Below are 288,358 nucleotides of genomic sequence, written 5' to 3' on the forward strand. Positions count from 1 at the left end.
CCTTTCCTTTGTCCAGCTCCTCGCCAGGCCTGGGTCTGGAAAGTCCCAGGACCGGTTTGGACTGGCTTATGCACGGGGACACCTTGTGTGCCCCGGGCATGTCTGATTCTATTCAGCCCTGTCCTACCCAATACACAAAACCCTGTCTGGGGTGGTGCTCGCACCTCCCAAGGCAGGAAACCCTTTGTCCAGGCCACCATCTGCCAAGTTTCGGTCAGCAGCAGGAGGCCAGACTCGTGTCTGTGGTGGCAGCATCCATTTTGTGATGCTGAGGCTCTGGTTAACTTTAACCGGGGTTAAGGCTACACACATGTCGTGTCCCTCTAGAAGGGTGGAATGCTATCCCCGTCGACAGAACTGTCGAGGGGATAGTATTCCAATTTGTATGACACCTTACTCGACATGTTTTGATAAAGCCAAACCAAAGATAGCATTTAACCGCGAGGATTATAATGCACTTAAGAGTATATGGTATGGCAATATCCCGGAACAGCTTAGGGAGTGGTTCCCGACAGCTGCAGACAGGCTCAGCTCATGCTAGAGCACCATCTCACATATTCCCAAGCACTCTGCCTCCAGGATTGATGAGGCCTTCCATAGGAGTGTCTGATAGGAACATATGTGTCCAGTTTAGGGTTAGGCACAGGCATACTGTGCCTAAGTAAGAGGTGATTACACCAACTTACCCCAGCTGAGTGATCAGCCAGTTGTGTCAAATATGGAGGCCAGGCCAGGGGTGGCACAATACATGCTGCAGCCCCTGGTAGGCCTTGGAAACACCTATGCCCTGGGTACCTAGGGTACACTGTTACAGGGGCCTATAAGGTGAACCAGTTCCAATTGTGTTATGCACCTAAGGTGCATGGAGTCCATTTTAAGGAGAGAGCAATCAGCCTGGGGCCCTGAATAGCAGGATCCCAGGCCAACTAAGTCAAAAACCAGTAAAACACCAGGCAAAAAGTTTGGGGGTAACCATAGTCAGATATCCACCTTCCTACACTCTGCAGCTAGGCCCTAACTCACCTTTGCCACCATGGATTTTCTTCAAACCTCTTGCAATCAAAAGTATTGATACCCAGCGTTGCTCCAAGACCCCAAACCCCCTCCCACAAACACCAGGAACCCTCCCAAACAGCCCCCCGAAAACGCTAAAGTGAGCGAAATGCCTGAAAATGGAAACACTTTTTCACCTCCGATTTTCTCCAAACCACTTTTATCTGTTATTAAACCTTCCTAGCAATGCCCCCAGACCCGTCAACTCAAGCGAAAACAAGTTTAACCCCCCCCAAACAGCCAAAAAGCAAAAATTGAAAAATGGGGACTCTGACAAACTTCTGCATAGTTCCCAGATCACTCTGTGCGCGCTCTGCAGCTAGGCCCTAACTCCTCTTTGCCACCATGGATTTCCTTCAAACCTCTTGCAATCAAAAGTATCCATACCCAGCATTGCTCCAAGACCCCAACCCCCCCCCCCACAAACACCAGGAACCCTCTCAAACAGCCCCCTGAAAACACTAAAGTGAGCGAAATGCCTGAAATGGAAAAACTTTTTCACCTCCGATTTTCTCCAAACCACTTTTATCCGGTATTAGACCTTCACAGCAATGCCCCCAGACCCGTCAACCCAGGTGGAAAAAAGTTTAACACCCCCAAACAGCCAAAAAGCAAAAACACAAAAAGTGAGACTTAGCAAATTTCGGGTCTACCTGGAATGCTGTCCAAATGTGCTGTGCAGCTAGGCCCTAACTCCTCTTTTCCACCATGGATTTCCTGAAAAACAAATGCAATCAACATTAGACTGTGCCAGCAGTGCTCCCAGACCCCAAAACCCACAAACAAAAACCCCCCAAACAGCACCCCAAAGAGAGACAAGTGAGCAAAAACGCAAAAACGTTTTCACTATGGATTTGGTCCAAAACACTTGATTCCGATATTAGACCTTCAGAGCTATGCCCCCAGACCGCTGCAGCCACCCGCCAAAAAGCAGAACACCCCCAAACGGGCAAAAAAAAATGGGCCTACCTTCAATTCAGTCCAAATACGCTCTGCAGCTAGGCCCTAACTCCCCTTTTCCACCATGGATTTTCTGGAGAAAAAAAAATGCAATCAAAATTAGACTGTGCCAGCAGTGCTCCCAGACCCCAAAACCCACCCCCAATAACCTAGAAGCCCCCAAAACAGCACCCCAAAAACAGGCAAAAACGGAAACACTTTTTCACCATGGATTTGGTCAAAAACACTTGATTCCGATATTAGACCTTCAGAGCTATGCCCCCAGACCCCTGCAGCCACCCGCAAAAAAGCAGAACACCCCTAAATAGGCCAAAAGCAAAAATGCAAAAACTCATAACATTTTCAGCCATCCAGTCAACATCGGTCCAAACGCGCTCTGCAGCTAGGCCCTAACTCCTCATTCCCACCATGGATTTTCTTCAAATCACTTCCAATAAAAATTATGCTATCCCAGCAGTGCTCCCAGAACCCCACACCCTCCCCCACAAATCTAGAACACCCGCAAACAGCCTCCCTAAAAAATGCAATACTGGTATACTCAAAACATGGCAAATTGCGCTGTTCACAAAACATTGCTGTTTTCAGCACTTCCACTACTTCGATCCTCTTGAAACTCACCTGGCCAGTCACTTGTCCCTGCGATTAACAAGAATCTCAGCAAGGTTGATCAAAATCGAACCACTGCGCTCTTTGAAGAAGAAGAAGAAGGTCTATGACTAGTTTTCACTTAGTTTTCACCCAAACACACGTGCCTGCAAAACACCCAAAAAGGCCAAAATTCTGCCAATTCTGGACCAAAGAACACCAAACTCCCCTAAGACATTGCCAACATCATTATGAACAAGTCTGCATTGGACCCGAGCCCTAGAATCAGCGTGAACCATACCAACTTAAACCCAAAAACCCTAGTAAATCACACTGAACCCTAAACCGTAGATATGCTTTGACTGTCTGTGTCAAAGAGCCTAGGTATACTACATCAGGAGGATGCTTCACTCAGTGATGCCTGCCTTGATCGTCTGCATGGCCCTACCGCAAGCATGGGCCAAAAATCCATTCCACTCAAGAATTTGTGATTTTTCGGTACTTTTGCGAGATTTGCGAAATACCAAAAACAGCAAATTTTGCAAACATAGCGGATGTTTGGCCCAAGCTTGAGGCAGTGCCATGCAGAGGGTCAAGGCAGGCACCACTTAGTGAAGCAACCTGATGTAGCATACCTAGGCTCTTTGTCAGACAGACAAAGCATATCTAAATGTATGCAGCAAGCCACATAGCCCCAATTTTACATGAACTGCTGTCTGGAGTGGATTCTGCCTGGCATAACAACAACAGTACACTGCCTCGCCCTCGACCAATACTTACCACGAATAGACAGACATGTAGTCCTGCTGTAGTAGTTGTTGTAGACTGGTTTACCTGTTTGCCACTCACAAATTGGCCATAGTTCTTACATAAACCGACGCTGATGATCCATCCATCCCAGTGAGTGACTGTAAAGAAAAAAGATATATTATTTAATCAATCATCATGGTATATTGGCAAGTGAGTCCGCTCCAAGGACATTTTGCCTATTTTGTGAAATGCAATATAGTGGCCCCTAAATTTGAAGTAAAATTTTAATTAAACAAGGTAAAATAAACAGAGTTGTTGACAAGAGTTACAATTACTGTGTGAAAGATTAAATATTAACTAAGACAAGACATATGAATCATCATTTCATGCACAAAAAACAAACAGCAATTGGTTTCATCAGAGCCAGACAGCCATTCCGGTCCACTGCATGCCATCTTCTCAATTATTCATTACCTGTTCTACTTTTTGTCCACATCTTCTTCGGAAAGTGAGGGCCCACAGGGCAGCCTCTCCTGTCAATATCGGAAGTAACTCTGTCAGCAATCAGCAAGCATGTAGTCAGTTAGTAATTTCAGTCCCACTTGAGGGGACTCGGCGTAATCCATTCATCTGCCTTGAGGGAGATGGATAGGGGGAGTCTGGATGAGAAGTATAAAGGAGCATGATTGAGTTGTGAACTTGTGAACCTCAGAAATGCAGACTGCGGCACCTTGAAATCAATAAGGAATATAAGATGAAGAAAGTGCTGCTGATAGACTTGTTGTGATTAGGTGATTAGAGTTTTGTTGTGGTAAAAGTTGCAATACAAAGAAATAAATAGTGAATAAGGATGAAAGAAAGGAAGTCATTTTCAGGGCTCGGTGTCAGGGAAGTAGAGCTCGTCCTCAAACTCCATGAATTGAGATGGGAGTAGGTCAGGTAACAGAGAAGAACTTCTGTCACCTAAGTCGGTGTCCTCTTCTTCCTGCGTGCATTCACGTACTTTGTAATCTGGTGGTATCAAGTGCTGATTCATCTTGATCAGTGTTAACCTCTCCACATTTTTGGCCGAGAAGCGGGTCCTTTTTGAAGTTACAATGGCAGCAGCAGCACTGAAAACACGTTCAGAAACACGCTAGCGAGTGGGCAAGACAAATAATTTATAGCCAGGTTGGTGATCAGTGGCCATAGAGCCATTTTCCTATACCAATACTGCAATGGGTTTGTATTAACAAAGACCTGTGTTGGGTCATCCAGATAGGCCTGCACCTTCAACTCAAGGTTCTCCATGGTTGCTTCACTTTGCGTACCATCTGTGGCCTTCTCAGCACTGGAACGAGCAAACCCTTGATATGTTAGCCAATCCGCTTCCGACAATATTATGGCTGGGCCTGGTGCAGGTGAGGATGATGATACGGTTGCTGCTGGTGTGAGGGAAAGTGACTCCCTTCTCCCACAGATTCAGAAGTGGAACTTGACGCTGGATCGCCTGCTGATTCAGTTGGACTTCTAACAGCTCCTTGAATTTTCTGCCGATCTTTTTCGAACCGACTGGCTGACACAGCTAGCCAATGTTTGTACTTTGAAACATCTGCTTCATCAAAAGGAATGAATGCTTTGCTGGCCACTGCCTTTTTGTAACATGGATCTAGAATAGTGGCACAAATGTAATGTTGTTCTGTATGTATCTTTTGAAGCCTTTCATTGGCAACTAGGCAGCTTAATAAGTTCTCCGCCAACCGATATGCATCTTGCTTTCCAACATCATCTCTGAACGTTGAAGACACCGCCTTCAGTTGGTGGTCTAGCATGACCAACAATGGGATAGCTTTGCTCAAAGAACCAGTCCTCCCTGCTGACTTCACACGTGAAGACCTCAAAAGGACGATGCATGTCTGTCAGGCTTTTAACTAGCTGCCATTCCTCTAACTCTAGCCTCATGTCTTTCATAGCAGAACCTAGTGAAAAGATATATTCATTCATTACCATGCACTGCTCAAACAGACGCTCAAGCATGTAAAAGGTTGAGTTCCAATGTGTTGCCACCTGCTGGATGAGTCCTTTGACTGGCACTTTATGTTCATGTTGAATGCTCCTCAGATCCGGACCTTAAAAGAATGGCCAAAATGTGTGCAGATTCTTCGGCAGGTGGTCAGCAACTTCTTGACTGGCTTTTCATGTTTCAAGAAATCTTGAACAACCAGGTTTATACAGTACGCCAAACACGGCACTCTGAAATAGTCACCGTCCTGCATGGCCTTAACTATATTACTGCCATTATCCGTGGAAACATAACCAACTATGCGATTTCTTGCTTGCAGCCATTCAGAGACCTTACTGTTAAACTCCTCCAAAATGTTTTTTGCAGTATGAGTTTTCTCCATGGCAAACATGGCTAATGTTGCATGTTTCCGAGTAGCTTGATAAACTGTGTCCAGGTCAGCAACCGCACTTGACTTGTCTCTAACCCCTGCAAAAGACCCTGCAAAAGAGACCCAATGTGCAGTGATGCACATGTAATCAAGGGCTTGGCAACTGGTCTACATGTCTTTTGTCAAGTGGATAGTGTGAACAGCACTCTTCTGCAAAGCTGATGTAGTGCTGGAACCGCAACTCTGGCAAAATTTGACCGGCTAGGAACTTTTCATTTAGGGCAGACTTTTGCCACTAATTCTAGACACCCCACCCCTTCCACGAAAGAAAAAGGGAGAAGGTCCAGCACTAGCATTATAGCCAGCTTCACGGTATACAGACGTACCGTTGGGTGGTTGCGTTCAAATGGCGCGTCCGACCACAACATTCCGCGAATGGTGGGCTGGATCATTTTACGTGATGATGATGATGATAATGACGTCTTCAAACCAGTTAGGCCCAGTGATGTAGTTTTTCACATTGGTGTCTCTACAACACTCTTAGTGTGCCTCATAGATGTTGCAGGGATAGAGGGTGTGGGCGATACCACTGCAGTGCTGCTGCCAGGGGTTCTGGGTGTACCAGAAAAAATGTCTGTCGCTTCTTCACTTCCCCCCTGCACAATCAGCGTCTCATCATCAGATGATGCAATATCAATGGATACATTTGGATTTGTTTTTCTTTTGCCTTCCTCGATCTTCCTCATGTGTGCTTCCCACTCAATAGTGTGGTGTTTTTTTTTAGATTTGTATCAAGGAGAGGGAACAAGGGGTGGACAATTTTTATCGGGGTCCAGTGTATCTGTCCTATGACTCGATAATCAACAAAATAGGTACCAAGTTCCCCACTGAGGTTGGTTAGAGTAACTCACAGTAGCCTCTCTCTCTTACAGGGTGTGACATAGCAGGGAGAAAAGTGATCCCTTCTCGGAATCTAGGGTGCCTCACACATACCAAAGGTTGAATGGCTGTTGTCATCCCACCCGATGAATGTACAGTATCATCATTGGCACCCTGCTCCTACGGCAGGCTGGCGGTGCAATGCCCGTCGGGCAGCACAGGAGTGCCACTCTTTAACGGAGATCTTTTATTCCTTATGCCAGTGGGTGCATGTGTGTGAGGGACCTAGAAAGTGTAAAAAGTGAGCGTGAGTGTGGTTAAAACAGGTCAGTAGAGTCCAAAAGGGGAACCTTTAATAGCATGGCTCACTGCCTCATTAAAATACGTGAAAAAGTGAGGGGTACTGAGGCGTGATGGTTAGGGTAATCAAGCCTCATTCAACCCTCAGTTCAAGTGCGGTCGACATGTTTCATGCCCAGCAGGGCAATTCTTCAGGACCTACAGTGCTCATAGTTTGCTATTGTGTTCCTCAATAATTGAGGAACCGGGTATACGACCTGGCTAGTGTCGCAGGATCACCCCTTCATTGACGTACTCCCTGGGACTGGAGAGGGAGACAAAAGAAGGGTACAGACGATAGTTATGTTGTTGCTGTAGAAATTAGTGCATGAAAACATAGCATGCCAGTGATTAAGTGTAAAAAAGGAATCACACCCCGGTGTGGAAGTAACATTTAGAGAGGGTAAAACAGGGGAGTAGTTAAACAGGAGAGTAGTGCAGGACACTGTAAACACAATGTCCATCCTGCTTACATGTGCCATTGGTTATTGTCAATCAGCAAGCATTATGTAGGATCACAAAGGTCATGTGCCCCACCTCATAGGGTAACACATGTGTGTCGTGCTGGTTAAAAAGGTGTGTAACTACACATCAAAGAGTATGCAAGAGGAAGACGATTTACCACTAAAATGCACATTAAACTCTGGGCGGAGAAAATCTCCCACAGTGAACTAGTCTATGTTACATGCCCCCAGTGAAAGGTGAATACTGTAAAATGAGTCAGAGGGAAGCGGGCACGCTCAGCTCACCCTCAATCCCTGGGCGTTGATCCTCCCGGCAGACCTGGTGGGGTCGGTGCTGCTCAACTAGCACCTGGAAAAGGGGGGGGAGGGAAAGGAAAAGTAAACGGAGGAAACCGGGTCAGCGATCGCCTCATACTCAGGAGCCGTCATGTCTGTTGTACGACGGACTCACCAGGTTAGGGGTTTAGAGGCGATCGTTAATCCCAATACTCGGGACAATTGCGTGGCCAAGGATCACGCCTTACCTGACTGGATGCGATCTCAGGCGTGTAGAACCTACCCCGCCCACGTCGGTCTCGCCGCAGGAAAGCCGGTGTGAGCTGTCCGTGAGCCACCGCTAAACATAGCGAGATGCGTGCGCATCAGGAGGGGGCGTTTCCAGCAAGATGTTGCTAGGATACGCGGCGCGTCCTGGGCAGGAAAAGAGAAGATTCCCTAACCTGAGCACAAAAGCGATAATGGGCGCCATCTTTGAACGGGTTGCAAGTAGGTAGCCCATATGGACAATTAAGGACTAGAAAGGTCTCATATGGGGATTGAATGAGTTCAAACAGTGAGCCCATGAAAGATATCATCTGGACAACATAGTCCAAGGCACCGCATCGTTCAGGCCATATTGATCAGTATGAAGGCGATGTACCCATCTTTGCTCCAGTTTAAAGAGGGTTTGTTGGGTCATTGATGGATGGCATTCCAATACAGTCCATTGAAGGTGTTCTACTCCATGATTGTGTTCTCTACAGTGCTCATAGAGTTTAGTGTGAGTCTTGTGGCATCGGACGTTACTATTATGTTCCATAATGCGCAGTTTGATCGGGCGCATCGTCATCCCGATGTAGAGTCTCTTGCATGGGCATATGAGGACATAGATACACCTTGAACTGTTGCAATTGGTGTGTCTGTTGAAAGTCCAAGTAAAGTCCCTGGGTAGTGCAATACTTTTGCCCTGGATGGTTTGGGGGCAGACCACACACGACCCGCACCGATAATGTCCGACGACTGGTGGAAGGTCCCATAGGGTATTGACTGGTCGGGTGCTTGATTGTTTTGGGCGGGTGTGGATAAGGGTATCTTTTAGGTTCGTAGTCCTCTTGAACACGAAGCGCGGGCATGGAAGGTCCATGCCAGCCGTATTGAGAATCCCCCAATGTGAACTCACGACCTTTTTGATGAACGTCGAATGACTTGTGTAGGACGTGACACAGGTGATGGTCTCATCCTTCTCTTTACTGTGGACTTCCAGTAGCGACTCTCTGTTGTTATTGAGAGCTCGTTTGCATGATGTCTTCAAGAGTTTCGTAGGGTACCCTCTGTCTTGGAGCTTGTGTTGAAGAAGATTTGCTTCGTGTTTGTAGTCTTGGACAGAGCTACAGTTTCGCCGTATCCGGAGGAATTGGCCAAAGGGCACATTTTCCCTCAACGATCTCGTGTGGTGGCTGTTGAATAGGAGCAAACTGTTTCTGTCAGTCTTCTTCTTAAACAGAGTAGTGCTGATCGTTGATGGATCCAGTTGGATAGTAAGATCTAGGAAGGGTATTGAGGTCTCCGAGATCGTGCCTGTGAATTTTAAGTATGGGTCCTGCTGGTTGATCCATAGGCAAAAGGCCTCACAACTCGGCCGATCACCTTTCCAGAATATCAGGATATCGTCGATGTATCGACGCCAGAGTGAGAGGTTATCTCGAAACGGATTCTGTTCCGGAGGGTAGATGGACTTCTTTTCAAACGACGCCATATAAATGCAGGCTAGGCTGGGAGCAAAGGTCGAACCCATTGAAGTCCCACTGACCTGATGGTACAGTTGTGACTCATAACGAAAAAAGTTTTCGGTCAGAGCTATATGGGCAAGTTCCATGATGAAAGCAATGGGGATTGGGGAGGTCCATTCTTCCTCCCGCATCAGTGATTCCACAGCCTCCAGCGTGGCTTGTTGCGGAATGTTTGTGTACAATGCCTCAACGTCCAAGGTAAGGAGGAGATCAATGTCCTCCCTCCCATCAATGTCATCGATCAAACGTAGGATGTCCCTGGTATCTTGTAGATATGACGGGATCTGCTTCACCAGTGGTTGGAAAAAGGCGTCACAGAATTGAGACAAGGGTTCCAGTAGTGACCCGATGCCAGAGACTATAGGTCTACCCGGAACGGGAGTGGTCCCCTTATGAATTTTGGGGAGGGTGTAGAAGTAAGGAGTCACTGGGTCCGTTGTCATGAGAAACTCAGCTTCTTTTTTGCTGATCCATTCATTAGTCTCGGCTTCAATGATAAGACTGGTGATGGTAGTCATCAGCCGTTTGGTGGGGTCCTCCATCAATGGTCTATAGTGGGTAGTGTTTGATAATTGTCGTTTGCACTCCCGGTCATAATCCTCATAGTCTTGTATGACAGTGGCTCCCCCTTTGTCTGCTTGTTTTATCACAATGGAGTCATCTCTCCCTAGGTTCATTGATGCTTTTCTTTCTGCTGTGGTCAAATTATGGAACGGTTTCACATTTGGTTTGTTTTGCATGCTAGTCATTACTGCACGTTCGAAGGTCAGGACTTCCGGGGGGACCATTCCATCACTCGGGGTAAAGGTGGAAGGTTTCCTTAGGCCGGTGTCTGCACTAGGAAGTTCTGGTCGGTTTTCAAAAAATGCCCGAAGGCGTATTTTCCTGAAGAATTGTTTTAATTCAATAGTTTCTTGAAAGTTATCCGGGGTGGGGGTAGGTACAAACCCGAGACCTTTCTCTAGGACTCTTTTCTCCGTTGGTGAAAGGATTTTCTTTGATAAGTTGACAATCAGACTCGCCTCCCCCTGGCTGCTGTGCTCCTGGTCTCCATTGATGTTGATGCTGGAGGTTGATCCTGCCACTGCACTCCTTTTTGCCCGCCTCGCTTTCGCCCTCTTCCTCTGCCCCAACCTCTGCCTTGAAAAGGTGGCGGATTGAGGGGGTAAAATTGGGGTGGGCCTTGTGGAAAAAAGGGATATTGCCAGGTTGGTGCCATATGGGGTGGGCCATGGAAGGTTGGGCTTTGGTGATAACCCTGTTGCCAAGCACGTGGTTGGGCTCGCGAATTCCTGGGGGGGTAGCCCCCGCTTGAATCGCTACTCGTAGACCCCCGCCTGTTATCACTGCCTGAGTTCTCATCAGCGGAGTAGTTGTTCTTCTTTCCTTTGTAACCATCTTTGAGATAGGGATAAACTTTTTCTTTCTCAAACTTGGCGATATCTTTTTCAAGTTTGGTAGTTTTCTGTTTTAATAAGAAATCGTGGTGGTCCGACATTTCTTGATTAATCTCACTGAGTTTAGTTGTAAACGCCGTTTTGTTGTTCTTGGAAGTAGCGTTTTTCATGGAGGCCTCTAAGGCCGAGATCTTTTCCAGCAGGGCATCCGAGAGCCGTTTCGCCGTTTGACTTATCAAGAATAGAAGATCCTTTGTGCACTTCCAGGATACCTGGCACCAGTCCACTTTGAATCTCTTATCTTCCAAGAACAGTCTCGGAACTAGGTTGACAATGAGGCCTTGTGGGGCTATGTTACTCCGCAGATATTCTGTCATCATGACACCATGGATAGTAATTCTTATGAGTTCTTTTTTCATTTCAGTTAGAGTTGTCCATTCATCCGAACAAGTACTCGATGTGGCAACGGGAGGATTAGTCAATATCGACGGAGTTGTTCGTAGTGCTTCGGCTATGGTGTCTTCATTGAAGCTTAGGCCCGGAACATCCTCCATGATGAGGCCTCGGTTTTTCTGTGCGTGATCAGATGCAATGCGAAAGACTATGCCGTCCAGAAGTGTGTGCGGTTCTAGTGGTATCGTCCCTAGGCAGACAGTACTGACTAGGAGTGGGCCAAGAATAGTGAAGAGTCTTCACCACTGGTAACCTAAATGAGTTCCCGTGCGGAAGGCACGCTGGGAATTGTATCAAGGAGAGGGAACAAGGGGTGGACAATTTTTATCGGGGTCCAGTGTACATGTCCTATGACTCGATAATCAACAAAATAGGTACAAAGTTCCCCACTGAGGTTGGTTAGAGTAACTCACAGTAGCCTCTCTCGCTTACAGGGTGTGACATAGCAGGGAGAAAAGTGATCCCTTCTCGGAATCTAGGGTGCCTCACACATACCAAAGGTTGAATGGCTGTTGTCATCCCACCCGATGAATGTACAGTATCATCATTGGCACCCTGCTCCTACGGCAGGCTGGCGGTGCAATGCCCGTCGGGCAGCACAGGAGTGCCACTCTTTAACGGAGATCTTTTATTCCTTATGCCAGTGGGTGCATGTGTGTGAGGGACCTAGAAAGTGCAAAAAGTGAGCGTGAGTGTGGTTAAAACAGGTCAGTAGAGTCCAAAAGGGGAACCTTTAATAGCATGGCTCACTGCCTCATTAAAATACGTGAAAAAGTGAGGGGTACTGAGGCGTGATGGTTAGGGTAATCAAGCCTCATTCAACCCTCAGTTCAAGTGCGGTCGACATGTTTCATGCCCAGCAGGGCAATTCTTCAGGACCTACAGTGCTCATAGTTTGCTATCGTGTTCCTCAATAATTGAGGAACCGGGTATACGACCTGGCTAGTGTCGCAGGATCACCCCTTCATTGACGTACTCCCTGGGACTGGAGAGGGAGACAAAAGAAGGGTACAGACGATAGTTATGTTGTTGCTGTAGAAATTAGTGCATGAAAACATAACATGCCAGTGATTAAGTGTAAAAAAGGAATCACACCCCGGTGTGGAAGTAACATTTAGAGAGGGTAAAACAGGGGAGTAGTTAAACAGGAGAGTAGTGCAGGACACTGTACACACAATGTCCATCCTGCGTACATGTGCCATTGGTTATTGTCAATTAGCAAGCATTATGTAGGATCACAAAGGTCATGTGCCCCACCTCATAGGGTAACACATGTGTGTCGTGCTGGTTAAAAAGGTGTGTAACTACACATCAAAGAGTATGCAAGAGGAAGACGATTTACCACTAAAATGCACATTAAACTCTGGGCGGAGAAAATCTCCCACAGTGAACTAGTCTATGTTACATGCCCCCAGTGAAAGGTGAATACTGTAAAATGAGTCAGAGGGAAGCGGGCGCGCTCAGCTCACCCTCAATCCCTGGGCGTTGATCCTCCCGGCAGACCTGGTGGGGTCGGTGCTGCTCAACTAGCACCTGGAAAAGGGGGGGAGGGAAAGGAAAAGTAAACGGAGGAAACCGGGTCAGCGATCGCCTCGTACTCAGGAGCCGTCATGTCTGTTGTACGACGGACTCACCAGGTTAGGGGTTTAGAGGCGATCGTTAATCCCAATACTCGGGACAATTGCGTGGCCAAGGATCACGCCTTACCTGACTGGATGCGATCTCAGGCGTGTAGAACCTACCCCGCCCACGTCGGTCTCGCCGCAGGAAAGCCGGTGTGAGCTGTCCGTGAGCCACCGCTAAACATAGCGAGATGCGTGCGCATCAGGAGGGGGCGTTTCCAGCAAGATGTTGCTAGGATACGCGGCGCGTCCTGGGCAGGAAAAGAGAAGATTCCCTAACCTGAGCACAAAAGCGATAATGGGCGCCATCTTTGAACGGGTTGCAAGTAGGTAGCCCATATGGACAATTAAGGACTAGAATGGTCTCATATGGGGATTGAATGAGTTCAAACAGTGAGCCTTTGTGCTAACAGTAAAGAAGTCCCAAACTGTAGACTGGTGATGTCTGCTGAAGGTGGAGGTGCTACTTTGACTTTCAATGCCAGATGAAGTGGAGGATGGGCGTGGCTGAATTAGTTTCTGTTGTTCACTTACAGCACCACTACTGGAGGTCGAGCTGGATGGAGGTCCATGCCGGCCCTTCTGACTAAAAAAGATGGAAGCTGTAGGTCGTGTTGGTGTTGTAGTTAACGGTGGTGGTACCAGTGCCATACCGCCCATATCCCGCTCAGCAGCCATTCGGGATAGGATCAAAATGTGTGTCTGCTGCATGCCCGCTGGGGCTGGAGTGACGACTGTGATGACTGTATGGTTCAATAGGTCGCACAGCACTCCACCAACCAGCGGGTAACCCCAGGAGCATCACGGTAAATGCAGTTTCTTTAAGCGAGTGCGCTTTTCAAAAGTTCCGAAGTATAAATGCCAAGTTGCAGGCCAACTGTGGACACCGGTGTTTCAGGATTATTGTCCTTCATCAGCAGAGTGTAGGTAGATTTTCAGGGGTTTGCTGTGCAGGCTGCCAAAGTGTCATCAGGTTCGGTACCTCTCAGGGCGCGTGGGTGCGTAACCTGAGCTCGTCAGCTCAAAGGCTCGAGGGAGCCATATTTAAGTAGGGTTCAATAGGTCGCACATCACTCCACCAACCAGCGGGTACCCCAGGAGCATCACGGTAAATTCAGATTCTCGGGCAATATCCTAATACCCGGGACATGTATCGGGTCTAGAGATTCATCAGTCCTACAAGTACCGACTTGCACCCACCTGGGTGATCCACTAAAGAACTACAAGTACCAGAGTCCCGAGGGGCGATCTGGAGGAGGGGCTAGTGGTGTGCGCTCCATTGATGACTAAACACAATATGGCTCCCTTGAGCTTTGGGCCGACGAGCTCTTAGACGACACACCTGCGTGCCGGTTCTGGCATCGAGGCCTTTGACTGTTGTGTGGCGGCCTTCTCTTCCACCCCTAACAATCTTTCTCTACTGATGAAGGAAGTTATCCTGAAACCCGATACATGTCTCGGGCAATATCCTAAAACCCGGGACATGTTTCGGGTCTAGAGATTCATCAGTCCTACAAGTACTGACTTGCACCCACCTGGGTGATCCACTAAAGAACTACAAGTACCAGAGTCCCGAGGGGCGATCCGGAGGAGGGGCTAGCGGTGTGCGCTCCATTGATGACTAAACACAATTTGGCTCCCTTGAACTTTGGGCCGACGGGCTCTTGGACGACGCACCTGCGAGCCGGTTCTGGTATCGAGGCCTTTGACTGTTGTGTGGCGGCCTTCTCTTCCACCCCTAACGATCTTTCTCTACTGATGAGGGAAGTTATCCCGAAACCCGAGACATGTCTCGGGCAATATCCTAAAACCCGGGACATGTATCGGATCTAGAGATTCATCAGTCCTACAAGTACCGACTTGCAGCACCCACCTGGGTGATCCACTAAAGAACTACAAGTACCAGAGTCCCGAGGGGTGACACGGAGGAGGGGCTAGCGGTGTGCGCTCCATTGATGACTAAACACAATATGGCTCCCTTGAGCTTTGGGCCGACGAGCTCTTGGACGACGCACCTGCGTGCCGGTTCTGGCTTCGAGGAATTTGACTGTTCAAGTTCAAGTTCAAGTTTAGAATTTGTATAGCGCACTACTCACCCATAGGGTCTCAAGGCGCTTGAGGGAGGGGGGTGCTTTACTTATCGAATATCCAAGTTTTAAGTTGTTTTCTGAAGGAGAGGTGGTTCTGTGTAATGTGAAGGTAGTCGGGGAGAGAATGACATGTTTTGGCCGCTAAGTAGGAGAAGGATCTTCCTCCCATGGTGGATCTATGGATGCGTGGAATTGCGGCGAGGGCTTGATTGGACGAACGTAGTTGGCGGGTGGGGGTGTAAAAGGACAGGCGTGTGTTGAGGCATTCAGGTCCTAGGTCGTAGAGGGCTTTGTGTGCGTGGGTGAGGAGACGGAACGTAATTCTCTTGTTGACGGGGAGCCAGTGGAGGTCTTTCAGGTGGCCGGAAATGTGAGCTTGGCGGGGGATGTCTAGTATGAGGTGTTTTGGATGCGTTGAAGTTTTTTCTGAAGTTTGGTTATGGTTCCGGCGTAAAGGGTGTTTCCGTAGTCCAATCAGCTTGTGACCAGTGCGTGGGTGACCGTCTTTCTTGTTTCGGTGGGGATCCAACGGAAGATTTTTTTGAGCATGCGTAGGATATTGAAGCATGATGATGAGACTGTGTTAACTTGTCTGGTCATCGAGAGGGAGGAGTCCAGGATGAAGCCTAGGTTACGTGCGTGGTCCGTAGGAATGGGTGCGTTTCCCAGGGCCGGTGGCCACCATGAGTCGTCCTAGGCGGAGGGGGATGATTCTAGTATGAGGACTTCCGTTTTGTCCGATTTCAGTTTTAAACGGCTGTTCTTCATCCATTCGGCTACTTCTTTCATCCCTTCGTGTAGGTTGGTTTTGGCGGTGTTTGGGTCTTTGGTGAGGGAGAGGATCAGCTGGGTGTCGCCTGCCCAGGAAATGATGTTGAGGTTGTGTTGGCGCGCGATGGATGCGAGGGGGCTCATGTATACGTTGAAGAGGGTGGGACTGACTGATGATCCTTGTGGTACGCCACAGATGACTTTGGTGGCCTCAGATTTAAAAGGGGGGAGGCGGACTCTCTGGGTTCTTCTGGCGAGGAACGAGATGATCCAGTCCAATGCTTTTCATTGTATTCCGACGTTGTTGAGGCGTTGTACGAGGGTGCTATGACAGACAGTGTTGAAGGCTGCAGAGAGGTCAAGTAGGATAAGGGCGGTTGTTTCTCCATTGTCCAGTAGAGTTCGAATGTCGTCTGTTGCTGCGATGAGTGCGGTCTCGGTGCTTTGTTTGGCTCGGAAGCCGGACTGTGAAGGGTCGAGGGATTTGTTGGATTCGAGGAAGGCGGCGAGCTGACTGTTGACGGCTTTCTCAATGACTTTGGCTGGGAATATGAGGAGCGGGATGGGGCGGTAGTTCTTAAGTTCAGCGAGGTCTGCTGTGGGTTTCTTCAGGAGGGCGCTGAGTTCGGCATGTTTCCAGCTTTCCGGGAAGGTAGCGGAGTTGAGGGAGCAGTTGTTGACGTCTCGGAGATGGGGTGCGATAATGGAGTCTGCTTTGTTGAAAATGTGGTGGGGACATGGGTCGGTTGGTGCTCCTGAGTGGATGGAGTTCATCAGGCGGATGGTGTCTTCAGTGGTTATTGGGTTCCAGGCGCAAAGATTGTTGGAGGGGGATTTTGGTTAGGAGGTGGGTGGGGTTGACTGGTCTTCGGGCTGGTTTTCAAAGCTGTTATGTATGTCAGCGATTTTGTTGTGGAAGAATGAGGCTAGGGAGTCGCAGAGGGCTTGGGAGGGAGTGATGTCGTTGGTGCCGGCGGCGGGGTTGGTAAATTCTTTAACGATGTTGAATAGTTGTTTGCTTTTGTGGGCGTTGTTGTCGAGTCGATCCTTGAATGCTGATTTCTTGGTGGAACGGATCAGTTGGTGGTGTTTGCGGGTGGCGTTCTTGAGGGTGGTCATGTTGTCAGTTGTTGAGTTTTTTCTCCAGGTTTTCTCGAGGGTGCGGCAGAGCTTATTGGATTTCTTTTTTTTTTTTTTTTTGGAAAACCTTTATTGAAAATCAAAGCACACAGCTATTCAGCCTTGCATCTCTGAGGCTAGGCAGCAATATAAAGAGCGGAGAAGAGGTGCGCACAAATCAATTCGAGGAGCAAATCAGGTTTAATTTTATATATAATTAAGAAATCTAAGATAACAACAAGAAAGAGCGATAAAGAAAAAATAAAGGGGAAAAGGGAAAAAGGGGTGGCAAGGTACAACATAGGAGCGGCAATGCACGATTCCAGGGGGCGAGTGGGACCATTTAGCACTCTGCACTGACCCTACTGGAGAAGCATACAAGAGTGGGGGGGAAAGGAACCAGGATTTCGTTTAAGTAAAAAGTTGGGCAGAAGGAAGGGCTAGGGAGAGAGACGAACCTCCAGCGGACCTGTGTCGGGGGGCACACAAATATCACCTCTGTATTCATTCCACGCACCCCAGACAACCCCCCACCTCTTGGGCTTACACCTAGCTATGTACACAGTTTTCTCACGGAGCATGCACCAGTCCATATTGGTTTTCCACCATCCCACGGTGGGGGGAGTCGGGACACCCCACTTTTGTGCAATGTCTCGCTTGGCCACCATGTACCCTAACGTGACCCAGCGAGTTTGAGCATTAGTGTAGTCAGTCGGACCCCACACGTTCAACAAGCAGCGTCGAGCTTCCGCAGTCAAATCCACACCAGTCACCTCACGCATAATCACATGCACCCGTTCCCAATAGGAAGCAATGACCTGGCATTCCCAGATGATATGCATGAAGGTGGCCAGTGCACCGCATCCTCGCCTACAGAGACCATCCACGGAGAGCCCCATGTGGATCAGTCTGGGGCCAGTTACATAAACTCTGTGGAGTATCTTCAATTGGACTAAGCGCAGCCTAGCCGAAATTGCCACTTCCTTGGGGGAAGACACCGCACACTGCCAATCCTCATCATCCAACTCAATCCCATCACGCACCCACTGATCTCTCACATTCAGCAACAAATCTGTCCGAACATTTATCAGCTTTTTATAGGTCAGGGAAATGGCACTGTCAGGCATATGGCCGTCCAGCACCCTGTCTTCCAGCGGGGATGATTCGGGGACCTTCTCACCAACAGGCAGGGCAGACGTAAGGGCATGTCTCAATTGTGCGTATCTGAAGTACTCTGTGGCACCCAGTTGGAATTCAGTCTTCAGAGCTTCAAAAGACTTGATTTCCCCTCTGGCCATCACATCAGCCACCTTGGAAATACCAATGAGGTCCCACCGGTCAAACCCCTTCAAGTGCCACAGCCTACCCAGCAAGTCGGAGTCATAAAGTGGAGTGGCCATAGTAAGTCTACCCTTCCACCCCAATGCTTTCGTAATGGCCCTCCAAATGTGCACAGCAGTCTTGGTGGGACCAGTCATTTTTCCATCCAGAGACCTAGAGTACAGCGCTCTGTAGTACATCCCATCACTCAAGAGCCAACGGTCCATGGCGTATCCCGGACTCTCCGCCGGTCCATAAAAGCCGTGATTAAGAGCAGCCAATTGGGAGGCCCAATAGTACCGACGGATGTCAGGCAAAGCAATACCGCCATCGTACCATGGGATAGTCAGTTTAACTACAGCGATACGCGGCCTACCCTCCCACAAGAGGGTCCGTTGTAGACCTTCAATTTCCTTGAAATATTTGGAGGGGACGGGGTCTTGCGTGTTCTGAAGCGCATATAAGAATCTCGGCAGGGACATCATCTTGAACAATGCCGCTCGGCCCAGCAGGGACAGCGGCAATCTTTTCCAGCCCTCCACATCGCGCCTAAGGCGCGCAAGAGGGGGAAGCAAGTTGTTGGTGTATCGTGCCCGGGCATCCGTTGATATATAGATACCCAGGTACTTAAATCCCTGCTGCGAGACCTGTATAGCGCAGCCCCTAGGAAGACGTGGGGTTTCTCCACTGAGCACATAGAGATAGGATTTTGACCAGTTAATAACTAGGCCCGAGTACCCACCAAAAGTGCTCAACATGTCAAAAGCCACAATCAAAGACCGACAGGGGGAAGTAAGATAGAGTAGGATATTGTCCGCGTACAGTGAGACTCGGTCCTTAAAGCCCGTTGACCACTTGATCCCACAGATGTGAGGGTGGGTGCGTATCCAGGCAGCGAGCGGCTCGAGGGCTAAAGCGAAAAGGAGCGGCGACAGCAGACAACCCTGTCTAGTACCCCTGCGCAAGGCAAAGGAAGCCGATATCCGGCCATTGACCGTTACATTGGCCAACGGGGAGGCATAGAGAAGCCTGACCCAACTGATGAAGTCGGGGCCAAACCCAAACTTGGACAACACCGCCCAAAGATAATTCCATTCGAGGGAATTAAACGCCATTGTCGCGTCCAGTGAAGCCAGGACGGTCGGCTCGCAGAGTTTGTGCACCCGCGCCATGACAGCGTGAAGCCTCCGAAGATTAAGAGCGGTGTTGCGGTGAGGTATAAAGCCCGACTGGTCCGGATGGACCAAGTCAGCGATCACACCCACCAGCCGGTTAGCCAGTAACTTAGCCAGAATCTTGGGTTCGGCATTCAACAGGGAGATCGGGCGGTACGATCTACAAAGGTCCCTGGGCTTCCCTTCCTTATGAATGACCACAATGGTGGCCAAACGCTGGTCCAGCGGGAGTTCACCAGCCTCTCGGGCTTCCAAAAACATACGCCGCAGGGGCACTGCGACGGTGTCGGCCTTAATCTTGTAGAGTTCCACCGGAAGACCATTGGGACCGGGAGCCTTGCCAGATCGCAAAGATTGTATCGTGAGCGCCACCTCATCAGCCGTAATGTCCCTGTCCATGTCGTCACGCTCAGTGTCCGACAGGCAAGGGAGCGCAACTCCCTCCAGAAAAGAGGCCGAGTCCGACTCAGTCAAGGTGGAGACCGAGGCATAAACCGTCTCGAAATAGTCAGCAAAAGCCGAGGCAATAGCGCTGGGGTCAGTAACAACCACCCCGTCTTCTCCCAGAACTTCAGGCACCACACGGGAAGCCATCTCCCTCCTATCCAACCAGGCAAGAAGCTTGCCCACCTTGTCACCCGCATCATAGATCCTCCCTTGCTGTTCCCTGCCCATCGCCTTGGCAGCGTCAGTGGCAGTGGCTCGATACTCCGACTGCTTTAGGGAGAGGGCGTGCAGCAATTCAGGTGTCTGGTCTATTTCCAATTGAGAATCCAGGCCCTCAATTTCCGACTCCAACCGCACCATTTCCTCGTCCCTGCGCCTGCGCACCTCGGCTATCAAGGAGAAGGCTTCTCCTCTCAGGACAGTTTTGAAGGCCTCCCACAATGATAAGGCTGACAGTACCGAGCCCGTATTCTCGGAGAAATACAGGTCGATAGATTTAGCTAGGAGGTCACGAGTTTTGGGGTTGCGAAAGTACCAGGGGTTGACCGGTACCAGTCTGGAGGTTGCCACAATGCCAAAGTCAAATGACACCCAGACCGGGGAGTGGTCCGATATGCCTCTGGCCATCAGACGGGCTCCAGAAACGGTCGATGCCTGGACCGCCGGAGTCAAGATATAATCAATCCTGGAGAGGCTTCCGTGCGCGCCCGAGTGAAAGGAGTACTGCCGCTGGGCGGGATGGAGAAGTCGCCAACAATCAATAAGACCCATAGTGCTCAGGAAATTTGGGAGCCATGATTGCGCACTGCGAAGGTCTCTGGATGGAAAACTGTCAAGGGTTCCCGACACCACTGCATTAAAATCCCCACCAAGAATAAGCAATCTGTCCGGGAGGCCCAAAATGGCGCCCCCGAGATCCTGGAAGGTAGTCGTCTGCAAACCTGGGGGGACATAAACAGAAACCAAAACCAGGGTACGCCCCTCCCATCTACCCACAACGGCAACATAGCGGCCTCTATCATCAATCACCCTAGTCTCCACCTCCAGTGGGAGAGACATGCACACCATGATCCCAACCCCTCGGGACCCCGAAGAGAACCCGGAGTGAGCCACCATCTTAAATCCTTTTCTATTGAGTGCGTGACACGTGTTGCCAATGAGATGCGTCTCCTGTAATAGAATAACATCGGGTACACACCGTTTAAACATCTGTAGTACAACCCCACGTTTAATGCGATCCCCCAGCCCGTTCAAATTCCAACTCAACACGTTTAATGGCTTACCCCCATCATCAAAGATGCACAGTCCCATCCACCACCCCCAGAAAACAGCTACCGCAACATAATAAGCAGAAGAATAGTAACCTTGCCTCGAGAAAAAGGAAAAAGGAAAAACATAAGGAAAACACTCAAACCAACCACCCCCCACCCTGCACCCCTGCATTAGACTAAGAAGCCCCCCAAACTAGCAGTGTGCCTGTCGCCCCCAAAATACTAATCTATGGAAAGCCCCCAGAGGAGAAAGGAGACATCCTATCACCCCCCGTTATCCTACAAAGTTGAAAAGCTGCATTCAAAGAAAAAGAAAAACATAAGTCAGTGACTGATTGCACTTGTATTGCCCTCCACCGAAAGAAGTCCGAAGAAACATTGTTCATTACTGAAGATCAGGACCACCTGACGCCCCTTCCGACTGATCCTCAGGGGTAGTCCGACGTTGAGGCAAGGTGTCCAGCCAGTCCCCAGCTGCCTCCGGCAAGTCAAAAAACACCACCCGAGCGCCATGTTCTATACAAAGCTTTGCTGGAAATAGCATAGAGTACTTCAACCCCATCTCCCTCAGCCTATGCTTGACACCCATAAAGCTTTGCCGGGGTTTCTGTACCGCTTGAGTGAAGTCGGGGAAAAAGTTCACTTCTGCATTCTGGAATTTTAACGGACCACCTCTCCTCGATGCCTGCAGGATCGCATCCTGGTCCCTGTAGTTGAAAAGTCTGGCAATGATGGGGCGCGGAGACGCTCCCAGTTTCGGTTGACCACCGGGCAGTCTGTGCGCTCGCTCCACCGAGAAGAACTTGCTTAGGCCACCGGGAGTCAATTGCTTCAACACCAAGTTCTCAACAAAGAGATCGGCAGCGTCCTCCTCAGCGCCCTCCGGCACACCGATAATGCGGACGTTCTGGCGCCGTGCCCGTCCTTCAAAATCATCGAGCCTGCGGGCAAGCAGCGAGTTAGCGGCTTTTAGGTCCCGAACCTCCGATTGCACGTCGGACATATCAGTAGTCAGACTCGACGTCTTAATGTCGAGCGACTTGACTCTGTCGTTCATCTTTCCGAGGTTGGCCCTGATTAGGTTGACTTCAATCATCAACGTGTCGACCTTGTGCGACAACACTTCGTGCTGCTTGTGCATTTCGGCCTTGATGCCCGCAATGGCCCCCATAACATCCCGGAGGGTGGGTTCAACATCGTCCGGAGACACATCTCGCTGCGAGTCTTTAGTACGGCCGGAAGCACCAGGCGATCCCTTAGGAAGGGAGAAACGTTCAGAGATGGTGGTCTGTGAGAGGGAAGGTTTCCTGCTGACTCTCGGGGGCTTCCCTTTGTCCGGATCTCCTCTGCCCGCCATGATGGGCGACGGGGATATCGTGACCCAAAGCGAGGTCGAACCGACACTACCACTTCCAGACGGCCGAAGTCAATAATCACCTCCACCGTCCCAAAGGGCGTCAGACCTCTGGACAATCTGATCTGGCCACCAGCGCAGAACGGGGCAGCTCCAACCCTCTCGGGCCGCCACCGTATGGAAACGCCACCGTCCCCCTCGTAGTGCCAGACTATTATGGCGTCGTCGTCACCAATCTTCACGACGGTGTAACTCAGCGCAGGAAACTCGGATCCTCGATCAAGCAGCACCGCCACAGCAACAGCACCGCCACAGATTCCCACTACTGTGGGACAGGATGGGTAGCAGGATCAATACGGAGGATCGGAGGGTCTTCGGAGCTCCGAGCTCACGCGGCCATCTTGGTTGCCCGCGAAGCTCCTCCTCGCTTATTGGATTTCTTAAGGTCAATGTTGAACCAGGGGGATTTTTTGCTACCTTGCTTGATTTTATGGTTTTTCAAGGGTGCTAATTCGTCAGCGCTTTGGGTGATCCATTGTGAGAGCTTGATGGCTGCAAGGTTTGGGTTCGATGATTTTGGAGGAGGGTTTTGGTGTAGTGATGTGAAGAGTTGGTCGGGGGTGATTTTGTTCCAGTTTCTGTGGGTAATTGGTTGTGGGTGGTTGTGGGTCGTAGTCTTTTTGTAGTTGAAGTGAACGCAGCTGTGGTCCGTCCAATGGAGAGCTGTGGTGTGATTGAAGGAGATGTGCTTGCTGGAGGTGAAGATTGGGTCGAGCGTGTGCCCGGCATAGTGGGTGGGGGTGTCAACAAGTAGTTTGAGTCAGAGATTGGCGAGGTTGTCCAGAAGGGTGGTGGTGTTGCTGTTGTTGTTCTTTTCCAGGTGGAAGTTGAGGTTGTGTGGCGGCCTTCTCTTCCACCCCTAACGATCTTTCTCTACTGATGAGGGAAGTTATCCCGAAACCCGAGACATGTCTCGGGCAATATCCTAAAACCCGGGACATGTATCGGGTCTAGAGATTCATCAGTCCTACAAGTACCGGCTTGCACCCACCTGGGTGATCCACTAAAGAACTACAAGTACCAGAATCCCGAGGGGCGATCCGGAGGAGGGGCTAGCGGTGTGCGCTTCATTGATGACTAAACACAATATGGCTCCCTTGAGCTTTGGGCCGACGGGCTCTTGGACGACGCACCTGCGTGCCGGTTCTGGCATCGAGGCCTTTGACTGTTGTGTGGCGGCTTTCTCTTCCACCCCTAACAATCTTTCTCTACTGATGAGGGAAGTTATCCCGAAACCCGAGACATGTCTCGGCCAATATCCTAAAACCCGGGACATGTATCGGGTCTAGAGATTCATCAGTCCTACAAGTACCGACTTGCACCGACCTGGGTGATCCACTAAAGAACTACAAGTACCAGAGTCCCAAGGGGCGATCCGGAGGAGGGGCTAGCGGTGTGCGCTTCATTGATGACTAGACTCTGATGACTGGGTTGTCATCAGACTGTTCATCAGCTGCAAAAGACACCACTTCTTGTTCGTCATCATCACCCATAAGTCGAAGCTTTGCGGGAGCCTTCCTTTTAGGCTTAGCTACCTTTGTCGGCTCATGGCGTGAGTCACTCTCAGACTGCATGGCTGGGTTCCAATCATGATCAAGGTCATCAGAAGGAAGGGGGCTTGAAGAAGAACTAGTAGTATTAGTAGTATCCCTCCTTGACCTTTTTCTTGCTGGGGATCTGGAAGACAATGATTAATCATCATCAGGAGGAATGGCTTCCTCGGATGATACCTCCTCTTGAATATCAATTTCCTGATGTGCCCCTACTTCTGGAGGAACAAGCGTTGTAGGCAGTTGTGACGCTCCATGAACCTCTAGTTGCACCTCTCCATGCACCTGTCCATGCGCCTCTACTTGCGCCTCTCATTGCGGCTCTACTTGCGCCTCTCCTTGCGGCTCTACTTGCGCCTCTCCTTGCGGCTCTACTTGCGCCTCTCCTTGCCCATGTACTTGCGCTTGTACTAGTTGCACCTGTGTTTGTGGCTGTGGTTGTTGAACACTCGTCAGCTGAGTTACACCCGTCGTTGATTGGATGGTACTTTCTTGTGATGAGCCAAGATCACTGGTCGATGGTGATTGAACAACCAAAGTGGCTGCCGCAGCAGCACTCATGTTCTTGGACCTAAGTTGGCGTGGTGGCACTGAGCCCAATGAAGCGGAGGTGCTGCTTCCAGCTTGGTCCCCGGCGGACACCGCTGCTGCTGCAGGTGTAGTTTTTTTCCCAAAAAAGGTGTCGGAGGGCACACCAGTCTCCTTGGTAGGTGGGGCCACTTGCTTCTTCTGCTCCTTCTTACTGGCAGTGGCACTGGCAACTTTTTTCGCTGAGGCGCTACGGCCAACTTTCTTTGGGGCCATCTTCTTGAGGTGTCAGAACAGCAGGCCGCAGTTGCACGTGTTGCAGAGTTGTCTTGTCCGTGGCCACACGTGACGTCATGTGACGTTGTGCTGCACACACCGCTGCAGGACTTCTTCCTGGCACTGGTGGTTCTCTTGTGCACCTAAAAGCAATGGAAGCCAGAGGAACATCAGTTATACACCCCAAAAAGTCGGAAAACACTCAGAAATCACCACAATCCCAAGCCATCCATGCCCTCAATGATGTTTAAATTCAAGTCACCCCACAGAAAGACTAGGCCCATGCACCACTGAGTACCCCTGGGCAAAAGCAAGGCAAACTGGGTGCAGGCCTGAGCACACTGCCTGGCTTCAAAATGGCCCCTTGACCCCCACCACATGGCCAGGCCCTGCCTGTACCAGGCCTCAAATTGGCCCCCACCCACATGGCCAGGCCCCGACAACACCCCAAAAAGTCGAAAAACACTCAGAAATCACCACAACCCCATGCCATCCATGCCCTCAATGACGTTTAAATTCAAGAGCCCATGCACCACTGAGTACCCCTGGGCATAATGGTTTAAAGCAAGGCAAACTGGGTGCAGGCCTGAGCACACTGCCTGGCTTAAAAATGGCCCCTTGACTCCACCCCATGGCCAGGCCCTGCCTGTACCAGGCCTCAAAATGGCCCCCACCCACATGGCCAGGCCCCAACAACACCCCAAAAAGTCGAAAAACACTCAAAAATCACCACAATCCCATGCCATCCATGCCCTCAATGATTTTTAAATTCAAGACACCCCACAGAAAGACTAGGCCCATGCACCACTGAGTACCCCTGGGCATAATGGTTGAAAGCAAGGCAAACTGGGTGCAGGCCTGAGCACACTGCCTGGCTTCAAAATTGCCCATTGACCCCCACCACATGGCCAGGCCCTGCCTGTACCAGGCCTCAAAATGGCCCCCACACACATTGCCAGGCCCCAACAACACCCCAAAAGGTCGAAAAACACTCACAAATCACTACAATCCCATGCCATCCATGCCCTCAATGATGTTTAAATTCAAGACACCCCACAGAAAGACTAGGCCCATGCACCACTCACAACACCTGAGCATACTGGCTAGTGAGGATTTACAGGCACCCCAAAATTAAAAAAAAATCAACATATAACAGTGAGCTAAAATTCCATGACATAAATGAGAATTAAGTTAAAAAAAAATCATAGAAACAGTTGTATCATGCACCCATGACTAACCCTGGGCCTACAGGATACTGTGGCTACCACCACAATACATATTTTGTTAAAGTTGTGAAAAAAGTTTTAGAACTGTAGTTGCCTCAACTGCAATGGCCCAAACAAACAACACCAAACTTACTTGTAAAATCTCAAGTCCAAAAGTGATCCAAACTCCAAAGTCCACAAAGTCCTTAAATACAAATATCCAGCAGCAGTCACAAAAAGTAATCCTTCCAGCTCCACAGCCAAATGAAAAGTGACCAGGACATGGACAAAGCACTGGAAGGAGCCAGCTGGACAGGAACAGGAAGGTGGAGACTCTGGGGCACTTCCTTCCTCCCACCCCACCCCAAAAAATGGACTCGTGCACCAAAAAGTGCAGCCAAATGTCAATCTGAGGAGTTATTCTGATCAAAATCATCATTTTCACAAGGTTTATGCTCCCTGCGGTGGATTTCTTGTGCAGAATTTTTGCAATTTCGGGAACGTGAGCTGTTCAAATCTCCCGCCGGAAGTCAGCTACACGCCGCATCTACATGTTCGGCATTGTTTACTCCAGCAATGCTTGAATGCCTTTATGACGTACTCGCGTTGTCAAACTCTCGCTGTGCAAGATGGCAAGCCGCGATAACATAATTTAGTTCAAAAAACTCTCGCGTGATCACGCAGCAAGATCGAAAAAGGCGCAGCACACGCAAAACCGGGAGAAAAACAACTCGGCGGACTCAGAATCACCGTAAGTCAACGCCGCGTGCGCGATATTGTATTTTTCAAGCGCGACCAAGCAAAATAATTCGTAGCTTGCGAATTTGCGGATTAATGGGTACATTCGAGTGAGTCGCAGATCGTTAAATCGTCAAAAATCCGCAAATTCGCCCGCAAAACGGATTTTACGCCCACGCTTACTTAGAACCCTTTTGGCTCCAAGCTCTTTGGAGAACCAGGATAAACCTGCTGAGTCAATCTGACCAAGGTACGGTGCAGCTGGGCCAAAGATTCAGGCTGCTACAGCTCAGAGTTATTCTGTGCCAGAAAATCTATTTCAGTCAGGCCTTCCAAATATGTTATCTGTCCTTGTGTAGTGTTGTTCAGCTACAGCTTGCAACTTTGCCCTGCAGGACTAATCTGAGCTCCATGAACGTGATTGCATTCGAATGTAAATATCTTTTCCAGGAGGTGGCACCAAAAGTATCCAGCCTGCGAGTGACCTTCTTTGGATGTGAATTTTGATGAAAGTCAACGGCTTCCCCGGGACCACGTTTAATGGAGATCCAGCCAAGTGGAGGCCATTTTTGGGATACAGCCTACATCCAAGTTGCGCTGAGGGCTTTTGATGTTTAATGTTTAATATTTATAAGGCGCAACAAATCAACCCCTCTGGGAGGCAGACAACAAGAATAGAAAACGCTCAATCAAAACAGCCACGTTTTGAGAAGTTTCCTAAATTGTGCCAAATTCGGGAATGCTCGCTGATCCTCTGACAGACCATTCCAGTGGGCTTGGGCTAGATGAGAAAATGCATGCCCTCCCGTCTTGGTTTTCTTGATTCTGCATGTGCAAAGCAGCCTTTGACTGCTAGATCGCAGGTGGCATCCTGGAATGTACCATTCAAGTTTTTTAATTAGATATGCCAGTCCTTGTTCTTGCAATGATTTCAATTCCAGACATAGGAGTTTAACAACTGATCTTTTCCTGATAGGAAGCCAATGTACTGGATGCAGTAAAGGTAATGATGGCGTTCATGCTGGCTTATTAAAGACAAGGCCTGCTGCTGTATTCTTGACAACTTGCATCCTTGATAACAGATCTCCTCTAACCCTACCAGTAGAGAGTTCCCATAATCTAGTCTACTGACTATCAGCGGCTAAAAGAGGACTTTTCTGTCAGCATGCCAAAGCACTTGCCAGAGATGATTTTTACATGCTCCTCCATGGAGAGCCTGTCATTGATCACAATGCCCAAGTTCTTCGCACATTTTTTGGGAATGGGGGCTTCCCCCAATTCCACCAGCCAACACTCCGTGGACCATAACTCCTCAGCTTTCCCAAACAGCAGAATCTCTGTTTTATTAGAGTTCAATTGTAGGAAGTTCTTAACATGCAGCTAATACATTTTTCTCTGGTCAGAGCAGGGTCCTTTTCTATGGGGACTATCACCTGGGTGTGATCATTTGGAACTTGCACGATCTAATGATAGGGGCCAGAGAGGACACATAAACATTGAACAAGGTGGGACTTAGGATGGAACCCTGTGGTAACCCGTTACCCACTGTTGTGGTCTGTGACACAAATGTGTCTAGTTGTAAACATTGTGTTCTGTCCGTCAGAAAACTATGCATCCATTTTTGGGCCGATCCTCTAACACCAATCTCTTACAGCTTACCCAAGAGGATACTGTGAGAGATGGTGTCATAGGCTGCCAACAGATCTAAGAGAACTAACATCGTACTGGTTCCCTCATCCAACAACATCCTTATCGAGTCTGTTACCTCCGTCAGAGCAGACTCCATGCTGTGACCAGCACGGAAACCCTACTGCAAAGGCGCAAGCAGGTTATTTTGTTCTAGATAACCCGAAAGTTGTTGATTAATCAGGGTTTCCAACATTTTTATTTTATCAACATCAGAGAAGAGAAATAGGCCTAGAGTTTTGTAGGTCTGCAGGGTCCGCTAGTGCTTTCTAAAGCAATGGCTTGATGTAGCCTTCTTCCATTTAGAGGGAAACGAAGCTATGTCTAATGATAAATTACAGACTTCTATAATTGGGTTCGACAAGGATGGTGCCAGGTCTGAGATGATGTGAGGGGGAGCCACATCTAGTGGTGAGCCTGACTTAGTGTGTACCAGCAAAGCACGTATGCATCCTGACTGGGGCATGTATGGAATATGTGTTGATGCTGCCTGCACATTCATCTAAATTTTGCATTTCTCACAAAGGCTCACACTAAACATAATAAGAGCTTCCAATTTGCCTTCTACACAGCCTGCCTTCCTATATGGACTATATTTGTGAAGCTCCACCACCAAGGAGCCAAATTATGATTCCACACTAATTTGCCTCCAGTGCTCTAGCCACCAGACAGAGAAAGTTATCGTGAAACAACCAAATGTCAATGAAAATATCTCTGTAGTGATGACTGCATGATGAGAATGATTGGTTGCACAACAGCAAAGTCCACAGTGGAGATCCCTCTTTTCATCTCCAGCACTGTCTGTAAAGCACCTGTCAGGTCAATAAGCAGGAACCCTCTACAACACACTGTTTGAAAATGGCCCTCTCCGAATGGTCACCCCAAACATTTTGCCTTCCTCCTCCTATTTTTTTTACCTTATTTTTCTTGGCTTTAGGACTCTGAGCACTTTACCATTACTAACCTTCGCTAAAGTGCATGTTCTTCTACCCTAAACTAAGATAGAGTGGTGGGTGGAGCTGTCACCGGCACCTGAATGGGGCTTGTCCTCTCACAATTCTGTCTCTTCCCCCTGGAGTGTGTCTTGAGCCAATACCAGACAAGGCAGGAACTTGCAAACTACAAAGACTTCAAAGACAAAAGGGGTATATGTACTGGACCTAAAACCCGACTGTTATAACATTTCTGGATCAAGAAAATCTCTGCCAAGTGGAAGAGCTGGAGAGCTGTGAAGAGGAGTACTGCCTATTTGCTGTGTGTTGCTTTGCAGGGTTGGCCTACAGTTGCTGCTTCTTCTTTGGAGAGGAAAAGAACTGGACTGTTGCTCTATATCCTGCTTGTGAAGTTTCTCCAAGGGATGTGGTGTGCTTGCCACCTGTCGGAAGTCTCAGTGCCATCAAAGACTTCGGAGCAGATTTACAAGCCCCTTGCGTGCCTTTTACGCTGCTGTTGCGTCACTTTTGTGACACAGCGGCAGCACAAAAGAAGCGCCATGGTGCGGGGTATTTACAACGTGACGCATCTGGGTGATGCGTCACGTTGTAAAACCCGGCGCCAGAAGGAGGCGTTCCTGTGCAGGGGGGGGGGGGTGTTCCGGCGCAGCAACGCCTCCTAAAAGTGGCTGAGTGAAATCTACAAGATTTCACTCAGTCACTTTGGGGCCCATGCTTCATCAAAACCCTGCGCCTGCTTGAAGTAGGCGTAAGGATTGACGCAGGATTAACAAGATAGGCCCCCCTCAGAGCCTTGCTGGAGCTGCGTTGCGCTTGCAACGCAACTCCAGAAATACGCCGCTTTTACGGCACAGATGCGTGACGCATCTGTGCCGTTTTTGCCCATTGGTGCGCCGCATTATAAATGCGGCGCATCAATGGTGGCGGAGGCATGGCGCACAATAGGTGGCGCATCCCTGCTGCGCCACTTATTGTAAATCTGCCCCTACAGCTGCAGCATCCCTGAACTCTCCTGTTGGGAGTTCTGTCCTGCCTTGTAGTGCAAATTCAATTTCTTCGAGGTTGTTCTGCTGCTTGAAAACGTCAAAATCGATGCATCACCCATCCAGCACCTGTTATTCTGATGCAGCACCACCCTGCAAGAGAAATGTTCATGCACCACTACCATCTGGGTAAAGAAATCGACACAGTGCCTGTCAGCAGCTGAAGAATCTGCTGCAACCCGAATTCAGCACACTGTGGGGCATATTATCAAGGGGGTTTATCTCCGCTTTTTTGGCTTTAAAAGCCAAGAAAGCGGAGATAAAATTATCTCCCTATTACCTAGCTGTCGCTAACACCAGTTAGCGACAGCTAGGAGGAGATAGCGACCATCTTGGGCCCCACTTTGCATGTCAGTGATATTTATCACTAATGATATGCAAAGTGGGCGTGCCAAGATGTTAGCGACTGAAAACAGTCGCTAACATCGCTATCTCCTATTACCAACTTTTGGAGATATTCGCGAATATCTCCAAAAGCTAACACCTGCCCTGAGCAGTTCTTAGCCATGTTATCCAATGGGAGGTGGATAACATGGCTAACAGCATTAGCTCGGTAATTCATGAATATCGCTGACTTTTCAGTGATATTCATGCATTGTGGCGATTTTTATCGCATTTGCGATAAACCTTGGTAATACCATGGTTTATTTGCGGTAAAAATCGCCGCAGCGCAGCGGTAAATTTTTGTCTCTAACCAAGCAATAGCGATAATTATTGCTATTGCTTGGTAATATGCCCCTGTGTCACTAAAGTCCGAGACCACTGGAATGACTCTGACGCAGGCACTGCTGCACGGATAAAAGAAGCGATACATCATGGGACAGCGACTGAAGAAACTGACACAGCTCCTGTTTACTGCCGCTGCATGGATCTCCAGCCCGAACCATCTTGGGATTTTGAAGCCTCGCTTCCTCCTACATTCCTGATTTGATGCACTATTTCTCCTGCTTGCAGCAGAACTGACACATCGCCTCCCCAAGGACTCAGCAACTGAAACATTGCTGTATTTTCCATTGCTTTCCTCCTCTGCAGCTGTTTTGCCTTGTGGATCTTGATGCATCTGAGGAACTTTGTGCAAAATCACTGCATTCTTAGAATTCTATAGACTTGGGGCCCGATGTAGGTAATTCTAAATTACCACTTCTAAAATACCGAATCATACCGATTCGGTATTTAAGAAGTGGTAAATGAGAAGGGGGGAAATGTAGGTATTTCAGATTCGGTAAATACCGAATCGTTAAGATTCGGTATTTACCGACTCTGTAAATACCGAATAGGTAAAGCCCATTGATTCCTATGGGCATTGCAGCCCATAGGAATCAATGGTCATTACTGAATCGGTATTTACCGATTCGGTAAATACCGATTTTGTAAGGGTGCAGGGGGTGTCACTTTGACACCCTCTAGCACCTTGAATTCAGGCACGTGTGCCATGTGGCACACAGACATGCCCTAGGGGCATGTCTGTGTGTCACATGGCACTGGTGTGCATGCACACATGTGCATGCACACCTGTATTCGGTATTTTACCACCCAATAAGATTGGGTGGTAAAATACCGATTCTTAAAGCCCTGTGGCACTCTGACATGTGCAAGCTACATCTGCATTTACAGAATCGGTATTTTACTGAGTCTGTATTTACCGATTCGGTAATTTTACCGAATCGGTAAATACAGAATCGGTAAAATACCGATTCTGTAAATGCATGCCCTACATCTCGAAACTGTAATACCGGTCGGAAACGGCCGAATTCGCCCATTTCCGACCGGTATTAGGGCACCAACATCGGGCCCTTGATTGCTTAAATCTTTAAAAAGTCATATTTTAAGTTGAAAATGTTGGATTTTGCTATTTTGATCTTGTTTGCTTTAGATAAAGATACCTTATTTTTGTAAACTGGTATGTTGTCCATTCATAGTGTTTTCACTGTGTTACTGTGTATGTTATGTACAAATGCTTTATGCATTGCCTTTGAGAAAGGGTTGACTGCTCATGCTCAGCTGCCAAGCGCATGAGCAGGGGCTATCTTGGATGTGTAATCAACTTATCCTGACTAGGAGGAACTGTCCCTACTTTAACATGGTGTATATCACTGCCAACTAGAGACCCCCATTTCTAACAAGAATATTTTTTGATACATTTAATGTGCAGCAGTGTTTTTTGTAATCTTCTACATGGTATACTTAATTTCTTATGTTACATATTAGAACTTTCTATTTTAAACATTGGAAGGGAAAATGTATTATTTATGTATATCAATTTTTGACTGATTATTCTATTGTAAGGCTGACTACTTACAAACCCAATTTCAACTTCTTTACTCCTTTTTAGAGGAATACAAACTAATTTTCTCTTCTCTTCAATATTTTTTCTCCAAGTACCACATAACTCCTCATGTTTTACTACTAGTCCCAGCTGTTCCTGTGGAGAAGTGTGGCTCAGGGGTTAGAGGCGGCAGACCCGGAAGCTGAGATCGGCCCTGGACCAGGGTTCAATTCCCCGCCTCGGTGGGTCTTGGGCTCAAAAAAATTCCACGGACTCGATAATTCTCGCTCCGGTACCTTCTCGACTCACGGGTTCACACTCTGCGACTCTGGGCAATAGCTTGCTTAATCTCCACAACGGCCCCTCGCGGCGGGATTCCTGGCTTTCAGCTTGTGGATACCCTGCCGGGGTTATCTCACAGGGGAATACCAGGACAGGTTCCCTAAGCAAGCGCCGGAAAACCCACTGCGGGTAGCTGTGCGCTATATAAGCTCAAATACATTTACATTCCTCTCAACAATGTTGTGCATGGCACTATTCGTAAGCCTGCTCTGATTCATAGGACCTTTTTATCTTCTAATCTCAATAGAATTAAACGTCCTTTGGAACTGCTTTGGGAGAATGATTATCTATGTAGTTTTCTACTGAATTCTAGGATAAAATATGGATTGAGTTAATCACAACTTCTAAAGCTGCTCGTATCATACAGTTACTCTTTTATATGTATCATGGAGCTGTTACTACACCATAGCATATTGCGAAATCTGATCTCTCAGTGTCCCCTTTATGTTGGTCATGTTGTAAATATAATGGTTCTTTAGTTCATATGCTAAATAACTGTTGCCATGTTAAAGCCATTTGGATCTCAATGTTTAAAATCCTTTCACTGCAACATTCGGCTTAGACTACAGAATATTTTCCTAGATTTTTGTTCACCTGGTAATGCTCATTTCCCTCCTAGACCTTTACTGCTAGACCTTTTCCTAGAACTTGCTTTTAAAGTTGTACTTTCCTGTTGGATTGACTTTTTTGAATTGTCCTTGGTCACATGGTGGAATATTACATGTGATAAACATACTACATTCTGTATCTCCTTATACTTTACATCAAAAGGTAAAATGTGATGTATCCCTGTTACCTTTTGCTGATTTTGTTTCATCACACTTCTCATGGTCTTAATCTATTTTCTCTCCACTTCCAATCTCTTCTTTCTCTTTTCCACTGTTTTCTATATTTCTTACTGGATCTTTTTTCTGTTTCTCTTTTAAAAAAAAAACAAAATATTTGTTATATTTTTCTCGTGTTTGCATTCCTTTTAGAATGTATTTAATTGTATAATTGTCATGTTGTATTATGATTGGCAATTACCAAAAGAGACAAACTAATTAACAAGCAGAAACTGTTGTAAAAATCTACAGGAATGCAACTTTGTATTCTGCGTTTGATGGGATGGGCTTGCAGCATAGCAGCACAGCACAGTAACTAGCAATACATATGTTTAGACTCATATGTTAAAATATATAGACACATAGGATAATAAAACCAACACAAAGTGAAAAGTAAATGAGCAGAGCAGATATTATTGCTCTTTGGATAGTTTTGGGGTTCACTACATTTCAAATATTAACAAATGTGAGAGGGTATACAAATATATCCAGAGACAAACATTGAAGAAGGAGTTTTGTTCCAGTAACTTGTTTTCAAACTGAATGGTATCATTAATAAATAAATAGACAAATTATTCCAACTACTCTCCACCTGCTCCCTTCTAGGAATACATGCTCGCCCACCCACGCACACATATGCGTGCACATAAACAAACGTGTGTACAGGCAAACATTCACATCCACTCTAAAGTAATGATGCAATACTATTGGAGCACACGTAATTTGTCTACAGAATTATTGGAACATAACAGATGGCAATGGGCAGGCTTTAAATTTAAAATAAACCTGATTGATATGTTTGTAACATGTTCTAATTCAGTGGTCGGTATGTGTTGGCACGATGATACTATATGGCTTTTAGCTACAACATTCTCACAGCACAACTGTTAATGATCCACTCTATGTGCATCATTCAATTGAGATTCTATTTTCATTTAAAAACCTTTAAAGTTTCAAAATGTTTTTTTCTTATATTTCTTTTCATGACATGGAAGCTATGCTTTTTCTTTGCTGCTCTGCTAGCAAATAGATATTCCTCAAGTGGTCTTGCAGCATTTATTAAGCCTTGTTTGTTTCATCATTATATTGATTGTATTTGTCTTTATTAGGGATTGTGTGTTTATACCATTAAAACCAAACTAAGGGGCATATTATCAAGCAGGGCGATAAAATTATCACAGTTTTAGTGGCAGAAAACTGCTGCTAAGGCGACGATAATGGGCTTGATAATATGCCCTGGCGAATCCCAATAGAAGCCCATGTTCACACCAGAACATGGCTTTCTATTGGAATTCACAAGTCCATATTATCAAGCCCATTATCGCCGCTTTAGTGGCAGTTTTCTGCCTCTAAAAGGGCAATAATTTTTAATGCCCTGCTTGATGATATGCCCGTAAATTCCTCTACTTTGCCCTATTACCTTCCCCTTATTTTATGATCACTTATCTCCCCTTCATTTAGGTCTGGCTTAGAGACGCCTTTAGCTCTTAGCTGTTTTTCAAAAAATCATAATAAAAATACATACATATATATTCCTCCAGGGGTTTTAGGTCAGCCTTTATCCATTGCTCTGTTTAAGTGACATTCAAAGTTTTGCTTCCACTGGCATAGCATATAACCTGGATCAATCGTTTAATTTACATCAACCATTGGCACTCTTCACATTTTGCTTGTGCAGATGTGTGCATCTCCCTTATGATCAGCCCCTCCCTGCTTCAAAAACACTCTTTACAGGTCCGTCTGCTGGCTCTGGCTCACATACCTGCTCATCTCATACCAGGATATTTATGCTAGTAAACCTACAGATACAAGTGTGCTGGGCAGCGGATTGCTATACAACCAACTGCTGGCATCACTATCTCAGCTTTTGTTTTCATGGGAAGTCAACCAGCAACAGACCCAGATGCAGGATGCAAACTACTTACACAGTCTATCACTTACTGATTATAAATATAAAGTGATTGTTAGCATAAGCACATTTTTATATCTGGAGTTGCACAGTAAAATCGCGCCCAAATTGCCTATGCGCGTGCACCCAGGCTTGTAATTAATCCTAACCCAGCTAGAGACTTACTTATTCCAACACTCCTTAGGCCCTCATTCTTTTAGACCTGTCCGCCGCCTTTGACACGGTTGGTCATTCGATTCTTCTCTCCCGTGTCAAGGCGGCAGGCATAGGGGGCCAGTATTGGCCTGGCTTAACTCCTTTTTGAGTGATCGCACCCAGGCCGTTCACCTTGCCGATTTTTCTGCTTCTCCGTGCAAGGTGCAATGCGGTGTTCCTCAAGGATCGTCCCTTTCCCCCTTATTGTTTAACCTGTACATTTTCCCCCTTATTTCTGCACTACAGCAGATGGAGGTCACGGTGTATAACTATGCCGATGACCTCCAGCTCATTTTCAATCTTTCCCACTCCCCAGCCAGTGTTCACAATTTTCAATCTGTCATGTTGTTCATCTGGGACTGGATGAACTGCAATCATTTTAAACTAAACCCGGATAAGACAGAGCTAGTTCTTACCGGCGGCAGTCGCAGTCCCTGGTCCCCCACTTTCTGGCCTCCCTCTCTGGGCCCCTCCCCGTCACCTTCGCCCTCTGTCAAAACACTTGGGATCACATTAAACCAACACCTTACACTGCACTCCCAGATTAGTTCTGTAGTTTCCTCCTGTTTTTTTACCCTCCGCACCATCCGGAAAATCTCCCGTTTTTTTTTCTTTTCCTACTTTAAAATTGATTCTAATAGCGATGGTCCTATCGCGGTTAGACTACGGGAATATCGTGTACAATGGAGTTCCCACCTATGCTCTTCAACGCCTCCAGCTAGTGCAAAATCAGGCTGCCCGCCTGATTTATGGGCTAGCCAAATCCCATCACACTACTCCCCTACTTAAATCACTACATTGGTTACCCGTTAAAGAACAGGCTCTCTTTAAGCTGGGCTGCACGACTTTTCAGGCTCGGGCGGGGACTGCCCCCGCTTTCATTTCTTCCGCTATTAAGGCCTACTGTCCCGGCAGAGAGTTACGCTCCTCTACCAAGCTTCTTCTCTCTGTACCCCGCTTCAAAAAAAGCAGGTCGGGAGGCATGACATTTTCTGTCCTCGCCCCCACCTTCTGGAACGCACTTCCGTCTGTTATCAGATCTGCTGCCTCTTATATGGAGTTTCGCAGGGCCCTTAAAACGTTCCTTTTGCTGCAAGCTTTCTCATCTTAGTCCTTTACATCCCTGCCCCTGGTTTTTAGTATCCCCCAGCGCCAAGAAACCGCTTGGTAGACATGCGCTTTATAAATTCTTTTAAATTCAAATTCAAATTCTGTTTATGACAATGTTTAGCCCACTAGAATGCCACCTTCGGTTTCATACGCAAAGCCTTCCACTTTCTTACTTCTACTTATAATTAACACAGCTTTTAACACTGTAACAACTGCCATTTGTCAGTCTCCTTTCTCATATAATTCTGAGTAATTGTGTTGTTTTTTTGAAGGGTGGGTCAGCCCTTCTCAAGCAACAGCCACAATTCGTGTCAGGGTGAACCTTAAGGGTCACTCATTTAATGTGCTTTGCCCTCTGGTAGATGGGCACAAAAGCAGTCAGCCATAATTTAGAAGCTATGTGCAAAGTATTTACGGAGCACTCAATCACTAATAAAGTTAAAACACAACACAAGAAAAAGCTCACACCCGTCTGGAAAAAAGGGCACAATTTAATAAATTATCTGACAACAAACAGAAAAAAATCCTATTAGTAGGACTGAATATATGACATTTTAAAATCTAAGGTCAAAGTAGCACCAAATGGGGTAATTTGGTCGCGTCAGACCGGGACTAAGTTCAAGCCAACCACGATGGAGCTTCGGCTGGGAACAGGACAGGGTTCAGCCAACGGCCAATGTACCTGGTTATACTTGGTTTGGAGATGCAAGGTCCTGCATTGATGTGCATCAAGTTGGGTCGGTTCCTGTGCGGTCACCTATCAGGAGCTGTGAGGTCCTTCTTGGAGTTGTGTCATGCTGTGTTGGTTCCCATGAGGCTAAAGATCAGGAGCAGTGAGGTTTTGCAATGCAAGGACCTAGTTTGAGATATGTAATGCTGAATCAGTTCTGATGAAGCTGCCAATCAGTTGTTGTAAAGTGCTACAATGCAAGGTCCTGTATTGCACTGGGTTGAGTTGCACCATGCTGCTTCTGTTCTGAGAAGCCAATCATTGGGTCAGGAGGAGTACAATCTGAAGCCGACCAAGGGTCTAGGACCCAGGGGTTACTACTTGGGGTCAGGAAAAACTTTAGCAGAGCCCATCGGCAGGTCTCAGGCAGGTCCAGCTGAGTCTGGACATCTGGGCAGATGCAGGGCAGGTCTACAGAGCTTGTTATGTTCCAGTAGCTGAGAACAGAAGGCCAGTCAGCTAACCTTTGGAGTTACTTTGGTGATCTGAGTTCAAGGAGTAGGTAAAGTCTTCCTTGGTCAGGCAGCAGGGCACTCCTTCTTGCAGCAGTACATCAGAACAGTGCTTTTTCCGATTCTCCCACAGGTCCTGAAGTGACCTGGAGGGTAGGTCTGAAGGTCCAATATTCATACCTGGTACCAGCTTTGAAGTGAAAGAAACGCCTGGACTTCCCCCCACATCTGGTTCTCGAATTTCTATTTTTCCTGCCTAGTTACCAGGATGTCTGCAAACACAAAAGCATAGTGTGAAGTTGTTTGTTTGTGTGTGCGGAGGCAGCTCCTTTGAAGTGCAGTGTGGTGGGTGATGGGTCCGCCCCTCCCGTCAGGTCAGGATGGCCCATCTTGCCAACACTCAATTCCTCTATTTAGCTGTCTGGGAAGAATACAAAAGGCCAACTACACCTAGTCATGCAAACCAGAACACAGGCTGCAAGCACCAAATGGTTAGGACATGGAAATTCCAACTTTTTCAAAGTGGCATTTTCTGAATTTTGACTTAATCTCAGATGATATTTTTAAAGAGGGGTTTACATTACAATTCATTTGAGTGTAAACATAAAGGGCCCGATTCACAGAATGAACTTAAGGCTCAATCCTAAACTTACTACTATTTTGGTATTCACAGAATGCACTTACTACTTTTGTCATTCACAGAATGAACTTACTACTTTTGGTATTCACAGAAGTTAAGATTTTGTCTTAAGTTTGTCTTAAGACAAACTTAAGATAGACTTAAGACAGACTTGAGACTGACTAAGACAAAATCCTAACTTAAGTCTGTCTTAAGTTTGTCCTAAGTTTGTCTTAAGACAAATTTAAGACAAAATCCTAACTTCTATGAATACCAAAAGGCGTAAGTTCATTCTGTGAATGCCAAAAGTAGTAAGTGCATTCTGTGAATACCAAAATAGTAGTAAGTTTAGGATTGAGTCTTAAGCTCATTCTTTGAATCGGGCCCGACATGTCTACTTATTCTCAATCAAATGTTATCACTTTTCAAGGTAACTCATTGTTATCCTATGGGAGAGGTACCTTTAGCGAAACACTAATTTAAGAGTTTTTCACTTCCAAGACATGTAAAACTTAAAAGTACATGTCCACCTTTTTAAATACACTGCACCCAGCCATATTTGATTTTTAGGGCTTTCTGTAGGGGTGACATATATGAATTAAAATGGAAGGTTTAGACACGGCAAAAAGTTTGTTTTCTCAGGTCGAAATGGCAGTTTAAAAGTATTCTCCATTGGATTCAATGGCAGATCTGAGACATGCTTTAAAAAGATACTTAAGTGGGTGACACAATAGGTGTGTCACAGGGATCCTGCTCCTACACAGAACCGTGCATAGAGACTTGAAACCTCAGTGATTTAGGGTGTGCCAAAACTCACCTTAGTATCCAAAATCCCCTACCAGACTAGCAATCAGTGTCTCATTGGTTCTTACACACCCCCAATGATTAGACAACCAGGAACATGGACTTAGAACACCTCAGGTAACGTGGAACACATGAACACTCTTTTGTTATACTAACATATCAGTCCAGAACGAGGAGTAAATTATGGCACGTGCAAGTTTGAAATATTTATTTCTAATGCAGTGTTCTCAAGCGCAGTATCTTAGCTAATACAAACAAACATATCATAAGGAACAAGGTTAGCAGCATAGTTACAATTCCATAAAATACAAAGGGTGAAAGCATGTTAAAATACTAAAGGGAAAAGGTCTAAATGGAACCTCAGTTTCCCCCCCCCTTGCTAGTATATTATATTATATCTACAGAAGGTCTCTTTGGGTTTAGAAGGGCGGGCCCATACCTCTGGTCTTAGCAGAAAGGGATCGGCTCATCTCCTGCACCAACTCTCTGCATGCGGATATTCATCAAGTGTGTGTTCATGCTCTGTGCTGTGCATTATTAATCGCACCTAAAACCCAGAGTTGGCCACAGCTGCATATGTATTATGTCTAGACTGTACGCTGATCAAACCGAACAACAAGCGCTGTGTTGAAATAACCTGGAAGGCCTCGGCACTCACTGTTCAGACATAGCTAAGCTTACCAAGCAAGGCTGATATTATAGGCAAACATATTATTCTCGTGTGAAGCAAAATATTCTACTAGGCAAAAAGCTTTAATAACAAAATGTGTCTTGTGCAGAGGCTGCAGAAAAGGAAAATGGCGTTTAGACTTCTAATAAGCTCATGCTAACATAACACAGTGTGAAGGCAAAACCTATCTACATGACAGGTGCTGAAGGGTCACTAGTAGCATTACATTTACGGGCCCTGGGTACATGTTGTACCACTTTACAATGTGCCAATCATGAGTAGGTTAATTGTACAATGTTTTAGGGACGGTGCAGACTTATTTTAGCACTGGTTAGCAGTCCTAAAGCCAACAAAAATAAATTCATCAAAGCAGGAGGGGTGAAGGCAAAATCTTTGGAGGTGACTCTGCAGGGAAGGCCAGGTCCAACCATAATACTTGGGATAAAGGACATTCTAATAGAATCTTACACACACGGAATTGCCTTTTGGCTCCATGTCTTTGGACATACATTACATTTTTTGCAGTTTCCTTTTTATAATTTACTGAGCTCTAAGATGACTGTTGTGATCTGCAATTCAACAACCTAAATTCTGCCAAAACAAACTTTATTTTGTCTGTGGTTAATGAAATTAGCACCCTACAAATAGATAAAAGGTTGACTGTTAATTGCAGGGCCCAGAAACATAAAGAAAAATATCTATGTGCATTGAATGAAAAACATTATTATTACAAGCAGTAATTGATTCAATTGAAATGAGCCAAGACTCCCACTACTACAATGGACTAAGATATTGAATAGGCAATTAGTGGAAAATGTGTGCCTCGGGGATTGGGGGGAGGGGGCTATACTCCTACCCTTATCACACTTTAGATTGAAATCTCATACAAGTGAATATGTTGGTGAAAAGAGGGGCAACATTAGTTTCCTTTTAATTTTAAAGAGCTTTACCTTTTGAGAGGGCATAACAGAATCACCTGTGTCTTTCAAAGTTCACTCTATAAATTGGAAGCCTAGATGGTGTATGATGACATTCAGGTCTCAATGTATTGTAGCTATATATAAAGTGGCTTAAACAATTGCACTTTAAACCTGATTAGGAGGACGACCTCTTTGCATTAACATACCAGTTTTTAAGATGTCTCCTGATAACATCAGAACAATCAGAAATGCTGTGAAAATATAAAATGGATTCTGTTTCTGCACCATGGACACGCAAGGGAAGGTGGCGCCTGGAGTCTTAGGGAAGGGACTCCTGGAAAATCCTCTCATTGGCTGATCTTCCCTTTCCTCGTCACAGTGGATGGGGGTCAGTGAGACTTGCTGACCTCACCTCACTCTGTGACGTGGCATCACTGATAGATGGTCAGCCCTGAGCATTTCGGGGCACCCTCATCATGGGAGAGAGGATCTCACTGCGATTTACTGGACTGAGGAGATCACGACCTGAGGGCTGTGAAATCCTCAGCCTGGCAATATTCAGCTACGGCAGCCTGACCCCAACATGTAAAGTGATCAATGCTCAACCTGATAGACAAACTTAATGCTTCAAAAATACAAGCATTTGCAATGCAATTGGTCTCACCTTTGCAAACTTATAGGTATTTAGCTATACAGCACATTAGCCTGGGTGGTGAAACATCTACTGTTCTTTAACATGGAGGGAAAGTAAGCACCAAACTGCGTAACACTCACGTTGAAATTTCATATTAATCATTAGAAACGAAGTAACGCATGGAAAGGCGTTAAGGCTCAGTGAAAAGGGAAAGGAGTGCTCTAGTGAGAGGTACTTAAAACACATTTTTTTGTAAACTTACCATGTTTTAAGATGTTTAAAACAGAGAGAGTGTGTGAGTATTTAAAAATCTGAGAAGAAATCCGAGTTGCACATTACCAGACCTTACTGAAACCTCGTGCACCCACCTATTTATTAAATAATACATTAATCAGGGGGTGTAACACCCCAAACATCCCTCTTCTCTGAAGCTACTGCCATGCAGTACAAAGGGATCATGGTAATGGAATGTGCTTCGAACTAAATGCAAGGAGACGTGCAAGGCTGGCCAGAGTATCCAAATAAATAGACAGTGCTGTGGCATTTCACCCCATAATTAGCAAGCGCTTTGCATTTTGGGACTTGTAGGTTTTTTAGGTCTAGACCTACACCAAGCGCATGCGTTGCAAAGGAAAAAGATCTTTTCCGATCGCTTTGGCTCTTCAGCTAAGCACGTGCACGCGTTCCATTGCCTTCAACGGCAACGCGTGCACATCAGGAGATTCACTCGAGGGGGTGCGCGCCAGCATCTGGCACCAGTTATCACTCGCGCGAGTGAATCATGCCCGCCCCCCTCCTCCCTCCCCCGCCGTGTTTTGTTAGCAAACTTCCTGATGAACCAGTCAGAGTGGAAGTCCCGTGTGTGTGCGGTACATGCCTTGCGCTCGAGGAGGTGACGCCGAGTGGCACCATGAGCAGACACCGCCAGAGCTCACGGAGTGACAGGGGACCCGAGGAGAGCTTCACATTCCGTGATTTGCGGGGTGCTGCAGTGCCTCAGGGGGTGTTCCAGTGACGGAGAGCAGTCGCCAATCCCCCCCACCTCCTCTCAGAGCCAGCTGGCCCTTGTCTGGTCGTCAAACGGTCACTGCAAGGTTTGCAGTCACCCAAACTTGAATGCCTTGCACCGTACGTGCGTGAGCCTACTGAGCTGCACGGAATTTTGAGTCTGGTTTTCACAACACCAGAGGTATTTAAGTTTTACGAAACATTCTACTTTATTACGATTTTCTTTCAACTTCGAGAAATTACTACTGTCTTTTGACTCACACATTTACACTAACGGTGTTGCGCATTTGCACTTAAATATAAGTAGCTATATAAGCATAATGGCGCGGAGGGAACACATGGAGATAGCGATTCAATGCTGAAATGTTAACAAAGCGGCAGAGCAGTAGTTTGATGCAGTATACCCACACTAATGTGGCGCGTGCCAAAATTCTTCTTCAAAATGCAGTCTGGCCTGCAAGATCACTCAGGCCCAAGAGAACACTAGTTTTCCTGCATTGAAAAAGACTACAGAGATGCTGTAAGCCCTTGTTTATGATAAATGCGAGAAGCGTATTTACGTGTGGCCTGCAGCTAAGCTCCCATTACAGAAATGTACAATAACCCGCCCTGAGTTCACAGTGCAGGTCAGTTGTGCTGTATTTAGTTCTTTGTAAAACAACCTTAAACCGCATCGCTGCAGCGGCTTTTCCCGCTGTGTGCGGCTATTTTCAAAATACCGCGTTACATGACGAGCTCAGCTCGTCATCAGCATACGAGCGCCATAGCTGATGACGAGCTAAGCTCGTCATCAGCATCGAAGGGGTTAACAATTTGTAATCACTATTCTTTTGTGAAGGCAACATACCTGTAAAATTAGTAAACTAAAAAAAGTATGCTATAGGTGTTTCTGGTTGTTTCTTTACATGCCCGACACTACTGTGTAGTAGTCTGTGAAGCAAAGTAAATGCCGCTCACGACGGGTGTGTGACAATGGATCTCCTGCTTGACAGTGTCCACTAAGTTCAGCCAACTTCCTTCAATCAAAGCATATATGAATGGATTTCAAGCCCTGTATCTTGTATGAGAAAAGAAAGGAAAACAATCACTTGTAGGCATCAAAAGATCATTTCTTTGGTTTTCGTCCTGTCAAAGGGTGTCTGGTTTGTGATGGATCCCTGCCGGCCTTTGCTAAACAGGTTATACCTCCTCAGTACTTGGTCTCTAGTTTCACACATTATCAGTGTCATGAGTATTCTACTGTTTGGAAGAAGCCTCTCAAGCTTGGCATTAGCACATGTAAAGAAAGGACATTTGACTTATAAAGTGGACCATTTGCAGTTTGACACGAGAAACATGGCGTTTTAAAAAATCAAATTAGAAAAATAAATACAAAATTTAATTTAAAGTTACATCCTAAGTAGATTGCTGTAGTGTGGTGTGTGCATCAAGTTGAGAGATGTGTGACTTTGTAAAAAGCTGCTGGGGCCCAAAGTTTTTCTTAAGAGTACCCACAACCTGCATGCGGAATGTTGGCTTGCAGAATTTTAACGCTGTCGAGTTTTGGTTTCACCTCATGCCTCTTCCACCACCCTACACTTCCGCTTCTTTAACTAATTCTTCCAGGTTCTCTTTAATCTCTGCTTTCTCTCTTTGCCACTCTTTCTTTAACCCATATTTTCTTTTCCTCTTTTCTCTCTCTAGCTCTGGGTCAAAGTCGGGTAATAAAAAAATGAATGTTGGTCCCCATAAATGAATGTGAGTGCCCACCACCTGCAACCGTCTTCACAAATTAAGTACTGGTTTCAGCTCCACTGTTGGGTAGTGAAGGGTCGTTTTTGAAAATACCCTTTCTGGCCAGTTTGTGAATGATAACAGTGGAATCTGTGTATTTACCAAGGGGTTCTACGCAGCAGAAAAGTGCCCGAAAACTTGAAACATGCCTGATTGTGTTATGTACATTGCCCACCTGTGATTCCATTCACCTACTGCCATCCAAATCATCTATAGCCTACTCCTACAAGGTGCTGTATAGTGCTCTAAACTTCGCAGTGTTCTTTAGGTTTTTTTTGTGCCTTTCTAGAACTCATACAAGTATTTCTTTGGCCACGCGTGACTTTTAATGTTGTCTACACAGTGTCTTTCTTTTTAACTTGTTGCTTGACATGTTGTGGTGATTTATCTTTGGACTCTTAGGCTTTGGTTGCTAAAGTTCGAATGGGCCTGTAACTAGTCCCTTTGACTAGTGTCTGCCTTTCAGACCTCTTGCCACACTCGCTTACTTAAGTTTCAGGATATATCCGTATCCCAGTAAATGTCATGACATGCAGGTTTGATTTCAGAATACAGGAGTCAGAGATCAGGATTACCATGACTGCTCTTCATTAGAAATAAGAAGACTATTTTGACAAAGGCAGCCACTGCAGGTCCCAGCAGCACCTGGGAGACACATGGGAGGAGTAATTCACAGACAGAAGGATGTGTCTTCTCTCTATATGAGACCAAATAGGACTTGGGACACATTCAGATGAGTGTGATCTTCGGTTTACAAGTCCTCAAGTGTCAACGCTGTGAATTCTAGTCAGTGCACACGTGCTGCATACAGACTTTGGGGGAGGGGAGCGTGGTCTGTTGTAGAGACTGGTCTCATCGAAGTTCAGAATGGAACTGATTGGCTTAACATCAAACCGCATAAAGCGCTTTCTTGAGGTGTGGGAGAAGCACTCATGATTTCTTAATACCCGTGTTGCCAGGCTCACCATTGAGTAGGAATGCCTTTTTTCCTGGTTGATTTATCCAAACGAGTAGAACTCCTGACGCTTCCCGCGTCCCAGTTCCTTTGACAGCACCACCCTTCCCTGAAAGGTGACTTTCATCTTGCAATTGCGCTTTCCTCTCTCATCTCTTTTATGCCTTTAGAGGTATTTGTTCTGTTTACATATCAGAAAGGAGGGGGGAGCGCGCTGTCCTGCGGCGATTCTTAGCGCATTCCTGAAACGAAATCATCAGTAAACGGCACATACTGATGGCTAAAGATGTGAGGCATTGGTGGGGAAAGTTCTGCTGCCCTCCCCAAGCCTCCGAGGTGCTCTAAGGTGAACTAAGATGGCGGCTTGAGTTCGGCGAAGAGCAGCAGCAGGCGGCTTCCGGGGATCGCCGAGGACTCCGCAAAGGCCTGATTGCTGCATCGGATCACTGGGGGCACTGGTGGTGAGCTCCGGATTGAGTACGGTGGGTCTTTTGACTCCGCGGCTTATGTGGGACGCCCTACCCTTTCTTACCTGACTCTGACATGGTGGCCGCGAGGCCTCTTCATGGCGGCGCGGCGCCCTAAGCATCTTCCTTCCCTGCAAGTAAATGCCTGAGCCCCCAAGGAGAGCACGTCTGAGGGGAGATATGGCGTTTAGGCCGCTCTGTTAGCCATAACGCTGCTGCCAGAATAACGGTGGACTCTAGGACAGGGAGTCCTCCTCTTCCATACCACACGCGACCCCCTGGGGAGTCTACCTGCAGACCCGCTGGCGCAGAGCTTTTGCTTCTGGGCCCTGTGGAGCTGACCCGTGGAGCTGACACCTGGCCAAACAAAGTGACGCCAGTCTCACTCAAAACACTAAACCACACAGACTTAGGGTCCACCATATGATCCAACATATGGGGATTCGAAGGAGTGGTGACGGAGGCAGCAATAGAAATGAACACCCTCACAGGCAGCTGGGAGGAAAAGTGAAAACCGAAACCGCCTTAGACACGGGACAGCCTAAGGGGTGCCACAGTGTAGTGAAGAAGACGACATTCACTGTTGTCTCAACTCTCTGGCCTCAACTCTAAAGCTACCTTTGTATGATGCCCGGTGGAGCTACCTCGCGAACCATAGGGGAGATTGACTTTGAATTCCCTCCTTTGACTATTACCTACCTAGCCGGACTTCGGGCAAACTCTCCTGCGTCTCTCCTGACCTTATCTTCCCCCTCTCTCTTCCCCCAACCCTCTCTGCTCCTACTCTTTCCAGCTTCTGTCCTCTGCCATCACCTGTCCCTGCCCCTTGTCCCCACCCTGTTTCTCAGTGAACCTCTTCCCTCGACACTTGAGACCAAACTATTTTGTCTGATGCCCGATGGAGCTACCTGATTTAGCTCCCCTATCCCCCACTACTTTTCTCTCTCCTTTTTCTCCTCTCCTAATGTCTTGCTGATTGTCTGATATAATGTGTAATTGTCGATCTTTTTCTGTTTATATTGTTGAACCACATTGTTGCACTTCCCTTCGTCTCTCTTGTCGTCTCCTCCCTCATCCTCCCTCTAGTTATGTCTCTCCTTCTCTCCTCTCTCAATGTATTGAGACTGAACTATTTTGTCTGATGCCCGATGGAGCTACCTGGTTTAGCTATAGGGGAGATGGGTCATGGATTCCCTCCTTGGTTGTCACCTACCCAGTCGGTCTTTAGACAGACTTCTTTTCGTCTCTCCTTATTGTCTCTTCCCTTATCCCCCCCTTCTCACCTCCCCTACCCCCTCCACTACTACTCTCCCTCCTTTCTCTCCCCTCCTAATTGTATTGCCTATTTTTGATGTATTGTGTAATTTGTTGAACTTGTTCTGTTACATTGTTGATTCTCATGTAAAGCGCTCTGATACCTTCGGGTCTAGCCAGCGCTATATAAAAGTCTTTAAATAAAAATAAATAAATCAAAATAAAAGGAGGAAGGGCGTGAAGACGAGGACGGGGCTCAGGAGAAACAAGGGGCATGCAGGGATGGGAGAAACTGGACAGAATGCTTTTAATGGCTGGAAAAGGAACAAGTAGAAACAAGTGAAACAAGAGACTAATTGCTCACCTTTGGCCAAGCTGGATTGCTGCAATTTGCTTTGTAATGAACTGATAAAAACCTGTTGGTATGAATGATACTCACGGCACGCCAAAGCTCCACTAGGAAATTAATTAATGCAAGTGCGGTCGCAGGTGAGAAAATCAAACATCTCTAGTACGCAGTCTTCATGAAGTCTATTAGTGTAGTGAAAGCACACACGTGAAGGTTGGCTGTGTGCTTCCGGCCGCCCATTTGTGCAGGCACTGGGGCTACAGTGTGAGCCTGCATCTAAAGAGGATGTGCATGGTGGTCATCAGGAACTTTTGGAATCACTGAGGGTCGTGTCAGCGGGTGGCAAGCGATTAGGCAACTGAGTCAGGGTAGGGGATGAAGAAGTGAGCCAGCTGGCTCGTCACTTTATTGGTGAGAGAATCATTTTACTGGTTATCTCGTAATAAGACTGCAAGTGGGTAAGTTATTCAGGCCAACCTTTGCGTATATTGTGATTGCAAAGTCATCTTTGCACAATAGTTGTGTACCTGCTTTGGTGTGTAACACGCACTTTCACGTGTGTACAAATAAATATAAAGGCACAGGGATGCAAGAATAACAAATTAAATTACTGCGTCCTAGGAGTGGTGCCTGTTTGCGCATGCGCAGGAACAAAATAAGCATTTGCAGTGGAGGCCAGCACTTACCGGCATCATCCTCGGTCCATACCACATTGATGCTGGCTGCCGGCCGGCGGCTCCGGTGCCTAGGCTGATCTTCAGAGCTGGGGTGGGAGCGGTGGGCTAACTCTCCCGGTCCCATTTGGTTTTGGGTCCTGCTGGCGGACGGGTTTGTAATCCGTTCTCCTGCCCTCGCCGCCTCCGTCTCTCTGGGTGGTAGAGGCAGGCTCATGAGCAGCTTCTGTGGCTCGGGTTTGGGGTGGGGTCAGCAGAGACGAGGCATGAACGGGGGAACACTGAAACTAAACAAGTTGGCCGCTCTGAGTTTTCGCCACCTCCTCTCTTTACGTTAAGTTGTGCTCATGGGCTGATTACGCTCTCCTCCCGGCTCTCCTTACAAATCACGGCATACGGTGTGTTCGGCACAGGCGCAGCCCAGAGGTATCGCGTGCATGCAAATCTAAAAAGAAGTGCAAGTTTCCCACCAGTAAGGACTGGTATTCACGCGAGACCTGTTGCATTTTAAACAGAAGTGCTGGCATCAAAGAAGGCACGAACAGGAGGGGGTGGGACGGGTGGTGGTGGTTCAAGAAGTCACAGACTAAGGGAGAAAATGGGGGGAGGCAGGGGAACCAAACTGTTTTTAAAGTAAAGGGGCCAATAGCCTCGGAAGGAAAAAAATTATGACATGCCCATCAGGAGGCAGGATTCCCAAGCCAAGCACAAATCAGAATGCCGAAATTTTGATTCAAGCCAATCAAAATAAGGCTGGAAAGTGGGCAGAGCTTTCCCCACTATACTGTATACAGCATCTCTCCAGGAGACAAAGCATGCTTTGGCTAGGTGAGACTCAAAAAGTTGGTGGGTGGTACCCCTTTGGCCTTGATGACAGGCTGTACCTGAATTGAAAATGTTATTAGTACTGTGAGACATATTCAGCACTGCAGACTACAAAGCAACAACTCTCTCTGATTTGGACATGACAGCGCTGACATGCAGATACATAGTACATGAGACCAGGCTACAAATAACCAATGCAGCGAGGCCATCCTACATAGTAGCACATGCACAGAATGTTAAGCCTGTGCACAGACAGCACTGTGCATCCACATCTCTTGTGTTGGATGCCACTAGTTTACTCAGTTGCATTTTTTATGTGCATTCTGACACCTATAATTCTATTGCTATACTTTGAGAAAAGCAAAACGTAAGTACCAAGATGTGAAGAAAAAACAACAAAATTGACTATTAGGAGCCCTTTGAAGGCATACATACATTCCACTTTGAACTAACTCGTAAACAATACTCTGAGATGTGTGTCTAGGCAACACTGTGAGGTTTCCCCATAAAAATGCTCTGGTGCCTGTACTAAAGCAGCCCTATTGGCCATGGCCATAAACTAGCCGTGAAGATGGCTCGGTGACTTAGGTACTCACTGCTGAGGTATGTTGTGATATGAAATTCACAACTTCAGGCAAGGCAATGCAGCCTTGCAATATTCAGAGGTCAGTAAATTGGGTATACATTAGTGTAACCGTAACATCTGTTATTCACAGCTCTTTGGGTCTTTTGGTTGGACGAAATGTGCTAGCGAGTGCTCTACAAAAAAACATATTATAAACAGTACTGTGAGGCCAGTGTCCAAGCAGTTCTACGAGGTCTGGAAATAACTAGGAATATGAGGCTGAGATACATATAAGCCACACTGTGATATCTGTATTCATGGCATGTGTTTAAAAAAAAAGTCTGAGCCTTCTTTACTGACAGCTCTGTAAGGCTTGCTAACAGAAAATTTGATTATGCTGGAGTAATTAGAGTGCTTTCAGTAATGTTGCGTTACTCTTGTGATAGAACATTACCAAAAGTTATGTGATTACGCCCTGCGCACTTTCGAGTAATTTGGAGGGGAAATCCTACTACAGAGCACAGGAACAAAGTGAGAGTAACTGCTGGTTGCTGCTGCTCTGGTTTGTTGAAACTAGCTCTATTTCCTTAGCGCAAAATGCTTCTACTGGTGCCTTTTGGATGCAAGGGTGCTTTTGTGCTAAGAAAATAGAAATAGACCTAAATACAGGGTTACGCTCCTTCCATAATGCTGCATAATCTCACTAATTTTGCTGTTATTTCATATATATATGATGCTGTAAATATGCACGTTATGCCCACCCATTCATGTGAGGACTGAGCAGTTCATCCATTCCAATTTTTTATGCTCCCTGAAATTTGCCCAATGTTATCTTTGTCACTGTCACACCATGATTTTTCTTCCCTGCCTCTCTCCTTACAGGGCACTCTCCTCAACTCCATCAATATTGTCCCATCATTAGCAGGCACTCACGAAGAGTAGTTCCATAGTAGTTCTATGTTAGACCTGACAGCCTTAGGTGGGTCTTCCCCCAAACGTTTCACATTACTCCTCCTATTTGCTGATCTGGTTTTTGTTCGCCTTAGGACTCCGTGCACTTTACCACTGCTAACCAGTGCTAAACTGTTTGTGCTCTCTCATTTAAACATGGTAACACTGGCATAAATGAAATTGACATATTTAATTTACTTGTAAGTCCCCAGTAAAGAGGTACTACATGTAGCCTGGGGTTGCCAGGCTACTAGTGGGCCTGCAGCACTCATTGTGCCACTCACTTAAGTAGTCCTTAAAACATGTCTCAGGCCTGACGTTGTAGCCTGTATGTGCAGATTAAACTTGCATTTCAACCTGGCAAAGTAAACCTTGTGAAAGGCCTAAACCTTCCTTTTTTTAATACAAATAAGGCACCTCTAGATAAGACCCTAAACAGCCTATGGGGCAGGGTGCAGTATCTTTACAAAGCTTGGTATGTGCTTTTAACTTTTACATGTCCTGGTAGTGAAACATTGTAAATGTGTTTTTTTTAACTACTGGAAGGCCTGATTCTCCCAAAGGATAATAGTGGGATTACATTTAATATGTGATAATTTCAAGTGGGAGCAGTTAGGAATGTCGAGCTTGGCATCTGTGGAATTGTAATTCAAAACCCTCTTTATTGGTTAAATCAGATTTTAGATCCCAATTCTGAAAATCTCACTTTTAGAATATTGGCATTTTATTTTCCAATTTATTGACCCTGCTTCCCAGCTGTCTGTTGCCCTGCTCCCGAGTGAAAGGACTGGATGTGCACCTTGAATCCAAGACCACCTGAGTGACTCTCAGTGATAGTTAGCTGGCCTCAGGGACAGAAAGGTTCTAACCACTTTTAACTCAGCACATGACTCTGTCTGCTGTGAGTCCTATCCTCCAAGTGGTGCCACCCCAGGACTGGACTCTTGGAAGTGGACCTGACGTTGCTCTGTCAGCCCAACTGTGGTCCTGTGATGCATTTCCCTGCAGCTGTATCAGAACCACTGCAGCACGACGCATGTCCGACTCTGGACCTCGAATAGCAGCCTGCAGCCTCCTCGCACCCGCCAATGCTTGACTCATCCACAACACAGGCCTTCGCATCGCAAGCACATCTTTGATGGCATACTTGCCAATGATCCAGGACTCCACATCATAGCCCTGCAGCTCCTTGGGTCTGCCGATGCATGACGCATCCTCAACGTGGGATATTGCAATTTCCGCAAACCAGCAACTAAAGTACTTTTGTTCAGCCAGTCTAATTTGGCCCTGTCGCATTCATCCTAAACTTGTGACTTTGTCTGTGTCTGGCTGAACCAGATAACCACAGTTTGGGCTTTGTGCTTCTAGGCACAATATTTCCTTAAACCTTTAAAAATTCATATCTCTTGTTGTTTATTAACAAAATATCGATGCATGTAATATCTTAACACAAAAATATCGGATAATGAATATTGTTAACAAAAATATTGCCTTCCGATACTTAACTAATAAAACCAAAAATATTGAGACCCCAAATATCGCTGTAAAAAATATTGCTGTTTTACAGAGAGTGAAACACTACTATCGGAAACAACAATGTCGTCAACTTTAAAAAAACATCAATCAACATCAAAAATATCAATTCACAAACTATGGACTACAATAATATTGCTAAAATAATTACAATGTCATTAATGAATATAAAAAAAATACTTTTTACGTAAAACAATGCTTACAAATTAACATAAAACATTTTACTCACATGTTTCAACTATAAATAAATATATTACATCACCATAATATTTACAATCCACCCAAAAAATATATAAATAATTTAAGAACAAAGCAACCTCAAAAAATATTGTCATTAACTACGTACATTTATATATGAACTTAATATATATATATATATCTATATATATCTATATATATCTATATATATATATATATATATAGAGAGAGAGAGAGAGAGAGATATATAGATAGATACATATGTAGATATAAAAACAAAGAATCCACAACTTCTATCTCTTTCTATGTACTTCCTAAGTGAAAACATTTAACAGCTTGTTTATGATGTTGGGCAGTTGGGTAACCGACAGACCATACTCGGCAGCCTGACCGCCGACATCCCTTCGGTCAGATTGCCACATTCCGATGCTGGTGGTTAGACTCACAGCAGTTGGACCCAAGACCGCTGCTTCTGTTAGGATCAGAGTTCCAGATGGGGTGGTGGTCGGAGCTGTGTCCTACAATGGCAGCAGTGCCAATGCAGGCACCGCTGTCGGGATTACAATATCCCTTTCCAACAGCCTTTTCATGGCGGGAACACATCATAAATAGGTTGTTGGAAACGGACAAGGAGAGCTCGAAACAGGGCCCCCATCCATTGTGTGCCACTGAAAAGTGGCCCTGGGGCACACATAACGCCCCAACTCACCTCCATGAACCATGTGCCATGCACGACATGATGCATGGCACACAGTGCACGGACATGCAGGAGATGCATCCACGGCATCAGTATGTACCTTTTCCATGTTCCATGGGCGCAGCATGACCCGCCGTGTGTCTGACTGCCAAACCAGTGGCTGCATCCAAATTGGGCGGTCGGTCCGCCTGCATGCTTGTCAGCGTAATTCAGACCGCCACAATAGCGACGGGCAGTCCCACGACCGGCATCATAATGATTCCCTAATACTTCGAAAAGTGATAAGCTTCCAGATATAGCAAAATAAATATATAAAAAATATTAAAACTTAATAATTTCACTCCAATGGGGAGTAACAATAAACCTAATGACCTCAGTCTCTACAAACAACCAGCTAGTAAACATTGATATTATTATTGTTTTCTCCCAAAAGAAAAGAAAGCACCTGTTCCATATTACAACACCCCAGATGGAAAAGCTGCAAAACAGTATGAAACATTAAAAAAGGACATACAAGTAAGTATGCAAAATAGAAGTAGTTGCATAATTTTATATGTAAATAACTAACGTATAAACTTTACAAAAATATATTTATTTATTCTATTACACTACTTTTAGATACAATGACACAGCAAGCCAAATATATAACATCACATAAAGGAAAGCATTACTAAATCACATACATTACACTTGCAACTAAGAAAGTGCATAGACAGAAAATGTGAATTGGAAATGTACCAAAATACTTTTCTAATTAATGCTATGAGAGGGCCACTCCAAAAGATGATGTTGTAATAAACGGAAGAGAATACAACCACCTCTCTAATGTGACAGAATCTAAAGTAAGAGAGGTACTACAGGCTATATGAGAGGTAATCCCTAGCTCCCAGGAACCCACATCCAAAATCCTAAATTATATAGGACCTTATTACGAGTTTGGTGGTGTGGGAGTGGGCTGCAATGCCAGCACCCTGCTCCAACACCGCCAAACTCAACCAACAGATTAGGGGTTTTTCTTCTAGTTTGTTGGGCGATCCTTTGGAGGTCCAGCGGCGGTGCAGTTCTAAGGCTCATAATTAAGCCTTAAGAAAAGAAACGCCGAGGCACCACCAAAGCCAGAACCTGCATGGCATAGACTGTGTAGTACATGCCATGCAGAAAAAAGGCATGCATGCACACAACGGGGCACATGCATCCCTAGGCCCTGAGGCAACAGGGGTCCTGTGTTTTACATACCATGCAAATAAAAATGTCCCCACCCTATACCCTAAATTCTCACCGTCCAGCTGCAAAAAAAAGATAAATCCATTATTATTATACATTATTAACACAGAAAACACAAACTTCAACAATTTCATCAACAAATTATCTTACGAAAAACACAAATTGAAAACATAATAAATATATCAAATAAAACACACTGCAATGAATTATATAAAAAATAATACAAATTCTATTACACACAACAATATTCTCTAAAATTATATTTTTTACAAAAGTATGAAAGCCAACACTTAAAACGATATTTTTACCTTTGCTATTCCTGACAATGTTTTCTTCATGATATTTTTGTTCAATATTTTGTCCATACATCACTCCGATTCAACTGATTGGTCTCTGAATGGATTTTGATCTCAAATAATGTATACATTTGTGCTCTATTTTTCTAAATTGGTGTGGGAATATTCTTGTGCTGTGGGTTTGCCTGTGACTTCACAAATGGGGCACCCCTTACCCCAACCAGTAACCCAATTTCTGACACTATATCATATGCACAATTTGTGACTGTTGTTAGAAGGCACAGGCACAAATGCACAGTTAAATACTCATTATTTAAGTGCTATATAAATGAAGCAAAGCCAATGATATTTCTTTGTATAATTTGTTACATCATACATGCTTGCTTTAGCTAAATATTACTCTGAGTTGCCTATTCCCAAAAGTGTGGCAAAAGGATCATCATACATGAATTTCCAAATCTCATCCGATATAGCACTGGTTGCCTTGCTATTTTGCCTACCTGTATACCCTAAATTAGGGCCAGATCATGGGTTTGGAAGTCCTGGAGAAATGTATGACGTTACAACGCATACAATCACAGCGCATACCATCACAACGCAACTTTTACATCGCAGGATCCATTACAACACATGCCATTACAACGCAGATGCTATTACAATGCATGCCATTACAATGTAAGTATAGGTAAGTATATCATTTAATTAATATAAATTTATTTTTAATTTAATCACATTTTTAAAATAATTAATTACATTTAGTAGGGTAAGTGCTGGATAGTGTAGGGGTAAAAATTACTATTCTAACTCCGGGGTGTAATAGTTGGGTAAGTGTTGGATAGTGTAGGTGTATAAATTACTATTCTAATTCCAGGGGGGTGTAATAGTAGGGAAAGTATATTTTTTTAAATACAATTTAATTTACTATTCTAACTCCAGGGGGGTGTAATAGTAGGGTAAGTGTTGGATAGTGTAGGGGTATACATTACTATTCTAACTCCAGGGGGTGTAATAGTAGGGTAAATGTTGGATAGTGTAGGGGTATAGATTAATATTCTAACTCCAGGGGGGTGTAATAGTAGGGTAAGTGTTGCATAGTGTAGGGGTTAAAATTACTATTCTAACTCCAGGGGGGTGTAATAGTAGGGTAAGTGTTGGATAGTGTAGGGGTAAACATTTCTATTCTAACTCCAGGGGGGTGTAATAGTAGGGTAAGTGTTGGATAGTGTAGGGGTTAAAATTACTATTCTAACTCCAGGGGGGTGTAATAGTAGGGTAAGTGCTGGATAGTGTAGGGGTAAAAATTTCCATTCTAACTTCAGGGAGGTGTAATAGTAGGGTAAGTGTTGGATAGTGTAGGGGTAAACATTTCTATTCTAACTCCAGGGGGGTGTTATAGTAGGGTAAGTGCTGGATAGTCTAGGGGTAAAAATTATTATTCTAACTCCAGGGGGGTGTAACAGGAGGGTAAGTGTTGGATAGTGTAGGGGTAAAAATTACTATTCTAACTCCAGGGGGGTGTAATAGAGGGTAAGTGCTGGATAGTGTAGGGGTAAACATTACTATTCTAACTCCAGGGGGATGTAATAGTAGGGTAAGTGCTGGATAGTGTAGGGGTAAAAATTACTATTCTAACTCCGGGGGTGTAATAGTTGGGTAAGTGTTGGATAGTGTAGGTGTATAAATTACTATTCTAATTCCAGGGGGGTGTAATAGTAGGGAAAGTGCTGGATAGTGTAGGGGTAAAAATTACTATTCTAACTCCAGGGGGTTTAATTAAAATAAAATTAAATTAAATACATTTTAAACAAAATTTACATTAAAATATTCAAATTATATTTTTTTAATGAAAATTAATTTAAAAATAAATTAATATTATTTTAATTAAATACTTACCCAAACTTACGTTGTAATGGCATGCGTTGTAATAGCATCTGTGTTGTAATGGCATGCGTTGTAATGGCATGCGTTGTAATGGAACTTGCGTTGTAAAAGTTCCGTTGTGATGGTTGTTTCCCTCCTGGAGCGCGCCACCATGCCAGCACCCCTCTCCAGGACCGCCAAACTCAACTGTTGCCCTCCCGCAAGATTATGAGTCCTTTTGCGGTGCCTATTAAAAGGCACCTCAAAGGGAACGCCAAAGCCTGTTCTGCAAACTGTAAAGTCCATTCTGTGCAAGACAGGGGGTGACTGCACACAGGGGGGGGCACTACAGGTGCCCTTCTGCAGGCACCCCTTGGCCCTGAGGCAATAAGGGGACCTGTAGAGCCCCCTTTGTTTCCTCACTGCCACAGTTTCCACTCTAGCCTCACTGCCCTAAGAAATGAGGCGGTGAGGAAACTCCTTATATGCATGTCGGTGCCACAGCAGCACTGGCAGCATATTAGAGCCTCTTACCACCGCCCACCACCGCAATCCATGGTGCCCAGTGGTTGCGGCGGTTCTGTGGCTGTCCAACCCTCATATTTGTAATGTGGCAGGTGGACCGCCACCACGTGTTGGGCAGTCCGATGAACCATCAAACGTAATTAGGCCCTTAGTCTTTCAACTTTCTCCCATCTTATAATGCTTGTTAAAGTTAACTTGGCATGTTTCTTTTTGCTGCTTCCTTGCCCTGTGATTGCATGACACACTTCCTCCTTTCCTTGGTGCTGCTAGGCCTCTGCAAGTCAAATGTCTCTCCTTCCTTCCTTCTTCATGCCCCATATGCTATTCACTTGTGAGAGCTCCATTCAAATGTCGTGTTACCAAGAAGAGATATAACAGCATCCTACATTGCTGCTGGGACTTTCTTTATCCATATGATACACCAGCAAGCAGTGCTGATCTCTTGTTATTTCTGCACCTGAACATGACCACTTCTCTTGTCTCCAAGGGGATGATCGCCTGTCAGATTATAGACACAGTTTTGGAATGGACTCTGCTCTCTACCATTTACAGGCTAGTCTGTCTATGTCTATGCATTGCTATGTTCTCTTTCAAAAAGTCCCTTACTGTTTTACCTCTTGTGATATCCTATGCCAATTAACTTTTCCTCCTATCAAATTCTGTGCACTTTTACAAAAATTAGCATATATGAGGCTCACACCTCACAGAAGTAATAGTTATGTTGTTAGAGTTCCTAGAATTTTCTGCTAGTATGTCATCTTATTAGGTATCACTGTTTCCACTTTGCTTTGAAAACCATGGGGCAGATGTATTAACATTTGACACAAACCAAAGTTGCTGTAGTGTGTCAAAGGGAGAGAGCAGAGCAACATTGTATCTACTAAAATATAGCGGAGTTTAACTCTCCACCTGTGCTGCTGCACTTTGGGAAGCCTTGCACCATACAAACGCCCTTGCATCTCCACTTCCATTTGGACTATTACTTTTGACTTTGAGTTGAATGGAATACTGCACTTGATGATGGACTGATTCCATCAGCTAAGGCAACCATGCCTATTGGCATAATACTGTGCTAGTACCGATAATCGGATCCAAAATATTCACCATCATGAGCATGAGTGGGCAGTGTTGAGTAGTTGAACCGTCTACCTATCCTATGGCTTAAGTACGTGAATATTGAAGTCTCATGGGATAACTGGATGTTCATATGTGGTGCTTATCACTCTCAGCATTTCATTGAAGTCAAAGAAGAAGGACTGAGTTGTTCCCTGGGCCTGATAAATGAAATTATTTCAAGGAGAATTTAGATGAACATGAGTAACAAATCAATGGCAATTAAGAGCAATTCTAAGTTAGTGATAGAGAAGGTAACAGACAATTTTTTTGTGATGATAATTGTATGGAATTTGGTTATTGATTAAGGGGATGGAGAACCCTACTCGAGCTTTAGCCGCAATCGGTGTCAGGGTGAAGCACAAAAGTCACTAAATTAACCTGTTTTTAACCCTCTAGTAGTTTGGCACAAAAGCAGTCAGACTTAACTTAGAGGCAATATATAAAGCAATTATAGAGCACACACACATGAATACACTGAGAACACAATGCAAGAAAACTCCAATCAGAAAATAGAGTAATGTTTAATAAATAAAATGACACCAAAATGTATTAAATCCAATCAGTAGAACTGGAGTTTAGACAAGTACTGACATTACAGGGCAAGCCTTGACTTCATCTTAATTTGTCAACCTCAGGCACAATTCTCTGGTCTATTATATTGCAAAGGGTAATTCATAAGGTTAAGCAGATGATAAAGACAAACAAGTCTGACATACTTTGTGTGATGCAGAACTCTTGTTACAAGTACTAATTAGGTGATGTCAGATGAAAGGAATGGACTGGCTTAAGAGGTGGTACCCCATCTCTCACCATTACGACCCACTGACATTAAATGCTGATTAAAATCAAAATGCATGAATCCCACTCAACAATCAGTGGTGTTGAGTGATGTTGTAGATATCTTTTACGTCTCCATATTTGTACGCTCCCAAAGAGACCGCAATAGATTATTTTCTTGTAGGAATAGTGGTGAGATATTCAGTTAGTTATGCAATACTTTTTGGTAAAACAAATACCATAGCTAGAAGTTCAACAAGACTGCACAAAAAAAGAGCAACAGTCACCAAAATGTGTGTTGTGGTTCAAAGTTTGATACCTTGGCTCTGCCATCCTGCTTGCGGCATGCCCTGTTCCTCAGGGCCCTGCTCTCCTGCTGCCTGAGACTTGCCTTGTTCCCTTAGAGGACTGCTCTGATGATGCTTGAGGCTTGCCTTATTCCCCTGAGAACAACCCTGCTTTTAGAGGCCTGCCCTGCTCCCTGAGAAGGAAGACCGGACCTGCTCCCTTTATTCCAGGCTTCCTGAGTGACTCCAAGGGTCCGTTGTCTGACCTCCTGTCCTGCAACCGCCCAGCTGACCTACTGCAACTGGACCTGCAGCTAGACCTTCTTGAGCCCTGTTAGCCTCTGCTAGATTGAGAATCCAATCTCCTAGAGGTGCCTCCCCAGGTCTGAAACCTTTCCTGGCTGGCATCAGTGGAGCTCCTCCTGTTAAGAAGGGAGAAATTCTGAAGTTTTGGGCTCTTTGTGACTGTGAACAGGCATGTTTGCATCAAGGCTCTACCTCCTGCGATGAGCGTCAACTCGAAGCTCCGGTAAACCTGACTCTTCACGCTACAGCGACCACCAGCAATGACTTTTAATGCAAGATCTGCAGCACCAACATCCTGCAATCACTGCTGATAAAAAGCTCCAGCACTTACCATCAGCGGCTCTTCGCACTAGAGCAATGACAGCCCACACTGTCTGACCTGTTCTTCGCACTACAACGACAGCCACTTGTGACGCTCTCCTTGCTCCTCGCAGCCTCCTCCACCTTGAACAGGACTATTTGACTCACACTTTGAGAAGGTAACATTTTCAAGAGCACTTACCCTGGTCGCGGTATCTTGCCCGTGCTCCATCGCTATCATAATGACCAGATAACTGTGAGTGGCATTTTGTGCTTCTAGGCCCTATGATTACCTAAAAATTTGATTGGATTTTTTATGTTTTGGTCGCATCTAGTTTATTAAAATTTACATATATTTCCAACATTGGTTTGGAATTTTTCTTGCGTTATGATTTCACTTCATGATTGTCTGTGTGCTGCGGAAATACTTTACACTTTGCCCCTAAGTTTAGCCTGACTGCTTTTGTGCCAAGCTATCAGAGGGTTAAGCAAAAGTCACTGCACATACTGGAATTTAACAACAAACTGGTAATGAGGCTGGTGACTGACTGTTGGATCCCTAAACCATACACCACTTAGCTCCAAAAAAGGCCACCTTCGCGGACACTGATGAGAGTTCTTTTTCTTCTGTATCCTTGACTTACAAGATTGCATTGACTGGCTAAGGCTCACTTTTCATCCAATGTACTTTATCGCCTTGAGTTCTTGCATGGCCAGTAAGAGGAATAAAAAAACACATGCTTAAAAAAAATTACAAACGTTTACCAGGCCACAGAGAGATAGGAGGGAGGGGGTCATTCAAACAATTCCTAAAAAGTTTGATTCACAGCAAAAGAAAAAAAAACAGCTTCTTTTGTTCTGATGATATTTCTTTCTCTGCCATGGCTCCATTTTCGAAATCAATAAACAGTTTCTCAGGGACACTCCAATCTATCCCGGACCCGAAACCTTTATCAAATCGAGACAGAAAGGGGTCAGCAGCGCAGCCCCTTGATGCTGCCATCAGCCCGGCTGCACAAATGGAGGTTTTTGTTGAAGTGAATTGGGTCTAGGGATGCCAAAATAGAAAGGGAAGAGCTTCCTCTGTGCCGTGCAAATGCCTGGGCTCGCGACAATGGGGCTGTTTCCTGCCTGAGCCGGGGAGGCAGCTTTTTATTAGCCCGGTGGCAAAGCAATCAGTGCAAGGCCAAGAGGGCCTCCTGTTATTTCAGCACTTTCGGAAACCTGGAATCTGCGAATGATTGATACCTCTGGCGAGCTCTAAAGAGCTCCTGGCCAAGAACATGCCAATTAGTGTTTATGCGTGTCACTTAAGTAAGATTGTTTAACGTTAAAAGTAACACTTGCACACCTTTTGTTAGGATTCCTACCTCTATTTAAACCTGGTTGGAAAACGTTGCATTTTTATTTTGTTTGGATTTCTTGGCATTTCAGCAGTTGTCACACGAAAACAAAGGGGCATATTATCAAGGGGGTTTTATCTCTGCTTTTTTGGCTGTAAAAGCCAAGAAAGCGGGGATAAAATTATCTTCCTATTACCTAGCTGTCGCTAACACCAGTTAGCGACAGCTAGTTGAAGATAGCGACCATCTTGGGCCCCACTTTGCATGTCAGAGAAATTTATCACTAACGACATGCAAAGTGGGCGTGCCAAGATGTTAGGGACTGTAAACAGTTGCTAACATCGCTATCTCCTATTACCAACTTTAGGAGATATTGGCGATAAGCGCGAATATCTCCAAAAGCTAACACCTGCCCTGAGCAGTTCTTAGCCATGTTATCCAATGGGAGGTGGATAACATGGCTAAGAGCATTAGCTCGGTAATGCATGAATATCGCTGACTTTTCAGTGATATTCATGCATTGCGGCCGATTTTTATCGCATTTGCGATAAACCTTGGTAATACCAAGGTTTATCTGCGATAAAATTCGCCGCAGGTCGGTGATACATTTTTGTCTCTAACCAAGCAATAGCGATAATTATCGCTATAGCTTGGTAATATGGCCCCCAGTTCTTGTTGCCATTTCCAGACGAGAAGGACACACTTAAATTGTGTTTTATGGCAATATTTCAAAGTGCAGAAGAGATTACCTCAAGGAAACCATTGGCCCCGATTACAAGGCATTTGTGTAGTAATTGTTGAATTATCCGGAAGTCAGACATTCCATTGGCACTGCCCCATTCAGGAACACTCACTCACCCACATTGATCATTCTGAATTCTGGTTGTTGATAATAGACCTGGCAGCCTCTGAGGCAGAGGGGCGTCAGTACTGCTGTGAACTGTGACTGGTCTCCTAATGGGCAACTCTATAAAGTGAATTACTTTATATATTTTTCAATTTATTTCTAATTATAAAGTACAAAATCGTTCAGCGAGAGTCTCAAGGCAATACGGCTGTAGGAGAGTGAGTCAGCGGAGAGATAACAAGGGGCCGTCAGGCCATAGAGCGACAGGCAGGTAGACAACAAGAGATTTAGGGGCATATTATCAACAACTAGCGATATTTATCACTAAATGAGCTTAGCGATATTTTTTTTGTCGCCGCGCATCGCCGGATTTTATTGCAGAGATAACGTGCTATTAGCAAAGTTTATCTCTAAAGCGATAAAATATCCGGCGATAGCGGCGAAATGCTTGAATATCGCTGGGAATCCAGCGATATTCAGGCATTAACGCCAATAGGGTCTTAACCTGAATGTCCAACTTCCATTGGATATGCAGGTTAAGAAGTGGTCAGAGCAGGCGTTAGGTTTTGGCGATATTCACGCTTAGCGCACATTTTTTTATCGCTTTGCCTGCGTTGATAATAGGCGATATCGATGTTAGCGACCGCTTTTTGTCGCTAACAGTTTGGGTTCGCCCACTTTGCATGTCATTAGCGATAAATATCGCTGACATGCAAAGCGGACCCCAAACCAGTCGCTATCTCCTACAAGCTGTCGCTAACTGCTGTTAGCAACAGCTTGCTAATAGGGCGATAAAATTATCGCTGCTTTTCCGCCGCAAAAGTGGTGATAATCTCATATCGCCGGCATTGCTAATATGCCCCTTAGATTTCTGGTAAATTACCAGGGCCTCATTCATGAGAAGTATCACATCGCTGCGACAAAGCAGCGATGCAACACTCCTCAGTGCACCCTCCTTGCGACACCAAGGATGCGCTGTATTTAAAGTATGGTGCGTCATGTTCCAAGGAGTTACAGATCCGTCAGTATGCTGAAGTATCTGTACGCACAAAAGTGGCGCAATTCTGGGATGTGTATGAAAACAGATGCAACTTCAGCGATATGTCGTTTCACATGAGGTAAGCCCCATGTGAAAGGGCCTGCATCACCCTTACGCCTGCCATGTGGCAGGCGTCAAGTTTTCACACAGTGGCGTCCTAGAAATGGCGTACTGAAACCTTATAGATTTCAATGCGCCACTTCTACAAGGCTTTAAAGCAGGAGAACGCCCACCCTGCATAAATTATACCTGATGCAGGTATGATGTATTAGAGGTGTTTACAAAGTAATGCATCTACTTAGATACGTCACTTTGTAAATAGAGTGCAACATGGTGCATTTTTTACACTGCCGGTGAGTCACCAAAAGTGTTGCAAGGGCTCATAAATAAGCCTTGCAGGGTTTTAAGAACTTCTTAAAATTAAGAAAAGAGTTTTGGGATTTCAGTTCAATGGGAAGGTTGTTCCAAATCCCTGGACTCTAAATAAAGGAACAAACACCCAATCTTTCACAGATTACATACATTTTGTTTGAAGATCTTAGTGGACTATTGAGAAGACATAAAAAATATACTGCTTAGCTCTGGGATACTCTTTGGGTTGCTGTGCACTTTAGAAATCTCATTACATTAACATTAAAGGTATATAGCTTTCATGTAGGATAAGTAGAAAGACCACCTTCCTTGACAGTGGTAAAAGTTCTCTTTCTTCAGTACCCTTGGCTTGTAAGATATACTTGACCGGCTAAGACTCATCGTTTATCCGATGAATGGATCAATGTTTAATTTGTAGAAAAACAAATGCCAGGGCCCTTGTCAAGATGTCTCTGCAGCTTGCACCACCAATGGCACCTTTCAGCACCAATGACACTACCAACATAACTACTGACACTCCTACAAGTGCGACAATTCAAACTATTCCAGGTCATCGAAAGCCATAAGAATCACTTGAGCAGAGGGTATTAGTCATGTATACTAAATAAATATCATAAATGCTGGTGTTGACAATTAAGTGCTGGGGCACGTGTGTGTGTACATCATCTCCTTTTAAGTATCAAAACAGCAGCGCATCATGGCGGCAACGATTCCGTTGTTGGTGGGTTCACACACCAACGACGGAATCGGTGCCACCAGGACACGCCAGAACACGCTGCTGTTTTGATACTTAACAGGACATGGTGAACATACACCCGGGTTCAGCCCCTACATTACCTACGTTTTGAGCCATACTCATAACGTAGAGAGATAATCACTTCTCATCACTATAATTGATGTTTAGTTGGATTCAATAGATCCCCTACTCGCGGCACCTTTGGATTGGATACTTAAACAAAGATCACCACAAGATATTTGCGTTTTACCACTTATTACATTTTAGGACTGCTGGGTTGGAATTATCACCGGCTTTCCGAATACGATGCACTACTGAGAATCATATCAGACGCATTATTCCTTTCTTTCCTGAAATCCTAAATCTATACTTGTGCGCAGCAGGGTTGGAATTATCACCTGCCTTGGGACTTCACTGAGTTCACGCAACTCTCTACAGCTCTGAAGAAGTGGTGGGACTACTTTCCCTGACGAAACACGTGTTGGCGTGTTGCGTTTTCACCGCAATAAAGGAAAATACAGCATAACTCGGGAGCTCTGTACATATGTGTAAGTCAACTCTTGTATAAACTTGTTTTGTTATGTATCTGTGCCCAGGATTTAGCTATACTGTTTTGCTGATGGGTCTTCCCTACACACATCAAGGGGATACAAGGGTCTCCCCTTCCCGGTTAACACAATACCCACCAGTTTACTCATATGCACAGAACGTAAACTTGCTAAGCACTAAAACCCATAGCTTGGCTGTCTCATCAGCTAAAGAAACAAAGGGCGTAAGTGTATGTCCTACGTTTAATTAATGGAAAACATAAATATGAAGGCAAATGTCACCACAGTGAAAATAACTAATAAAAGAATCAAGTATTGGCAAAGCCAGTAGGTCACGTTGTAAGAAAAAATGCTATGACAATGCTTGGATGACTTATTTCAGTCAAGTCATCCAATAAGGTTGGTGAGCTATTATCCAACAATTCAGTTATACTCACAATACCATACCGAATATAACCTCAGCTTGATCATGAAGGTTTTAAAGCTTCAGCATATATAAAGCTGCAGGAGTCAATGTGTGAGAAAAACAGTGCATTGAGAGGAAATATCTTTTTTTTAAAAACTTTTTTATTAAGTTTTATTTCATTATAACAATAATAAAGCAGGAAACACTTCCCATTCGATGACCACAATGAGTTCTTTCTGTTACAATATATCTATTTAACTCGTCCCACAGGACCCGCAGCTGACATGTGTCTCCAGTGCAGGAATGCTCTTTGTTCCCCTACCCTTTGAATGTACTCGGAGCAGTTTAATTCATATCTCAGGGATTTCTTATCATATATGTTGCCTTACGCCCCGGATAAGCCGTGGGTACTGACGGGGTATCCGGGGCAACCAAGGGAGAGGGCTGGGGGCACCACATCTGTCATACCCTCTACTTTGTAAACATCAGGCACTCCCCCCTTACCCTCCATGAACCTGTGCAGCATGTACCACAATATTTGGAGATCACCTTGCACCTTCTCATCTCTTCTGGAGAACCTGATGTGTGTTTCCTCTGCAATGAGCCATTCCATTATGTCTCTACCGCACTGGTGTGGGCGGTGGATTCTGTCATTCAACCAGCACATTGCAACTCTTCTGTTTGCCAACACAAGTGCCAAGCTCAAAGATCGACTTTTGTGCTAAGAGCACTGTGGAGTGAGGATCTACACCTTTTTTGATATCACAACCCCTAACATCTCCCCTAGGTGTCCCAGGTAGGGGGCCATGTAGCTATAAGCTGGGTCCTTATAAAATATGTTTTCTATGACCTGGTATGGAGAAATTGCACATTTCACTTACCACATTGTATATCCCCAGCCGCATAGGATATCATGGCAATCATTTATTAAATGCCTAACTATGCCTGGGTATTTATAAAAAAAAATGTAATTCAAGGATTCAGGAGAATGGTATTGATAACTTTAACAATATGATAATGTTTAATTTATTATAAAGTATACAGAAAAAAAATTATAAGTCAGGATTAAACTGACAGCTTTGATGAAGTTATAAGTGGCTCACCCAGAGAGAGGTTATCTGTTGAAGAGAGCTCTGCTACACAGGCAGAGCAGGGGAGAGGGGTTGTAAATGATGAGCCTCTAAGTAGGAATAGGACAGACAGTGAATCCCAGGTCCATCTCTGCCCCCCAGCCCTCTGACCCAGCCAGATAGCAGGATTAAAGCATGAATTTGCAGATGGTAGGGGAAGAAGAGCTATGGAAAGAAGCCAAACTGGAGGTTGATTTAACTAGTTCTAGTTCCTCAGCTGGGACTTCAGGCACACTAAATTCTGGAGGAATAGTGATTTCTGTGAGAAGATTATGCCACACATTGGAGAAAGTGGTCATGCTCTGGGTGTTGCCCTGTCCCTCATTGGACAGTAGTGCTCTTCTGATTGACCCCAGAGGACACTGAATAAATGTGTCTGTTGCTTGAAAGTTGAAACTAAGAAAAGAAGAAGGATTGCCAAGCTGGAAACTTTATTTACACCACAGACCCTGCATTCTGACTGAGTGCACCTGCTGCAATATCTGGAACTATAGTCATTTGGTTGTACCTTGCTTCAAGATTATTAAAGAGTGGGTTCCCTGAAATCTACAGGTTCACAGAGCTCACCTACTTTAACTCCACCAACAGTCCCCTGCCTGGAGTGCATCCAGTGGGCCTTTAAGTGGTTTGGCCAGGTGTGCTGTGGGAAAGGTGGTTCAATGATCATCTTGGAGCTTCCAGGCCCTTGGATTGTGTTTTGAACCCTTTGGCCCCTCAAGAGGAACTTTAGGGAGAAGTTTCATAAGTTTGGAGAAGCATCTTTTTAGCAATAATATTATTATTATTTAGCTCATACAGCGCCTGGTTACTCTAAACCGCAGTGTCCCATCGCTAGAACACCGACAGATCCCTAGCACCTGGCCCAGCTAGCAGACTTAACAATGACCCCAGACTTTCAGACCATCAACTTTTGTCCTTCATACAAGAGTTGAAACAGCAGGTTTTAAATTTTTTTCCTAAACAGAGTTTCCGATGAACACAACCGTAGGTCCATAGGCAGATCATTCCATGCCTTAGCCGCCAGGAGGCCAAAGGATCTCCCTCCAGCTCATGCCTTACGTACCCTGGGCATAGTCACTTTGGCTGTGCCCAACGATCTCAGGTTACGAGCGGGGCGATATGCAGTCATAAAAGAGAGAAAAAATCTCGGCCCCTTTTGATGGAAGATCCTATGTCCAAAGCATAGGGCATCAAAAGTCACTCTGACTGGTATGGGGAACCAATGGAGTTTCATCAAGGCTTTCTCCCCTGATGCCCACCTGGGAATATTCAGAGTCAGCCGAGCTGCTGCATTCTGAACTTTCTGAATAATATTCAAGTTCCGGGCGGTCACCCCTAAATAAAGAATGTTACAATAATCAAGGGGTGAAGTATCAAAAGCCTGTGCAATGGTTTGTTTAGCATCAATAGGAAGAAGGTCCAAGATTTTACTTAGCATTTTAAGAATACCAAAAAAGGCTCCAGCTACCGTGGATAACTGCTCTGAAAAGCACAGATTGTCGTCAAACCACACTCCCAAATTGTTGGGACCAGAGTGGGTCCCAACTCTTCTGGCCACTCAGTTTCACTAATTTGATTTTGATTGTTTGGATGTCATTTTAAAGATAGCATTATTTTCTATTTCTATAGGTTGGTGTTGGATTTTTAGTGTGTGTTGCATCCTAATTATTTACTGAATTGGTGTTTTAAAGGCTTTATATACCTGTCTCCTAAGTTACACATGCCTGCTCGCAGCCAAGCTACCCAGGGTTGACTATGGGAATAATTTATTAAGACAGCAACTGAGCCATAGACAGTATTAGTGGCCTTATTGCTAGTGGCGGATGCCTATTTACCACTACTAATAACCCACTTTCGAACATTGCCATTATCTCCGTTATGGATTTCAATGGTGGCTGCTCCAATAGAGGAAAGTCCCTGGCCAATGGTGGTCATCGGAGTAGACGCCTCATGATCTGCTCCCGATTGAGTCCAGTATATCTGACAATGTATGGGTATTCTGTGGGGATGTGGGCACCCCTCATCAGGTGCTCCAATAGGGAATCCCCCCACAAGTGCCCCTCAATAGTCTCCATTCTCAAGTATCCTCCTACGCCCTCAATTTGGCCACATTTTGGGTGTGTTATGCATAATACTAAGCCTCTAGGTCAGGCAGACTGAGGCCTCCATCTTATATGTCCTGTTTGAGTAAAGCCATGGATACACTCCTATGCTGATATGCCCAGACCAATCGAATCAGAAGGCTATTTAGTGTTTTGAATGTATATAATGAGATGGGACAAAGGGAGTTCTTCAGTACATAGAGACAGCATGGTAAATCTATCATTTTTGCTACCCCACCCAACCCATTACCAGCAACAGCAGTGATGACCAGAAAGCGATCAAAGGCTTGAGTTCCCTTGTGACTCTCCCCATATTATGTTCATATTGTTTGCATGTTGTATGGGCTACCGTTATTCCTACTAGTGAAACGTTTCGGTTTCCCATTGAAGCTCTAGGTCAGGGAGCTCTGCAAGAGGCTGGGATGTCAGACTCCCCAGATGGAAGAGGAGGCCATACTGGAAGTTTGTTCAGAGGCCTGATACCTCTCCAAATTGTTCCAATCAGCTTAACAGCAAAGGGACTGAAATCCATAGGCGTCTGAGGTAAAATAGCACGCCATCAGCATATAGAAACACTAGATGGGAGTGGGAGACCTCTCCCACCCTGATCCCTTACCCCAACAACTCCAATCGAATTCAAAGTGCCAGTGGTTCCATGGCAACAGAAATAACAATGGGGATAGGGGCATCCCTTGCTTGTCCCTCTCTGTACATTCCATGGATTCAAGATTATTTTACCTGTACGTACTTTAGCGGTAGGTTGCTTGTAACGTAGTGATAACCAACAAATCAATAGAGGTATCATGCTACATCAGTAGTATAACCATTTACTGAATCCGGGTCAAACTTATACTTTGTAGCACTTCCCATAAATATTCCCAATTAGGAGTGTCAAAAGCCTTTCCCAAGTCTGTGGCCACAAGGGCCATTTCCTGCTCCCTATCTTGTGTAACACATGTGCAAGTCACCAAATGTTTATGGCCGTATTATGCCTTGGAATAAAACCAAATTGGTCTCTGTGTATGGGGCCTCCCACCACACGGCTCAGTCTGTTTGATAAGACCTTACATAGTGTTTTTGTATCGGAATGGATCATTGTTATGGGGCGGTATGACAAGGCCTCAATTCCTCCACATTAGGCTTTGATATCATATTGATAAACTCCTCTCTCATCATTGGGGGCAGGGAGCTGGTCGAAAGTGCCTGCTGGAGTGTCTCCATTCATTGTCCTGTTACCTGAGGAGCAGATACTTGATATAGTTCAGCCGGAAAGCTGTCACTCCCCAGAGTCCTGACTTTCAGCAGCTCTCGAAGGGCCTCACACAGCTCCTCCTGAGAAAGATTTCTTCTCGCGAATTCATCTATCTGTTGTAAGTGCCTGGCTAATGTCCTGTTGATAGCCATCTGCCCAGTGAATATCATTATGTCAGGGGCACTGAGTGCTAAGATGGGAGGGTGTTGTCTCTCTTAATTTAAGAGCCAGACCAGTAGCCCTCTCTGTTTATCTCCCTCTCTGTGGAGCCTCTGATGGTGATCCTTAAGCATGCATTACATGGCATCCCACTCATTGTTGCCAAATACCGTTGTCCCCCAATTGCCTTCAAAGTAATCTGTTAGCGCTAGGCCCACTGTATCCCCTGCTGATGGGTCAGTGAACAAGTCACCCGGAAGTCTCAACCTGGGCAGAGTCATCGATATTGGGAGGAAAAATAATCAGAATGCTAAGGTCCCACCCGCCTGCTGTCCAATAAGAGGTACCACCCCCCCATATGTCCTTTCGAGTATTTTAGTTTAAAGGTTACTCCTGGTGAGATCCACACATATATCCCCCTGGCATAAGACAAGTAGGTGGAGGAGTAAAATTGCCCCTCATTTTTTTTTAAACTAATTTAGATGTTTCAGTGTCAGTAAGGTGGGGGTCTCCTGGAGGCAAGCAATGTCTATTTTTTGGTGATGGAGAACAGAGAACACTATGATATTTTAGTAAGCTATCAGACCTCTCATATTCCAGGTTAAAAAGTTATAAGTCAAAGCAAACCATACAGTATATAGCCTGTATCCACTGTCAGTGCAGACCCTCAAGCAACCCAGGAGGAATGCTCCAGTATGTGTACCAGCCATCCCATTCACAACATGTGGTCATCGGTGTCATGCAGTGCTTGTGTGAAAGCTTCCAATATAATGAAAATGGCCCCACAAAACCCCCTCCTTTTGTAAACACAACCAACCTTAACAAACAAATGGAGTGCCTGCCCAAAAGAAGAATGTGATCCGCAAAGACCGATCTCTGGACCTCAGAACCTAAGGACCCTGTCCCAACCCACATGACAAATGTAACTGAAAATTTCACCCTAAGAATACAAGAGATGCATCCACAGGAGCAATGACAACTCCTTGCAACCCCTGGAGAACATGGAGTCAAAGTAAGAGAGGCACTCGCCACAGCTAACTAATCTAATAAAACAAGCCTTTGCAATGCAATAGGACTTGCATTTATGCGAGACCTAAATCATCACAAACAGTAGTGGTGGGAATGCAGGAGGGGTGGGAGTCATGGGATAATGGCAGTGAGGGGGAGAAGGGGGCGAGAAGGCACAGACAAAGGGAGTGTGGGCGGGGGAGGGGGTGAGAAGGCACAAAATATTGCTCACAGTCTAAATAACATGTACCATGTAACACTGGAAGTAAAGGGGCCAGTAGCCATGGGATGATACAAATGACAACAAAGCTGTAATAAGGAGGGACTAACAAGTCTATAAATGCATCAGAAGGCAGCATTTACGAAGGACAAAGAAATAAGCCAATGAAAAATATAGACGGGGAGTGGGCGGGGCTTCCCTCACTTACTGAAGTACCACAGATCTCCCCTAAAGCAGCGCTTGCGCGCTGACTCTAGGCTCGGCCTAAAAAGGAAGGGAGGATACACCCCGGAGACATAAAACATGCTCTCATACATACTTCCCACATCGTATTGGGTATAAACAAATCATTAAATATACATCTTCAGTGGGATATAGAATCTCCCCATATACTTTTGACCACCAATGCCTCCACTGCATCCTGCACCATTCCGTCTCCAAGGCCAGCGTACCCCTTGAGGAGGATGAGGAAATATCTAATCTAGATGTTAATAAAGGTCTTTTTAGATTGTTTCTGGGGCGGCAGTTAACCTTCTCCACAATTGTTTTGCCTGGTTCGGAATCCAGAAATGGAGAGAGATGCTTGAGATGTACTGAATATTGGGGCATATTATTAAGGGAGTTTATCTCCGCTTTTTTGGCTTTAAAAGCCAACAAAGCGGAGATAAAATTATCTCCCTATTACCTAGCTGTCGCTAACACCAGTTAGCGACAGCTAGTAGGAGATAGCGACCATCTTGGGCCCCACTTTGCATGTCAGTGATATTTATCACTAATGACATGCAAAGTGGGCGAGCCAAGATGTTAGTGACTGAAAACAGTCGCTAACATCGCTATCTCCTATTACCAACTATTGGAGATATTCGCGCTAAGCGCGAATATCTCCAAAAGCTAACACCTGCCCTGAGCAGTTCTTAGCCATGTTATCCAATGGGAGGTGGATAACATGGCTAAGAGCATTAGCTCGGTAATGCATGAATATCACTGACTTTTCAGCGATATTCATGCATTGCGGCGATTTTTATCGCATTTGCGATAAACCTTGGTAATACCAAGGTTTATTTGCGGTAAAAATCGCCGCAGCACAGAGGTAAAGTTTTGTCTCTAACCAAGCAATTGCTATAATTATCGCTATTGCTTGGTAATATGCCCCCTGGATTTTTGCAAGAGCCAGACACACCAGTGGAGAGAGCGAAAGATGGAGGGACAGGAGCAACCAACGATAGAGAGGACAAACCAGTTGAAAGAGGGAAAGTTGGAGGGACAGGAGCAACCAGCGATAGAGAAGACACACCAGGGGAAAGAGGGAAAGAAGGAGGGGCAGAAGGGACCAGCGGCAGAGAGGACACACCAGGGCAAAGGGGAAGGGGTGGGACAGAGCTAAGATGGAACAAACACACCAGGGAAAGGGAGGAAGAGCAGGAGGGTGCAATGGGGGAAGGAACACACCTGGGATTGAGGGAGGACTGGAAGGGAGTAGTGAAAAGCCAACACATAAAGCACCACCCGTTAAGACTGCCACTGACAACAATACTGCCCAGGTGGTTCTTGGGAACTCCACAGGTGCTTCTTCCATCACACTTAGGGATATATTTATGACCTGGTTGCATTGCATTTGCAACATGCAACATGGTGCATGTACGATGCAAACCTATAGTGAGATTTGTGAAGCCATGCAAGGCCGTTTTGTATGGCCCTGAGTGGCTCTATAAATCTGGAGTAAAGCAACAGAGCGTAGATCACTGCATTGCCTTACTCTTCCCTGGGAAGGTGTTCCATGGGCATTGCATGGGTGTTACCAAGTAACTCCCATGAGTTTTGATGCATTCACGGATTCACGTAAATTGGTGAACCTAGGAAAGCGCCAAAAGGATACATCTTCCCAGGAGAGGCCTAACAAGGAAAAATATCTTCATTTCGCCTAGTTAATTTTGTGCAGGAAGGTGCACCTTCCTGCACGAAAACAATCCTGCATGCATCTGAGGCACCCTTACACCATGGTGCAAGTGTGCCAGTGTTGGTGCTTGGCTGCCAAAACGGAGCCAGCACAGGGGTAAAGGCTGGAATGATTGACTTAAATACAGCACATCCTGCCCTTTCCCTGTCATGCAGCGCAGCAAGATTAATTGCAGCACTGTGCAACGATATTGTTAATCTACTTCTCAGTGTGTAGATACTGTCCTGCTATAAAACAAAACAAATATAGGAACTAAATGTCCTACAGCGGAGAATTAAGGCTACCAGATGAGCAAAAACATAAATAAAAACAAAAGCAATAGTAAGATTTAGGAGGTTGCATTCTAAATTTGAACAACTCGCTCATCTTGTAGTACATGAATTAATTCCAGAAAAATCATATTATGAAATGTTATGTCACTTTTATGCTCGTGGAAGACTGATTCCAGCAGAAAATATCTCACTGATAGACATTTTATGCACAAGCAAGCCCCCTGCTTGAATTTTGAATAACATCTTTACATATGGTAATCCACTGCGTGGAAATTTCAAGGGAAATCCTAATAAACCACATTGGGCGGCATCACATAAATGCATGTAACTTTCACAAAATGTTATGACATTTCATGAAAAATAAATTACCCGGTTTGCACACCTCTTGTTTATTCCTCTGAAGACCATTTTATGTATATGTATTAGTGGCATAAAAAGCTCTGTCAAACAGCTTTGGAGGTCATCTCTAAAAAATGAAACGAGGCATAAAATGGCCTCATGGGGATAATCCAAAAGTCAAGAAAACAATAATTTAAAGAGTCGGTTATCAACAGTGCCTCTCCTCAAAGCACCAGTGCACAATGCACACATATTAGAAGGATTTAGGGGCATATTCACAAGCCCCTATCGCCACCACAACTCCACTTTCAGTGACTTTGTGATGGCGATACGGGCCTCGCCTTATTCACAAAGAAGTTTTAACCCCTTCGATGCTTGTGACAAGGTCAACTCGTCATGGGTGTTACCTGCGCTGTGCGTTTGACGAGTTGACCTTGTCACATAACAAGGGATTTTTTAAATTGCAGCACGGGAATGTGCTGTAGCAATGATGCGGTTAAACCACGTAACGAGGCTTAACGCTGCCTTGTGAGTAAGGCACCCTTTCACACTGTATTTAGCGTGAAAGGGGCGTGCAGTGGGTGTTTCGGTGGGCGTTCCACCGCAATATCCATTGATTTAGATGCTGCCCCTTATTCACAAGAGCAGTGTAAATAGGAAGCAGTGCCAAAATTAAGACCAGGAAAATTCTGGTCTTAAACAGGTGAAACAAGGAGAAATGCTTTATTTCCCCTCGTTTTTACTTTTTACATGTGTGCTGCCTTGTGCAGCACACATGTAAAAAGGAAATTGCCATGGATTGTGTATGTACAGGAAGGTGTTCCTTCCTGTACACAAACAAACCTTTTTAAAAAATGCCATTCTGTCACTTTCATTTGTGCTGCATAAAGCAGCACACATGAAAGTGAGAGATTTGCATTTAGGATTGTTTATGTGCAGGAAGGAACACTTTCCTACACATACACAATTCTCCCCTACACACAGACACCCTTTCACACTGGTGCAAGGGTGCCTGCGTTGGCGCTAAATTGTTATCCTTGTGAATATGGTGCAGCCTTGCGTTTCCGAAGTGGCGGAGAGAGGCGTTAAGCCAAGAAGGCTAACGCCTCTCTCCCCACTTCCTTGTGAATATCCCCCTTAGTCTAAATTCCTAGGGCCATTTAAATGCATGTGTAGTTATACTTATGTAGTACTATATCACACACTCCTAAATGAAATTCATATATGCATGTAGATCTATGTCTAAGCCAGTTTGACCTTTAATGTGTGAAGTAAATATGTCAGTGATGGGGGAGTGGCTGTAAAACAAGAACTATATACAACAAAGTGGGCAGAGAAGATGCAAATTATAGTAGGGGCACTTGGAGGGACCAGCAAATACAGAAACACACATATAAAATGGTAAGGCTAATTTTCTCATCAGCAATGTAGCATAAACTCCATTATGTTATTGGAATGTAGTCTTGCACTGGTTTCTTTAAGACCTGTGCTTGTAAACACACCTAACTGAGGGAAATTTGAACAGGGTGCCAAAGACCGACACATTCCACCAAGTCACATTAACTGTGAACAGACAGAAAGGGATGATACAAAATGATTTACCATAGAAACTTTCTTTTCGGTTCTTCAGGGTCAGCTCCAGTGACTTTGGGCCAGATGTAGGTGGGCAAATACCGGTGGGTAACGGTGAAATTCAGTAAATTTCACTGTTACCGACCGGTATTTAGCCATGTGTGATGTAGGGAAGGAATCGGTAATAAGGAATTGGTAAATACCGATTCCTTAAAACTGATTCCTTATTGGCCTTGCATTTAAGGAATCGGTAATACCGATTCCTTAAATGCAATGTAGGTAGCACTTAAAACAGTGCACCTCAGCCTTAGGGAATCGCTATTTACCTTCAACTTCAAGTTGGTGGCAAGTAGCGATTTCCTTTCAAAAAGCACTTGTTTGCTTTTTGAAATGTGCCATGTGGCACACATCCAGCCCCTTAGGGCATGTATGTGCGCCACATGTGCACACATGCACATTTTAGGGGTGCAACAGGGTGTCCTTTGGACACCCAGGCACCCTTGAAATAAATCCCGGTATTAGCGATTCGGTATTACCGAATCAGTAATATCAAATGTCTTCACATTCATTCCTATAGGCCTCCAAGACCATAGGAATGAATGGGTAGGTATTCGTTATAACCGAATCACAATTACCGATTCGGTAATAACGAATATTAAGAATTCAGTATTTTTTACCGAATTCTTACCTACATCTGAAATACCGATTTCTAAATATCGAATCGGTATTTAAAATTCGGTATTTCCCTATTACCTACATCGGGCCCTTTGCCTCTTGAAAGGAGTTTGCAATGTCTCCTTAGTAGATTACAAGGTAACTCAGAATTCTTTCTCCTATTCAGTAATTTCCTTTAGGTCAAATCTCTTTCACTTTCCACAATTGAAGGAACATTCCCGGGCAGGTAAACAGATTCTCCCTGGTATCACACCGGCAAGTGTTTCTTTGGTCAAATTCTGTAATTTATTTGACTCGTCCCTCAAGCAAGGCATGGGGCAGGAGATTTTGGCTGGAATATCCGGACAGCCTATCACGTATTTTCTCCAGCCGGCTAGCATGGATTCCGTTCGGTAGCAGACAGGGAAACATCTGCTATTTCATCATCTGGGATTGATCTGATGAAGGTCCAGTGGCCGGGGGATGGTATACGACTTTTTCATCAACAACTATCTCTTCACTTAGTCTGGTCATTGGTAATCAAGCCAGGGGCTCACAACTCTGTAGGAATTCCACCACCATCTGCTATTACCACAATAGGATAGCCCACACAGAAGGGAGATAGAAAACCTATAACCTCCAACTGAACAGACCAAAATGATAATAGCCAATTCACACAGTGGTGAAAAGCTGCGCTCAGCCCAGGAGTTCCTCCCCCTCTAAATCCCCTATGCATTGTATCTGAATTCCTTGAGTTGGGAGCAAGAGCAATTAGTGAGTGAGTGTCAGTTGCTATTGTTAATTGAATTTCTCTCTTGTCCAAAAACTGTAATTGCTGCATTAATTTACCTAGACAGGTAAAAGTCCAAAATATCAATCTGAAGTACAGCAAAAGCTAAAAGAGATTTGATGTGTTTAAGTTAAATGAAAGAAAACTTTGAAATCCAATTAATATCCATCTCCATACCCATGTCAAATTCCACATGTTTTTTAGAAGAAGGTCTTACTAAATTAAGGGTGCCATCTTTATGTAGGAATATGCATCTTAATTCTTCTGACCAGTAGCTTACAGAAGCTAACTGATTAGGAGAAGCACTGCAATGAGACTGTATTGGTTATCAATTTTAACACCTCTCTGTGCCATCCTGCTAAACTGACAGAAAGCTAAAGGAGTTCTGCAGTGGGATTGGCAGCACTGACAACAAAGAGCACATGTTTTTAGCATAGCAGATGTGGCAGAGGAATGATCAGCAGGACTCTGGTCAGAGAAGAAGGCAAACATCCAAAGACCATAACAAATAGATCATAAGTAACACTTCAAGCGGGTAGAACTTCTCACTTTGGTACTTTGGGCTGCTGGCATAAGAGCAGGCTCTGAGTGATATAGCTTGTAAATGTTGGTAATGAATGAAACACACCCTTCATCAAATTCAAATTGCTCCAATGATTAATATTTAAGAGTGCAGTTTTGTGGTTTTAAAGTCCTTGAAATAGGGTTCAAAAAGACCAGGGTGCCCATTAGGATGGCGGGCAGATCACCCCGCTGGGCCGATCTGCCCGCCATCCTGCCATGAATGCCCCCCCGCCACATTAGGACGGAGAGACCATCTGCCACTTTTCCGCCGGTCGACTCGTCGACCGGGCGGAAAAAGTGTTTAATATGGTGGCGGTGTCTGCAAGACAACGCCATCCATATTATGATCATGGTGGTGAACAGCCTTTCCATGGCAGAGTTGTCGCCATAAAAAGGCATTTGGTTTCTGCTATTGGGGGACTGTTGCGGGTCCCCAGGGTGTTGGGGGTGTGGGGGGTACCTGTGGTACCCCCCTATATTGGCATGGACAAGGTGGCAGGCACCGCCTGTCACCTTGTGCATGCCAATGCACAACGTGCATTCCCAGAATTGTGGCGGGCGGTGCTGTGAGCACAGCCCGCCACAATGCTGGGAATAGAGGATGCCACTGCCACGGTGGCAGTGGCATCATAATTACAGGTGCTGGACCGCCGCACCCCTGGGGGACGGTTCCGCATACCATTACGGTGCATCGTAATGATGCCCTAGGTTTGGAATGGGCAGTGGAAGATACAATTAATATTCTTTATATACTACACCCACTGGTGATTTCATAATTAACTACATATTATACACCAAGCTAGTCAGTTATGTGTCTATGCTTGTCATTTTATCAGGTAGGCTTCGGGGCAGAAGGAGACTGGCCTTAATTCTGTGAGTCTTTTTACCCATCAAACGCAATGTACCCTGACAGGGAAGTGGGGAAGCAAAATGTGCAAAAGTTGTGAAAGAACAATAAAGCCAGTGGTGAAATTGCTTGTGACGTGGGCGCTAGGATGTATATCCCTAGTGCTTGCTATATCTGACCCCTAATTAATAAAGTGGATCCTAGTGCTTTGAAACCACCTTATTAAATTTAAAAACAAGCTAACCCTCCACTAGCTATTCTCATTTATTACATACATATGGCAATGAAACATGTTGGTCCTCTAGGGAGATAGAAGGCAACAGAGTGTATTTGAATGTGAGCAGACCCATGGCATAGAGTAAAGGAGAATAGCTAGTGGAGGTTTAGCTCGTTTTTAAACTTAATAAGGTGGTTTCAAAGCACTAGGTTCCACTTTATTAATTAGGAATCAGATATAGGAAGCATTAGGGAGATACATCCTAGTGCCCACATCACAAGCATTTTCACCACTGGCTTAATTGTTCTTTCACAACTTTTGCACATGTTTTGTTATGGTATGCTAGTGCTGATGATGAGAACCTGAGCCCACTGGTGAGAACCTACCAGTGGACTCCCATGGTGTTCCTTCCGTGAGGTACTCCATACCTGTTCACTATTTTTTTCATTCTCTTTTCACTCTTTGTTACACTACACATTGGGTTGGACATAAAGGGAACTGAACAAGAAAACAGAACAGGGATTCACGGCGATAGACAGTGTATGAATAACTGCTAACATAGCACACAAAATTGTGGCAGCTAAAGACATGTAGATATCCAAGTTGGACTGTCCATAAAGTAGGACCAGGTCATATTGTGTTGAGTGGGGGTTGACCTGTTCCCCCCCAAAAAAACTTGCGCTCCTTTTTTATTTATTTATTTATTTTCTTATATAGCGCAGAATTCGATCCCCAAAGGGGTATCTCCACGCTTGCGCATTAGTACAGATGTTAGACTGACAACTGAATAATAAAACTACCAGCAGATTATGAGGTCGAATATAGGTGAGTTTTTAGGAGCTTCCCGAAGAATTGAAAATTTGAGTTAATCTTTAGGGCAAGTGGAAGTGAGTTCCAGAGAGTAGGGCCTTTATAGGAGAGGGCACGCCCACCCTGTCTAGCCCTCTTGATCTTAGGGACCTGGAGCAGTTGCTGGTTGATTGAAATTGTGTGCTGCTCGATTTGTTTGGCCTTATTTAATTCGCATTGCCTCTGTAATTATTTCCTATGGTTGTAGTGATTGCCCGCTTTGCCTACAGAAGTGTGTAGCCTGATTGTGCCAGTGCCCCTGCCGACAGCGTAACCCTGTCTGTGCCCCGGCCGTTCCGGTTTCGTTTTACCAGCCATTTTGTTGTTGTTGTGCATCAGAGCCCGTCCCCTCCACCACGATCCCGCCTCCCAGCTGCTCCTCCCTCGCCCCTCCCCCTCCACTATCCACATATGACTGAGGCCTTCGCGCGCAGCGGTCACGCGCAGCGGTTGCGCCCCATTCGTGCCGAAGGTGCGCCAAAGGTAGGCCCGTCTACGCCCGTCCGCGCCTGGACCGCGCCCAGTGCCAGACCCCCTGGTCCTCACAAAACCCACTCCTCCCGCATAACAAATGACGCCGCTACCCTCTTTGCCCTTAACCCCGGCCGCAAACCACAATGCTGCGAAGCTGCTCCAGAACACACCCATGGACCCTTCACCTGCCACTCCTGCAAATTCGCCTGCGCCAGAACCCACACCAAATCCACAAACTCCAAACAAAGCTCCCACTCTAACCACCTAAAGTGCATCCTTCTGAACACCCGCTCGGTCCACAGACACGCCACTGAACTCTGGGACCTACTCGACACTGCATCGCCGGACGTCGCCTTCCTTACAGAAACCTGGAAGAACGCATCATCAGCCCCCGACATCGCCATGGCCAACCCGGACGCTTACAAGATCATTCAAAAAGACCGCACCAACCAAACAGGAGGAGGCATCGCCATAGTCCATAAGAACACCATCCGAATCACGTCCAGCTCCGACCATAACCTTGTGACCGCCGAACACCTTCACTTCCAGATCCACACCGACCACAGGACCACACTTAGAGGCACCCTCATCTACAGACCACCAGGAACCCGCACACAATTCAACGAAGACATCACTAACTTCATCAGCCCACATGCCCTCACCTCCGAGAACTACATTCTACTGGGAGACCTCAACTTCCACCTGGAAAATAAAAACGACAGCAACAGCTCCACCCTTCTGGACAACCTGGCCAATCTCAGACTCAAACAACTTGTTGACACCCCCACCCACCTTTCCGGGCACACGCTCGACCCTATCTTCACCTCCAGCAAAAACATCTCCTTCGATCACACCACAGCTCGCCATTGGACGGACCACAGCTACGTTCACTTCAGCTACAAAAAGACCACGACCCACAACCCCCCACAACCTATTCCTCGAAGAAACTGGAATAAAATCACCACCGACCAACTCTTCACATCGCTTAACCAAAACCCTCCTGCCATATCATCGGGAAGGAACTATTCAACATCATCAAAGAATTTACCAACCCCACCGCCGGCACCAACTACATCACTCCCTCTCAAGACCTCTGCGACTCTTTATCCTCTTTCTTCCACAACAAAATCGTCGACATACATAACAGCTTTGAAAATCAATCCGAAGAACAGTCCACCCCACCCACCTCTGAACCAAAACAGCACTCTCACGACCTTTGCGCCTGGAACCCAATCACTACTGAAGACACCATCCGCCTTATGAACTCCATCCACTCAGGATCACCAACCGACCCATGTCCCCACCACATTTTCAACAAAGCAGACTCCATCATCGCACCCCATCTCCGCGATGTCATCAACTGTTCCTTCAACTCCGTCTACCTTCCCAGAAAGCTGGAAACATGCCGAACTCAGCGCACTTCTGAAGAAACCCACAGCAGACCCCTCAGAACTTAAGAACTACCGGCCCATCTCACTCCTCCCATTCCCTGCCAAAGTCATTGAGAAAGCCGTCAATAGTCAGCTCGCCGCCTTCCTTGAATCTAACAATTTCCTCGACCCCTCACAGTCCGGCTTCCGAGCCAAACACAGCACCGAAACCGCCCTCATCGCAGCTACAGACGATATCCGAACGCTACTGGACAACGGAGAAACAGTCGCCCTCATCCTACTCGACCTCTCCGCCGCCTTCGACACAGTCTGTCATAGCACCCTCATACAACGCCTCAACAACGTCGGAATACAAGGAAAAGCTTTGGACTGGATCATCTCGTTCCTCGCCGGGAGAACCCAGAGAGTCCGCCTCCCCCCATTCAAATCAAAGGCCACCGAAGTCATCTGCGGCGTACCACAAGGATCATCACTCAGTCCCACTCTCTTTAACATTTACATGAGTCCCCTTGCTTCCATCGCACGACAACACAACCTCAACATCATCTCCTACGCAGATGACACCCAGCTGATCCTCTCCCTTACCAAAGACCCAAACACCGCCAAAACCAATCTACACAAGGGAATGAAAGAAGTAGCCGAATGGATGAAGAACAGCCGTTTAAAACTAAACTCAGACAAAACGGAAGTCCTTATCTTGGGATCACCCCCCTCATCCTGGGACGACTCATGGTGGCCACTGGCCCTGGGTACAGCACCCATACCGACAGATCACGCACGTAACCTGGGATTCATCCTAGACTCATCCCTCTCGATGTACAAACAAGCCAACGCCGTCTCATCTTCTTGCTTCAACATCCTACGCATGCTCAAAAAAATCTTCCGCTGGATCCCCACCGAAACAAGGAAGACAGTCACCCACGCACTGGTCACTATCCGTCTGTATTATGGAAACACCCTTTACGTTGGGACCACAGTCAAACTATAGAAAAAACTCCAACTAATCCAAAACGCCTCAGCCAGACTCATACTGGACATTCCCCGTCAAGCTCACATTTCCGGTCACCTGAAGGAACTCCACTGGCTCCCCGTCAACAAGAGAATAACGCTCCGTCTCCTTTCCCATGCACACAAGGCCCTCTACGACCTAGGACCCGAATGCCTCAACACACGATTGTCCTTCTACACACCCACCCGCCAACTACGATCATCCACTCAAGCCCTCGCCGCAATTCCGCGCATCCACAGATCTACCATGGGAGGTAGATCCTTCTCCTACTTAGCTGCCAAAACCTGGAACTCTCTCCCCACTCACCTCCGACTTACACAGAACCACCTCTCCTTCAGGAAGCAACTGAAAACCTGGCTATTCGATTAGTAATGCACCCCCCTCCCTCAAGCGCCTTGAGACCCTCTGGGTGAGTAGTGCGCTATACAAATGCCTGAACTTGAACTGAACTTGAACTTGGTTACTTGAACGTAAGGTATGTCCAGGACTATAGGGAATGAACTTGTCCGTTAAGTACTTAGGGCCTACCCCAAAAAGACATTTGTGTATGATGCAGCAGATTTTATATGTAACCCGCTGCCGAACAGGCAGCCAGTGAAGGTTGTCCAAAAGTGGGCGGGAGGGGGTCCTGGGCAAAGCATTAAGCACCAATCTTGCTGCGGTATTCTGGACCACTTGCAAACTATTTAGTTGTTCCTCATTGGCCGAAATGAGCAGGCCATTGCAGTAGTCCAGTCTACTGATCACCAAGGTCTGGACCAGAGTCCTACGATGGTAATCAGGCAGAAATGGAAAAACGCGTCGCAGGAGTCCGATGATATGGAAGCATGAATCCGCGACTTGATTGGCATGTTCTTTGAGTACCAGTGCCTGATCCAGGTGCACACCAAGATTTTTAACGGTCTGTTTAGGATTCGGAACCGGCCCAAAATCGAAAGGCCACCATTCTGGGGACCACAAGGACGGAGCTTCTCCGAATAACATCACCTCTGTTTTGCTTACATTGCATTGAAGGCAATTTGTAGCCATCCAGTTTGAAACCGCCCTCATACCATTCACAAAAGATTTTCTTATTGCTGGAGTGAGGGACTGGAAAGGGAACAGGAGCTGGGTGTCGTCAGCATAGGACACCGGAGTGAACCCATATTCTCTCACAATGTCAACCAAGGGGGCCACATACACATTGAATAGTGTAGGGCTTAGACAAGAGCCTTGTGGCACACCCTTGGTGAGCTCCCTAGAGATGGATTGAAGGGAGCCCAGTCTGACACCTTGTGAGCGGCCTGTGAGAAAACTCTCTACCCAGGACAGAGCCACACCCCCTATGCCCACCTCTCGCAGGCGGCCGAGAAGGATCTCATGTGACACCGTGTCGAAGGCAGCGGATAGGTCTAACAGCACCAGAATCATCGAGCCCCCTCCATCTAGTGCCATCCGGATCGTATCGGTCACTGAGAGGAGGGCAGATTCGGTGCTGTGATTGGGTCTGAACCCCCATTGAGAGGAGTCCAGACCCCCCGATGCCTCGATGTATTTTGACAGACAGGTGTTCACATGCTTCTCGGCCATCTTGTTAAAGTATGGCCGGAGGGAGATGGGTCAGAGGTTGGAAAGATCCGTCCATGGGTGTGCCAGGTTCTTACGAATAGGGTTCACCACCGCTTTCTTCCACTCCATAGGTACCCGCCCTTCCTTGAGAGAGAGGTTTAATACAAATTTGACCTCAGGTCCAATCAGAGTACTCAAGGAAGCAATCATTTTGGCGGGTAGAAAATCATCCGGAGACCCAGATTTTATATGACTGATAAGATTGGAGAAATCAGTATCATTGATTGATGGAAAGGTGGTTAATAAATGGTCCCCAAGGTTGGATGATTTGAGTGGGTCAGGGGAGCTGTTCCTATAACTGGAGGCTGTCATGATTTTATCATAGATCGTGTTTATTTTGTTCTCAAAAAACTTGAGAAGAATCCTCTGGGGAACTGGAAGCCCACCCACCACATGGCTGCCAGGTCACTGGGAGGGTCACCTAGGAGAACATCACTACATTTCTTCCTAGGACAGCCATGTTTCTAGGAAAAAAACACATTTAACAAACAGTTACAACAAACATGGTACCGGGTGTAACAAGGGCTTTGGAGATAATCGCCCTGCAGGCAGAGGTCTCTAAGTATTTCAGACTTTCCACTTTTAAGAGAGCAAAGGTCATAACCTCCACTGACCTGGTGCACCTGTGTGATGTATGCCACCATGGGCCAGCTTCACAAAGATAAGCTTACACGTCTGTGCAAATGTACATTTGTTTGCAATTCACAAACTGCTAGTCGAAGTGGGGCACCTAGCACATAAAAAGTTAGGGTATGCCTATCTTTTTATGTTCAGAGTTCTCCACCCTGACTGCGCAGTCTCCATAGTCATAAACTTACCATTAACTTAGTTTGTGAATAGCAAAGACATGTAAACGTACACAGAAGCGTGTCTATCTTCGTGAATCAGACCCAAAAGCTTGCCCTGAGCTACTTAAAGCTGACCAGCAAAGACAAAGAAAGTGGCTACGAGAGAAAAGAGTTTGACATTATGCGACCACACAAGAAGATGATAACTACAAGAAAAAGCATCACCAGCTAGTTAGCACCGCCAGGATACAAGTGTGTGTGTGCGTGTATGTGTGTGTGTGTGGTGTGTGTGGGTGTGTGTACACACGTGCACACACACACTCCCACACAGGTGTATTCATGTATACATCAGATGATCATCACTCGTCTTCATTCGCTATTACATTTGAATGCACATATGTGTAAATAATCAAAGCATGCACAAAGTGTCATATAGTGATGACTGGGAAGAACAGGTATTTATTAATTTGCAGGGCACAGATTGCAGAGTAGCCATGAATCACGTCATTGAATAATTGCCTTCATACTTGAAAATATGTATCATGGCCTGTGCTACAGCATATAAGAAAAGAAAAATCTGTTGCAAAGTAGACTTGCAAATTTTAAGAAAAATCAAATACAGGCTTGAGTTAATTAGTGAACGTGACATAGTCCGTTGCTGTTTTTGGACTGCTTCCAAGATTCATTAGACTACTCCGTTCATTGCACTTGGGAGCATGATGCAGTCAGACATAGTTTATCATTGACACATTTTAATTGTCCCAAAGCGCCAGTGTTTATCTCATTGAAAAAAGTTGATATAATTAAGAGTAACTGTGCAATGAAGAATCCGTGGGCAACTTATTTCGCAAACTACCCACCGCTATCGAGACTGAAGCAAATGGGTAAACATCTGATAAATATATGTTTTATGCACGTATTGTGCAGATGGCCATGCATTGCTTATTCATATCTGCTAGACCTGAGCCAAAATCCGTTATGTTTTTTTGGTTCGTGGGAGCCAGATCTCTCAAACAGAACTGACAGAACCAATGGGTCTCATAAGTACATCCACCTAGGGGGAACCAATCTGAATATATTTATAGTAATGTTGTCCGTTGCATAATATATGCTGCTTTCCATTAGATATCACTAAACTGACTTTAATTCAATGTGCTTCAAATATTAAATTGGCCGCCTCCACAGTGAAAGTGTGTGTAGCCCATGGTACCTCATAGTTCATCAAGATGAAAGGCGGAGTCGGAGCAAGGCATAGGCCCAGGTTCTAATAAGGACCATTAGTACCTAAGGTACCATAACATGATTGGGTATGTGACCCTGGGTGAAGGCTTTACCATTTGTACCGCCCTTTAACTTACCTATACCATAAAGTGCCTCCACTTGGTGTTTCCCAGTTCAGAAACTGGATAACAACACTTCTCCATTCTCCCAAAAGACTACAGATGCAAAGTAATGTGAAAAACAATTATTTATTTCAAAGTTACAATCTGTTCATTCATGCTGCAATCACAAGTTTACCCATTGTACCACTGGAGTCAAGCTAGCGTGGCTGATGAGGGGTAATGTCCCGAAAACAGTCCCAGGATACTTGTTTCTGGTCCAGGGAGGACCTAGCTTAGCAGTTCGGGCTGCACTGTCCCCATGAGGCACAGGGTCAAGACTGATTTGCACATGGATGGGTCTAAACTGGGGTGGCATGGTGAGCAAAGGAGCGATGGATTTAACCCAGAACCATTGAATGGGTGTGACTGTTTGATTTGCATTGCATTCCATCCATCATCTGTGTGTCTTTTACTTTCCAGAAGGGGCATTTCTAAGCTGTTTATCACAAGAGAGGGGATGTCTTTGTGAATGTGACAACAGGAAACATTATGAGGGTGCTCCACTTTAAGGCACCATTTCAGCTTGACTTAATTCCCCCATTTCCCCATGTTCACCTATGGGACGAGCAAACCTCATAGGCAGTGAAAATACACATGGTTATTCTTCACTACCTGGTCAGGCAACACACATGTCTGCCTTTCCCCTACCACTTGCTTCACCCCTTAAGACATACCCCATGGGTGCCCGCAAGGTGGCCTTGCAGTCCTGATAAATCACACTTAATGATTGAGTCGCTTTTGTGCAAGAGTGACGCAACCCTATGGTAGATATGCTCATTAGCCTGCCCATTTCAGAAAATGGCAATTTGGTCCAAAATGCTATCTTCTCTCTTGTGGCTGTCAACATTCTACTAGGTTTCCCTTTAATAATGTCCTGATCCTCATGCAATTATTGAATTTAGAGGGATCTGAAAATGTTCATGTTACATTGTAGTGGGAAAGCAGAAGGAACTGCATCTGTATCTATTAGATGGGAACAGGAAGATATGATTTTTTTTTATTATTGAGCTTGAGGCCTGATTGAGCTCCAAATCTATTTAAGTGGTTGTGAATTAGATTCCGCTCCACAATTGGGTCCATCAGATATATAACAACATCACTCACATGAAGCAAAAGAGTGCTTGGATAACAATTCAGCATCATTTCTCTACCAGGATCTTCTCATCTGAAAGTGGTGGCTGTTACTTGATTGCTAGGGTGAACTACAAAGGTGGCAGCAAGCAGTCATGTCTCATGACCCTCTGCATCTCTAAGGACTCAAAAGTGATCCTACCATAGCACACTCTTTTCACTGGGTAAGTGTACAATAAATAGACCCATAACCTGAACTCTGGAACAGATCCCATGTCCTCCACCATAACCTACAGAAAGCTCCAATTTTAGGTAGCAAATGTCTCTTCCATGTCAACTGTGGACACTGCAGGTTGCGTGGATCCAAGCAATGAATTGGTAACCATATGACAATGTCTATGCAAGTTCTGGGATGAGTTTATGCTAGGGACAAACCCCAATTGATCTAGAACATTTAGCCCAGGCAATAGAGGGAAGAGATGGTTAGCTAGCAACTAGGAAAAACAATGCACAGTCTAGGTTTAACATGGATATGGGTCGATAGGAGCCCAACTCCAGTGAGTCCCTAGTAGGCTTCAACAGGGTAATTATAACTGCAACCCTTGAAGTGAAGAGCAATAAATGCATCTCCATTAGAGGTTTAGATGCCAAAGTGTCTGTTAGAAATTGGGTCTCTGGTTAGCAAAGGTATGCAGTAGTGAAAAAAGAAATAGACTGTTTGTCACTACCAGGACATGCAGAAAATGAAATACATGTCCTAACTTTTACTCACATATCACCCCACACTTAAGGCTTCCTAGAGCCTACCTTTTGGGTGACTTATATGTAAGAGAAAGGGGAGTTTCAGGCTTGGGAAGCAGTTTTAAATGCCAAGTCGATGTTGCAGTAAAACTGCACACACAGGCACACACAGACTTCCAGGGTGGCAGGGCTGAGACAGGTCGAAAAGGCTTGTCCTGTGGGTGGCATAATCATTGCTGCAGCTCACTAGTAGCATTTAACTTACATGCCCTGGATATATGGGAAATGTGGGGGAAAAAAGCTAAAAGATTAGGGGAAGACCACCCTAAGACTGACAGGTCTAACAGTATCTTTGTTGTGACATACATTTGCTGCGGCATCACTCGGTGTTTGGACAAAATATCTAGGAAAAAATATTGTGTGGACAAAATATCATGTCTAAAATATTGAGGACAAAAATATCATGAATGTAAGTTTCTATGGGAAAGCAAAGTTTTACTAAACCTAAATCTCATATATGTACCATACTGATATATGTATCTTCAAGGTATGCAGTTCTGGAGTTAAGAATTGTAAAGCTATACTTATCTCTTTGTACTTACCTTCTTAATATTTCGGTCCTTGATATTTTTGTCCCGATATTCTGACCACATGATATTTTTGCAATAAATATTCTATCTGACATCCCGTCACTGCCAGGAGTTTTACTTGCTGCTAAACCTCCAATAGCAATTATGATTTAATTATATGTTATTGGAGAGTCCCGCTGCGGTTGCTGGTCTAAGTCAAATGTCTTCAAACTTGCATTATGAAAATATGTTCTTTAACTCGACTTATTGTATATCAGACTGCACATATAGATTAGAATAGTATTAGAACTGGACCACATTAGTGTCTTTTTAAGTGTTAACAATGATAGTGTTACCAACTCAAAGTGTTTGCTCAATGACAGTCCTGTTCTGCCGGGCAAGCATTCTGCCAGGCTTGTAATTCTTGCTGTGTCCCCTAACCAGGCACATCTTATGTAATTCCCAAACATATGTCTGAGACCTTGAAAGCCTCACACACAATGTTACGGTCAGTAGCTGTACCTTCATTATCATATAAAGAAGTGTGTAATTGCACTCCTAAGCGAGTCTCTGTTAGGAGCACCCAGTAGAGCAGCTGGCTGTAGATATCACTTTGGGATTTTATAAATAAATATACTCCATTCTATCACCAATTTCATGGGTCATGATCTGAAATGGCTTTGCTTGAAATTTCGGAGTTCAGGATTATGCCTTGATGTTTTGGGTCACACAAAATAATTCAATTAACATATGTAGTACAAGGACAGGCAAATATTAGGAGAACGATCTCTCCTCAGAGTACATTGTGCATCATATGTCAGCTAGTCCTTAATTAGTCAATGTTAGAACTAGGGGCTAAAATTCTGGGGTCTGGGTCCCCCTTTTTATACACACAACCCTTTGTCTCTAAAGGCAGAGAGGGTCTGTACATAGTCTAAACCAGTTCTGGGTGCATTCTGCCAGTGCACAACTTCTTCCTTTGTCAGTGTGGGCCAGGGTCATCAGGCACACCACAGGAGCTGGAGCCAGCATTGTGGAAGGCAGGCACTTCCCTATTCAGGCCCAGGTGCTACTCCTCCGACCACTCCCAATGCAGAGAGGTCTATTCAGCCTAGTGCTGACTCACCCTGCCTCCTGGAGCCCCCTCATCCCCTGTCACTCACAAACCAGACATGCAATACACAACCTAGCAGAAGCAGGCTGGATGGTTTAGGCAAGAAAATACCTTCTTTCTAAAAGTGGCATTTTCTAACACAGAATGTTAAAACCAACTTTACCATGTATTTTATCAATCTGAGTTCAGGCATACTTAATTCGTTTTTCTACCATGTTCCCTGGGTCAGTTAGGATTATGAGATGTTGTAATCAAACTGCCCATTCTGGCCTATGGAGAGAGGTAGCCTTGCAATAGTGAAAAACGAAATTGGCTGTAATTCACTATCAGGACATGCCACACATGTCAGGGAATGTCCTACTTTTAACATACAATGCGCCCTGCCCAATGGCCTACCTTAAGGGTGGATATCATGTAGAAAAGAGACATTTTAGGGACTGGTAAGTGGGTGCACTTACCAAGTCACATGGCAGTACTAGACTGCACACAGGCTCTGCAATGGCAGGCCTGAGACACACTTTACAGACTGCTTCTGTGGGTGGCACAATCAGTGTTGCAAGTTCACTAGCAGCATTGATCTACAGGCCCTGTGTACACGTGGTTCACTGTACTAGGGTCTGACAAGTAAATCAAATAAGCAAATCATGGAGTCCCTAATCCATTACAGTAATTTACAATAGGGAGCACTTGCACTGTGGCACTGAATAGCAGTGGCACAGTGCCCAAAGCATCTAACCAGCAAAAACATATCAAAAACAGAGGAGACAACAGCAAAACAATGGAAGGGAGACTCATGCCAATGGTACCAGGTCTAACAGTCAACAATCTAGTAAGTGTTGACAGATAGATGAGCCGCCTGAGCACTAGTCAGAATTGGCAGTGATGGATCCCTCTGATTGCTCGGACATTCAAAAATCTGCCCTCTCCATCTACCCCTCTGTACGTCAGATGCATTTCTTGCTGATAAGAAATGTCCACCCCCTTCTTTTAATATATACATGTATTTAAGCAGTTTCAGTAGGTTTCCCATACATATCACATTCCAGGAACCAAATTATACATTTGACACCCACCCATTTACAGTTAAAGTGAAATCAAGTATACAGAGTGATCCTGATGGAGTCCTGCTTCCCTGGGGCACAGCCAAAGTAGCTTAGCTACCCGCTCTCATTGACTCGCTGCCTTCCATCTATGCGTGGTAAACAAAAACAAATCATGAACAACCCACTAACAACCACTCAGTGCCAAGAGTGAAGTCACTTCTGTCCTTTATTAATTATCAGCTGATAAACCCTCCTGGGTCTATAACTCAGACGCAATGTCAGGATAAGCGTGACCTTCTTCCCTATTCCATGTGCTCCGCAGGCACATGACTTTATTGGGAAGATCACTCTCTGGGCCCACAAGTAAGTTTAATTTCCTTCAGAAGCTTCACGTATTATGGGAAAAAAAACGTGTCCTAGCCCCAGTTATAGTCAAACAACAGACCAGGGAAAGATGTAGTAAGTAAATTTAAATAATGGACCAATTAGAAGTAAAGGACATGGGGCCAGTTCATAGCATCGGGGTGTGAAGGGTGTTTTGGATTGTTACAACCCCCCAAAAAAATTATTCTGCAGTAAATAGTTGGATGCAAGTCCTTTCAGTTGAGTAAGGTAAAGTGTCTGTCGGATTCACCTCAGATTTTTACATACCCACGCTGACAAAAACACACACACTGACTCTTGTCTATGTTTTGAAGGCCTTAAAAAATGCTGACTTGTTTGAAAACAATTGCTTTTTAGGTACCCCAACAATCTACACTCCTCTCTTCTTCCACTGCCTCTTAAGCCCACCCTCATATCCTGCTTCTCATAATGATTTGAACATGATGTCTCAGCGTGAAATCTGAGGCTCACAGCCCCCACCCCACACAGTCATACTGACCAAGCTACACCACCTAAGGGAAGAGAGATGTACGAAGCATTTTTGTGGTCACACATGACCTCATGAGTAGCGATATTTATCGCTAACTAGGCTTTGCAACGATTTTTTTTATCGCTAAGCATCGCTGGAAATTATCGCTGAGATAACTTGCTATTAGCAATGTTTATCTCCAAAGCGATAATTTTTCCGGCGATAGCGTGAATATCGCTGAGAATATAGCGATATTCACGCATTAGCGACAAATGCTCTTAGCCATGTTATCCACCTCCCATTGGATAACATGGCTAAGAACTGGTCTGAGCAGGCGTTAGTTTTTGGCGATAGCGGGAATATTTCCTTTGCTACGCCCGCCTTGCTAATAGGCGATAGCGGCGTTAGCGACTGCTTTCAGTCGCTAACAGGTTGGGTACGCCCACTTTGCATGTCATTAGAGATAAATATCGCTGACATGCAAAGCGGGCCCCAAACCGCTCGCTATCGCCTAAAAGCTGTCGCTAACATCCGTTTGGGACAGCTTGCTAATAGAGGAATAGAATTATCGCCGCTTAGCGGCCGAAAACGGCCGCTAAACCGGCGATAATTGCCTATCTCCCCCCTTGGTAATATGCCCCATATTTTGCATTTGCAATTTGGTATTTGGAATGGTTGTGTTTAGGGCATCCCATTCAAATACTGAATCGATATGGTATGTATGTTTTATGACTGTATTCCAGTCACAAAACAGCAATACTTTACCACCAGCTTAAAACTTGGTGGTAACCCTATTGCAAAAGGGAAGGGGCCCCCAAGGGACCTCTGCCCCTTTCAGAATGTAAATAAAAATATTTGTTAAGAGCAGGCAGTGGTCCTGCGGACCACTGCCTACTCTTAAAAAATTTAACTTCAAGGTTTTATTTCTTTTCGTTTTAAATGCATCCCATTTTCCCTTAAGGAAAATGGGCTGCATTTAAAGAAAATCATTGCTTTATTAACAAGCATTGACATAGCCAATAGGTCTCACCTTTGGGGCCTTATAAGTGTCTAGCCAGGCCTTGCTAAGTCCTGGCTTTCTCTTGAAATCTGTGATAAATTGTGTAATACTATAAGAGTAAGATACGTCGGCATGTTTGGTAATCCTGCCCTAGGTGTTTGAATATATGACTGCATGCACGAGTTTTTTTTGCATGCAACTCTTTGATGGCAGTTCTTTTTCACTGTTCTAGTTAACTATTGTAAATTATGGACTGCACTGTCACAAAAGGATCTCTGTGACAAAAGCAGTAACCCGGAGAGCTATGCACATACAATACAGTACTGTGATCTGTATGATACACATTCTTTGCAGCAGTCATAATAACTCTTAAAAAGTGTTTAAAAAAGCCATAAAACCACTAGTTTATAACCTGGACAAAATTAAAAGTGCTAAACACGCACTTTAAATTCATAAGGGGAAAATCACAGCAAGGAAAACTAGAATGAGTGGCACTGCAGAGAAGTTTCCAATTCAATAATCCAGTGTTTTAACCTCTCTACATTTTATTTGGTTTGCAATGCCAAGGATATCCGAAATCTTGATTTAAGAGATCGGCGACTTCTTTATTAGCAAATGAGTTTATTTGCAAACTAAATGGCAAACCCATAGATTTCTCATCACGCTGTGGAAAAACTGCTTGTTATGAAAAAGTGAATCACAGGGCCATCAAAACATAAGAATCCCCCTGGTGCAATAAACGTCACTTAAGTGCTTCTGTTCGTCCACATAATTTGCCTCAACAAAAAAGGGTACATATAAAATTTGACAAGGAAAATGTTTGACACCAAAGGTTCAAATGATTGCAAAGGAGAAAAACAAGGCTTTTGTTCACGAGTGAAAATATATCCATATGCATGGTCAAAGAATAAGACGAGTGATGTGAGTTATTATTTCCATGATACAAGTGAAGGAAATGGATACAATGCTTACAGTTAATAGGTACTCATGCTTTCCCTTTTGCAGTAAGACCAAAAAAAAAATAGTTAACTCCCCTCCCCGTCTTTTCATAAATGTTATGTGATCAATGAAAAGAAAAATAAACTATTTTTCTTCACAACCCCAAAGCATGACATCTTGGAAATGGTGCAAAATATCACAAAGTTGATTGATCAGGAAATACAAACAAGCATTTACAATGCAATGGTTTTGCCTTTGTTAAAGTTAGAGCTATTGGCATTGCTCTTGACATTATTTTTATTTATGTGTTTTTTTTAAAACATAAATAAATGGCATTGTCATTTACAATGCAACTAGCTTTATCTCTCGCAAATGACACACACAAACACCCACAGAGAGCCCCCCCACACACACAGAGCCCCTCCCCACACACACACACACAGCACCCCACACACACACAGACCCCCCCACACACACAGCCACACAAAGCCCCCCCCACACACACACACACACAGAGCCCTGCACTCTGAATCTGCACTCTAAATCTGCACTCTGCACTCGGAATCTGCACTCTGCACTCGGAATCTGCACTCTGCACTCAGAATCTGCACTCGGAATCTGCACTCGGAATCTGCACTCGGAATCTGCACTCGGAATCTGCACTCGGAATCTGCACTCGGAATCTGCACTCTGCACTCTGAATCTGCACTCTGAATCTGCACTCTGAATCTCCACTCTGCACTCTGAATCTGCACTCTGAATCTGCACTCTGAATCTGCATTCTGCACTCTGCACTCTGAATCTCCACTCTGCACTCTGAATCTGCATTCTGCACTCTGCACTCTGAATCTCCACTCTGCACTCTGCACTCTGAATCTCCACTCTGCACTCTGCACTCTGAATCTCCACTCTGCACTCTGAATCTCCACTCTGCACTCTGAATCTCCACTCTGCACTCTGAATCTCCACTCTGCACTCTGAATCTGCACTCTGAATCTGCACTCTGAATCTGCACTCTGAATCTCCACTCTGAATCTCCACTCTGAATCTCCACTCTGAATCTCCACTCTGAATCTCCACTCTGAATCTCCACTCTGAATCTGCACTCTGAATCTCCACTCTGAATCTCCACTCTGCACTCTGAATCTCCACTCTGCACTCTGAATCTCCACTCTGCACTCTGAATCTCCACTCTGCACTCTGAATCTCCATTCTGCACTCTGAATCTGCACTCTGAATCTGCACTCTGAATCTGCACTCTGAATCTGCATTCTGCACTCTGACTCTGAATCTGCATTCTGCACTCTGCACTCTGAATCTGCACTCTGAATCTGCACTCTGAATCTGCACTCTGCACTCTGAATCTCCACTCTGCACTCTGAATCTCCACTCTGCACTCTGAATCTCCACTCTGCACTCTGAATCTCCACTCTGCACTCTGAATCTCCACTCTGCACTCTGAATCTGCACTCTGCACTCTGAATCTGCACTCTGCACTCTGAATCTGCACTCTGCACTCTGAATCTCCACTCTGCACTCTGAATCTCCACTCTGCACTCTGAATCTGCACTCTGCACTCTGAATCTGCACTCTGAATCTGCACTCTGAATCTGCACTCTGAATCTGCACTCTGAATCTGCACTCTGAATGGAATCTGCACTCTGAATCTGCACTCTGCACTCTGAATCTGCACTCTGCACTCTGAATCTGCACTCTGCACTCTGAATCTGCACTCTGAATCTGCACTCTGAATCTCCACTCTGCACTCTGAATCTCCACTCTGCACTCTGAATCTCCACTCTGCACTCTGCACTCTGCACTCTGCACTCTGAATCTACACTCTGCACTCTGCACTCTGCACTCTCAATCTGCACTCTCAATCTGCACTCTCAATCTGCACTCTCAATCTGCACTCTCAATCTGCACTCTGCACTCACACTCTGCACTCGCACTCTGCACTCTCAATCTGCACTCTCAATCTGCACTCTGCACTCTCAATCTGCACTCTGCACTCTCAATCTGCACTCTGCACTCTCAATCTCCACTCTGCACTCTCAATCTCCACTCTGCACTCTGAATCTCCACTCTGCACTTTGAATCTCCACTCTGCACTCTGAATCTCCACTCTGCACTCTGAATCTGCACTCTGCACTCTGAATCTGCACTCTGAATCTGCACTCTGCACTCTGAGTCTGCACTCTGAATCTCCACTCTGAATCTCCACTCTGCACTCTGAATCTGCACTCTGAATCTGCACTCTGAATCTGCACTCTGAATCTGCACTCTGAATCTGCACTCTGCACTCTGAATCTGCACTCTGCACTCTGAATCTGCACTCTGCACTCTGAATCTGCACTCTGCACTCTGAATCTGCACTCTGCACTCTGAATCTCCACTCTGCACTCTTAATCTCCACTCTGCACTCTGAATCTCCACTCTGCACTCTGAATCTGCACTCTGAATCTCCACTCTGCACTCTGAATCTCCACTCTGCACTCTGAATCTCCACTCTGCACTCTGAATCTCCACTCTGCACTCTGCACTCTGAATCTGCACTCTGCACTCTGAATCTGCACTCTCAATATGCACTCTGAATATGCACTCTCAATATGCACTCTGAATATGCACTCTGAATCTGCACTCTGAATCTGCACTCTGAATCTGCACTCTGAATGGAATCTGCACTCTGAATCTGCACTCTGACTCTGAATCTGCACTCTGACTCTGAATCTGCACTCTGCATCTGCACTCTGCACTCTGAATCTGCACTCTGCACTCTGAATCTGCACTCTGCACTCTGAATCTGCACTCTGCACTCTGAATCTGCACTCTGAATCTGCACTCTGAACTCTGAATCTGCACTCTGAATCTCCACTCTGCACTCTGAATCTGCACTCTGAATCTGCACTCTGAATCTGCATTCTGCACTCTGCACTCTGAATCTCCACTCTGCACTCTGAATCTGCACTCTGAATCTGCATTCTGCACTCTGCACTCTGAATCTCCACTCTGCACTCTGCACTCTGAATCTCTACTCTGCACTCTGAATCTCCACTCTGCACTCTGAATCTCCACTCTGCACTCTGAATCACCACTCTGCACTCTGAATCACCACTCTGCACTCTGAATCTGCACTCTGAATCTGCACTCTGAATCTCCACTCTGAATCTCCACTCTGAATCTCCACTCTGAATCTCCACTCTGAATCTCCACTCTGAATCTGCATTCTGCACTCTGCACTCTGAATCTCCACTCTGCACTCTGAATCTGCACTCTGAATCTGCATTCTGCACTCTGCACTCTGAATCTCCACTCTGCACTCTGAATCTGCACTCTGAATCTGCATTCTGCACTCTGCACTCTGAATCTCCACTCTGCACTCTGCACTCTGAATCTCCACTCTGCACTCTGAATCTCCACTCTGCCCTCTGAATCTCCACTCTGCACTCTGCACTCTGAATCTCCACTCTGCACTCTGAATCTCCACTCTGCACTCTGCACTCTGAATCTCCACTCTGCACTCTGAATCTCCACTCTGCACTCTGAATCTCCACTCTGCACTCTGAATCTCCACTCTGCACTCTGAATCTGCACTCTGAATCTGCACTCTGAATCTGCACTCTGAATCTGCACTCTGCACTCGGAATCTGCACTCTGCACTCGGAATCTGCACTCGGAATCTGCACTCGGAATCTGCACTCGGAATCTGCACTCGGAATCTGCACTCTGCACTCTGAATCTGCACTCTGAATCTGCACTCTGAATCTGCATTCTGCACTCTGCACTCTGAATCTCCACTCTGCACTCTGAATCTGCACTCTGCACTCTGAATCTCCACTCTGCACTCTGCACTCTGAATCTCCACTCTGCACTCTGCACTCTGAATCTCCACTCTGCACTCTGAATCTCCACTCTGCACTCTGAATCTCCACTCTGCACTCTGAATCTCCACTCTGCACTCTGAATCTCCACTCTGCACTCTGAATCTGCACTCTGAATCTGCACTCTGAATCTGCACTCTGAATCTGCACTCTAAATCTGCACTCTGAATCTGCACTCTGAATCTCCACTCTGAATCTCCACTCTGAATCTCCACTCTGCACTCTGAATCTCCACTCTGCACTCTGAATCTCCACTCTGCACTCTGAATCTCCACTCTGCACTCTGAATCTGCACTCTGAATCTCCACTCTGCACTCTGAATCTCCACTCTGCACTCTGAATCTCCACTCTGCACTCTGAATCTCCACTCTGCACTCTGAATCTCCACTCTGCACTCTGAATCTGCACTCTGAATCTGCACTCTGAATCTGCACTCTGAATCTGCATTCTGCACTCTGACTCTGAATCTGCATTCTGCACTCTGCACTCTGAATCTGCACTCTGAATCTGCACTCTGAATCTGCACTCTGAATCTGCACTCTGAATCTGCACTCTGAATCTGCACTCTGCACTCTGAATCTCCACTCTGCACTCTGAATCTCCACTCTGCACTCTGAATCTCCACTCTGCACTCTGAATCTCCACTCTGCACTCTGAATCTCCACTCTGCACTCTGAATCTGCACTCTGCACTCTGAATCTGCACTCTGCACTCTGAATCTGCACTCTGCACTCTGAATCTCCACTCTGCACTCTGAATCTCCACTCTGCACTCTGAATCTGCACTCTGCACTCTGAATCTGCACTCTGCACTCTGAATCTGCACTCTGAATCTGCACTCTGAATGGAATCTGCACTCTGAATCTGCACTCTGCACTCTGAATCTGCACTCTGCACTCTGAATCTGCACTCTGAATCTGCACTCTGAATCTGCACTCTGAATCTCCACTCTGCACTCTGAATCTCCACTCTGCACTCTGAATCTCCACTCTGCACTCTGAATCTCCACTCTGCACTCTGCACTCTGCACTCTGAATCTACACTCTGCACTCTGCACTCTGCACTCTCAATCTGCACTCTCAATCTGCACTCTCAATCTGCACTCTCAATCTGCACTCTGCACTCGCACTCTGCACTCGCACTCTGCACTCTCAATCTGCACTCTCAATCTGCACTCTGCACTCTCAATCTGCACTCTGCACTCTCAATCTCCACTCTGCACTCTCAATCTCCACTCTGCACTCTCAATCTCCACTCTGCACTTTGAATCTCCACTCTGCACTCTGAATCTCCACTCTGCACTCTGAATCTCCACTCTGCACTCTGAATCTGCACTCTGCACTCTGAATCTGCACTCTGAATCTGCACTCTGCACTCTGAGTCTGCACTCTGAATCTCCACTCTGAATCTCCACTCTGCACTCTGAATCTGCACTCTGAATCTGCACTCTGAATCTGCACTCTGAATCTGCACTCTGAATCTGCACTCTGCACTCTGAATCTGCACTCTGCACTCTGAATCTGCACTCTGCACTCTGAATCTCCACTCTGCACTCTGAATCTCCAATCTGCACTCTGAATCTCCACTCTGCACTCTGAATCTGCACTCTGAATCTGCACTCTGCACTCTGAATCTCCACTCTGCACTCTGAATCTCCACTCTGCACTCTGAATCTCCACTCTGCACTCTGAATCTCCACTCTGCACTCTGAATCTGCACTCTGCACTCTGAATCTGCACTCTGAATATGCACTCTGAATCTGCACTCTGAATCTGCACTCTGAATCTGCACTCTGTATCTGCACTCTGAATCTGCACTCTGAATGGAATCTGCACTCTGAATCTGCACTCTGACTCTGAATCTGCACTCTGACTCTGAATCTGCACTCTGCATCTGCACTCTGCACTCTGAATCTGCACTCTGCACTCTGAATCTGCACTCTGCACTCTGAATCTGCACTCTGCACTCTGAATCTGCACTCTGCACTCTGCACTCTGAATCTGCACTCTGCACTCTGAATCTGCACTCTGCACTCTGAATCTGCACTCTGAATCTGCACTCTGCACTCTGAATCTGCACTCTGAATCTCCACTCTGCACTCTGAATCTGCACTCTGAATCTGCACTCTGAATCTGCATTCTGCACTCTGCACTCTGAATCTCCACTCTGCACTCTGAATCTGCACTCTGAATCTGCATTCTGCACTCTGCACTCTGAATCTCCACTCTGCACTCTGCACTCTGCACTCTGAATCTCCACTCTGCACTCTGAATCTCCACTCTGCACTCTGAATCTCCACTCTGAATCACCACTCTGAATCTCCACTCTGAATCTCCACTCTGAATCTGCATTCTGCACTCTGCACTCTGAATCTCCACTCTGCACTCTGAATCTGCACTCTGAATCTGCATTCTGCACTCTGCACTCTGAATCTCCACTCTGCACTCTGAATCTGCACTCTGAATCTGCATTCTGCACTCTGCACTCTGAATCTCCACTCTGCACTCTGCACTCTGAATCTCCACTCTGCACTCTGAATCTCCACTCTGCACTCTGAATCTCCACTCTGCACTCTGCACTCTGAATCTCCACTCTGCACTCTGCACTCTGAATCTCCACTCTGCACTCTGCACTCTGAATCTCCACTCTGCACTCTGAATCTCCACTCTGCACTCTGAATCTCCACTCTGCACTCTGAATCTGCACTCTGCACTCTGAATCTCCACTCTGCACTCTGAATCTGCACTCTGAATCTGCACTCTGAATCTGCACTCTGCACTCTGAATCTGCACTCTGCACTCTGAATCTTCACTCTGCACTCTGAATCTGCACTCTGCACTCTGAATCTGCACTCTGCACTCTGAATCTGCACTCTGAATCTGCACTCTGAATCTGCACTCTGAATCTGCACTCTGAATCTGCACTCTGAATGGAATCTGCACTCTGAATCTCCACTCTGAATCTCCACTCTGAATCTCCACTCTGAATCTCCACTCTGAATCTCCACTCTGAATCTGCACTCTGAATCTGCACTCTGAATCTGCACTCTGAATCTGCACTCTGAATCTGCACTCTGAATCTGCACTCTGAATCTGCACTCTGAATCTGCACTCTGAATCTGCACTCTGAATCTGCACTCTGAATCTGCACTCTGAATCTGCACTCTGAATCTGCACTCTGAATCTGTACTCTGAATCTCCACTCTGAATCTGCACTCTGAATCTGCACTCTGAATCTGCACTCTGAATCTCCACTCTGCACTCTGAATCTCCACTCTGCACTCTGAATCTCCACTCTGAATCTGCACTCTGAATGGAATCTGCACTCTGCACTCTGAATCTGCACTCTGAATCTGCACTCTGAATCTGCACTCTGAATCTGCACTCTGAATCTGCACTCTGAATCCCCACTCTGCACTCTGAATCTCCACTCTGCACTCTGAATCTCCACTCTGCACTCTGAATCTCCACTCTGCACTCTGAATCTCCACTCTGCACTCTGAATCTCCACTCTGCACTCTGAATCTCCACTCTGCACTCTGAATCTGCACTCTGAATCTGCACTCTGAATCTGCACTCTGAATCTGCACTCTGAATCTGCATTCTGCACTCTGACTCTGAATCTGCATTCTGCACTCTGAATCTGCACTCTGCACTCTGAATCTGCACTCTGAATCTGCACTCTGAATCTGCACTCTGAATCTGCACTCTGAATCTGCACTCTGAATCTCCACTCTGAATCTCCACTCTGAATCTCCACTCTGAATCTCCACTCTGAATCTGCACTCTGAATCTGCACTCTGCACTCTGAATCTGCACTCTGCACTCTGAATCTGCACTCTGTACTCTGAATCTCCACTCTGCACTCTGAATCTCCACTCTACACTCTGAATCTCCACTCTGCACTCTGAATCTGCACTCTGCACTCTGAATCTCCACTCTGCACTCTGAATCTCCACTCTGCACTCTGAATCTCCACTCTGAATCTCCACTCTGCACTCTGAATCTGCACTCTGCACTCTGAATCTCCACTCTGAATCTGCACTCTGCACTCTGAATCTGCACTCTGCACTCTGAATCTGCACTCTGAATCTGCACTCTGAATCTGCACTCTGAATCTGCACTCTGAATGGAATCTGCACTCTGAATCTGCACTCTGCACTCTGAATCTGCACTCTGAATCTGCACTCTGAATCTGCACTCTGAATCTCCACTCTGCACTCTGAATCTCCACTCTGCACTCTGAATCTCCACTTTGCACTCTGAATCTCCACTCTGCACTCTGAATCTGCACTCTGAATCTCCACTCTGCACTCTGAATCTCCACTCTGCACTCTGAATCTCCACTCTGCACTCTGAATCTCCACTCTGCACTCTGAATCTCCACTCTGCACTCTGAATCTGCACTCTGCACTCTGAATCTTCACTCTACACTCTGAATCTGCACTCTGAATCTGCACTCTGAATCTGCACTCTGAATCTGCACTCTGATTCTGCACTCTGAATCTGCACTCTGAATCTGCACTCTGAATCTGCACTCTGAATCTGCACTCTGAATCTGCACTCTGAATGGAATCTGCACTCTGAATCTGCACTCTGCACTCTGAATCTGCACTCTGAATGGAATCTGCACTCTGAATCTGCACTCTGCACTCTGAATCTGCACTCTGAATCTGCACTCTGAATCTGCACTCTGAATCTGCACTCTGAATCTGCACTCTGAATCTGCACTCTGCACTCTGCACTCTGCACTCTGCACTCTGCACTCTGCACTCTGCACTCTGAATCTGCACTCTGAATCTGCACTCTGAATCTGCACTCTGAATGGAATCTGCACTCTGAATCTGCACTCTGCACTCTGAATCTGCACTCTGAATGGAATCTGCACTCTGAATCTGCACTCTGCACTCTGAATCTGCACTCTGAATCTGCACTCTGAATCTGCACTCTGAATCTGCACTCTGAATCTGCACTCTGAATCTGCACTCTGCACTCTGCACTCTGCACTCTGCACTCTGCACTCTGCACTCTGCACTCTGCACTCTGCACTCTGCACTCTGCACTCTGCACTCTGCACTCTGCACTCGCACTCTGCACTCTCAATCTGCACTCTCAATCTGCACTCTGCACTCTCAATCTGCACTCTGCACTCGCACTCTGCACTCTGAATTTGCACTCTGCACTCGCACTCTGCACTCGCACTCTGCACTCTGAATTTGCACTCTGAATCTGCACTCTGAATCTGCACTCTGAATCTGCACTCTGAATCTGCACTCTGAATCTGCACTCTGAATCTGCCTCTGCACTCTGCCTCTGCACTCTGAATCTGCACTCTGACTCTGAATCTGCACTCTGAATCTGCACTCTGAATCTGCCTCTGCACTCTGAATCTGCACTCTGAATCTGCACTCTGACTCTGAATCTGCACTCTGACTCTTAATCTGCACTCTGACTCTTAATCTTCACTCTGACTCTTAATCTGCACTCTGACTCTGAATCTGCACTCTGAATTATTTGGTAATATTTGGACCACTTTGTGTGTGTTGCCCCTAGCTGTCCTACAAAGAAAATCTCAGAAAAGCAACATTTTTGGCTAAACAGTATGGAGGCTGGAAGTAGGGTAGGGTATCTTTGCTGAACAGATTGCATTAGCAGATTCAAGGTGTACCTTCAAAGAAGAGTGTTATGAAACAGAGTCTGATACGGTCTACTTCAAAGGCATGCACATCCAAATGTTGCATAGAGTAGATATGTTTTACAACGTGCCAGCGTTTTTGTTGCACTTTCAAGAAGGTTTATACACATGGAAGTATTTACATTGCAAACAAAAATGCCATAAATCCATAAACAAGTTAAGGGGCAATCAGTGACTAGAACTCTGTCTTTATGAATGTTGATGCCTTCCAACAAAACACAATTTCCAAACAAAAAAAGCTAAAAACGAGTAATTAATATGTTGTTGTTGTTTCAGCAAAGTAAATTAGTTAAACAACACTTATTGGCTCTCAATTTCAAGGCCCGAGTCACAATACATTTGTAGTCTAATAAATAGGACTACTCCGGTCCCCTTCACCAAAACCTAATGGAAATGTCACCATCCACGAAATGCCACGGCCTTGATGACAGCCCTTCCCCCCAATGGCAAAGAAGGAACACTGTGTGGAAGGCAACGGCTGAACGGGGCTAAACCGTAGCCCGCTCTCTCGGTGCATCGTTTTTGTGGGTGTCTTTGAAGAATGGATGGCAGGTCGTCCAGACAGACAGCTAACGTAGTTAATAGTCAGACTTCCTAGAAGCGCACGTGTCTGCAAGTTCTTGATTTTGCAGATGATGACTTTAACCCTCCACGCCCGACATTGCCCCAGGTTTTAATTGTGAAATCACAAAGGGAAAGTCTAAACCCGTAAACATTAGGTATGTTAGTTAACAAATGCGTGACTCATCTCGCACAGAGTGTCCCGCTGCCACTCATTGAAGCATTGTGCATGGTCTTAGCTCAGGCTAGCCGAAACTAGGATACTAATATTGTTGTGTTGTATTGTAACAGCAACTAATTATATAGCGCAGACTGCCACCAACAAGGCATTGAAGCGATTATCGGCGAATGCACCGCTACTGACGGAAACAGGAGGCTTTGGTTACGAGATGCTCAGAAATTTAGAGCCAGGAAGGCAGGTGCCGGCAATGCCGGACCACATTCGGGGGCGTTCCTGAGGGCTTTTGGCTGACGTAGCGTGACGTCGCCAAAAGCCAAAAATTCTCGGGAACTGCCCCGAATCTGGTCCGGCATTGACGGACAGGCCCGTCTTCCAATGGCTAGCCTCCATTTATGGAGCTAGCCAATGAAAGACGGGGGCGTTCCTGTCTCCCGTACTATTCTCATCAGGTTTTCGCCTGCGCGAAAAAGATGCGCAGAGCGCATCTTTTCGCCAGGCAAAACCTAAAAAGACGTGCTATACATTGGGCTGCCTCAAAACGAACGGGGCAATGCATTGTTTTACATGTATGATTATCAAAAGAATTCCTAAAACATCGATTGCTTTACTTTTTTCACTTTGTAATATGCAAATAATGATTAAAAACAATAATTACTTCAAGAATGTGGGGCGAAATGCACCCCACTCCAGACGCACAGCCATCATTTATGCATAACGAAGATGCACCAATTATTCCAATCTTGTCCAAAATATTTGTATTCCTTTAATCCATAGGTTCTTTTGTGTTAACATAGTTTCATCCAGTCACACGAAGGACTCTTATGTTTACATAAGTCTTAGTGCAGTAGAAATGCTGATACGGGCCTTGCTCCAGTGCATGACATGTTACATAAATACTCTTACATGAATGATTTTCAATACCCAATGCATTTCGGGCCATTTTTCAGCCCTTCGTCAGGGGTTATCTACAAAATTTCAAACATAGTAATTAGATTTTTGTGTTGACAACTCATGTTTAGTCACATTATGTTAAAAAAGTAAAACATACATGCTGATGATTTAAATGAACCCCATAATCAAACGTGTTGCCCGCTGAACTCTTAAATGCATGCCAGGCCTTTCCCATGTCTATACAATAATCCAATCGATCCCTCAAAACTATGGTTAACTTATTCCCACACGTACGCAATATCACATAATCAAAAGAAGTCCCCCAGTTATTGCTCAAAACCGGCTCTTACCTCGAGCGTTTTTAATGACTGCTTTCTCTCCCATTCAAAAAAATGATCTACACCAACTCACTCTCCTGCTCTATTTCAAACACCTGTGACGTGTCCCCGCTCATTCAAAACCCTCCAATTGCCGTTCGTTGGTTCATCAAACTCCAGGGCCCATAGTGCACTTCTTGCGTTGTGACAAAATCTCTACTTTTAAATGTTTTCACATTGCCTTGATGTATGATCTCGCATAACAGAATTACTTTAACATCGTGTGTGTTTAAAAAGTTTTCTTTCCGTCTCTAAACTGCAACGTTCCATACCCCAGTAGATACGTATATAACGTGAATTTAAACAGTGACTCTTCTCCCTCTCTTTTCGATTAATGTGGTGTTGCTCCTATCAGTTATAAATTACACAATATCATTGCCCAATTATTAAACCTATCACTCGTGTGAAGCTTTTAACCACTCCTATTTCTGGCATCTCCCTTTATGTTAACTAATAGAATTCCCCGCCCACCCGCTGATGTCATTTTCCACGTAGATTAAACTGCATGTCTAATTTGTATACATGTGACTCCACGGTGTAACATACAATGCAATGAGTGCAACTAATCATTTTCTACATTTTGAAAAAAAGTAGTTAATATCCGCTTCACTTTAGAGAACTGGCTGTTCCAATAGTCCAATGTGTGACGAAATAATTTTTATCTATTTTACTTCGATCATCCAAGGGTACAACTCGTCGAGTAGGCAGCAAATTGTTAGTCACAAAAAAGAGAAGTGACGGAGTGCACACCTATTAATCCATGTTTATCAAATGTTCTTTAGTTTGTTTGCTGTCGGCGTGCAAGCCTGGAATCGCGGCCTGCCCAAGACACGTGTTAAGAGTCATCACTTCAAGAATGTAGGGCGAAATGCACCCCACTTGCCATTTCTAAATTATGTGATTTCACCTGATAAAGTGGCTTATGTATCTCTCCAGCTCCTTCCCCTCCTTCGATTATCCTAAACTAAACAACCACCCTTCACTGGGCAATAAACATGTTTTCAGCAGTGGGAAGGTCTATCCGAACGCCTATTATCTAGTATAACACATATTATCAAACATTGATGGCAGCGTGTAGTGTTCCGTAACGGTCAGCCACTCCATGCTCCCTTAGAATCTAGTTACGTCACAGCGATTTTTTTTTGTGGAGCTCAAGTAGGAGCCAATCACAGTAGCTACACAGAGACGGTTTTTTGCCCGCTTATATTTTCAGTGGAATGTTTTTTAGTTAAAACAATATAATGTATATAATTACCATGAAAAAACAATCCAATGTAACTCTGTTTTTTCTACTGTGGACTGTATGCACAGCATTTTCACTTGTGTTTTGGTGACAGTTTTACATTCACCACAGATTGCGCGTCATTTCTGCTCTGAACTTTTAAAAGAAACTTGAATGGTAAATGTATCTTGCATTTCCTTTTCTACTATGGCGTCTTTTACATTGTATATGTATTGTTATTGGAAGCTATATTTAGGGAGTGCTACCTTAAGTAATAGTGAGCAGTCGCCCCACATACTGCATTAAGTGTGTAAAAATGAAGTTAGAAGAATGACTCATGTAACAGCCAAAAACAAATGTTAAACAAGCATTGGAAATGCAATAGGTCTCGCATTAGAAAAGTTGGAGTTATTGGTATTGTAAATGACATATGTTATTTATTTGTTGGTTTTTAAAATTGCTAAATTGATGGCTTTGTCATTTACAATGCCAATCGTTATAACTTTTGCGAATGTGACACCTATAGCATTTGGAATGCAACATATTTTGTATTTACGTGACTTAGATGGCAGCTCTTGTCGTTAGGCCACATCTCTAGAGAGCAGGAGAGTGCAGCAGGGGAGAGAAGCACAGCAATGCAATAGGTCTTGCATTAGGAAAGTTTGAGCTATTGGTATTGTAAAGGACACATTTTTTATTTATGTGCTTGTTTTGAAAATAGCGAATTAATAGCTTTGTTATTTACAATGCCAATAGTTTTATCTTTTGCAAATGTGACACCTATTGTAACACAATATGTGTTGTGAGTGAGGGTGAGGGTGAGGGGTTGAGGGTGAGGTGTTGAGGGTGAGTGAGGGTGAGGTGTTGAGGGTGAGTGAGGCTGAGTGAGGGTGAGGGGTTGAGGGGGAGGGGTCGAGGGTGAGGGGGTGAGGGAGGGTGAGGGGTTGAGGGTGAGGGAGGGTGAGGGGTTGAGGGTGAGTGAGGTTGAGGTGTTGAGGGTGAGTGAGGGTGAGGGTGAGTGAGGGTGAGGGGTTGAGAGTGAGTGAGGGTGAGGTGTTGAGGGTGAGTGAGGGTGAGGGTGAGGGTGAGGCTGAGGGGTTGAGGGTGAGTGAGGGTGAGTGAGAGTGAGGGTGAGTGAGGGTGAGGTGTTGAGGGTGAGAGAGGGTGAGGGTGAGTGAGGGTGAGTGAGGGTGAGTGAGGGTGAGGGGTTGAGGGTGAGTGAGGGTGAGGGGTTGAGGGTGAGTGAGGGTGAGTGAGGGTGAGGGATTGAGGGTGAGGGGTTGAGGGTGAGTGAGGGTGAGGGTGAGTGAGGGTGAGGTGTTGAGGGTGAGTGAGGGTGAGGGGTTGAGGGTGAGTGAGGATGAGGGTGATTGAGGATGAGGGGTTGAGGGTGGGTGAGGGTGAGTGAGGGTGAGGGTGAGTGAGGGTGAGGGTGAGAGTGAGTGAGGGTGAGGGTGAGTGAGGGTGAGTGAGGGTGAGTGAGGGTGAGTGAGGGTGAATGTGAGTGAGGGTGAGTGAGGGTGAGGGTGAGGGTGAGTGAGGGTGAGGGTGAATGTGAGTGAGGGTGAGTGAGGGTGAGGATGAGGGGTTGAGGGTGAGTGAGGATGAGGGGTTGAGGGTGAGTGAGGGTGAGGGGTTGAGGGTGAGTGAGGGTGAGGGGTTGAGGGTGAGTGAGGGTGAGGGGTTGAGGGTGAGTGAGGGTGAGGGGTTGAGGGTGAGTGAGGGTGAGTGAGGGTGAGTGAGGGTGAGGGTGAGTGAGGATGAGGGGTTGAGGGTGGGTGAGGGTGAGTGAGGTTGAGGGTGAGTGAGGTTGAGGGTGAGTGAGGGTGAGTGAGGGTGAGTGAGGGTGAGTGTGAGTGAGTGTGAGTGAGTGTGAGTGAGGGTGAGGATGAGGGGTTGAGGGTGAGGGGTTGAGGGTGAGTGAGGGTGAGGGGTTGAGGGTGAGTGAGGGTGAGGGTGAGTTAGGGTGAGGGGTTGAGGGTGGGTGAGGGTGAGTGAGGGTGAGGGTGAGGTGTTGAGGGTGAGTGAGGGTGAGTTAGAGTGAGGGTGAGTGAGGGGTTGAGGGTGAGATGTTGAGGGTGAGTGAGGGTGAGGTGTTGAGGGTGAGTGAGGGTGAGGCATTGAGGGTGAGTGAGGGTGAGGGTGAGTGAGGGTGAGTGAGGGTGAGTGAGGGCGAGTGAGGGTGAGTGAGGGTGAGTGAGGGTGAGTGAGGGTGAGTGAGGGTGAGTGAGGGTGAGTGAGTGATGGTGTGGGTGAGGGGTTGAGGGTGAGTGAGGGTGAGGGGGTTGAGGGTGAGTGAGGGTGAGGGGTTGAGGGTGAGTGAGGGTGAGGGTGAGGGTGACTGAGGGTGAGCGATTGAGGGTGAGGGATTGAGGGTGAGGGATTGAGGGTGAGGGATTGAGGGTGAGGGGTTGAGGGTGAGTGAGGGTGAGGGTGAGTGAGGGTGAGGGTGAGGGTGAGTGAGGGTGAGGGTGAGTGAGGATGAGGGGTTGAGGGTGGGTGAGGGTGAGTGAGGTTGAGGGTGAGTGAGGGTGAGTGAGGGTGAGTGAGGGTGAGGGTGAGTGAGGGTGAGGGTGAGTGAGGGTGAGGGTGAGTGAGGGTGTGTGAGGGCGAGTGAGGGTGAGTGATGGTGTGGGTGAGGGGTTGAGGGTGAGTGAGGGTGAGGGGTTGAGGGTGAGTGAGGGGGAGGTATTGAGGGTGAGGGGTTGAGGTTGGGTGAGGGTGAGGGTGAGTGAGGGTGAGGTATTGAGGGTGAGGGGTTGAGGTTGAGTGAGGGTGAGGGTGAGTGAGGGTGAAGGTGAGGGGTTGAGGGTGAGTGAGGGTGAGGGGTTGAGGGTGAGTGAGGGTGAGGGTGAGTGAGGATGAGGGGTTGAGGGTGAGTGAGGGTGAGTGAGGTTGAGGGTGAGTGAGGGTGAGTGAGGGTGAGGGTGAGTGAGGGTGAGGGTGAGTGAGGGTGAGTGAGGGTGAGTGAGGGTGAGGGTGAGTGTGAGTGAGGGTGAGTGAGGGTGAGGGTGAGGGTGAGGGTGAGTGAGGGTGAGGGGTTGAGGGTGAGTGAGGGTGAGGGGTTGAGGGTGAGTGAGGGTGAGGGTGAGTTAGGGTGAGGGGTTGAGGGTGGGTGAGGGTGAGTGAGGGTGAGGGGTTGAGGGTGAGTGAGGATGAGTGAGAGTGAGGGTGAGTGAGGGGTTGAGGGTGAGTGAGGGTGAGGGTGAGGGGTTGAGGGTGAGTGAGGGTGAGGGTTGAGGGTGAGTGAGGGTGAGGGTGAGTGAGGGTGAGGGTGAGTGAGGGTGAGTGGTTGAGGGTGAGTGAGGGTGAGTGAGGGTGAGTGAGGGTGAGTGAGGGTGAGGGTGAGTGAGGGTGAGTGAGGGTGAGGGTGAGTGCGGGTGAGTGAGGGTGAGGGTGAGGTGTTGAGGGTGAGTGAGGGTGAGTGAGGGTGAGGGGTTGAGGGTGAGTGAGGGTGAGTGGTTGAGGGTGAGTGAGGGTGAGTGAGGGTGAGTGAGGGTGAGTGAGGGTGAGGGGTTGAGGTTGAGGGTGAGTGAGGGTGAGTGAGGGTGAGTGAGGGTGAGGGTGAGGGGTTGAGGGTGAGTGAGGGTGAGGTGTTGAGGGTGAGTGAGGGTGAGTGAGGGTGAGTGAGGGTGAGTGAGGGTGAGTGAGGGTGAGGGGTTGAGGGTGAGTGAGGGTGAGGGTGAGTGAGGGGTTGAGGGTGAGGGGCTGAGGGTGAGTGAGGGTGAGGGGTTGAGGGTGAGTGAGGGTGAGGGGTTGAGGGTGAGTGAGGGTGAGAGGTTGAGGGTGAGTGAGGGTGAGGGGTTGAGGGTGATAGAGGATGAGTGAGAGTGAGGGTGAGTGAGGGGTTGAGGGTGAGGGGTTGAGGGTGAGTGAGGGGTTGAGGGTGAGTGAGGGTGAGGTGTTGAGGGTGAGTGAGGGTGAGGGTGGGTGAGTGTGAGAGTGAGGTGTTGAGGGTGAGAGGTTGAGGGTGAGTGAGGGTGAGGGGTTGAGTGAGGGTGAGGGGTTGAGGGTGAGTGAGGGTGAGGGGTTGAGGGTGAGTGAGGGTGAGGTGTTGAGGGTGAGTGAGGGTGAGGGTGGGTGAGCGTGAGGGAGGGGTTGAGGGTGAGGTGTTGAGGGTGAGTGAGGGTGTGGGTGAGGGGTTGAGGGTGAGTGAGGGTGAGGGGTTGAGGGTGAGTGAGGGTGTGACCATATCCATTCCAGACACTGATAATTAATTGGCGACAAAAGTTATTATTTGACGTGGCATATCTTAATTGCTAGGTTTTTTAATTACTAGTTGATGTTTAATTTTTGTAATCATTTTTTTAAGTATGCACCTCTTAAAAAATAAATAAAAATATTGCTTGTTATGTATTTCCATTTGTAGACCTAGAATAGTTATGGTGCATTGTATGTAGCTTTAAAAAATAAAAATGTAGACTGCTCAATGTATTTCCGTGAATAGATGCAGGTTGCCTCTTTCTGTCAAATAATATCCCTTGTTCAACTTACTATAGTGGCGCGGCATACTATGAAGCAGAGGAGGACTGACTGTCAGAGCCTTGCTCTTTCCTCTCTTGCCAACAGGGCTACTCCAGAATAAGACCACGAAAACCATAATTTGTGAAACATGGCCATTTGACTCGCAGCCCGGTCAGTGGAGGGGCTCCGCTTTCTGATCCGTAGAGGCTGATGCGCAGTCACTTTCTTGAAGAGGAAATGGGGAATAAAAACTTTACTTTTGCAGTGATGTCGATGAACCTGGCTTGATGTCACACTGCTGCATTGTGCTGATTTTCTAAGTAAAAACATGCATAGTGAGGAGCACTAATACGGGTTTGAGATGGTGGAAGAGCTGCTTATCTCTTATGGAGATAGATTATCTGGGGGGAGGAAGGGCTCCTAATGGGAAGTGTAGACGGGGAGAAATTGAGAAAAAAAAGCTGAGCAGGGAGGGTGTTATTGCGGCTATCTGTTTGCCCGAGGGGAGGAGAAATGCAGGCCTGAGGCAGAGCACACGCTGAGAAGCTTGTGGGAGGGGGGCTGGGCTGCCTTTGATCTGGTAATGCGAGGCAGGCAGGCAGGCGGCTGGTGGCATTGTGCACGCGCTTTTTAGGGCTTGCGCTTGCGCAATGACCTAAAAAGCACATGCACTTGAAGAAATCGCCAGTGGAATCGCCAGTGGTGGATCAACACTAGATAAGCCGTAATAGAGCTTCGCCAGCGATGCGCAGAAGCGCATCAGCAGGCGAGCCCTAAAAAAGTGTGCTGCAAGTAAGAGGTATAACACACAAGATGATGGACGGAATGTTGCACAATGGCAAAACATTCACCCCCAGTGACAGATCTGGGTTTAATCCATCTTTATTTTGCTCACCAAACCACACCAGTTCAGACATGGACATATGCAAATCAGTCTTGACCCTGTGCCTCATGGAACAGCCCAGACCAAACTGCCAAGCCATGTCTTCCCTGGACCGGAATTAAGCAACCTAGGACCGGTTTCTAGCTATCAGCCGTCTTCAGCCAGGATAGCTTGAATCCAGTGGCGTAGTGAGCAAGGGACCCACGTCTGGGGATACCCTTCCCACATAGGGTGAATAGCAAACCACACAAGATGATGAACGGAATGTTGCACAATGGCAAAACATTCACCCCCAGTCACAGATCTGGGTTTAATCCATCTTTATTTTGCTCACCAAACCACCCCAGTTCAGACATGGACATATGCAAATCAGTCTTGACCCTGTGCCTCATGGAACAGTCCAGACTGAACTGCCAAGCCATGTCTTCCCTGGACCGGAATTAAGCATCCTAGGACCGGTTTCTGGCACTCAGCCGTCTTCAGCCAGGATAGCTTGAATCCAGTGGCGTAGTGAGCAAGGTACCCACGTCTGGGCATACCCTTCCAACTTAGGGTGAACAGCAAAACACACAAGATGATGTACGGAATGTTGCACAATGGCAAAACATTCACCCCAGTCACAGATCTGGGATTAATCCATCTTTATTTTGCTCACCAAGCCACCCCAGTTCAGACATGACCATATGCAAATCAGTCTTGACCCTGTGCCTCATGGGAACAGTCCAGACCGAACTGCAAAGCCATGTCTTCCCTGGACCAGAATTAAGCATCCTAGGACCGGTTTCTGGCTATCAGCCGTCTTCAGCCAGGATAGCTTGACTCCAGTGGCGTGGTGAGCAAGGGACCCACATCTGGGCATACCCTTCCCACAAAAGGTTGAACAGCAAAACACACAAGATGATGGACGGAATGTTGCACAATGGCAAAACATTCACTCCCAGTCGCAGATCTGGGATTAATCCATCTTTATTTTGCTCACCAAGCCACTCCAGTTCAGACATGACCATATATACAAATCAGTCTTGACCCTGTGCCTCATGGGAACAGTTCAGACCGAACCGCCAAGCCATGTCTTCCCTGGACCGGAATTAAGCATCCTAGGACCGGTTTCTGGCTATCAGCCGTCTTCAGCCAGGATAGCTTGACTCCAGTGGCGTAGTGAGCAAGGGACCCACGTCTGGGCATACCCTTCCCACATAGGTTGAACAGCAAAACACACAAGATGATGGACGGAATGTTGCACAATGGCAAAACATTCACCCCCAGTCACAAATCTGGGTTTAATCCCTCTTTATTTTGCTCACCAAGCCACCCCAGTGCAGACATGGCCATATGCAAATCAGTCTTGACCCTGTGCCTCATGGGAACAGTCCAGACCAAACTGCCAAGCCATGTCTTCCCTGGGCCGGAATTAAGCATCCTAGGACCGGTTTCTGGCTATCAGCTGTCTTCAGCCAGGATAGCTTGACTCCAGTGGCGTAGTGAGCAAGGGACCCACGTCTGGGCATACCCTTCCCATATAGGGTGAACAGCAAAACACACAAGATGATGGACGGAATGTTCCACAATGGCAAAACATTCACCCCCAGTCACAGATCTGGGTTTAATCCATCTTTATTTTGCTCACCAAGCCACCCCAGTTCAGACATGGCCATATGCAAATCAGTTTTGACCCTGTGCCTCATGGGAACAGTCCAGACCGTACTGCCAAGCCATGTCTTCCCTGGACCGCAAGTAAGCATCCTAGGACCGGTTTCTGGCTATCAGCCGTCTTCCGCCAGGACAGCTTGACTCCAGTTGCGTAGTGAGCAAGGGACCCACGTCTGGGCATACCCTTCCCACATAGGGTGAATAGCAAAACACACAAGATGATGGACGGAATGTTGCACAATGGCAAAACATTCACGCCCAGTTATGATCTGGGTTTAATCCATCTTTATTTTGCTCACCAAGCCACCCCAGTTCGGACATGGCCATATGCAAATCAGTCTTGACCCTCTGCCTCCTGGGAACAGTCCAGAACGAACTGCCAAGCCATGTCTTCCCTGGACCGGAATTAAGCATCCTAGGACCGGTTTCTGGCTATCAGCCGTCTTCAGCCAGGATAGCTTGACTCCAGTGGCGTAGTGAGCAAGGAACCCACGTCTGGGCATACACTTCCCACATAGGTTGAACAGCAAAACACACAAGATGATGGACGGAATGTTGCACAATGGCAAAACATTCACTCCCAGTCACAGATCTGCGATTAATCCATCTTTATTTGGCTCACCAAGCCACCCCAGTTCAGACATGACCATATGCAAATCAGTCTTGACCCTGTGCCTCATGGGAACAGTCCAGACCGAACCGCCAAGCCATGTCTTCCCTGGACCGGAATTAAGCATCCTAGGACTGGTTTCTGGCTATCAGCCGTCTTCAGCCAGGATAGCTTGACTCCAGTGGCGTAGTGAGCAAGGAACCCACGTCTGGGCATACCCTTCCCACATAGGTTGAACAGCAAAACACACAAGATGATGGACGGAATGTTGCACAATGGCAAAACATTCACCCCCAGTCACAAATCTGGGTTTAATCCCTCTTTATTTTGCTCACCAAGCCACCCCAGTGCAGACATGGCCATATGCAAATCAGTCTTGACCCTGTGCCTCATGGGAACAGTCCAGACCAAACTGCCAAGCCATGTCTTCCCTGGGCCGGAATTAAGCATCCTAGGACCGGTTTCTGGCTATCAGCTGTCTTCAGCCAGGATAGCTTGACTCCAGTGGCGTAGTGAGCAAGGGACCCACGTCTGGGCATACCCTTCCCATATAGGGTGAACAGCAAAACACACAAGATGATGGACGGAATGTTCCACAATGGCAAAACATTCACCCCCAGTCACAGATCTGGGTTTAATCCATCTTTATTTTGCTCACCAAGCCACCCCAGTTCAGACATGGCCATATGCAAATCAGTTTTGACCCTGTGCCTCATGGGAACAGTCCAGACCGTACTGCCAAGCCATGTCTTCCCTGGACCGCAAGTAAGCATCCTAGGACCGGTTTCTGGCTATCAGCCGTCTTCCGCCAGGACAGCTTGACTCCAGTTGCGTAGTGAGCAAGGGACCCACGTCTGGGCATACCCTTCCCACATAGGGTGAATAGCAAAACACACAAGATGATGGACGGAATGTTGCACAATGGCAAAACATTCATGCCCAGTTATGATCTGGGTTTAATCCATCTTTATTTTGCTCACCAAGCCACCCCAGTTCGGACATGGCCATATGCAAATCAGTCTTGACCCTCTGCCTCCTGGGAACAGTCCAGAACGAACTGCCAAGCCATGTCTTCCCTGGACCGGAATTAAGCATCCTAGGACCGGTTTCTGGCTATCAGCCGTCTTCAGCCAGGATAGCTTGACTCCAGTGGCGTAGTGAGCAAGGAACCCACGTCTGGGCATACACTTCCCACATAGGTTGAACAGCAAAACACACAAGATGATGGACGGAATGTTGCACAATGGCAAAACATTCACTCCCAGTCACAGATCTGCGATTAATCCATCTTTATTTGGCTCACCAAGCCACCCCAGTTCAGACATGACCATATGCAAATCAGTCTTGACCCTGTGCCTCATGGGAACAGTCCAGACCGAACCGCCAAGCCATGTCTTCCCTGGACCGGAATTAAGCATCCTAGGACTGGTTTCTGGCTATCAGCCGTCTTCAGCCAGGATAGCTTGACTCCAGTGGCGTAGTGAGCAAGGAACCCACGTCTGGGCATACACTTCCCACATAGGTTGAACAGCAAAACACACAAGATGATGGACGGAATGTTGCACAATGGCAAAACATTCACTCCCAGTCACAGATCTGGGTTTAATCCATCTTTATTTGGCTCACCAAGCCACCCCAGTTCAGACATGACCATATGCAAATCAGTCTTGACCCTGTGCCTCATGGGAACAGTCCAGACCAAACTGCCAAGCCATGTCTTCCCTGGGCCGGAATTAAGCATCCTAGGACCGGTTTCTGGCTATCAGCCGTCTTCAGCCAGGATAGCTTGACTCCAGTGGCGTAGTGAGCAAGGGACCCACGTCTGGGCATACCCTTCCCATATAGGGTGAACAGCAAAACACACAAGATGATGGACGGAATATTCCACAATGGCAAAAAATTCACCCCCAGTCACAGATCTGGGTTTAATCCATCTTTATTTTGCTCACCAAGCCACCCCAGTTCAGACATGGCCATATGCAAATCAGTCTTGACCCTGTGCCTCATGGGAACAGTCCAGACCGAACTGCCAAGCCATGTCTTCCCTGGACCGGAATTAAGCATCTTAGGACCGGTTTCTGGCTATCAGCCGTCTTCCGCAAGGATAGCTTGACTCCAGTGTTGTAGTGAGCAAGGGACCCACGTCCGGGGATACCCTTCCCACATAGGGTGAACAGCAAAACACACAAGATGATGGACGGAATATTGCACAATGGCAAAACATTCACGCCCAGTCATAGATCTGGGTTTAATCCATCTTTATTTTGCTCACCAAGCCACCCCAGTTCAGACATGGCCATATGCAAATCAGTCTTGACCCTGTGCCTCATGGGAACAGTCCAGACCGAACTGCCAAGCCATGTCTTCCCTGGACCGGAATTCAGCATCCTAGGACCGGTTTCTGGCTATCAGCCGTCTTCAGCCAGGATAGCTTGACTCCAGTGGCGTAGTGAGCAGGGGACCCACCTCTGGGCATACCTTTCCCACATAGGGTGAACAGCAAAACACACAAGATGATGGACGGAATGTTGCACACTGGCAAAACATTCACCCCCAGTCACAGATCTGGGTTTAATCCATCTTTATTTTGCTCACCAAGCCACCCAGTTCAGACATGGCCATATACAAATCAGTCTTGACACTGTGCCTCATGGGAACAGTCCAGACCGAACTGCCAAGCCATGTCTTCCCTGGACCGGAATTAAGCATCCTAGGACCGGTTTCTGGCTATCAGCCGTCTTCAGCCAGGATAGCTTGACTCCAGTGGCGTAGTGAGCAAGGGACCCACGTCTGGGCATACCCTTCCCACAAAGGTTGAATAGCAAAACACACAAGATGATGGACGGAATGTTGCACAATGGCAAAACAGTCACCCCCAGTCACAGATCTGGGTCTAATCCATCTTTATTTTGCTCACCAAGCCACCCCAGTTCAGACATTGCCATATGCAAATCAGTCTTGACCCTGTGCCTCATGGGAACAGGTCAGACCGAACTGCCAAGCCATGACTTCCCTGGACCAGAATTAAGCATCCTAGGACCGGTTTCTGGCTATCAGCCGTCTTCAGCCAGTATAGCTTGACTCCAGTGGCGTAGAGAGCAAGGGACCCACGTCTGGGCATACCCTTCCCACATAGGTTGAACAGCAAAACACACAAGATGATGGACGGAATGTTGCACAATGGCAAAACATTCACTCCCAGTCACAGATCTGGGATTAATCCATCTTTATTTGGCTCACCAAGCCACCCCAGTTCAGACATGACCATATGCAAATCAGTCTTGACCCTGTGCCTCATGGGAACAGTCCAGACCGAACCGCCAAGCCATGTCTTCCCTGGACCGGAATTAAGCATCCTAGGACCGGTTTCTGGCTATCAGCCGTCTTCAGCCAGGATAGCTTGACTCCAGTGGCGTAGTGAGCAAGGGACCCACGTCTGGGCATACCCTTCCCACATAGGTGGAACAGCAAAACACACAAGATGATGGACGGAATGTTGCACAATGGCAAAACATTCACCCCCAGTCACAGATCTGGGTTTAATCCATCTTTATTTTGCTCACCAAGCCACCCCAGTTCAGACATGGCCATATGCAAATCAGTCTTGACCCTGTGCCTCATGGGAACAGTCCAGACCAAACTGCCAAGCCATGTCTTCCCTGGGCCGGAATTAAGCATCCTAGGACCGGTTTCTGGCTATCAGCCGTCTTCAGCCAGGATAGCTTGACTCCAGTGGCGTAGTGAGCAAGGGACCCACGTCTGGGCATACCCTTCCCATATAGGGTGAACAGCAAAACACACAAGATGATGGACGGAATATTCCACAATGGCAAAAAATTCACCCCCAGTCACAGATCTGGGTTTAATCCATCTTTATTTTGCTCACCAAGCCACCCCAGTTCAGACATGGCCATATGCAAATCAGTCTTGACCCTGTGCCTCATGGGAACAGTCCAGACCGAACTGCCAAGCCATGTCTTCCCTGGACCGGAATTAAGCATCCTAGGACCGGTTTCTGGCTATCAGCCGTCTTCCGCAAGGATAGCTTGACTCCAGTGTTGTAGTGAGCAAGGGACCCACGTCTGGTAATACCCTTCCCACATAGGGTGAACAGCAAAACACACAAGATGATGGACGGAATGTTGCACAATGGCAAAACATTCACGCCCAGTCATAGATCTGGGTTTAATCCATCTTTATTTTGCTCACCAAGCCACCCTAGTTCAGACATGGCCATAAGCAAATCAGTCTTGACACTGTGCCTCATGGGAACAGTCCAGACCGAACTGCCAAGCCATGTCTTCCCTGGACCGCAATTAAGCATCCTAGGACCAGTTTCTGGCTATCAGCTGTCTTCCGCCAGGATAGTTTGACTCCAGTTGCGTAGTGAGCAAGGGACCCACGTCTGGGCATACCCTTCCCACATAGGGTGAACAGCAAAACACACAAGATGATGGACGGAATGCTGCACAATGGCAAAACATTCACGCCCAGTCATAGATCTGGGTTTAGTCCATCTTTATTTTGCTCACCAAGCCACCCCAGTTCAGACATGGCCATATGCAAATCAGTCTTGACCCTGTGCCTCATGGGAACAGTCCAGACCGAAATGCCAAGCCATGTCTTCCCTGGACCGGAATTCAGCATCCTAGGACCGGTTTCTGGCTATCAGCCGTCTTCAGCCAGAATAGCTTGACTCCAGTGGCGTAGTGAGCAGGGGACCCACGTCTGGGCATACCTTTCCCACATAGGGTGAACAGCAAAACACACAAGATGATGGACGGAATGTTGCACAATGGCAAAACATTCACCCCCAGTCACAGATCTGGGTTTAATCCATCTTTATTTTGATCACCAAGCCACCCAGTTCAGACATGGCCATATACAAATCAGTCTTGACACTGTGCCTCATGGGAACAGTCCAGACCGAACTGCCAAGCCATGTCTTCCCTGGACCGGAATTAAGCATCCTAGGACCGGTTTATGGCTATCAGCCGTCTTCAGCCAGGATAGCTTGACTCTAGTGGCGTAGTGAGCAAGGGACCCACGTCTGGGCATACCCTTCCCACATAGGTTGAACAGCAAAACACACAAGATGATGGACGGAATGTTGCACAATGGCAAAACATTCACCCCCAGTCACAGATCTGGGTCTAATCCATCTTTATTTTGCTCACCAAGCCACCCCAGTTCAGACATTGCCATATGCAAATCAGTCTTGACCCTGTGCCTCATGGGAACAGGTCAGACCGAACTGCCAAGCCATGACTTCCCTGGACCGGAATTAAGCATCCTAGGACCGGTTTCTGGCTTGTGCTGCTTATAACTCGGTTCCGCGCTGGGATAATTAGAACTCAGACGCCTTCTTGGGTTGGGTGTGTTATAGGCAGGGGAACCCAATAAACCCTTGTAGGCTTGGGCACTGTACAATTCAAGTCAAAGGATGCTACAAGGGACTTATTTCAAAATTCTTCAGTTTGATTAGTGAGTTGTACCAGAGTAACACACTCAGTAGTATCCACAGGATAACAATCTTATTGCACAATTGTAAATAAATTAATGGAAGGAAAACAGAGCAAAGGAATTATATTTCAAACAAGGTTTTTACTACAAAAAAGTTTTGGGGAGATAGATACAAACAAATCAATTAAAGCAAAAAGTCATGAACAAAGATGGACAATGTTTTCTCTATAGTTCATAACTAAAAGCATCAACTCCTCGTAAATGAAGCAAACAACCCAAATTAATCAATAGAAAGTGGTTGTAAGTTGGTGTCAAAAACAACATTAAAGGAGATGATGAGGTGTCGACGTTTCGGTCTTGGCTGCAGTCGTCAATAAGACCATCATCAGGACGATATTTATTCAAATGCTGAAAAGAACTCCCAATATAAAACAATACATTTTAATTATAAACAAAATACATCACTAAAATTATTTCATAATCATAAAAGCTCTGATAATATTTGATAACACACTAAATTCTCTAAAGGTAGTTACCCCTTCCTGGTAATACCTGAGAGGTAATTTTAAAAATAGCATAAAGTCAATATGACCAATTTTCATTTCAATAGGTATTGACATATGAACTTCATCATACCTTATGAACAATTCTGTTTTAAAAAAAAACACAGGAAAATATATTCTGCTAGATTATTGTATAAAAATTCATTTAAATCCAAGTTTGTCTGTTCATCAATGCATGGTAACTTATTAAAATAGGTAATTGAATCACAAAAAATGAGAGAGACATATCCACTCATAAACTTTAGATCATAATGTGGTTGCCTAGAAGAACATTCAATACGATCATCAATATATGGATAGATTAAAGCAGAGGCTCACATATTAGTTAAAGCAAACAGGTGTTTGGACAAAGAATTTAAACAAAAATTGATATAGTCGACTTGTCACCTTGTATAACTGATAGATTGCCAAATTGGAAGGCGTGGCACACTGGTAACCACGAATGAATTCTAAGAGAAAAAGCTTGGACTAACCAACTTATACTGCTACGTCACAGCACATCCAGCTCCATTGGCTGTTGGCCACGCCCCAGTCAGTTATGTAAAGATAAAACATATTACAAATGATATGTACTAAAAATTATATTTCTGCATTTACAACTTAAATGTCTGCAGTTTGACAAGTTTTAGAGTTTTCTACTTTGGAGCACCCTAACCTGTTGGCAGGTGCTCCTAAACGAAATTTACATTATCAGAAAAGCCTCAGCCAAATTGGTATTTTAATATTTATTTCGTTAAAAAAAAGGTGTTTTAAACAAATAAAAAGTTTTGGAAAACCATCAGTTTTCTTTTCTTTAAAGAAAAAATGTATTACATTTACTTAAGGACTGTTTGTTAGTACTTTTAAATGTATAGGGGGCATTTTGGCAGTTTAAAAATAAACTCATATATATAAATTTAAAAATAAATGTAACCGTTTTTTAGTTATTTACAAAAGGCAACTTTGCGTGCTAGAAAGTTATAAAAGTGAATAAGCAGGATTCAGTGTTGCTTCACCGTGAAATGAAGGATCTCTTTGCCCAGGGGCGGGGAAGGAGTGGTGTACGGTTTGATGAAAGAGCTACTGTAAGTTCTGATCTGTGCTTGTTTTATTTCACACATTTACTGGAAAATAGATGTGCAATTTGTTGAAGCTTCTTTCCCCAGCCTCATCAAACTAGAGGAGTCCCAGCTTGATAATGTGGGTTATGTCGAATAAACATAACACACATTTTGTCGACAGAAAGATTTATTTAGCGTCTCCCCAGCCTGGCTACAGAGACTAATTTGTTGCTTGTCGAAGCAATTTTGCACCTCTGATGGTGGCACTTTTATATTGTCTTCTCAGAAATCTGGACAAAACTTCCTGGAAAGTCGAGCACTTATTGGTTTAGATCATTTATTCTGGTTCAAAGAATTCATACACTGATCGTTTTTATACTCTTATGAATTTAAAAGATACACAAACAAATGTCACCCACACGGTGAAAGAGCTATATTTATTCATTAATGAATTTTTTCCTGACCCTAAATTCTCTTCCGTTAAAGATGACATTCAAGAACGCGATTGCAAATACCAATTTCATAATGCAACCTATTATCATAAGAGCTCAGTATCAGCTTCAAACAAACAAAAAGAAAAAAGAGACAAGATGACACAGGCTGGGAGAGAAGATGAAAGGCCAGAAAATGTTCATTTTGGGACTAGGATACTGAAAGGTCAGAAAAGGGTATTTTATGGACTGCGAGGGCAAATATTTTGAAAGGGTGCACAAGCGAAAAGAGTTGGTGCAAAATGGCACTGACTAAGGGAAGGGCACAACAAATAGAGAGAAAGCACTCAGGGCAGGTGTTTATGGTAGAATTTAAATAATGTCCTGATAAGACTGAAGCGGTAGATTAGGAACATATGAGGTAAGGTTTTGATATTAGGAAGATACACAAGCGCTGAACATGGAGAATGAGAATAGAGTGAGAAAGGAAAGAGGACTTTGGGGCATATTACCAAGGGCCATTATCGCCGCTTTAGCGGGACTTTTTCCCGCTACAGCGGCGATAATTGTATCGCCCTATTACCTAGCTGTCGCTAACACCAGTTGGTGATAGCTAGTAGGAGATAGCGATCATCTTGGGGCCCGATTTGCATGTCAGCGATAATTATCGCTAATGACATGCAAAGTGGGCGTGCCAAGATGTTAGCGACTGGAAACAGTCGCTAATATCGCTATCTCCTATTACCAACAATGGCTCAGTTTTGGAAATATTCGCGCTAAGCGCGAATATCTCCAAAAGCTAACGCCTGCCCTGACCAGTTCTTAGCCATGTTATCCAATGAGAGGTGGATAACATGGCTAAGAGCATTGTCACGTAATGCCTGAATATCGCTGTATTGACAGTGATATTCACGCATTTCAAATGATTTTTATCATTTCTGAGATAAACCTTGATAATAGCAAGGTATCTCAGCGATAAAAATCGTCGTAGTGCGGCGATAAAATTATTCCCGCTAACCCTGCTTAGCGATAAATATTGCTATTTCTAGGTAATATGCCCCTTTGTTTTTGGATCGAGTCAGCTTCAATGCATGCAGTGCATGCACTCTCGCTCGTGAGACACTATTGTGTACCATAAGGGGCATGGAGCATGCCCATTGCTTAACGTTTTTTGGCTTCAGTGTCACTCTTGTTTACTGCCTCCTACTTCGCCCATGCAGGCCAAGCGTCACTTCCATTCTTTCTGTGGAGCATGGATCAAGCACAGATTGATTCAACCTTATTAGTACCCATATGCTGCTTGTGATGTGATTTTGGCACGGTTTCCCACTTTTACTCCCGGTCACCCTGTCTGCTCCCCACAACTCCCTGGTTTTGTTTTCCTCATACCCCGATCTTCCAGCTGTCCCTTATTACTGCTCCCTCCACTCCCTCATGATGCAACCCCCACTTTTTTTAAACATGTTGCACAGCAACATGTGCTGCTGTGCAACATGTTTTTTTTTAAAAAGCACTATGACGCTGTCAACGCCAGCAGTGTCATAACACTTTTTCTTGACTTTAAACCTCACTGCATAACAAGACATTGACAAAGCGGCACCAATTATTGGCTTTGTCAATGCTTGTTTTGAGTGGCAGCTCGTCAGCCTGTCAAGTTCTCAAAGCCTTGGCCCTTGCTTTGGTGGTAAACACCTGCCCATCGTCCTTCATGTGCCACACCTGCCTGTTTGGGATCTTTATACTTTCTGCGAGTGTCTGCTAGTGTGTTGGATTCACTTAAAGCACACATGAATACAGAGCAGAAGCCATATTTCTTTTACCCAGCCTGCATTAAATGTTTTGCATAGCGGAAGGTGATTACAGACACTGCCGCCACCGCCAAGAGTCACTGTTGGCAGAGGGGACTTACCTTGTTGCCGCCACCGCCAGGAGTCTACCGGACGCCACCATTAGCGCCGCTGCCGCCCCGGGACTACAATTCCCGGCAGTCCCAGCGGCGCTGCGTAATTGACGCAGGGAAAGAGCACCAGGAGGTGCATTTAAAACAGCACAGCCCTCCGCGTCGCGGGACGAGCCGGGCGAAGCCCGGGACAAGGGCGGGACCGTCTGAGGCCATCCGAGGCCGAAAGAGGACGGGATGGGGCCCTCCTCTTTGACCTTTCCCACGGATCTCTCTGAATAGGTCAGTGCGTTGTGAACATTGAGCTCTGATGTCACTTGGTTATGGCCGCTAATGGTGGGGGGAAGGGGAGGAAATCTATTACAGGAAATGTTGTAGAGACCTTAGACCAGTTCCTAATCAGGGCATCGTCTGTGTTACAACGGGAAATTGAACTCACTGAGAGAAGATTATCTATGGACCCAATCCCTAATAAGCGGTCTTCATTGGGAAAAATAGCTACAGCTTTATCTCCCGCACAAGAATCCACATTCCCACTGCCATTACCGGTAGTACAACTAGGATCCGATACTGTACCGGCTAGACCGGTGGGAGAGGTTAACAGTCTGAAAGAGGTAACAGTGATGTTGCCTAGCCCTCCAGCTAACAGGGCTTTATTAGAGTCTGTGCTAGAATCACCCCTCCAAAGTTCACGAACCACCAGCAGTCTACTCGGTTGGCTCTGGATAATAACCCAGGGGCGACAAGTAAAGTTTCTGATCAAGCAGTCAAAAGAAAGCGTGGGGGAGCTGCTTTAGTAAATAAGAAAACCAAAAGGCAAAAACGTACTACCAAGGACAATGAATCTCCTGTGGTTGCGCTAGATGGACAGCACACTGGAGCGGACAAGTCACTTATTGAAGCTAATGAAGCTACGTCGCCACCAGAGAGAGGAGGGGATTTCTGGGCTAAAATGGAACGGATATTTATAGAGTCTTGCCTTCCGATCCATAAAAGACTGGACTCCATCGAGAAAAGATTGTCTTGCCTTGAATCACTGTGTATACCTACAGTGGGAGGGATGGGTAGAGGGGTCTTGGAAACGACCCGTATTGGTTCAAGAGCATCTGGCTTAACTCAGACAGGTACCCAGAGTATAACTTTGGTGGATACAATTATAGAGAGGGTACCACCTTCCCAAAGTGCCACAGCAGATACCCACCAAATTATCCAGCCAGTGATAATGTCACCAAGCCCCCCAGTTAACATAAGGAATACGGGGGGTAGGGGGGAGATGGGAGGGAGTAGCTATGGCCATGGATCAGGGCAGGTAACAAACCTGGGCCAGGGGTCTCGACCGTTGGGTACCAGTAGGCCCCAGTTGCCCCACCTAGCCTTGCCCCCGGAGTCAGTCCCCTATGTGGTGGTTGTTGTGGGGGTTCCTTCTTTGAGCCCGGGTAAGGTCGAGGATTGCAGAGATCTTAAAAATAAATGTATTCACTGGTTGAATTGTAATAGACCCCTGCCAAATGGGGGAACAAGTGAAATTCTATTCGCTAGAGGAGTAGATTGGGTGGGGGCTAGAGGGAAGAACATAGAAGGGGACTGTATTGTGATTAATTTTAGGAATAGCTGGACAGTTAGGTATATCTGTAATTTGGAGTCAGGAAGCACAGACACGCTCATTAAATCCCTGCCACTGACTTATTTTTACCCGGGCACACACAGCAAGGACTGCTTTAAGCATAAGTGGGAGGGGACAAACAGGGTGGGCAATAAAAATCAGGGAGGCATTTATATCTCAGGAAATATTAACAGGAATGGGCCATTAAATAGCCCAATGTCATTCGACATGTTTTACCATCACAAATAGGTTTAGCAACCTGGAATCTGTTGACTGACTGTTGAAATTAAAGAAGCCCCCGTGCTATACAGTCAAATGTAAGAATTTACAGGAAGTAAAAGTTAATTTCAGTGAGATGAAGCGCCTTTTTTTGTGCCAGGAACTGTGGTAGAGGAAGGTACATTAGGAGATAGAAAAAGTCAAACCAGAGGCGACCAATTGATCAGGATAGGAGGTGATATGGAAAGTGGATGTATCAGGGTTGGAGAAATAGGGAGTAGGGGAGGCAGCCACGTTGGTGAAAGAAAGGGATTGATATAGACGGGTGACTGTGTTTTCAGATCACCTAACCATGGTGTAAGCAGAAGTTTAATAGTTAGGGAGGAAAACAGGAGTGTCAACATACTTTCCTGGAATGTTGCAGGACTGAAAAATAAAGTAACATCTGAAGACTGGGGTTTGTTCATGGATAAACACAACATCTGCCTTATGCAGGAGACGTGGGCCTTGGACGAATACCAGCGGAGTGGGTTTGCCACATTTAATCTTCCAGCTACAAAAGGAAGCAGAGGGAGACCATCAGGAGGGCTCCGTACGTGGGTAGCCACTCACTTGGGAGTTATGGCTAAGCAGGTGACAGTCAACTCCCCAGACATTTTATGTGTCCTGCTATCACTCCCGGGGAACAAGCATCTAGCCATAATTAACTTTTATTCCAGGCCAACTCAGAGTGGCCAGGAATCTTTGGTTATTGATCAACTGAGGGGATTTGTTAGGACCCTGGAGCCCGAGGTGGGTATAATCATTGGGGGGGACTTCAACTGTCAGTTTGAACCCCTCAGCAATTTAAGTATGGAGGACCTTGACGAAGAGAATCAATATTGGAATATACCGGAACCCTCAATTCCTACAGTTAAAGTGTGGACCCCGTTGGTACTCCAAATTATCTACCTTACATTGTCCCTGTCCGTAAGGCCTTGTAATGGTCGACTAAAATCAGATAGGCCTGGTAATGTGACTTTTAATAGAGTAGGTCAATCTTCGATCATCGATTATATTCTGATCGAATCTAGATCATGGGACAAGGTCCAGGATTTTAAAATCCACAAATGGCTGGACAGCGACCACAATGCCCTGGTAATGTCTTTAAAGCCAGGGAGTTGAGGATTGAGAAACAGTATGCCAGAGCTGAATTCCCCCCCCCCCGCAGCCCCTTCTCCTCCACAACAACAGGAGGGCCATATATTATGGGTTCCCCTAACCGTCAGTCTCAAATATACCTCCAAGTCTTGCCCTACCTTAGTGATATGGCAGAGGTGGAGTCTAAGGGGGCTGTAGTTGAGAGGGACAACAGGCCCGTTGAAATTCACAAACAGCTAGCCTCAATAATGTTAGAGTTTTTTTTCCCAATCAAGACTTTTAGGGAAAATGTCGCAAAGACTCACCCCCGGTACACTGCTGATTGCCGCAAGTTGAAAGGAGAGTTGGTCAAAGCAATCAAAGCGAAAAACAAATTAAGTATCAAGTCCCTGAGGATGTTGTATAAGCAAGTCATAGAAAGGGAAAAAAGTCCTGGGAGGTGGAACAGTGGGAAGATTTGAGGGAGGCATTACAACGCAGAGACCTCAAGTCTTTCTGGGCTATTGTTAGTAATGAGGGCAGGGGTGGGAGGAATGCTATAAGCCCGAATATAGCCCCAACAGTATGGGAAGAACACTTTGGTGGCCTCTATGCTCAGCCAAGTAATGGCGACTCCGAGTTGGTGTCCCTGAGCCTCCTCCGCGAGCGGCGACTGGGGGTTCAGGAGATATCAACTTTTGAACTGGAGTCTGCCATTGCAAAGTTACTACCCAACAAAGTCCCGGGGCTTGATAAAATCCTCGGGGACTTGTTCCGCTCTGAACCCAAAATATGTGCTCCTTATCTCTGCGTCCTGTTCAACGCAATACTAATGGGGACAGACCCGCATGAGACATGGAGGGGGCTGAGATAGTTCCTATTTTTAAAAAAGGCTACCCTCTGCAACCCTCGAAATACAGGCCTGATAGATATCCAGCAGAAGGTATTTGGGAGGATACTCCTTGATAGGATCCAGCTATGGGAAGGGGAAAACCAGATCCTGAGTAATTTACAAGCAGGCTTCAGATCAGGTATTTCCACCATTGCCCAGATCTTTCGGCTAAAGGTCCTTTTTTGGAAAACAGTGAGTGTGGAGGGTGGCAGCCTCGACCTCATTTTTGTGGACCTACGGGCCGCGTTTGATTTGGTTCCCAGGGATAAATTGTGGAGAGTTCTTCATGATCTCGGTATGCCGCATTACCTTCTGGGAGTATTGATCAGGCTCCATTCAGGAAATTTCGCCCAGGTCAGATGTGGAAAAGCGGGCGAATTGTCTGCACGTTTTCCAGTGCAAAGGGGGGTACGCCAGGGATGCGTGCTGGCTCCTACTCTCTTTTGCTTGTATATAAAGGGGCTTGTTAAACACCTTTTAGGCATAAAGGATACGGATGCCCCGAGACTAGCCACAGGAAGAGTGCCCACATTAATGTTTGCGGATGACACTCTATTGCTGTCTCGAACAGCTACTAGCGTCCAACGTATCCTTGATGGATTTGCAGACATCTGTGCCCTAAGTGGATTAGAAATCAACCTGGCCAAAACAAAATTTATGATTTTTAATCGCCCCAGGCAAATACAACCAAACTCAGCCCTGAACGACACACCACTTGAGAGAGTAAAGACATTTTGAATATTTAGGTATTACTCTAGAGGAACATCTGGGGTGGGAAGCACAGTTAGCGAAGTCCTCACTGAAACTGACGCAGACTTTGGGTGTTTTATCCAAAAAGTACAGAACATCTGCATTTGAGCCGGCTGCCCCTGTCATAGAAATATACAGGGTACAAGCTAGAGCAGCCGCACTATACGGGGCGGAATTATGGGGACATTATCGGCCAAAAAGTTTGGCAAGGGTCGAACATACATTTATGAGAGAGTTGTTTGCCCTACCCGTTAGTACCCCATTGGTCCCATTAAGGTTTGACCTTGGGTTACTCCCTGTGGAAGAGGAGGTAGCCCTGAGGCCATTAACTTACTGGAGAAGATTCTGGTCGGTTCCAGAGCTTGCCCCGTATAGTGCAGAGTTTCAGGAGATATGGGTGGCATTGAGGTCAAAGAAAATTACATGGTTATCCCATATCAAGGATTTGTGTGTACGGCTTGGTGTTCCTGGGCTATGGGAATCTCCTGAGTCAGCCTCTCTGGCCTATGCCAGAACTGACCTGGTAAAAAGGTTTAGGTCCAATAATTTGTTGGCCCTGCACGCTAGTACGGCAGTAGGGAGAATGACTAGTCAATTCCACGATATAAAAGCAGAATACAAGAAGGAGGAATTCCAAGCTAGAAAGTTGTATTTGCAATTAAGAATGAGTAGTCTGCCACTAAGGTCACTGACCAACAAATGAGATGTAAATAAAAGTACCGAGTGCCCGACGTGTGAACACCCATTAGAAAATGAAAGCCACGTATTTTTCTTCTGCCAAGCATATGGGCTGTCACGTAATAGATGGATTAAACCTATTTGTAGGAATCTGGGTTTTCGCGAATGCGAGCATGCGCTCAGAGTACTTAAGTACGATACCCACCCACCTGTTGTTTTTGCCGTTTCCCGTTTTTTGCATGGCATGTGGATCAAGCGTAGAACTTTTACAATGACCTGATTTTAGACCTAAGGCTTTCAAGACCGTCATGATTTAATTTGATAACTTTCTAGATGGTTTAATTTTATTTTTAGTCTTGAGTGTTTTTGATGTAAACAGTGTATATATATGAAATGTGTTCTTAACCCAAATTCAAAGTGGATTTTAGGGCCAGATGTAGGTCGCCAATTACCGGTCGGTAACGGCCGATTTCGGCCGTTACCGACCGGTAATTGGTTTTTGAGATGTAGGGGGCCTGAATTTTACCGAATCTGTAAATTTACCGATTTGGAAAATTTACAGATTCGGTAAAATACCGACTCGGTATATTTACCGAATCGGTAATTCCAGATGTAGGTGGAACTTAAAATAGTGCCACAGGCCCTTAAGAATTTGTTATTTACCATGAAATACTATCTCATGGTAAATAACGAATTCCTGTGTACATGCACATCTCTGCATGTACACCTGTGCCATGTGGTACACATACATGCCCTAAGGGCATGTATGTGTGTCAAATTGCACACAAACCAGAATCAGGGGTGCAACAGGGTGTCAAAGTGACACCCTGTCCCCCTTGTAAATTCGGTAATTTTACTGAATCGGTATTTACTGATTCGGTAATTGACATTGATTCCTATGGGCCTTAAGGCCCATAGGAATCAATGGCAATTACCAAATCGGTAAATACAGATTCGGTAATTACCGAATTTTACCGATTTGGTAATTGATTCGGTAAATATACCTACATCCCGATTGCCAGTTCTTAAATACCGAATCGGTATGATTCGGTATTTAAGAATCGGTAATCGGGGATTACCTACATCTGGCCCTTAATGTTTTATTCTTTGTTTTAATATGTACTTTTATGGCCCACTGCGGTTGAAATAAAGTTATCAGAGAAGAAGAAAGAAAAGAAGTTTTGTTTTACTGTCACAAACTCCCACAGCAGGAGTTGTTTCAGGAAAACACAAAAAATAGCCATGTTGTGCAGTGAGTTTTCTTGCACAACAGGGGCACTGGCTGATTGTTTTTTTTCCCTGCCCAGGACTGTCATCACAATCGTTGGGAGGGAAACCCTTAATAGAATGGAGAAATCGTAACTGAGACCTGGCAGCCAAAGTGGGATAGGCTATTAAGTCAAAGGGTTCCTTTGGCAGAGTCAGATGAGTCTCTGCTGTGAAAAACGTCAGTGTAATGAGGAAATATAAATTTTATGGTCGAGAAATGTTCCCTAACGTGTACCCCACCGTCTCCATGTACGAGCTTAAAGTGCATGTAACTTCCCTCCTGTGCTAGCTATGAAGACGCAAATACATTTGCGTTCAACGTTAACATGTCCTCTTCCAGATCCACCATGAATGGGTCGGATATTCAGTTCCTAAGTATGCCTTGCCACCGTCTTTGTATGGTGCACTTTCTGTATTTCTGGCTCTGTGCGAGCTAGGCCCTGTTTTCTGTCATCGAGTCTCTTTGCAAAGTCATCTCTGCCTCCTGAAACTGCAACGTGGGATGCCCCCCCCCCGTGAACTCTGTACTACTCCCTGCGAGGCGAGCGGAGCCTGGCTCGGCCTGCTTGTCTGCCAAAGACAGTATTTTACCTTCACGTTATCAGTATAGCCAAGCTCAGCTCCCCGAAAACACATTCCAGTCCAGCAGAATAGATCAACAACCCCTCAGCTGCAGAGTAAAGGGCCCGGCCTTTCTGTCTCCATGCAAGTAATTCATAGCCCCGTTACCATGGTAGGCCCATGGCCCCCTCGCTCTACCCACAGACACGCAGGCACACATGTACGCACTCATAGTCAGCATAGGATAGCCTCTGCCCAAGAGACCTTTCCTTCTAGATAATATGGTCCCCAAACATCAGATATCAGATATGATATAGGAACAAGTTGGTCTGACATGCCAGACTTCTGTCTCTTCCCTCTAGTGTAAATGTCAAGCCCCCTGCACCCTCCAGCTTCACGTCAATCACACGTCATGCAGCTGCGCGCGCATCCAGACCTTAGATTTCTGCTGACATTGCAAGATTCTGCTATGTACCCACCCACTTGTGACACTTTCATGTGACGTTTCTAGAGCACACCTCTGTTCACGCCTAGTTCACGCCTTCTGATTACGTATTGCTAACACGTGTGTGTTCTTATCGCGTTTCTCTCAGCTGTTACGCCTCCTGTATTAACTTCCATTCTGTGCATTATGTATAAAAGTTATGTATTGTCAATAAAATATGCCCCATCCCTTCCTGAACCCCAGAGGTGTCAGGAATCCGATATCCGGTTCTAGAACCATTCCTTTAAGGAATAAAACCCCTAAGAACTCTAACACCACGGACTCTGCGTCTTACTTTCCGATTGAGTTATTTTTTAAGTACTTACCTGCATAGAAATTAGGACGGTAATTAAATATTTACCACATTAATTTGGCGCCCGAACAGGGACCCCTCCCCCACCCCACGCGCCGGTAGGTGCGTTGCAGCCTTGGCCCCCTGCCACAGTAAAGACGGACAATTACGCGTACCCGCAGGATTTCCTGTATCTCCCTCAGGTCTACGGAGGTGACGGAGACTGCGATCAGCACCCAGACGAGGCGGTGAGGAGTGCGGAGGATCCCGACCAGAGCCTAGCCGAAAGAAGCAAGGTCCGAGGTGTCAAGAGACCCACCAGTTCCGAAGTATTTACGTGTTGAGTCGAGTCCAGTCCGGTCCAGTCCAGTCGAGTTTTCCGAGGCCTTCTGTTCCGTGCTTCCCAGTGAGTACCGTTGCTGGGGACGCATCTAGACGGGTGCATTATTATGTATCCGGTAAAGACGGGTTTGGGTACACAAACACGGTCTGCACTGTTTTAGACAGTGTATCTGTGCTGTTTAGCAGTACATCTAGTATTCAAGTTCCTGCACTGTTCTTGGCAGTGTATCTGTGCTGTTTAGCAGTACATCTAGTATCAAGGGTTTAAAAAGTTTTATGTGATTAATGTCGTGGTATGAGTGACTGTTTGATGTACATTACTGTGTTTTTGTGTATCTAGCTGTGGTCAGAATAAGTAACAAGTACCGAGTATCCAGAATCAAGTAACAAGATGCCGTTTTTCAATAAATTAAGACAGATAGGAACTAGGAAAGGGATATTAGAAGAAGAAATTCCTGTCCCACCTAGGGACACTCCTGGAAATTTTATGTACCACAAGCATGGCTTAGATGCCATACTGTATCTAGATTTATGGGCCGATTATACCAAGCACCTAGAAGAGAGACACAGGTGGCCTGCTACAGGAACATGGGATGCCGAGTGCATCATGAGAGTAGAGGAAGCGTTATGGAAAAAGAAAGCCAGACAATCCCAGAAAGATGCCATAGAATTGTGGCGTAAAGAATCGCATAAACGTACAGAAAAAGCATTCCGAAAAGCAGAAAAACATAGAGAAGAGTCAGATGAGGTCCGAGAAAACGAATTAGTTACTGAAGGTATTCGAGTAAAAGCAGAACAAGTAGACCGTATGCGAAACACTCTTGCAAAGGGCATGTATCTAGTGGCTGAGGGCTCGCCTAAAGCCACCTCAGAAATACCGAAAGATCTGCCACCACCACTGGTTCCAACTAAAGTAAGTCACAGGATCACCAAAGACATATTCCTTTCTTCCTATCTAGACGATGTAGCTCCCGCTTATACGAATCCACGTGCCCACATGCCACCTACCGATGGTGACGGTGGTGGCAACCTACCCCGAGACAATACCCATCCAGTACCGCAACAAGATGCCCAGCCCGTACCACAACAGAGTTCACCCGTTCGACAACCTGCTCCATCTATTCCCCCACCACTTCCTGCTCCTACCACGAATCCACTGAATCCGTTTGGGCCTGATCCTGGTAAAAGACAAGTTCAGATACACGTACAGACTCCACAAACAAGCCATGCTCAAGCCTCCGCTTCAGGAGGTGCGACAGAAGACTTCCAGACCCCGCCACAAACACACAGATTAAACCTTAGGGACGTATTAAAACAACGTACGCCTCGAACACCAAGTTACGACATGCTTAAAGAACCCCTTTCAATTTGCAGATACGATCCAGTACCCGGTAAAGACGATAGAATGTTGTTAGCATCACTACGCTTACGAAAAGTCGCAGATTACTTAGTGCTATTTCCAGGAATGACTGAATACCTAGACAGAATATATCATTTTGTCCAGACTGGGGAAGATCCGGACAGTATTAAAGAGGCCCTGGCTCACCAGAAAGTTGACACTCAAGGTTGTATATTGCGCTTCTTCATCAATTGTTTAATCAGAGAACGAGACAGGCCTGGAGTAGATAAGGACGAGATGGACGCACTAAACAAGTGGGGTCAGAATATAGCCGATGGAAACCACGATAAACAAAGTAGTATAGCAAATATGTACAAAAGAATCAGGAAAGTAGTAATAGAAATACATGAAAGAAAGGAACAAGAAAAGGAAGGAGATAGCCACAGGGATGACTCCTCCGAGGAGGACCAACCAGAGGAACATGACGCGGCTAAAGAAATGATAGCGTATGTAGGTAAGGGAAATTACCTTAAGAAAGGCATTCGTCCAGAAAGCAAGAGAGTTTTCCTCTCTGGCATCACAAAAACGAGTTCTCCCGAATATCTGTTCCAAGTTACTGATAAAAGACTTCAAGAACGAATGGGGTACCATGTACTCAATTCTATGGATGAACAAGAACTAGCCCGGTCAGCAGTACAATGGGCTGACAATCCTAGCACATATAATGATGATACAGTAGCACAGGCATTTTTGAATCTCCCCCCAGACGAGCAGAAGTTAGCTGGTGTGTACATGATTCAGCATCTCATTACGTTATACAGAAATCAGCGTTCTGATCCAGGTCCCCTACCTGATACATTAGAAGCACTACTTATGAATAGATGGAGAGGCCTAAGTACCAGGTTAATTCAAATAATTCTAGAACAACGGCACAGATATAACGCCTTCTTAGGCCCACAATATGTTTCAGCTCCGCCCCCAGAAAGAAAAATGTTTCATTTTGACAGGCAGAATCCTTTACGAGAAGTACACCCAGTCAGAAAAGAGGATAACTCGCTAGAACGCGTGTTTGTATACACACCTTTAACTAAAATGGAATTACTAGAAATGAAGAAACTAGTACCCTGCCACGATAAAGACCCTGCAGGTTTCCACCGAGAAATTAAAGACATGTTACTCATGGGAGATTACACGTATACGGATATTATGAAAATGTTAAAAGTACTGCTGCCCACAGGCATTTACGAGAAACTCAAGGAAAAAGAATGGGAGGTGGGAGATAAAAAGATTATCTGGACTGAAATAGAGGACGAAGAAAAAGGTCGCACTCCAGGGCTGGGCCTTGGGGACAAAGCTAAAGCATTACCAGGTTTAATAGTACAGGTTTTGCCAAGATTATTGACAACTAAAAAGGAAGACTGGGACGCAATCTCAGCCTGTAAACAGAAACACGATGAAGATACTAGTGACTTCTATTCAAGATTCGAGAAATGTTTCATTATTAATAGTGGCCTGAAACCAGGTAGCGAGTCATACCCGCACCTTTTTGTAACAAAATTAGTCGAGAATTCCCTGACACAGGTTAAGAATCGTGTATACAAAGTCGAAAGCACCTGGCAAGCAAATACGCCATCCCAGATGTTACAAATGTTACAATACCACCAGAACAGAATTAGAGAAGAACAAGATCACGAACAGAGACGTATAAAAGACACGAAAATGAAAATGCTAGTAGCCCAGTCAGTTCCAGTGGACGGTCAGAAAAAGGGTGCGACACAGATAAGTAATTCAGCGGCTCCCGTTAAAGGGACATGCAACTATTGCAAGCAGCCAGGTCACTACGTACACGAATGTTCAGTCCTGAAGCACAATATAGCAACAGGTAAAACTAAAGAAAGACCCCGTCAGCCTAGACAAGACCCGGTCCAACAACAGACTTCACAGAATATACAGCCTATGCATGCTCTACCTCAGACAGTACAGACCGTAGCAGTATCACAGCCACAGCCTATTGCCGCGACGCAGCAAGTTTCCCAGCAGATGTACCAATATGCCCAATCTGATTATCCCGATTATCAGCGATACACATGAAACAGCCTAGAGAGGGAGGTTGGCTTGCCTCTTATTGAAATTCCTGTAGATCAAGAGGGTCCTTATGTACATAGTCAAGTATTAGGAAAAGACAGAAAGTTTTTAATTGACACAGGGGCAAGTCGCACCACGATCAGTCATAACGAAGTTCCAGGGGCACCCCTCTCAGGCTCACAGAATGTTTCCCTTGGTTTTTCAGGACAGCCTATTGTAAATGAAGTATCAAAACCTGTCCCCCTAGCAGTAGGTCCATTATCACGTGTTACAGACCTGTTACTCACGAAGTCATGTCCTGAAAACTTGTTAGGTATCAAGACACTGAAGGCTTTAGGAGCTGTGATATGTTGTTCTCCGGAGGGAGTTAGACTCTTTCTACGTGACTTTAAGGGTCACTATGTACTACGAGAGTTTGATGTCAGATTGAAAAATGTACCGAAACACCTGTGGGCACAAGGCCCAACCGATGTAGGCTGTATGCACATTACACCATACCGTGTTACACTCAAACCAGGAGTTATATTACCCCGAATCAGACAATACAAGTTACCACCCGATGCTGTAGTGGTTTTACTGGAAATCATTGAAGAGCTCATTGCCCAAGGAGTGGTCGTAGAAACCAACTCCAACATCTGTAATTCTCCTATCATTCCGATTCTTAAACGTACTGATCCCAATGCACCGCCTGTATATCGACTGGTGATTGATTTACGAGAATTAAATAAATGCATTGTACCACAGTATCCTGTGGTTCCCGATATCTCATCCTTATTGACTGCTATTGATTCAGAAGCGACGTTCTTTACTGTAATTGACCTCAAGAACGCCTTCTTCAGTGTACCCATTGATCCTGAGAGCCAATATCTCTTCGGATTCAGTTTAAATGGACGAAGTTTCAAATTTTCACGCGCACCTCAAGGATTCACGGAAAGCCCCAGCATCTATAGCCAAGCACTGAAAAGACAACTTGACTGTATCCAAATGCCAGTTAACACTGCCTTACTACAGTACGTCGATGATCTGTTGATCACCGCACGAAGTGAACCCGAATGTGAACAAGCATCACTGACAGTTTTACATTTTCTGGCCGAGAAGGGGCACAAGGTGTCTCCTTCGAAGCTACAATTCTGTGTTCAGCAAGTTGTGTACTTGGGTCACTTGCTGTCCAAAGTGGGGAGACAGCTCACTCCTGACCGCATCCAGTTAATTGTAAATATGCCGCAGCCCCAGACACAAAAGGAAGTGCGGGCCTTTATAGGCCTCACCTCGTACTGCAGACAATGGATTCCTCAGTATGCATTTCTAGCTAAACCACTCATTCAGTTGACAACACAGGAGGCAGCGACTTCGACTGCCCTCCCTTGGACTCAGGAACATACACAGGCTTTTGAGGAATTAAAGAAAGCTTTATGTCAAGCACCAGTTTTAGCGACACCATGTTACAGCAAACCTTTTACACTTTTTGTTACAGAACGTGATGGTACAGCGTTGTCTGTCCTCACACAAGATCAAGCAGGTTCACATAAGCCTTGTGCTTATTTTTCAAGTACATTGGATTCAGTGGCCCAGGCTCTGCCTGCGTGCTTAAAATCAGTTGCAGCGACAGCCCTAGCAATCAGACAAAGCGATTCAATAGTATTAGGACACCAATTGACAGTACAAGTTCCACATTCTGTAGAAGTCCTTCTAAACCGAACACAGACTCAACACTTGACTATAGCAAGATTGACAGGTTATGAATTGACGCTATTCAAGGCCACACATAGAAGTCAGACGCTGTAACATTCTAAATCCTGCAACATTGTTACCTTCGGTTATACCAGATTCAGCCCCGCATGCTTGTATAGAGATCATTAATGTAGTAACAAAGCCCCGACGAGACTTAACAGATGTTGCACTGACAAATCCGGACCTGACACTTTACGTGGATGGTTCATGTATGAGAACAAGCACAGGAGAATTAGTGGCCGCATATGCAGTGACCACTGAAACTGAAGTCAAAGAAACACACCGTATCGACACACTGTCTGCTCAAGCAGCAGAGCTTATCGCTCTGACCCGAGCCTGCATACTAGCCAAGAACAGGAATGTTAACATATACACAGATTCACGTTATGCCTTCGGAGTTGTACACGACTTCGGAGTGTTATGGCAAGAACGAGGTTTCTTGACCTCTCACGGTGCCAAGATCCAACACGGTCCGCTCATTCAAGCACTGCTAGAAGCAATACATTTGCCTTCAGGCATATCCATCATGAAGTGTAAAGCACATACTAAAGTTACAGACTCTATTTCCCAGGGTAACGACCTGGCAGACCAAACAGCAAAACATACAGCATTGACTCACACGCAGACAACTGATGTGACAAAGACAATAGTATCGACACATTGTATGACAGTTAGGGACCCCACACTAGATGTAATCGACATTCAGACACATGCGACCCCAGACGAAATAAAGAAATGGATTGAACTAGGAGGGATCCAGACAGATCAGGGATGGATGACGAAGGGAAAATCTACATGGTTTCTCCCCGACTCTATGGTTCAAGTCATAATCAATACAGCACATAGCCCAGCACACCTGGGAGAAAAAGCCATGTTAGACAGTTTACAGAATCTCTGGTTCAACAAACATTTACGAGCAGCAGCAAAACAGAAAGTGCGTACTTGCATGATCTGTTGTCAGTTCAATCCAGGTAAAAGCGTCCCCGTAGAGCAAGGTGGATTTCATCCTCCCGATCACCCTTTTGAAGTCCTCCAGATGGATTATATCCAGATGGAACGTTGTCGAGGATTCAAGTACGTCCTCGTAGTTGTTTGTGCACTTTCCCGTTGGACAGAAGCATATCCAGTCTCAGATTACACTGCCCCGACCACTGCCAAGCAGCTGGTTCGAGAATTCTTCCCACGGTACGGCTTGCCTCGTATCGTGTACTCAGATAACGGACAGCCATTCTCATCCGAGCTTATGAAGCAGGTTTCCCTCCTGCTAGGATACCAGTGGAAATTCCATTGCGTCCGACATCCCGAGGCAGCTGGCCTTGTAGAGAGGCACAATCAGACACTGAAAACACGTCTTGCAAAAATATGTAAAGAGAAAGGGGTCGACTGGATAGTTGCCCTGCCAGTTGCACTGTTCTATATGAGAATGGTCCCACATTCGAGATCAGGACTATCCCCGTATGAAGTGGTCTTTGGCCGGCCACCAAATATGTGGGGGACGCCCATGCCTAAGAAAATAACCGATGTTGATTGTAATATGCTGACAGATTACCTTGCCTCCTTGATGTCTGCACTCCAATTATGTCGTTCACAGGTTGCCGCAGCCTTTCCCGACAACACTGATGTAAAGCCACACGATGTCCGTCCCGGAGACACTGTATTGCTACGCAACTTCGATAGGAGGAGTCCGCTGGAGCCCCGCTGGCAGGAGCCGAAGCTCGTCCTTCTGACCACGAGGACCGCAATCAAGGTTGAAGGCCGAAAAGGGTGGATTCATACGAGTCATATTAAGAAATGTAATGAACTATTGCCAAAGACTGACTCGTCCACCCCCTCAAAGGACTGCCCAGATTTTACAGACTCTAAAATTCCCATGGTAGAGAAAACTCCGCAAGAAGAGTATAGATTAAAGTTGAGGTCTAGCAAGTCAGACAGTTTAATTGTTGAAGTCCTCCCCTAGGTGAATCGGTTAAATAGTTTCTGACATGTATCCCCTAGACCCCAATAGAGAGAGAGATAGAGAGAAACAGATCAAGAAGCAACGATATTGCAAATCTCTCAAAAGTTACTGTATTGTCACCTTATGGAATATGTTTTCCTTAAGTCTCATGATTATTGTCACAAGTGTAATTTTGCATATCTATTTTCCTATTGCTACACGTGCGCATTCTTCTTCTAATAACACTGCCGAGCATTCTTTTAGTGAATTACCCCCTCATGAATTGTCATACAGACTTGCGCTGCGCAACAATACATTCATCCGTATGTTACACCATTCTCAACAGACCAGCAATGCCACCAATTGTTGGATATGTGGCCGACTCCCTCCCTATCAGAATTACAAGGGAGTTCTGCCCCTTTTCCCGTACCCATTCACACACAATGGCTCATGTGGCGCATGGTTTAGTCTAATTAATTCCTTAGATTCTAATTCCGTAGTTTACCAAGGCAACTGGGTATGGGGAAACCTGAACATAGTTCTGCATAAAGTATGTTATCCTGACAAGGAGGGCCTTCCAAAAAGGACAGGGACTGACCTAGAAAATGAAGTATATGGATTAGGAAATTTTACACTTACCCTCATGATTCTGAATGTTGAATCCGAAACCAAGCCAGACTTGCCCACTATGTCAGTACTACCAGTCAAAGGTGAATTATGTGTCAGAAAGAATGGTTCAGTACACCTGGGTCATAGTAAATGTACTACAGTAGTCGAATTTAGTGATAAGGGCAAGTCCACGTTCAAAGCTACACGTCATTCCTATTTCATCTGTGGTCAGACAGCATACATACGTTTGCCACTAGATTGGGATGGTACCTGTTACATTGGATTCTTGCTACCACCTGTTTTCCTAGCTCCACCTGACTATCATAGAAATTCCCGTCTAGTTCACAGACCCAAAAGAGATCTCCCAATTGTCGACTATACTGAGACAGCATGGGAAAAGTACACAGATTTCAATAAAGGTCTCTTTCCCTATTTAGGAGCCATCTTTAATAGTAAATCTATCCGTCACTTGACCAGAACTCTCGAAGCAGTAGTGAGGGAAACTACTTCCGCCCTAGGTAACTTGACTGAGGAACAGTCTGCTATGAGACTTGTCGTTCTTCAAAATCGTCTTGTTATTGACGTCATATTAGCCGATCGAGGAGGAGCCTGTAAGGTCCTCGGGTCAGCTTGCTGTATTTTCATTCCAGATAATGCTCCGTCCGTATATAAGGCTATTACCCGTCTCCATAAGATAGCTAGTCAGATACACCAGAATCCAGGCACTTGGACTTGGTCCGGTTGGCTCTGGACTACTATTTCAGCTTGGGGATGGAAAATACTGTCACTCCTTGGAATAATACTACTTATAGTATTCAGTTGCTGTCTATGTCTACAATGTGGGCCAGCGATTTGCGGCTTGTGCGCCACATCCTGCACTCCCCATTCAAGTCAACGTCCTAAATCCCGTTTGAAACAGGATGAGCAGATGATGCTAACTACACAGATAAATGGATTAATGAAGATTGATGTATCATGAAGGGTCCGTAGGGAACAAGGAGGGAATGAGGAAATATAAATGTTATGGTCGAGAAATGTTCCCTAACGTGTACCCCACCGTCTCCATGTACGAGCTTAAAGTGCATGTAACTTCCCTCCTGTGCTAGCTATGAAGACGCAAATACATTTGCGTTCAACGTTAACATGTCCTCTTCCAGATCCACCATGAATGGGTCGGATATTCAGTTCCTAAGTATGCCTTGCCACCGTCTTTGTATGGTGCACTTTCTGTATTTCTGGCTCTGTGCGAGCTAGGCCCTGTTTTCTGTCATCGAGTCTCTTTGCAAAGTCATCTCTGCCTCCTGAAACTGCAACGTGGGATGCCCCCCCCGTGAACTCTGTACTACTCCCTGCGAGGCGAGCGGAGCCTGGCTCGGCCTGCTTGTCTGCCAAAGACAGTATTTTACCTTCACGTTATCAGTATAGCCAAGCTCAGCTCCCCGAAAACACATTCCAGTCCAGCAGAATAGATCAACAACCCCTCAGCTGCAGAGTAAAGGGCCCGGCCTTTCTGTCTCCATGCAAGTAATTCATAGCCCCGTTACCATGGTAGGCCCATGGCCCCCTCGCTCTACCCACAGACACGCAGGCACACATGTACGCACTCATAGTCAGCATAGGATAGCCTCTGCCCAAGAGACCTTTCCTTCTAGATAATATGGTCCCCAAACATCAGATATCAGATATGATATAGGAACAAGTTGGTCTGACATGCCAGACTTCTGTCTCTTCCCTCTAGTGTAAATGTCAAGCCCCCTGCACCCTCCAGCTTCACGTCAATCACACGTCATGCAGCTGCGCGCGCATCCAGACCTTAGATTTCTGCTGACATTGCAAGATTCTGCTATGTACCCACCCACTTGTGACACTTTCATGTGACGTTTCTAGAGCACACCTCTGTTCACGCCTAGTTCACGCCTTCTGATTACGTATTGCTAACACGTGTGTGTTCTTATCGCGTTTCTCTCAGCTGTTACGCCTCCTGTATTAACTTCCATTCTGTGCATTATGTATAAAAGTTATGTATTGTCAATAAAATATGCCCCATCCCTTCCTGAACCCCAGAGGTGTCAGGAATCCGATATCCGGTTCTAGAACCATTCCTTTAAGGAATAAAACCCCTAAGAACTCTAACACCACGGACTCTGCGTCTTACTTTCCGATTGAGTTATTTTTTAAGTACTTACCTGCATAGAAATTAGGACGGTAATTAAATATTTACCACAGTCTCCCAACTATAGATGGGATGAGGAAAAGTAAGGATGGACTAATGGTCATCAGCCATAGTTGGCACTGTCCCATATCTGCTAACTACTAAATGGAGGAAATAGCCACTTTATTTAGCTCAAAAATCTCCAAAATGGCATGGCTCAATGCTTGATCCATGTAGGGTTCTACCAAGCCAAATACCTTTTCCGCACAGTCTTGATGAATCATTTTTTTTTCTTTGTAGCAAAAAAGTCCAAATGAGATGAACATGAAAATCTTGCTGAACATATTTCCTGAATCGTTTCATCACCTTGTCCCGTTCCTCTGCTACAGCGCAGCTCCAGAAATCATTTCTAATCAATACTCACCATATCCCTGAAACCTTAAAACACACAAATCATACATCAGTGGGGCCCAAAACACTGCACATTTACCCTGTTTACTTACACTTGGCTTCAAGGATTCTGGTGAATCACACTGGAGAAATGCTGTAACATTTGGTGGAGCGTCTAAACCTATTCAATCTATTTATTATTTATACCTATAATATTTAAACATTTACCATGGTTTCATTATAACATTACTTTATTCAGACACTCCACCATAATGGCAATGGATCTGCTAGAAAGAAAATTAGGCGTAGGAAAATCACAAGACCAGCTTTTAAGACTCCATTTCCCAATTTTATTAAAAGCAAAACTTTATTATGTCTGACATTTATGCATTAGTCAAAATCTTTATTCAACAATATTAACTTTATTTCAAAATTATCCTTTTATTTAGAGCTCAGGAAAAATCGCTTCATTTTAGAATTCAGTTAAAGTTTAGCAAAGAACAGATAGTTCCAAATTCATTCTTCCCTAGCATCCCTAACTAACACCCTCATCTTATACTTAGAATCTTGCAAAACAAGCAAATAGGAAAAAACATAAGAGTTCTTACATCCAGGAATCGGTCAGCAAACGGGCAGCATCTCCGATGGAAATGGAAAAAGCGACCCCAACCTTACAAGTCCAGGGGTTTTTATACCTTATTTCTCAAGCTTAATCTATCTAAAATGTAACTTACACTACTCATTCAAAACTCCGATTGGTCAATTCAGGGTGGGTGAGCATCCTCTCACCATTACGACATTAATTTTATAAAATGTCAGCGAAAAAATAATGGGGCATCGTTTAGGACAGTCTTTGGCCTAGGCGCTTCTTTGCATTCGAAATATCAAGTTTTCTTCCCAGGCTCTGAGCATTACATAGTTCATGCTTGGCACTCATCCTAGGTTCCGGGCTAGGCAGCCTTGAACTTCTCCCGAGCACAAACAGTTCACTCTGACTTGCAGGTTTTGACGCGCCTGCGCTGTCCAGCTCTTGCTCACAGTTCACCCAGGCAGCCATTTTCATACAGGCCTCAGAGGCCACATTTTGGAACTATTATAGAAACAAACACAAATTCACGTTAGTGATTGCATTGAAACCCATTCTGTTTACCTCCCACCATGCTAATGTTTTCCATTAGTCGTTACCTAGCAATTAAGCCACACAAATGCGTTTTATACTTACATAATCGACCCTCTCTTTTCACAAAACGTGTACAAAAGCACATTTAAATAGCATTTTATTTAATATTTAAGCAGCACATTAGTTTACAACACAATAACATTACATATTAGCTAGTATTATTGTGACATATAAGCAGTATTAGTATTCCCCGTGTATAATATGTTATAAATATGTGTAATAAATGTTGTGTTTGCCACCTCGCTCCATCACCTCCAGTTGCCTAAAAATGCCTTAGAGGGGCATTTAGAGTTCGGTCTAATGGTGCCTCCACCATGAAATGGCAGATGCACTATTCTGTTTAACTTGTGATTGTCTTACCCCATTTAGAGGTTGGAGAACTGATGGTTTTTCATATTACTTTCACACCAAAACATTCAGATCCTAATGGTGCTGAATTTCACTAGATATGTATGAGTAAAAAACCTGAGCCTAAGTATAACGTCCCTGTAACCTTTGTTTTTCAGTGAATTTATGTTTTTTTTATTCCATTTCCTATCTATAATATCCTTGTAGCATTGTAGCTCACATCCGCCAAGGGCGCTTGGCGGATGTGAGCGCTAAGATTCTGGTAGGAGATCTATCCCTGAAATCTTTATGCTCGCGATTGCCGGTATGTCTGCTTCAAAGCAGACATACCAGCAGTCGTGAGCATCGATGGAGGTCCTTGACCCCACGTGCAGGAATCCTCAGACAACGCGGAATGTTTGACCGCCTCGCCAACACTAGCCCGAATTAATGAACATAACATTTCAGGGATAGATCTCCTACCAGAATCTTAGCGCTCACATCCGCCAAGCGCCCTCCCGCCCTGCGGTACATGAAGTGTGCCTGCCCACCCCTCCCCCTGTCCTGAAGAAGACCCTCCTTGTAGGGGACATCACCCCTACTGATTCTGGGTCGAAACGTAGACTACCACCTTAAACGCCACCTTCTAAATACAAGTGTGATTTGTAACACTGAACAGAACTATATCTATGTAAATCAATGCAGGATATGATATATTCCTTTCTGGCTCCTTAGCGAAGCCAGCAGTAATTATGCACCGCATACCGAGATTGTATGTTTGACTATGTCACATTTCTTCATTTTCACCACCTCCAACCACTTCACTACCTTCCCTCTACCTACCTCTGGGCACTTCAATTCATAATGACTTACTACATTCAATGTACAGTGAAATGTTCGTAACACTAAGGCCTAGATGTAGGTAATTTTATTTTACCACTTCTTAAATACCGAATTTTACCGATTCGGTATTTAAGAAGTGGTAAAATAGAGGGTGGGGGATGTAGGTATTACAGAATCGGTAAATACCGAATCGTAAAGATTCGGTATTTACCGATTCTGTAAATACCGATTCGGTAATGCCCATTGATTCCTATGGGCATTGAAGCCCATAGGAATCAATGGGCATTACCGAATCGGTATTTACCGATTCGGTAAATACCGATTCCAGCAAGGGTGCAGGGGGTGTCACTTTGACACCCTCTAGCACCCCAAATACAGGCATGTGTGCCATGTGGCACACAGACATGCCCTAAGGGCATGTCTGTCTGTCACATGGCATAGGTGTGCATGCACACATGTGCATGCACACCTGGATTCGGTATTTTACCACCCAATTGGATTGGGTGGTAAAATACCGAATCTGAAAGGCCTTTGGGACTCAGAAGAGTCCCTCCTACATCTAGAAGTTACCAAATCGGTAAAAATACCGATATGGTATTTTACCGATTCGGTAAATTTACCGAATCGGTAAAATTTGCCCCCTACATCCCAAAAACCCATTTACCGTTACCGGCCGGTAAATGGCCACCTACATCTGGCCCTATGTGATTAAATAACATTTTGCATATTTTCAGAACATTGTTAAACTGTACTACAGCACCAAAAGCTCTTGGGCTAGACTTTCTCCCTCCGTGTTTCCATGAGGAGAAATATAAGTCTTTCCCATTTATCCGACACCTAAACCCCATTCTGTCTCCCCTAGTCCCTATTGTGGCGAATCATTTCACTCAAGAGAAGTGCCACTGGAGCCCATTGTGGCCTGTAGTCAGAGGCCTCTTGCAACTTGCTGCGAGTTACAATTGTCAGGGCAATAGTCTGAAGATGTTCGCATACTTTGGAAAGAAATTCTGCACAACAGTACTAGTTTTGAAAGGGTGAAAAAGCAATTTTTGAAGAATGCAAACAAAAAAAGCAATTACGTGAGTGGGCAGATATAAAGGCTTTCGTAAAAGCATTATTTTTATGGGTAGAATGACAAGACAAGGCAGCGTTGCATGAAACTAAATTGTTCCTCCCCCACCCCCTTGTTATGCTGCAGCATCAGACGAGTGCAAAAGGTTGTGCTGTTTCAGCGGAGAATCAGCCGGCAACTTGTTAGCAAACCTTCGCAGCCCACATCGGCGGTACCATTACTGTGGATTCGTAAACATTTAATTACACAGAGGTTATTCATGTCTGCTACAATTATTTGTACGAAATTATAATTGTTTTATCACGTGATTCGACGGGTCGAATGTCATTCTATGAATAGCCTGGTAGACGAATGGTTGTCATTTTGTGTGCAGCTTTGAATACAGGAATCACAAGCAGGCGTGCTCTCGGTGCATGGAGCGCCCCAGTGTGAGCACATATGCTCTTCAGTCATTCGTTTTTTCTGCAATTAGAAAATACAGCAAAGCCATTGGGGCTGCTAGACTGCGTTAGTTTTTTGGTCCATCCATATTCACATCTTTGCTAAAATCTGTCCAGTTTACCTCATTCAATTGGCTTAAACCGAACAAACTGAGCTGTTGCGATGAATTTCGATGTGCACAAAGGAATGCATGCTTTACTGTGAATTCCAGTTGACCATGTATGAATGCTTTATAATGGGTCCAATTGAAAACTGTCCCAGCATCCATCGGCTAAGGAAGTGACATTGGTGCATTTCGAAGCATCCATCCCACCTGCAAAGGAAGTGACATCACTAGATTTCCCAGCATCCATCTGCAAGGGAAGTGACATCAATGGTTTCCCCCCAAACTGCTCCAAAAGGAGAACCCAAAGAGGACTCATTCCCAGCATGTGTCTGCATAGGTGTGACATCACTGGATTTCCATACATCCATCTGCACAGGAAGTGGCATCTCTGGATTACCCAAAACACACAAGATGATGGATGGAATGTTGCACAATGGCAAAACATTCACACCCAGTCACAGATCTGGGTTTAATCCATAGTTATTTTGCTCACCAAGCCACCCCAGCTTAGATATGGCCATATGCAAATCAGTCTTGACACTCTGCCTCATGGGAACAGTCCAGCCCGAACTGCCAAGCCATGTCTTCCCTGGACCGGAATCAAGCATCCTAGGACCGGTTTCTGGCTCTCAGCCGTCTTCAGCCAGGATAGCTTGACTCCAGTGGCGTAGCGAGCACGGGACTCACGTTTGGGCATACCCTTCCCTCATAGGGTGAACAGCAAAACACACAAGATGATGGACGGAATGTTGCATAATGGAAAAACATTCCCCCCCAGTCACAGATCTGGGTTTAATCCATCGTTATTTTGCTCACCAAGCCACCCCAGTTCAGACATGGCCCTATGCAAATCAGTCTTGACCCTGTGCCTCATGGGAACAGTCCAGCCCTAACTGCCAAGCCATGTCTTCCCTGGACCGGAATCAAGCATCCTAGGACCGGTTTCTGGCTATCAGCCGTCTTCAACCAGTATAGCTTGACTCCAGTGTTGTGAGCATGGGACCCACGTCTGGGCATACCCTTCCCACTCTAAATTACCCAACATCCATCTGCACAGAAAGTGATATCACTGGATTTCCCAACATCCCTTGTTGTCTGTCGGGCAGCGATGTGCCCCAGCACCCATTTTAGGTTGATTCATGGCTGAAATTGGACCCCTGGTCTGGGGCAGTGCAAGGCCGGTAAGCGCTCCATTTCCACAGAGGTTTTTATCTATTGTGGGAACTTTGATGCTACATTGTGTTCGTTGGATTATGGGAGGTACTTGCCTGAAACATTTAACCTGGAGTCTCTACTTCTTAAGTAGGGACCTTTTTGCCTCAGGATAGTCTCTCCATTTTGACTTGCTCATCCGTTGTTCTTCTACCATATTACCTCAAAATGGTGCCTACTTGATAACCCAGGGGATTTACACTCCAGGCTGCTACCTTGTTTACCAAAACTTCCCCCTAGACATAGCCATAGAAAGAGGACTTCATCTCCGAACTTCTACCCAACTATTTCAAAATGGCGCCTATTTAATAACCCAGGGGATTTACACTCCAAGCTGCTACCTTGTTTACTAAAACTTCTCCCTAGACATAGCAATAGAAAGAGGACTTGGACCGTGGTCTTGGCCATAAAACTAAACAAAGGACTAATATCTCAACTGGCTCTTGATTCTACCGATTGGCGTTTTTTTTCCTTCACCGGACAAAGAGGTGTGATCAGTTCCTCCCCAACTAGCCTTGACTGGTGTACCGTATGGAGGCCAACACAACTAGCCTAACCGAAGGCTTACTCTCTCTAGTGGGCCACAGTGCCTTTAAGATCACCTATCCTTTACACCTCTCTAAAAATGCATCCAAGAAATTCAAACATAACTTAATCATAAGAAACCCAGAAACACTTATCTCAGATACTTATTTCAGCATCTCTAATGGAGACATCATGTCCGACCTAATCTTCTTCACAAACAAAAGGGCCCAATGGAGGAAATCTCTCCTATCCTTCTTCCAGTGCAAACAAATAAAGAGAACTCCCCAGGGTTTTAGTCTGTCCACTTCATCCTCTCCTATTTATAAAAAAGATCTCACCATTTCTATCTACAATAATGGGATCGTTCTCATTTAAGCTTCCAATCGAAACCTTAAGCAATTTGACAAGCTCTTTCTGAGGATCAAAGGGTCTATGGTGAACAACTCACCTTCTGTACGACAAGACCTAGATCTAACCACTGCAAGCACCTTTCAAAACGTTAGCCTTATCCTATCCTCAGATTTACCTCCCCCCTCACCCAATTCCCATCCCTTGCCCCTGCCGATCACGGTTTTGCCTGAACCTCGTAACACAATGCCTTTAGCTTTATCACCACTACCAATCCCTGGGACATCATGCTCAAGAACACTGTTAAGACTCAATGAACAACCTACTATGCAGGACTCCCTTACTAACGGCTATGTCCTCCCTATCCCACATAGATATCCTTCCCCCTCTCTAGATCCTCACACCCAATCTTCATACCGGTCTAGGCTTTCTGCAACTCTGCTCACACCCAATGACCAACCATCTCAATTGGAATACGCCCTCAGCGCCACAGACCTCTCTAACACACCTATACTTCCTCCCCCCTCTCCGGATCTCTTCCCTCAACTTCCGCCCATCTCCCACCACCCAGACATGCTGGTACGTTTGGACAATATCTCCCACCAATTACACCTTCTCTCCAATGAATTCCAGGTCCTGAAAGCACTTTCACTTGAATATCTCCCCTTGTTAAGTTCCCTCCTCTCTCATCCAAACTGGCCCAGTACCACAGATAAAGCTCCCCATGACCATTCCTCCTCCCCTTCAATCGTCCCTCTTCTTAACACAGCCTCTCTCCCCAGATGCTCATTGTCCGGGCCTGCACCCAACTAATCTGATAACCTACTCAAGCCATTTTCTTCAAATACAAACACCAACTCAAATACAAAGGGAATAATTCAAACAATTCACTCACGCCCGAACAGAGAAGCCCACCATAACCGCAGAGTCATAAATAATGACAACCTCAGGAGAGTGAACATCATTCAGCCTCCTCCTCCCCAAACTCAGGCTACTCTCAAATGCATATTACACAACTGTAGGTCTGCCAACAAGCATGCCTCTGAGATCTTCGACCTCATACAACATAAATATTTAGACATCATTATACTCACAGAAACCTGGCTCACCCCCTCGTCCACACCGATTTTAGGCCTCTTGGTACCCCCCTTCCCATGACATAATTCGTCTGGACAGAATTACAAAAGTTGGAGGTGGCCTAGCCTGTATACATCGAAATACACTTGCGATCTCCCTCTTAGAATCCTTTTCCCCATCAACCTGCAAATACCTTTGCCTCAACATTTCCAGTAACAAACAGATGGTTTGCAAACTTCATATATTCTATCACCCTCCGGATGACAATCTACCATTCAATGAACAATAAATGGAGATCATAGCAGACCATGTGGATTCAGTGCAGCCCCACATCTACCTTGGAGACTTTAACCTTTATTGGTCAAATCCTAATGACCCAGCGGTAGCATGCCTCAATTCCTTCTTGAAGGATCACCATTTGGTTCAACTCTGTGACCAGCCTACCCACAATAAAGGGGAAACTCTTGACCTTATCCTCTCCAAAGGACACTCAATCACTCTGGACTCCATCATACCCTGTAATTGGTCAGACCATCACATAATTCCCTTTCAAATCAACTTGGAGGTTTCTCAGAGTAATTCTCAACCTACTAAATCAAAGATCTGGAGACGTGACCTCAGAAACATAAATGCAGTTGACTTAGCAACCCACTGCAAGCGTGCCATCTCTCCTCAAAGAGACTTAGTGGAAGTACATGCACTCACAGACTTCTATAACTCTTCTATTTCCAGCATCATGGGCGACATTGCTCCACTCCAACATAAAGATGCACCCTCAAAAATATCTAAACCATGGTTCAATAGCAACCTAAATTCAGAACGTCGTAATCTAAGAGCATTAGAGCGCTCCTGGAGATCCACTCTTTCAGTGGACCATCTAAAAAACCTCAGATCAGCTAGAAGCTCTTATAATAAACAAATCAAGACAACCAAGGCTGAATATTTCCGATCCCAACTCAACCAAGCGGCTAATCGACCCAAGAAACTGTTCGAACTGGTCAAACAACAATCTGTCAGAACCCCAACCGTTCAGCCTAACGGAAAACGACATCAATGAGGTTCTTCGGAGTATCAACCCATCTAACCACTTCAGTGACCCTCTTCCACCTAACATCTTCAAATCAATTAAAGATTCTATCTCTCCCTTCTGGACAAAGATCGTCAATGCTTCTCCCTCACAGGGTACAATCCCAGACTGCTTTAAAGAGGCCCAGGTAACACCTATTCTAAAAAATACTACAGCAGACAGTTCAGATCTTAACAACTTCCGCCCCATCTCCAGCATCCCCACTCTAGCCAAACTCCTGGAAAAATTTGTCCAGTCCCAATTATGTGCTCACATTGAAAATTTTCACCTCCTGGACCAACACCAATCGGGCTTTCGTAGCGGGCATAGCACTGAATCGGCTCTCACTCACGTAATGGATGACATCCTAAGAATGCTTGACAGAAATGAATCGTACCTACTTATCCTACTAGACCTCTCCTCAGCTTTTGACACTGTCAATCACGGCAACCTACTAGATATTTTGGGGCAAAGGATGGGCCTCTCTGGACAGGTGCTGAAGTGGTTCTCGCCCTTCCTCCATCATAGATCACAAAGAGTTAAGGTGAACCATTCTTTATCGCAGCCATCCCCTGTCACCATGGGGGTTCCCCAAGGATCCTCCTTATCTCCCATTCTATTCAATTTGTTTCTGGAACCACTAGCCAATGTTCTAAACTCCATGGACATTAACTTCCATATGTATGCATACAACACCCAACTCTACCTGAAAATCTCCTCCCCAGACAACATCTCTTCACTCAATTCCACCTTACTAACTACCCGAAATTGGCTAACTATGAACCACCTCTTGCTAAACACCTCCAAAACAGAATTCATCCTCATCTCTCCACCAAAACACACTCCTAATATTGACCTCTGGATGAACCAATTCACAGCCTTCAACTGCTCCCCACACATTATTGACTCAGCTAAATCTCTAGGAATCACACTAGACAAACATTTGAATATGAAGACCCAGATCAGTGACATAAGCAAGGGAGTTAACCACCTTCTGAGAACTTTCAGGAATCTCAATCCTTTCCTATCTCAAGCCGATTTCAAACAGGTGGTCCAAGCGCTTGTTCTACCGAAGCTTGATTATGGCAGTGCTACACTATGCGGCCTCCCCAAATACACTTTGGCTCTTTTAAAGGCATCATTGAACGCTGCGGCCAGACTCATTACGGGCACCAAGCGAAATGCCCACATCTCCCCGGTCCTAAAATCTCTAAACTGGCTGCCCTACGAAGCTAGAATTCAACTAAAGATTGCATGCCTAGCGCACAAGGCCATCCACTTCAAAACCCCCAATTACCTGGCGCAAAAGTTAATACTATCCGGAGGGGGTAGACCGTCGAGGAGTGCTAACTCCCTCCTCCTGTCAACGAGCCTTCTCGGGTTCTGCTCCAAAAATTTGGAACTCTCACCCACCGGAAATCCGGAGAATCTCCTCCAAGGCTGCATTCAAATGGGAAGCAAAACGATTCCTCATGAACAAGTTCTTACCTTCATAAGAGGAGCAAAGGTCAGCTATTAGCGCATCCATCACACTTCAAGAAAGGACATCATTCTGGTTCTTTACTGGCTCCCCTTTGTAATTCTGTTTCAATGCATAGCACATTAAACTCCTAGCCAAGGTCCATCTTGAGTCTTCTATGTGCACCTTTGTATTGCCTTTGTATGTTCCCTATTTGACTCTTGTACTGTTATGTTACCTCACTCCCTCAAGTGTAAAGCGCTCTGATATCCTTCGGGATTAAGTTTGCGCTATATAAAACTTTATGAATAAATAAATAAATAGTATGTATCTGCAAAGGAAGTGACTTTATTGGATTTCGCAGCATCTATCTGAGCAGGAAATAACATCTCAGGTTAACTGTCAAAACTGTCTTTAGAAGAAGAAGCCAAGCAAGAGGACCCAGCATCTCTCTGAATAGGAAATGACTCTTTCCCACCAAAACTGTCTTCAAAAGAAGAAGCCAAGCAAGAGGAAGCTTTCCCTGTATCAATCTACACAGGAAGTGACATAACTACATATCCCATCATTCGTCTGCACAGGAACTGACATCACTCCTATCTTCTTCCAGGACCTACTTAATGGCTGCCACATTCTGGATGCACAGTGGCACGCCGCTGGCATGCCAAGGGCACACCAAGGGCAAGCCCACCACTCCCTGGCCAGTCCACCAAAACTGAAATAGCATCCCTGTCACGGACTGGAACACCCTTCAACGCCCAAAGACCCAAACAAAGCAGCAACCTCCCCAAAGCCATCAAGAATATCAACAATAGGATCAGCTCCTGCACTGACTTTTTGGTCCCCTTCAAACACAAAATCCAAAATCCACGCCACTTGGGACATGGAGGTACTCAGACAAATGAAACACTACTGGAAACAATTGGAGCAGAAATAGTGATTGAGCCAGGACAATGCACACAGGAGCACATTCAAATCTGCTCTAAGACGCTAACACCAAATCGTCTGGACCACTGCATACTTTGCTCTCGCAGATTGCATCAGTACCAGTACCAACAGAACTAAAGAAATCTTCAGCATTGTGAAAGATTTCACCTCACCATTGACCTCCACCAAGCCGATTACCCCCCTCGCAGGACCTCCACAACAATCTCTCTTATTGCTTCAGCAACAAAATCACTGCCATTTACAGTAAATTCAACCCACAACAGTATCCAAGCAACCTCATCAAATACCTCCCAATCTTAATCCAAAGAACCAAAGTTAATCATGTGGCCAGTCGTCACCCCAGAAGAAACTGTGCCCACTTTTAAGTCCATCTGCTGAGGGGCCCTATTGGAACCCTGCTTCCACCATGCATACTATTTTTTACTAATAGGATTCTATGTTTCCTTTTTTTAATATTCTTCTCCGCTATTTTTATTGTTGAAATATTATGTTTTAATATTGCACCGTGTAATAAATTGTTCAGGATTTTTTATAATTTCGTTTGTGTCTTGCCTCATAAGTACAGTATTGTGTAAGTTTATTTGTTGTTGTATTTACTGTTTGTTGAACGTTGAGTCGCTACTAAAAAGTGTCCCAAAGGGATTTCTTGTTTGACCTAACAGTCTATTTGGCACCCCATCCCTTTGGTAGTGGGGTCCCTCTCTCTTTTACTAGATCCACCATGCATACTCCAGAGGACTGCAACCCATCAATGCCATGCTCACACCCATTCTGAATGCCTCACTTTCTTATGAGACCTTTCAAGATGCTTGAAAATGTGCAACTGTCTGCCCATTGCTGAAGAAACCCTCGGTAGACCTTTCAGTGCTGGCCAGCTCCAGACCATTTTTCCCTCCTACCATTCCCAGCCAACATCTTAGAAACATAGTCAACAGACACCTCATCTAATACCTCAATAACCACCAACTCCTCAACACCACTAAGTCTGGGTTCAGACCCAACGACAGCATGAATACTGCCATCATCGCTGCCACAGAGGGCATATGCATAACTCTGGACTGAGGAGACAGAGTAGCCCTCATCATCCTGGACCTTTCTGCAGAATTTAACACAGTCTCCCAACCCATTGTTGTCCAACACCTGAACAACATCAGAATCCAAGGAGGCATTCTGATAGATCTACTCCTTTCTGATTTGAAGGACCCTGTTAGTCAATGTTTCATCATACACTTCGGACACCTTTGAGCTCATCTGCAGTGTTCCACAATGATCTTCGCTGAGCCAGAAGATCTTCAATGCATACATGATCCCTCTGGTCAGCATCATCTACTGTCACATTATCAATATCCTCTCATATTCCAATGACCTGCAACTTATTCTCTCCCTCACAGACAAGACGCCCAGTATCCAGATCAAATTCAAAGCCTGCATGACTGAAATCACCCTCTGGATGAAGGCCAACTTTCTAAAGCTGATCACTGACAAGACCAAAATTGTGATTCTAGGGAAGAGCACATCACAATTGGACTCCAACAGTGGCCAACAGAGCTAGGACCAGCACCCACCTCTGCAACCCACACCAAGAAACTCAGGATCATCGACAGCAAACTCGACATGACCTTCTAAGGCAATGCTGTTACCACCTCATGCTTTCATACCCTGCTGGGGAAGATTCTCAAAAAGATCCCAATCAGCACCCGTAAAACTGTCATGCATGCCTTTGTGACAAGCAAAAAGAACAATCGATGGACATAATGCAGAACAATGTCATACATTCACCCAAGTACAGAGATCTGGGCCTAAATCCATCATTTTTTTGCTCATCATGCTATTCCAGTTTGGACCCAGCCATATGCAAATCAGTCTTGACCCTGTGCCCAATGGGAACAGTCCAGCCTGAACTGCCAGGCCAGGTCCTCCCTGGACTGGAAACAAGCATCCTGGGACCAGTTTCGGTCTTTCAGCCCTCATCAGCCAGGATAGCTTGACTCCAGTGGCATGGAGAGCACAGGACTCACGTCTGACATACCCGTCCCACTCGAGGTGACAAATGTAAAAAGAACAATTGATGGACAGAATACAGAACAATGTCATACATTCACCTCAGTACAGAGATCTAGGCCTAAATCCATTGTTTGTTTGCTCACCATGCCTTTCTAGTTTGGACCCAGCCATATGCAAATCAGTCTTGACCCTGTGCCCAATGGGAACAGTCCAGCACGAACTGCCTGGCCAGGTCCTTCCTAGACTGGAAACAAGCATCATAGGACCGGTTTCGGGCTTTCAGCCCTCATCAGCCAGGATAGCTTGACTCCAGTGGCATGGAGAGCACGGGACTCACATCTGAGCATACCCGTTGCACTCGGGCTGACAAATGCAAGCTGGAATATGTGAATGCTCTCCAAACCAAGATCAACACAAAACTAACCAGAAGGCTTCAGACCATGCAGAACTTGGCTGCCAGAATCACTCTAATCCTCCAATGCCACATTCACATCACACCATCCCTTGAGAAGCTCCACTGTCTCCCCATTCACACATTTGCACGATTCAACCTCCTCATCCACACTTTCCAACCACTACATAACACTGCCTTAGAATACTTGAACAATTGCATCTGTTTTCACAAACTTTCCAGAAAGCTCCACTCATCCAGACTCTTACTTGCACAAATCCAAGGCATATGAAAAAACAGATCCGGCCTGCAAGTCTTCCCCATGATTACTCCTAATGTGCAGAACGACTGCCTGGTACATATGGGAGCCTCCAAGTCACTGCTTGAATTCTGCAACAAGCTGGAGACCTGGCTTTTGGAGTCGTTCTACAGGGCCCTAGGTGTGGCTAGGCTCACACCAGCTCAGTGCAGGATACGCTTCCGGTGAGAGTGCACTCTACAAATCTACATAAAATAACATAGACATGACATCCTTAGAGTGGTACTGCCCCAAACATTTTGCCTTCAGTCCTCCTATTTGCTGAATTTGTTGGCTTTATGACTCTGTGCACTGCTAACCAGTAGTGTTTGTGCTCTCTCCCTAATACATGGTAAAATTACACAGAATTGGAACATTCAATTTACTTGTAAGTCCATAATAAATGGAACAACATGTAACCAGGGCCTGTAAATTAAATGCCACTAGTGTGCCTGCAGCATTAATTGTGCCACACACGAAACTAGCCTTTTAAAACATTCTCAGGCCTCCCACTGCAGCCTGTAGTGCAATTTTAAACGGTCCATTCAACCTGGCAAAATAAATCTTTTGTTTGGCCCAAACCCTCCATCTGCAAGGTTCTATTTGCTCCTCGTGGCCTCCCTCACTGTTAACGGAACTCTTTGCGCCACACTCAGTAGGTAATTCTTCAACAGGAATGGTCCCTGTGTCTAACCCATGCTCCACAGTCAGCGTAAGCTTGTGACTTTTCCCCGGACTAGTGCGACCAGATGCCTGCGAGTGAAAATGTGCTTTTAGGCACTAGGTTCACCTACAACCTTTAAAATGAATATCTCTGGTTTTACTGATTAAACTTTTGTCGTTCATGTATAATTTTTATAAGTTTACTCTATTTTTCTAAATTTCTTTGGGAATTTTCTTGTGTTGTGATTTCACTTCAGTGCTCTTTGAGTGCTGCACAAATACCTTACACATTGCCTCTAAGTTAAGCCTGACTGCTTTAGTGCCAAGCTACTGGAGGGTTAAGCAGGGGTTTATTTAGTGACAATTGTGGTTCACCGGAACAAAAATTGTGTTTAATTTTTTAATAGGGCTCTCACCCCTCTTCACGAATAACCCAATTTCTTACACAAATTGATATCAAAAATAAATTCCTTGATTTTATTTTTTTTTCTCTACCTTTTCCTTTTTAGGTTTTGCCTGCACAGCATTTGTGCTGTGCTTGTGAAATCTCTTGTATTTAATATAACTTAAAAGCTGGTTCTTATCAGGTCCCAATACCACATTGCTTTGTTCATTTGCTTTTGTGTGGAACTCTTTTTTTGTTAACTTCCCCTGTCTGCACCCATTTACGATACTTCTACTAAAGATTTTCACACTGTTTAAGTACCATTCACTATCAAGACGAGATCTCTTCCCACGGAAAAGGCAGACAGGTTCTAACAGTATGCTGGAATGCTTGCTTTTTATTACTAAGTTGTGTAAAGCAGATGCTTTAGCCTTAGAACGTTTGTGGCATTTTCTATTCATGCCTCAGTACTTTTCATTGCACTTTGTAGGCATTATCAGATTGATTTTTCCAACTTAATCTATTTAGTCATTATGATCAAATTCCAAATTATTATTATTATTATTTTTTTAATACATTGGCAATACAACAAACACAGGAGTTTTAGCCTACATCCACAGGGTGGCCGGCTACCGTTGAATAGAATAAATCATATTAACCAAGAATATCAGGCATTGTGGTACACAGCAAGCCCCCTACAACCAGTACGAGCCGGCCGCGTCAAGTAGTCAGTGAAGAGTCACTGCAATGTAACATGTAACATTGAAACATGAGCTAATAGTAATCCTACATTTACATTCTGTGGGTAAAGGTCAAAGAAAAAGAAGAAAGAAATGGGAACACAGGTGGTCAATATGCACTGCACTCTCTCAGACGAAACATGCAATCAAGTATATAAATGGGGTTGCTCAAGGAGGAACACACGGGAAGTGGGGGGGAGGGAGGGGGAGAAGCGAGGGGGGGGAGAAGGGAGGGGGGAGAAGGGAGGGGGATGTGGGTGGGCTCATCCGCCAGACATTAGGACAGGAGAGCACTCACTCGTCCCAGGAGTTCAATAACCAACATCAACAAGGGCAGCACTTGCGGTTGCTGGTGCTGAGCCTCATCTTTGAATGTGGAGCAGTATTCATAGCACAGTTGATTCATGTGTAAAGGGTGGGGCCATTACAAGGGGCGATTGGCCAAGCTTGCCGTATCAGTGTCTGCTGCTCTGGCTGAAAGATAAGCTGTCAAAGGTGACCAAATGTTGCGAGGCCGAGAAGAAGTAGGCAGTAATTCAGCATAATTGGACAACTGTTCCTGACAATAGGTCATGTCGTCTAGCCATTCCTTAAATGTGGGCGCTCTTCCTCTGCCCCAACGGCATGCCACCCGTCTCTTAGCCATTAATAACGCCAATGCTATATATTTACGAGTCGATGGAGGGACAGGCAGGACATAGCCAAGTAGTGCCACTAGAGGGGTAGCGTCTAGTTGTATCTCAGTCATCTGATGCAGAGCCTCAAAGACTTCTTCCCAAAAGGTACAGACCACCGGACAACTCCAGGCTAAGTGTAACATGTCTGCGTTGGACGCATGGCACCTATCACAGGTGTCTGTGTCTCGCAGTCGAAACCGATGCATTTTGGCCGGTGTGTAATATAACCTGTTAAGGTATTTGTAGTGTATTATGCGCAATCTGCTACTAGCCGAGACACGCCCAGTCTGGAGACAACAAAACTCCCAATGGTCATCAGTGATTTCAACCCCTAGTTCCTCACTCCGGGCCCAATTCACAGAATGAATTTAAGACTCATTCCTAAACTTACTACTGTTACAGATTGCACTTACTACTTTTGGTATTCACAGAATGAACTTACTACTTTTGGCATTCACAGAATGCACTTACTACTTTTGGTATTCACAGAATGAACTTACTCATTTCGGTATTCAGAGAAGTTAGGACTCCTACCTTTAGGACTCCTAAATGCCTTCTGTGAATACCGAAAGTCCTAAAATTAGGATTTTTCTCAATTTAGTAGTAGTAAAGTTAGGACTACTAACTTTAGGACTCCTAAATGCCTTCTGTGAATACCGAAAGTCCTAAAATTATGATTTTTCTCAATTTAGTAGTAATAAATTTAGGACTACTAACTTTAGGACTCCTAAATGCCTTCTGTGAATACCGAAAGTCTTAAAATTAGGATTTTTCTCAATTTAGTGTAGTAAAGTTAGGACTACTAACTTTAGGACTCCTAAATGCCTTCTGTGAATACCGAAAGTCCTAAAATTAGGATTTTTCTCAATTTAGTAGTAGTAAAGTTAGGACTCCTAACTTTACTACTACTAGAAAAAGGTGCAGTGTGTAAGAACAAAGGAAAAACCACCATGTGTAATGTAGGGTGTGAAAATCCACTCAATAAATGCAGTTCTAGAAACCAAAAATGTGCGGAGTAGCGAATCCAACCATTCATCACAACATTCACGCAATCTCATTACCCCCCTCCCTCCCCACCCACTGAAGCATCCCAATCATGCTAGTAACATACACCCTCCCCCCTGGAACCCCCCGCCACCGACAAATAGAACACCAACACTTTGGGTCTCACTAAACTCATGCAGTGGACCAAATCAGGGTAATGCCCTTAGGGGGCCGTCCAAGGTGGCAGCACAACCTCGCCTCCATCATGCCAGCCAGAAGCCCAGGCCTCGAGCAGGTAGACAGAGGTGCCAGGCATTAAATAATTAGGCACGCACTGGGTTATCCAAGACACCCCCACATAAAAAAGCAAATGGACCAGTATCAACGGGACATCTTAGGAAAGGACTGCGGGTGGACAGGGATCAATTATTCTAATAAGAGAGGACTGCATATCGAAGGGACAATGAAGCCGGCCCTCCCACCATACACATCTAGGGAGAGGTATACCTCGAATCAGCCACCTAGGATCTGAACAGCCCGCACATCGTCCCACATTACAAAGCAAGTCCAAACGCACTCCCAGCCCAAAGTTACAGAGTGCATGGGTCTTACTAGTGTTCCATATCTGCGTCAGCCAATGGGGGATCTCGAGGATCGTCTGCATCCGTCTCCAGTCTAGCCGATCTTTTCAGGTATTTCAAAAAATCCTCCACTTGCTGTGGCTTCGTAAAGAATTGCTGCTTCCCCTGATGAGTAATCCGCAGTCTTGCCGGGTACAGAAGCGCGTAGTCAACCTGTGCTTTGCGCAGTTTAGCCTTGACGTCCAAAAACTTACGGCGTTCCTCCTGCACCATAGGAGTGAAGTCGGGATATATGGAAAAAGTAACTCCCTTATAGACCAGCTCCCGCCCGCTGCGTGCCGCCCGTAATGCCACATCTCGGTATCTGTAATTTAGGAGACGTGCTATTATTGGACGAGGAGTGTCTCCGGGCTTGGGCCGGGGCGCCAACGAGCGGTGTGCCCGTTCAACAATAAATTGGGCAGAGAACGCTTCAGTACCCACAGCCTCCAGGAGCAACTTCTCTACATAGTCCTCCATAAGCCCAGTGTTGGTGGACTCCGGAATACCAATAAGGCGAATGTTATTGCGCCGACTGCGTGCTTCCAAGTACTCATTCTTTACCGCTATGGAGCGTAATAGATTGTCCATGCGAGACAGCTGGGACGTGTGAGTGGCAGAGACGTCCTCAGTATCAGAGATGCGTCTTTCCGCTTCTTTAATCCTCTCATCATGTCCATCTAACTTGTGGGCAATGGCGTCTATCCGAGACGATAGCCTGTCCACCTTGTCAACAATAGTGGCGAATCCTTGCAGAACTTCTCTAAGGATTTCCTGTACTTCGTAAGCTGGGGCAGGCACCGCTGTTTCATCCAAAGCCCATCCAGGCGGTTCACGATCCCCCTGGCTAGGCCGGGATGCTTTTTTTGCTGCGTCAAAAGTGATCTTGGGTTGACGCGTGTCCGGCTTACCCATTGCGCCAAACGGGTATGATAGGGATCTCGGTGTTTACACCCCAACAGCGCTCAAGTCCGGCAAGGTTATCTGCGGAGGCAAGGGGGGTCTCGAATCGCAGAGTGATGAAAAAACGCATCGATCAATTAGATGAACTCCCTACAAGGCCTCTATGTAGAAGTCCAGCCTGTTCCGCAAGGCAGCTGCCCCTCCGCCACTCGGGACACAAATGGATGACGTTAGGCCCTCGAACGCCACAGTAAACAGGGAAGGAAAGTGTTACTTATGCCCCGCACCGTCTAAGGAGCACTATCGAGCCACACAGTGCTATCTCAGTCTGGGATCCAAAATGGCGCTGAGATTATCACTTCTTCCACTTAGCGCCTCGATGGGCCGGGTCTAGTCAGCAGGCAACCGCAGTATGTTACGGCACCGCAACGCTCCCCCAGGAACGAAGGTGGGGGGGGGGCAGAATATTCTCCCACGGCACTTGCTGGGCAAGCAGCACCACTACATGGGATGGGCACGCCGCCAGACTCACAGCAAGCCTTGAGTCAGCACCGGACACAGGCGCACACTCACCCCCCTCTCGCAGGATCTGAAGCGCCGTGCAGAGGTCAGGAACGGCCGCGTGGTAGGCCTCAGTCGTTCGTCCTCATAGGTCGCGCCGCGGTGCGGATAGGTGACGGTGCCAAGGGCTTTCCGCACCTCAGACTTCGCCGTGCAAGGGGATCAATGTCACTCAAGCTTCCTCCCAGGTGAGCGGCAGTCAGCTGCGTTAGCGTTGCGGGCAGTCGGGTGTCGCATCCGCGACCGTGGGGTAGAAGTGTGGCCGATGAGGCCCAGTCAGCCTCTCTGCAGCCTCGCTGTAAAATAGTTTCTGAGGCCGACCCTTCCGCACCAGAGGCTTCGCTGTCTGGCGGGGGTTGCCTCTCCTCGCAAGTTTCAGGTTCAGCGAGCAAGGAAAGTCAGCGAAACTCGGTCCGCAGATGCAGCACGGTGACACCAATCGATTGGGGGTGCCAGGTTCCACCAGTTGGGCCAATAAAAGGATATTAAAAAGGATTAATTATGCCGGGCGGCAGGAGCTCGCTACAGAGCGACCATCTGCTGGTGCGCCACCTAGCGCCCCCCCCCATCTAATTCCAAATGTTGCTTTAAACATTGTGTGTTAAAAATAAAGTTAATGTACATGAGCTATGCTATATTTGACTACTAAACAGGCAGCCACAAGTGCAGTTACCTGGAAGACATCAGGGTCATGATTTGAATGGTGCAGCAGTAGCACTGGGTCCAAAGGTTGTCAAAACACGTAATATTGCTAGATTTGACTACTAAACAGGCCGTCACAATTACAGTTACCTACTAAACTCAGATTATTGCTAAATATTTATAACTAAACAGACAGTCACAAGTGCAGTTACCATGCAGACTACAAGGTCATGATTTCAATGGTGCAGCAGGTGCAATGACACCAGGAGCAAAAGCTCTTGGCACCCTACTAAACACATAAAATCGCTATATTTCACTAATAAATAGGCAGTCAAAAGTGCAGTTACCATGCAGACAACAGGGTCATGAATTGAATGGCGCAGCAGGTCCAGTAGCACCTGGTCCAAAAGTTGTCAGAACCCCTCTAAACACCTAATATTGCTATATTTTACTATTAAACAGGCTGACACAATTGCAGTTATCCTGCAGATAAAAGGGGCTTGGTTTGAATGGGACAGCAGGTGGGGTGGGACTGGGGCCTAAGGCTCTAGGAACCCCTCTAAACACCAAATATTGCAATAGTTTACTACTAAACAGGCAGTCATGCAGTTATCTTGCAGGCACAAGGGACATGATTTGAATGGTGCAGCAGGTGCAGTGACACCAGGCCCATAAATTGTCAGAACTTCTCTAAACACATAATATTGCTATTACATCAATTTATTCTATTATTTCCCTCTTTCATTTCATTTTTTTAAACGTTGCTATTACGTACCCACTTTATACCACTATTAACAGTACAATGTATTGCCATTTTGTACATAAAAAAGTCATAACACTTTAACAGACTTTATGTAACTTATATTGTACACCTACTCAGCAAGATACAACTTACAACAAAAAACAGTCTATTATGAATCACATCGACAAAACCTAATGCATTTATCATTGCTTGTTCTAAATGTTGCCATTTTCCAGTGGTTGCATTCTCAACCATGATTCTGTGGACTTGTTGAACCCTATCAACAGAGATGGCGGTAGTATTTATTGTGATCAAGTCTCAATCATGTCACCTCCTCAATCATGTTCACCTGGGGTGTGTGATTGGATGCCAAGTGTGTTTCAGGGTCAGGGTAGAAGGTGATGGGGAAATTCTTTAGTGGGTCCTTAACTTTCCTAATCACTATGGTCTTCTGGAAGACCCTGGCGAAAGCTTATTATGATCGTGATAATACCTTTTTTTGGCTTATTTGTATAGTAAAAGGAGAAAAGGTCATGGGTTAGGATGGATTTTCAACTCCTGGCTAAGGTGTATGTGGTGGTGAGGGGTAACCAGCTCCGTTTCTTTGTAAGTCCAAACCTCCAGCCTTCAGCCCTATGGGGGAGAGTGGACCAAAATTATGGGTTTTCAACAAGTGACAGAATGAGGAATAGTTTATAAATAGTTCAGAACAAAATAACAGTCACACTTATAGCATAAAATACTGTGTCTTTGTAAAGCTCAAGTTCACCCTTGTTATGTTATGTTAATGTTATGTTAAAGTTTATAGAGCGCTCACATCACCCTGGGGCATCACGGCGCTGTCCAGGCAGAAGGACACCTTTGGATAAGACATAGGATATAGTCCAGCGAGATTGCTAGAACAGATATGCTAGAACAGATATGCTTTCAGCTGTTTCCTAAAGACATTATAACTTGTAATTTTTCGTAATTCTTGCGGAAGTTGGTTCCTCAGGCCTCTTGGCGCTGAATAACAGATGTTTACAATTTACATTATATAACATTGAAACCACATAAGTTCACGCAGTCGACATACTTAATTTTCCACTGCTTTAGTCAGTTTGTTAGAGATTTTTATAGGTTGAAATGTTTGAGCAATGCCTTGTGATTCACACTATGCCACGTGTTATTTGATATAACGTGTTTGATGCTCGAGTAAAAGGTCATGTGATGTCACTTCCTGTAAAAATCACAGGGGTCACAGTGTGATTGATGTCACTTCCGCAGCCTCTGTAGTTTTCCGTATGCCATGCAGCCACTTGAGTCGGTATGATGATGAATTAGTAAGGCAGTGTTCCACATATGCTTGTTTCTGAACATTGTTCGAGTGCTCACTTTGCTCTTTTAAAAGCAAGAAGCTTCAGGGAAAGTTGTCATCTCGCTGTAGCTCGACCCTGGACGGGCGAAGCTGGCCTTTTCTTTAAAACTGTGTCCTGTAATTAAATGGGCTGCGGGTTTTCATTACATCGAGCTGGCTCTGCCTAATGGCCCTAACGGCAGGGCGCGCCAATTAATCATCATTATTGTAATGAATGGAGCACTTGGCCCCTGACAAAGGGAAAGGGCTTTGCGGTTAATGCTCAGTGCCTTGATTCGCTCCCTGCCCTTTCCTGAAGTGCTGTCAGACTGCACATTACCTGGAGAACCGTATGCTAAACCGGATGTCACAACATCGCAGACAGGTCAGCCTTCAAAGGCCATAAAACATCTTTCACGCTCTCGATTTTTTTCTCTCTCAATCTTTTTCTGGGTCCTGCTCTATCTCTGGTTACCTTCCTCTGTGTCTTTTGTATGTATTTTGTTTTCTCTCTTTCTATCTTCTCTCCTTTCTGTCTCGCCACCTCCCTTCTCCCCCCTCCCCTTCGCTCTGTCTTTCCATTTTACTTTACCAGTGGTTAGTTTGTACAAAACTAAGTGCCTGGGGCCCTTGTATGTAGGTCCACTGCAGCTTGCAGGACCCATTGCCGCTGCCAAATGACAGCACCAACACAACTAACCATCACACTTCTACAAGAATGGCAATTCACACATTGAAAGTGACTAATACCTGCTGCCCAAGATCTCTACCCCACCAGCTTGCTCAGTGTGTCTCTACTGCTCTCTCTCTCTCCACCTCTGTCTCTTTCCTTATTTCTCTCGCCCTGTGTAGGAGGCTGGTTTAGTATATGGTGCACACTCTAAGGAGTGATGCACCTTGCACTAATCCAGAAACCCTTATGGTGATTTTAGTGGTCTTTGGAAACCATAGAAAGCTCTCCAAGTGGTAACTGTGGATAGCAGCCTTCAGGCTTAACTTAGAGGAGTGTAAAGCAGCTTGTTTTACCACATTTAATTGACAGTGTAGATTAAATAAAAAAGAACCACCCAGTGTTTATGAAAATAAGTCTATTTCTTATGTAACACAATCACTAACACATTGTTTTTTCTCCTACCTAGAGATATCAACAATACACACAAGAATACTTCAAAATAATCTGTTAAGTAGCACAAACATGCTCTGGTCTCCAGTGGGAGACCAAACAGTGTACTAAGAAAGTGGAATGTGAAATGTAAGAAAGAACAGGACTTGGACCAGAAGACTCAGAGGAGCTGGGGAAACAAGGAACTACCCAAGTCAAGTATCCAGAAACCTCACGGAGGCTGTGTGCAGAGTGGAAACACAGCGCAGGTCCAATGGAAGTATATGGAGTAGTCACAGTTGGAGTTTTAAAGAAGGAACCTTACCAGAGGACCCAAAGAAACCATTTGAAGGTTAGAAGGTTGGAGAGAGACTCCACCCGTAAATGCCCCAGGAACTAGGTTACATAGGGAAGCCGGGTGCTTAGGGGTGAAGAGCTGTCGAAATCTGCTGCAGACAACAATGGAAGACTCTGGAGATCCAAGGGTTGAATTTTGAAGAGGAGAACCATCCAGCAGAGCAGACATATCCCACTCGGAGATGGCCAGGAGGCATGGAAGCAGAATGCTCAACCTCTAAAGGGAGCTCAGGGGAGATTTCGAGGGCCTTGTTGTTACAGCTGTGGAGACCAGCGATGACGAGGAAGACCAGGAGCCATGCACAAGTTGTCCCACACTGGTGGTTGGTATCTAGGGGGTTGGTGTCTGGCGGGAGTACCAACAAGCTTTAGTAGTTGCAAATGGCATGGAAAGTAAAAAGATGAAAACGTTGGGACCAGCAAGGTCCAAGGGACTGACCAAGTGCAGGAGAGTCAAAGCAGGCCCTAAGCAAGCAGGGGAGCCCACCGAAGACACAGTAGTCGCAAGAGGACCTCAGGCAGCTCACCCAAGATGGAGGCCCATGGTGCAAGAGATGCAAGATGCAGTGAGAATGCTGATCTTCAAGGGATGAAGTGCTGGTGGCTGCAGATTGTTGTAGCCTGAAGATCTTTTGAGTAGAGAGCCAACAAGCCTTGGCAAGGCAAGTGAACACAGTGCACAGGGTTGTGGACTCAGCGGCTCCGACCAGGGATACTTTCCTTAAAATTGCAGAGAGGACAGGTCAGGCCTCTAGGGACCTACATAAAAATTACCTGTGTGTCTGGGCCTCAGGAAGTCCAAAGGACCAAGAGAAGCAGCCCAGTCAACACCATTGTTGTGTCTGCAGATGCAGGGGAGTGACTCCTTCACTCCAAGGGAGATTTCTTCTGCTGTTCTTGATGTCGGCAGGTCTTCTGGAGAACCTGGGTGAAGCACAGACACAGACAAGGTAGAAGACTTGAAGAACAACAAGACCAGGAGTAGCAGGAATCTTCCTTGATGCAGTCTCGGTTCCAGTCGAAGTCCAACAAAGTTCAAGTGTCCTGATGGTAAAAGAGTGTACTGGTTTCAGAGGTAAGTCTTGTGTCACAATGAATCTGGGGATCCAACCACAGGGGAACCCTAAAGTACCCTAGGAAAAGGCTTGGAACTACTCAGTGTCCCACCCAGAGGAAAGGCTGGACATAGGGGAGGATACTTCATTGTCCTTTGTCCAGTTTTGTGCCAGAATAGTAACCAAGGGTTCCTTAACTAGCTCAAACCGGAGTATGCAAGGAGGGCACCAAATGTGCCCTTCAATGCAGTCTGGTGGCACTGGAAAGGGTCTCTACCCCAGCCCAATACACTTTGTCCTGTCTGGGAGGTGGTCACTCCCTGTGAGAGGAAACCTATTGTTCTACTTTCCCTTGCTTGAGCTCAGCTGAGCGGCAGGAGTGCAGATTCATGTCTGTGGTCGGCAGCAGCACTAGCTTGCTGACAAACACTGAAAGGCTGATACTGGCAGTATAGGGGGTCCACTAAGGAGCCCATCAGTACAAGGGACCATACTTCCAGCACCGGAGTCAGTGTTGTGGTATGATTCCAGCATGTTTGATACCAAACATGACCAGGTTTGGTGCAGCCATTATATAGTTATACATCTCGTAATGACTGATGTCCTCTATTTAGCTTAAAATGGCTGACCGCACTTAAAGATCCTCGAGAATCGACTCTGGGGTTTGTAGGGGTGTCCTGCTCCTGCAGGGGCACCTTCACACGTGTAGCCAAGCACCATGGCACCAGGACTGAAGGGCCTACCATAGGGGTGATTTATAGGTTAAAAGTGCAGTGACCTCAGATATAAGGAAACTTATATCTGGTGTGAGAAGTGCAAGCACAAACTCACACAGGCTGCAATGGCAGGCCTGCAGTCAGAGTTTAACTGGACTCCCATGGGTGGCCCAATACATGCTGCGGCCCATGGAGGACCCCTTATGTACCTAACTCTAGGTACCTCAGTTCCTTATACTAGGGGCTTATACGTGTACACCATAGCCAATGGTGGATGTACCAAAGTACTTACCATAGCCAATTTAGGGGAGACATCACAGCTGCTTGGCTCCTGATTAGCAGGATACCAGCAGGCTACAGTCAAAACACACTTTAACCAGCAAAAAGTGGGAGTAACCATGAAAGCAGATCCTACTTTATACACCCTGTCTCCATGTCCACTCTTGCTCCTTTACTATTAATTTCTTTGTCTTTTCTCCCTCTCTTTATCTCGCTCTATCTCCAGATATTTCTCTTCTGTTCTGTTTTACTTTCGTTCGCTGTAGTATCCCCTCTTTCTCCCCATGACCCGTGATCCAGAACATAAATTTGGGGTGTAAGGTCTACAGGCAGTGGAAATCTTTGTGCAAAGTTTCCGAAGTTTTTTATTGCTGAGTCATATCTGCTGTATTACTGTAGATTTTTACAATATTATGCTACTATTTATTGCTATCACAAAAAGGTTCTGCATACAGGTTCCTTCTCAGAACACAATAAGATTCCAACTGGTCTGAAACCCTACTGGCGCAGCCTCCGGCTTGTCCTAACTCTGGAAAGCCAGGGCACAGATTGGACATCCTGTGGCCTAATGACCAACGCCAAGGCCAGACCAGGTGTATATTGGCTAAGCAAAAAACGAAAATGTACAGTTTGGTAACGTCAGAATGGGAATAGCCTGTGGTATTCGTGAGTAATTCCCTATTCTGAAGTTTGCAGATGTCACCTTCCTAATACCGCGGCACTCCTGGAGTGAGGTTTTGTCGTGTTTATATCTAGGACCCTAATTCTATATTCCCGATTTATGCCCTTGTGAGGTTATAATCAATAATATCCTGATAAAGGCATAAGAATCAGATCCATATTCAGTAATAGCCCATGCAATCCAAAGCACAGCACGGCTACTCCCATCGACTCCTAGAAAGCACAACGCGTTCTTTAAACAAACCAAGCCTCCAGCAGCCCGGGAAATCCCCCCTGCTTTTGTTTTGATTAGTGACGTCTTATGTCCAACCTTACGTCAAACCCGGCACCTTCCAGGTATAAAATACCAACAGTTGCCTTAAGCAAACACACGGTGGTTTGGAGCAGAGCGGCCATCTACTTGCCCGAGAGCCCAGCTGATGCGAGAGCCCACGGAAGCCGCCCCTCCTGTTTGACGCATTGAGAGAGACGCTGTCTTTTTCTCCAGCCGAGAAAATCCAGCTACGGTGTTTCCAGCCTACCCTTGCAGGTTGCTGGGATATCGAGTCCTGAGGAAAGAGATACCAGACCTCCCACATTCTATTACCAAGGTACGGAGCTGACTAAACCCTTAAGAGAATTCTTGATGCAGATTCTTGGCAAAATAATCTTAACCAACTTAACTTAAGCTGCTACTTACTTATCCCTTCCCACGTATTAGGCTTAGGTCAGGTACACCGGGGTAGGCTTAGTTAGAAGCACCAGTTGAGTACGTTAGTCAATGTATTTATGTATGTATATATTTTATCCATTTTAAAGTATCATATGGCTAAGAAACCATATCAATGCTTTTACAGTATTATTTCATAATACTACTTTTACTGTACGCACTTTACTTTACTTTAAGTATTGCAATTGTGGCAATTCATTTCTCTTGCATGAGAAAAAAGACTGCTCAATAAATAACACCTTTTTATTGAAAACGCCCGTATCTCTATTTCTCTGCACTCTGATGAAACTAAGTATGCACTGCTGACTGAGTGAAATAGCAGTCTATTGTTTTCACACGACTCTAGAGATATATTCTTATTCTGAGGGAGCAAAGTTGTCATGTTTATGCGGTTGTCGGAAACTGAATCCCTTCTTGTCTGAGCCAGGGAGCTTGTCCCTCTCTATTCATTCAAGAAAGATTCCAGTGACCTCTGAGCTAGCTGGCGCAAACCTAAATTAAGTTTAACATAGTGAGTAGAGACCTAGATGACCTCAGTTCTATGTCTACACTGCTGTTTATGTTATTCCAATGCGCAGAGCCTATTGGGAAAATAGGAACTACACTACATGGCGCCCAACATTTGGCGCCCAACATTTGGTAAGGCGATAATCTAACGCAAGACACTAGAGTAACTCAGTTGTGCTTTTTCACACAGAACCCTTTCCCCGTAAAAACTGTGGGTGAAAGATTAAATCCGCCGGAACTTAGTAGGATGAGAATCCTATGTATTAGTTTTTGGTTTGATCAACGTTGAAGGATACAGTGTTCCAAAATATTGTGCACCTAATCTTTGTTTCCTTGAAACTCGATCTGCAACAGAGAACTTTCAGTCAGTTAAATGGCAGAAAGTGACGAAGAGAGGGAGCGAGCAAGAATAGCAGCTCGACTCTTAGAGGAAGACACAAGTCTCCAAGAAAATGACCCGAGTGTTATAATCATTCCGGTCAACGTAAGAAGAACTATAACTCTTAAACTTATAGAAAACGGACTGACACCACGAGGTGGTACAGTCATATTCGTGGTAGAGGCACATGAATATCGGCAGACAGAGGTATTCTATTCATGGATACATTTTCCAGCAGCACACGCTGTGACAAAAGATTTCCACTATTACAAAATAGAGGAACCTCCGGATGAATACACTCCTTTCGAGGACATTGAAATCCCACTAAATTACCAACAGCACCTGCTCTGGTTTAATGGCGCCCTAAAACATAATAATCACATCACCAGGCACGGTCCACTAGGTAGTCCAGAAGCAACGGGGCCGGTCCTATGCAACTATGCAACACACCCAGACTACGAAATAATGTCAAGCGAAGAACTCCTAGTTAAACTAAAAGAATTACCAAAGGCATAAAGAGAATTAGTTCAATTGGCAAGGGATGATATAAAGAACTTCCAAAAATTGAAGGAAACAGACATAGCAGAACTACCATTTGAACTCGCCAGAATTATAGAAAAATCCTATGAAGAACTAGGAAGAGATAGTTTTGGTGGGAAACCGGTACAACCCCGGCTAACTGAAAATCCAGAAAAAACATTTATTAAAAATAATTTAAAAACTCAAAAAAAGAGTTGGGAAGGTAATAAACAAACCATTCCCAGGGAAAAACGTTTCCAGTCCAGAGGAAGGTCTCCTCAGCGGAGAGAGAGATCTCTAGGCCGAGAAGACAAGTCTCCCCAAAGGGAACCCTTTGAAAAAAGATACAACCTTAGAGATAGGGATAAAATAAGAAAACCTGACAGATATCAAGATGTTGATACACGTCCCTCTCGATCCTTCTCACTCAATCTTTCTCGATCTTTCTCACAGAAATCGGAAAGAAGAGGACGGTCAGAACACAGAGAAGAGCACGTCAAGTCCAAAGACAAGGAATCTGCTCATCAAAGTAAAAAATTACAATATCCCAGAAAGAAGGTAGCAAGTATTAAAATTAAACATGCCGAGAATTCTGAGGACACAGCTGAAAAACGGAGAGTGGGCACAGACAATGCTAGACAGCGCAGCAGAAGTGAGCATAGCTCGCAAGATCCTGATGAATCTTCTGGAGACAGTGGACACGAATGAGTACATTCAGGTGGAAACTGCAGACACACGGGTTAGTGTGCCCCATAAACTATATGAAATAACATTACGTATAGAGGGAGATAAAACTAGAAAAGTAAAAGGTCTCTTTTGGGAAAAACTCTCAAAAGGCTATGACATTCTGTTAGCTGAGAAAGACTGGCCACCAGAGTTTGTCAGGGAATGCCCTCATGGCGAAGAAATGATTATGCCTGCCTTCTCGAATCATATCCCGATTCATAAAAAATACACATTGACAAGAAAATGAGCAGTATCCCAAGCTCCAGCTTTATACAAAAATCATGTAGGATGGGATGAGGACTCACCTCACCACAAGATCCAGTTAAAAAATCAGCCCACTGCACAAAGGCAGTATCCAGTTAAGCAAGAAGCTAAAAAACAAGTCAAGGAGATCTTAGATCAACTTGAATACCAAGGGGTGATTGAAACATGCACCTCTCAAATGAACAATCCTTTGTTTCCTGTCTCCAAGCCAGACGATTCATATCGTCTAGTTTTGGAATACAGATACCTTAACTCCTGTTGTAAAACATTTGCAGTACAAAACTCACATAGTGCAGCACTGATGAATAACATTGTGCGCAAAAAATATGAAACGACATTAGACATCTCTAATGCATTCTTCTGTCAAAACATTGCACCTGAAAGCAGGTATTTGACCGCTTTCTCAATAAGGGGATCGCAAAAACAATTTTGCCGACTCCCACAGGGATTCAAGAATAGCCCAGGATTATTCTCAGCAAGGGTAACAGAGTTACTACAAATATATGATGATGAAGCATTATCATATGTCGATGACATCTATCTCACAGATGATGACCTGGAGACTCACTTAAAAAGGGTGAACACCATAATACTTGGATTTGCTTCAGAGGGTTACAAATTCAACTTTAAAAAGTCACGAATTGCCCATCTTACTGTCCTATTTTTAGGATATGAATTATCAAGTGAAGGCAAAAGCCTGGCAGACAATTTCGTAGAGAAATGTGCTGTACTCCAAGCACCAAAAACACTGAAGAATTTACAATCAATACTAGGCTTCCTGAATTTCGGAAGAACATACATTCTAAATTATGCCGAGAGGGTTAAACCCCTCTATGAATTAATAAGATCAGATTTCAAACAAACAAATTAGTCTCAGAAACACACAGAGATTTTGAGATCATTGCAAACAGACATGTTAACTAAAACAAAATTGCAAACACGTGAAAATACACTCAATCTTGTGATCCGAGTCATCCCAGGAAGATACGGATTCACATACCTGACCTCTAATGAGGGAGAAACGGTACCTATAGCTTACAAATCACATTTCTACACTGAAGCTGAAATGAAAATCAGCTCTACAGAAAAATTTCTGACTACGGTTCAAACTGCTGTAGCAAAAGAAAGAGCCCTAGCCCAAGGGAGAAGAATAGCTGTTTTTTCATCAGAATCAGCCCTTGAGGCGTTAACAAGTCCACGTAATCTGGTTAAAGGGGTATTAGATCCAAAATGAATAGAATGGGAAAATTTTTTTGCTACAGAAGACGTGAAATACTATTTTGACCCAAAACTGAAAAAAACTAGATGATCTAGTATAGGAACGAGAATATCCTCTGCCAGCTAAAATTCTGCCTCTAGAACAATATACCTGCGTAATCTATATGGACAGATTTGCACAACACTATGATGTAGAAAATAAATCCTATAATGCAGCGTGCGCGATTGTTAAAGGTCGCTGGTGCTCTGGTAAATTCAAACCAATGATTACCAAAACTGAATCACTCAGGAAATGTTCAGCTCGATCGTATTGATTCTTTGCATGAAATCATATTGATTCTTTGCATGACTCGATGAGGCAAGATGGCGCCCGCACGGTCGGACGTGTCGGACGTGTGAGCTGATCTCTCCCCTGACCCACAGGTTTATGGCTTGGAGTAATTATCAGCGAGAGGAGATAGACCTTGAAGGCGCAACAATATAAACTTATCAAACGGAAAGAAAACGGAAAGAAACATAAAAGAAAACGCGAGCAGTACTTCTTACCTTTCAGCGGCTTGAGGATGAAAATTGCAAGCGCGACGAGGAAGAGAACGCTGACGCTGATGCGGAAAGTGGTTACAGCGTTGACGAGATTTTGCCGAGCCTGGTGGGCGGTAACTCACACAGGTGCTGCAGGTCGGCTTCGCTGTGAACGCCGCTTTACTGGACTTCGCGAGGAGAGAGGAGCCGCTAGAGTTCTTGACGTTATAACCCCGAAAGGTACACGTAAAAAACGAGATCAGGAGGCCAACACAACCGGGACTACATGTGGAGGTGTGAAAGACTTGAGTGGGGCTGCTGCGAAAAAAACTGGGGTAGAAGTAGCGTCTGAAACTCCCGGTGCAGTTAAACAAACGATCTCCACCCTGTTTTTGGCGGCAGAGGAAAATAAACGTAAGGAAGCGGCGCGTAGCCCACAGTCAGCATCACAATTTAAAAATCGCACTGGAGAATCCACCACGTCGGTACTAAAGGAGGTGATGCAGAATGATAACTTACTAGAGCAAGTGTCAACCGCTGTGCCACAAAATGCTATTACACCACTTGATATTTCATCTGTAAATGAAAGCGTCGGTATCACCTTGTTAGATGGTGAGTCTAGCTCCGGATTATTGGAGAGAATTGCTATAGATCCTCTTGAAGGTTCAATTACGGTAGAGAAAAGCATGGCTGCAAAGGTTGATATAATTGCAACTAATGAGACAGAATCAGTGGATTTTTACTCAGTCTCAGAAAACTCTGCCTCTTCATGTGAAGACTTGGCCATACAGTACTCTAAGCAAATACGTATGGAGGAAGTTGAGAGTGAGGTTGATGATGATGAAGCCGAGGAATACACAGAAGACAGTCCTATCACTGTGAGGGGTGAAGGGGACGCGTCTATGACAGAAGGGGCAGTCGGAGGGTAACAAGAAGGTCTGACGGATAATATTACTTTAGCCACGATATATCAAACAATTTTGAGCCATATGGACAAAACTGAGCAAGAAAGCCATAAAATTCAAAATTCTTGTCGGAAGCTTCAAAGTTCTATCTGGAGACTTGCAAAGTCACAGTCTGACTTCGGGGAAAGGTTTACTGAGGTTGAAACCAGAGTGTCCAATATCGAGGATGAATTGGTAAAACAGAAAGCTGCTACTGAAACTTTAAGTGCTAATAAAGAGGACTTACTTTGGAAAATGGCTGATTTTGAAAACCGTGCTCGGCGTAATAATCTAAGACTAATGCAAATCCCTGAAGGTAAAGAAGGGCAAGATCGACGCAAGTTTATTGTGGAACTGTTCCAGAAGGCATTCTGAAAAAATGGGACTGGGAGCGAGAAATCGAGCGCGCCCATAGATATCCCTTCAATATCCAACTTCGACCTGGAAAAAACGCCATTAAACCTAGACCTTTTCTTGTGGCCTTCAACAGCTTCCGTGCCAGAGAAGATATATATATGCACACCCGACCAAATAGTAAAGGCATGGGTGAAGGGTTCATTTTTTTTGCAACACCAGACTATAGTAAATATACAATGGATACCCGCTGGCAGCTACGACAGTTGGTGAATCAATTTCAAATAAAGGGTGCACAAGCCTATATCATGAACCCGGCCAAACTTAAAGTAATTTATAGGAGAATGCTCGGTTCTTCACCAATGTTGCAGCTGCAAAGGAATATTTGCATGATATAAAAGATTCTTAGACTCTTAGATTTATTAAATTGGATTAATCGGAACATCTATTTTTATGAAAACTTCCTAAATTTATGATATCCCTGAATAACTTTTAGGTATCAGTTATTGATTTAGCTAACGGGCATGTATTTTGTATGATGCATAATACAGAATGGTTGCTGCAATTTTTTCTCTGCTTTTCAAAGGAACGGTCATGTATTTAGGAGGTGTATCGTCTATCTTTTGGTCTTTGATAGCAAGAATCTGAAGGTATGGATACGATGATGTAAAATCAGCAGTTTGTATATATAGATAAAAGATGAACGAAAGGAAGTCTGTGGGGTGACGACAGGGGGGATGCGAAGCTCATTACCATCACCAGGACTCCGAAAGCCTCTGTAATGGAGGGGGGGTGAGGGGGGAGGGTGACTGGGGGGTTAGGGGGTTGTTGGCGGAGGGGGGCACTGGGGTTAAAGGGGGAAAAAGCCACGTTGGGGTCAAATGATACTTCAGAATTGACAAAAAGTCACAGATCCAGCATTAGAGTACTAGCCTGGGGTAGGATGGGATATACCAAAGCAACAATAAATCATGTAAGTGGAGAAGGCAAAGATGGTGGGAAACTACTGTGATGGCTAGGAATATCAAAATATGTTCTCTTAACGTTTTGGGTCTCAACAATATAAATAAAAGGAAGAGGATTGCATCTGAAATTCGTTTTTTGAAGCCGGATATTTTATGTTTGCAGGAAACTCATCTCCCCTGGGAGAAAAGGGGCTTAGCTGCTGATTTAGGGAACATAGTGTTGGCAGCATCTCAGCAAACAAGCCTGATTAGAGGGGTAATGATTTTGATTAGACCGCGTTCCGGTACGCTTGTACGCAGTCTAACGGATAAGTGGGGTAGATGGGTGATAGTGACATTAAATATAGGAGGTACACACATAACGATATGCTCAATTTATGGATCTAATTTGGATGAGGGGGAAGTATTTGAGCATTTAAATTCCGAATTGGCTAATTGGAGCTCTCCCTTGGTTTTGTGTGGTGACCTAAACATCAATTTGGCGGCTGGGGAGTTAGATGCTGGTGCAGAGAATTATAAGGGGCGAAAGCCTCGTGTTTTTAAAGCATTATACAACTTAGTTAAGGATCACGCATTGGTTGACATCTGGAGTAAAAACTATCCAACAGTACCAGGGTATGCCTATTACTCCTCACCACACAGGAAATTTGTCCGCCTGGATTATTTTGTCACTTCAACTAGCATTCAATCCAATATAAAGATTCAGCTATACCCCAGGGTAACATCGGACCACTCCCCACTGATAATCGAGATTGCCCATGTTGGAGAAATGAAACAAAGTAGGAGCTTTTCGTTTGACAGGAAACTTTGCTTGGATGAACAATACAGAGAGTATATGGGTAAATGGATTGCAGAATTTATACAGAACAACATGAGCTCCACTAATATTGAGATAATATGGGATACATGGAAAGCTTGTTTTAGAGGGGAAGCGGTGAGTTATGGACTCTATCATCAGAATCAGCAACGGGGAAAAATGCAGGACTTGTATGATCAGCTGTGCAAGGCTGAAGAACATCTGATTAAAGAAATAGAGAAGGGGGATAATACGACTAAAATCCAAGAGTATGAGGGGTTAATTGCTAAATGCCGTGCTAATATTACAGGAGTTTGGTGTGAGGAGATAGCTCGGAAATATCTAACATATAGAAGGTATATCCATGAGTATGGGGAGGCTATAGGAAGGGCTTTGGCCCTAAAATTAAAAATGAAGGAATCTGTTCGCCAAATTGTGAAAATGCAAGATAGAAATGGGGTCACGTTTGAAGATCCAGAGAAAATATTGGAAATACTATATCAGTTTTACACTGAATTATATACTCATCAATCTAACCCATCTCCCAACGTTTTTTTGCATGAGGTCATTTTTAGCAAATTAACAGATCTTGAGAAAGAGGCGTTAGATCAGCCTTTGTCAATGGAAGAATTGGAAAGAGCAGTTAAAATTATTCCAAATGGGAAGGCAGCTGGTCCTGATTTTATTCCAGGGGAGGTGTACAAATGCTTTTTTGAACCTTTAAAAACTCTTATGTTGGAGACTTTTAGAATGGCACAACTGGGGAGAGCTCCACAGTCATGGGATGATGCTTCAATTGTTGTTTTCGCTAAAAAAGGGAAACCCCCAGAACACCCCGCCTCATATCGACCCATATCTTTACTAAATTGCGATAGCAAGATTTACTCGAAGATGCTTGCAAATCGCATGTCTAAGGTTATAACACCTTTAGTATCACTGATTCAGCATGGGTTTATCCCACATAGAGGAACTGTAGCACATGTTAATAAGGTGATCACCTTGATAGACATAGCAGAAATCGAGATAAGAGATTTGGCGCTGATATTACTCGACGCTGAGAAAGCGTTCGATCGTGTAGAGTGGGCATATTTGTGGGTAGTAATGAACAGAATGGGATTTGATAAAAAGTTTCTGAGAGCTATTAAGGTACTATACCGCTCACCTAACGCAAGAGTTGTAGTTATGGGCCGAAAGTCGGAAAGGATAGCTATTACAAGAGGTACACGTCAGGGGTGTCCATGCTCTCCACTTCTCTTCGCGTTATTTATTAATCCATTCTTAATTAAACTGCTAGAGTCACCACATATTAAACCATTTATTGTTTCAAATATACCTCACTCAGTATTTGCGTATGCGGATGATATAGCCATCATCACCACCGATCCTGGGCAGGCAATGACAGAGATTGAACGCTTGGCCACTGATTTTGGAAATAGCTCCGGCTATAAGTTAAATGCCGCAAAAACGCAGGTGCTCTGTACAGATAGCGTTCAATTGAATGATTACAGGGTCACCTCTGAAGTGACATATTTAGGAATCACAATCAAATCGCATACACAAGAGATAGTGGATGTTAATTGGGGTAAGATAATGCAACAACTCAAGCAATCCTTAGATAGATGGGGGAGACTCCAACTGTCTATAATTGGGAGAGGTAACATCATCAAGATAAATGTATTAGCCAAGATATTATATCTATATCGCATTATTTCCTTAGAAATACCCTTAAACCATATATATAAGCTTCAAACTTTATGTATAACATTTTTTGGGGCACCCGGAAAAACTAGGCGTGCTATGAAATGGCTGACTTTGCCAATAGAGAGAGGTGGGCGTGGGAATCCGGATTTTGTGTTTTAATATTATGTTTGTTTTTTACAAAGAATGAGAATCTTGCTGACTGGAGAACAAATTGAGGACCCTGCAGAGTCTCCGTCAATATTCTATCTATTATTGGGGGAGCATGCAAAGGGATGTTTGTTAAAAGAGTTGGAGGGGAATTATTACAAGTACACCCGGTTTAAGGTGGTTGAATCTGCATATAAAGTGTGGAGAAAGGTTGCGAAGATTATGAAGTTAGAGAAAATTTTGTATCACACTCCTCTTTCAGCGGAGAAAATACTTCCATCGATATTCTGGGACAATGTAGCGAAGGAATGGAGCAAGAAAGGGGTGGCTAGACTTGGAGATCTATATGAGGCGGATGGAATATTCCGATCTTTTTGATATGGGTAGTAAATACCAGTTACCTCACTCTTCTTTTTTTAAATATCTCCAAGTCAGAGATTTTTGTTTAAAGAAACTAACCAGACCCACTCCTAATAAATTAATAGAGGCAATTCAATAAAAAAAAGGATTAGTATGATATATCGGTTGTTGTTATAATATAAACCTGATGATTTGAACAAATATAATACATACTGGCAGAATCAGCTGGAGGAAACCGACCTAAATATTGTAGATACTATTTTGATGGCTAAGGATATTTGTTTGTCAGCCAATTTGAAATCTCAGGTATATAAGACCATATTTAGACTATATTATACTCCCAAACGAATGGCTACATGGGGCCCAATGTATGATGGAAAGTGTTTTCGGTGTGGAGGGGAAGAGGCAGATATTGTTCATGTTTTTTACAACTGTCCTAAACTATCATTTTTTATCTCCAGTATAGAAAGGTTTATATCTGTAGTCATTCATTATCCGTTTAAAATATCCCCCGCACTTATGTTAATAGGGGGGGGGCAATGTGTCAATGAAAATGTGAATTTGTGCAAATCCAAGAACTTTTTATTTGTGGCAATGACCATAGCCCGGTTATGTATAGCTACGGAATGGCTACAACCTGAAGCACCGATGTTTGAATTTTGGAGAAGGAAATTGTTTAATGTATATGAATTAGAATAAAATGTGTATGCTCTAAAAGGTGTAAGGAAAAAAAGACTAGGTATACTGACATGGGGGGTACTTAAAGAGTACTTAGAGGAATAGTTTATGGAGTTATGTATTATGTATTGGAATTTGGTAATCTTGTCCTCCATGTCCGATTCAAACAAATTTGTAAAAGAAGATTGTGGATATGCATATTTTGATGCTGTGAATGTATTATGTTGCAAATGACCCAACGTTGGCAATAAAAATAAAAAAAATTTAAAAAAAGAAATGTTCAGCTCAGCGAGCTGAAATAAGAACTTTAAAGATGGCGCTTGAAAATGCTGATCGCGAATTCCCCACACTAATAGTGTGCGATTCGTATTTCTGCGTCAAATCCTACAACAGTGACTTATAGACATGGATCAAAAACGGTTACAAAGATGACACAGGTGCTACAATAAAGCATAAAAGGCTTTGGGAACAGGTAGTTCTTTTACAGAAAGAACTACGAAGGACTCACGTGATACACGCATTGAGTCATCGACGTGATGGCGTTCACGTTGCAGGGAATTCATTGGCTAACACAGCCACAGTGGAGCGGTTCAACTAGCTTCCGTAGCCACTGAAAGCATTCATAAAAACACATAGATGGGGAAACCATGCTGGCGGTAAAAGCCTCATTAAAAGGCGATTATGCAGCATTACCTCTCAACTATCCACTCAGTAATACATACATAATTGATGCAAACTCCGTTCCGTTTGCTCGAATCCCTGGAGTGGGGGGTAGGGTAATTCCAAACACGAACCAGAGAATCTTCTTACTACAAGAAGCACATATGGGTTTGGGTCTGAGGCACCAAGAGATCCTGAAATCTCTGATAGAACTACAATCAGAGTACTGGTGGCCGGGAATGAGCGTAGATATCTACTATTTTGCAAAATATTGCAAGGACTGCAACAGAGATCGCAGTTGTGAACCGGACCAGCCTGTAGCCCAGATACCACTATTAGATAGCATCAGGCTATCTATAGCGCAGAAATCCAGTCGGAGAAATGCGTCCCCATAATAATTAAGACTGAATTCACTTTAAAATGTAGACCTCAGCACTCGGCTGACGCCAGAACTGTTATAAAAGATTTGCGAGTCTTTATCGGCACATACGCAATTGGCATGCTACATTCTGATCAGGGTCCTGCTTTTAGCTCTCAAGCTTAGAAAGAGGCCATGAACAGCATGGGCATCGCATTGCGGTACTCTTCTCCCTTCCATCCTGAGGGAAATGCGGTTGTGGAAAGAAAAAACCGGGACATAAAGCAATCTACAACGGCAAGGGTATTAGGTTCGGGTGATTGGTGGGTCAAACATTTAACAAGTGTCCAATGTAGTCTTAACAATCTGCCAAGAAACTCTCTAAAAGGTCTCACTCCATACGAACTATTGTTCGGAACTAGAATGCATATTCAGGATCTTGATAGTCACACTTCAGTGGTTGGCTGTTTTACAGAACGTAAATGAAACAAGAAAAAACCTGAGTAACATAAAGTTGAAACAACAGTCGACAGCCACTAAAGAAAAACCACCTGTCCCAGCAAGACCTGTCTGGATTCCAAAGATTGGGGATCTGGTCAGAGAAAAGATCGCGGTAAAGAAGGAATTTGGGCCTTCTTACAGAAAAGCAGTACCTGTCTTAGCTATCAACGGAACAAGATCAGTTGTACTACCGCCACTTGCTGGTATAAAGGAGAACCGAGTTGTATCCATCGACCTGGTAAAACCACAATCATGTGGCCAATAATAAGTAGTAGGCCCAGTGGACTCCCAAGAAATAGCAGAATACCAAAATTTGCAACAATCCAAGAGGTTCAAACTGAGAGACTAATCACATTTGATAAACCTGCAGTGCATAAAAAAGGACTATGCAACAAAGCCATGGAACTTGTGCCTCTTGAAACACAAATCTCACCAGTTCGTCAAGAAACACCTGTCTACAACGATGTAGCCTCGGACTATGCAAATGAAACAAATAAAAATACAAAAGCAAATGAAAATCCGGAAGCAATTCCAACAATTGACAGAACTGCATCAGGCTACTTCATCAATTTCGACAATTTCTCTGAAGATCCTAGCGAGCATGAAGAAGCGCCTCCAACAAAAACTTTCAAAGACAAAGTAATTGAACTTTTTCATCAACTAAAAGAAACATATCTAATTTCACCATGGATTGAATTTTGGATTGTGTTAGGTGTACTTTTCCTCCTGCTTTGGCTCATCATGGTTCTATGTTTGGGAAAATTCATTGATGGGAAATATAGTACAATGGACACAGGAAGTCAGAACATCAACTTGGTCCTAAAGCCTCACACATCCCGTCACATCGAGAAAAGAGACCTGTAATCAATGAACATCACAGCCAATCAAATACCCGGTGGGGTAGCATGGGACAGAACTGATTATGACATTTTTGGCCCGGTCGAGCTCCTGAAGTATCTCCACCAGCTCAAGATTTCATTAAGTGACTTTGTGACACCTAGTACCTTCTCTGATGACTGGGACTTGGAAAAAATTTATAATATGATGTCAGATTTAGTAATGTCAGCCAAATTTACAGAACATGATTACATACAGGGTTCATCCAATTATGAAGAGCTATACTGCTACAACCATTATGGTGATCACTATTTGCATAAAACTGCTCAGCCTAGAAATGTTTTATCTTATAACCAGTGGGATCACTGTCCAACTCCACCAAAAGGCAGTTCGAATTTTTTTTGGGAGAAATTCCAATACTTCTCAGGGTTTAATAACAGTGATCCAGGAACGTTTTATTTTTAAATGTTAAATAGAACAGGAATGAAAACAATGTTGACAAATACTAAATTGATTTATTCAGAAAATTTTTATAACAAAATGTCTACATTTGGTTTCGAATTTTGGAAAAACACCATTGAAACAAAAACAATCTGGGGTTCCAAAGATTGGCAAGTACAAGGCCTAGAAGCACTATTTAAGGCCTGCATGATCCCAGAACAAATGATATTCTTGAATGACACAATTCAACAAACTACTTGTCTTGGCCTAGCTAAGATAAAAGACTTAAATACACCATCTATTCCGAAACCCATACCTGATAGTGACAGCACTACTGATGTGGAGATAGACGTATCTCATATTTTACACTAAAACAGAACACATACTGATTGGAAAAAGTGGTTGATCTGGCCCACAGACACAAATAACTGTCAAGATAGATTCCTGAACAAAACACAGGGGTTCAAACTGACCAGGCCAGACCCAAGATACTCCCAGATACAACATCCAGGGATAGTTACAACATACAGTGTAGGGAAACTATGCCTTGAGTGGCTACAGAAATCCACACTAGCTGAAATTAAGCAACACTTGACTTTACTTAAAGACGGTGCTGACTTGCGTGATTTCATAATGGGACTACGCAGACAGCGTCAAAAACGTTTCATAGCGGCCGGTATATACGCTGCGTACAACGAAGCATGGAAAGTAATGTAAATTGAGACAGCAGAAAAAATACGAGAAATTGATCGTATAAATTTGGAAAAATCCCTTTCTGTTGTGGACAATGGGTTAACGACTCTGTCTTCCAGAATATATTCACTGGACAGCATTGTATCATCTGCTTTTGATATAATAGAGCAGGACTTACTAGTGTTACAACATGGTCAGTCTCAATTACGTTCTATTGTACAGCTTGGTTGGACGTTGCAAAATCTACCTTCAGGCTACGTACCATGGCGTTTAATCAACACAACGTCATTATTCGGTATCCTTAACCTTACTGATAAACAAATCAGTTTGGCACAAAAAGGAGCAGACTATACGATTCTGAGCATTGAAAAACTCGAGAGATTACCATTGACAATGTCAGAGAGACCTGTCATTGAATGGATAATACATGGAACGATTACAATTCCGATTACAACCTTCCAGTTTAAATACTGCCAAGAGTATATACCAGCAGGCCAGTATGAAAGGTTGGGTAAAGAATACATCAAATCAACCTGGGATTTACCTTATACACACAGATGTTATAGTGAAGGCAACAAGGAGGTATTTCTTAGTGGTAAAAATTGTAAAAAATCACTAAGTGGTACACTTCTGTGTCAAGGTAATAATTTGCATGGAGCCTGCGAAGGGTTTTCAAACAACCTTTCATGTCACCTGCATGGCACGCCTGCAAAACAGATAGAGCCATTTTTTAGACCACTTTCTAACGGTAGTTACATTTTAATAAGTGACCACAGCTGTTGTGGCATGCTGCCAGGAAAAGCCTATCTGACAACTGTAACTTCCAGGGCCGTTTGCTCTATGCAAGTATTGTATCCACACAGCAATCCAGATATGGGGGCTGCGTTAAGGCCTCGGTTGAATATCTCTTCTATTCGAATTAATACTTTAAGCAGAATGAAGTCTATTCTTTTACAAACAACTGTGCCTTTAACGTCATCAAAAGAAACATATGATCTGCAAGTTGCAAGGACAGCAGCAGAGATACATACCCTTTTATCAACAAATTGCCCCGTACATTTCGTAAAAGTGTTAAGCCAAATTTTAAACATGTCTGATACCAGTGGCATCGCACATGTATTTAAGACAGTTTTTTCGGGACTGTTAGCACCCTTTGCGAATTTTGCCCATTCTGTCTTCGGCAGGCTACCCTTAATCTTGGGACTCGTGGCAGGAGTTTTATTTTTGCTCCTTCTGTACCGATATGGCAAGCCAATCCACAGACAAGACTCTAGCAATGATGGAAGAAACGATCCTAGCAATACGATACCAGAGACCGTATCACTAAGGTCCTCGGATTGGCCCGGCTAAGAGATCTGAGTACAACCTGGTTTCTTTCATTCAGACCAATCTGGCAAGATTGCGTTTTACCTGTGCTTCGATGTCTGCTATGTGGAGAAGAATGCGTGTTGGACGTCTGTCTTACACTGCAATCAGCAGTACCAATGGATATCGATACTTTGCTAGGTCCTGTAACGACTCATGCATCGTGTTGTCCCCAGCGGCTACCGATTCTGATGACGGCATTCATTGAGACTTCACCACTACGAGTAGGTGGCGGTGAGGTACGAGAGGAAAGCAGCACCGAACAGGTACAGCCTTTTGTGAGCATTGCTGATCCAACCATCGATGATAGCAATCACGCAGAGAACTGCACAGTTGCAGCATTTTCATACTTGGTCGAACTTTCACCTGATGTGGTAGATCAATTTTTTGCGTGTCGGTCTGAAATAATGTTCTCTCCAGTCAACGAGAATAACTCTTAAAAAAAAAAAACAATGAGCACACAGCGTTCCCTGAACTCTGAATTCGGCCTTAGGTTTTGAAAAACAAAACTACAGAAAATATTTGGAACTATTTTCTCCCCTGAAAGCAACATTATTTTTGTTCAAGTTTCCAAAATATTTACTTTTTTTGGCACATGGTACTCTGCTTAAAGTAGAACTATTCTTAGAGAACAGAGCTTCTATTTTAGGATACTAGAGACAATATTTTACCTCAGCCTCTAGCACATATACAGCAATTTGTATAAATATGTGAGGAAATGGTCTCGACCTTCTTTTCTGTATTTAGAGCCATTTCATGTGTAATTTTCGCAATTCATTCAGCTGATATATATATGCATTTATCTGAATGATGACACTGCTTGAAAAGCGTACAGTACCAACACTCATGTTTGTGTATTTACCATATACCATTTCAAATGCGAAATATGTATTTTGGGGTGGGTCGGAAAACACACATGCATCGTTGAATGTTTACTATTGCTTAGTTTTTTAGTAATGATGGACATCAATCCGTGGAGTGGGTGTTGTGTTTATATCTAGGACCCTAATTCTATATTCCCGATTTATGCCCTTGTGAGGTTATAATCAATAATATCCTGATAAAGGCATAAGAATCAGATCCATATTCAGTAATAGCCCATGCAATCCAAAGCACAGCACGGCTACTCCCATCGACTCCTAGAAAGCACAACGTGTTCTTCAAACAAACCAAGCCTCCAGCAGCCCGGGAAATCCCCCCTGCTTTTGTTTTGATTTGAACAAGAACTCCTGAAGTCCAGAAAGAACTGTTAGTTCTTAGTGACGTCTTATGTTCAACCTTACGTCAAACCCGGCACCTTCCAGGTATAAAATACCAACAGTTGCCTTAAGCAAACACATGGTGGTTTGGAGCAGAGCGGCCATCTACTTGCCCGAGAGCCCAGCTGATGCGAGAGCCCACGGAAGCCGCCCCTCCTGTTTGACGCACTGAGAGAGACGCTGTCTTTTTCTCCAGCCGAGAAAATCCAGCTCCGGCGTTTCCAGTCTACCCTTGCAGGTTGCTGGGATATCGAGACCTGAGGAAAGAGATACCAGACCTCCCACATTCTATTACCAAGGTACGGAGCTGACTAAACACTTAAGAGAATTCTTGATGCAGATTCTTGGCAAAATAATCTTAACCAACTTAACTTAAACTGCTACTTACTTATCCCTTCCCACGTATTAGGCTTAGGTCAGGTACACCGGGGTAGGCTTAGTTAGAAGCACCAGTTGAGTACGTTAGTCAATGTATTTATGTATGTATATATTTTATCCATTTTAAAGTATCATATGGCTAAGAAACCATATCAATGCTTTTACAGTATTATTTCATAATACTACTTTTACTGTACGCACTTTACTTAACTTTAAGTATTGCAATTGTGGCAATTCATTTCTCTTGCAGGAGAAAGAAGACTGCTCAATAAATAACACCTTTTTTATTGAAAACGCCCGTCTCTCTATTTCTCTGCACGCTGGTGAAACTAAGTATGCACTGCTGACTGAGTGAAATAACTGTCTATTGTTTTCACACGACTCTAGAGATATACTCTTATTCTGAGGGAGCAAAGTTGTCATGTTTATGCGGTTGTCGGAAACTGAATCCCTTCTTGTCTGAGCCAGGGGAGCTTGTCCCTCTCTATTCATTCAAGAAAGTTTCCAGTGACCTCTGAGCTAGCAGGCGCAAACCTAAATTAAGTTTAACATAATCAGTAGAGACCTAGATGACCTCAGTCCTACGTCTACACTGCTGTTCATGTTATTCCAATGCGCAGAGCCTATTGGGAAAATAGGAACTACACTACAGGTTTTTTTCTACTGCTGAATGCAGGAGAGCATAGAAGGTAGCCAAACTTAAATTTGCAGAAAACGTATGAACATTTTCCAAATGTTGCATTGCTCATAGAAAAACTTTGTAAAAGGCAAACTTACCTGGAAAAGATGCATAGATATTGTCCAGTTTTGGTGGGCTCACTCGAACTGAATGTTTTTTTAAAATGGCTACATACCACACCCCACAACACAGTTTTATCAATGCATAACAGCATTGCCCCACATGCCACAGTCCCAAAATGCAGCTCTAGTCCTGATCCACGCTCTCCTGCTCATTCTCCCAGCCTTTCCCCATTTACCCCTTCATGCAGCTCTACTAATACGGCTGAATCTGGGCATGCATTTCTTCTGTTCTATGAAAAGCACCTGTTTGAATTGAATGCACCTCTTTTCTATTTGGCAGTACTCTCTGTTTTCCCAGCACGGGCCTCTCCAGAGCTCTGGTGACTCACATCCGTCCTAGCCATCAGCCTCCCTTACTGTCCAAGCAATTGGGCATGCGCACAGATCTGATAGCGCACCTGGCCCCTGGCTGTCGACCAATTTGCTTTTAAAGATGTGGGGCCCACACATCGATCACCAGAAGCACCTCATGTCTCTAATTGAGAGATAACGCCCACTGAAATGGCATCCGCTAATCCCACTACACATTCTCCATCCTCAAATTGTTCTCCAGCATAGTCATCCACCGACAGATAAAATCTTAGAAAATTAACTCTGGAATTCTTACCCCCTGGTATATGCTTGATTCTGAAAGTAATCTCTTGTATTTTAGATAACAGCCTTACGAATCTAGGACTTGAGTTGTTAAAATTCCTTTCTAGCTTGGAAAATCTCCTAGATGCAAAAGCTGTTGCATTCACCTTACCAGTAATTATTAACATTGCAACCTGTCCTGAACCACTGGCATCAAAGGTGACTAATGACATGGCACTGTCCTCAAAATATTGAGGAGCAGGAGTTTAAATAATACAACTTTCCAACGTTTTACTTCTGGAAGCTTTACTTAGGGTTCTGTCTGTAAGCAAAAAAATCCTTTACAAATCTCAGATTATATTCGCAAAGACTAAGGCATGACTTCAGTTGATCTGTATCACCAAGCACTTCCTTAACCCCTTGCTTGCTTCTGTCGGCCAACGGCCGTCGCGCGCACTACCTTCTTAGTGCTGGGCACGTCCATTTGCCGACGCGGCCCCGCCCACTCCGCTAAACCGTCGCACCGCAGCGGAATTGCCGCTGCGGTTAAGCAGTTAATAACCTGTAACACATCCCATCAAATGCCCTAAGTACTCAACGTCCTTCAATAGAAATTGACACCTATATTGGTTTTACAGTATGCCAATGTTTTCGAGAACTTTACCCAGAGAAGGACAATGTTGTTCCTTAGTATTAGAATAAATTAAAGTGTCCTCGTGAAAGGCTAATAAGTTAGACTCTTCCCCAAGTTTGTTTATTAATTTCTGAATAAAATGATGTGGCTGAATGTAAGAAATTGGGGTATTGTGAGAGGCATAGAAGCCCCAATCAAACAATAAATATATTAGTTGTCAGGGTGAAATACAAAAGTCAATAAATTAACCTGCTTAATCCTCTGGTAGCTTGCCACAAATGTAGTGAGGCTTAACTTAGAGGCAATGTGCAAAGAATGTATGCAGCACACCAAAAGTATTACAACGAAAACACAATGCAAAAAAAATCCTAAACCAATTTGCCAAATAGAGTCCATTTCAATACATAAAATGATACTAGAACAACAAAGGTCCAATCAGTAGAACTGGAGACATGCAATTTCAAAGTCTGAAGTAAAAGTAGCACCAAAAAGTACAAAGCGCTTACTGAGGTTATCTAGTCACATCAGCCTTGGACAAAGTCTCAAGTTCAAGCTGACCAGGATGTACAGGAACGAGTTCAGCCATCTAGAAAGTGTACCTGGTTTTACATGAGCTAGGATAAGAGGTCATGCTTCTCGATGCATCCAGTTGTGCTGCATCAGTTCTACTGAGACTTCTGAACGGGAGTTACAAGGTGCCTTGATGCAAGGTCCTACATCGAGTTTTTTTTTTACTGATTTTTATATAGCGTGAACTTGACCCGAATCGGGTATCAGAGCACTTTACAAAGCACCAGTTGCGTTACATATGGACACATTTATTTTTTAGTTAGGCACGGGGAGATTACGTGATTTGCTCAGAATCACAGGATGTTCAGCGTCACTGCTGGTACTCAAACCCAGTTCCACAGATTCAAGGACGACCACCCTAGACGTTAGGCCAACTCCTCTCCCCAAGTTTTAAAGAGCCTTAAAGAGTTGAGTCACTATACATCGATTCCAATGAGACCGCCAATCAGGAGTTGCGAAATACTGAGACGTAAGATCCCTTATTAAGATGAATCAAGCTCCTCCCCTGCCGGAACTCGGGTAGGTACGTCCTCCAGGGGGAGATCAAGCCGGAGATAACGCCTCCCCCATCTTAACAACTCAGACAGGAACCTTCACCAGGGGGAGATCTCCAAGTCAGGGATACCGCAGGCCATCTCGAGTTTCCAAACCATAAGGCCCTGGGGAGGATAGGTTCCCAGTGGAATCCTACAAGTGGGTAGGTGAGGAGGCGGTGAACTTCCTCCACTAGGCCTTCTGGGAAGCAGAACAAACAGGGTCTCTTGCCTTTATCTCCAATAAAGCAGTGATATCAGTTCTCCCCAAGCCTGGGAAGGATCCTCTCCTCTCTCGTAATTATCACCCCATATCCTTGCTTAATGGGTACATCAGGATCCTAGCTGGGGTCCAGGCAGCACGCCTCTCGGAGATGATACCAATATGGATCCACCAATCCCAGGTACTTCTTGTCCTTGGGCACTCATCCTGGAATAATCTCTGCTCCCTGCCCCATGCACTATGGCCTTCTAGGGACCAACTGGAGGACACCCTTGCCCTCTCACTGGATGCTTTGAAAGCAATCAACAGGACCAGATGGGGGTACCTCAGTGAAACTCTATGTAGGTTTGGCTTGGGTGCGGACTTCATAGCTAATGTTGTGTGACTGTACGACTCGGCTGCTGTGCAGGTCAACTGTGGAGGATTCCTTTCTGACCCCTTCTTGGTCTGTAGGGGTACACAGTAGGAGTGCCCACTGTCACCCCCCTCTTCCTCCTTGCCATGGAACTGCTGGCTGCCTTCCTCTGCCAATCCCCACATTTGTCTGGTATCCCTATCCCCAGGGTAGTCTTGACTTGTTAGCTTTAAGCAAATGATATCCTGTTAACACTCACAGACCTCTTCCACGCAATCCTGGCCCTCCTGGCACTCATCTCCGATTTTTCAGATCTCTCGGGATACCACATTACTCGGACAAGAGCAAGGGCTTGCCAGTGTCTCAGGTTACCACTTACGCTGCTGTGTCAGTCTACCTCTTCCAGTGGACTCCCGCCCACCTTAAATATCTAGGCATTTACATCAACCAGGGTTTAGAGTGAATGATGGCAGACAATCTTGTGCCACTGATGGCCCGTGCAGCCATGCAGTAGTCCCATTTTGGCCTCTCGCTGTGGGGCAGGACACAGACGGTTAGGATGGTGACTCTGCTGAAGTTCACCTGAGTAATGGGTATGCTCCCAATCCTTGTAACTCTCTCTTTTTTATGCACTGTGGCAGGGATATTAGATCATTCATCTGGCGGTTGCCTCAGCCCCAGATGACCAGCAGTAAACTCATGGCCCACAGTTCCTGTGGGAGGCTAGGTCTCCACTCATTGGAGCACTTTGCCTTGCAGCTACATCTGTTACAATTAGCCTTCATGCTTCCCCAAGCCCCAGACATGCCACAGTGGATCATGACCGAATGTGCCATTCTGGGGTGCTCTCAAGGGCTTTACCCCCTATACCAGTGCTACTCCTTCACCCCAGGCCAGAGGAACCTGATGCTCCAGGCAATGGATAAATAGAGGCCACAAGCCTGTCATCACCTTTCCATGGATGCCCGTGTCCACAAACATGCACCTCAATGGGGGTAACACTGGCCTGCAAATTTGTGGTGAGGTGCTTAACTGGGAAGTGTGCCCACTGTGGGAATCCACTCCCTCCATCAAGTGCTTGCCCAGGGCACCCTTAAACGCTTCATGATGCTCCAAGAAGAATACAGCGTCCTGTCTAACCAGTCATGACGCTACCTCCAGCTGTGCCATTGCCTCACCCGCTGCCTCAGTGCAACCCACTGGGCTCTCCAAACCTTCCCAGTTGTATCCCACCTCAGGACTTAAGGTGGGAGACACCTCAAGTCCTTAAGTTTCCTAGGGGTGATGTCCAGCTACTACCACTTGTTGGTGCATCACCTTTCCTCTCTGCCCCTGGCAGAAAGTCTTCATGTCAAGTGGCAGACCCACCTACAGGTGGAGTATGAACAAGAAGACTGCTGGAAGCATTGGACCATGGGGCCAAGGAAGTATAGCTGAAATTCTGCCTTTTTAAGTTCCTCAACGAATAATACTGGACCCAATGAAACTGTGGGTGGCGGGACTGTTACCCCATTCCAACTGCTGGTGCTGTGATAATGAACGCTGCAACCTGGTCTGCATCCTGTGTGACTGTGATTTCCCCACCGACCAACCCTTCTGGATGGCGGTCGGTGCTAAGCTAAGTAAGACCCTACCTATCTCAATACCTCTGGCCCGACCCCTGGTCTTGCTCTATGACCTAGCAGACTACCCAGACCTTATCCTGGCATGAGGGCTGGCTTCTACACATGGCATTTGCAATGGCCACGAATTGTGTCCTCCGGCACTGGCGATCCCCGTATCCCCCATACTTGAAGAGTGGCTCTCACTGAATGTATCATCTACAACCTGCATGACAAGGCGGAGACATTCCTTTCAATCTGGGCTCACCTTCCTGCACATCGGTTACCATTGAAAGCCAATGTTGCTTGCCATATGCTCATCCATCCCCCCCTCCCTGGACCATTCCAGTCTCCTGGGCTAGATCCAACACCTCAGTCTATCGCCCTCTCACTCTCCCTCTCTCTCTCTCTCTCTCTCTCTCTTCTTCCTCTCTCCTCCTCCATCTTGCTTGCTGTCTCAGGCTTTCCATTTCATCCACCTTCATGGTTAGCCTGCTCCCCGTTGCTCACCCTGGTCCGGTGCCCTCCTGCTTGACGATGTCTCCGCTGCACTCAGTGGGCCCGATTCACAGAATGAACTTTAGACTCAATCCTAAACTTACTACTATTTTGTTATTCACAGAATGCACTTACTACTTTTGGCATTCACAGAATGAACTTACTACTTTTGGTATTCACGGAAGTTAGGATTTTGTCTTTTTTTTTTGAGATTTCAAAAACCTTTATTAGCATTTGAATACGATTGCACAGCACATCGCCTACAACCAGATATTGGCCGGCAGCTCCACACCATAGATTTAAGCAAGTAGTGATCATTATCAGAAGTTACTCAATTTAATACAGCATGCCGCCTACAACCACTTTGGGCCGGCCGCGTGTCAAGTCACAAATAATTGTATATAAAAGCAATCTGCGGAGCATTAGGCCTAGCAGGTACGTTTCAATATGATGCAGGAGAACAGACAATAAACGGTAGATGTCAATCAAAAGTTACGAGTCATAGTGTGCAGGTGGGGGCCATGTCTATGATAGGTTTTGAATACTCATTTAAGATGAGAATATCTCCAACAATGCAGAACGCAAACCAAATACTGAACAGCATAGGTTGCTATATTAAAGATCAGCATAGGCAGATGTATCACGTTATAGCCCAATCGAGGGCAGCTTTCGAACTGACACATGTCTTCTGAATATTACCCAGTATTTCATCTTATTGTGCATCTAACAGTTTATGGTGTGCGCTAGTGAGTGGTAGCGAACCTGGTGATAGCAGAAGGTATGTCCATGCTTCAGTCACCTCTCCGTCTTCATCCCGCGGGGTCGCCAGCGGAAAGTTTGTGAGACAGTCTTCTCTCATTATCCATCTATCGCAATTCCCGCTCCATCTGAATCTGGGAAAGTCGCCCTGGCACGAGTCCATTGGAGGAAGGGCTCCCAGATGTCTTGGGGTCGGGATGCAACTGGCATCAGCTCCCAGTATGTACCTAATTGTGTATGACCATATGTCACATCCGCCAGCCAACCACTATAGGCAGGCACTTTCTTCCGCGCCCACCAAATAGCAATTTGTCGACGTTCGTACAGCAGGAGTAGAGCATGCAGTTTCCTGTCTTTCAGTGCCGTATCAGTAACCATACCCAACAGTCCTAGATCTTCCAACTATTGGGTTTATGGCCTCAAATACTTCTAGCCAGTAGCCGACCAGTTGTGGACAGCTCCAGCCCATATGTAGAAAGGTTGCATTTTCACTATTGCATCTCCAGCAAACAGCAACCCCACATAGGTTCATGCGGAACAGACTTATTGGGGTACAATAGTAACGATGCAGAAATTTAAAATGTATGAGCCGCAGATTGTAATTCGGGGATAGCTCTAGCAATTGTTTACAGCAAAACAACCATTGGTCGTCGGATAATGGAGGGTCGAGCTCCTCATTCCAGAGTAGCAAAGACTTAGGCTTCACGATCGGGGCTTGTTCCTGCATTTCGTTGTACAGTCTTGTCACTAGTTTCTTAGGGGAGGCGCGGACCAATATATTCTGTAAGGCATTCAATGTGGGGGGGCCTCTGGGAATCCCTCCCACAGGGACCTGCATGCCGCCCTCAACTGATGGTAGGCAAACACCTCTCTGAATGGAGCTGATGTCCCCTCCACTGCCGCCCGTGGGCCCCATAACTTCCCATCCGGGTACAGATCAGCAAAAGTTTTAATCTGTGTGCCATCCAGCACCAGCTGTCCTCCACAACTCTCTAGGCAGGCTAACATCGGGTTATTTTTAAGGGGTATGGCCGGTGCATATAGGAGCGGGAGCCGTGCGCGTTTCTGTAGTTCTCGCCAGGCCCATCGCAGAGTGTTGGCGGAGTCTACGTCGGGTCGGGGGCTCTTCTGATATAGTGCAACCGCCAGGGGAAAGGGTGCCAGCGAGTCCCGTTCGACCGCCACATGTGGTTGTTAAGGTGTTGGATACGTCCAGAAGTGCAGATATTGGGCCTGTGCACATAAAGTGAACAACTGCATGTCTGGAGCGGCCAGCCCCCCCTGTCTTAGTGGCAATGTCAGCAGGGCTCAAGAAACTCGGACCTGTCCGCCTGACCAAACCAGAGATATCAGTTGGGATCGAAGCTGATTAAAAAATTGCTTGGTCAGTGAGATCGGGATGTTTGAAAATAAATAAAGACATTTTGGCAGGACTACCATTTTAGACAGAGCCACCTTTCCAGCCAAAGAGAGGGGTAGCTTAGACCATTTCGCCACTTTACCCTCTAGACAGTCCACTGCTCGGCCAAAGTTCATTGTCCAAATGTCCTGGAGGTTACGACTCAACCAGACTCCCAAGTATTTAACCTCATCGGCCGTCCAGCGCAAAGGAAACTCCGACCTCACCTCCGGGGTTCCGTCTGTCAACGGAAAAATTACGGATTTGGCCCAATTGATCAATATTCCCTATAATCCGCCAAATTTTACGAATTCCAGCAGCAAGGGATCTAGATTGGCTGAGGGGTCCAACACGTACAGGGTGACATCATCCGCATAGATAGATATGAGCAAACTGCGGGAGCTGAAACCGATCCCTCTGGCGGTATGATGTTGCCTTACTCTCGCTGCAAGAGGTTCCAATGCTATAGCAAAGAGCAGCGGAGATAGCGGGCAGCCCTGCCTCGTTCCCCTGGTTATCTCGAATGGTTCTGAAATCATGCCATTCACACGCACGCGCGTCGTTGGTTTCGTGTACAGTAATCTAACTTGGGCAATAAATAGTGGGCTAAAGCCCATGCGTACCACTATCCGGAACATGTAGGGCCATTCAAGGGAATCGAACGCCTTTGTGGCGTCTAGGAATATAGCTGCAGCGCGCACTGATGGGTGGAGGTAGAGCAGCACCGAAAACAATGTCCTGAGGTTGTGGGACGTGGATCGGCCAGGTATGAAGCCCGATTGGTCCTGGGGGGCCACCATCGGGAGAAGAGGTTGGAGGCGTTCAGCCGCAAGTTTAGCATAGATTTTAACATCAACGTTGATCAAGGAGAGCGGTCTGTTATAATCGATAGAGTGTTCGTCTTTGTCTGGCTTGAGCAATGTCATGATTAGGGCCTCCCGCATGGATGCAGGTAAGATCCCGGTCTCCAAAGATTCGGCATAGACTGCATGCAGTCTAGACGCCAGCTCCTCAGAGTAAGCTTTGTAGAAGGCTGTCGTCAGGCCGTCCGGCCCGGGGGCTTTATTTAGGGGCAGTCCATTTATCACTTTTCTGATATCCTCTTCCATGACCGGGAGGTCCATATACCTACTGTGGGTATCGTTAAACCATACTAAGGCGATGGAGTCAAGGAATTCCTCTAAATGTTCTGGAGTCTCGGGTTATGTAGTAGTGTAAAGGTCTGAGTAAAAGTTTTTAAACTCTTGTAGTATTTCCTCTAGTCCAGTCATGGTAGCCCCCCCAGGTGTGTGAATCGTGTGAATATGGGATGCTGCCCTAGATTTCTGGATGAGTCCTGCCAGCGTCCGACTTGGTCTATCCCCTTCTCCGTACCTTCTAGCCTCCGCGTGCTTACCTAAGAATTTTAATTCTCATTGCGCCTCCTCTGCGAATTCCAGTAACTTCTCTTTAATGGCGGCCGAGCTCTCGGGGTTAGGGGTGGCGCGGAAGTCCTTTTTGAGGTCAATAATGTGCCTCTCCAGTGCACTCAAAGTGCTTCTGATGGCCTTTAGCACTCCTGCCTGTCTCGCTATGCATTGCCCGCGTATCACAACCCTAAACGCCTCCCACAGTGCCGTTTCCGTGGACACTGAGCCAGCGTTCAAGGTGAAATAGTTAGCAATGTCAGCCCTGATCTCCTCTTTAAAGGCAGCATCCAGTAGCGCATGTGGGGGTAATCGCCAACTAAACGCCCGTTGGATAGTACTCTTGGGTGTCAGTTCCAGAAGGCATGGGGCATGATCCGATAAGGACCTGGCAAGGTGGCCAACCTCCGTGGCCCAGGTGGCAATGTCAGGGGACGTCAGCCAGAAGTCCAATCTGGACCAGGCCGCATGTTGGGTGGAAATGCATGTACCCTCGCGAGTACTTGGGTTACGCACTCTCCAAATATCTATAAGATTCCCTTCCAGCATTATGTCCCTGAGCGCGAGGCTAGCATGGGGGTGTAGCTGTCTAGCAGTCCCCTTTCGGTCAAGTGAATCGTTCAGTACTACATTAAAGTCCCCCCTCCAAATAATCGTGGAGCAGCTCGTTGATTCAGCGCGAGCCAAAACCTCCCTGAAGAAATCTGTATTGTCCGTATTTGGGCCATACACATTGACTAATGTCACTGATCTGCCACACAACTGACCATGAGCCACGATATATCGCCCCTCTGGGTCCACATGTGTAAGATGTTCCTTCCAGTTCAGCCCCCTGCGTATCAGAATGGCAACCCCCCTTGCGTAGTTGGAGTATATTGCGGAGTAAACCTCCCCCCATCTACTGCGTCTCAACCTTGCGGGCGGTTTGGAATTCAGATGCGTTTCCTGTAGGAGGCAAACATCTATTTTGTGCCTTAGGAGATAGGCATGCATCAGTCTTGCCTTCCTGCCATCATTCACTTCCCTTATGTTCCATGTGAGTATTTTAATCACCTCTCTAGTTGCACCCATAGATTTGTGATTTCAGTACTCGTAACTCCCCCTCGGGAACATTCAGATACATGAGTTGGTAGTGTCATCGGTAACTCAGCTTGTCGCAACCCATGTCATAACAAACCCACAATAAACCCCCCCACCCCCCACCCACACCAACCCCCAATCAGGTTGTGTGATGATCCCCCAAGAAACACGCCAAGCGCATGTGTAACTCAACATTGGGAAATATCCCAGGTGGGCGAGGATCCCCAGACATACACCCCTGTTTGCACAGGGTGGCCATGTGGTGATTATGGGTAGCTCCGTTCGCCTACGCCGGCGCCCTTTATTGTAACTGTATGTTATGACATGCTTCTCAACCTTGCCCGCTCGGTTGCGGGGAATTAAACTATCTCAGGGCAATCAATCAGCATCAGAATTATAGACATTCCCGTGTTATACACTGCCTCCCACCTCCCCTCAACCAACCGCGGAACCATCCCCAACATCAGACAGTATCAGCACATCATTATGTCAGTCATTATCACTTAGCTGGTCTTCTTCTGGACTCTTTCTTGCATTTGGATTCTTCTTCTTTGGGCCGCAGACATGCTTGGCAAACGTAAGGGCAGATTTGGCGTCCGTGAAAAAAATTTGCAGAACCTTTGTGCATTACTTTCAGTTTGGCAGTGTATAAGAGCGCATACGTAATTTGTGCTTGTAGCAGCAAGCGTTTAGCGGGCAAAAATTCTTTCCTCGCTGCCTGCACCATAGGTGTGAAATCCGGGTAGAAGGATATATTATTGCCCTTGTGAGATATTTGGCCCTTCTCACGCGCTAGCTTCAGTATGAGGTCTCTATCCTGATAGTTGAGGATTTTTGCAAGAATCGGCCTTGGTGTACCTCCCACCGGGGGTTTCGGACCCAGCGTCCTGTGCGCTCGCTCTACCACGAAGACTGGGGACAAGTTTGTGTCGAATAGGTCATGGAGCAGATCAGTTACATACGCCTCCATCTTCCCTATGTTGGTCGTCTCTGGGGTACCCGTAATTCGGGGGTTGTTCCTTCGAGAACGCACCTCCAAATCATCATTCTTTGCCTTGATGGCCATAAGCAGCTTGTCCATGTGCAGTAGTTGTTCTTTCGTTTCGCGTTGGAACTCCACGCACTCCGTGTGTCTGTTCTCAAGACCATCTAGCCTGGTCTCATGCGAGTCTTGTGTCTTGACCTGATCCATCTGTGCGGTTAGCGTATCTAGTTTTGCATCTATGTTCCTTAGACTGGAGCGAACATCCAACATCAATGTGCGAAGGTCCTCTTCCCGATCTGTGGCAATGTCTTCGCCCCCAGTAGCTCTGGCTGCCTTTGTCAGTGACTCCTTAGATTTTGCCGGTCGAGCATTTTCAAAAGATATCTTTGCTTGTTTAGCATCGTTGCGTCCCATGCTGGCCGATGTGTTATGTACTCCCAGATTAGGCCGCTATCTGAGACCCTGGTAATCGCTCACAGTCGCAGCTCTGACTGCACAAAACTCCGTCCTAACGCCAGATCAGAGAGGCCCAGAAAGACGCCGCCTCCTGTCATAGAAGAAACCCTCGGAGATGTCAGGAGATGGCTGTGCCTCGCGTTCTCTCTGCCGCCTGCTTACCGGCGGAGAGGCAGGGTATTAGTGTGGCTCGCCGCAGGGGGGGGGGGAGGGGACCTCCAGTAGTATAGGCCTGTCGTCCCCTAAGAAGCAGCCGTTCTTCCCCGGCCTCACACAGCCCCGCTGCAAAGGGTATAGCCGTGAAATGGCACTTGTATGGCCTCCTATGGTGGAGCAGGATGGGTGGAGGCACCACTCACATCCGGTCAGCGCGGAGGGGAGTCCTATCAAGAAGCTTGCGCCACCTCGGAGCTCGCAGCAGTTATGTCCGCCCTCCCGTTAGTTCCACAGCTGTTGGGTGCAGTGTAGGATCCGTGCCCCCGCTTCATGACGTTTGACTCGCCCCCGGTAGGAAAGCCATCCGCGGTCTCGACCTGCGTCCCCAATCTTCTTTACATGTAGGGGGAAGGGTGGGATAGGAAGTGTCGTACCCCCAAAAAGCCCAGCTCCTTACTCTACTATCTTCAGCTGTGTGCTGTGTGTTACAGCAGGTATGTCCCCCTCCTCAGCTCGCCCGGCATGCAGTCTGAGTCCAAGCTGCAAGGTAAGATGGCGCTCACGGTTCCTTCATTCCTCCTTTCCCATTTTTCCCGGCCCCCATCGGCGATGTGTCCCACTGCTGCTCTCACCCTTGAGGGACACTGCTTAGCTGTGTCCCGGTGGTCTCGCTGTTTGATGGGGCAGCTCACGGGGGTCGCTCTCGAAACTCAGCGGAAGGCCTGCGCGACCACGGGCTTGATTACAAGGCCGCCCGGTGTGAAGGGCTCCTCGTTCCGGCCGCTAGCAGCAGCCCCGTTCCGGACTCATTTCAACAGAGGCAAGCAGCAGGCTACAGTGAGGTCCAGTTGGGTTTTGGTGGTCAGCTAGGTAGATACAGGGCAGGGCTCGGGAGTTTGTTATGTTCTTGTAGTTCACACAGGAGGCCAGCAGCCAGCTAACCCTTGGAGTCTCTCTCATGGTTCTGGGTTCAAGAAACAGGTCCAGTCTTCCTGCCACAGGCAGCAGAGCAGAAGGGCTGTCCCTCCAGCTACATGGCAGCAGGGCAGTTCTTCCAGCAGGAGGTCAGCAGAGCAGTACTATTTCCAAGTCTTCTACATGTCCATAAGTAATCTTACAAGTGGCTCAGGAGGCCCAATATTTATACCTGCTGCCAGTCTATGAAGTGAAGGCACTCACCACACTACCCCTACATCTGGGCCTGGAAAGCTCTTACCTCCCCTGTCAAGGATCTAAATAGTCTGAGGTGGCAAAAAAACTAATGTCATGTTCCTTTGTGTGTGTGCTGGAGGCAGCCCTTTGAAAGGCAAGTGGGGCAAGGAACAGCATCACCTCAATCATCATGTCAGGATTGTCAATTCTACCAACATTTACCCCCTCCTTGTCTAACTGTCTGGGAGGAATACACAAAGGCCAACTGGTAAGTTAATCACAGTCATGTGACATAGGATACTACCAGAAAGCACAAATCATTTGGAAAAGAAAACACCAACTTTCTAAAAGTCTCAATTTTCGAATTGTGTGTCAAAATTTGACTTTACTATTAAAGAGGATTTTGATCTACAATTCATTTGAGCGTAAACATAATTTTCCTATCCACTCACAAACTTAAGTTATCACTTATTAAGGGTAATAATGTAATTCAGTGTTATCCCATGGGAGAGGTAGGCTTTGCAATAGTGAAACAAGACTTTGGGAGTTTTTATCTATCCGGACATCTAAAACGAAAATCCACATTTCCTCCTTTTCTAATACAATGAAAAGTGCCCTATGAGCCTTTATGGTTTACTTTAGGAGTGACTTATATGTATTAAAAAGGAAGGTTTAGAACTGGCAAAACATTTGTTTTGCCAGGTTGAAATGACAGTTTAAAACTGCTTTACAAGATGCATCAGCAGGTCTGAGACAAGTTTTAAAAAGCTACTTTAATGAGTCGCACAATGAGAGCTGCAAGCCCACAAGTAGTATTTAATTTTTACATACAGTACCATTTACAAAGGATGTACAAGTGAATTACACAAGCACAAGGGGGAATCGCCATCATCCATATGAACACCCTCAAGATCTCAACCAGCACCTACGATACCCTCAGCAACGCCGAACACCTGCACTTCCAGATCCACACCGATCCCAACACCACCCTCAGAGGAACTCTCGTCTACAGACCCCTCGGACCCCGGCCTCAGTTCAGCGACTCCATCGCAGACTTTGTCAGCACGCATTCCCTAGCCTTCACAACCTATATCCTTCTCGGAGACCTAAACTTCCACCTCGAGAACAACAACACCAACTCCACCACCCTGATTGACAACCTCGCCAACCTTGGACTCAGACAGTTCGTCACAACCTCCACCTACTCCGCTGGCCACACACTCAACCCCATCTTTTACGCAAGCCCCCACGTCACCTTCAGCCACACCACCGAACTCCACTGAACCGACCATTGCTGCATCCACTTCTCCTTCCAGAAACCCACCACGCACCAACGCACTCAACAGATCCCCCGCTGCAGCTAAAGCAAAATCACTGAAGACCAGCTAAAGACCACCCTCGCCCGAAGCCCTCCCGGTGATCTCACCGACGCTGACACCACCGCCCGCAATCTCAGATGCTGGATCGACTACTGCGCCAACACTCTCGCTCTGATCAAGAAACCCTCCAACAGACACACCAACAAGAAAGCCAGCTGGTTCACCGCAGACCTCCAGGCCTCCAAGCAAACCTGCCGTACACTAGAGAAGAAATGGCACTGCGAACAGACACCAGACAGCTACATAGCCAACAAGAACGCCATCCGTAGACACCATCACCTCGTCAGGTCCGCCAAAAGAACCTCCTTCAAGGACCGGCTCGACAACAACGTGCACAACAGCAAAGAGCTCTTCAACATCGTGAAAATACTCTCCAACCCCAGCTCCAACACCAACGACATCCCACCATCACAAGACCTGTGCGACTCCCTTGCCACCTTCTTCCATCGCAAGATCGCAGACATCCATGACAGCTTCAACAACCTGACCGCCACGGCAACCACTGACACCTCAGACCCCACGGCCACCACCCAATTCAAACCCCTGCTCACCTGGGCCAACATAAACGACGAAGACACCATCAAAATCATGAACACCTTCCACTCCGGCTCTCCGTCTGACCCATGCCCACACCACATCTTCAACAAAGCCAGCGCCACCATGGCACCCCATCTCCGCAAGACCATCAACATCTCCTTTGAGACCGCAACCTTCCTGGAGAGCTGGAAGCATGCCGAGATCAACGCCCTACTGAAGAAACTCAAGGCAGATCCGATGGACCTCAAGACTTCCGGCTCATCTCGTTGCTCCCATTCCCGGCAAAGGTAATCGAGAAGACCGTCAACAGACAGCTGACCAGCTACCTCGAAGAGAACAACATACTAGACCCGTCCCAGTCTGGGTTCCGCAGCAACCACAGTACCGAAACTGCCCTCATCGCCGCCACCAATGACATCAGGGCCCTGCTGGACAATGCAGAAACCACGGTCCTCATCCTCCTGGACCTATCAGCCGCCTTTGACACTGTCTGCCACCGCACCTTACACACATGCCTCCACTGCACAGGGATCTGAGACAAGGCTCTTGAATGGACCACCTCCTTCCTCTCTGGCAGAACCCAGAGCATCCGCCTCCCCCTTTCTGATCCGAAGCCTCCAAGATCACCTAGGGCGTACCCCAAGGGTCATCCCTCAGCGCGACATTGTTCAACATCTACATGGCTCCGCTCGCCCACGTCGCCCGACTGCACAACCTCATCATCATCTCCTACGCCGATGACACCCAGCTGATCCTCTCCCTCACCAAGGACGCCCTCACCACCAAAACCAACCTCCACGAAGGAATGAAATCCATCGCCGAGTGGATGAAGAACAGCCATCTGAAACTGAACTCAGACAAGACAGAGGTCCTCATCCTCAGCTCCACCCTCTCAGCCTGGGATGACTCCTGGTGGCCGACCACATTAGAAGCAGCACCAACTCCCACCTACCACGCACGCAACTTGGGGTTCATCCTTGACTCTACTCTCTCCATGACCAAGCAAGTCAACCCTGTCTCTTCCTCCTGCTTCAACACCCTCTGCATGCTCCGCAAGGTCTACAGGTGGATCTCCACCAAAACAAGAAGAACAGTCACCCAGGCCCTCGTCAGCAGCAGACTGGACTACGGCAACGCCCTCTACACAGGAACGGCAGACAAACTCCAAAAAAGACTCCAACGCATACAGAACGCCTCTGCATGCCTCGTCCTCGACATCCCCTGCCACAGCCACATCACCACCCACCTGAGAGACCTGCACTGGCCCTCTGTCAACAAGAGGATCACCTTCAAGCTCCTCACCCATGCACACATGGCGCTCCAAAACACCGGAACAGCATACCTCAACAGACAACTCACCTTCTACATCCCAATCCGATAGCTCCGCTCCGCCGACCTTGCCCTCTCCACAGTCCCCCACATCCGAAGAGCAACCACCGGCAGATGATTATTCTCCCACCTCGCCGCCAAGACCTGGAACACCCTCCCCATCCACCTACGGCAGACCAGGACCTACTAACCTACAGGAGACTTCTCAAAACCTTGCTATTCGAGCAGTAGCAGCACCCTTCCCCCCCTCAGCACCATGGGACCCTGACGAGTGAGTAGTGCGCTCTACAAACGTTATCATTGATCGATTGAAGCACTCTAGCACTGGTTAGCGGGAGTAAAGTGCTAAGAGTTCTAAAGCCAAAACACATTAATTAAGCAAAATAGGAGGGGTGAAGGAACAATGTTTGGGGGTGACCCTGCAGATAGGGCCAGGTCCAAAACTGATGCTAAACCAAATGGTATGCACAAGAAGCAAAATGCTCCAAAGGAAGCGCTAAATTTTGTCAAGGATCAGTATTCATCACTCAACTACACCTGATGATGAGTGGTCCTAAGGTCTAAACCTTAGAAGAACTTTGCATTGCCAATGTTAGCTAACATCTCCTGTTTTTTGGAAAGAGGAAACCAGTCCACCAAATTGTGTCTTCTAATGGATCTCAAATTACTACAGAGCCTCACCTCCCCAATTTCATATTTGCTATTATTACAGGTAAAATCCACAACAGTCTGTGGGTTCAATCAAGTTTTCATTAGTTTGCATCTTTAAATGTTTCTTTAACTGATTCCTGACACTCAGTGGCATATTACACAACTTGGAAACAACAGGAATGGCATCAGGTTTCAATACAATGATATGTTACTAACCCTTAATCCTGCTTAAACCATATTTAAAAATAGCATGCTGTTTTTCTAAAATATATTTTAGAGAATTCACTTGTGACACAGATATCCACCCAAAAAATTGGTTGATCTGTGTTGGGCCTTGATTCCATTCCAAATGCACCCTGATCTTTCAAGCTAAGTATGTTATACCCTCTTTGGGCTACGTACACTTTGGCATAAAAATGTCTATCCATGTAGTATAGATCTTTATGAAACTAGCCCTACAAATCAGCTTTCAACCACTCCCTAAACCCAACAGTGAAAATACATGGGTAACTAAGATTGTTTTTTAGAATAAAGTACCTTTGATTATATAAATTGGAGAACCTGTATCCACAGTGACATCAACTATAACATTACCAGTCTTCACATTACACACATGATTCCCCCTTACTCGTCACCATTTCATCAGTCTCATCCATTTTAATAGATAACACTACTCTGTATTCTGATAAGTTCTCATTGGAAACAGTATCTTCAAGCTTCTGGTCATTCACCAACATAACGCTTTGAATACATTGCAAGCTTAGCAAAATTTCCAAATTGTTTGCATTTTATACATATTTTTCAGATGTGAGGACATTGTTGAGTATTTGCAAAATGATATTTTTAACCCCATCTTTAACAAGAATCCTGTGGAAATTAGGTGCTTTTACCATCTTTTTTTTCAGAGAAAGGGGAATTCAAAGATGTCTTAGGTTTGATTCCAACAACATTGGTACATTTTGGGGCCAGATTTACCAGTTTCTCGTGCAGCATAGGGGAGCAGCAAATACTGCACTGCGCTGATTGAGATTGAGAGAGCAGGAGACCACATCACCCTCCTCCCCTCTCTCTAATGCCGGTGCAGAAATGTGCAGCTGTTCTCCACAATCACACCTTTGCACCGTAGTGCAAGGGTGTCTCCTTTAGTCTAGCATAGGTTTTGTACTGGAAGGATTCAGAAACCTTAGGTGGTTGTAATGATAAGCAATGTAAAGCAGGGCTATGGGCTGCTGTTTGTTAATTTCAAGTGATTTTCCAGCATAAAACAGGTTTTATGCTGGAAAGTAAATAGATAGCACAACATTTTGCATCATTTAGCTTCACTTTTGTGATGCAAACCCAGTGTTAAATCTTAGTGAATTGATCCCTTGGTATCTGTGCACAATTCCTTCCAAACCATGACAGAATGCTTAATGTCCTTCGCAATTTCTAATATCTCTTCTAATGTTGGACTCTGGCAGCAAAGCAACCTTTCTCATGTTCTATTATCACAGCAATTCACAACAAGTTGGTCTTATACATAGTTGTCTAAAATGTCATCAAATTCACATGTTTAAGTGAGTGTTCTCAATTTTGCCAGAAAGCAATCAATCCACTCATTAGGTTGCTGTTTCCAAGTAAAATATCCATGACTTTCAACTAAAATGCTGAGATAATCCTTACTATAAACTTCCAATCAGATTACAGCTTCAGTAAACTCACCACACCAAGGGTACAGAGGGACATTTGGGAGGCAATTGATCAAAAATTACTGGTACAAAAATTGCATTTTTACCTAAGTGGATTAAACATTGTGCCATCCACTGCAATTAAGTAGCTTGTAAACTCTCTGTACCATAGTTTCCATTTTAATTTGGAGCCCCTGCTTCTGGTAAAAAGAGAATTGGCAAATTAGCATTTTGCATATTCATGTCATATAGAACCACAATCAATCTTGACATTTTCAAACTATAAGTGGAATATATCATCAAGAAGCACTGTGTTCAATTTTCTATTTTTACAGTGAATAATAGTCCAAGACCCTCTGCTCCCAAGGATCAATGGGAGCATTCAATTAGGAAGCCACTTCAACCAATAAGCCAGCACATACAAGTGGGTGAGTACATTTTTATTTTTATTTATTACTGTTAACCCACTGATGCACTCGCACTGCCTTTAGGGTCACCGCCAAAGTTCTCAGTCATGATTCATTATAAACTTTTATAATGAACCGTGACCGACAACTTTGGCGCCGACCAGGCCTTACTGGTCAGTGGTGCCTCACCAAATCTTTAGAAGGCTAGCTGTCACTGAATTAAAATCTAGTCCAAAAAGTGCTAACTGGCGAGGAGGAGCGGCCAAGCTGTCAGCAAGTGCAGAAATTTGTGTTAATAGTGAGTAGACGAGGTTATCTATACTACTATAATAAAGGAAGAACTTTGAGGCTTTGAGGCGGGTAAACTCGGGAACCACAACGCCAATCCACACACCGATACACCGTTGTAATCGTCAGGGTGTGCAGATGGTTATAGGCTATATAAATAAAATAAAAAACGTTAATTAAAAAATGTACATTAAAAAAAAAAGTAGTCCCTCCGAAGTAGCGCCGGCCGCGACGTGCGTGCTCACGTCAGCAGCGCGGGGAGGAGCGGTGTCCAGGAGCGCGACGAGGAGCGGCGGACATGGCGCGGGGGAGGAGCGGTGATGTGAGGAACAGCGGACAGGCCGGAGGAGCGGTGACCAGCGGCGGTGAGGTGACAAGCAGCGGACAGGCGGGAGGAGCAGTGAGGTGACGAGCAGCGGACAGCGGCGGTGAGGAGCGAGGAGCGGCGAACCGGTAAACTGAGGAGCGCGTGGGAGGAGCGGCGGCTGAGGTAAGGGGACCCACAGACAATGTCGGGGCAGGCGGGGGTCGGGGCAGGCGGGGCACGGGCCGGGTGGGGGCCCGGGCTTCTGAACAATGTCGGGGCGGGCGGGGGTCGGGGAAGCCTGATTGCTCCCAGACAAGGTCGGGACGGGCTGCTAGTACATCAATAAAGTACAGAAGCTAGAGCGGTCATGAGGCGTATCCATCACTTGACAACTGCAGCTGGATGTAACCACAGCCGTCAACAGACTGTGTGATGCAAGGAACACAACATTACAGGCAGCAGTCAGAGCAGCGTGATGACTGGAACTCCCACAAGAATAAACAAAACTAGTGAAGACGGGGTGCTGACAAAGTAATAGCACTAAATGAGATAGAGGGTGCATGCAAGCGGGAATTGCCGATTCACTGCTTCATTTTAAGCTGTCCCAAATGCTAAAGTTGTTAAGATACAGGAATCTGCACTCACTTGTAATCCTCTAAAGAACACTAAAACAGGGTATTGTGAAAAACAGTAGGTACCACTTGACAGAGTTGCCGAAGTCTTAATCCGGTGCTGTAGGAGATGCTGGAAATGTGCCTCCAACTCATCACATTGAATGTTAAGATGAGAGATGAATCCACAATGTGTAGAAAAGCAGAAGTCTTTCTTAGGTCCAAGGTGTAAGAAACTAGGATTATTGGTTGAGAGGGTTCGAAGCCCCACTCAAGCAACAACCACAGTCCATGTCAGGGCAAACCTCTATAGTGCTGAACCCTCTATTTGCTTCACACAAAAGCAGTCAGGCTTAACATAGAATCAATGTGTAAAATATTTATGCAGCACACAAACAGTAATAAAGTGATATTACAACATAAGAAAAATCCCAAACCATTTTGATTTTTTAAAAATTTTAATAAATTAAGTTACACCAACATGAAGAAAATCTAATCAGTGTAACCTGGGAGACTGATTTTGAAGTTTTTTGTGAAAATAGGAGCAATATGCAAAATGTGCCACTGGCACATATCTAGTTGTTCTAGACCATGGAAAAGTCACAAGTTCAGGATGACTGTGATGGAGGGCAGGTTTGGACACAGGGACCAGGTTGGTGCGAAGAGTTCTGAACATATTGGAAGAGCCGTAAGGATAAGGGGTCCCTGCAAAGATCAGGTTGAGTGACGCTGTTGGGATAAGGTTCAGGTTTCGAGTTGCCGGTCATCAAAGACAGTTACTGTCAGTTTGAAGAGCCAGTATCACTGGAACTGGTGTTCATCGTGGGCAGCAGAGTTTTGACACAAACTGGCCTGTACGCATTCACAAAGAGCCCAAACTTCAGGAATTTCACATGTTGCTCTTCAGGAGGAACTCTCAATGATGCAAACCAGGGATCCAGGGTCACCTCTTGGAGATGAGGACACACTCAAACAGAGGCCAGCAGCAGAGGTCTGGCAGGTCGAGGCAGGGCTCATTGGTGCTGGTCAGCTGGACAGTTGTAGGGAAGCCCGTGTAGGTCACACAGGAGGTCAGCTAACTGACCCTTGGCGCCGCTCTGGATAGCCTGGAATCAAGTTAAGTAGGTCCAAGCTTTCTTCTTTAAGACAGGAAGGCAGTCATTCCTGCAGCAGGGCACCCCTTCTTCTGAATCTTCCACAGGCCCAGATATGTTCTGAAGAGTGGTTCTGACAGTCCCATTTTTATACCCGGTGCAGGCCTTTGTGTGGGGGAATTCCCTGAACTGGTTCTTGTCAGTTCTTCTCCTTCCCCTGGGCCTGACTCCAAACTGTTCTGGGTGACAAAAGGCATGGCAGGTCTACTTTCAGGTTCCTTTGTGTGTGTTGCAGGCGGAGCCCTTTGAAATGTAACCAGGACAGGGAGCAGCTCCTCCCCAGTCATCCAGTCAAGAAGACCCTCACCCCCTCACACCTAGGTTTCCTTTGTCTCGCAGTCTGGAATCAATACACAGTTCCCATCAGAAAAGCCATTCGCAGTCATGTGACCCAGCACATTTGCAAAAAGGCAAAGTTGGTTGGGACAAGAAACTGCCAACGTTATAAAAGTGAAATTTTCACAATTGTAAATTAAAACCAGGTTTTACTAGTACAGAGAATTTAAATACAATTCATTTGAGTGTAAATAGCAGAGCTCTTTCTGCTCCCTATCTGGAGTTAGCACCTATTAAATGTCATAAGTAGGGTGTTTGGTTGTCAGTTTCAGCAAAATTCAAATGGTAAAAACCCTCAGGATTAAAAATCTTCCCTACTCAGTGTTAGATTTGACCATTTCTGTAGTGTCAGCCCTAAACATTTTGCCTTCACCTCTTCTGTTTCCTGAACCCATTTTGGTTGGCTTTTAGGACTTTGCACACTTCATCACTACTAACCAGTGCTAATGTGCTCATGATGTCTCCTTTAAACATTTGGAAATTGGCATTCACCCGAATGGGATATATTTAATTTACTTGTAAGCCCCTAATAAAGTGGTACTAGAGGTACACAGGGCTGGCAAATTAAATGCTACTAGTGAGCCTGTAGTATTGTCTATGCCACCCACTTAGGTAGCCTTTTAAAAACATGCCTCTCGCCTGCCATTGCAGCCCTGTGAGCATAGTTTAAACTGCCATTTTGACATGGCAAAATGTACCTTTTGCCAGTCCTAAATCTTCCTTTTGAATATATATAAATCACCCTCATAGTAGGCCCTAAATAGCCCATAGGGCAAGGTGCAGTGTATTTAAAAACTTGGACATGTACATCTAAGTTTTCATGCCATGGTAGTGAAAAACACCTAAATTAATGTTCACTACTGTGAGGACTACTTCTCCCATAGGATAATATTGGATTCAGTGGTGGCTGACCCTGATGCGAAGTGGTAGGGTGGCAAGGGGATATAAATACATTAAAATATAATTAAATAAATATATTGCGACTTACCTGACGCTGTGTCTTCCTCCTCTACCGAGCCCCGACTGGTGCACATTACGCAGGCTCCCAGATGCCAATCCCAGCACTTCTCTGATGCTGGTAATGCTATTCCCAGCATGAGAGAATCGCTGGGATTGGTCTAAGTGACTGGTTTGCCGCACAGACAGTCCCTTAGAGCCTGTGGCTTTTCTCCACCCAACTGTACAACACAGCCGGGTGGAGAAATGCTGAGTGTGCATGACGGTTTGGCCGGCATAAAATCGCCAGCCAAACAGTCATGTGCAATTAGTAGTGCCCACAACTCCTCCTGAAGCTAATCCTCTCACTCACCAAGGACCACGCCACCGCCAAAACAGTCGCCTGAAACTGAACTCAGACAAGACGGAGGTCCTCATACTCGGCTCCCACCCCCTCTGCCTGGGATAACTCCTGGTGGCCGGCCATTCTGGGAGCCGCACCGACGCCCACCGACCACGCACGCAACCTGGGGTTTATCCTGGACTCATCACTGGACTCATCCTGGACCCAACAAGTCAACGCCATTTCCTCCTCCTGCTTCAACACCCTCTGAATGCTTCGCAAGATCTACAGATAGATCCCCACCAGAACCAGAAAGACGGTCACCCACGCCCTCGTCAGCAGCAGACTGGACTACATCAATGCCCTCTATGCTGGAACCACGGCCAAACTTCAGAAAAGACTTTAACGTACACAGAACGCCTCTGCATGCCTCGTCCTTGGCATCCCCCACCACACCCACATCACTGCCCACCTGAAGGACCTGCACTAGCTCCCCCTCAACAAGCGGATCACCTTCAAGCTCCTCACCCACGCTCACAAAGCACTCCACAACACCGGACCAGCATACCTCAACAGGCGTCTCACCTTCTACACCCCGAATCGCCAGCTTCACTCCGCCAACCTCGCCCTTGCCACCATCCCACGCATACACAGAACCATCACTGGCAGCAGATCCTTCCCCTACCTCACCACCAAGACGTGGAACACCCTCCCCACCCATCTGCGTCAGATACAGAACCTGCTGACCTTCAGGAGACATCTCAAGACCTGGCTGTTCGAGCAGTAACTGCTACCCCCCACTCAGCACCTTGAGACCCTCATGGGTGAGTAGTGCGCTATGCAAATAGACGGATTGATTGATTGAAGTTCAGGAGTATGACCTGGCCCCTCCCCACAACTTGGCTACCCAGCAGAGGTAACAGTGGAAAAGAAAATGATAACAAAATCATTTTATTATCATTTTCTTTTTCACTGTTGCCTCTGCAAGGTAGCAGCAGTGGGGCGATGTTTCTCCACCATAGGGGAAGGGTCGCCCCTATTACATTTAATAAGTGGTAGCTTTCACTTGGGCACCAGGTAGAAAGTCAAGGTTGATCTATAAAGAATCTAAAACAATTTAAAACCCTTTTTAATGGTAAGGTTAGATTCTTAAGTCACAATTCTGAAAATGCAACTTTTAGAAAGTTCCCATTTTCTTGTCCTAATCATTTGGTGCCTGCTATTATGGGTAGCTGACAGATGTTTTTTGTGTCTTACTCGCATACTGGAAAACAAAGGGGGGAAAGTAATTGGCAGGATGGGCCATCTCTGTCAAGATGAGGAATGGAGCTGCCCCTTACCACATTTACAGACCACAAAGGCTCTGCCTCAGAACACTCACTAAGGATTTCACACAAGTAAATTATACCCTCAGAAAAGGTAGGGCCAGGGTAGGCTGGGAGAAAATTCCACACACCTCTTTAGGAGGAGGACTCTAGATGTTTCTTTTACTTCAAAGCTTCCAGCAAGTGAAAATAATGGATCCAACTCTTCCGTACACTTCTGGACTTGTGAAAGACTCGGAAGAAGGACTCCTCTGCTACTCTGCTGCAAGAAGGACTACTCTGCTGCCTGAGTGAGAAGGACTGGACCTGCATCTTAAACCCAGGGCCGTCAGAGTGACTCCAAGGGCTAGTTGGCTGGCCTCCTGAGAAGAGCTTCAGGGACAGAATAGGCTCCTACCATCTTGAACCCTCTACCTCTCTGATGCTGTGAGTCCTAACCCCCACAACTGGTACCCCTGCAGTCCTGAACACTTGACAGTGGGATTAGAGGTGCTCTGCCAGGATATCTGTGGTCTCCTCAGAACTGACGAAGCCTGACGCAGCTCTTCATATTGCCTCATCAGAACTGACTCAGCCCAATGCAGCCTTGATGCAAGTCCACATTGCAGCCTGTACAGCTCATCAGAGCCATCACTGGGCAATGCATTCTCAATACATACACTCCAGCTTCTCATCAGAACCAATGCAGCGTAATGCAACATCAATGCAAGCCCATGTCACCACCATCACAGCACATCAGAATTGCTGCTGTGCGATGCATTCTTGACATGGACCTCACATCACTCCTCAGAACTGTCGCTCCACAAACCAGATTTATGGCACATATCTGGCTTGGTCCCTTTAACCGGCTAGTGTTACATCACATTCAGCCTGAACTTGTGATTTTGTCCCAGTCCGGCACGAGCAGATGACCACAGTTGATGCTTTGTACTTTTAAGCACAATTTTGACCCATACTTTAAAATTGCATATCTCTGGTTCTGCGAATTGGATTTTTGTAGTTTTGGTGTTAAATAATTTAATACATTTTACTCTATTTTTCTAAATTGGTGTGGGATTTTTCTTGAGTTGTAATTTTACTTTATTATTATTTGTGTGCTGCATAAATACTTTACATATTGCCTCTATGTTAAGCCAAACTGCTTTGGTGCCACTCTACCAGGTGGTAAGCACAAATGAATTTGGGGATTACTTGTGTTTCACCCTGACTAGAATTGTGGTTGCTACTTGAGTAGGGTTTCACCCCCCATACACCAAATTTACTACACTAATTTTAAACTGTAAATCACATGTTTCTTCACTAGATGACTGCATTGCCATCTCTAGCTTTCATGTACCTTCTAGGTGAGATTTTAACCACTATTTAATTATGTTTTCTGATTATATCAGGTTATTATGGTTTCTGGAGGGCAGGCTAGTGCACCGGCTACTGACTCGATTTAGCTACTGTTATATATCTTGATGGTTTAGGGCTTTTGGTCATTAGCACCTCTTAAGGTGTGCCCCAAAAATCTTAATTTAGCAGCATATTTCCTCAGCTACACCTGCCCCTTCGATCTCTGCATATAATCAACATAATCAGATATATATATCCAAGTATGTTCTCCCAACTGTGTTCTGTTGCTCCACCTTCCTCTCTCTTCGTCGAGTAAAGACAAGAAGATTGGTAACTGCCCTACTCTCTCGCTGCCTTATGTCAGCAAAATAAGCTTATTTTGGAAAAAAAGAAAACTCCTAAGCACACTACTTCCTGTAATAGATGGTCTCCTGTAATAAAAATAGTATCTGAATTTATTTAGAAAGCAATGGAAAAGCACTGCTTCTGGCAGATTTGAGGTTGGCAAAATGTATAAATCCTGATAACCCCAGATTTTCAGACTGTGGCAAAAATACTGGAAAAAACCTACTTTAATTAAAAAAACAAAAATACCACCCAGTGTTAGACCGTGTGAGAGAGAGGCCTTACAACAGTGAAAAACGAGGGTGCTGCCTGGGATTCCAAAGCCGACCCTGTGGGAGTGCTGCTTCCGTTCACTTGCCTGCCTGCCAGCGACCTTTCCGGCCACTTCGCCACCACGCCTCGTGGCCCCCGCTCCGCGGGCGCCGCTCGAAGGCTTGAGACTTTTGTGGGGGATCCAGCCCCGGCTCCAGGACGTGCTTTTGAGCACCAACGCAACTCTAGGGACACCACAGCAGCAGGACTTTCAGCAGAGAGGCGGGACTGCGAGGACCAGCGTGCCCAGCGGCGCTGATTGGCCGCAGCTGGTCCTCTTCCCGCCCACTCCACCTGCAAAAACAGCGCAGTGTGAGTGCTGCCTGGGTGCTGCCTGGGATTCCAAGGCCAACCCTGTGGGAGTGCTGCTTCCGTTCACTTGCCTGCCTGCCAGCGACCTTTCCGGCCACTTCGCCACCACGCCTCGCGGCCCCCGCTCCGCGGGCGCCGCTCGAAGGCTTGAGACTTTTGTGGGGGATCCAGCCCCGGCTCCAGGACGTGCTTTTGAGCACCAACGCAACTCTAGGGACACCACAGCAGCAGGACTTTCAGCAGAGAGGCGGGACTGCGAGGACCAGCGTGCCCAGCGGCGCTGATTGGCCGCAGCTGGTCCTCTTCCCGCCCCCTCCACCTGCAAAAACAGCGCAGTGTGAGTGCTGCCTGGGTGCTGCCTGGGATTCCAAAGCCGACCCTGTGGGAGTGCTGCTTCCGTTCACTTGCCTGCCTGCCAGCGACCTTTCCGGCCACTTCGCCACCACGCCTCGCGGCCCCCGCTCCGCGGGCGCCGCTCGAAGGCTTGAGACTTTTGTGGGGGATCCAGCCCCGGCTCCAGGACGTGCTTTTGAGCACCAACGCAACTCTAGGGACACCACAGCAGCAGGACTTTCAGCAGAGAGGCGGGACTGCGAGGACCAGCGTGCCCAGCGGCGCTGATTGGCCGCAGCTGGTCCTCTTCCCGCCCACTCCACCTGTTTGAAACACTGATAAGCAGTCATCCGAACGCGCACGCGGGACGCGCACGGGGCAAACACCGGGCAAAGAGCGGGCCGTTTTAGGCCGTTCGAGGACTGAGTGGACTGGACTGGGCCAGCCCTCTAAGCCCCCATATTCGGCCCCTATTGCTATCACAAGGTAACATGTCATCCCAAGAGTATAAGGAGAGGGCTGCCAAATCTAAATTAAAAAACGGAACCCTGGACGATTTCATTACCAAAACCCATTCAGCTATAGACAATGAGATTGCCAAAATGCAGCGCCGAGTTTCATCTGAACTGGACGCTGCAAGGAGGCTGTCTCAGGAGATAGCTGCGGCCAAAAAATCTTCCTTAGGTACCTTTGCCTTTGCCAAAACCCCTGACCGTTCTATCGCCCAGCCATTAAAATTGATTGAAACAACTGCAGACATCCACCAGCCAACTGTTCCTATTACACCCACACCAAAGGAGATTCTACCATCACCTTTATTACCCCCTAACCCTCCAAAAACACCTATATCTGGGGCAATAGGGGAAACGAATGAGTGTAAAAAAGATGTGCCAGTCTTGGGCTTAAAAATTATTTCTATAGAACAGGATGGGGGAACTCTTGAAAAGAAACAGCAAAGGTCATATTCCAAAAGGAAGCGTGGTAACCAAACATCATACGCCAGAAAAAAAGTAAAGATCGCAAAGTCCCAATTATCCACCAAGTTGCCATCTCCGCCTCCAGCGATCATTACACAACCCCCTGACTTTATATCAGAGGTTGTCGTGGATTCGCTGGAGATAATCCAAGATAAGGATAAATTGTCAATAGTGAAGGAGAATAATGAAACACCACTTTGTGTTATAAACGGGGAAGACGTTGAATTTCTGACTGTAGTCTGGGAAACGCTTAAAAAGCTCTTAAATCCCTTTGAGGACAGACTATCACAGATAGGATCCCAACTTTCCAATATTGAAAAGAACTTCTCGCATTCAGGGAAAAAACACCCCGGTAAAGAAGACAAAGATCTAATGGTTGGTGTTGAGAAACTTATAAAAAGTTTATTGCATCCCCTGATGGAGAAAACTCAAATAATAAATTCAAAATTAGATCAATTGGAGTTCTTAACATCTAAGAACACCTCTTTATTGGAAAGCTTGGTAGGAAACAAAAAACAACCAACTACCGCTGCTGGCAAGACTAACAGTGATAACACCAGCCTAGGGAAAAAGGGCCCTAAGCCTAACCCGATACCCCAACCTCTATCCAGTGATATTACCACCTGTACCACACCATCTTTAGTACCAACACCACTGATAAAAACCAAGCAGGGGAACACACTGGGCCAAAAGTCAAGTAACTTGCTGGTGGTAACCACACCGGTTACTACATCTGCGCCGGCCCAGATTAATAAGGAAGCGAAGGAAACTCCGTCGAGCAAACCTCAGGCCCCCAGTAAAACCCCACTACAAGGGAGAGAGATATACGTAAATATACCCCCGGAGTCTGCCCCTTACATGGCAATCCTGACAGGTGTACCATTAATCCCAGAGAATAAATACGAGAAAAATGAGGACCTCCTAAATAAAACAAAATTTTGGCTAAATACAAATAGGCCATTGACTGAGTATACTGCTACAAAAATCCTAAGTGTTCGGAGGGTTCCCTGGGTTGGACCAAGTAAAAAAGACCTGGAGGGCGATTGCATTTTGATAAACTTTAGAGACAACTGGGTCAAGGATATCATTTGTAGTAAGGCCAGGTTTGGGAGGATGGGGGACATTCAGTGTATAGGCCTTGAATATTTTTATCCCAACCTCTATCAGTCTATCCCTGACCAAAAACCCTTCAATCTAGGACATGGCATAAATGGTGGATACCAAATGGGTTGGACACATAACGTGAATATGAACCAAGTCCCACATCATCATTACACCCCTTGGCACGAGTCAGTTAACTTCATGGGGCCCCCAAGTATGGGTAACTTTACACAAGTCCCTTATAACCCACGAAGACCAAGGTTTAGGGGCACAGAATACCCTGGTTGGTTCCCAAATAATAATTACAACAACAATATCCCACTGAGGAATCGCTTTGACCCTTTAATGAACTTGTAGGAGGTAGACTGACTACCACCCAGGATCAAAGGTACCGCACCCTCCATATCAACTGGGGGAACAATAGAAGACCAAGGAATATGCATCATTGATGTTGACCCAGTGCAGGTAACTCTTGAGGGTGATAACGCGATTGCTGGACATCCGCAGATGGGGACTGCTGTTATGCCAATGGTCAACTCAGACAAGGGCCATGAACAGAATAGGTCGCCATTGCTCAACCCAAATACCACTATCGTAAGAGATGTTTTGGGAAATAGCCATGGAATACAAGGGTCTTCATCATCATCATCACTAATATCTCTATTGTCCTGGAACATCTCTGGAATAATGAACAAATTAGAAGATGAGATATGGTTAGATTTTGTGGAAACTCTTGGAATTCTGTGCCTACAAGAGACATGGTCTAGGACCACTTGCGACATCGAGGGCTTTCAATCATTTGCTGTCTCGGCTGCCCCATCTACATCAGGGAGGGCTAAAGGTGGAATATTGACAGCGTTGTCAACAAAACTACAGGACCTCAAAACCTCGACACTGGTAGAGACAAATTGGTATCAAGTGTTGTTATTGGAACACCTTTTCCCTGAAGCAGTGTTACTAATTAATTGGTACTATAACATCTTTAATGGATATGATACCTCAATAATTCAAGACTTGGAGTATGCTTTGGGTAAAGTTCGCTGTAGGCATCCTTCTTCGCCGCTTATTTGGGTTGGTGATTTTAATTGTACACTTTGCAGTCATGGAGGATCGAACGTATGCGGTTTAGAGGATTTGAATGCCCAGCCTCTAAACCATTTCAGGCATACACCACAGGGGGATGCCTTGAATAATATTATCATAACCAATGATTTGTGTGTAGTAGACCCCTGGTCTCCCCCAGAGACTCTGCATATACCAACTTTTCAGGGCTTGAGGGGAGAAATGAGTACAATTGATTTTGTTTTGGTATCAAGTACCCTTCTTAAGTATGTGGAAAAGTTGGAGGTAGTGGCAAATCCCACCAGTGATCATAACCCTTTAATACTATCAATTTGGGTTCCAACACAAGAACCACCAAGGACCTGGGAACAATCCATCACGTATAACAAAAACCAGGGTGTTACCTTGAAATGGGGGAAGATAAACGTGTCCAAGCTGGAAGATGATATTGTTGTAAATTGTAAAACTGAAATAGAAGCATGTTTAGCAGGATCTGACTCACATAAGGTCATAGAAAGTTTTGAGAAGTTGTGTTGCCATATAGGACAGTGTCTAAAAAAGCCTAAAGGGAAGGGAGGCCAAAAAGCCTTTAGATGGTTTGATTCCGTGTGCTCTGCCTCTCATCGATCACTGAAATTAGCTCTGTGTCAAAAGCCAAGAAATAAAGAGCTTGTAAGGACCAGTAGGAAGGCCTATAAAGATGCTATTACAAAAAGAAAGAAGGATTTGAAAGAAATGGCCTGGGATGATCTTGAAAAGGCAGCAGAACTGAAAGACAGTAGGCTATTTTGGGAGGTTATTAATCGTCCCCTTTTCAAGAGCAATAACAAGGAAGCTATAGCTATCCAGGTTACCGCTGAACAATGGGTTCAACATTTTAGTAAGATTTTTAATCCTAACTCGTATTCAATAATGCCAAGCAATGAAGGGACATGGGAAGTGGTGTCGTCATCTCCCTCGGCTTTGACCCTCAGCTCTTCAATTACATTGACTGAGATTGAGGAAGCCCTAGGGAACGGAGCATCATTAAAAGCCCCAGGCCCAGATGCTGTCCCTCTGGATCTTTTTAAATCTAATGTTAGTTTGTGGGCACCCATTTTATTGAATGTTTTTAAAGCTGTAGTGGTTGGCCGTATCCCTGGTACATGGAAGGAGGCAACTGTAGTGCCAATCTTTAAGAAAGGCAATAGATCCGATCCTCGTTGTTACCGCCCAATTTCTTTAATAGATGCCGCATGCAAAATTCTAGGCAGAGTAATCTTGGCGAGATTGGAAAGTTGGGCAGATTCTGTTGGATTGATAGTTGATTCTCAATATGGTTTCAGACGTGGAAAGGGGACAAATGAGCAGTGCCTTAATTTGGCACTGATCTTGGGCAAGTACATGAAGGCCAAAAAAACTTCTATACACCTGGCCTTCATGGACTTGACAAGCGCTTTCGATACTGTTTGCAGGAACAAGTTGTGGAGGATGATGAGTGACATGGGCTTTGAGGAACCTCTAGTGACCTTGCTCCGTAGGTTACACGAAGCAACAAATGTGTCCATCAGATTTGGCTCTGGAGGGGAAATAACGAAACCAATACCTTCTACTGAAGGAGTGCGTCAAGGATGCATCTTGGCGCCTTTCCTCTTCTTGGTTTATACAAATGGATTAGAACAGTACCTATTAAATCAAGGCTGTGATTTCCCAAAAATTAATGGTAAAAGCATTCCTATGCTTTCGTATGCGGACGATACTGTCCTAATGACATTGACAGGAAACAGCATGCAAGTGTGTTTAGATGCATTCAACAAATTCATGCTTGATTTAGATCTAAAGGTAAATTTTGAAAAATCCTTTGTAATGTCTTGTGGCCCAAAGGGGTCGTCTATTAGGAAGTTCGTGGTAAACAACCGCACAATTGGGAAAGTGGATAATTTCAACTACCTTGGTAATCTGTTTGATAGTAAATTAAGTTGGGCACCGGTAATGAAGGTCCGAGCCCAGAACATGACAAGGGCGATAGAGGGTGTTTTCCGCTTCTGTAGTAAATTGGGGCAAAAGCACATCATGCATCTCAGAACCCTTTATACCTCAAAATGCTTATCTGTAGCTACCTACGGGGCAGGGGTGTGGGGGACTGAATCGCCTGCCGCAATACAGGTGGTGGAAAACAACTTTATAAAAAGGGTCTTGTCAGTCCCAAAAAGTACCTCAAACACTTTCTGCCATAATGAAATTGGTATGGTCAGCGTTTCTGACACAATCCGCTTGTCCCCTCTGCTGTTATGGGGTAAAATTTGGCAATCTGAAGACCTGCAACTAACTAAAGAAATCATTACTGATTGCATGGCTTTAGAAAACTCAAAACAGATTCCCTGGTTGTCCTATGTCTGTAATATGCTGAACAAAATTGAACTTGGTTCTTATTTTTATAACCCTGAAAAAATCGAGGGGAATTATAAGGCGGACATAAAGGCAAAGTATCTGAAGACAGCGAATCAGCCCTCTAGGGATAATATAACTGATATTTGCATTACTCATGCCTGTAAACCCCAACCTCAGTTTTACTTAACATTTACCCTTAATGTGCAATGGCGATTCCTTTTAACAAGGTTCAGACTGGAGATTCTTCATTTTTTACTTGCCTTTCCTAAACAAGGGGGTTGGGGTGAGAGACTGCCCCCTTGTCCTTGTAACAACAGGGATAGGCAAAGTACCTTACATCTGGTCCTTTTTTGCTCCTTGTATAAAGAGCCAAGACTCCGGTTTATCAAACCAATCCTGAAGGGTAGACAGCCTTGCACTTATAAGGAAGGTTATGAATATTTGTCATCACTATCTTCTGTGGAAATCTGTTGTGCAATGTTAAATTTCATCAGAATCTCGCTAAAGATTAGGAAGAATTATGGGTAGCACCACATGTATAGGAATTTTACAAAATTTTATAATGCAAATCCTTCTTGTATTCTTTTTATTATTGTCATTATCATGTCTTTTTAAATTAATTGGTATAATTGTGCTTTCAATTAGCTTTTCTAATGGCAAGATGAATTGTATGTTCAATACTTTTATGATTCATTTTATGTATCGAATAAAGTTTTTGAATACGAATACGACTTCAGAGGTTTTTCATTTCAGGGTATGTAATACATAAACATGCATGCCTTACTTTTTACATGTTATGTACCCTGCTATAGGATTGTTTATGGCCTAATTTAAAACCTAATTTAGTGCCTTATTTAGGGATGGCTTATATGAAAGTTTAGACCTAGCAAAAAGTTTATTTTGCCAGGTCTTAATGGCAGTTTAAAACTGTACAAAAGGCTGCAGTGTCTGCCCTGAGACTAGGCCTGGTCAGTGAACTCCGCTCTGTTCGCGGAGTGCAGAAAACTCGGCTCTACGTAGTGAATGAATGAATGAATGAATGTTGGATTTATAGAGTGCGTGGTTACCCTGGAGCGTCCCAGTGCTGTACCACTGGGGAGCCCGTCCTGGCTTTCCCTGTGAGATGGTCCATTTACTGGGCATCCCCAAGGTGCAGCCAGGCATGCCCGGCGGTGATGGGGCCGGAGTGGAGATTAAGCAAGCTAGTGCCCATAGTTGCAGCGTGGGACCTCATGGTTAGAGTGGCACCGAGGCGAGATTTTATCGGGCCTGCTGACATTGGTCCTACACCCGGCCGCGCCGGGAATTGAACCCTGGTCCTGGGCTGACCTCTACCTCAGGGTCTGCCGCCTCTAACCGTTGAGCCACACTTCTCCACCAGTGCAGCGGAGTTTTCCCCCCGCTCTTGCTCACCAACTGTAAGTTGACGAGTGCGAGCTGCCGCTCGGGTAGAATTTCTACTCGAGTGGTAGGAAGATCAGCATGAACCGCAGTTCTCACTGCAGTCCACCACTTGCAGAACTCCTTTGAGTTTTTTGGGCCTGCCTGAGACATGTTTTGCAGTGCTGCTTTGGAGGGTGGCACAATGAATGCTGCTGCCCACTATTAGCATTTAATTTACAGGCCTTGGGTACAAGTAGTATCATTGACGTGGGACTTACAAGTAAATTAAACATGCCAATACAGTGTCATTCAATTTTACAATGCTTTAAGGATAGAGCACGTTAGCACTGGTTAGAAGGGTAAAAGTGCACAGAGTCCTAATGCCAACAGCAACAAATTCGGTAAAAATCAGGTAGTGAAGGCAAAAAGTTGGAGAAATCTATGCCAAGGATGTCCAGTGCAACACAAGGGGCACCAAATAAAGCACAGAATACCTTCCTGATGACTGCTCCAAGCACTCAAGAGGCACACAAGGATGCTAGACACAGATTACCATTGCATAAAGAAACAACCATACATAAATAGCCCATTATGTGTTGACAAGTAACACATAACACAACTCTTAATCATGTGTACCAGGCAGTTCTCCTAAAAAAGTAGTCATGCAGAGGATTTTAAGAGGCGAAACTAAATGAGCTACCCACAGCCCTTTTGAAGTCTATTGCATTTTCCTAAGAGAAGATAACAATTGATGGTTTCGACAATGTCCTATGGCTCTATATAGCACATTGTGAAATGTTGGTCAGGAACTCCAGAAGAGCAACACGAGATCACAGGACCATCATTCTGTAAGCAAAGTGGGTATATTCTCAGAGACCGGATCATCCACTGCCTTATCCAGGAAAACTATTATCCTTAGCCCCTCTACAATAAGTTGATTGGCTACCATTACGTCATCACATTGTTCTAAAGTCTTAGCATTCTGCCATCCATCAGTAACGGAAAATACCATACATACTGTGTTTTTGAAGTAAAGTGTGAAAATATTTTCTCCATCCTTGCTTCCAAAGTTTTAAATACAAAAACATTTAAGGAAAAGTCTTTTTTCACTTATATGGTTTTGCACGTGCAGCTAGATCCTGCTCAGTAGGCACAGCTTCTCCAGCTGTCAAATACCAGATCACAAGAGAATGAAAATTGAGGCGACTCAGCTAAAATATTAAGCTTCCCACCGTGGAGGAGCACTGATGTCCCTAGCTTTTGCAAGCACAAACACTGATGATTGTGCATTGCGCTCATGTTTTCAGACTGAGAAAGTAGTGCACTACAGAATTCAAATACAGAATCTTAACATTTATGTAAATCATTTGTTTGAATTAGATATATGTAGTGTGCAAAATCAACTGAACATGAAAAGACATACCCAGTGAAAAAGAACCTGAACATTAACCCACACTTCAGTAAACAATCCACATGACACTTTCCCCACACTTGAGTCAAACTTAGAGCCCTATTCCAAAAGTAATCTGACTGAGACAAAATCCTAACTTTACAACTTTCAGTATTCACAAAAGGCATTTAGGAGTAGTAAAGTTAGGATTTTGTCTTAAGTTTTTCTTACTTTTTGCTCTTAAGACAAACTCCTAACTTAAGTTAGGATGTTTTCTTAAACTTGTTTTAAGTTTTGGTCATAAGACAAAATCCTAACGTGAGTTAAACTTAAGTTAAGATTTTGCGCCACACGATGGCACTGTCTGTATAAATTTGAGTTGAGCACACCAGTATACATTAAAATGAATTATACCTGCCACCAACACCATTCTTAAAGTTTTGGATGGCCTAACTAGTCTAAATTGTCACACTTGTAGGAGTGTGATGATTAGTAGTTATGTTGGTACTGTCATTGGCAGTGCTGGCAAGGGCACTGGGTGGCGCAACCAGCAGTGGCCTCCTGAGAAGGTCCATTCCACTTACTATTTTACATATTAAGCACTATTTCTCTTGGAAGTAGAACTTCAGTTATTTTCTACAGAGAGTTTATATTTATAAACGTTTTTAACAACAGTCATCATTTTAATTAACTAAATGCTAATGATGTAAAAAATTATGAAAACGTACTAAATGATGTAAAAATGTAGCCATAAATTCTAAGATCTATTTTCATGAAATCAGGTGTAATGTAATTTATGTTACAGGTTCTAGGGATTCTAAGTAGGCAACGTGTTTTGGCAGTGGCCGGACTTCCCTTACGAGAGATGCTGTTTATTTCTCCCATCTCTAAATCCAGCATCGGAAAACAGGAAAAATCATTGCCCTTTAGAAATGGTAAGAGACTGCAGCCCAGAACAAAAACAAAGCTTAATCCTTCAGCGCCTTAGATTCCTAATCGAAAGTGCTTTATTGACTAGAGAAGGACCCTCACAGTCGAGTGATCAATGGCATAGTGTGTCTCAGCACAGCAAATCAATATAGTGATGCATGACCCGGGATTTGAAATAATGTTTTGCTGTGGATAGTTAAGCCTTGTGGATACACATTTCTTCTGTGTGTCTGTGAATGTGGTGTGCCCTAAACATGGCGACTGATTGATGATGGAAAGTAGCAATCTGAAATTGCACTTCTGAGTGAAGACTGTGTGACCTCTCCTGCATTCAGTGTCATTTACCTCGAAGGAATCTCGAATGTCAGAGGACCACCTTACTGTGTTACATGGGTTTAGCTGCCTACTGCTGCTGGGGCGAGATTACATTTAATCTCAGCAGTCTGTGCATCCTCATTCAGGTTTTCTGATCTACCAGTGAGGCCAGGACCATGTGACTGTTCACCACTCTCAGCACTTGGAGGGGTAGTAAGCTGTCTTCTGCAGATTTGGCTCTGAAAGCTAGAATTCATCAATTCACTTTTCAAATATCTTACTTTTGGGGTTATTGCTTTTAAAAAAAGCAAAGTCATGCATTGTTTCTACAGTTGTAGGTCATGCACTTGTTTTGTGGGCAATATTTATAAATGCCTCGCAGCAGACGCAAAGGGCCACGGTGCACAGACTGATAAAACTAAATAGATTGCTTGCTGTCAACAGAATATATTGTGTACAAATAACCATTGTAGGAAACCTGAAGTAAATCCACAACAGGGTGCTGTAACAACCTATTCCATTGAGTAAACCATTATGAAAAAGCTGCTGCAATGAGCCAACATCCATGTCCATGGTCTACACTTACATCCCACAAGACGAAGGATTTGATAGAGCGCTTACAGCACTCTAAATTGTATGGGTGCATTATACTCATGGTTCAAATGCACTCACATATATTTTTATCGTTTTGCAGTGTATTATGTTTATTAAATACATTTATACAAAATTTAAAGCATAAAAAATGTAATGTGCACCTTTAATTAGTATTTATAGGTATTAGAGACATTATCATTCCTGTATGTATAATGTGCAGGATGATATTATATTCATATCAATGTAACTGTGTGTGTTCAAGTTGCCTGGACTGTGGGCCCAGAGCTGTAATTTGTTGACAGTTTTGAAATCCCTGGTTGCTAAAGAAATAGTTAAGTGAATCTTTTGCAGGTGCCAGGACAGTATTCTCTAATCCCACTGCAGGTACAGGAATTCAACCTCGTTATTCTTAGTTTAAGGAGATCACCGGAATGTCTGTGAAGAGTCTGAGAAGCAGGAAGGGAGGATATCTTCTGTGCCTGGCCTATCTTAACCTCAAGGCCGCTGGAAAACAATAACAGCTTAATTAAAGATGTAACGGAAGGCTACTGGGGAACCTTGCTAGTTAAATATTTTGCCATGTGATACATTTAGGAGGGGCTGAGTTTTGTCTTTTTGTATTATGTGCAGGGATAGAAGATCAGACTTCTACATTTTCGGAGAAGAAGGAGCATCTTAAGAGCGAGCTCCATAGCCTTAAGCTATCTTGACCCATTTGACATGAGTACTTCTTAGGAAGTCTACACGTGCTGACACCTTTGGGAATTGATATAGGGGAAATAGGCAGGAACCTCAGAGAGAGTAGCTTCAGGAAAGATAACTCATGCTTTCCTTCCTAATGAATAAGGAGTTAGACTCAGCCTCAATCCTATGTTGTATTTTAATTCTAGAGTTTGTCACATTATGCCTTCTGTGCCGAATTAATTAAATGCGTAGGTTTGGCTCTCTATTGATTTTTATGTACCTATATTCGCTGATTCTCAGATGTGTTTACATCCAATTATTTTTGGCCTTCTAATAAAATCCATGAACTTGAACTCGGAGTCTGTGGTCTTTTAAGCATGACTAAATTGTAAGTATAATCTTGAAGTGTTTATTCCCCTCAACCACTTTCAGCAGGCAAATAAAAGGCCATCAGTGCTCAATTTGGAAGGGAGGGCAAGGACCACATTTAGCGTAATCAGAGTCACTCAGAGTTTAGAGGGACAGGGCAACCACCATAAATTGACAATTCTCTCACACCAAGTTTGCATTTCTCCCATGCCATTTAGTACTGGAGAACCACTGATTGCCCTCTGGTGGAACTACAATGGCAACAACCTGTCCATCACAGGGTTTGATCCTTCCATGCACCAACAATTCTTCTTAATGCATATTTTCTCTGCCCAGGCGCAACAGGTGAGGTAAGCGTCCCGTGTGCATGGAATTCAAAGAATGATCTCCATATGCAGGAGAATAAACTGTGAGGGCCACGTATGTTTTGTTTTCCACAGCAAACTCCCATTTTTGGAAGTTGTTTGGAGGAGGGGCAATAAGGTGCAAAAATATTCAGCATAGAGATCCCTGCCAGACAGGCAGGAAGCTCTAAATATGGTGAGTGATCCTTCACCAGGGTGGAAAATGGCAGGGCCTCCACCTACCTAGCATTCCACCCACCAAGAAGTAAATGAATCTTTTATTTACCCTGTTATGATCATGTTTCAAGAGTGACATTCCTGGTTTAAAAAAAGGGGTGGTGAGGGACAGAGTCTCTGAATTAAACAGAAAGCTCTCACCCAGTCAAAAGATCAGGGCTAGATCCAACACCGTTTTTTAGCTCACTGCACCATCCCAGTTTCAGAACCTGACTGTATGCAAATTAGTCTGTTCCTGTCCCAGTGCATGATGGGAACAGGACAAACCAAACTACAGAAGCCAATTCTTACACTGGGAAGGAAACAAGCTCCCGGGGACCGGTTTCTGGCATTACAGCCGTCTTCGGCCCGGTTTGCTTGAATCCTGATGGTGCAATGAGCAAGGGTCTCACATCTGAGAATACCCTTCCACGCTTAGGGTGGACAAAAATATTTACAAAAAGGGGTGGTGAGGGACAGAGTCTCTGAATTAAACAGAAAGCTCTCACCCAGTCAAAAGATCAGGACTAGATCCAACACCGTTTTTTAGCTCACTGCACCATCCCAGTTTCAGAACCTGACTGTATGCAAATTAGTCTGTTCCTGTCCCAGTGCATGATGGGAACAGGACAAACCAAACTACAGAAGCCAATTCTTACACTGGGAAGGAAACAAGCTCCCGGGGACCGGTTTCTGGCATTACAGCCGTCTTCGGCCCAGTTTGCTTGAATCCTGATGGTGCAATGAGCAAGGGTCTCACATCTGAGAATACCCTTCCACGCTTAGGGTGGACAAAAATATTTACAAAAAGGGGTGGTGAGGGACAGAGTCTCTGAATTAAACAGAAAGCTCTCACCCAGTCAAAAGATCAGGGCTAGATCCAACACCGTTTTTTAGCTCACTGCACCATCCCAGTTTCAGAACCTGACTGTATGCAAATTAGTCTGTTCCTGTCCCAGTGCATGATGGGAACAGGACAAACCAAACTACAGAAGCCAATTCTTACACTGGGAAGGAAACAAGCTCCCGGGGACCGGTTTCTGGCATTACAGCCGTCTTCGGCCCGGTTTGCTTGAATCCTGATGGTGCAATGAGCAAGGGTCTCACATCTGAGAATACCCTTCCACGCTTAGGGTGGACAAAAATATTTACAAAAAGGGGTGGTGAGGGACAGAGTCTCTGAATTAAACAGAAAGCTCTCACCCAGTCAAAAGATCAGGGCTAGATCCAACACCGTTTTTTAGCTCACTGCACCATCCCAGTTTCAGAACCTGACTGTATGCAAATTAGTCTGTTCCTGTCCCAGTGCATGATGGGAACAGGACAAACCAAACTACAGAAGCCAATTCTTACACTGGGAAGGAAACAAGCTCCCGGGGACCGGTTTCTGGCATTACAGCCGTCTTCGGCCCGGTTTGCTTGAATCCTGATGGTGCAATGAGCAAGGGTCTCACATCTGAGAATACCCTTCCACGCTTAGGGTGGACAAAAATATTTACAAAAAGGGGTGGTGAGGGACAGAGTCTCTGAATTAAACAGAAAGCTCTCACCCAGTCAAAAGATCAGGGCTAGATCCAACACTGTTTTTTAGCTCACTGCACCATCCCAGTTTCAGAACCTGACTGTATGCAAATTAGTCTGTTCCTGTCCCAGTGCATGATGGGAACAGGACAAACCAAACTACAGAAGCCAATTCTTACACTGGGAAGGAAACAAGCTCCCGGGGACCGGTTTCTGGCATTACAGCCGTCTTCGGCCCGGTTTGCTTGAATCCTGATGGTGCAATGAGCAAGGGTCTCACATCTGAGAATACCCTTCCACGCTTAGGGTGGACAAAAATATTTACAAAAAGGGGTGGTGAGGGACAGAGTCTCTGAATTAAACAGAAAGCTCTCACCCAGTCAAAAGATCAGGGCTAGATCCAACACCGTTTTTTAGCTCACTGCACCATCCCAGTTTCAGAACCTGACTGTATGCAAATTAGTCTGTTCCTGTCCCAGTGCATGATGGGAACAGGACAAACCAAACTACAGAAGCCAATTCTTACACTGGGAAGGAAACAAGCTCCCGGGGACCGGTTTCTGGCATTACAGCCGTCTTCGGCCCGGTTTGCTTGAATCCTGATGGTGCAATGAGCAAGGGTCTCACATCTGAGAATACCCTTCCACGCTTAGGGTGGACAAAAATATTTACAAAAAGGGGTGGTGAGGGACAGAGTCTCTGAATTAAACAGAAAGCTCTCACCCAGTCAAAAGATCAGGGCTAGATCCAACACCGTTTTTTAGCTCACTGCACCATCCCAGTTTCAGAACCTGACTGTATGCAAATTAGTCTGTTCCTGTCCCAGTGCATGATGGGAACAGGACAAACCAAACTACAGAAGCCAATTCTTACACTGGGAAGGAAACAAGCTCCCGGGGACCGGTTTCTGGCATTACAGCCGTCTTCGGCCCGGTTTGCTTGAATCCTGATGGTGCAATGAGCAAGGGTCTCACATCTGAGAATACCCTTCCACGCTTAGGGTGGACAAAAATATTTACAAAAAGGGGTGGTGAGGGACAGAGTCTCTGAATTAAACAGAAAGCTCTCACCCAGTCAAAAGATCAGGGCTAGATCCAACACCGTTTTTTAGCTCACTGCACCATCCCAGTTTCAGAACCTGACTGTATGCAAATTAGTCTGTTCCTGTCCCAGTGCATGATGGGAACAGGACAAACCAAACTACAGAAGCCAATTCTTACACTGGGAAGGAAACAAGCTCCCGGGGACCGGTTTCTGGCATTACAGCCGTCTTCGGCCCGGTTTGCTTGAATCCTGATGGTGCAATGAGCAAGGGTCTCACATCTGAGAATACCCTTCCACGCTTAGGGTGGACAAAAATATTTACAAAAAGGGGTGGTGAGGGACAGAGTCTCTGAATTAAACAGAAAGCTCTCACCCAGTCAAAAGATCAGGGCTAGATCCAACACCGTTTTTTAGCTCACTGCACCATCCCAGTTTCAGAACCTGACTGTATGCAAATTAGTCTGTTCCTGTCCCAGTGCATGATGGGAACAGGACAAACCAAACTACAGAAGCCAATTCTTACACTGGGAAGGAAACAAGCTCCCGGGGACCGGTTTCTGGCATTACAGCCGTCTTCGGCCCGGTTTGCTTGAATCCTGATGGTGCAATGAGCAAGGGTCTCACATCTGAGAATACCCTTCCACGCTTAGGGTGGACAAAAATATTTACAAAAAGGGGTGGTGAGGGACAGAGTCTCTGAATTAAACAGAAAGCTCTCACCCAGTCAAAAGATCAGGGCTAGATCCAACACCGTTTTTTAGCTCACTGCACCATCCCAGTTTCAGAACCTGACTGTATGCAAATTAGTCTGTTCCTGTCCCAGTGCATGATGGGAACAGGACAAACCAAACTACAGAAGCCAATTCTTACACTGGGAAGGAAACAAGCTCCCGGGGACCGGTTTCTGGCATTACAGCCGTCTTCGGCCCGGTTTGCTTGAATCCTGATGGTGCAATGAGCAAGGGTCTCACATCTGAGAATACCCTTCCACGCTTAGGGTGGACAAAAATATTTACAAAAAGGGGTGGTGAGGGACAGAGTCTCTGAATTAAACAGAAAGCTCTCACCCAGTCAAAAGATCAGGGCTAGATCCAACACCGTTTTTTAGCTCACTGCACCATCCCAGTTTCAGAACCTGACTGTATGCAAATTAGTCTGTTCCTGTCCCAGTGCATGATGGGAACAGGACAAACCAAACTACAGAAGCCAATTCTTACACTGGGAAGGAAACAAGCTCCCACCCCCTTTTGTAAATCGATTTTGGCCACTATAGGTGTGGCAGGGTATACTCAGACATGAGTCCCTTTCTCACTGCTCCATCAGGATTCAAGCAAGCCGGGCCGAAGACGGCTGAAATGCCAGAAACCGGTCCCCGGTAGCTTGTCTCCTTTCTGGTAAAGAATTGGCTTGGTAGTTTAGTCTGCCCTGTTCCCATGATGCACTGGGCCAGGGACAGACTGATTTGCATATAGCCAGGTTCTGAGCTGGGATGGGGCAGTGAGATAAATAACGGTGATGGATCAAGCCCTGATCTTTGGACTGGGTAAGAGTGGTCTGCTCAATTCAGACACTCTGTTCATCACCACCCCCTTTTGTAAATCGATTTTGGCCACTATAGGTGTGGCAGGGTATACTCAGACATGAGTCCCTTTCTCACTGCTCCATCAGGATTCAAGCAAGCCGGGCCGAAGACGGCTGAAATGCCAGAAACCGGTCCCCGGTAGCTTGTCTCCTTTCTGGTAAAGAATTGGCTTGGTAGTTTAGTCTGCCCTGTTCCCATGATGCACTGGGCCAGGGACAGACTGATTTGCATATAGCCAGGTTCTGAGCTGGGATGGGGCAGTGAGATAAATAACGGTGATGGATCAAGCCCTGATCTTTGGACTGGGTAAGAGTGGTCTGCTCAATTCAGACACTCTGTTCATCACCACCCCCTTTTGTAAATCGATTTTGGCCACTATAGGTGTGGCAGGGTATACTCAGACATGAGTCCCTTTCTCACTGCTCCATCAGGATTCAAGCAAGCCGGGCCGAAGACGGCTGAAATGCCAGAAACCGGTCCCCGGTAGCTTGTCTCCTTTCTGGTAAAGAATTGGCTTGGTAGTTTAGTCTGCCCTGTTCCCATGATGCACTGGGCCAGGGACAGACTGATTTGCATATAGCCAGGTTCTGAGCTGGGATGGGGCAGTGAGATAAATAACGGTGATGGATCAAGCCCTGATCTTTGGACTGGGTAAGAGTGGTCTGCTCAATTCAGACACTCTGTTCATCACCACCCCCTTTTGTAAATCGATTTTGGCCACTATAGGTGTGGCAGGGTATACTCAGACATGAGTCCCTTTCTCACTGCTCCATCAGGATTCAAGCAAGCCGGGCCGAAGACGGCTGAAATGCCAGAAACCGGTCCCCGGTAGCTTGTCTCCTTTCTGGTAAAGAATTGGCTTGGTAGTTTAGTCTGCCCTGTTCCCATGATGCACTGGGCCAGGGACAGACTGATTTGCATATAGCCAGGTTCTGAGCTGGGATGGGGCAGTGAGATAAATAACGGTGATGGATCAAGCCCTGATCTTTGGACTGGGTAAGAGTGGTCTGCTCAATTCAGACACTCTGTTCATCACCACCCCCTTTTGTAAATCGATTCCTGGTTTAAGACAATCTCATGACGTTGGTTGAACATAGTCCCATAGCTATCTTAAACCACTGCAAACCCTCACAATTCAGAATAGATTATGCTAAGGGAGCCAGGAGAGTCTGCTAATTGTTGGTGAAATATGCAGTTTATTAGAGGTACTTCTTCCATGTTCAGCTTGGAACCTTTTGTTGGAGGTACACTTAAGCGCAGACTATTCAAATGTGTTTTGGCATTCTACAGAACGCGTAGAACATTTTTCACCTTTTTATGAAAAGTGCTGAAAACTACAATCTCTTTTTAATTATAGGAATGAAAATAATTGACATTTTTAACATCATAAACATCTAGGCCCAGATTTACTAAGGTTTTGAGATGCCCTTGCACCATGCAAGGGGACGTAGGGCGACACAAAACCTAGAATGAGACTTGCCAAGCCCCGCAAGGCCACCTTGGGCAGACCTGCGTGGCTTGGTAAATCTGAAGTAATACAAGGCAGCGCTTCCAGCCACTTGACAGTGCATCACCCAGCTTCAGTGCTGTTCAACTGCTTGAAAATGGCAGTTCACAACAATGAGCCATCTCTGTTCCTAGTTCCTACCCTAGTACCTGTGTTCCCGCCCATTGACTTAACACTTGTGAATCATCTGTTCATCTCTTTGAGCTTGGGTGCCTCCATGATATTTCAGCCACCAAGATATATTGCCACAAATTAACACCGCTTTGTTGTGTGAAACAGAGCATTTGACTGGGAGTTGATTTGAATAGCAGGCGTCCCTGTAGATCAGGAAGTCTATGCACATTGTGCTGGCAACTCCTTTTGCCTGTGTGTGTGATAGTGTGAATTCAAATAATTTCCCAAGATCTCCAAACCATTTTGCATAATCAGCATGTATTCTATGTTATGGTAATCTGTAATTTTCCTTATGCTATGACTACAGCCTTCTGGATAGACTATTTCAAAGCGGTATGCTCTTTTAAAGTTTTGAAGCACTTTACAACCTATTTTATGTCTGTACAGTTACTATTAGTACATTTATAGCTGTTTGTGAATATATCCGCACTGCATCAGAGTTTTCCTAATTGAAAAAAAAGAAAATGAGTGAAGTTTCTAATATAAAACATTTGTTATTAACATCTCTCTGCAACGCAGCTCCCTGGCGCATACTGGAGGTACCTGATGGGCTAGTTTGCCCCCAGGGACCCTTAGGATTCAAGAGGAATTAATTTCCCAACTTGAAACGCGCCAGTGAGCATGTTTGCACATATGTCACCTCTGGCCCCACCCCCTCCCTTCACCACTGTGCAAACGTGCCCCATGGCGCGTTTTACGTCGGGGGACTAACTCCCCTAGAATTGTGAGGGTCCTTGGGGTCAACTAGCCGACCAGATACCTCCAGTAAGCGCCACAGAGCTGCATTGCAGAGTGTTGTAAAAAGGGGCGTGGCCTCTGAACACCTCTCTGCAACACAGCTTTCTGGCGCATACTGGAGGTACCTGGTGGGCTAGTTGGCCCCCAGGGACCCTCAGGATTGAGGAGGAGCTAATTCTCTAACCTAAACGCGCCACAGGGCGAGTTTGCAGACATGCCACCTCAGGCCACGCCCCCTTCCTTCATCATTGTGCAAACGCGCCCTGTGGTGAGTTGTAAGTTGTGGGATTAATTATCTTTCAATACTAAGGGCCCCTGGGGGCCAACAGGTATCTCCAGTATGCACCAGGGAGCTGTGTTGCAGACAGGTGTTCAAAGGCCATGCCCCTTTTTACACCTCTCTGCAACGCAGCTCTGTGGTGCTTACTGGAGGTACCTAGTGGGCTGGTTTGACCCTCTGGACCCTTAGGAATCAAGGGAACTTAATCTCTCAACTGATAACGGCCACAGGGCGCGTTTACACCATGGTGAAGGGAGGGGAAGAGGCCTGAGGTGACCCATGCAAACACGCCCTGTGGTGCATTTTAAGTTGGGGAAATAATTTCCCTTCAATCCAGAGGGACCCTGGGGGCCAACTAGCCCACCAAGTGCTTCCAGTAAGCGCCACTGCGCTGTGTTGCAGAGAGGTGGTGCTGGCCGTGCTCCTCTTTACACCTCTCTGCAATGGCGCTTACTGGAGGTACCTAGTGGGCTAATTTGACCCTAGGGACCCTCAGGATTCAAGGGAACTTAATCCCACAACTTAAAACAGCCACAGGGCGTGTTTACAGAGTGGGGAAGGGAGGAACAGGGCCTGAGGTGACGTGTGCAAACACGCCCTGTGGCGTGTTTTAAGTTGGGAAAATAATTCCCCTTCAATTTTTAGGGCCCCTAGGCGCAAACTAGCCCACCAGGTGTTTCCAGTAACTGCCACTGCACTGCGTTGCAGAGAGGTGGTCCAGGCCGTGCCCCTTTTTATACCTCTGTGCAACACAGCTCTGTGGCGCTTACTGGAGGTTCCTAGTGGGCTAGGTGGACCCCAGGGACCCTCATGGTTCAAGGGGACTTAATCCCCCAACTTAAAACATGCCACAAGGCTTGTTTGCACACATGTCACCTCAGGCCTCCCCCTCCCTTCACCAGTGTGCAAAAGCACCCCGTGGCACGTTTTAAGAGGTTGTTTTAATCCTCCTGCCCTATTATATACTAGGGGCTTACAGTGGAGGTCATGCTAATCACAGGGGTAGCCCAAAGCATAGTGTTCTCTAGTGTATGTAGGTGTTTTAACTGTATTCTAAGTGTTTTTTTAGCATAGCACTGGCTCTAGGACTGGTTAGTCGGAGACAGTTACCAACAGGACTCATCTGAAAAACTTGAGGGTACAGTATGATTTTGCAACAAGGCCTCTTTATGCTCCTTTGTTTGTTCTTTCTGCATGTCTTCCTTCTTCCAGCACTTTTCTTTGTCTTTGAGGACTTCTGTTGCTTCTTTTTGCATTTCTTTTTCTTCTTTCTGTGTGTTTTTCTTCTTTCTTCACATGTCCTACCTCTGTAGGCATAGTTAGAAACTAGCATTTAAAAAACCTTTGAAATTCACTTAAAAAACAATAGGTTTCAGGCACGTTATAGTTAGGAATTAGCATTTAAAAAACCTTAGAAATTCACTGAAAAAACCAAAGGTTTCAGGGGCGTTATAGTTAGTTGGACATTTCACTCATACAACACCATAGAAATACCCCCGTTATAGTTAGTTCAGCTAACTATAACTCGCGCGCCCCCAATGCACTGCTGATGAAGTCACATATTACATCACTCATGACATGGTCAGTGACATCACTGATGATATCACTGATGATATCTCAAATGACATCACTGATGACATCACTGATGACATCATCCTTGTGATAGAGTGACAGACCTCCTCTCACCCTAATGTGATCTTTGATACACACACTCAAAAATAGAAACTAACATTTCCAAAACAATGGACATACCAATACCAGGTAAAACACACCTATTCAATAATTCCAAGATCTACACACACATCCACTCATTCACCAACAGTCCAATACAGTCACTCATACATATTCCCACTCATCAAATGTACTCATACACCTATACATCCTGTTACACAGTGACACTCATCCATAGAGTTAGTCACACACATGCGAATAAAGTATCAAACATCCATTAAATTGCATATACAGTTATACATACAACACCACACTTACTGCTACAGAAACTTACACATACTTACTCTCCTAAGCAATCACTTATAGAAACACATACTAATTTATACAGGAACTCTTCCAATCTCTCACTCTCACATATACTCACTTATATACACCAATACTCACATATACTAGTTTAAAACATATGTAGTTACAAATAAAGACACTATTGAGACAGTCATTCACTCACACCCATATACACACTCATCCACCTATACAGTCCTGCAAACATGCTGTCTTTAAAACATACAAGCAGTGAGTCACTCATGCATGCATCTATGCACTACATAAGACACCCCAATGAACCATACAGACACTCAGACACTAATACTGATACTCAAAAAACAAATAATAACCTATAGAGACACTCATGTGGTTACCCACCAACTCATGCAGTCACTTATACACAAAGGGAGAGACTGATACAGATATGTACATATTTAAACATTACTCACTAACCCATGTATTCGCTAAGATACACTTAATCAGTCCATTATACAATCAATTTTACAAAAGAAATCATTCATTTGCACACTTATATAGCCACTTATTCCTCCTTCTACCTTGAGACATACATATATAAAATATATTTAATTTTCAGAAAAACACACATTCAGTGGATGATGTCATCAGTGATGTAATTTGAGATGTCATCCGTGATGTCATGAGTGATGTCACTGACCATGTCATGAATTATGTAATATGTGACATCATCAGCAGTGCATTGCGGGGCGCGAGTTATAGTTAGCTCAACTCACTATAACAGGGGAATTTCTATAGTTTTGTATGAGTGAAATGTCCAACTAACTATAACGTCTCTGAAACCTATGGTTTTTCCAGTAAATTTCTAAGGTTTTTTAAATGCATAATTTCTAACTATAATGTCCCTTTAACCTACGTTTTTTTCAGTGAATTTCAATGGTTTTTTAAATGCTTATTTCTAACTATAACATGTTATGTTATGTTATGTTATGTTAATAATTTCTTATAGAGTGCACGTTCACCAGGGAGGTTTCATGACGCTGACTCTAACGAATGCCGGAACCAGACAGGAACTACACGTATGCCTCTGTGAATAGCCAAGTCTTGAACATCTTCCTGAAGCTCAAGAGGTTATTGCAGGATCGAATCTCTAATGGGAGGAAATTCCATAGTCTGGGGGCCAGAGTAGCAAACCTGCGTCGGCCTTGGCGATGTAATTTGAAGGATGGAGTGGCCAGGAGTTGAACATTAGCGGAGTGGAGATTGCGGGTAGGGATGTACCTAGGTATAAGGGATGTGATGAACTTAGGGCTGCGGCCGTTAAGGGACTTAAAGATGATGCAGGCCGTCTTAAATGCAGTGCGTTGTGGGATGGGGAGCCAGTGAAGTTTTTTTAGCAGTGGTCTGGCAGAGTGCCACCTAGGTTGCTGATTGATTAGCCTGGCCGCCTGGTTCTGAACCAATTGGAGGCATTTGCAGAGGCCGAGTGGAAGGCCCAGGTAAATAGCGTTGGCATAGTCCAGATGTGATAGTACCAGGGCTATCACCACCTGGATCAAGGCTGAGTGGGTGAACATGCGGCTGATTTTCCTGATCTTACGAAGTTGGAAGAAAGAGGAGGACACCACTGTGCCTACTTGGGTCTTTAAGGACTGATCGTCGTTGATGATCAGCCCTAGACTTTTTACTGAGCTTGATGGAATGGGGGCTGGGCCAAGGTCGGTGGGTCAATAGTGTGGGCCCCAGAGGGATTGGCTCTGCCCATTCAGAACCAACTCAGTCTTGCCGGGGTTTAGCTTCAGGCGATTATGATCCATCCACTGACGGATGTGTAACATGGTATCCTGAAAATCCTGAATTGATTCGGGAGAGTTGTCGATAGTAAAAATCAGCTGGAGATCATCAGCGTAGTTGAAGTTAATAGTTTTCAGTTTCTTTAGGGACTGGATCAGAGGTAACAGATATAAGTTAAACAGCAAGGGGGAAAGTGAGGATCTCTGCGGAACCCCACAAGTCGTGGGAAACATGGGGGCAGTAAAAGGGGCTAGGCGTGCAGCCTGGGAGTGGTCACTGAGAAAGGATCGAATACAGCTGTAAGCCGCCCCGCGGATGCCGGCCAGTTTGACACAGTCCATTAGGATGGTATGGTCTACCATGTCAAACGCGGCAGAGAGGTCCAGGAGGACGAGGGCCTGGGGGATTCCCCTGTCGGCGTTACCTCTTAAGGCATCCAGCACTGTGAGGATTACTGTCTCGGTAGAATGGGCAGGGCGAAATCCTGCTTGGTGAGGGTCTAAGTAGTCGGACTGCTCAATAAAGTTAGACAGGCATGTTGTTACATGAACTTCAAGGACCTTGGCCAGAAAGGGGAGCAGAGAAATAGGCCTGTAATTGGAGAGGTTCTGGGGTCCGACCCTGGTTTCTTCAAGGGGGGGACTACAATAGCATCCTTAAACACTTTGGGGACCCTGCCCTGGGATAAGGTTCATTCAGGAAGGCCAAGATGGGAAGGGAAAGGGCAGAGAAAGCCTCCTTTAAAATATGAGGAGGACAGTTGTCCCTTGGCGATCCAGATTTTCCCCTGGTCAGTAAAGCTTGAAGGGACTGGTCATTAATGGGGGGGGGGTGATTAAGTGTGTAGGGATTGGGTAATAAAACAGATTGATCCTCTTTATGGCAGGTGGTGGGAAAACTGGTTTTGATATAAACAATTTTTTCTAGAAAGTATGTCTTCAGAGAATCACACAGAGCTTGGGTGGCCACAGGCTTGGGGAGAGTTCAGTCGGCGTTGGATAGCTCATTTACTATGGCAAAGATGTCTTTGGATTTATTATTTGACTTAGTTATTTTTTCCGAGGAATGTGGGGCTTTAGCTGAGATGATAGCTCTCTTATATTCTTTGTGGGTCATCAGGTAATGGCATTTACCTTCCGGAGAATACGAAAGTCTCCATTTCCTCTCTTTTTGACGGAGGTCTAATTTTTGAGCTCTGAGCTCAGGGGAAAACCATCTCTGAGCGTCAGAGTGGCGAGCAGTTTTAAGTTTCTTGAATGGGACATGCTTATTGCTGGCTGCGAGTAGCCAGGCTGAGATGTTAGCTTCTGCGAGGTCAACATCCGGGACCGCTACAGGATGGAGCTAAATAGATTGTCCAGAAAGTCTTGTTTATTGAGAGGGCTCCATTTTCTGATCAAGCCACCCTCGATCGAAGGGGGCTTAGTACCAGTGGGGATTGATATTGACCAATTTATAAGGTGGTGATCGGACCAGATGCACGGGGAGATTGTGGGTGTTGAGACCATGAGGTTAGTAGTCCACACCTGGTCCAAAATGTGACCTTTAACCCGTTGATTTTGGCGGGAATTCGGCCGCGGTGCGGGTGATTTATGACTGGGCGTGGTCAGGACGGCCCCGGCCGTCCTCCGCACACGCCCACCGTGACGTACGCACGCAAAGGGTTAATATGGGTGGCTGAGGAAATGTGAGGGGTGAAATTTAGGTTGGAAAACAATTCCGCCAATTCAATGGCATGGGGTCCACCGGATGCGTCGTTGCACCAGTAATTAAGGTCACCTAGCACCAGTATTTTAGCATAGTCCGTGACCAGGTTAGCAAGTTGCTCACATAGTGAGAGAGGGAATAGTGGCATGTGCTGGGGGGTCTATATATCAAGACACAAATGAGTGGCCCGGCTCGGGTTTCCAGTTTGATAACCATGTTATCAACACCGGGGAGAATTAAGGGAGACATAGAGGTGAATTTGTGATCTTTATGTATGATGGCAGCTACTCCGCCTCCCATTTTCCCTGGAGTCTGGTTAGCGTGTAAGATGTAATAGTTTGGAGGAAGGGTGGCCAGAATGTCAGGGTTGGAGTCAAGATTTAACCAAGTCTCGGTAACGAAGAAGATGTCGGGCGACTCCGATGATAAGAGCAGGAAGATGTCTAGCTGGTGTTTGACGAGGGAGCGGTTGTTGAGGTAAAGTATCCGTAATGTGTTTTTTTTGGCCTGAGAAGGGGTCAGAGTCTGATCCTGACAGAGAATTATGCGCTGGAGTCCATGGGGTGTACTCTGACTTTGAGCGATACCAGTGTGCTTCAAATGGGCATAGATGGCGGGACAGAGAGTGTAGTTGGACTGGTATAGACTTCTTAGATCTTGCGAGGAGTATGTGGTGATTTGTGCAGGGGGGGTGGCCCCTGGGCCCGGCTAGGCGCGGCCGGGGGCGGACGGGCGCGGACGGGTGCAGACGGGCGCAGACGGGCTTGCCTATGGCGCGCCTGCTGCGCGCATCCGCTGCGCTGCCGCGATGTCAGCGGCATTTCAAGTGGTTCACTGCCTCTGACTCCTCCCCCGTCAGGCGTGATTGGTTGCAGCCTAGGGGTATGGACAGAAGCGCGAGGGAGCCGTTTTTTGCACAGAGGTATATGACACAATTCAAATATCTCACAAACTAAGGTTTTTCCTTTTTTTTAAAAAACAAAGCAAAGAGCAAGCGCACGACAGGCATACAGCAGGGTAGCGGCACAAAGGCTAGAGTGTCCCCGCCCGTACTGCCAGCGGCATTTCAAGTGGTTCCCCGCCTCTGACTCCTCCCCTGTCAGGCGTGATTGGTTGAAGCCTAGGGGTAGAGACAGGAGCGCGCTAGGGAGCCGGTTTTTGCACAGAGGTATGTGACACAATTCTAATATCTTACAAACAGTTTTAAAACTAAGGTTTTTCCCTTTTTTTAAAAAACAAAGCAAAGAGCAAGCGCACGACAGGCATACAGCAGGGTAATGGCACAAAGGCTAGAGTGTCCGCCCCCGTACTGCCAGCGGCATTTCAAGTGGTTCCCTGCCTCTGACTCCTTCCCCGTCAGGCATGATTGGTTGCAGCCTAGGAGAATGGACAGGAGCACGCGAGGGAGCCGGTTTTTGCACAGAGGTATGTGACACAATTCTAATATCTCACAAACAGTTTTAAAACTAAGGTTTTTCCTTTTTTTAAAAAAAACAAAGCACAGAGCAAGCGCACGACAGGCATACAGCAGGGTAGCGGCACAAAGACTAGAGTATCCATGCCCGAACTGCCAGTGGCATTTCAAGTCGTTCCCCGCCTCTGACTCCTCCCCCGTCAGGCGTGATTGGTTGCAGCCTAGGGGTATGGACAGGAGCGCGCGAGGGAGCCGTTTTTTGCACAGAGGTATGTGACACAATTCTAATATCTCACAAACAGTTTTAAAACTAAGGTTTTTCCTTTTTTTTAAAAACAAAGCAAAGAGCAAGCGCACGACAGGCATACAGCAGGGTAACATGCCTGAAACCTATGGTTTTTTCAGTGAATTTCAAAGTTTTTTTAAATGCTAATTTCTAATTATAATATTCATTAAACCTATTTCTTTTTGTGTTTTTAAATTATCATCCCATTGTCAACCTGGTGAAAATTCTCACCAGTTTTCCATCTATACTTTCCGCCCAAAATAATCGCCACAATCGAGACCCACAACTAACGCTAATGATATGCAAAGTAAGCGATCCCGTGGAAACTAAAAACTAAAACACCACTACCCCATATTTTCAACAACCAGCCAAATCTGCAATGTGATCCAAATACAGGCCATAGACCGAGTTACCATTAACAAATTAACATCAACCTTTAACTGGTGTAAGGAGGTCGACTATCTACAGTGTGAATTAGACCCAAGTCACAGCCACTTCTAAAGACCAACAGATGATACAGCTACTGATCATGCAGCTCCGACACCCAACAAGGCCACAACACCCAGCGCCACTACCACCACCAGAACCTCCCCCCGGACCACCACCCCAACTACCACTGAGGCAGCGCAAAACAGGACAACGGACCTTCCCAAAATGCCCGACTCAGCCGCACAATAGCTGAATGTTGGGAGGCAAGTCACCCATCAATATTAATGCACACAATGCCAAGTGTACCGGTGATGTGTTGCACAGACCTCACTATGCAAAGCACAAACCTCTCCATGTGGAGATATAATATTGATACTTGTAGTGTAGTGCACAGTGGATACAAACATGTTACCTCACGCAATGGGGAAAATCTCGGTCATGTAGCTGTGTTGTCCGCCCCTAGAAACAGAAGCGGAGTGGGCTGGTCCAACGTACGCCACTCCAGCATAGGAGTATGAATAAATAGGCCAGTCTGTGGGTGTGGTTCACTTGTGGGAAGACCAACAACTCTGCAGAGCGGCGGCCCACTCTCTGCCATGTGGCTGCCGCAATGACAGCGAGCCTCCTCAACACAGGCCCCCTGCGAACCCAGCAGCACAGCTCCGCAAACTTATGTATGTACCAACTACTGCCTTTGATATACACTGCGGACAGCAGGGCTCACAATTGCAGATGCAGTGGCGATTGCAGATGACGCAGTCCAGTACGCAAGATACGTTGCTCCCAGTGCGGCCCACACAGACCGCGCATTATCGCAGGCTGCACACACGCTGTGTGCTTCAGGTGCTACTATCTCACTGCACCACAAGTCATCGCCACAAGCCTTATTAAGGCAGAATTCATTAGACAAAAGTCATTGCTCCCAGTGTGGCCCGCCGGGACCACGTTTCATCGCAGGGTGCACACTCGCTGTGTCCTTCAGGTGCTACTAACTCACTGCACCATAAGTCATCGCCACATGGCCTTATCAAGGCAGAATTCATTAGACAAAAGGCATTGCTCCCAGTGCGACCCGTCTGGACCACGCATCATCGCAGGCTGCACACACACTGTGTCCTTCAGGTGCTACTAACTCACTGCACCATAAGCCATCACCACTTACCCTTATTAAGACAGAATTCATTAAACAAAAGACATTGCTCCCAGTGCGGCACACCAGGACCACGTATCATTGCAGGGTGCACACAAGCTGAATGCTTCTGGTGCCACTAACTGTGCACCTCAATTCAACGCCACGTGGCTGTGCGCCCATCCTGACCGCTGCCTCCGCCCTACACTGGGTTACACGATTCACAATTCCAGATTAGTAGTGACGCAAATTGTGTAAGAGGCTATAATGGGTTAAGAAGACCAAATGCTCCAAATCTGTGCAGCTCAAGTCAACGTCACATGCCTGTGGGCCTTTGCTGACCGCTGCCCCCGGCCTACACTGTGGAAGACCGGTGACACGTGGTGCCAACTAACCCTGTTCAACACAAGCCGATCCCACATGTGTAACTGGTTCCTGAGTCCTGAATGGCAGCGACCCCAACTTCATGGCAGCGACCATAGCACCAGACTCCCTTCCATCAGTGAGGGGTATTTGCATATGAAAGGCCAGCAACATGTGGTGCCACTGAACCTGCACTACTCAGGCCGGTGGGGCCACCAACGCATGCACGTGGCTGTGAGCCCTTGCTCACTCCTACCTCTGGCCTACACTGTGGAAGACCAGCGACACATGGTGCCACTAACTGTCTTCAATACAAGCTGATCCCACATGTGAAACTGTGTCCTGAGTCCTGAATGGCAGTGACCCCAACTCAATGAGACAACCACAGCAGCAGACTCCCTTCAATCAATGAGGCATGTTTCCATATAGAAGGCCAGCAACACGTGCTGCCACTAACTCTGTTCAACACAAGCCGATCCCACATGTGTAACTGTGACCTGAATGGCAGTGACCCCAAGTCCGTAACAGCAACCACAGCACCAGACTCCCTCTGATCAGTGAGGCATATTTCCATATGCAACGGCGGCGACACGTAGTGCCACTAACCCTCTTTAACACAAGCCAATCCCACATGTGTACCTGTGTCCTGAGTCCTGAATAGCAGTGAACCCAAGTACGTGGCAGCGACCACAGCACCAGACTCCCTTCGATCAGTGATGCTTATTTCGATATGCAAGACCGGTGACACCTAGTGCCACTAACTCAGTTCAACCCAAGCCAATCCCACATGTGTAACTGTGTCCTAAGTCCTGGATGGCAGTGACCCAAAACCTTGTGGCAGTGAGCACAGCACCAGACTCCCTTCGATTAGTGAGGAGTATTTTCATATTGAAGGCTGGCGACAAGTGGTGCCACTGAACCTGTACTACGCAGGCCGGTGAGGCCACCAACGTATGCACGTGGCTGTGGGCCCTTCCTCATCGCTACCTCTAGCCTACATTACGGTCACCACACCCCACAATTCAGATAGAGTCCTGATTCCACATGACTCAGTCCAGTAGGCAAGACACATTGCTCCCAGTGCGGCCCGTCCACACCAAGCACCATCACAGGCTCATACAGTCTCAATGCTTCTGGTGCCACTAACCCTCTTTAACACAAGCCGATCCCACATGTGTAACTGTGTCCAGAGTATGGAATGGCAGTGACCCCAACTTCGTGGCAGCAACCACCGCACCAGCCTCCCTTCAGTCTTATTTGTTGTTCTTTTCTTTAAATAATTTTTTTATATGTAAATCTATACATGACTAAGATTCTTCTTTTTCCAACCATACAGGGACACTTCCGGGCCCAAGAATGTTGTTGGGGGTATGTTGGTAATGTGGGAAGAGGGTGCGTTACCAGCTAACTAAGTATGGGTGAATTTTGCGAATCTCGCGTTCGCGAATTTTGCGGATTTGCGAACTCGCAATCCGCAAAATCCGCGAATTCTCGCGATTTTGCGGATTTTTTTTTGTGTTCGCAAGGATTTCTGCCAGTTCGCAAGGGTTTTGTACCAGTTCGCAATTGCGAACTTACATTTCGGCTCGCAACGGTCGCGATTATGTTGTTTCTACGTCTGGTTCATCATCACAGGTTCCCAGCACCCTCTGTTTCACCACTGCCACCCTCTGTTTCACCCATGCCACCCTCTGTTACATCAATGCCACCCTCTGGTTCATCATCACTGTAGATTATGGGGGGGGAAAGCAAGCACACCAGCCCTGCTTCAACTGACATGAATTAATTTGGGGTTAGTTTATTAATGTGTCACTGTTTTAAAATTCCAGTCCGGCACCTGCTTCCTTATCTGTAATTTGCTTTCTGTTGCAGTGCATTTTTTTTTTCAGGACCTTTGTGGCCTACTTGTAGCTATTTTATGAGCCTGCTGTGAGGGTCAGAGCAGGGTCATACAATTGTTGCAACTAGCAACTGCTCTGGAGGGGCCCTTGTCAGGAAGCACTACAGGGAATGGTTACTAATGATGAGTTTGAACTCTTGCACCTGCCGAGTGCTTTCAGTTTTGCAAAACTCGTTTTACTGCAATTTCGCGGGATTCGCGGGGCGCGAACACTTGCGAGATCGGATTCGGAAGCCGCGAATTCGTGCGAATATGCGATTTGTTTTTTTGCGGCGTGTTAGTTCGCAAGGTTTTGTGCTTTTTAGCGAGCCGCTCGTAGCGCAAGGCGCAAAGTTACCCTCGCGGTCGTTCAAGGGCGCGGCCATCTTGTTTGCCTGACGTATTTCCGTTTCCGGGCGCGAAGTGTAATCTCGCAAAGTATGCGGCTTGCTAGTACAGTTTCGCGAGTGTTCGCGAGCAAAATCTCGCGCGAACTTACCCGCGCGGTCGTGAACGGGCGCGGCCATCTTGTTTCTCATTCATTGCTATGGTTCTGGGCATGGTCTTTGTATCCTCTCCAAATCTCTGCCATCCTTTGCTTGTTTCAAGTTTTTTTGGATCTATTTTACTTATTATCTATCCCTCTATTTTTCTAGCCCTATATTTTTGTGTTTACTGCTACTTTTGGTTAATTTTAAACTACTTTTTTAAACTCTTTTCTTTTCTTCTCTTCCCTATTCTATTTTCTTTATTCTTTTCCGCCCAGACCATGGTGAAGGGAGCCGGGAAGCATCCCGAGAAGGGGAAGGGTCCCGCACCCCGTGTCCGGCTCCCGTGCGGGCGTTTGCCGGGGAGGAGGTCGTGCCCAGGGAGATCCTTAGCCCGGAGGAGGTGGGCCAACTCATTTTTTATGTTCAGCGCCGCCTCCCCAGGACCATCATGGGAGGCGGAAAGATCAGTGCCGGGTACGGGGTCCGGGAGCGCCGGAAGCGGTGGGAGAAGGTGTGCCAGGCCATTCACCACCACTCTCGGGTCTGGCGCACCTACAACCAGGCCACCCACCGCTGGACGGATGTCCTGACCCGTGACCGAGATCTGCTCGACCTCCTTGGCCTTGAGATCCCCGGGCTTGGTGAGTAGTAGTAGCTATTTCTTTACTACTCTGTTTTCTCCTGCTGTGTTATTATATTGCAAATTTTTGTTTTTTACCAAGAGCAATAATGCTGCTCATTACATTGTAGGTAAATTATATTTCAAAATCTTCTGTGCATTTCAGGTACACTGCTCTCCTTCTTCTCAGTAGTGTTGCTACTATGCTTATTTGTTTTAGATTTTGTGTTCATTTCATTGGCCTGTGAAATTATGTATGAGTGTAGTTTAAAGAACTGCGTAATGCTAGTGCTACACACTAAGGTTCAGATTTTTAATTACCGGCGCATCCCTGCAAAGTAGCAGGGATGCGCCAGTAATTGTGCGTCACGCCACCATCACCCACTGGGGCGCCGTATTTACAATGCGGCGCACCATGGGCCCAAAACGTCACCAAAGCGTTACGCATCTGTGCCGTAAAGGCGGCGCATTGCTGGAGTTGCGTCGCAACGATGGTGCAGCTCCATCAATGCTCTGGGGTGCCCTATCTCCCCAATGCTGCGTCAAGCCGTACGTCTGCTTCAAGCAGGCGCAGGGTTTGAGTCACGCATCATTGTCCTCAAAGTGACTGATTGAAATCTTGTAGATTTCCCTCAGCCACATTAAGGATGCGTTCCTGCGCAGGAACGCCCTCCCTTGCGCCGGAAGGCCCCCTGATGGCGCAGGGCTTTACAACGTGATGCATCTCCCATATGCGTCACGTTGTTAATATACGCCGCACCATGGCGCCTCTTTTGTTCTGCCGCTGCGTCACAAAAGTCACGCAACAATGGAGCAAAAGAGCCGCAAGGGGCTTCTAAATCAGCCCCTACAGACTCAAGTCCAGTCCTTCCTTTGTACACATGGCGATAAGAAGAAATAGTGGTGGTGGATTGATAGTTTGAGTATTTTAATGACTGGTTAATGTAGTAGGAAACTTTAGTGTTGTCGCTGATCTTCAATCACGATGGACTTTGGCTGTCACTTTGCGTGCTGCGGACTGCTGCCTGCCAATCCTAGGCAAACCTTTTTAGTACTTTGTTTAGTGAGTTATATAAGGTAGTTTCCAATTCGACGGTCCGCAAATCAAGCAATACTAAAGTAATAACGTAGTCGACCACATGAGATTGGTCAATAATATATCCCGTGGAGTCGTTGTCTATTTGCTATTTCGCAAAAATATTTTGTTAGTTCTTTTGAAATGTTTGATTTGGTTGAGAAATATCATCCATGTTTTCTGTTTTTCTTTCTTTCATGTTGTACATCAGCTTCCCCCAGGGGCAAGAGGAGGACACAGGAGGAGGAGGAGGAGGGTGCTGTTGACGATGCAGGCCAGGACCGGGCAGGCGAGGGCTCCTTTGCTGGCCCCAGTAAGTTTTAATTTTAATATAGAGTACTTATTTTTTCCTAGCGTTCCTCATTCGATTTTTTCTAAATCGTCTTTGATCTTCTTGTAGACAGGATCTAAATTCTTATCCTGCCTCGACTATGACTCCGTGTGGTATTACTAGATTATTCTTATTAGTCTGTCTGTGTAGCTAACTAAGATTGCACATTTGGCATTTCCATTGGACTCCCATTCTAGTCAGCAATAGCTCTATGCACTGAGTGCAGTCCTCTGGGATTGTCCATAATGTCTTTTCAAGTATTCTAAATGTTTATGCTTTGACAATTGCCAACAATAAAAAGGTGAATGACCACCAAGAAAGAATAAGATACTACTTTACTTTTGGTTTGGATAGGAGGACAATCCATTCTACTACTGTTGCAGGGACAAATCTGCACAAACAGAACTATGGACACTAAATAATGCATTGCTTAGCTTATCAATTATAATAGGTGCTATTAGACTTTCCACATACCTCAGTGATAACAGACTTTGTAGTTGAACCCCCAATCTCCTTACTGACTAGATAGTGTGGCAGAGTCATTTAGCTCCCAAAGTCACCGATGGCAGAGGCACGGACTCATGCTTGCAAAAATTCCAAAACCTTTAGCTCATCCACTCTAGTCTGGAGGACCAAAAACCACAGAGTCTATTTAAGTTTAAAAGCTTTATTAAAAGTAAACACATTTATTAAAATCAAGTTTGTCATAAAAGTAAACGTGTAACTGAAAATGGAAAAGTGCTTAGTGCTGACGATTAATTGGACACATTTCTTGTGGTCGAGCCGAGCTCTCACCTGGTTTGAACTTGATCCTGCTCGTGTTCTTAGAAGTCAAGCTTCTGTCTGTTAGGAGAAAAAGTGGTGCGTGTTAAAAAGTAAAAAGCAAACATTCATCAGTTGTGCCAAAAAGTGCAGCAAGACAACAGCCTTCCCTGGAAAAAGGGACATTTTTACTTTAGAGTACACAGTCATAAATTATTAAATTGTATACTGTTTTTTTCACATTTCTTTCTTCCTCCTAGACCAAATATTATATAGTAGTGAGTGGTGTATTCTAACATTATTAAATGTACTTTGTAGGTGGAACATCTGGAGACGGGGCCAGCGCGGAGGTGGTGGTGGCATTGGACGAGGAGGACAACTCTGGGGAGGAGGCGGTGCAAGTGCCGGACAAGGACATGCCTGTGAGGGTTCACACGGTGGTGGTGGGCAGAGGTAAGCTATACATTCCTTACTCATTGAGATTGAAGACTGCAGAGTGTGCTTTCTGCACGGGTGTATTATAAATAAACCAGGTAGTAGCCTCCTCTAAATGTACTTCGACTTAGCTGTGAAGTTTTTGGCGAGAAGAATCCCAATCAGATCTGAGGTGAACTTGATGGATGGGATGAACGAAAAGCGAAAGAATGGTGTAAGTAAGTGTGGAAGGACGAGAAATGTAATGATGACTGGCAAAGAAGAATGATATGTGTTTGCTTGGTCCCCGAGGTGGCTGGGAAGGAAAGAATATGGTATGGTGCATGGCTGGGTGAATGATGAAGCAAGGATGGGTGGAAGGAGAACAGCCTGGGTGGGTGAGACAGAAACTGTATGTGTGCATATACTTTGAATGGATGGATGCCTGGATCATTCATGGTACTATCTGACTCTTAGATAGCATATGTGTATCTAGAGAGAGTAGACGGTCACTGGATGAACTAAGTGTTACTTTGAAGAGCATGTAACACCGCACCCGCACGTCCGTTCCAGTGTAGGAAAGGCAAGGAAAAGAAGTTGTAACGTTGTCCAAATACTACCATGAATAGTAGCAGTAGTTTGTATTGCAACTGCAAGCACAGCATATATCCGGTTATTACGGTGGACACTCCCTACCTCTATTAATAACTTTAGTTTAGTAGTAGTACGTCATTCATGTGTGGGGGTATCACTGTTCACTCAATAATAAGCAAAGCACCTAAAGTCATCCCATATGTCATCAAATACATCCCATGTGAAGTGATAGATAATCAGATAATTGAGCTTCTTCATTTTCCTTTTCTAATACTCATTTGCACTGTAGGGTGAAAGCTAAATTAATTAAGCAGTAGCCCTTTTAACAGAGTATTCTCAGTGCCACTCGTAATAGAAAAGTAAGAGCTTCACCACCTGCATGTACTAGACCGGTACAGTAACGCAAGTCTGTCTCACTCACCATGGTGTGCGTCTGTTTTTCTCGGGTGCAAGTTCACTGCGCTGGCATTATGCCGGCTTGCATAAGATAACGTACCAATTTTCCTAAACAAGAGAGAAGAAGAAGAATAAGAGTGGTGTACTGTCTCATAGTCGACTGTAATGGAAGTCCATAGTGCTCGTAGAATTTGTTCCTTAAACTCCCACTAATGTTAGAGCAAGGATGAAGAAGTCGGAGGTTACATAGATACTGTCCTCAATAGTTATGTACTGTGCTTTCAATTTGCTACTTGTACTGTGACAACTTTCTGCTCAATCATTTTGTGTTAATCTTAAGGAGCATTGGTTACAGACTATGTCTTTCTTTCTTCATGTAGTTGCTCCTTCCAAATCCAAGACACCATCAAGGAAGAAGGAGCTGGCTCGAATGGCCCGGCAACGGAGGCTGGATGCCACTGTCGCTGAATATCGGCGGCTGGTGGCCCTGGAGGAGGAGGAGTCGCAGTCTGGTACAACAACAACGTCCACTGGGACAGCTGCATCCTCCTCCGTGCGGGCTGCCAGCCAGCGCAGTGCTCCAGCGGTACGGAGCCGGTCTACCAAAGCCAAACGCCACCGCCGAGCAGCAAAGAAAGCAGCTGCCCCTCACAGGATTTGCAAGGCACACCGGCGCCGCTTATCCCTCAGACTGTCCTACCTGGAGCAGGAGGGCCATAACTATAAGAACTCGGTGGAGGGCCTCCGCTTCGAAAATGCCACCCTCCGCAAGGAGCATGATGCCCTGGCTGCTAAAGTCAACAGCACCCTGCCATAGTGTCCCTTGCCCCTTTTTTAGAGACTTTTGGGGGGTGGGAATTGGGAGTTGGGTTTTGTGGGGAGTTTTGAAGGACAATCGTTGGGGTTAGGGAGGGTCTTGCGGGAGATTATTTTGTTAGGGCTATAAAATTATACTTTTTGAAACTTTATCTGACCATACCTGTTTTTTACTGCTTTTGAGTCTGGTGGGTGGGGGTTTAACAGTAAGTTTGTTTTCCTGCATAGTCCGAGGACTTTAGTAGTACTACCGTCAATCTCTCATCTCTCCTAATACTCCATTATACTACCTCCAACAAAACGCTTATCTTACCTGTAATTTGTGTTTCAAAGTAGGGCTAGGCCCAGGGCTGGCTCCACGGGAAATGGCGATTAAGCTTGCAATCCAGGGCGGCTGAAATTTCCTCCTCTTTACGGTGGTACTAATGGTGTGACACAGTGGCAGTTGCATGGCTATGGAAAAAAAGAAAATGAAACCTGGTTTGTCCTTACTGTAGCATTACAACGGTACGATAGAGAATATAGCAGGTGACAGTACACTAGACTACAACAGTGCCACAATGTAGCCTAACAAATGGTAACGTTTTGATAGTATAACTTGTGTTTGTGTAGGATTTATTTGACATTGGCTACTACTCCAAGAAATAGTACTGAAGCTGAGTAAGTCTAGAATATATCCTCGGATTCCTTCACCAGCCTGTTGCTATGACCTTATCCTCCCCAGCAAGTGTGTGGATTTATTGCTGTAATTTAGTCACACATCAATCAAAACCACACAGCCCGGGGGAAGAGGGTTAGGGTTTGAAAAATGGATGGGTACGGGGGTTTTTGGGAAAGGTTTTGGGAGACAAGAAAAAATAGCACAGCATGGACAAACAATTGTGAACATAAACAAATCTTTGGGTACAAACCTATCCATCAATCTTTGAAAGTGCATGCACTACTGCATGCATGTCAGTGAAAAGTAAGTAGTACTTTCGACAACTGTGGAAGAAAGAATACGACAGTACAGGGCGTGTGTGGAAATATTGATAACTATATTCAACATAAGGTCTCTGTTGCCAGATACCTGAGAGCCTTGCTGGTCACTATAAATCCATTCACAACACTCAATGGGGTTGGTCTGGAAGGTATAGTAGATAGAAATTGCTCTTTTTCTAGGTGTCCCCTCACTCACCAGGGTTGCCCCTTGGTGACATGCTTCATCATTGGGGCCATCCCAGTCCTCTACGGGCTGGGGCGTGCTGCGACTTGCGAATTACGTAGGAGCACTTACAAATGACTATGTGTGGTGCAGATGTGATTGTGGAGTGGACTAAGTGATGTGTTAAGGGATCAATTTAGAAGCAGAGAGAGATCCAAGAAATGCAGTCACAGTCTTAGAAAAACACAATGGATACTGTATCTGTTTGTTGTTGTAGTTGTCCTGTTGAAAGTGGTAAGTAAGTTGCATGCAGAAAAAAAATCCTCTTATTAGCGGCACTCCTCCATTGCAGCTGACGCTTCGTCCATCGATGTTGGTCACCAGAAGACACCCTGTAAAAAAAGCACAGCATGGACAAACAATTGAACATAAACAAATCTTTGGGTACAAACCTATCCATCAATCTTTGAAAGTGCATGCACTACTGCATGCATGTCAGTGAAAAGTAAGTAGTACTTTCGACAACTGTGGAAGAAACAATGCGACAGTACAGGGCGTGTGTGGAAATATTGATAACTATATTCAACATAAGGTCTCTGTTGCCAGATACCTGAGAGCCTTGCTGGTCACTATAAATCCATTCACAACACTCAATGGGGTTGGTCTGGAAGGTATAGTAGATAGAAAAGGAGAAATTGCTCTTTTTCTAGGTGTCCCCTCACTCACCAGGGTTGCCCCTTGGTGACATGCTTCATCATTGGGGCCATCCCAGTCCTCTACGGGCTGGGGCGTGCTGCGACTTGCGAATTACGTAGGAGCACTTACAAATGACTATGTGTGGTGCAGATGTGATTCTGGAGTGGACTAAGTGATGTGTTAAGGGATCAATTTAGAAGCAGAGAGAGATCCAAGAAATGCAGTCACAGTCTTAGAAAAACACAATGGATACTGTATCTGTATGTTGTTGTAGGTGTCCTGTTGAAATTGGTAAGTAAGTTGCATGCAGAAAAAAAATCCTCTTATTAGCGGCACTCCTCCATTCCATCTGACGCTTCGTCCATCAATGTTGGTGACCAGAAGACACCCTGTCCACTGCCTGCCTGGCGGATGCTGAATTGCGGCTCGCTAATGTGAAGCCTGACTCCATCCTTTTTTCCCCATTGCACAGACTGAAACCCGGCCTGTAATTATTCAACGAAAAACAGGAAGTGATATAATATTACAACACCACTGATAAATAAATATAAGGTATGTAGGCTGTGGAGTGCAAAAAGTCACACTTTGATTTTCCTAGTAGACAGTACAATATTTTTGAAAGTGCGTACTCTGTCTGAGTCACCTTTTGAAGGATAAATAAGTATGGGCAAATTAATGTAGCGGATCTTTCCCCTCAAGATAGGTGTACTGTAAACTGTGTTTTAGAACAAAATTAGATCTTCCCAGCAGTGCTCCCACCCAGACCCTTACTAAAGCCAGTCGCAAAAATGTAGAAGACCCCCAATCAAATCTCAAAAAACGAGGCCTAGCAGAAAACTGGTGACAAAACGAACTTTGAAAGTAAAAGTAGGCCCAAGTACCCCCTTACCCACCGTGGATTGCATTCAAACCACTTGCAAGCAACCAAGCAAAAGTATCCATAGCCAGCATCGCTCCAAGACTGGAAAACCCCCCCACCCAAACACATGCAATAGAAATACTGCTAACCCTAACTAACCCTAAGTTAAGAATAGTGGCAAAGGCTTTCTTTAACTATGCCAAATCCCCCCTTTCCCACCATGGATTTTCTTCAAATGACTTGCAACCAAAATTACACATTCTCACGAGTGCTCTAAGACCCCAGAAGTTCCAGAACTCAGTTGCAAAAATGTAGAACACCCCGAAACACATGCAATCCTGCTGCTAGGGCTAACCCTAACGAACCCTAAGTTACAAAAAGTGCCAAAAGGCTTTTCCGCATGGATTTTGTCCCAACCACTTCCACCCGGTATTAGACCTTCCCAGGAATGCCCCAAGACCCGCCAACCCACCCGCCAAAAAGTATAACACCCCCAAACAGGCCAAAAGCAAAATCTCATACTTACAATATTTCTCGGCCTTCGGTCCAAACGCGCTGCGTAGCTAGGCCATAAGTCCGGTTTGCCACCACGGATTTCCTGAAAAACAAATGCAATCAAGATTAGAGTGTCCCAGCAGTGCTCCCAGACCCCGAAACTCACCCACAAACACCAGGAAGCCCCCCAAACAGGCCCCCGAAAACGCTACATTGAGCAAAATGTCAGAAATAGCAACAACAAAAATCGGCGTGGATTTTGTCCCAACCACTTTTATCCGGTATTAGAGCTTCCCAGCAATGGCCCCAGAGCCGTCAACCCAGGAGAAAACGAGTAAAAGACCCCCAAACAGCCAAAGAGCAAAAGTACAAAAATGGGGACTTAGTCATTTTTTCTCAAATTTCCCAAATCACTCCGCACGCGCTCTGCAGCTAGGCCCTAACTCCCCTCTGCCACCATGGATTTGCTTCAAACCTCTTGCAAAGTAAAGTATCCATAGCCAGCAGTGCTCCCAGACCCCGAAACTCACCCACAAGCACCAGGAAGCCCCCCAAACCGGCCCCCGAAAACGCTACATTGAGCAAAATGTCAGAAATGGCAACAAAAAAAATCGGCGTGGATTTTGTCCCAACCACTTCCACCCGGTATTAGACCTTCCCAGGAATGCCCCAAGACCCGCCAACCCACCCGCCAAAAAGTATAACACCCCCAAACAGGCCAAAAGCAAAATCTCATACTTACAATATTTCTCGGCCTTCGGTCCAAATGCGCTGCGTAGCTAGGCCATAAGTCCGGTTTGCCACCACGGATTTCCTGAAAAGCAAATGCAATCAAGATTAGAGTGTCCCAGCAGTGCTCCCAGACCCCGAAACTCACCCACAAACACCAGGAAGCCCCCCAAACAGGCCCCCGAAAATGCTACATTGAGCAAAATGTCAGAAATTGCACACAAAAAATCGGCGTGGATTTTGTCCCAACCACTTTTATCCGGTATTAGAGCTTCCCAGCAATGGCCCCAGAGCCGTCAACCAATGAGAGAAAACGAGTAGAAGACCCCCAAACAGCCAAAGAGCAAAAGTACAAAAATGGGGACTTAGTCATTTTTTCCCAAATTTCCCAAATCACTCTGCGCGCGCTCTGCAGCTAGGCCCTAACTCCCCTCTGCCACCATGGATTTGCTTCAAACCTCTTGCAAAGTAAAGTATCCATAGCCAGCAGTGCTCCCAGACCCCGAAACTCACCCACAAGCACCAGGAAGCCCCCCAAACAGGCCCCCGAAAACGCTACATTGAGCAAAATGTCAGAAATGGCAAAAAAAATCGGCGTGGATTTTGTCCCAACCACTTCCACCCGGTATTAGACCTTCCCAGGAATGCCCCAAGACCCGCCAACCCACCCGCCAAAAAGTATAACACCCCCAAACAGGCCAAAAGCAAAATCTCATACTTACAATATTTCTCGGCCTTCGGTCCAAACGCGCTGCGTAGCTAAGCCATAAGTTCAGGTTTGCCACCACGGATTTCCTGAAAAGCAAATGCAATCAAGATTAGAGTGTCCCAGCAGTGCTCCCAGACCCCGAAACTCACCCACAAGCACCAGGAAGCCCCCCAAATAGGCCCCCGAAAACGCTACATTGAGCAAAATGTCAGAAATGTCAACAAAAAAAATCGGCGTGGATTTTGTCCCAACCACTTCCACCCGGTATTAGACCTTCCCAGGAATGCCCCAAGACCCGCCAACCCACCCGCCAAAAAGCATAACACCCCCAAACAGGCCAAAAGCAACATCTCCTACTTACAATATTTCTCGGCCTTCGGTCCAAACGCGCTGCGTAGCTAGGACATAAGTCCGGTTTGCCACCACGGATTTCCTGAAAAGCAAATGCAATCAAGATTAGAGTGTCCCAGCAGTGCTCCCAGACCCCGAAACTCACCCACAAACACCAGGAAGCCCCCCAAACAGGCCCCCAAAAATGCTACATTGAGCAAAATGTCAGAAATAGCACAAAAAAAATTGCCGTGGATTTTGTCCCAACCACTTTTATCCGGTATTAGAGCTTCCCAGCAATGGCCCCAGAGCCGTCAACCCAGGAGAAAACGAGTAGAAGACCCCCAAACAGCCAAAGAGCAAAAGTACAAAAATGGGGACTTAGTCATTTTTTCTCAAATTTCCCAAATCACTCCGCGCGCGCTCTGCAGCTAGGCCCTAACTCCCCTCTGCCACCATGGATTTGCTTCAAACCTCTTGCAAAGTAAAGTATCCATAGCCAGCAGTGCTCCCAGACCCCGAAACTCACCCACAAGCACCAGGAAGCCCCCCAAACCGGCCCCCGAAAACGCTACATTGAGCAAAATGTCAGAAATGGCAAAAAAAAAATCGGCGTGGATTTTGTCCCAACCACTTCCACCCGGTATTAGACCTTCCCAGGAATGCCCCAAGACCCGCCAACCCACCCGCCAAAAAGTATAACACCCCCGAACAGGCCAAAAGCAAAATCTCATACTTACAATATTTCTCGGCCTTCGGTCCAAACGCGCTGCGTAGCTAGGCCATAAGTCCGGTTTGCCACCACGGATTTCCTGAAAAGCAAATGCAATCAAGATTAGAGTGTCCCAGCAGTGCTCCCAGACCCCGAAACTCACCCACAAACACCAGGAAGCCCCCCAAACAGGCCCCCGAAAACGCTACATTGAGCAAAATGTCAGAAATAGCAACAAAAAAATCGGCGTGGATTTTGTCCCAACCACTTTTATCCGGTATTAGAGCTTCCCAGCAATGGCCCCAGAGCCGTCAACCCAGGAGAAAACGAGTAGAAGACCCCCAAACAGCCAAAGAGCAAAAGTACAAAAATGGGGACTTAGTCATTTTTTCCCAAATTTCCCAAATCACTCCGCGCGCGCTCTGCAGCTAGGCCCTAACTCCCCTCTGCCACCATGGATTTGCTTCAAACCTCTTGCAAAGTAAAGTATCCATAGCCAGCAGTGCTCCCAGACCCCGAAACTCACCCACAAGCACCAGGAAGCCCCCCAAACCGGCCCCCGAAAACGCTACATTGAGCAAAATGACAGAAATGGCAAAAAAAAAACGGCGTGGATTTTGTCCCAACCACTTCCACCAGGTATTAGACCTTCCCAGGAATGCCCCAAGACCCGCCAACCCACCCGCCAAAAAGTATAACACCCCCAAACAGGCCAAAAGCAAAATCTCATACTTACAATATTTCTCGGCCTTCGGTCCAAACGCGCTGCGTAGCTAGGCCATAAGTCCGGTTTGCCACCACGGATTTCCTGAAAAGCAAATGCAATCAAGATTAGAGTGTCCCAGCAGTGCTGACAGACCCCGAAACTCACCCACAAACAGACGGAACCCCCCCTAAGAGCACCTCAAAGGCAAGCAAGTCAGCAAAAACACTAAAAAATGTGCGCCTCGGATTTGGTCCAAACCACTTTTAGAGCTTCCCAGCAATGGCCCCAGAGCCGTCAACTCACCTGCAAAGAGGTAGAACAACACCCCCACAAGTGCTGAGTCTTTCTTCATTGGGCGTAAACCAGCCCTCTGCTTTGATGGAAATAGGAGTCTGGAGGAGGAGGATAGAGGAGCATGTTCTTCTGAACTTGTGAACCTGAGGAATGCAGACTGCGGCACCTTCAAATCAATTAGCAAACAAGTGAAGACAGTTCTGCTGATGGGCTTGTTTTTGTGATTATCTGATTAAAGTTTGAATTATATTAACTGTGCACAACAAAGAAAGACAGACACACAGGAATAAAAGTGAATAAGGACGAAAAAGAAAGTTATTGATTCGTTGTCTCATTTTCAGGGCTCGGTATCACGGTCCAGGAATGAGAATAAGGCTTCGTCATCATACTCTGCGAATTCAGGCAGGGTGAGCTCAGTGTCACCTGACAGAGAAGAAATTCCCTCATCTATGTTGCTGGCCACCTCGTCTTCATCCGGCGCGCTTTCTCGTACTCTGAAATCTGGTGGTATGAGGTGCTGATTCATCTTGATCATTGTTAACCTCTCCACATTTTTGGGCGAGAGGCGGCTCCGTTTGGAAGTTACAATGCCACCAGCAGCACTGAAAACACGTTCAGAAGACACGCTTGCGAGTGGGCAAGACAAGTAGTTTAAAGCCAGGTTGGTGAGCTGTGGCCACAATTCTTTTTTCCCATGCCAATACGCCAATGGGTCAGCATTAACATAGACCTCTGTTGAGTCATTCAGATAGTCCTTGACCATCGAATCAAGGTTCTCCTCCAAGGTTCCTCCTCTTTGCTTAGCTGTTGCTGTGACCTTTTGAGAACCAAACCCAAGCCGAGCTAGCTAATCCTCTTCAGCCTCCAATGTTACTGTTGCGTCTGGTGGTGCAGATGATCCGGTTGCCGGTCTCTTTAACGGCTGAGAGGTCACTTGTGCCGCAGCCACAGGTGCAGAAGAGGATTGTTGTGACTGGGGATGGCCTGCTGATGCTGATGTACTGCCTTCTCCTTCAATTTTCTGCCGTTCTCTTTCAAACCTCTTGGCTGAGGAGGCTATCCACCGTTTGTAACTTGTAACATCTTCATCAGCAAAAGGAAAGAATGCTTGGCCTGCCAGCGCCTTTTTGTAGCGTGGATCCAGAATAGTAGCACAAATGTAATGCTGGTCTGAGTGGATCATTTTAAGACGTTCATCACCTTGTAGGTGCTCTAATAATTTCTCAGCCAGAACAAAAGAGTCTTGGTTTTTTTCATCTTTTTCAAACACAGAACACACCTCCTTCAGTTGGTGCTCCAGCATGTTCAACAATGGGATAGCTTTTCCCAAATTACAGTCCTCCTTGCTGACTGCACGCGTGAAGAACTCAAAAGGACGAAGCATGCGTATCAGGCTTTTAACTATGTTCCATTGCGCCGCACCCATCCTCAGGTCCTCCTTCTGAGCTGTACCCTGTGTTAAGAAATAGTGATCGAGTACCGTATACTGCTCATACAGACGCTCAAGCATGTAGAAGGTTGAGTTCCAACGTGTTATCACCTCCTGGATGAGTGCTTTCACTGGCATTTGACGTTGATATAGCAGGCTCCTCAGCTGCTTCCGGGCCTTAAAAGAATGGCTGAAATGGTTGCACATTTTTCGGCAGGTGTCCAATACACTGTACGCTGCACTGGCTTTATTACCCAAGAATTTTTGGACAACCAGGTTTATACAGTGCGCCAAACACGGCACTCTGAAATAGTCACCCAGCTTCATGGCCTTAACTATATTGGCGCCATTGTCCGTGGAAACATAACCAACCTGGCGTTTTTTTGGGGACAGCCAGTTAAGGACCTTTGTGTTAAAGACATCCAAAATGTTTTCTGCTGTGTGACGTTTATCCAAACCAAACATGGCTAGTGTTGCATGTTTCCGAGCAGCTTTAAAAACAATGTCCGCGTCAACACCTGCGTTTAGCTTTGCTTTAGCCCCTGAAAAAGAGACCCAGTGTGCAGTGATGTACATGTAATCAGCGCCTGCGCCACTGGTCCACATGTCTGTTGTCAGATGTATAGTGTGAACAGCACTCTTCTGCAAAGCTGCCCCAATCACCTTCAGAACATCTTCATGTAGTGCTGGAACCGCAACTCGGGCAAAATAGAACCGGCTAGGAACCTTCCATTTAGGGCAGAGCGCTGCCACTAATTCTAGAAAACCAACCCCTTCTACAAAAGAAAAAGGGAGAAGGTCCAGAGCTAGCATTTTAGCCAGCTTAGTGTTATACAGATGCGTCAGTGTGTGGTTGTGTTCATATTGCGCTTCTGTAAACAACATCTTTTTAATGTTGCCCTGGACCAAGGATTTACGGGATGATGATGATATCTTCGACCCAGTTACGCTCGCCGATGAACTTTTCCGCATTGATGTCTCACTCTCTCCCACACTCTTAGTGTGGCTCACATGGGGTGTGCTGCTGACAGGGGTACTGGGTGTAAGTGAAGTGTTTGAATCGTCTTCTTCCTCCTCGTCATCATCAGATGAAAAATCAACGTTTTCATTACGTGCAATTCGGGCTTCCTTGACCGCCTCTAGGTGCGCAAACCATTGGACAGGGTGCGCTCTCCTAAGATGACCTCTCTGGCCTCCGGTACCATAGTTGGTACCAAACTTACCACGACTAACTCGAAGCTTACAAATGCTACAAATGGCTACGTTTTCCTTTCTTGGGCAAACACTAAAGAAGTCCCAAACTGGAGACTTGAAATGTCTTGGGGGCCGGAGGAGGCGGCGATACTGGTGGTGGTGGTCCTGCTGCTAATGCCAGATGAAGTGGAGGATGTGGATTGCCGAACTTCAGTACGTTTTGCACTTTCACCACCACAATTGAGGTCGAGGTGGATGGAGGTCCCTTCTTGCGAGGAAGAAATATGGAAGCGCTAGGTGTTGGTGTACTAGTTAACTCCAAATCCAATGATTGTTGTGTTTCCATTGACTACTCGTCGACATCAACATCACGCTCAGCAGCTTCTCGGGATAGGGTCAAAATGTCTCTTTGCTGCATGCCCGCTGGGGCTGCAGTGACCATTATTGTGAAAAATGAGTACAAGCTTGGTGAACATTATCTGCGCCATCTTGCCCCCTTTTCGAGCCCATTCGTGCGCGTAAGCGGCAGCCATTTTGAGCACCATGGCCTCCCTGCCCCTCGCTGATAGCCAGCGCGTCTCTCTCTCTCTTAACCTCGCAAGCATCCCCCCGCACACTGACAACCCCCGCTCTCTCATGCCCTGGGTCATAAACCCCACTTCAGCGCAGCTTCACCACAGAATCCCATCCTGTTCCCAGCGCGACACCTCCCCTCATTCCTTTCATGGCCTCAGATCCTTTTGATACAAACCCCCTTTTCCTGTATCCCCGTTTGTCTTCCTTGTTCCCAGGCCTCCACCTGGCCTTGCGGATACTGTTTATTACCCCGTACAGTAGGAAGCTTCCCCTCCCCATCAAAAGACCCTCGAGCCGATCAAAGCCCCCACCCTATGAGATCCGATCAACCCCATGCATTCCGTGAATCGGCGGAATGCCCTGCTGTGCGACAACCATCACCTGTTGTGACCGGGGTGGGGAATCCAACTGTAAATGTATGTGGGAACGGGCCTGAAGGGGAGATTCCGAGGATGTTCTTTCAAATACTAAAGTGTTGCGAGAATGTGTTATGTGCAATAAAGGTCATAAAACCCTAGTATAAGAGGCCAGGCCTCAGAGATGTGGTTAGAGCACCTCGTGACGATACTTGCTGTCTGAATTGATGTGTTCTCCTCCGGAGAGAATAAAAATCCTCGTTTCCTGCCTTCCAGTCTCCAGCGCCTGCTTCTTCATTGATTAACATTGGTGGGTCATAGAGGCGATACCGCCGGGCAACATAAAAAGGGTCTTTGGTTACTGGTTGTCTTTGGAACCCTTTTTTACAATTGGCGCCCAATGTGGGGCCCATCAGCGACTCGTGGATCCAGTGGGAGAGGTCCTGACGACAGAGTGAACGACTGCAACGATCGGAAGGTACCCTGTCCGATAGACCCTCGTCTGACAGCCGATCATCCGAACTTCACTGGTTCCGAACAGACCTCTCTCGAGTGATCTGCGGTCCTGACTGGGAACCATCAGGAGTGCCACGAGAAGTACGGAGAGAAGAGGACGATCGGGCGCTGGATTCGGAAGACAAGAAACTGTCCATGCGGTCCGGGTAAGGTCGTGTAAACACGACGAATTGCGAAAGTGATAGATAATTGAAAGTGATTGATAATTGTTGAGAAAATACTAGTATTACTTTTTGTTAATTTATTGGAGATTCACTGTCTACAAACGGAGAAACAACAGGCTCTCCCTTTATAAACAGCGAAGGATAGGTACGCACCCGTCGGACCTATTTTTCTCCCCCACTGAACAATTGCCCCTTCCCCCCCCCATTGATTAACTGTTATAGATTGTTTTCTGGAGATTCTCTGTCTGCAAACAGGGAAAAATAGGTCCCCTCTTTACAGATAGTGAAAGAGTAGGTGACGCGAACCTTAGCGAGCTTACTTATTCTCCCCATTGACCATATTGATTTTTTATTTTTGACCTAACATTGATTGCTCAGAATTTGGTTCATGAGGTATTCACTACGTGCCAACAACGTAGAATAGAAATATTCTGTCTAGTCTTTGCACGCAGTGATAAGATAGGTAGTGCTGACTATTATCCCATTGTGATCCGTCATGCCTGTCTTCTCCCCACTGGTTAGTAGCCTGTTTAACCCGGACCGCTTATTAGAGATGAACCATCCGGCTCCGCTGGAAGGCACCCCTAATAAGGACATGTTCATGAAGCATGGATTGATCGCTATAGCCTATAGTGAGCTGTGGCATAAATATACGAAAAAGGATCGAGAAAGTCAGTGGCCACTGAGAGGATCCTTTGATCTTGACAAAATAGAAACGGTAGAAATAGCCCTTCGTAGGAATGAAACAACACCTATTATGCTCGATAGTCTCGGTATGTGGCGCAAAGAAGCCACCCGACGAAGGGAAGACGACGAATTTAGGAAAGGTGAAGGGCCAGCGATGGCGCAGTCCCGAGGAGTAGATATGAAAGGAGAACGGTGTAAAGGGGTGTGCCGACAAGTCAACCCCGGAACACAACGACCCGAAGGTAATCCCCCGACACTGCGCACAGGACGAATAGATTTAAAACAGAACCAATGTGCTTTCTGTAAATGCCTCGGGCACTGGAAAGCCCAATGCCCGACTTTGCAGAGCATATGTAAGAATGGAGGGTCGACAGAAAGGACAGGCCGACAGAAAGGGAATAGGCGCGAAATAAAAACCAATCAGACTAGTACGGACAGGACAGATAGAACCATCCCGTTTGATTATGCTCGATGGCACAGATTTCGTCAGACCAATTTTTAACGACATGTTAGAGTTCTGGGACTGATTGCTCTCTGTTGCTCCCCCACCATAAAAAAAACAAACACAACTGCAGGCCAGTGTAAACAACCCCCCGTTAGAGAAAAGACTCAAGGAAGCCAAGCGTCTATTATATAACTTAGGATTTAATTACGGTAAAGAAAAACACACAACCAACAGTAAATAGAATAACTAGTAGAACTCTCTAAAAAGCAAACTTGACTAATAGGAAAAATACAAAACATGTTATGCTCACTCCGGAAGTCCTCGAAATGTAACAGTTCGATGGTCCCGCCCATCCGAAACACATAGCACGTGTGGGGCGGGGCCTGCCAGCAACCATGGGCCAAAAAGGAGATTGCTGGCGAGAAGGTCCTGGAGGCTCCACCAAGCAGGCAATGAAATGGTCTTCCCATACTGCCCTTCCAGGGATGGCGTCCCCCGGGCCGCGAGTAGGGAGGGGGCGGCTGCAAATGACCCCCTCCCTCGTATCTCCTGGTCCGGCCATCACGAATTCCTCCAGCGAACGGATGCAGGGTGGGCAGGGAGGAAGAGGCGACGCGGACGAGCCTCTTCCACCTCCACAGGTAGGAGGCTTCCCTGCCCTGGTCCGGCGCCGATGTCCTCCAGCCGGGCGATGGCCATATACCTACGCTGCACAGGACACATAATGCCCGACTGGTATATTTCCTTAGCACAGGACATACAAGACCCAACTGGTATACTTGCATAGCACAGGACACACAATGTCCGACGGGCATATTTACGGAGCACCGGACGTACAGTGGTCCCCCAAGAGTCGGAATCAGGGGTGTAGGGTGGTCATCATGTGCGCCCCTGATTCAAAGGGACGGCGTAGGATGCGCCGGGAGAGGAAGGCGGCACGGACGAGCCTCTCTCACCTCCCCAGACGAAGGCTCCACTGCTGCACCCTGGCGCCCCGAACCAAAATGTCCTGCTCCAGCAGCATGATGCTCTGTCCATCGCCATCACAAGAAGTTTCTTCCACTCCCGATGGATACGACAAAGGTGGCTGCCACAGGGTCTCAAAATGGCGTCTGGGCCCTTGAAAGGCGGATCTAGGCCGCTGGAGTAACTTTGTCCGAAATTGCAACTCGGGCACTTGCCCACCTGGGCGCAAGCCCCCACCATCGACAAACATCCCCTCGACTTTGAAGATTCTACCAAAGTCCCAAGAGCCCTCAGCCCCTTCAGGCTTCCGGAGGGGAACAGCTGCATTGATCACAAATGAAATAACCACGGCACAGCAACAAGATGGCGGTGCTCTCGTGTCTGCATCAGCTTCCGTCTGAACCACCCAGGAACATTATGGGCTAACGAACTCGAGTAAGTTCCGGCTGAGCATCAACGTGACCCGGTAAGAAAGACTCTACCCCCTCCCTCCCTTGATTGACGGTCCACACCACCAGCCCCTCTGTTAGCACAGTTTTTTTTGAACTGCCGAAAGGGACCCTGGTCCAACCGCCAATCGTCGAGGATATTTTTTTTTTCTCTGATGCTACTTCCGGACTAAACCGGCCTCGCCCAAAATGGCGCCGGTATCAATGGAAACTAACGGACGCCTCGTGGTGTTCCTTAACTAATGAAACTTGATGTACTAAGATATATATACAAACCATTGTGCACTCGAGGGGAAAGGGAGGAGGGTTCACTTGGCGAACGTTTGAGAGGGGTTCCGTAAAAATGTTGATTTCAATGAACGATTTATTTTTTGATATTTATTGTAACTGGTACATAACGTCACCTATGATGCACACCCACGGTTTACATCTAGGAAATACGATTCCTATGAGCTTGACTGCGTGTCCATTTATGAACTAAATTGCCCCTGATTCCCTCGTCACGCAATGAAATATTTTTAGTTACTTGCAAATAATAAAATTAGGCCTTTTTACATGTTCTTGTGTTATAAAATAACCCCCTACTGTATGTGCCTCCATCGACGACATATCAGGCCAACTTATGATTGTGCTCTCACATTTTACGTACTGAATGATTATACAAATAAAGGTCTTAAAAACTATGAATAGGCATCGCATACTTTTGTAAATGTGGGTATCGGTGGGAGGGTTTTTCTGCGCGCAACCGTTTTGCTCTTTTTTTAAGGTTATCCGAGAAATGATTGTCCGGCCCCGGATTGATGATCGGATCCCAGGTATGATACGTTGCCTCCAAAATATGCGACTAAGCTCAGGGACTGACATATGAAGAAGGACCTCGACGTCTGAGAATGGGTAAAGTAAAGCGGCGTGATTGATGAAATGTTATAAAGATATGGTGGTCGAAGGTACTGAGGTACCGGGTTGAATGAAGAACTGATATGCCTTAGGACCTCACAGCTTTGGGAATGATTTAAGGATCCCGATGGCCGGATACATCTACAAAACCGGGTACCTCACGCTAGGCACCTCTGATTCCCTTTTCTTTAGCGTCCCCCTACACACGATCCTTCATGCCATCCTCGAACCCCCCATGAACCACCTATCACATTGCCCGCCCCCCCCTTGACTGCAGAGACAAAGACCCTAAGGATTATATCCCGAAGAGATAAGTACGAGTATGCAGTAAGTAAAGGACTTTCGTGCCCGTACATTTGATGTGTTCGAATGTTGTTCCCCCACCTCCCCCTTTTTCCCTCCTGCAGATTACATTGGGGTCCCGATTAGGGTACCGTGAGGGATCTGGAGCCACGTCACGCCAGATGCATGAAAACGGACTACCGCTGCAAGACGACACAAAAAGGACGCCCTACCCAATGCACGACCTTTTTATACCAGATCTAATGCTCTTCTGTCCCAAAACTGCATGCTCTCTACATCCTAACATAGACCTGAAACGTCTAACGTTGGGTAACGCACTGAATAGCCCAAACAATACACGGTCATTCTCCATGTCCCATGTGTACTGTTTGGCCTATTATCTCTCTCTCTCTCTCTCTTTCTCTCTCTCTCTCTCTCACTCTCTCACCCCTCCACACTTTCCCTCTTCCTAGCGACTGGCACCTAATTGACGAACCTGGTGCACCTCCTGATTGGCCCCAAATACCACAAGTATTTGCACAAATTTGTCCTAAATAAATTATATCGGTACCACGTTACTACCTCTCCTTTCCTGCTAAACATGGATGAAATTTAAATTGGCCAATAGGAAAGGGACAGGTAAGACGACTGAGGTTCCCTAAATTTGACCCACAGCCAGGGAACCATTTGTCAGTGGCTTCTATGATAAAATATGTCTGTGGTAATGCGACCATCCCCATTCCAAATTGCCTCTACACCCCGAACAGTAAGAAATGATCGAGACACCTCCGTCTTCCCAAAATGCCCCCAGTTTGGTGTCAGCTGCCCTGAACGAGAGCCTGAAAAACGCCCCCTGCTCTAATTCACTGTGTCCCTAATTGTTTTCCATAAGATCCCTCCTTCCCCGAGGATAAGTTCAATAATTACTGCAAACCACCCCCCCCGAGTTTTTATAGTAACCAGGTTGCGAGGAGTTATATAGAAAGTTAGAAAGATGTGTGCAAAGTTGAAAATTAGATCGAAAATCGAAAGAACTTGTTGCAGTAAGCCTTGTTGTAAATAAGATGTTTTTATGTAATGCAGACTTGTTTAGCCTATGTTCACCCCTCAGAAGGAGGCACATCAGACTGTGGTGAATAGCACGTTGCACTTTTTTGTAAAATACAAGGCCCTGAGGGCCAGCCTAGCCTTGCAAGACTCGTACTAGGGAAATGGGTCTCTACCGGAAGAACTGACATTTACTATAATAGACGTATGCAATAAATGAGTACCAGACCTCGTACCTATTACAAACAAACGTAATAACCATCAAAGCGCCAAAGAATTAGCCAGCAAAAGGAAGTTGTAAGGAATCCAGCAAACCCATCATCAATTGTTTATACGTTAACCGCAAGAATCTCCAATGTAAGCGAGTGCTTACCCCAGTTGCTTGGTGTTGGGAGAGAAATAGATTTATGTAATTACCTTCTTCTGCAATATCTCTAAAGACTGTCTTTTCAAAACTCATTTAAGGGTATCACTGTCGGAGGAGAAAGAGACCGGATGTGGGAGCACGCGGCCTGACTGCGGATTGTGGAACATCAGCGACGGAGGCCGAGGCGAGACCACAGCAGTAAGGAGACGCAGGACGGGGCACTGTTTCGGACAAAGCTAAGGAAAGGGCTGACCTGAAGCCCCTGCTCTATGATCAACGTGTGCCAAAAAGTCCCCGCTCTCTGAACATGGTTACGGACTCGCCTGTCGCAAACTCTCCGCCCCCCTGATCTATTCCCGACTTGGCCTTGCTCCATCCCCTCCTCCTCCGACCTACCATAAGGACTGTTCACACCCGCACCTTTCCACCCGAACTCCCAAGTTCCTCCAAATCCTACTGAGCTACCCAGAGAAGAGTACTCCCTGCGTCAGAAGGGAGGGAGCTCCGACTAAGTAGACCACGAACTATGTTAGTCTTAGAACGGTGACCTAGAACTCCACCAAGGGTCGCCTCTAAAGAAAAGATGAACGAAGTATGTGGTTCTACCCGCTGCTGAACGCCTCGAAGATGATGGAAGCAACAGGAAATACCCACCACAGAGACTCAAGAAACAAACAGATCTCACAACTCAGGGACAATTGCACTTTTCATCGCAATTCTATGCTCTGGGTTACGGAAGAAAATGCACCTGCTCCAAAACCGTAACGCATTTCTCCTATGAGGTCTGGCGAAACCAAACAAAATGTACCCCTGCCCGCAGACCTCCAAAGACTCAATCCACATGAACATTTCTGTTGATAGGTAATCCAGGTGCTCAACAGTGCCAACAGAAGACGGCATAGACACTGAGAACTCTGATTTTTATTTTTATTATATCTCATTTCTCTCCCAATCATCATTGGACTGACTATGCTCCCGCCGAGTACAAAAAAAAAAAAAAAAGGACTTACTTATATGATAACTTACCAGCTCCTATTTCGAATGACTATAAGTACCTATGCTCTGTACCCAACGCCCTCACTACGTAATTCTAGTCTGATATTGCATTACGATGATTTTTCCTACAACCAACTTAACAATGAACCCGTTTACTAGATGATGAGATTTTTCAATGTGATGTTTATAATATGATGTATATGCACAGTTCCTTTGCCTAAGTCCCCTCTCCCTTACTTATGACCGCTGCAATAGGTATAGATAGGAAATAGGCCAGCAAGATGTCTTGGAAATGTTAAAGGGAGGACTGTGAAAAATTAGTACAAGCTTGGTGAACATTATCTGCGCCATCTTGCCCCCTTTTCGAGCCCATTCGTGCGCGTAAGCGGCAGCCATTTTGAGCACCATGGCCTCCCTGCCCCTCGCTGATAGCCAGCGCGTCTCTCTCTCTCTTAACCTCGCAAGCATCCCCCCGCACACTGACAACCCCCGCTCTCTCATGCCCTGGGTCATAAACCCCACTTCAGCGCAGCTTCACCACAGAATCCCATCCTGTTCCCAGCGCGACACCTCCCCTCATTCCTTTCATGGCCTCAGATCCTTTTGATACAAACCCCCTTTTCCTGTATCCCCGTTTGTCTTCCTTGTTCCCAGGCCTCCACCTGGCCTTGCGGATACTGTTTATTACCCCGTACAGTAGGAAGCTTCCCCTCCCCATCAAAAGACCCTCGAGCCGATCAAAGCCCCCACCCTATGAGATCCGATCAACCCCATGCATTCCGTGAATCGGCGGAATGCCCTGCTGTGCGACAACCATCACCTGTTGTGACCGGGGTGGGGAATCCAACTGTAAATGTATGTGGGAACGGGCCTGAAGGGGAGATTCCGAGGATGTTCTTTCAAATACTAAAGTGTTGCGAGAATGTGTTATGTGCAATAAAGGTCATAAAACCCTAGTATAAGAGGCCAGGCCTCAGAGATGTGGTTAGAGCACCTCGTGACGATACTTGCTGTCTGAATTGATGTGTTCTCCTCCGGAGAGAATAAAAATCCTCGTTTCCTGCCTTCCAGTCTCCAGCGCCTGCTTCTTCATTGATTAACATTGGTGGGTCATAGAGGCGATACCGCCGGGCAACATAAAAAGGGTCTTTGGTTACTGGTTGTCTTTGGAACCCTTTTTTACATTATGATGACTGGATCGTCGTCGTGAAGGGCTTCATCAGCAGCGTCACTTCTTGTTGAGCCTCATCACACTCCATAGCTATGAGTTTTTCGACGACCTTCCTTTTACGCTTAGGTATCTTTGTCAGATCATGGTGTGCCTCACTCTCAGACAGCCGTGGTGGCCGTGGTTCCCAATCTTCATCCAGATCATCAGAAGGAGGTGGGCTTGAAGAAGATGTAGACACCCCCCTTGATCTTTTCCTTGCTAGGGATGCGGAAGACAATGAATGATCATCAGGAGGAGTGGCTTCCTCAAATGATACCTCGGTCGGATTGTCAATTTCCTGATGTGCCCCTACTTCGGGAGGAAAAACTATTGTGGGCACTTGTGACCCTCCATGCACCTCTGCTTGCGCATCTCCTTGCGCTGCCTCTCCTTCCACATGTACTTGGGCTTGTACTTGCACATGTTGTTGTTGTTGTTGCGGCTGTGGTTGTTCAACACTTGTCAGATGAGTTACAACAACCTGTGTTGATTCAGGGACATTGCTGCTACTTTCTTGCGATGAGCCAACATCACTGGTCGATGGTGATTGAAGAAGTACACTGACTGCCTCTGAAGCACTCAAGGGCTTTGACTTAAGTTGGCGTGGTGGTGGAGGCACTGAGCCCAATGGAGCGGGGGTGCTGCTCCCAGCTTGGTCCCCAGCAGATCCCGCTGCAGCTGCAGGCGTACTTTTTTTTTTACTCCCAAAAAACGCGGCGGCCGGCACACCAGCCTCCTTGGTAACTTGCTTCTTCTGCTCCTTACTAGCAACTTTCTTGCTAGAGGAGCTACGGAGACCTTTTTTTGGGGCCATCTTCTTCAGAGCAGGTCAGAACAGCAGGCCGCAGTTGCACGAGTTGCAGAGTTGTCTGAGGCCAGACGTGACGTCGCGTGACGTTATGCTGCACACACACCGCTGCAGGACTTCTTCCTGGCACTGGTGGTTCTCTTGAGTCTTGTGCACCTAAAAGCAATGGAAGACAGAGGAACATCAGTTCAGTTATACACCCCAAAAAAAATCGAAAAAAAGCAGAAAAATCAGCACAATCCCATGCCCTCCATGATGCTTACATTCAAGACACCCCACAGAAAGACTAGGCCCATGCAAGACTCAATACCCCTGGTGAAAAGGCCACAAGTACAGCCCCAACATGGTTACGGACTCGCCTGTCGCAAACTCTCCGCCCCCCTGATCTATTCCCGACTTGGCCTTGCTCCATCCCCTCCTCCTCCGACCTACCATAAGGACTGTTCACACCCGCACCTTTCCACCCGAACTCCCAAGTTCCTCGATATCCTACTGAGCTACCCAGAGAAGAGTACTCCCTGCGTCAGAAGGGAGGGAGCTCCGACTAAGTAGACCACGAACTATGTTAGTCTTAGAACGGTGACCTAGAACTCCACCAAGGGTCGCCTCTAAAGAAAAGATGAACGAAGTATGTGGTTCTACCCGCTGCTGAACGCCTCGAAGATGATGGAAGCAACAGGAAATACCCACCACAGAGACTCAAGAAACAAACAGATCTCACAACTCAGGGACAATTGCACTTTTCATCGCAATTCTATGCTCTGGGTTACGGAAGAAAATGCACCTGCTCCAAAACCGTAACGCATTTCTCCTATGAGGTCTGGCGAAACCAAACAAAATGTACCCCTGCCCGCAGACCTCCAAAGACTCAATCCACATGAACATTTCTGTTGATAGGTAATCCAGGTGCTCAACAGTGCCAACAGAAGACGGCATAGACACTGAGAACTCTGATTTTTATTTTTATTATATCTCATTTCTCTCCCAATCATCATTGGACTGACTATGCTCCCGCCGAGTACAAAAAAAAAAAAAAAAGGACTTACTTATATGATAACTTACCAGCTCCTATTTCGAATGACTATAAGTACCTATGCTCTGTACCCAACGCCCTCACTACGTAATTCTAGTCTGATATTGCATTACGATGATTTTTCCTACAACCAACTTAACAATGAACCCGTTTACTAGATGATGAGATTTTTCAATGTGATGTTTATAATATGATGTATATGCACAGTTCCTTTGCCTAAGTCCCCTCTCCCTTACTTATGACCGCTGCAATAGGTATAGATAGGAAATAGGCCAGCAAGATGTCTTGGAAATGTTAAAGGGAGGACTGTGAAAAATTAGTACAAGCTTGGTGAACATTATCTGCGCCATCTTGCCCCCTTTTCGAGCCCATTCGTGCGCGTAAGCGGCAGCCATTTTGAGCACCATGGCCTCCCTGCCCCTCGCTGATAGCCAGCGCGTCTCTCTCTCTCTTAACCTCGCAAGCATCCCCCCGCACACTGACAACCCCCGCTCTCTCATGCCCTGGGTCATAAACCCCACTTCAGCGCAGCTTCACCACAGAATCCCATCCTGTTCCCAGCGCGACACCTCCCCTCATTCCTTTCATGGCCTCAGATCCTTTTGATACAAACCCCCTTTTCCTGTATCCCCGTTTGTCTTCCTTGTTCCCAGGCCTCCACCTGGCCTTGCGGATACTGTTTATTACCCCGTACAGTAGGAAGCTTCCCCTCCCCATCAAAAGACCCTCGAGCCGATCAAAGCCCCCACCCTATGAGATCCGATCAACCCCATGCATTCCGTGAATCGGCGGAATGCCCTGCTGTGCGACAACCATCACCTGTTGTGACCGGGGTGGGGAATCCAACTGTAAATGTATGTGGGAACGGGCCTGAAGGGGAGATTCCGAGGATGTTCTTTCAAATACTAAAGTGTTGCGAGAATGTGTTATGTGCAATAAAGGTCATAAAACCCTAGTATAAGAGGCCAGGCCTCAGAGATGTGGTTAGAGCACCTCGTGACGATACTTGCTGTCTGAATTGATGTGTTCTCCTCCGGAGAGAATAAAAATCCTCGTTTCCTGCCTTCCAGTCTCCAGCGCCTGCTTCTTCATTGATTAACATTGGTGGGTCATAGAGGCGATACCGCTGGGCAACATAAAAAGGGTCTTTGGTTACTGGTTGTCTTTGGAACCCTTTTTTACATTATGATGACTGGATCGTCGTCGTGAAGGGCTTCATCAGCAGCGTCACTTCTTGTTGAGCCTCATCACACTCCATAGCTATGAGTTTTTCGACGACCTTCCTTTTACGCTTAGGTATCTTTGTCAGATCATGGTGTGCCTCACTCTCAGACAGCCGTGGTGGCCGTGGTTCCCAATCTTCATCCAGATCATCAGAAGGAGGTGGGCTTGAAGAAGATGTAGACACCCCCCTTGATCTTTTCCTTGCTAGGGATGCGGAAGACAATGAATGATCATCAGGAGGAGTGGCTTCCTCAAATGATACCTCGGTCGGATTGTCAATTTCCTGATGTGCCCCTACTTCGGGAGGAAAAACTATTGTGGGCACTTGTGACCCTCCATGCACCTCTGCTTGCGCATCTCCTTGCGCTGCCTCTCCTTCCACATGTACTTGGGCTTGTACTTGCACATGTTGTTGTTGTTGTTGCGGCTGTGGTTGTTCAACACTTGTCAGATGAGTTACAACAACCTGTGTTGATTCAGGGACATTGCTGCTACTTTCTTGCGATGAGCCAACATCACTGGTCGATGGTGATTGAAGAAGTACACTGACTGCCTCTGAAGCACTCAAAGGCTTTGACTTAAGTTGGCGTGGTGGTGGAGGCACTGAGCCCAATGGAGCGGGGGTGCTGCTCCCAGCTTGGTCCCCAGCAGATCCCGCTGCAGCTGCAGGCGTACTTTTTTTTTTACTCCCAAAAAACGCGGCGGCCGGCACACCAGCCTCCTTGGTAACTTGCTTCTTCTGCTCCTTACTAGCAACTTTCTTGCTAGAGGAGCTACGGAGACCTTTTTTTGGGGCCATCTTCTTCAGAGCAGGTCAGAACAGCAGGCCGCAGTTGCACGAGTTGCAGAGTTGTCTGAGGCCAGACGTGACGTCGCGTGACGTTATGCTGCACACACACCGCTGCAGGACTTCTTCCTGGCACTGGTGGTTCTCTTGAGTCTTGTGCACCTAAAAGCAATGGAAGACAGAGGAACATCAGTTCAGTTATACACCCCAAAAAAAATCGAAAAAAAGCAGAAAAATCAGCACAATCCCATGCCCTCCATGATGCTTACATTCAAGACACCCCACAGAAAGACTAGGCCCATGCAAGACTCAATACCCCTGGTGAAAAGGCCACAAGTACAGCCCCAACATGGTTACGGACTCGCCTGTCGCAAACTCTCCGCCCCCCTGATCTATTCCCGACTTGGCCTTGCTCCATCCCCTCCTCCTCCGACCTACCATAAGGACTGTTCACACCCGCACCTTTCCACCCGAACTCCCAAGTTCCTCGATATCCTACTGAGCTACCCAGAGAAGAGTACTCCCTGCGTCAGAAGGGAGGGAGCTCCGACTAAGTAGACCACGAACTATGTTAGTCTTAGAACGGTGACCTAGAACTCCACCAAGGGTCGCCTCTAAAGAAAAGATGAACGAAGTATGTGGTTCTACCCGCTGCTGAACGCCTCGAAGATGATGGAAGCAACAGGAAATACCCACCACAGAGACTCAAGAAACAAACAGATCTCACAACTCAGGGACAATTGCACTTTTCATCGCAATTCTATGCTCTGGGTTACGGAAGAAAATGCACCTGCTCCAAAACCGTAACGCATTTCTCCTATGAGGTCTGGCGAAACCAAACAAAATGTACCCCTGCCCGCAGACCTCCAAAGACTCAATCCACATGAACATTTCTGTTGATAGGTAATCCAGGTGCTCAACAGTGCCAACAGAAGACGGCATAGACACTGAGAACTCTGATTTTTATTTTTATTATATCTCATTTCTCTCCCAATCATCATTGGACTGACTATGCTCCCGCCGAGTACAAAAAAAAAAAAAAAAGGACTTACTTATATGATAACTTACCAGCTCCTATTTCGAATGACTATAAGTACCTATGCTCTGTACCCAACGCCCTCACTACGTAATTCTAGTCTGATATTGCATTACGATGATTTTTCCTACAACCAACTTAACAATGAACCCGTTTACTAGATGATGAGATTTTTCAATGTGATGTTTATAATATGATGTATATGCACAGTTCCTTTGCCTAAGTCCCCTCTCCCTTACTTATGACCGCTGCAATAGGTATAGATAGGAAATAGGCCAGCAAGATGTCTTGGAAATGTTAAAGGGAGGACTGTGAAAAATTAGTACAAGCTTGGTGAACATTATCTGCGCCATCTTGCCCCCTTTTCGAGCCCATTCGTGCGCGTAAGCGGCAGCCATTTTGAGCACCATGGCCTCCCTGCCCCTCGCTGATAGCCAGCGCGTCTCTCTCTCTCTTAACCTCGCAAGCATCCCCCCGCACACTGACAACCCCCGCTCTCTCATGCCCTGGGTCATAAACCCCACTTCAGCGCAGCTTCACCACAGAATCCCATCCTGTTCCCAGCGCGACACCTCCCCTCATTCCTTTCATGGCCTCAGATCCTTTTGATACAAACCCCCTTTTCCTGTATCCCCGTTTGTCTTCCTTGTTCCCAGGCCTCCACCTGGCCTTGCGGATACTGTTTATTACCCCGTACAGTAGGAAGCTTCCCCTCCCCATCAAAAGACCCTCGAGCCGATCAAAGCCCCCACCCTATGAGATCCGATCAACCCCATGCATTCCGTGAATCGGCGGAATGCCCTGCTGTGCGACAACCATCACCTGTTGTGACCGGGGTGGGGAATCCAACTGTAAATGTATGTGGGAACGGGCCTGAAGGGGAGATTCCGAGGATGTTCTTTCAAATACTAAAGTGTTGCGAGAATGTGTTATGTGCAATAAAGGTCATAAAACCCTAGTATAAGAGGCCAGGCCTCAGAGATGTGGTTAGAGCACCTCGTGACGATACTTGCTGTCTGAATTGATGTGTTCTCCTCCGGAGAGAATAAAAATCCTCGTTTCCTGCCTTCCAGTCTCCAGCGCCTGCTTCTTCATTGATTAACATTGGTGGGTCATAGAGGCGATACCGCTGGGCAACATAAAAAGGGTCTTTGGTTACTGGTTGTCTTTGGAACCCTTTTTTACATTATGATGACTGGATCGTCGTCGTGAAGGGCTTCATCAGCAGCGTCACTTCTTGTTGAGCCTCATCACACTCCATAGCTATGAGTTTTTCGACGACCTTCCTTTTACGCTTAGGTATCTTTGTCAGATCATGGTGTGCCTCACTCTCAGACAGCCGTGGTGGCCGTGGTTCCCAATCTTCATCCAGATCATCAGAAGGAGGTGGGCTTGAAGAAGATGTAGACACCCCCCTTGATCTTTTCCTTGCTAGGGATGCGGAAGACAATGAATGATCATCAGGAGGAGTGGCTTCCTCAAATGATACCTCGGTCGGATTGTCAATTTCCTGATGTGCCCCTACTTCGGGAGGAAAAACTATTGTGGGCACTTGTGACCCTCCATGCACCTCTGCTTGCGCATCTCCTTGCGCTGCCTCTCCTTCCACATGTACTTGGGCTTGTACTTGCACATGTTGTTGTTGTTGTTGCGGCTGTGGTTGTTCAACACTTGTCAGATGAGTTACAACAACCTGTGTTGATTCAGGGACATTGCTGCTACTTTCTTGCGATGAGCCAACATCACTGGTCGATGGTGATTGAAGAAGTACACTGACTGCCTCTGAAGCACTCAAAGGCTTTGACTTAAGTTGGCGTGGTGGTGGAGGCACTGAGCCCAATGGAGCGGGGGTGCTGCTCCCAGCTTGGTCCCCAGCAGATCCCGCTGCAGCTGCAGGCGTACTTTTTTTTTTACTCCCAAAAAACGCGGCGGCCGGCACACCAGCCTCCTTGGTAACTTGCTTCTTCTGCTCCTTACTAGCAACTTTCTTGCTAGAGGAGCTACGGAGACCTTTTTTTGGGGCCATCTTCTTCAGAGCAGGTCAGAACAGCAGGCCGCAGTTGCACGAGTTGCAGAGTTGTCTGAGGCCAGACGTGACGTCGCGTGACGTTATGCTGCACACACACCGCTGCAGGACTTCTTCCTGGCACTGGTGGTTCTCTTGAGTCTTGTGCACCTAAAAGCAATGGAAGACAGAGGAACATCAGTTCAGTTATACACCCCAAAAAAAATCGAAAAAAAGCAGAAAAATCAGCACAATCCCATGCCCTCCATGATGCTTACATTCAAGACACCCCACAGAAAGACTAGGCCCATGCAAGACTCAATACCCCTGGTGAAAAGGCCACAAGTACAGCCCCAAAAAACGAAAATCACTGAAAAATCAGCACAATCCCATTCCATCCATGCCCTCCATGATGTTTAAGTTCAAGACACCCCACAGAAAGACTAGGCCCATGCAAGACTCAATACCCCTGGTGAAAAGGCCACAAGTACAGCCCCAAAAAACGAAAATCACTGAAAAAATCAGCACAATCCCATTCCATCCATGCCCTCCATGATGTTTAAGTTCAAGACACCCCACAGAAAGACTAGGCCCATGCAAGACTCAATACCCCTGGGCATAAAGGTTGAAAAGTAGGCAAAATGGTTGCAGGCCTAACAACACTGGCTCCTTTCAAAATGGCCACTTGCCTCCCAGCACATGGCCAGGGCCTGTAGCAGCACTCAAAATGGCCCCCAGCCACATGGCCTGTCCCCATGAACACCCCCAAAAATCGAAAAACATAGAAAAATCAGCACAATCCCATTCCATCCATGCCCTCCATGATGTTTAAGTTCAAGACACCCCACAGAAAGACTAGGACCATGCAAGACTCAATACCCCTGGTGAAAAGGCCACAAGTACAGCCCCAAAAAACGAAAATCACTGAAAAATCAGCACAATCCCATTCCATCCATGCCCTCCATGATGTTTAAGTTCAAGACACCCCACAGAAAGACTAGGCCCATGCAAGACTCAATACCCCTGGGCATAAAGGTTGAAAAGTAGGCAAAATGGTTGCAGGCCTAACAACACTGCCTGCTTTCAACATGGCCACTTGCCTCCCAGCACATGGCCAGGGCCTGTAGCAGCACTCAAAATGGCCCCCAGCCACATGGCCTGTCCCCATGAACACCCCCAAAAATCGAAAAACACAGAAAAATCTGCACAATCCCATTCCATCCATGCCCTCCATGATGTTTAAGTTCAAGACAACCCACAGAAAGACTAGGCCCATGCAAGACTCAATACCCCTGGTGAAAAGGCCACAAGTACAGCCCCAAAAAACGAAAATCACTGAAAAATCAGCACAATCCCATTCCATCCATGCCCTCCATGATGTTTAAGTTCAAGACACCCCACAGAAAGACTAGGACCATGCAAGACTCAATACCCCTGGTGAAAAGGCCACAAGTACAGCCCCAAAAAACGAAAATCACTGAAAAATCAGCACAATCCCATTCCATCCATGCCCTCCATGATGTTTAAGTTCAAGACACCCCACAGAAAGACTAGGCCCATGCAAGACTCAATACCCCTGGGCATAAAGGTTGAAAAGTAGGCAAAATGGTTGCAGGCCTAACAACACTGGCTCCTTTCAAAATGGCCACTTGCCTCCCAGCACATGGCCAGGGCCTGTAGCAGCACTCAAAATGGCCCCCAGCCACATGGCCTGTCCCCATGAACACCCCCAAAAATCGAAAAACATAGAAAAATCAGCACAATCCCATTCCATCCATGCCCTCCATGATGTTTAAGTTCAAGACACCCCACAGAAAGACTAGGACCATGCAAGACTCAATACCCCTGGTGAAAAGGCCACAAGTACAGCCCCAAAAAACGAAAATCACTGAAAAATCAGCACAATCCCATTCCATCCATGCCCTCCATGATGTTTAAGTTCAAGACACCCCACAGAAAGACTAGGCCCATGCAAGACTCAATACCCCTGGGCATAAAGGTTGAAAAGTAGGCAAAATGGTTGCAGGCCTAACAACACTGCCTGCTTTCAACATGGCCACTTGCCTCCCAGCACATGGCCAGGGCCTGTAGCAGCACTCAAAATGGCCCCCAGCCACATGGCCTGTCCCCATGAACACCCACAAAAATCGAAAAACACAGAAAAATCTGCACAATCCCATTCCATCCATGCCCTCCATGATGTTTAAGTTCAAGACAACCCACAGAAAGACTAGGCCCATGCAAGACTCAATACCCCTGGTGAAAAGGCCACAAGTACAGCCCCAAAAAACGAAAATCACTGAAAAATCAGCACAATCCCATTCCATCCATGCCCTCCATGATGTTTAAGTTCAAGACACCCCACAGAAAGACTAGGACCATGCAAGACTCAATACCCCTGGTGAAAAGGCCACAAGTACAGCCCCAAAAAACGAAAATCACTGAAAAATCAGCACAATCCCATTCCATCCATGCCCTCCATGATGTTTAAGTTCAAGACACCCCACAGAAAGACTAGGCCCATGCAAGACTCAATACCCCTGGTGAAAAGGCCACAAGTACAGCCCCAAAAAACGAAAATCACTGAAAAATCAGCACAATCCCATTCCATCCATGCCCTCCATGATGTTTAAGTTCAAGACACCCCACAGAAAGACTAGGCCCATGCAAGACTCACTACCCCTGGGCATAAAGGTTGAAAAGTAGGCAAAATGGTTGCAGGCCTAACAACACTGCCTGCATTCAAAATGGCCACTTGCCTCCCAGCACATGGCCAGGGCCTGTAGCAGCACTCGAAATGGCCCCCAGCCACATGGCCTGTCCCCATGAACACCCCCAAAAATCGAAAAACACAGCAAAATCAGCACAATCCCATTCCATCCATGCCCTCCATGATGTTTAAGTTCAAGACACCCCACAGAAAGACTAGGACCATGCAAGACTCAATACCCCTGGTGAAAAGGCCACAAGTACAGCCCCAAAAAACGAAAATCATTGAAAAATCAGCACAATCCCATTCCATCCATGCCCTCCATGATGTTTAAGTTCAAGACACCCCACAGAAAGACTAGGCCCATGCAAGACTCACTACCCCTGGTGAAAAGGCCACAAGTACAGCCCCAAAAAACGAAAATCACTGAAAAATCAGCACAATCCCATTCCATCCATGCCCTCCATGATGTTTAAATTCAAGACACCCCACAGAAAGACTCAGTCCACCCACTACTGAGTACCCCTGGGCAAAAGGCCCCAAAACAGCCCAAAAATCGAAAATTCCAAAATTGTAGTTGCAGCAACTGTAATGCCCCAAACAAACTTACTTGTGAAATTTCTAATCCAAAAGTGATCCAAAGAAAGACAAAAAGGCCTCAAATCCAAATATCCAGCTGCATCCACAAAAAGTAATCCTTCCAGCTCCAGATCCAAATGAAAAGTGACCAGGAGATGGACAAAGCACTGGGAGGAGCCTGCTGGACAGGAACAGGAAGTTGAAGACTGTGGGGCACTTCCTTCCTCCCACCCCCCCCTCCCCAAAATGGACTCCTCGCAAAAAAAGTGCAGGCAAATGTCAACCTGAGGAGTTATTCAGATAAAAATCATCATTTCCAGAAGGTTTATGCTGCTTGCTGGTGGATTTCTTGTGCAGAATTGCAAATTTTATATTTTCGCGAGTGCGAGATTGTTGCTGCTCGCCGCATCTCCAAGCTCGCAATTGCGAAATCCCGCGATACGTGATCACGCCGTACTCGCGTTGACAAACTCTCGCTGCGCAAGTTGGCAAGCCGCGATTATGTAATCGCGCTCGCCAAATTCTCGCGGGATCCCGCAGCAAGATCCAAAATGGCGCAGCACTCGCAAAATATCGAGAAAAACAACTCGGCAAACGCTGAATGACGGTAAGTGAACGCCGCGCGCCGCAAAAATTGTATCACCCAGAAAAAAAATCCGCTGCGTGCGAATTTAGCGGATTTTGCGTGAAATCCGCGAATCTCGCGGATTGCGAATTTCCCGAAAATCCGCAAAATCCGCGAGCGGAGCGGATTTTACGCCCATACTTACAGCTAACGTGCAGAAAGGGAGTGTCAAAGAGGTATCTCTCACAGAAAGAACTCCGATATGTTTTCACAAATGCCTCAGACAGATGCCAACTGACTAACTAAATTACAAAATTTTTTTCAATACTTATGTAGTGTGAGTTATGAACCTTTCGGCACCCAGGCTCGCAGAGGGACAGCTGCAGCCCATCCTCTCGACTCACAGACGCAGTACTATGGGCCCTCTGTGTCATTTTGGCTATCCCTGCCCTGTTAACGTCGTACGCCACGCCACTCTGATTACTCTCCGACGTTGGCCCCACATAGCTACCTGTCGCAGGCATACTCGCTGTTGGTGTGCAGGTCAGTGGTCTAGTTCTCAACATCTCACGGCCACTCCCTGAGGGCAGATTTGCACACACACCACACCCATCAGGCACATGCGTCACAGGCCATTTTATCATGCAAATATATTGAATCGACAAGGTCACATCCTTTATTGCCCATGCTGACTGGCTGGCGGACGCTCCATGGGTCTCAACCATAAAGAGTCCATGAAAAGTTGCGTAGAAGGTTAGTCACACCCTCCGCTGTATGGCCGTCAGGGGCCTACCATGCCCTTGGCGTGTACTTCTTATGCATAGGGTTAGTGCCACCCAAAACTCATGTGGTCATCAGGGGCCTACCACCACGTGGCACGGACTTGAGTTCCACAGGCTTAGCGGCAACAAACCCTGCTGTGGTCTGCCGCCATTGATGACTCAGAACTCAGCAACATGTGTGAGATCTGCAGGACCGCAGAGAAGTTAATGTGGTCTCCGCCTTTCATGACTCAGGACTCAGCGGCATCTGTGAGATCCGCAGAGAATCTGATGTGGTCTCCACCATTCATTACTCAGGACTCAGCAACACCTTTGAGATTGGCGGGGTTTTAACGGGCATGTGGAGACCTCCCACTGCTGCACACTCCGATAGCACCAGGTAATTATTTGCTCATGGATGCGCAGAGGCAACAGTCTCTCTCTCTCTCTCTCTCTCTTCCCTCTCTTCACTTTCTCTCTCACTCTCTTCATTCCTTTCCTTCTATCTCTCTCTCCCTACTCCCTTCCCTTTATCACTCCCTTTCTTTCCTTCCCTCTCTTTTTCTCTCTGGCTTGTTTTTCCTTCTCTGTTTCTCTCTCTCAGTCCTTTCATATGCGTATTACACACGTCCTTATTTTGTGCTTTATTTTCCAGGGTCTGTCGTCGACGTCCATGGTCCCCACAGGAGTCTTCCGCCTTGTTGTTTTCTATTATTTTTGTTACATTGTATTTATTAGTTTATTTTTTATATATATATATCAGTCCACATTGCCACGCAAATAGACCTGGACCTTAGCAGGGCGGCCAGTGAGACTGGTGCAAGGCTTCCAGGAAAACATAAAGTCACTTCCCCCTTTCCCTTTTCCAAAGAGGCACACCGGCACTGGCTGGGTTGCAGTGAATTCATTTATTTCAGTGAAAAAACTCGAAGGCAAGAGGCTTCCTTATCCCAACGTTTCTGCTTGTGAAAGCCTTGGTCACGGGAGGCAGTCTCTGTTTTTTGAATTGCACCCACGTGGTCTGCTTAAAACAGCGTGGGCCGTATTCTCTTCCAGAGTGCGCACTGGAAAACTTGAAGGCTTTAAGTGAAAAGCGCATTGTGTGCTCCACCTTTCTTAATTGATGCCCTTTCCAATGCGCAAAAAATAATGTCAGCTTCTTTGCACAGTTCGAAATGTTCATATTCCACTCACTTGATTCAAAGCAGCCCCAGCCTGCATTTTCGGAAATATTTCCTTCTGCTCCCAAACTCACCACACGCCGAAAACAGGGGGCAAGCAGGTCAGGTTCAACCAGTAAATCAGTCCACATTGCCACGCAAATAGACCTGGACCTTAGCAGGGCGGCCAGTGAGACTGGTGCGAGGCTTCCAGGAAAACATAAAGTCACTTCTCCCTTTCCCTTTTCCAAAGAGGCACACCGGCACTGGCTGGGTTGCAGTGAATTCATTTATTTCAGTGAAAAAACTCGAAGGCAAGAGGCTTCCTTATCCCAACGTTTCTGCTTGTGAAAGCCTTGGTCACGGGAGGCAGTCTCTGTTTTTTGAATTGCACCCACGTGGTCTGCTTAAAACAGCGTGGGCCGTATTTTCTTCCAGAGTGCGCACTGGAAAACTTGAAGGCTTTAAGTGAAAAGCACATTGTGTGCTCCACCTTTCTTAATTGATGCCCTTTCCAATGCGCAAAAAATAATGTCAGCTTCTTTGCACAGTTCGAAATGTTCATATTCCACTCACTTGATTCAAAGCAGCCCCAGCCTGCATTTTCGGAAATATTTCCTTCTGCTCCCAAACTCACCACACGCCGAAAACAGGGGGCAAGCAGGTCAGGTTCAACCAGTAAATCAGTCCACATTGCCACGCAAATAGACCTGGACCTTAGCAGGGCGGCCAGTGAGACTGGTGCGAGGCTTCCAGGAAAACATAAAGTCACTTCCCCCTTTCCCTTTTCCAAAGAGGCACACCGGCACTGGCTGGGTTGCAGTGAATTCATTTATTTCAGTGAAAAAACTCGAAGGCAAGAGGCTTCCTTATCCCAACGTTTCTGCTTGTGAAAGCCTTGGTCACGGGAGGCAGTCTCTGTTTTTTGAATTGCACCCACGTGGTCTGCTTAAAACAGCGTGGGCCGTATTCTCTTCCAGAGTGCGCACTGGAAAACTTGAAGGCTTTAAGTGAAAAGCGCATTGTGTGCTCCACCTTTCTTAATTGATGCCCTTTCCAATGCGCAAAAAATAATGTCAGCTTCTTTGCACAGTTCGAAATGTTCATATTCCACTCACTTGATTCAAAGCAGTCCCAGCCTGCATTTTCGGAAATATTTCCTTCTGCTCCCAAACTCACCACACGCCGTATATATGTTAATAAATAAATACAATTTAAAAATAGTTTATCGTTTTTAAACACATAAAGTTTGACAAAAAAAATGATTAACATTTTTGGTTGTTTTCTTAACTGCTATTTGACTCTTTCTTGTTCTTATGACTGTTATTTGGTGGTATCTAAAAATATCAACAAAGGGAGTGAAGAGGTGGTGCAACAAGGCACCGCGGTGGGCTAATCCTCCTCTTATGAACGTCTAAATAATCAACAAAGACCACCTGAAACAGACATACAATACATATTCCGATGGTGTTGGAATACACTCAGTGTGTTAAAATACCCCTCACACACCAAAAGGGCCCTTGGTGTCATGCTTCATCATCGGGGTCTTCCCGCCCCCGCTGCGGGACGGGGCAGTGCTGCGACAAGCGGCTACGCCGGAGCACCTTTTAATTGTGAGTACTATGTGAGTGATAATGGAGTGAGTGTCAGTGAGGTCAGAAGTGATGAACAGTGAAATTAAAGTTAAAAAATACCTGGCCTGGTGTTTAGAAAAAATTATTTAATAGGCACTGGCTGGTATCGTTAAAAGGGGTGAGGCGGAGTGCAAGATCGGGTTACTAGTCTTGCTCTCCTGCGTGGTCACCACGGAAGCCACTGACGAAGGAGGAAGCACTGAGGTGTGGGGGTTGATTGGACCCTCTATACCCTTCGCCCAGCTTGGCTCATGGGGCATTGTCTCATCATTCAATAAGCTTACATCATCAGTATTACTGACCGAGCTTCTTTCACGTGTATTTAAATTATTTATACACATTGATCAAACACAACACTCTCTATCTGTGGGAGCGCATTAGTGAGTGACAGGGGGATCTATACATCCCGGTCCTGACGAAGGGGCATGTCGCCCCGAAACATGTTGACCCACACAGGAGAGCAAGACTAGTAACCCGATCTTGCACTCCGCCTCACCCCTTTTAACGATACCAGCCAGTGCCTATTAAATAATTTTTTCTAAACACCAGGCCAGGTATTTTTTAACTTTAATTTCACTGTTCATCACTTCTGACCTCACTGACACTCACTCCATTATCACTCACATAGTACTCACAATTAAAAGGTGCTCCGGCGTAGCCGCTTGTCGCAGCACTGCCCCGTCCCGCAGCGGGGGCGGGAAGACCCCGATGATGAAGCATGACACCAAGGGCCCTTTTGGTGTGTGAGGGGTATTTTAACACACTGAGTGTATTCCAACACCATCGGAATATGTATTGTATGTCTGTTTCAGGTGGTCTTTGTTGATTATTTGGTGGTATCTACCATGGTGTTAAATTTTGGGGCACTTGTCGCGGGAATATTTGTGATGTCTGCAGATTGCACTAACTTCTGAATACTGTGTTAGATTTATCTCAACTTTAGGTGCAATAAAGTGCTGATAATGAAATGCACAGTAGCCGTTCCCATGCAAAAAGACACGAGGTGCACCTTTGCGATTTATTCTAAATAATAAAATCCTGTATTGAATTGCACTGTGATCAGCCGCGGGCCGTGGAGGGAGTTCCGTGGGGCCTTGAGGTGGGGTGGGGGAGGGGCAGGGTGGGGGCTAGTAAACACCGGAATATGGATGTGCAGAGGTAAGTAAACATTTAAATTAATAAAACGAATTCCGTTGTGCGCGCTGCATCACAAAATGCAATGCAGCGCTTGCAACGAAATTTGTTTTATTTGTTTAAATGTTTACTTACCTCTGTACATCCATATTCCGGTGTTTACTACCAGCCCCCACCATGCCCCTCACCCACCCCGCCTCACCGCCCCAAAGAACTTCCTCCACGGGCCGCAGCTGACTGAGATAGTGGCTGCACTTACAGTGTAGACACAAAATCAATGAAGAAATCTCATTGTATTTATATTGATTGGGAATAGTGCTTCAGGTGCTGGGTCTTGACGGGATACACTGCCCAGTTCATATATTGTTCTGCACACTAAAAAATCACATCACAACTTTCAAAACAACTGCAATGCGCTACAATTTCCGGGGATAAGCCACGTTAGTATCAGGGATTTTACACCTGCTTTCTGCTGTTGTTAAGCAGGATGGCTACCTGCAGCATGAAAGGAAAGACAACCAAGAGCCACACCAGAACACCTAGAGGTGCCATAGAGTCGATGAGCATGATACAGGGATACCCATGAGGGCCACAAGACTCATCGCAACAACCCCAGGACTGCCAACGCCCTCCAAACCTACATCTGAGCAAGTGTGTCCGCATGGTCATTGTGTTAGCATGAAAGGCACCGGCCCTGCAACATCACAGCCTGCTGTCTTCAGCAGATGTTACCATGTCACCTCAGCGTTGGCAGTGACCCTGGACATGTAGCTACACACGTATCCTCCTGCATGCACAACAGGCGTGTGCTGGTCCGGCGTACACTTGCAGGTTAAAAGGTCATAATTTTTTTTAAACCTAACAATATTTTTTTGCAACATTTTCTCGAACATTTAACGGCACGTGCAGGTTAGAAGTTCACAATTGTTTTAAGTTCAAACAGTGCCTTCCAAATGCAAGGAGCAGGTGTGGTTGAGTTGACCAAAGTTTATCCTATGATATGTACTCCACGTTGAAACTGCTTTTTCTTAACCGATCACAAAGATGCTTTTTCACAAAACGAATGTGCACCCCACTTTTAAAAAACAATGCCTTTCATCTCCCAATCAGGTATCATTTTGTATGTAAAAAAAAAAGTAGTTCCCCGTCTTTAAACATATCTCTTATTCTACGAAACAACAGCATGAGCTACAGACATCTTTCCATACCTTCCAGCCATACCTTCAAAATGCTAGTGTGGATCGTAGGACATAGCTATATTTTCTGGTGCAAGAGGTATTGCGAACAGAGACAAATTGACTTAGACCTAGGTTTATAAAATGTGGAGATTACATGGTTTGGACAGAGAGGATTGAAGTGCCACCAATTGTTGTCTTTGGTTAAAACCTGTTTGCATCTCCAACACCCTGACCTCATGATTGTGCACTGTGGTGGAAACCACCGAGGCACATTGACTAAGGTAGGTTTGGAAATGCTTATGAAGGACACCTTTGGACAACTGATGTTACTTTTGCCTCAAACTGTCTTTGTATATTCCAATATATGCCAAAACAGAAGTAGAGATGGTCAAAACAATGTTGTCCTCAGATTGAAAAATCTAGGAAAAAAGTCAACAAAGCTGTGTCTGCATACCTCAGAGACCACAAAATGGGGTCCATCTACAACAACAACATACGGTTTAATATGGCTGATATCTACAAAAGTGATGGAGTACGCTTCACAGATCACGGCAATCGAGTTTTCCTGAATACCTTGAAGCTGTGCATCCGCACTTATATGTAGTTCCAAATAATTACCACAAGGGCTCTTTTTAGAGCCACGCTATAACTGACAACTTATGCCCGCTATTTTAGGGCCAGGTAACGGCAACTTCCGGACCCTCGCTAAAATGTATTCTCCACACAGCTTTGGCGCAGCGGCCAGACCATCTGACTCTGCAGCACAGAGATCTCCCTTTGATCACCGGCTCTACTCACCCCTAGGGGTGAGTAGTTTGCACTTTACAAATACCGTATTGATTTACCTTTGCACTCCCTGTACAACACAACCTAAGCACCATATACAAGTTGGACAAGTGTGGCACTGCGCCCAGAGGACATGACTTCATAGCATAGCACACACAGTTTGGGCTCACGGTTTCATCCCAGAGTACAGAAGCAGCTCAATTTAGCTGCATAACACTCTAGGCAATACATCACTTAATTTCCGTACCCAGCACTTTCAGACCGGTAAGGGTCAGTAGTTCAATGGCTTTAACCCGAGTCCGTCAGCAGCTCAGCTTATGCCCCCAGCACCATCAGACCTGTAGGAGTGAGTAGTTTGCCCTTTACAAATACCGAATTGATTTGATATGCACGAATTTACCTTTGCACTCCCTGTATAATACCCCTTAAGCACCATACACAACTTTCAATGTTCGAAACAAAAGTTCCTCCCAGTAGGTATAACTACATGCTGACACAACTTGGACAGATGTGGCACAGCGGCCAGAGCACATGACTTCACAGCATTTGATACACAGTTTGGACTCACGCTTTTATCCCTAAGTCCGGCAGCAGCTCAGCTTAGCACCATGAGACTCTAGACAATGCCTCACATATTGTCTGTACCCCAGGACTTCCAGACCAGTACGGGTCAGTAGTTCGTCCTAGTAGGTATAAACACATGCTGACACTACTTCCACAGTTGTAGTGCAGCAGCAATGGCACATGACTTCACAGCATACAACACACAATTTGAGCTCACGCTTTAATCCCCGAGTCCCGCACCAGCTCACCTTAGCAGCATCCGACTCTAGGCAATACCTCACTTAATTTCTATAGCCCAGCACTTTCACACCGGTAGGGTGAATACTTCACTTTACACCCCCTCTGTAGCACACCCTAAACACCCCACAGAGGTAACAGTGCTCCTACCCTCCTCTTACCCCCTTTTTTCACCCTTTTTTTCCCTTACTCGCTTCAACTGAATCACAAAATGGCGGCCAACACTTCCTAGTTGCAAGTGCTCGCAACCAATAACAGAAAGCTCATGCTCGTAACGCCTCAGCCAATCAGATGGCAGAATTCCCAAAATATCAATATCTGTAAATTTTGATATTTCCCAAAAACTGCTGAACAGACCTAAACCCTTCTCCCTGCCTAATTGTGGGTGATTATGTTCACCCGTTCGACCTGTAGCCTTGTCCTATGAAAATTAACATGGAGAAAACACGTTTTGGGACCCCCCCTTTTTTTCTCTGCCCCCCCTTGAAAATTCACCCCCAAACTTTCATCAAACGTCGCCAAAGATAATCAGCAAAACAAAAAATGCTCTTCCTATAGAAACTTGGTCCTAACTATAACAACAACCTACTCGCGACCGCCAGTAGGTAGTATGCATGTATATATATATATATATATATATATATATATATATATATTCACTTAAAAAACCATAGGTTTCAGGCCTTATATAGTTAGGAATTAGCATTTAAAAAACCATTGAAATTGACCCTATATAGTTTGTTGTACTAACTATATTTCGCGCACACGCAATCCACTGCTGCTGATGATGTCACATATTACATCATTCATGACATGGTCAGTGACATCACTGATGACATCACTGATGACATCTCAAATGACATCACTGATGACATCACTGATGACATCTCATTTGACATCACTGGTGACATCACTGATGACATCATCCAGTGACTGTGTGATTCTGTAAAGTTTAAATATGTTTTACATATTGAAGAATGAGTGGATGTATAAGTGTCTGGATGAAGGATTAAGTAGGTGCGTGACTGACTGTATGAGTGAGTGATTAAATGTGTCTTACTAAATGCATGGGTTAGTGACTAAACTGTCTGAATGTGTGCATCAGTATGTCTGTTGTTGTGTAAGCTGCTGCATGTGTTGATCAGTAGCTATATGAGTGGCTATATGGGTTATTGATTGGTTGCCCAAGTATTTGAATGGGAGACTGAGTGTGTGTGTGGGTGGCTGGGAGGTGTGTGACTCTGTGCATAGATGTGTGAGCAGTTGATTCACTAGGTGTATGAGTTCAAGAGTGCATGTGGAAACAGCTATATGGGTGGTTGACTGTGTGCATGGGTGTGTTGGTGAGTGAATGGATATCTCAGTGCTACATGTGCAAGTAAGTACATATGTAAAACACAGTGCATGTGAGAGTTGGCATATATACATGACTATACATGAGAGCCAGTGAATGTGCGAGTGGCTATATGGATCATTGTGTACTTGTATCAGTGATTGTATAAGAGAGTAAGTATGTGTTAGTATATGTTTGAATAAGTAAGGTGTTGTGTGTATAACTGTATAGTTGAGGAAATGGAAGTGTGATTGATTCTTTGCATGACTGACTAGGTGTGTGAGTAACTCCATGGATGAGTGGCAGTGTGTGAGTGTCTGTATAGGTGTATGAGTGCATATGATAGTGTTGTATTGATGAGTGACTGTATGTATGAGTGATTCTATGGGTGAATGAGTGAATGTGTGTGTAGACCTAGGAATCAGTGAGTGCGTATGTAGTAACTGGTATTGGTGTGTCAATGGTTTCAAGAATGGTAGTCTGTATTTAACACTGGGTGTATCAAAGGTTATATTAGAGTGTGAGGAGGTGCATCGTATTATCACATGAATGATATCATCAGTGATGTGATCAGTGATGTCAAATGAGATGTCATCAGTGATGTCATCAGTGATGTCATTTGAGATGTCATCAGTGATGTCATCAGTGATGTCACTGACCATGTCATGAATGATGTAATATGTGACATCATCAGCAGTGGATTGCGGGTGCGCGAAATATAGTTAGTAAAACTAACTATATAGGATCAATTTCAATGGTTTTTTAAATGCTAATTCCTAACTATATAAGGCCTGAAACCTATGGTTTTTTAAGTGAATTTGCAATGTTTTTAAAATGCTAATTCCTAACTATATACGGCCTGAAACCTATGGTTTTTTAAGTGAATTTGCAAGGTTTTTTAAATGCTAATTCCTAACTATATAAGTCCTGAAACCTATGGTTTTTTTCAGTGAATTTGCAAGGTTTTTTAAATGCTAATTCCTAACTATATAAGGCTTGAAACCTATGGTTTTTTCAGTGAATTTGCAAGGTTTTTTAAATGCTAATTCCTAACTATATCAGGCATGGAACCTATATTTTTTTTCAATAAATTTCAAAGGTTTTGTGAATGCTAATTCTATTAGCGGATAGCGTTTATATGTGTTATTATCCTTCTGGGACCACCTGAGCAGCCATCTTGTTTCTCAGGAGAAGTGAGGCACAAGAGAGCACAAAACAAGAGTGGAAAACGCGAAAAGGGGGCAGGGTTGAGACCCCCTGATCCCCTAGCCCTTCTCAGGGGGTCCCAGAAGGACCACCAAGTGCAAAAAACTATTATTTTTTTTTTAAATTGCGGGGTACGCGCACGGTACGCATACCCCGCAATTTTTTTATTTATTTTTTATTTTTGGGACCCCCCTGAGAAGGGCTAGAGGGTTGGGGGGTCTCTACCCTGCCCCCTTTTCGTGTTTTCCACTCTTGTTTTGGGCTCTCTTGTGCCTCAGTTCTCCTGAAAAACAAGATGGTGGCCAACACTTCCTGGTTTGGACAGTTTGGAATGTTGACAGTCGACTGTCAGCCAATCAAAAACTCGCTCGCGCACGTAAGGGTACGCGCACGTACGCGTACCGTACGCATACGGTGCGCGTTCGGTGATCGCATATGGATATATAATTTGATCAAATTCAATTTTCTCAACAACTACTGGAGGGATTTTCACCAAATATAGAAAAGGCACTACTGCATACCTGTCCCTACCATTTTGCCAAGTTTGGTGTAATTCCGTTCAGCCGTTCGGGCTGTAGCCATGTCTAAAGGTCCCATAGAAAATGCCATTTGAAAAATTTCAAATTCAATTTTCTCAAGAACTACTGGAGGGATTTTCACCAAACATAGCAAAGGCACATCTGCATACCAGGCCGTACCATTTTGCCAAGTTTGGTGTAATTCCATTCAGCCGTTCGGGCTGTAGCCGTGTCTAAAGGTCCCTATGGAAATTAACATGGGGAAAACACGTTTTGGGACCCCCCTTTCGGCCCCCCGAAACTTTCAGGGAAGGAGCGGAGCGGAGCTGGCCAAAATTCTGGAAAATTACACACAGATTCCTCAATCGGCGCCAAAGGTATTCCAAATAGAATGTTAAGCGCATATAGATATATAATTTGCCCAAATTCATTTTCTCAACAACTACTGGAGGGATTTTCACCAAATGTAGAAAAGGCACTACTGCATACCTGTCCCTACCATTTTGCCAAGTTTGGTGTAATTCCGTTCAGCCGTTCGGGCTGTAGCCGTGTCTAAAGGTCCCATAGAAAATGCCATTTGAAAAATTTCAAATTTAATTTTCTCAAGAACTACTGGAGGGATTTACACCAAACATACAAAAGGCACTGCTGCATACCAGTCCCTACCATTTTGCCAAATCTGCTATAATTCCGTTCAGCCGTTCGAGCTGTAGCCTTGTCAGAATGTCCCTATGGAAATTAACATGGGGAAAAACGTTTTGGGACCCCCCTTTTTTCTTGGTCCCCACTTGACGAATCCCCCTGAAACTTCCAGGGAAGGAGCGGAGCGCAGCGAGGCAAATTTAAGGAAAATTACAGGCAGATCCCTCAATCGGCGCCAAAGTTATTCCCAATAGAATGTTTGGAATTTCCTATGGTAACTAGGTCCTAACTATGGGCCCGATTCACAGAATGAACTTAAGACTCAATCCTAAACTTACTACTATTTTGGTATTCACAGAATGCACTTACTACTTTTGGCATTCACAGAATGAACTTACTACTTTTGGTATTCACAGAAGTTAGGATTTTGTCTTAAGTTTGTCTTAAAACAAACTTAAGACAGACTTAAGACAAAATCCTAACTTCTGTGAATACCAAAAGTTGTAAGTGCATTCTGTGAATGCCAAAAGTAGTAAGTGCATTCTGTGAATACCAAAATAGTAGTAAGTTTAGGATTGAGTCTTAAGTTCATTCTGTGAATCGGGCCCTTAATCTATATATATATATGAGAGGTCAACAATAAATCTACCTTGCCGACAGCCTGGGGTCTGTGTCTTCATTTCGCCGTATGTTCGGAGGTGGTGAAGATTGCTGGTGTATATATATATATATATATATATATATATATATATATATATATATATATATATATATATATATAAAGGAATCCCGCTCCGTGAAGAACAGGGAGAGGCCACACAGGGGGTAGCTTTGGAAGATCTTTATTCAGATGCAGCTTACGCATGATGCATTTCAGCTCATTGGCCTTCTTCAGATGCTGCTGCCTTAGCAAAGAGTGACTCCACCCTCACCTTTGAGTGTCCAGAAGCACTGCCATTGGCGGAACTCCGCTGACCACAGGTCACATGAATGTAACTCGACTGCAGCTCTCTCACAACTACAGCTCCCAGAGTGCTGTACGACTGGGTAAGTGTTAGTAGGCAGTTGCTGAATAAATCAATCCTCATAGTTAAAGGCTTTGAATTCTGGAAAGGTGCGAAGTATATATATATGTATCATATCTATCTATATAGATAGATAGATATCTATCTGCAGAAATATATAATGTTTGTCTGTTTTTGGCCCACAGGGGACAGAGTATCCCTCCACTACCCCTTTATATATATATAGTTGAGTCTGAAGATGGCTTCCACCACATTGTTTTTGATGTGGTGGTAGCCAATAACATCCTATCACAAGATCTGCCAGCCCGCAAATCTTCTACAGTGTAAAATATACAAAATGGTTGAGCCTTAATATCTCAAAACTGCTGAATGGATTTACACCAAAGCACAAACAGCATGCTGTCTGGACCCAGATCTAGATGTCTGCCGTTCAGCCATTAGTTCTTTAGCTGTGTCTGAATTTCCTATGTAAAAATAAAAGGGAAAAACTTATTTTGAGTCTTTCCTGGGGACGTCTTGATTGTTGTGTTCGGGCATCCCACCCATGGGACAGTTTCCCTAGCCACAAGAGCGCAGACAAAATAAAATGTGTGCTCCCACCCAGCGTGAGCTGCAAAATTCCTTCCAGA

The sequence above is a fragment of the Lissotriton vulgaris genome, chromosome 8 (assembly GCF_964263255.1).
Source record: "Lissotriton vulgaris chromosome 8, aLisVul1.2, whole genome shotgun sequence".
NCBI classification, from domain to species: domain Eukaryota; kingdom Metazoa; phylum Chordata; class Amphibia; order Caudata; family Salamandridae; genus Lissotriton; species Lissotriton vulgaris.